We start from the raw sequence: 262,511 nt of genomic DNA, 5'->3' as shown, positions 1-262,511 counted from the left end.
CATTTGGAGTAGGCAGAGAGAGAACTCCTGTTCCATCTGAGGTGCCCGAAGAAACCAGCTTGGCACGGGGTCCAGAGAAATCTCCTGCAAGCTGCTGTCTTCTGGGATTCATTACTGAATCTCAGAGTTTAAAACTTAGAAGCAAGGATATTAAAAAATATAGCAATAAGTATTTTAATAATCTTTATGGAGAAGTAAGTATACTGTTAGGCAGAAATTAATGAAGAAATTCTCTTGTGAAGAAGTAGCATTTGATTTGAAGCTCAAATGAGTCACTTAACTCAGATTAATGAAAAAGTGAATAGTTTACAAATATAAGAAGAGTGTTCTATAAACATGTTTTTTTTATTCTAAATATCTTCGACTTCAGTGCCCCAATAATGTCATTAATTTTTATCTTCCATTAAGAGTTTTGTGGTAGGAAATGTTAAAGCTATGGGTTCTAACACTTCATTAGGAGCATTTCCTGTGTTATCTTTAGTGATCTTTTTCCCACAGAATATCAAAGCAGGGCAAGTGTATTATCGTGCAGAAGGCAGTGTTTGGCCTGGCACAGTAATAGATTTTAATGGGAAATTTATGGTTTGGGATTATTCTTAAGTGGTTTTGGGGGGGGGAGCTATTCCCAGTGGTGTCATGTGGTGCCAGGAATTAGACCTGGAGTCCTCACATACAAAATATACATTACCTCCTCACCTCCCCTGCCAGAAACCTGTGTGTGTGTGTGTGTGTGTGTGTGTGTATGTGTTATCAAATATAAAACTGAGGTTTCATGCTTGCAAAGCATATACTTAACCACTGATCCACATTACAAGTCTTAAGCTAGTAGATTTTTGTTATTCAGAAATTCCTCCTTAAAAACCAAAGGTGTAGGATAACACTGTTTTTGTCCTTGCTGCATAGCCTCAGGTAGTATAGCTTTATTGGGTTGTTCCCATCACAGTACTCCCATTCCTCTGTGTTTATTTGTAACTTCTTTCTTTGTGCTCTGTTGACTTGTAAATATTGTTTTTCTCTTCTCCCTAAGTCCTTTGCATAGTTTGTTCAGAGCAATGTTGTTTTGTATGGACACAAGAAGACAGTATATGTTATGCTTTTGTAATGTGATTCTCGGTGATATTTTCCTCCTAGGCTTCTGTTCTCTAGACCTTAGCCTCAGCTACCCTTACTTCCTAGCATCCCCGAAGGGAGGGTCCCTAAGAGGGACTGGATGGACCCAGGGCAAGCTGTGAGCTATGTGCTACCCTGGCATTGAGATGGGCCTGGCCAAAGTGCCATAATGCTTAACTGTAAGTTAAGAGCTTGGTCATGGACAAATGCTGTCAGGATCCAAAAAGTAGTAACTAGATTCGGATCCTGCTAGGGTTAGGAAAGATTAATTTGGTTTGAGCTCTGTAGTCTGAGTCTGTGGCAAGATTTGCCAGGAGAACTGCCTACAAGCCTCAATTTATCTCTTACTATGTCCATACAAAAAAAATTAGTTTTAAGATGTTGATAGAGTTATTGGACTGAGGAAAGGAGAAAAACACCTAAAGAGGTATTTTGCCTGAGGCAGTCAGAAAGGGATTTGGAATACCTCTTAGGTGTTGTTTCCTTTGAACTTGGTGGGCCCTCAAAAGGGCTTTCTTATGTTGATTTAGCTACCAGACTGAGTGCAGTGTCAGCCCAGAGTACTGGGGAGTTGGAGAGACAAGAGAACTGGGGAGAGAGTTCATGGAGATGGACCATGGAGAGGCTAGCAAGGGGGAAAGAGGGAGATGAATGTAGAAGAAGATACAGGAGCAGGCACCACGTAGAGAAAGAGCCCAATCTGCAAGATGGAGTGCAGAGAGATGAGCGGGAGAGACAGAAGGAGACAGGAATGAGGGGCAGTGTGAGACTAGAATGGCAGGCTCAGAGAGATTGGGGCAGGTGCTTGGGAGAATGGAGCATCTGATCAATCAACCAGCTTGACCCTCATTTACTCCACCGTCTGCCCCATGGTCCAGGCTCCCCCGGCTGGGGGAGCGGCCTGAGGATCCCCTGAACCTGGGCGTTGAGGGAGAGAGCCGCTGGGGCCTCTCCCTGGCTGCCCCCCCTCGCCCCGTGATATTTTATACAAAGGAATAGGGATCAGACAATATAGTACAAGGGTTAAGGTTATCTTAAACAAGGCTAATGAGGATTTGATCCCATTCCTCCTATATGAATCACTATGAGGGTGGCTTAACCTGTCTCCCCCACCCCCTAAAATAGTTAAAGGGATCAAATTAAACAAAATTTCTGAAATATTCTATGTGTATAAAATATGTTACTTTTTGATAGAGACTGAGTTGTGATTATTAAGGTTCTTTTTTAAAAATTACAGCATTATTTTTGTTTGTTTGTTTGGGGGTTACACCTAGTTGTGCTCAAGGCTTATTCCTGGCTCTGAACTCCAGGATTGTTCCCGTGAAGCTGCAGGGGAACCACATGTGGTGTCGGGATTCGAACCTAGGTGAGCATTGAGCGAGGCAAGTATTCTTGTAAGGCAAATGCCTGATAATACTCCAGACCTATCCCTTTGACCCTGCAGTAGATATTTATTTAAAGTAATATATTCACAGCCCAAATAAATTTAGAGTTGTACATTTCAGATTCAACCTACTTTGGAAAAATACTTGGAGAACTGCTGCATCCAGGTCTCACATATATGATTATTTTCCTATAATTCTTTTTCTCATTTTGCCCTTAACTTCTTTAAGATATATTTTAAAGAAGACCTTATTTTCTTCACACTTTTTCTGCTGCTCTATAGATAAGATCTGCTGCCTCTTTACATGGTCTCTCATCCACACAATGCTCCCTTCCAGTGAAACATACTGCTGATATAAAGGTTTTCAGGGAGCTTTCTTTGGACTTGGTTCACATCTTAACATTCGTGGATTGTATCATACTCCATTATCCCAGTTGATTGAACCTTGAAGATTTCTGAAAACCTCCAGCCACTGGTTTGATGCTACAACAGACTGCCTGCCTGCATGTTGATCCTTTTCCTCAAAATTTTTATGTTGAAAGTCCTAATTTCCAGATTTCCAAAGGTGATGTTAATTGGATATAGAATTTTTGCAGAGTAATGTAGAGTCATTAGAGTAGGCCTTAATCCAGCTTGACTGGGATCCTTTAAGAAAGGAAATTTTGGACACAGGCATGTAGAAAGTGAATGAAGTTTGAACGTGCGGGAAAATCACCATCTGAAACTTGAAGATATTTGTCTATAAACCAGGTACGCTCTCAGAGGGAGCCATCCTACACAAACCTTTTAGTCTTCACAACTGTGAGACATTAGATTTATGTTAGCAGCACAGCTTGTGACACTTAATTACAGCAGCCCTAGCAAATTAATATGATTATTAACTCCTATCAATCTGTTTCTGTGTAAAAGTTCACTGATATAAGTTCTCATCATAAAAGTTAGAGTCTTCCTAGAAACTTCTAGGTAGAGTTTGACTACCTCTGTAGCTATTTCCATGAGAAATTTTGGCAGAGTTAAATATAATTTTGTAGTTAATTTAGCAGCAACTTGTAGTAACATTTTTTAATAGAATCACACATATACAAAGTTGTTCAGGACTGGGCTTGAATCACACAATGTTTCAACACCCCTCCCTCCACCAGTGTACATTTCTCACTACCAATGACCCCAATTTCCCTCCCACCATCCCACCCCCACCTCTGCAGATTGCCTCTATGATAGTCAGACACTTCTCTCTCTCTCTCTCACTCTCTCTCTCTCTCTTCCCCCTTCCCCATCCCCTCTTTCTATCCTCTTGCGCATTATGATTTGCAATAGTAAGTAAGTAAAGTAAAGGCCCTCCCGTTGATCGTCGATTTGCTCGAGCGGGCCCAGTAACGTCTCCATTGGAGACTTTGTTGTTACTGTGTCTGGCATATCGAATACTCTCGGTAGCTTGCCAGGCTCTCCGAGAGGGGCGGAGGAATCGAACTCGGGTCGGCCATGTTGGCCGCTTGTAAGGCGAACGCCCTACCCGCTGTGCTATCGCTCCAGCCCCAGGTACTTAAAGGTTATCATGTATAAAGCCTTTACCTACTTTCAGCAGGCACTTCTTGTCCAGAATGATCATCTCCAACAATAATAATAGTGGCTACCCCTCTACCCCCACCCCACCTCCAGTCACCACCACTACTTGTGGCAACATGGACCAGTCTTCCTAGTTCTTGTTTGTACTATCTTTGGGTATTATTCTCATACAATGTTTCCCCCCCCCCCTTTTTTCTTTTTCTTTTAATCCTGCAAATGAGTACAATCATTCTATGTCTGTCCCTCTCCCTCTGACTCATTTCACTCAGCATGATACCCTCCAAGGTTTATTCATTTATAAACAAATCTCATGACTTCATTTTGCCTGATGGCTATGTAGTATTCCACTGTGTAGATGTACCATAGTTTCTTTATTCAGTCATCTGTTCCCGGGCACTTGGATTGTTTTCAGATTCTGACTATTGTGAATATACTGTAATGAACATAGAAGTACAGATTGCTTTTCTGCACTGTGTTTTGGGGCCTCTACGGTATACTCCTAGGAGTGGTATTGCTGAGTCACATGGAGGCTATTTTTGAAGAATGCCAATATTGTTTTCCAAAAAGGCTGGACCAATGGACATTCCAACCAATAATGACGAGAGTCCCTTTCTCCCTGCATCTGTGTCAGTATAGGTTATTCTTGTGGTTTTTGATATGTGCCAGGTCTCTGTGGTGTGAAATGGTACATTATTGTTGTTTTGACTTGCATTTCCCTTGTGATTAGTTATGTAGAGCACTTATTCACGTGTCTTTTTGGCCACTTGTATTTCTTCTTTGAGGAAGTTTCTGCTCATTTTTTTTCTGACATTTTTAGATGAATTTGAATTTTTTTCTTGTAAAGTTCTACCAGTGACTGTTTTAAAATGAGAAGAGGAAGGCAATGGCATTTTGAAGTTGACATGGGTTTGGGAGAAAAATCAATGCTTTAATTTAGAATAATTTGAAATTAAGACATAAGTTAATTCCACAAAGTCAGATCATTATTTTAAGTTTTAAATTTTGCATAAGTTTTATTTATTTTGGTAGACAAATTGAATTGTTTATTAATAATATTGTGATTTAAGCAGACATAAAATTGCTCTTAAACATATTTGGTTTAAATTTGATTAGTTTTCCTTACTGGAGTAACTAAATAATAAATTTACTTTTGGGCTTGGGGATCACTTTTAGTAGTGCTTGGGGATAGAATCACTCAGTAAGCAAATATTTAGAACTATTTAATGTGCCAGGCATTGCTTTAAGTATATCCATGAAAAATATTTAAGTTTCTTGAAGTTTGTCTTCAAATGGGAGTTGGTAATGAATATATATGTGAATCACAAATCAATCACAAATCATCCTGTTATTCGTCGATTGTCTCGAGCAGGCCCCAGTAACGTCTCTTTCATCCTAGACCTGAGATTATATTCAAGGCTCTTTAGGAGAATGAGACCCATCATTGTTACTGGTATTTGGCATATTGGGTACGCCATGGGGAGTTTGCCAGACTCTACCGTGTGGGCAGGCTACATTCGGTAGCCTGCCAGTTTGTCCAAAGTAGGAATGAGATAATAAGATGTCATAATAAGATGTCGGGCGGCCGCAAATGCAGCCGCGCGGTTCCGGGAGTTGGTTTTTATAGTCTCTGAGTCTTGGCCGTTGATGGGATTACACGGCGCCAGGCGGCCAGTTGGTGGGTGTGACCCCCGCCTACTGGAATTTGGAGGATCTGGGTGGAGGATGCTCGACCCAAATCTGAGTAGGCTTGGAGATCTGGGCCCCCCGGAACCCGCGTGGCTTTGTCCCTCTGCCAGTACCTTCATGTGTGCGGAGAGTGGTCTCAGCATAGTGGTGGCTGGTCTTGGAGGTCTTCGGCTGCCGGAGCCCTAATCAGGGCGGGAAGGAAAGCTGTGAATATATGCTAATAATAAATATAAAACATAATAAGTAACAAGATGTGTTAGGTTATTGATTAGAAAAAAAGAGTATGTGAGGAGTGGCTCAATATAAAGATATGCATAAATTTTAATAGAATGGTCAAATTAGACATTATTGAGAAAGCAACTTGAAAGATATTAGAGAGCGTGTCTTATGGAAACCTGGAAAAAAGTCAATAGCCAGTGTATATAAGTTAAAGGATTGTGTCCTCTGCTTGATGAACAGAAAGTAGTCATTGTGGCAGAGATAGTGGGCAGTGAGAAGGCTGAGGGAAGGAAGACACAGTTTTGCCATGCCGACATTTAATTTTGTTTCTATCACTCTTTTTCTTAAGAGTTGCTTGTTCACTTTTACATTCATTCAGATATCCACAAAGATATATTGATGATTAATGTCTGCAATATTCTAAAGACCGGGCTAGACCCTGGTGGCACAAAATAGAATAAAACATGTTTTGTCTTCAGGAAGACAGACGTTCTGTAGACAATAGATCTAAAAGGCAGGGGCCATGGCAGGGAACATTAGTAGCACCAACAGTTAAGAAGTAATAGTCTAGTTGGGTGCATGTATGTATTTGTACATATGCCATAAAAATAAAAAAAATAATTGTAGAAGTTGAATAAATTTGAAAGGTATTATCTATGGCAATGAAGACTGGAAGACTTAGGAGGACATAAGTGTTCTCAATTTATTTTTTGTATTTATTTTTCCTTTGTATTTCAGTATCATTCAGAATATAACTTTTATCTGTGAAATTTCTTGTAAACAGTTTAAAAGATGAAAGAAGCTTTTAGGTTTCATCTATGGTGCTATTAATATTAAAACTTGTTTTCTAACCCTACTAATATCTATCCTTTTATACCACTTTACTGTTTGCATTTATTATGTCTATTGTCATTTTCCTTGAGAGGGAAGTTGGCATATTTTATTGTTTATCACTGTTTTTCATTGCAGTTCCTAGTTTTGTGCCTGACACATAAATATGCAATAAATACTTTTTGACAGACATAATACTTAAATTACATCTGTCTCAAAAATCTTAATATATTTTATCACTTTTATATTGTATATTTTGTGCTTGTGTTTCTCTCCAGTCACATTCTTTATGGTCTCTTTATGAAGAGAAGACATTTTTAAAGCAGGTTAGGTCTAAAAATTATTGCAGTTATTTAAAGTCCATACTAGCTTCTCTGACTGGGTATTTTATATCTTACCTTTTAAAATTACTATTAGTTTTTTTCTTTTTCTTGTTATTTATGTACAGCTAAAGTGAAATTTTGGTTTACAAGAAATATGAAGATTTTATTTAGAGCGTTCTTATAAATTTTTCAGTTATTGTTGTTCTTATTACTCTACTATCCTCTGAAGAATAATAGAAAAGTGGAAAAGCTATCAGAACCTGGTATATCTTAGGTTTTAGTTCCCTGTGGCCATCAGGCACTTAAATTAGTTAGAAAGTTAGTAGAGGGGCTGGAGCTACAGTACAGTGGGTAGGGCATTTGCCTTGCATGTGGCCGATCCGGGTTCGATCCCCACGGGTTCTGAGCACCGCCAGGAGTAATTCCTGCGTGCAGAGCCAGGAGTAAAGGAGTAACCCTGTGCATTGCTGGGTGTGACCAAAAAAGCAAAAAAAAAAAAAAGTAGACCTTTAGATGGTGAAATTTCTCTTTCATACTCTTGGTGATAGTTTTCAATTGTCTTGGCAGTCTGCAACTCTTTAAAATTTGGTTTAAAATAGTGATGGATTTGCTATACTTTCAATTTTAAAGTTTGTAAAATTCTTTTTAGATATTTTGAAAGCTTATTTCTTAATTTTTTGTGTTTTGGGCTATACCTGTCTGTGCTCAGAGATTACTCTTGGCTGTGTTCAGGGATCATTTAGCTAATTGATTTACCCTTAAGCAAGTCCATAGTTCTTGTTTCTTACTTCCTTTAGCAAAAATATTTTGAGTCAGGAATAGTGCCATAAGCTGAGAATATGCAAATAGGAAATAGAGTCACGACTCATATATGACTAGTTATCTAATGTGGGAAATAATCAAGCGGTAAAATATTAGAACATATAGTTCTCAGCAATATACTTACAGGATTTGACCTAGAGACAACGTGGAAATAATAGAAATTTAAGAATTAGCTAGTGAATATCAGGGATGGGTGAAGTAAAATTTTATGAAGTCAAGAAAAGTTTATGAAGTCAAGTATAAGCAAATAGAAATGAATGACAACATAGTATGTGATATGTTTGTGTGTAAATATATGTGCAAGATGACATACAATTTAGTTTTTGCTAGATTTTAACTTGTCCAGTATGAAGTGGCCAAAGTCTAGAGAATTGTTAGGAGCAGATCCGGAGTGTTGCCTCTTCAGAACAATGGAGAGAAGCATAAAAGTATTTTCAGATCCAAAGTCATCCATTCAGGTTAGTTCACATCCTTATCTCCAAATGCACACTAATGACAAAGCACTGGATCATCTACCTATGCTCAGTACAATACATTCACATTTTTACAAATGGGTTTAGCACTGTCACTGTAGCCCTGTCCTCCCATTGTTCATCGATTTGCTCTAGTGGGCCCAGTAACGTCTCCATTGTGAGACTTGTTACTGTGTTTGGCATATTGAATACACCACGGGGAGCTTGCCAGGCTTTGCCGTGCAGGCGAGATACTCTTGGTAGCTTGCTGGGCTCTCCAAGAGGGGCAGAGGAATGGAATTCAGGTTGACCAGGTCAGCAGCATGCAAGGCAAATGTCCTACCCACTGTGCTATCGCTCCAGCCCCTAATGGGTTTACTGAGGCAAAATATGAAAGTGCAATTGAGCCATAATCAAGAAGCTGATACTCAACACAAAGTTTTGATTTTATTGCTCTTTTATTTGTTTGCTTTTGGACAACACAAAATAGTGCTCAAAGATTACACAGGAGACCATATGGGAGGCCCCATGCAAGGCAAGCACTCTACCTGTTGTAACTATCCCTCCAGTCTCTTACTGCATTTATTTTTAACAAAACAACAAAACATCAGGAGGGTGGTTCCTGAAAATGGAGATTCCTGAGGCTTTCTCTTCCCATACTCCCATCCCCTTTTTGGATGTATTGCAGGTTTGTCATAGGCTAGGTGCCTGCAGAAACTTGCCATGACTGTGGAAGGGTGGTGAGCCCGTAATAAGGTGGCAACTGAGTATAAGGTCATATTTAAATCTTATGGGAACTTGTAGTCTTGTTATTTCAGATGTCTCCTAGGTATTTATTCTTTGAAAGCACAAACTTAGGAATCTCTCCTCCAAGTGGCACCAGCATAATTTGGGGTTGAAGTCAGCTTGATCACTTGATCACTTGACTTCCCATTAATCGTTGATTTGCTCAACCGGGTGCCAGTAATGTCTCCATTTGTCCCTGTCACGTGCTAGTGTAGCCCAATGGCATCTGTTCATTCTAGGAACATGAAATGCCTCAAACCGATCGTTCATGATCTTGATGAAGTCTGACCATCTGGTAGGTGGGCAGCCACGCGGTCTTTTGACATCCCTTAGAATCCAGTTGGTAACGGCTCTAGTCCAGCGGTCCTCTCTAAATCTCATTATGTGACTAGCCCATCTGATTTTTGACGCCTTGGCAAACGAGACAGCGTCCCTGATTCTTGTTCATCAATGGAGGTCAGAACTCCGGATTCTTTCTCTCATTTGAGTAAAACGTGATATTCCAAGCATAGCTCTTTTAATTCCTCTTTGGGAGACCGGAATAGCATTCTCATCCTGTTTGCATAGGGCCCAGGTCTCCACTACCTCTACCCAGCCGCTGCCATGCTCCAGGACGCTTTCCGGAGGCTCCGGCGGAGACTCGCGCACTACTGAAGCCTTACAGAACAAGATAAACGGAACTCTGAGACCTTGGACTCCAGGCTCAATGGACCAGGGACAGAGATTCTCTGTTTGCTCCCACCAACCACAGGTGACGAAGGGATTAAATTCAGGAGCCCCACCCTGCCCTGACTTTTCTGCTTCCACCAACCACCAGAGACCCAGGGATTGGATTGCGCACAGAATACCCACCCTACCCCTACCAGTACCAGATAAATACCTCACCGGCAGACCTCTACTATCTCCACTACCTCCACTACCTCCACTACCTCCACTACCTCCACTACCCAGCCACCGCCACGCTCCAGGACGCTTTCCGGAAGTCAGCTATTGGGAAGATTTCAGGCATTGGTGTAAGTTCATGTTGATTTCTTGCATTTGCTACACTACTTCAATCCACAGACATATTATAGTGTCCTGGGATAGGATGACAGGCATTTAAATTTTTACTATGCGTTGAAAATAGAAGCATACCCGTGTTCTAATGCAACATTTGATAGATTGCATTTCATTTTACTATATGCTAGTCAATATTTTATAAAAATCAACAACTATTGAGCCTTAAAATTAAATTTGACGGATAAACCATCATTGTCCCAAACTACATGAAATATCAATAAAGGGGGGCAGAGAGATAGTATATGGACTAAGATGCATGGCTTTCAATAGCTGACCCATATGTAATCCCTGAAACCCCCTAACATCACAAATTACAGCCCTAGAGATCCTTGAGCACTGTCATGTTCGACCCTGAATGATGCCCTTGAACACTGGGGTGGTCTGGGTAAGCCCAGGGACTCCCAGGCCCCCACGATAACTGCATCCCAGAGCTCTTGCACTGAACCAATGACCTAGTTCAATAAGTCAAGTATTTGTTGTTGGCAGGGCCCCCCCGGGTTTTAATTGAAGGAAAACTCCATTACATAAGCCTTTCTTCCACAACTTATGCAAGTCCTAAAAATAAAACAGATCTTTAAACTAAGATCTACACAGACTCCTCTGCTGGGGGAAAAAAAATATTCCACAAAACTTTTAAATCCAGTGACATAAAGAAGCCAAAAGAATATTTCTTAGAAATAAATTTAAGTGACATGAGATGGGATGCCTAAGAGACAATAAATTTAAGCTGATTATGAAGAACATCAACAAGACGCAGAAAATGCATAATTGATAAAAGTGTATCAATAATGAAATATGAATATATTCAGAGGGAGTGCCTCAACAAATAAACTGACAATATCAAAAATTCCCTAAGAGTTGCTAAATACCAAAATACAACAAATGAAGGGTCCAGAGAGATAGTATAGGGGTTAGGGCACTGCCTTGCACAAGGGCAATACTGGTTCAATTCCAGGAACCACATTTAGTCCTTAATAACTGTGAAAAGTTATCCCTGAGCACAGAGCCAAGGGTAAACCTTAAGCACAGCTGGATATGGCCCACTACCCACTCCATACCCTCAAGAATATAACAAATGAAAAAAAAACTTCCATGAAAAACATAATGGATAGTTTCAATCTCCCAGAAGAAATAGTTAATGTAATTGCAGACAAGTTTTCAGTAACAAATCAATCAAAATAGGAGAGAAAATTAGTATTTAGGTAGATGAAAACTTTTGAGAATTATTATACTCCCTTAGAAGAGGAAACAAACAAACAAACAAAAAGACAAGAGTAGAGAGCTTACAAAACTTAAGGAAAAAAACTAAGGTAGATATCCAGAACATTGAAGTACACTCAACATTCAAAATGACATACATCAAAACACATAATTTTTAAATTATCAGGAATAATTAATAAGGAAAACATTAAAGGCTTCTCGGGATGGTTATGAATATTAAAAGTGCTGATTAGACTCTAACAAGGCATTTATTTATTTATTTTCTCTCGAAATACCAAATTTTATTTAGAAAAAAAAGGTGTCTAGGAAAGGAAAGGCCTGACTGAGACCCTTGGAAGTTGCTGTGCACAGGCCTCGTGGGGCTGCTTAAAATGTCACAGGTCTAGACATTGCCCCAGAAAGTTCAAGTTGCTCTGTCATGACATTTAGTTAGCAATTGTCCATGACAATTGTCCTTGACCAATTGTGTCCTGCTTAAGGAGCAAGAGACATTTAAAAAAATATTATTGAATCACCTTGAGATACAATTACAAAGGTTTCATGATTGAGTTTCATTCATACAATCATCAAAAACTCATCCCTCCACCAGTGTATCTTTCCCACCACCAAATGTCCCACCACCCCCACCTCATCTTACCCCCTGCCTCTGTGTAAGGCACATATCTTCATTCTTTCTCTCTACTTTTAGGTATCGTGGTTTGCAATACAGATACTGAGAGATCATGATATTTGGTTCTTTATCTACTTTCAGCACAAATCTCACATCTCGAGCCATCCCTCCAACATCATTGACTTAGTGGTCCCTTCTCTATCCCAGCTGCCTTCTCGCCCAGTTCATGAGGCAGGCTTCCAACCATGGAGCAATCTTCCTGGCCCTTTTATTTCCTGTCCTTGGGTGTTAGTCTCATATTACGTTATTTTATATAGCATAGCGGTAGGGCGTTTGCCTTGCATGGCCGACCCGAGTTCGATTCCTCCGCCCCTCTCGGAGAGCCTGGCAAGCTACCGAGAGTATCTTGCCCGCATGGCAGAGCCTGGCAAGCTACCCATGATGTATTCATATGTCAAACACAGTAACAAAAGTCTCCAATGGAGACGTTATTGGGCCCACTCGAGCAAATCGATGAACAACGGGAGGACTGTGACTGTGACTGTGAGTGGAGTTATTCTATGTCTGTTCCACTCTTTCTGACTTATTTCACTCAGCATGATACTCTTCTTGTCCATCCACTTATAAGCAAACTGGAAGAGGTATTGTTGCATGAGTAAACAGTGTGTTTCATCTTTCAGCCCTGAGTCCTTTGAGGTGAAGAGCTTGATTTTTTTTGAGCATTTTGGGGCTATTTTTCTCAATGACCCCTGAAATCTCTCTCTGTCTCTGTCTCTGTCTCTGTCTCTGTCTCTGTCTCTCTCTCTCTCTCTCTCTCTCTCTCTCTCTGCCTCTGTCTCTGTAAAGAAATGAGGGGTATCCAGTTCTTAAATCTTAGCAGTCACTTTTGGTGATGTGCATCTCTGGGATGATTTGAATCCAATTATGTCCCATTTTATGCCTTCAACAATTAACATGCTTCTCTTCTCTGTCCCCCTGGTCCGTGGGGTTTCTCCTCTGGCTCTTTCACTTTACTGCTTAGAGTGGAAATCCATCAGTAGATAATCAGGCTGTGAGTTCTTTCTGGATCTGTGATGTGGGCAGAGACCAATGAAGGCCAGGCCTCCTGTTCCATCATCCACACTCCACTGTTCACAGAAACCTTTATCAGTGCAATAATGTCTTTGGAGATAAGATTTGTTAGCATGTTACTAAGTGTTAACTTTCTTTTGCTAAACTACAGTTCCATGTCTGAATTAATTATTAATATTTAAAATATTTCATTCCTTATCTCACCCTCATTTGCTTTGCCCATAGCCCATTTAGTTCTTTTGTTTGATAGAATTCTGCAAAATGTGTGTCACTCAATGCTGAGATTGTTCATCCCTTGATGTATTTGCATTGATTTCTTTCTGGTAGTAACTTGTCTTTAAGTGTGTGTAGAAATCAGATATATACATATATACATATAATATATATATTATTGAATCACTGTGAGATAGTTACAAGCTTTCATGTTTGGGTTACAATCGCACAATGATCAAACACCCATCCCTCCACCAGTACATATTCCCCACCACCAATATCCCCTGTATACACTCCTTCCCACCCACCCCCTGTCTCCATGGCAGACAATATTTCCCATACTCTCTCTACTTTTGGGCATTTTGGTTTGCAATACAGACACTGAAAAGTTATCATGTTTGGTCCTTTATCTACTTTCGAAAGCAGATATTTTATGATAAAATTCTGTTGTGCACGCTCTGTGAGGAATTCAGAGGAAAACCCAGGTTCAGTGATTGAAAATGTCAAAAAAAAAAAAATGCAAGTAACTAGCCACTGTTCAAATAACAGTGGTACTGGCCCGGTCAAGCTGGGTTCGATTCCTCCACCCCTCTCAGAGAGCTGGGCAAGCTACCAAGAGTATCTCGCCCATACCGCAGAGCCTGGCAAGCTCCCCATAGTGTATTCGATATGCCAAACACAGTAACAACAAGTCTCACAATGGAGACGTTACTGGGCCTGCTCGAGCAAATCGATGAGCAATGGGAGGACAGTGTTACAGTGCTTAGACTTTCGTTGCTCTAAACTTCCATTTTATCTTGAACTCATTTTCTAGCTGGTCTTTCTTGACAAGTTTTTTTCTATTTTCAATAGTTTCTTACCAGACTTTTAAAGCAAAAAGTCTACAATAGAATGATTCATAATTCTAAATGATAAAATCTTACAAAAGAAAAACTGCATTCAAATGCAATTGAGAAAGGATTTTCAAGATAGACAATATCTAATGATACTTAATATTAACAAACTGGCACTATACAAAATGCCTTATGATGCTCTTATAATGGTAAAGAAAATCAAAACAACAAAAATAATTAGGCATATTAACAGACAATAATGAGAACCAGAGCATAAACAAGAATAGAATAAATAAACAGCAAAATATCAAATGGAAGTAGCAATAGGACTAGACATGTTGAGTCTAAATATATTTGACTAACCAATGCCAGCACAATAGTTACTATTGCATTTTTAGGTATACATGGGCTGGAGTGATAGCACAGAGGTAGGGCGTTTGCCTTGCATGCAGCCAACATGGCCGACCCGAGTTCGATTCCTCCGCCCCTCTCGGAGAGCCCGGTAAGCTACCGAAAGTATCTCGCCCGCACCGCAGAGCCTGGCAAGCTCCCTGTGACGTATTCCATATGCCAGACACAGTAACAACATAGTATTACATATTAGATATTCTTGGACACAGCAAAATTAAATGTAGAGATATTCAGAATAAAAATGGAAGAAATTGAAAGAACCACCAAGTAAAAACATACAAAAGTAAAGGCTGAGAAATATCCCAAATATTGAAACTGAGGAAAAGAATATCAGATATGTAAAGCAAAGGGTATTTGTAATTAAGTAATTCCAACCCAAATATTAATGATCACCTGAAATATGAATCATCTAAACTCTGAAATCAAGACACATAGAGAGTCTATATAGATGTACATAAGATCCTTCTAGATTACATTTGTTTGTTTTGGGGCCACACCTGGCGGTGCTCAGGGCTTACTCCTAGCTTTGTGCTCCAGGATCACTCCTGGCAGTATGTAATTGAGGGATCATATGTGGGGCCAGGGATTGAATCCTGGTTCATGGAATTCAAGTTAAGCACTTTACCCAATGAATTATCTCTCCAACATCTCGAACCTTCGATATTATGTATATAAGATTACTTGTCACACTTAAAGACAAGTAAAGACTCATTGTGAAAATCTGTGGTAAGGTTTATCAGCCAAAAACATGGATGGGAAATATAGAACTGCTCTATTCATATCTAATAAATTAAATTTCAGCTAAAAAACTAATAAGAAAAATATAGATACTATATGACCATGGAGTCATCTTAATAATATATATTAATATAACATTATATTAAGATGTACCAAACACTGTCACGAAAATATCTAAAATACTTCTTAACAAGTTCTAAAGCAAGACATAGAGAGCTGCACATAATTATAGAGGTTCTCAATATATCAGCAACATCAATAGATGATATCTAGACAGAAAGTTAACAAGGAAATGATGACTTTAAAAGAAGTAATTGACCTGGTGAACTTAATAGTCAGCTATAGAAATTTTTATCTTAAGAGAAATGAAGAACATTTTTCTCAAGTGCACATGAGACATTCTCAAGGATAGGTCTCTTTTGGGGTGCAAAGAAAAATTCATCAGGTATGTGAATTCCAAAATAATATTATGTATCTATTCTTTTTATTTTTTATTTATTTGTTTTATTTATTTATTTATTTATTTATTTATTATTAGTGCTGGAGCGATAGCACAGCGGGTAGGGCGTTTGCCTTACAAGTGGCCAACATGGCCGACCCGAGTTCGATTCCTCCGCCCCTCTTGGAGAGCCCGGCAAGCTACCGAGAGTATTTGATATGCCAGACACAGTAACAACAAAGTCTCCAATGGAGACGTTACTGGGCCCGCTCGAGCAAATCGACGATCAACGGGAGGGCCTTTACCTTTACCTTTACTATTAGTGAATAATAAGAGGTACAGTTGTAGACTTACAAACTTTGGTGCATGGGTTTCAGTTATACAATGATCGAATACCCATCCCTCCACCAGTGCCCATTCTCTACCACCAACGATCCCAGTAGCCCTCCCACCCCCCACCGCATCCCCCCATCCTGCCCCATCTCTGTGGCAGGGTATTCCCTTTTGTTCTCTCTTTCCTTTAGGGTGTTGTGGTTTGCAATAGAGGTATTGAGTGTTTATCGTGTCCTGTCTATAGTTTACTTTCATAACACATCTCGCATCCCAAACGAATCCTCCAAACACTCTTTACTTGGTGTTCCCTTCTTTATCTGAGCTGCGTTTTCCCCCTGGCATGTGCTGCCGGTTTCCAAGCCATGGAGCAGACCTGCTGGTACTTACCTCAACTATTCTTTGGTGTTTGTCTCCCATTCTGTTACTTTATATTCCCCAGTGGAGTGCAGACTTTCTATGGCTGTCCCTCTCTCTCTGACTCATTTCTCTCTGACTTAGCAAATGCATCTATTCTTACCACAGTGGTTTAAAGCTACAAATGAGCCACAAGAAAACCGGAGAAAGCTTAAACCCACAGAGAAAAATAAACAATCATTCTGAAAAATTCTTGAGTAAACAAAAAAAGTAAAAATAATCTGGAACCAACAAAAATGAAGATGAGCTATCAGAATACGGGATACAGTAAAAATGTCATTAAAATGTTTCTTTTAGCAATACAGATCCACATCAATAAACTATCACTGTCACTGTCACTGTCCTCCCATTGTTCATCAATTTGCTTGAGTGGGCCCAGTAACATTGTGAGACTTGTTACTGTGTTTGGCATATCGAGTACATCATGGGTAGCTTGCCAGGCTTTGCCGTGTGGGCGAGATACTCTCAGTAGCTTGCGAGATACTCTAGGTACTCTACGAGAGGGGTGGAAGAATCGAACTTGGGTTGGCCATGTCGGCCATGTGCAAGGCAACACCCTACCCGCTGTGCTATCGCATTGGATCAATAAACTAAATTATTAAATAAATTATCTAACTTCTAGAGGTACTAGAAAAAGAAGAATAAAATAAAGAGCAAATTAGTGTAGGCTCTATGGAAAATGACAAAAGATTTCAAAATAAAAAGTTGAAAATAGAAATTTCATGATACAGGAATAACACTCTTAGACATTTACCTGAATATTAAAACACTAAATTAAAAGCATATTTGCATTCTTATGTTCATAACAAAATTATTCTTAATAGCCTCAAACATGGAATCAACTTAAATACTCACTGACAGATGAATGAATGAAGAAGTTGTGGTATGAGTACTCAATGGAATAATGCTTTGTAACTTAAAAAAGTTTGTCTTATTTTTTTCACAATGACATGGACAGAACTTGGGGTAAGTGTGCTAAACAAAATAAATCAGGAAGTAAAACCCAATTCCTTTATTATTTTACTCTTATGTGGGTTAAAAATAATCTAAGCTATTAGATTGATAAAGCAAAAAGTAACTTTTGGATGCTGTACAACATGATGGTTTCCAAAGGAAAAAGGACAGAATTTGATAGAGGTGGGCAGAGGAAGACATTGTATGATGTCAAAGGAACTTTGTTGTAGGTATGGGGAATATATAATTATAATTATACATACAGCTATATCTATATAGAGAGTGTGTTAAGCTGTACTCTATAACATTTTAGTTTTATAAATCAAGTTTTGATTTATAAAAACTCTTCCCACCGTGTGTAATAAAGCTTTAGCTCACATACATTGGACAAAATCTTACCTTATTTAAACATTTAAGCATCAAATGATTGAATTTTAAACAGACACCTTAAAATTCTCTTAGAAAATTTCACCATTGCTTTGAGAGGGAGCCGAGAGTTGAAGTGGTTACTTAAAGATGTGACTTGTTCTGAAGAAGAACATGTTTGGTATAAGGGCTTAGAAGAAGAAAGGCAAGAACTGAAACTGGAGAGCAATATTTCAATATTTCTTACGTATTAGAAAGATAATGGAATAATTATCTTTGTATTCTTTAATATGGTGAGACTTTGGAAAGCATTGGAAGAATGTTCACAAATAGAAAAGTAGTAACTGCTTAAAAATATCATATTGGAGTGGCAAGCAGTAGTAGGACCAGGCGATGATGGTGGTGGCTATGCAATTGTAAAACGATTAAATCTCCTGGAGAACAAGTTTCATGATTATTTGAAACTAGAGACACAGAAATTTGAGGGGTTTTGGTTGCAGGTGGCTGCATTTAAGTCAACCATTAGGCACCATTTGATTCAGATAAGTTTGATAATGAATGGTGGTGGTTAGGCTTACCAGCAAGCTGCTTGTTTAAACAAGAAACTGAGAAGTTTTCAGAGTTAAAAACAAAAACAAAAACAAAAAGAGCTAAGAGAATACAAAGCTAAAACACTCCACTATAGTTATCAGAACCACAAATAGCGTTTAAACTCCTTGTGGTGTAGTAATGCTGAGTACAGGTCTTTTTTTTTAAGTTTTATCTTTTCTGCTAATCCTATGTCTAAGCAAAGACTAAGTTTCATTCAAAAGTCCATAAATTGGGAACCAACGTATCTGCTTTGTATTCTTTAAAATGCAAAATTTCAGAAATTAGAAGGAAACATTTTCTTCCCCTTTCAAGATTCGATTCTTCTGGGACTTAAGTACTACTATTACAACATCAGCACCAATGGTGGGCAAAGCTGAGAACAGTGATCTTCATATGTTACATCAACAACAGGTGGACACACTCTTAGTTAATGACAAATATTTAGAGGAGAGGGACAGAGGCACAAATGACATGTCAAAAAATGTAACTTGATATCAGGGAGATAGTATAGGGGTTAGAGATGCATGAGCCTGAGGTTCAATCTCCAACAACACTCCAACAGCCCTCGAAGTGTCTGAGCACCACTGGCATGACCTTGGTTATCTTTGGCACTGATGATTCTAGCATCTCACCCTCAGTCTCTTGTATTTAGTTACCAGTCCAATTGGTCAGGTATCTCCAGGAATGAACATCACTTGAGAGTGCCCCCACTAAAAGAAAGAAAACAACAAAGATTGAGTACATGCAGGGTACTTGATCTTTTTATAAAAATATCTTTAGTATTTATTTACAGAATTATGGAATGTCAGGAATCTAACTTTACATTTCAATATGTATGTGATTGTCACCATTTCCACCATAAAAAATTCCAGTGACAACCAACACCAAAAAGATCCCTCTAGTCATTCTTCCACCACTTCCTCCACTTTTCCCTAGTGGCTGCCATGGTTTTCAGGAAGTATAAATTAGTTTTGTTGGTTTTTGCCAGTTTGTTTGCTTTGCTTTAGTTGCTCAAGTTACAAATGTGAATGATATGATCCAGTAATTGTCTTGCAGTAGTTGTCCATCTGCTTTTTGACATTTATGTAAGATTTTCTGTTTTGGGCCACTGTGAATAATGCTATTACATAGGGTGAGAATATCCTTTTGAATTAATGTTTTCAGATACTTTAGATAAATATCTGAAATTAATGCTTAGACCTAATATTGCTGGATAATATCCTATTTAATTTAGTGATCAAGTGTAACATTGACAACAATAAAACATCCACTGAAATGATAGAATGGTTATGTGATTTTCTTTTTACCTTCATGATTCTAAGGCTACACCCAGATAGCCAATCTTAATAGAGTCTAACTTCAATAAATTGTTATCAGATACATTCCAACTGAGGGAGATTTTCAAAATAACTGAACAGTATGTCTCAACATTTTCGAGGTCATCAAAAATTAGGGAAATTTGAGAACATGACATAGTCTAATTGAAGTGGTTATTTTACTAGAAAGAATGTGATGTCCTGAATGGGATCTTGCAACAACAAATGTTATTGAGTGAATTACAAAGTACATATGAACAGAAGGAAGGATTTAGTTAGTAATAAAGATCATTATTGGCTCATTAACTGTAAGCAAAGTGCCATGATTATGTATAAAGTAACTCAAAGGAAACTGAATATAGGTATATAGGATCTCCTTACTCCTCATTTTTTTAAATATCCCAAACTATTTTAAACTAAAATGTTTATTTTAAAAATATGTTCTGTGGGTAATTTCTTTCTTTCTTCTCTGAAAACAGTAAAAACTTTTCTTTGATATATAATTCTGTCCTGCATGTCATTTATATGGTAGCCTGAAATAGCAAAACCACAAAGAAGGAGTCTTTCTAAAGTAGTCTGTAACTGAAGATGCCTGAGAGGAAAAGATCAATGGAAAAAGATTGTCCTTGTATCATAGTCGGAAACCCTGCAGAAATCCACACAATATTTGGAAAGGTTTTCATAAGGGGACCAAATAAATTTATGAACCTGACTAGCTGGAAGTACGGGTCAGAAATTTATTTTTGATGAAATTACAAAGGTAATTTTTAACCACACTAAAAATAATAAATCAATGATTTATTATGTGATACGATACTGGACACAGAGTATAGACTGTCTTCTTGTTCTCTTTAATCTCTATCCCTTAGATAGAGTCATTTAATCTAAGGTTACTATGGAATCTAGTGAACCTTGACCAGCTCATATTTCTCCATCTTTTCTTAGAGCTTTCTGTAAGAGACCTTGCCTATATGAGTGAGATTCCTTACTAAAAATTTATGAACAAATTTTTCTGATCTGGATCCTTGTTCATATAGAGATTAGCAAGACAGATTATCCTGACATTAGAATTGGTTAGAAAGACAAATATTAAGCAATAACTATCATACAATTATAAGGTTGGAAAGCAGTTAATAAAGTAGAATGAGGAAATAACAGCAGACTATTTTAGTATTTGTGTTTCTGTGTGGAGGGTAAATGCTAGAGAAAAATTGCAAAATTTGTTAGAATAAAATTATGTTTAAAAAATTAATGAAATTGAGAAAAATGAGTAAGATGAATAATCATGAAGAAATGAAAAGAGTGTGGCTGGTTTAAAGCTTGGGCTTGAAGGAACTGACAAATAAGAGAGTGATGGGTTTATAAACAAAAGAGAACAGATGCAGAATTCCTGTACAGGGAAACTTACTGGAGAATATTATACTAGAGAAATTAATATTTTAAATTTTAAATTAAGTTTCCCATTCAACAAAATGTATTAGATTTCTATTATGTGCCAGAATTTTATTTATTTATTTTTAAATTTTTATTTATTTATTTTGTGTTGAGTCACCGTGAGATACACAGTTACAAAGTTGTTTATAACTGACCTTCATTTATACAATGTTCCAACAACTTTCCCTTTACCAGTGTACATTACCTACCACCAATGCCCCCAGTTTCCCTCCTGCCACCTGCCCCCTCCAGCCTGCCTTCATGGCAGACGATCTTCTCTCCCACGTTCTCTCTCTTTCCTTTTGGGCATTATGGTTTGAAATACTTAATCTTTATTAATGTGCTTTCTTGTTTCCAAAATAAAAATAAATAGTTCCTTAAAAAGAAAGTCTAACATGAGAACATAGACTGTAAATAAATGTTTTTGAAAAGTAGATCAGATATTTTTTGAAACTATAGGATAAGAAAGGAAGAATTTGTCTGAAAAAGACAGAACAAAGGAAGTGATAATGGCATGGCATGAAAAAGGGTCAGAGATTCATTTAGGAGTAAGATAGATAAGGTTTCCTTTGCTGCAATTATTACATTGTTAGTACAAGATGTAAGAATATATATATTTTTAATTTTTATTAGTGAAACACCATGAGGTACAGTTGTAGACTTACAAATTTTTGCGCTTGGGTTTCAGTTATACAATGATCGAGTACCCATCCCTCTACCAGTGTCCATTATCCACCACCACTAGTCCCAGTATCCCTCCCACCCCCACACCCCCCACCTCACCCTGCCTCTGTGGTAGGGCACTCCTCCCTGTCCTCTCTCTCCTTTTGGGTGCTGTGGTTTGCAAAAGAGGAATTGAGTGTGTGCCAGATTTTTAGATGAAAGGGATTCCTGCCTGGTTGAGACATGCAGACCAAGAAAAATGGAAAACTATGTTAATTTTAGATAATTTATCATTGGTTAACTTATGTTGTCTAATAATTATGGCTTCATTTTAAAAGATTCATATATTGTTATAATATTTTCTAAAATGTTCATTGGATAATATAGTCTTGTGATATTTTTACATTGTTTTCTCTGTATTTTTGAATATTAGAGAAACAAGATTCTCTACAGAATGCTAGTAGTACATATACTTAACAAAAGATAATTTCCTTTAGATTAATTTCTATCCCATATATTTTGTAAATTCATTTGAATGTTATGATTCCTCTTGGGATGACTCAACTGGTTTGAATGAAAATTACTGTTTTATTATATATCATATGGCTTGACTTTTGACTTTGTCTTCTTGGTGTGTTTATTTTATTCTTTAAACATAGTCACTCACCTTGAAGGAAACTCAAGTGCAGGACAGTTTAGAATTGTTTTTCTTATGATATACTCGTATTTACTCTAGCTGTTCCATCTTTGGTTCTTTGCTTAAATATGAACAAAACTTGTTTAAGTTGTCCTTAATATTTTTGTAAATTTAAAGTGTTTGATGAGTAAAACTTTCTGAGAATATCCTAAGGACAGCTATTTTAGCATAGTCACTTGCTAATTTTTTAAAAATAAGAAGTCAGGTTTTTGTGTGTGTGTAAATCTCAGTTTGATGGTTTCTGCCCACTCCCACTCTCTGTATGCACCCTCGTCACAATCTTTCCCATAACAATGTAAACAGAATTATATTTTGTGGAGTGTTTGAAAAATCTTGAGTTATTCCCTTTTTAGGTTCTAGTAATTTGAATTCTTTTCACCTTGCACTAAACAAATAAAAACATGTCTTTGAAAATTTACAGAATATTGTCATATAAACCGAGTTTGGGTCATTGTTCCTATGTGACACTCTGAGGAAGCATTGTTTCCTATTTCCAAGGTTCTTGTCACTTTTGCTTTACCAACCAATTTTTCCCCTATTGGTCATTATTGAGTTCAGAGTAGCAATTTCCCATGTTGCTTCCACTGCTATCTAGGAGGCAAAATTGTCAGTAAAAATAATCTCGTTACTACACAATTTGACAGCTCAGGACAATCATATTAAACCTAACAGTTTAATAGGGTTGCTTTTTTGATACTTAGACATTAGTTAGAAATTTAATCGTAGTCAATTTAGCTACAATTAAGAAAATAACTCATTTGGTTTTTGCAGTCATTTGATAACCAAATGACCAAGCTAGAATTAGCAATATTTATTCCACTAAATACTGCATGGTTTCAGACATGATATGTAAAAGTGCACTGTGTCATCTATGTTATACTTTTCCTAGAAATGTTTAGTTTAATCTAATAATGGAATAATCAGAGAAATTTATCATATGGGAAATACTGTAAGAAAAATAGACTGTTCAAAAACATCATGAGAAAAAAAGCAATAGGAAGAATTTCACATTCACTTAATCACTTAACTTCCCGTTAGTCGTCGATTTGCTCGAGCGGGCGCCAGTAACGTCTCCATTTGTCCCTGTCGCGTGCTAGTGTAGCCCAATGGCATCTCTTCGCTCCGGGAACATGGAGGGCCTCAAACCGATCGTTCATGATCTTGACAAAGAAGTCTGACCATCTGGTAGGTGGGCGGCCACGCGGTCTCTTGACATCCCGTGGAATCCAATCAGTAACAGCTCTAGTCCAAGGGTCGTCTTTAAATCTCATTATGTGACCAGCCCATCTGATTTTCGACACCTTGGCATATGAGACAGCGTCCCTGATCCTTGATCGTCGACGGATGTCAGAACTCCAGATTCGTTCTCTCATTTGAGTGAAACGTGATATTCCAAGCATAGCTCTTTCTATTCTTCTTTGGGAGACCTGAATGGCGTTCTCATCTTGTTTGTGTAGGGCCCAGGTCTCTGAGGCATATGTTAATGCAGGAAGAACAGTGGAATCAATAGGAAGAATTTCACATTAAAGAAGAGTAAAGATGCAATGTGCACATAGAAATTTATTGGAAAACACTCATCCAACTTCATATGCACATAAAACAAAATATATAATATATATTTATGAGCATGATAGCTTTATAAGCAATAAAATTAAAGCACCAAAGTATAAAAAGTGTTTTTCCTTACTTTCAAACAAATACTGTCCTTCCGTTTTTCATCGATTTGCTGGAGCGGGCCCATTTTGAGACATGTTGTTACTGTGTTTGGCATATTGAATACGTCATGGGTAGCTTTCCAGGCTTTGCTATGAGGGCGAGATACTTGCTGGGCTCTCTGAGAGGGGCAGAAGAATCCAATCCGGCTCCGCCAGGCTGGCTGCGCACAAGGTAAACGCCCTACCACTGTGCTATGGCTCCAGCGCTTTCCTACAGCCATACCACCCTGAATGCGCCCTATCCCTTACTTTACAAATTATAAAATAGGGGCTTAGAAGATGGCTTAGTGACCTCAGCACTTTCCAGCAACTACTGTGCCATATGTTCAAATCTTTCAGAGCCAACTGTGTATTTAGGCAATATTAATAGCTCTACTATATGGGATACCTAACCAGAAAGGGCCCACATGTCTTAAAAAAATGCCTAGGGCAGGGAACAGAGAGAGAGTACATGGGTTAAGGTGTTTGCTAGCACACAAATGACCCCGATTCAATCCCTTGTACCACATAAAATACCCTGAGCACTACCAGGACATAAAACCATGATTTCATCCTGAACACTGCTGGTGTAGCGCCAAAACAGTAGCAATAAAACAATGCAGTTAGGAAAAGCCTGAGGTCTTGAGCTTAATCCCTAACCCACTTGTACAGAGGTGATCACAGTTCCACTATCTGGGATGTCCTGCAGAGGTGTGTGGGAGAAATGAGGTAATTAATGGGGAGGATATACTATGTTTACTACACACTAATTACAAAGCCAGAAAATGTAAAAACTATTCTAAATAATTTTTTTATTAAAATACCAAGAGAAAACTAAAAGTTAAAGAGAAAACCTTAAAAATATGGTACATATCTTAAAAGTATGAACACAAAAATTTTTCAGCCATCCTAGATATTAGAAATAAAATACTGTTTTCATTATAATAGCCAAAAGTGCTATTTTTCCTTGGAGATAAAGTTTTTTGACTGGGGTCTTATCTCTTTCAGTGTAGTAAATGTATAATGGATATATTATGGTACCATTCAGCAACTAATATTTTTGACATCCCTTTTTAATCATAATTTTACAGTCAGTTTCCTTTCAAAATATTTTATTACAATAAAGTAATATTACCCATTAGAATAGCCTTTTTTTTTAGCTTTTCATTTAGTTATCCTGGTTATAGAGTTTCCAGGTACTTTTCTTTAGTATGCCATGCAAGTTAGCAGCCCTGTCCATACTTCTCAGTTTAGCAATGCCACAAACGTATTTCTGTACTTCTTGTTTTACTGCGTATCACATTTTAGTATGATTCCATGTGGATGGAAACATTTTCCTTAATAAAAAAGTCTGTGAAATTAAGGTGCTTACAAATTTTGGTGAAAGTGATGAAATGTGATGTTTAAAAAAAATCCCTTGGGATCTGGAGTGCATATTTCTATGAGTGGGGCAAGTTAATGATCGAATTTTTTGTCTTGCTATTGTCCAGAGGGAAAAATGTATTCAATCTGATCCAAGCATTGCTTTCTAATAATTTATTTTGCATCTGGTAAGATAATATACCACATTTTGCTCTCCTCAAAACTTTCTCCATATATATCATATTCTAAACTTTCTATTATATTTGGTATTTTATTGTTTAGATGAAAACTAATGAGAGTTTAAGGGATTTTTTTAATGAATAAAATACATAAGCATTTGTTTTATATTAGACTTTTCCATCTGGTCTCCATATTCCATTGCTGTTGCTCAGGGCATGAAAATAGAGCATAATGAATGATGGTGCAGGAATGATTGATACAATTTGCAAGAGGGTTTAGGAATTTTACGACTGTAGATTCTGCTCTATTCTCCTTACATAGTTTTTTTTAACCCCAGAATATAATTTTTACTTTCATATATAATTAAACAAATTTGTAAGAAACAAGAGTAAAAAGCTAGGTATGTAGTTATATTGTGTATAATTTCACCTTTATAAGAATCCAAGGATGGAAAAAATGTGAAGAAAATAAACAGTCGCAAGAACTTTCAATACCTCATCATCTGTAAATATTTTCCCTTTTAACCTCCCCTCTGTATACTCTCTATTTAAGAAAAGTTACATATTTATCTAGCTTCAAGGTGACTGATACAAGAGGTACCTATACAAGGACAGCCAACACTTACAATGAAGCTGCAATAATGCATCTGAGATGTTAATGAAATAAAGGATAATCCAGGAAAAGAATCACCATCATAGCAATTCATGCAAAGAAAATAGCAAATGAAACAATCCCTAGCAGTTTAGTCCATCAGGAAGGATAAATAAAACTACAATGGCCAGAGTTAGGCCTGTAATGTTACAGTATTGATTTTAACACCCCTTAAGCACCAATGTGAATTTTTCAACCCTCCTAGACTGCCATGCTGGAGAAACTATGCTAATACATCCCAAATAGAGATTCTGAGACTATGTTGTTGGTAAATTTTTTATCAATCTCAGTTGCTCTACACCATGATATTTCTTCTCCTTTGATGTTGCAGTTATGGAGCTAGGAACAGCTCTCTGGCTAAGTAGTCATACAAAGAATCTTTAGCGATTGAAATACTGTATCTTTTGTCTTGTTTCGTTTATTTTCGTTTTTGTTTTTGGGTCACATCCAGCAATGCACAGGGGTTACTCCTGGCTTTGCACTCAGGAATTACTCCTGGCGGTGCTCGGGGGACCATATGGGATGCTGGAAATTGAACCCGGGTCAGTTGCATGCAAGACAAATACTTTACCCACTGTGCTATCATCGTCCCAACTCTGGAATACTATAACTTATTTTAAACCATAGAGTTTTGGAGTAGTTTGTAATGCACAATTGGATTTGGCTCTGGAGGTATAAGGTGCTGTTTAAAAAAAATCACCTGCCATTGACCTTGGGGTTCCCATGTTAGAGCAAAGCTGAAAGGTATAAAGAAGCCTTTAGGGAGTTGGAATGACCTTGAGGATTATGAAAGGGGGACCACAGATATTTAGTGGTAGGAGATTTGACAATCGACTTGGCTATGGACATAAGAAACATGAAAAGGCAATCTAATGATTCTGCCAGGGGAGTTATTGAGAAAGGATGTCAAAATGACAATTCGCTTCTTTTGACTGTGATAAAATATCAAAAGAGATACACCAAAGAAGAAACATTTACATGTTAAAAGCAAAATTTAGAGAAACATGTAATCCAGAACTTGCTGACTTTGAAAATAAAACTTTTTGTTTCTCAATATCTTCATGCAAAAAAAAATTTTTTGGCAACAAGTCAAATACAGGGGTTAAATGGTTTTTTGTTAAAATCCCAGAGAGGTTGTATAGTGAGCCTAATAGATACTTTCAATTAGACCAAAACTAACTAAAGACCTAAGAGCATGACTCATAGACCTTCCCTATTAAAATGACAGAACTTGGAGGTATGGTGCTGCCAGCGAGTGCGTCAGCAGCCTGATGGTGCCTTTAAACTTCCTGATACCCCAAAATTGCCACTGTGCCTCTGAGCAGACCCCAACAACTTGAGGGCAAGTTTCACTGTATCACTGTCATCCCGTTGTTCATAAATTTCCTCGAGCAGGCACCAGTAACGTGTCCACATTTGAGGCTCTTTCAGGGGAATGAGAACCATCATTGTTACTGGGTTTTGGCATATCGAATATGCCACAGAGACTTTGCCAAACTCTGCCGTGCTGGCAGGATGCTCTTGGTAGCCTGCTGGATTCTCCAAGAGTAAGAATTAGATAATAACAGGTAGGTTTTACAGTCTCTGGATCTTGGCTGTTGATGGGATAACACGGCATCCAGGGTAGTTGGTGGGTGTGATGCCTACTTACTGGAAGATGGGGGATCTGGGTGGAGAGGGCCCAGTCCCAATCTGAGCAGGCTTGGAGATCTCAGCCCTGGGTCTTGCATGCCTGGGTTCCTCTGCCGGTTTATTCATGCATGAGGCTTGTCCGAACGTGTGGAGAGTGGTCTTAAGCATGGTTCCACAGGTCTTCAGCTGCCAGGGCTCTGCTCGGGGCGGAGAGGGAAACTCAACCCGCCCCTCTCCAAGGGGCCCTGGTGAGGACAGTCAGGTGCAGGGGCAGGAGACTCTGTGCTGTTTTCTTCCGGGAGCTGGGTTTTATAGTCTCTGGGTCTTGGCTGTTGATGGAATAACACGGTGACAGTTTACCAAGAAATTAAATGGCCAAAAGTTAGGTATGTGGGAGTCACACCCAGAAACCACCTCTGGCTCAGCTATATAAGCTCATTTATTGGCCTTATTTCACAGACCCATAAATCTTGAAAGAGATCAAAAGTCACAGTTAGGCCACTGGCACGGTGCTATGGGTGAGTGGGCGCTCCCTATGGAGCATATGCCAATAGTTTATTTCTCTGGAAAAGATGGGAAAAGCTCCATGATCCAGAGACACACGCAAAAAGCTCTGAAACGAGCAGAATGCTGCAGAGATGCATCTGGACTTTGAGACAGGCCGACTTCATAGGGGTGCCTCAGGGGGGCTGGCGTCATCCCTCCACCTGACCCCTAAAAACCTTGGCAGCCGCCAACTTCCACCAGGCCTCAAGGGATAGGGGATGGGCCGGCCCTTCTCATCACCCCCCCTACCCCGTTCGCCCCTGTTCCCATGGGACCCTGTAGGTCATGCCCACAAACTTACTTCGGCTGCTACTTAAGCTCTTTAATAGCCATGATCCAGAGACACACAATAGATTCTCCGAACGAAGGAACTCACTGCAGAAATTTCTCCAGACCTGAATTATCTAAAATTTTAGAATTCCAGGAGCATGTGGTCATTCTTGCAGCTGTGCAGCATCTTATACTATTCAAGAAATACAAAAGAGAATATGGGGGAGATTGTCTGCATAGGGGCAGGGGGAGGGGCGGAATGGAGTTGGGGATACTGGGGACCTTGGTGGTGGAAGATGTACTCTGGTGGAGGGTTGGGTGATTGATCATTGTATGACTGATCCTCAAACAGGAAGGCTTTGTACCTGTGTCTCACAGTGATTAAAAATAATAATAATAATAAAAGAATAATGAAATAGAATTAACATTCTGAAATAAAAAGAAGTAATGGGGAGTTTATGCCCAATTCAATCAGCTTAATAAATGGCTGAATAAATAAAAGTACTCGTACATTAAAAGTAAATAAATAAATAAATAAAAACTATAGAACTCCTAAATCTATTAAGAATTTTATATCACTGTAATCTCACAAGGAGCTCATGATTTAGATGGGATTTGAGAAAAAATTATTAATGTAGTTTTTAATTAACAAAGTGATAATAATTTGATACACAAATATTTTAAAGAAACTATGTAAGTTTAGGCAAAGTGCCAGAGAATATATGAATCGAATAAGACTTGTTGATTCTTTTTTGTTTCTTTGTTTAGTTTGGTTTTGTGGACACACGCAGCTGTGGTCAGGGTTTACTCTTTGCTCTGCCATGTTTTAAACCAAGGTCAGCCGAGCGCCAGGCAAGCGTCCTACCTACTATACTATCTCTCCAGTCTCAGGTTTTGTTGATTCTAACCTACTCCAGTAAGTGGACTGAGAAGTTTCTTTTATACATAGAATGATTTCATTTTTCTCTCCTTTTAAAGTACAAATATTTAATCTTAGAACAAAGTGATCACTGAAAAATAGCGATACTGAATTAATTTTTAATGGGTAGGTTTTATTATATAATTATTTTTTATAAATTATTGACTAAAAGGGGACAGAAAAATTAAAGGCCATTGATCTATAAATCTTTGAGTATGTATTATGAAACTTTTAACTTTGTAAAATTATTGCATAGTAGCACTGTCCTCCCATTCATTGATTTGCTCAAGCAGGCCTAGCAATGTCTCCATCATGAGACTTGTTACCGTGTTTGGCATATCAAATACGTCACGGGTATTTGCCAGGTATGGGTTTCAAATTATTCAAGAAAATGCTGCTTGGAATTCTTAGGAGAAAAAAGAGCTAAAAGTAGAAAGATTTTATTGTGAATGAATATGATTGTAACATCAGAAATCTAGTAGAGTAAGACTCCAATATCTAAAATTTTCAGTTTTAGAAAGTCTAACTCATAAAGTTACTTCCTAAACATTGGATGTAATAGGGTTATTGACATCTAGATGTTTTGACTGCAAAGCTTTTCTTTTCCAGTCAAAACATCTAGATGCAATTTTATTACCTGTAATTATAAGAGGTTGACTTTAATGGTTTAAATAACATCTATATCTATATACCTATCGATACTGTGAATATAATGCATGTAAGAAATGGCAATTGTTTAAACAGTTAAGAATGAAAAGAAATGAATAGACTTGGAAGACATTTTGGAGACGGTTTTTGAATATGTTGAGTTGATCTTTAATACAAAATATAAAAATATTGAGTTAACATGATTTTTAAAGATACTTTTTGCTTGAACATGCTGATGATACTCATGGTTTCAGGAATTAGTAGAAAAGCTAAATTTGAGATTGAAGATGGTAAATAATAAGTCATACTTATAAACATTCTTTTCACTATGCCTTTGAGACAAATTGTTTTATAGTGCTTAATTATTCTTAATTAGTTGGTTTTAAATAATTTGAAGTAAAAACAGGTGATATTGCCTTTAGGCTTAAGAAAGTATATATTGTATTTGGGTTTACAATTTAAGAAAAAATAGTTTCAAACATTATAGCAATGAAATGAAGTTGGCTAAAGATGCTCTTAAATATGTAAGGTAAATTTCCAAATTTAATCATGATAAAAGATTCAGGACACACACCTAGAGAGAGAGAAAGAGAGACAGAGACAGAGAAAGAGAGAGGGAAAGAGAGAGAGATAGAGATAGATAGATGGAGAGAGAGAGAGAGAGAGAGAGAGAGAGAGAGAGAAAGCTCAATCATTCAATGGGTGTATGCTTTGCATGCTGGAGATCTGGGTTAAATTTTTGACACCACATGGTTCCTGAGTGAACACTAGTTGGGAGTCTCTTCTGAGCACCACTTATTATGTCTCAAAAATAAAAGCAAAACAAACTATCATATCATTTAGAGTATACCAGAATTTTCAAGCTTTTGTATTTAAATAAGGTATGAAAACAGATATAACTTTCTATTACAAATTCAAGCAGTATTTTATATCTCTTGGTAACTTTGCTCTTTTGTGTGAGAAGTTTAACATTTCCTTTGAGAGGTTGTTTTGTCATACTATCCATATTGGACTTTAAAATTTTTTTTTGCTTCTGTCCACAAATTTTGCATAAATGTTATGTTCTGCTAAAGTTCAGTTTATTTAAAAAGTAAATAAAAACAAATTCAAAGCTTGTTTTCATGTTCTGGTTAAAGGGTAATTTAAATAAATAATTGTTTCCATCTGTTTCTTCTTTAGAACTACTTCTTTGCCTAGTGCTGTCTGCTGTCTTTATTTCCTCTGACTTCATTTGAAACCCACATTCATTCAGTAGCATGTCAGAAGCCCATGTTTCCACATGTCTAGGTGCCTTTTTAAATAATAAAGCTAAAGAGGGTGCTTATATCTCTTTTTTTATTGTAAGTCTCTTCGAACTTCCTCATTCCTTAAACTCTTAATTTCTGGTGAAACCACCTTGATTATTTCTAACCTTTCCCAGAGCAATATTTGCGACTCATGGTTTCCTCTAGCATTAAACAAATCCAAATGAGATCTTTTTAAAAATTCTATTTTTCTTTATTTTGATAACTGTTATTATTTGATATTTATTAGCAAGAAGAGGAGATGTAATGTTCATATATTTCTAATGAGTTTTCAATCATAAAAATTGACATAATTCACATTTAATGCTTATTTTATGACTATTTTTAAATTTTTTTATTTACATCATGGTTCTACATGTATTCGAACCATGGCTCTACTATTTACTAGATCAGTTACCTTGGAATAAAACACCTGTGGTTGATAGTTACTAGAGAATCACTAGTTATGTGGAGAGTTTAAGTTTTTATTTGTTTATTTATTTATTTTGGATTTTGCACCACAACCAGTTGTACTAAGGGCTAATTCCTGATCAACACCTAGAATTACTCAGGGAATGATAAGTGGTTCCAGGAATCAAACCTAGGTCAGCTATAAGCAAGGAAAACACCCTGCCTGTTTTCCTATTGCTTCAGCACAAGTTCAAAATTTAAGAATCTCATGATGTTTTTGAGTAAGATATTGACAAAATCACCAATAGAGGTTGAAGTGAGTTAAATCTAACATTATTAGTATTTCTAAAATTTCTTATTTACATTTAATCTCCTAAAAAGGAAAGCTCCAATAGCTACCATTTCAAATGTTGGTATTTTTTAATCACTCTGGAAAGCTCATGCTTACATGATATAAATTGGTATTCCAACACATGCTTCTTAGACCTATTGTAATTAATATTATGGTGCCTAGAGTTTGTTCTGAATAAATGTTCATTTTCCTCTTCTTTTACTCCTCCTGATATAGTCTGAAGATGAACTATTTGGAGACTCTCTTGTCATTTCTTCAATATTCACTTAACATAGCTTCTGTATATATTTCATAAAGCTGGGGTGCTTCCTTAAAAACATGACTATTTCTGCATTAAATCAATTAAATATAAACCTACTGCAGTTTTGAGAGCTCATGTAATAGCCTGATGTATTTCAAAGGAAAGAACTTTCCTAAGACTGGGTGGCTATCCTCTCTCTCTCTATCATCATTTTTATCATCAATTCTTAGAAATTTATAATGTAGTTAAATAACTAAAACTGGCACAAAATAATCCACAGAATAGGCAGTAAACTTTTAAAATAAGATGTTAAAACTTGGACTGGCACAATAGTATAGTGGGTAGGGTGTTTGACTCACATGTAGCTCACCTGGGTTTGATCCTTGACATCCCATATGGCTCCCTGTCATCTCCAGGAGAAATTCCTGAGGCAGAGAGAGGAGTAACCCCTGAGTATCTCTGGGTATGACCAAAAGGACCAAAAAATTATAAAACTTTAATGAAATATCATATCTATCACTTATAACCCATAGGGGAACAAAACATTAAGAAAGTAAAGTGCACACTACTGAAGTTTTCAGTGATTTAACTTGTCATCATAGGAAATTTACTGCATAAATTTGACCTCTTTGTTAGTCATATGACTTTAAAAATTATAACTTCAATACCAGTTTCTTCATCTAGTAGAGATATGGATTTACTCAGTTGTTGATCAATCTATCATTATAAATCATTACATATTTAAATAAATTACAGAAAACTATGACCCAGGATTTTTCATAACAACAAGTCATTAGTCAACATTATTCTATTATTCTATGTTCATGAAAAAAACATTTCTTCCTTCAATGTAAAATTTTTCTGATCTCTTACACACTGCTGATTGTTTATGTTATTATTCTGGGATTTATGCAGATCCACTAGTTCTTAACAACCAGTGCAAATTTGCATTTCTCTCATATCAAAAGCCAAGTTACACAATTAGTGATATATTAATTCCCACATGTAGGTCCATCTTATAATTATTACAAGTAATTATCTTGGATAGTAGAAAAAAGCATTGCATGAAATAAAGTGTGATTAATATATTTGTGTTTAAATTAAAATATTTGAGAAAAATGCAGACTTAATGAAAGATTCTAGAATCTGTTTTATTACATTATTAGAGCTAACATTGATTTCTCATATAAGGGAGGATGGTAAAATAGGTAGGATTTAAGTATTCAATATAGGATATATAGGTTATGCTCCTGCTGCTAGCAATTATTAATTATACAATTTGAAGGCATGATTTTTCTTCATTTGACAAAAAATATCAGTAACTAGATAATGAAAACATACTAGTACATATTCAAGAGTTTTATGTTTTATTTGCTTAATGTAATTTAATTCTCATAGTAACTATTATATTATCATCCCGATTCTATAAATTCAAGGAGTTATGTAATTTCCCTTCAAGTTATTTTACAGTATTTCTTCAGAGTAGATATTTAATGATGACACTCAAATGATGGGCTCAATTGTATATTTTCACAACTTGTGGAACCAGTTACTCTAAAATAGTGCCTCTCAAAAATGTATGCAACAAGGAAGATATGAACATATGTTTGTTTTCTTATGAAATGCACAATTCATGATATGTGTTAGTTGTCCTTAATAGGCAACTAAGGTCATAATTTCCCCCTTTAGGTGAAGGGAACTTAAAGATAAGTTCACTTTCATAGAAAATTTTCCAAAATGTAATAGATTTAAACATAATTACTTTTTTATCTTATTATTCTGCATATCAGTGCATTTGGGCTAGGCTCAACTGGACAATCTTCTGAACACATAGAAGAACACAAAAGAAGAGCAAGGTAATTTTACTTTGGAATTAGATGACCATTACCTAAGAGTATGAATGAAGTTTTGTTCATACATGGAACATTTAAAAATAATATTTGTTATTATATTAGCTACTAATTTCATTAAAGTCTTGCCTATTGTGTTCTCTGGCATTTTTCTAATATTATTTCTTTTTGTACCAAAGGTGTATATTGTGTGTATGTATGTCTGAGATATACACCTCTTATATATAGCAGTTAAGACTTGATCTCAAGGATAGGGCTGGAGCAATAGCATAGTGGGTAGGGTGTTTGCCTTGCACGTGGCTAACCCGGGTTTGATTTCCAGCATCCCATATGATCCCCATCGAGAACCGAGAACCGCCAGGACTAATTCCTGAGTGCATAAGCCAGGAGTAACCCCTGTGCAACGCCGGATTTGACTCCCTCCCCCCGCACCCCCCCAAAAAAACTTGTTCTCAAGGGTAGAGTTCAAGTGAAAGACTGAAGGCAGAAACCTACACAACTTTTGGAAATCAGGGTTCTGAATTGGTATAATGTCACTACCCTTTTATTCTGTGGACCAAAGCACATTACATAGCTAGCACACATTCAAGTGCAAGAGAAACAGACTTAATAGAAGAATCTGCAGTCACCTTATAGAAGGTCTCACTTATAAGAAGGAATAGAAAGTTACAGCCATTTTGAAATCTAGTGCAGAGAAATTTTATTAATGTTTATGTTGCTTTTGTGAGTAATTTTTCATTATTTTACTAACTTGAAGAGTTCATTTATTTAATTTTTAAACTTTTTCAAGCAACAATTTTTGGCAGTCACAATGTAACTTCATGAGATGAAACCCTATTTCTGGCAGTGATGTAGTGCTGTTTCTATAGCTTTCTATGATGCTAAGTCCGGGATCTAAAGAAGGCAGCTTTTCAAGGGCTTCTCTGTAAGGAGTAATGTCCATATGGCCTTTTAAATCCTTGTTCCACACAGACCAACAAAGGAAACCACAACTGTTATTTCTTACTTAGTTTTCCATTGCTATCATTCAAAGATTTGCTTTCTTTTTACTTTTATCTGTCTTTTACAGCGAGATCAGTGAGTTTGTTAGCTGGAGGTGTTTTAGTTCTCTCCTGTCTTATATAATGAAACCTGGATATTTTTCTTGGGGTCTTATATTGATTTAAAAAAAAAAGACTGCCTTTTATTCATTGCTTCATCATCTCTCTTTTATTCAGGTATGGCTCTTGATTTTTATTTTTCCACATTATCTCCAAACTTACCTGATATAATCTCTGATTATATATCTATTCTGTAATGATTTACATAAAAAGTTCTAATTCTAAAAGTTCGAATTCTAAAAGACAAACCTCTGGTGTGATTATTTCTAGATGACTTGTATAATCTTGGACTTAAATGGATTTATTAGATCATTGTTTTCTTATATCTCCTACATAAGTCTTTTGCATCATTTTGTACCATTCCTTTAGATTTCTCTATAGATTCTTCATGCTACATTAATATTATCGGATGAAAGGATTTTTTATTGAATTCTGCTAGCAGTAAAATATTCTTTCAAGAAATTATGCAGCTTAATATTATGTTCATTTAAATTAAAATATTAAAAGTGGTAATTTATGCAAAACATTTGGCACATGGGAGTACCTCCCACACCCCTAAAAAACTAAAGAGGCTGAAGAGATAGTTTGAGGTTAAGTTGCTTGTCTTGAATGTGTCTGAACCATGCTCTTCCCCAGCACTGCATATTGTCCCCTGAGAACCTCCAGGAGTGATCCTTGAGCATAGAGCAAGGAGGAAGCCCTAAGCACCACCATGTGTTGCCCCCAAGCTCCAAAACTCATAACCAAAGAATTTGGAATAAAGATCTCAGAAGTTATCTATTTTAAATAATTCTGGTATACTTCCTATTTGTAATTTATTTTAAATTCAACTTTATGCTTCTTTTCTCTATTGAATTTACCATTTTACATAAGATAATATTTAGATAATATTAGAATTCATCAACATAAATAATTTGATTATAGTTTTTTTTTGAAATTTGGTACTTAAAAGGTAGTCTATTATTTACAGAATTGCCTTAGTAATTGATAACTGTAAAAACTAGAATTATTACCTTATCTTAATTTTTTTAAATGTAAGTAAATCACATTTATTTTTATAAACCTACATCCATAGGGGTTTTCATTATCACTGCACTAAACTCTCATAGTATAGGTACACTTCCTATATGTTTATGCACACCATATTTGATTGCAATAGTTTCTTAGGTATCTATAATATTGCTGGCTGGAGTGATAGCACAGCGGTAGGGTGAGCGGGTTCGATTTCTCCACCCCTCTTGGAGAGCCCGGCAAGCTACCCAGATTATTTCGCCCACATGGCAAGCCTGGCAAGCTACCCATGACTTATGCCAAACACAGTAACAACTCTCACAATGGAGACGTTACTGGGCCTGCTCCAGCAAAATCAATGAACAATGGGAGGACAGTGCTACAGTGCTGTAATGTTGCAAAATCCTTTCAGGTCTTAGAGACCTAACAGTGTTTCATTTAATGAATTGTTTATATTCAATGTCCCACCTACCTGTCTTTTATATTATATAAACTTTCTTATTTGATAACTGATAATTTCTTATCTTTTCAAAACAATTGTATCAATTTTAATATTCTTTTAAAAAGATAGACTCTCCACCATATGGTATGGTTTTTTTACTTAGTGAACTTCAAATCTATCCAAATGACACATCTTCCTTCTTTCTAGAAGTCACTGTCACTGTCCTTCCGTTGTTCATCAATTTGCTCCAGCAGGCCCCGTAACATTGCGAGACTTGTTACTGTGTTTGGCATATCGAATATGTCATAGGTAGCTTGACAGGCTTTGCCATGCAGGCGAGATACAGTATTTATACCAAAGTAGAAACACAAGCTTCCTTAATGATATATTCTTCCATGAGTTGTTTTCTACTAGGTCTCTACCCCCTAATAGGTAAACTTAGAATGTGACTTTCTAGTGAGGTAGGGTCTTTACCTTTCCTCAGAAATGACTGAGTCAAAATGCAGCCATAGTGTTTTTACACAAGAGGCAAATTTGGGTTCCGAGAGAGAGACATGAGCAAAGGAAAAAATAGGGTAAGAAGATAAGGAGAAGTTCTACAAAATAAGGCGGCCGGGATCAGATCATCCTCAGAGCCTTCAGAAGGAAACAGCCCTCACTCTACCTTACTTTTGAACTTCTAGCTTTTCAGAATTTTAAGATGATACACTTCAGCTGCTAAGACAATCCAGTTTGTGATACCTATGACAGCTCTAGCAAAGGAAAAGACAAGGCATAAGAAATGTTTTAGAAAGGGAGAAACTGACTAATGAGATCATTGCTTTGGTGCTTGGAAAGCAATCGCTCATCTCTCCAGCTTTTGATAAAAAGATGTGATTTTTTTTTTAAACTTGATGGAGCATTAGGTTTCTGGAATAAACTTTTAAAACTTGTTTTTACATAACCAGGATGTGGTGAGTGCAGACCTACATTTGAGGGAAAAAGAGCAAGCCAGAGCCATGTATAAGACAGGAGAAGCAAGACCCACTTGGCACCTGTAAGTCATCCTCCCGCTCCCCTCATTTGTTAGCAAGAGGGGGCGGAGGAGGGGGATTTAGGGCTTAGACCTTAGATTGTCTCACTTGTTGGTAGGGGTGGGGCTGCAGGCAGAGAAAGCCGTGGGGTGGGATGTAAATAAGGCAGCTAGAAGCTCCGTGAGGGTGGGGACAGAGCTCCACGTTAGAAAAATATGTGAACCTGGTTGGTACAACAGAGCTTCCCCAGGACCCACCCACCCACCCACCCTCGCCGGAGCTCTGAGCTAGGCGGCGGCGGCTGGCGGCGTGCGGTGGTGGAGGGACAGCTCCAGCCGAGGCAGCCTGGGGAAGGGGAGAAAGACCATCTTTCGGTTGAAATCGGAGCCGGGCGACTTCACCTTGGGGCCGGGGGAGCTCGGTGGACCTCGCGGGCCAGTTTCGCATCAGCCCCTGCCAGCCCGCCGGCCCCGCTCCCCGCGGGGTCCCCGCGCGCCGGCTGGACCCGCCCCGAGCTCCATGGTTCGCCCAGCCCTGCGCGATGGGGACTCGGGGCGCGGAGGCTGGTGCGGGGCGAGCCCGCCGCGCACGGCATGAAGGCGGGGAGCGCGGCTGGCGGCGGGCGGGGGCTGGCTCCGCGACCCCGGCTCCCCGAGAAGCGGCCCAACCGCCTCAACCCCGAAAACGCCAACAAGTAGTTTCTCGTTGGAGGAGGGCGGATCGCTTGGGTGTCAGCATCCAGCCCGGCTACCCCGACAACCTCGTCCACTCGGAACCTGAGCAAGAACCACTTTTCTCTCGGTCTCGTTAAGGTATCTGGGCTGGGGAGGGCAAAGGGGGGTGACTCCCGAGAAGGGCACTCTGACCCCGCAGGGTGGCATCGCGCCCTCCCCGCCCCAGCCGCGCCCCTCTCCCGCACTCCCTCTCCTTTACTGCATGAGGAATATTAGAGGTGAAGCCCCCGGGGAGAGGTGGCGGGTGACAGCAAGATTTTCCCGGGTGGCAGCTGGGATTTGCAGCTCAGGGACCCAGCGGTGGGGGTGTGCCTCCAGCAGTAACCACCCCTCCACCCCGGCTCGCCCCTCCTAGAAAGCAACCCCCACCCCCCTCCCAAGACGTTTGTTTTTCTTGGAAGGGGGTGGGGTAGGGTGGGATGCTTTGCTCACTTGGAGTCTCGAGGGGGGGAAAAAGATGCTAGTTAGTCGTTTCCTCTCCTAAGTATTAAGAATAATACTATTAACAACAATCACGCGGAAAGGAAATTGGAACAGGAAATTAGTCTGCGGTCTCCTTGGTGAAAGGCAACAGCAGGGACATTTGTGCCTCCCCCCGCCGCCCCCACCCCCACCCCCACCCCCTCCAGACTTCTCCGTTTAGTCTTCTGGTCCGGGTGGCGAGGGAGGGAGAGAGTAGCGGGAACCAGGAACTGGGAGCGCAGAGGGCGCCCCCAGAGTGTCGGGGCGCCCCGGAGCCCAGCGGTCCAGAGTTGACCGAAGGGTGAGGACCTGGGTCGGGAGAGGTGATGTCCACAGCCCAGCCCCGGGGCTCTCACTTGAAGCTGCTGCCAAGTTGGCCAAGCTGAGATAACTCCCAGCTTTAGGGAAGTGCCTAGTTAGGGGCCGGGGAGAGAGGGTCGAGGTGAGTGACAAGAGAGAAGGACCCGGGGACCGGCGGGGAACAGTGCTGGGGAGAAGGGGTGGGGTGGGGTGGGGGCACTGAGGAAGGCGTTTAGGAAGAGGGGTGTAGAGACAGGGGTGGGGCTTTGGGAACTGGTTAGACTGGAGGGCAGAGCACAGAAGGTGCGAGGCCGGGGCAGCTCGGGTCCTGGAGGTCAGGGGAGCCGTGGGCTGCTCGCTCCCGACTTCCCTGCAACCCTGGGGCGGGGGCGACGCTCGGGGTTGGGCCGGGCGGGTAGCTGACCTCGCGTGGCAGTGTAGGGTGGGGGTCGTTGGTTTTCCCCTTGTGGCTCCGCCAGCCTCTGCGGGGGTTGGGAGACTTGCTCTGCGTGTGTGTGTGTGTGTGTGTGTGTGTGTGTGTGTGTGTGTGTGTGTGTGTTGGGGGGTGGGAGGATGGGAGTGTGCGTGTGTGTGTGTGGGGGGGTCACGATGCGCCTTGGCGAGCTCTTTTTAACTCGGTGCTCTGTGTTCGCCTCCTCTCCAGTCATGTCTGAGCCACAGAGATGGGCAAGATCGAGAACAACGAGAGGGTGATCCTCAATGTCGGGGGCACCCGCCACGAGACCTACCGCAGCACCCTCAAGACTCTGCCCGGCACGCGCCTGGCCCTGCTGGCCTCCTCCGAGCCCCAGGGCGACTGCTTGACGGCGGCGGGCGATCGGCTGCACGGGGGGTCACCTCCACCCCTGTCGCCGCCGCCGCCGCCACCCCCGCTGTCCCCCGGCCCGGGCGGCTGCTTCGAGGGCGGCGCAGGGAACTGCAGCCCCCGCGGCGGCGGCGGCGGCGGCGGCGGCGGCAGCGGAGACCCCCTCGGGGGCGGCCGCGAGTTCTTCTTCGACCGGCACCCCGGGGTCTTCGCCTATGTGCTCAACTACTACCGCACGGGCAAGCTGCACTGCCCCGCCGACGTGTGCGGGCCGCTCTTCGAGGAGGAGCTGGCCTTCTGGGGCATCGACGAGACGGACGTGGAGCCGTGCTGCTGGATGACCTACCGGCAGCACCGCGACGCCGAGGAGGCCCTGGACATCTTCGAGACCCCCGACCTCATCGGCGGCGGCGACCCTGGCGACGACGAGGACCTGGCGGCCAAGAGGTTGGGCATCGAGGACGCTGCGGGCCTGGGGGGCCCCGACGGCAAATCCGGCCGCTGGAGGAGGCTGCAGCCCCGCATGTGGGCCCTCTTCGAGGACCCCTATTCGTCCAGAGCCGCCAGGGTAAGGCCAGAACACCCCCATCCCGCTCCCCAACCTTTCTCTTCTGCTCAGACGTCTTCCCCAGCTTTCCCTCCTTTCCCACCAAGGGCCCTGGGGTGGAGGATGGAGAGGATAAAGGGGCTCTTCCAATCTGGTACAAGGGACGTTTCAGCACCCCTTCCCACATCTTCCCTATCCTTCCCTCCCCCACTCCCCCTCGCTGAATTTCCTGGACTCAAACATGTTTCCTTTAGCAGATGGACCAAAGGGGTCCTTAGGGCCTTGTCTTGTCTCTCTGCAAGGCTGTCTGGGAACCCCGGTGCTGCTGAAATCTTGTTTATTTCTCTGCACCGCAACCCAAGCCTTTCCTCAACTTTTCCTTCAGCTCTGATGGCTCTTCAGGGCCTTCTGGCCATCATGACTTGACTTGACATTTTACCAAGGCCTAAACACTTTTACATGGGTGACTCACCCGGATTTTGGCTCCAGTTAGGGATCTAATGGGAGGACAGAGGACAGGAAAATGGACTGATGGCAGTAGGAGGGATGGTGGTGGAAGAGGATGTTGGGGAGCATTTAGCAGGAGAGTCACTTGCTGGGGGATTTTCTCTTCCCAGGAAGATGCACTTGTCCCAGTGCTTCACTAGACCACTGTGGAGTTGTGGAATCCTTCCTTGCTTGGTCCCCTTCTTCCACGTCAGTATCTTACTGGTGAAAGTGAATTGGTCCACTGGTGATACTAGTTTAATCTAATTCTTTAAACTTGGAATAATTTTGATCTTACCAAACTTAACTTTACACTTTTGATGGTGGTTGCTTCTTCAACTTGTCTTTTCATTTTCTGGCTTGAGGGAAAACTTAGATTTAAGCCTTCACACTCTTAATTAATTTTTCAGAATCCCACGAGCTACTATAAAAATAACTGTTATGGTTTCTATAATTTAAAGGAAATAAAACATATATAAATAACTAAAATTTACATGGCATGTGAAGGGGTTTAAAAGATATGTGAAACTGGCGTGCTGTGTGTAATGTAGTAGAACCTTTGAGACTGTGTGTATCTGGATTGCTTCTGACAACCAGAGAAGATCCCACCTGGGAAGAAAATTCCACCTTCACTTGGGCTTCATCCTCATTATGTCTTCCTATGTCTTCCTCAGAGTGTCAGAAGTCTCTGTGTTAGAGATATTGTGCAGCTGTCTATCTACTAACTTGTCAAAACACTTGTTTTGGATAACACTTTACATACTCTGAGAATATGTTTTGATTTCAGTGTGAAATTGAGTATGAAAGACAATTTGAAGTGTTGCTTCTTTATTGGATATACTAGTTATATGAATCTATAAATCCTAGTAGGTCATGTTCTCATATGAATGTAGAGTTAATCACTTCAACACAGAAATATTCCTTTTAATTTCATCCCATAAGTTCAGGAGTTGGTCAGAAGAAAAAGTTTATTTATTTAAATTAAATCAGACTCCAACAAATCTGTGATTTATTTCATTCTCTTCTTTCACTCTTTTATTCACTCATTCATTCACTAATACTTTTTTTCTCTTTTCTTCCTTCCTTACTTTTTCCTTTATTTGATAGATTTAAGCCGAGTTCCACAATGCTTGTTCTACTTGGTGACTAAAAGATGAACTTGAATTTGTTTATAGTCTCATCATGTGATTCCTCCCACCCTCCCAGATCTGATGTTATAAAAAACACAGGACATTTTGTTTTCTTTCCTATTGACTATATAATACATTTTCTTGTAGGCAAAATTGCATAGTAAAAACATTAAGAAAGTGTTTCATTTTTATGCAAATGTATTCAATTATCAGCTAAAGCATATGCCCTGAACTTGAACAAATTATTTTTAAACTATTACTAAAATTTCATTGTAATATAATATTAAGATTTGACCTGCATCCATTTTTGATGAGGAAAGGACATAGATAGATTTGAGATCAACACAAGGTCAAAGAGCAAATAGAAAAAGAATCAGCTGAGAATCCAATCTTAGACCAGGAAATTTCATTGAGGTCATCTCCTGAAAACCTTCTGTTTTGTAAATAAGGGGAAAACAAAACCTCCTACTCCCCCAAAGAAATGAAAAACACAAACAAAAACTAAAAACCCAATGGATTGCAAATGTGAAAAACCCAGTGGATTGCAAATGTCAAGGTCATAATAGCAAATTAGTAGCAGAGCCAAAATGTGCTTGAAGTCTCATGACAAATTTCCAGAGATCCTTCCCACCACAACCACTGATTATAACAATCTCGGGCTTATGATACCTCTGCAGATTATGTGCTCTATGAGATTTAATGCAGCAATCATTGGAATTCTAACTTTGAAAGGTCATGTATAACTTTTTAAATGTACGTAATTCCAGGACTTTGCCTAGAAGGAAGTAGATATTAAAAAATTAACCCTGCTTTACCCAACATTTAAGTAAAAACCTGGATTCAAATCAGCTTCTTAAAACGAACTCTGAACTTTCCATTTTAATTGACCAGTTAATATGTTTTTCTTTCCTTTAAATTAGCTAACGTGTGTAAGACTTCCGGAAATTCTCTTTTCAAATTACTTGGGGAATTTCAGTAATCAGAAATCACCATTCTAATTAAATGTGATTTAATGTTTTTATATGTAAACTTTCAAGTTTAGATGGTGGCTTGATTTAATGTTATATGATTAGTTGATTGATATATGGAATTACACTGGAAGATCTCAGGATGAAGTTATATTTTGCATGGACATCCTTCTAGGTGATAGAAATCAATTTTCAAATGGTTTGCTTCAGCTGTGGTCTAACTGCCACAAGTCTCATTCTTAATAGAACTTAAGAAGTTAACTTTTAAAAAGCACTGTTTTTATTCCACATTAGTTCATCTTTTATTTTTATGCTTGTGCGGAATTACTTTTCCAATTTATTACAACTGCTTCATCATTTTCTTTATTTTCTTCACCAATATTGAGATGCTAGGCTCAATTATTTAATAAATGTATATATTTTTGTTTATTCAGATATGTGTGTACTATTATGTATATTCACATTTGTGATCTAAATTGGTCACAAAAATGATAGGAATTGAATAGTTAGTTGAATAGTTAGCGATATTGTATTTTTTCCTTTTGTGTTGGTTGATGTTTCCCTTCCTATATTACTTTTATTTTTTCAAATTATTTAATTGTTCAAATTAACCTGGCATGTAAGTTTACATTTGACGTTTAATTAATTCTCAACCTTAAGAATAATAGTCAATGGACTGGGAGATAGCTCAAGTGGCATGTGTAAAACTTTGAATTTTACCCTTACAACCAGTCACCACTACTACTACCCCTGCCACCTGGGGACAGAGCATCATAGACTGAACACTGTCAGAAGTAACCTGCTACCTTCATCCCCGCTACATTGCCAGCACCTCTGAATGTGACCCTGTAAAAATTACATATAAAATACAAATTTATAAAAATTATATATAAGACCTGGAAATCTGTAGAAATTAGGATCAGATAGAAAAGAAGAGTTTAGGCCAGAGCAATAGTATAATGAGTTGGGTGTTTGCCTTGCATGTGGCTGATGGCTGACGGCTGACGGCTGACGTGGAGTTCCATACCTGGCACCACCCTGAGACCACCAGGAGTGACCTCTGAGTACAAAGCCCAGAGTAAATCCTGAACCTTATAGGCCTCCAAAACAAAAACAAAACCAGATGGGAGCATTCATTTGATGCGATTGAGTCATATTTACAAATAGTGAAAAAGAAAGGATGCCTAGATGTATTTGTGAAAGTGTTCATTTACAAATTAATATTCAAATTTTAGAAAACAATGAAGGTAATTTTATTCTGAGAATAGTGTATTAAAAGTGAGTTGGCAGGCACCAGGCAGATATACAACTTAAAGATGTTTTAGAAGATAAAAATGTATATTAAAGGAAAATATAAAAAATCAAAACAATTAATTTATTTCCAATTTTGGAGAACTGAGAGCAGTTACACTCTTTTCTCTTTTTCAATTAAAAAAATATTTCTTTTTTTGCTTTTGGGCCTCACTCAACTGTTCTTAGGTCTTACTCCTGTCTCTGTGATCAGCAATCACTCCTGTTGGGTTTGCGGGACCTTACAGGGTGCCAAGGATTGAACCAAAGTCAACAGTGAGTTGGACCATTACCCTTCTCACTGTACTATCTCTCTGGTCCCTTAACTTATTCATTTATTTAATTTTTAAGAGAGAAAAGGTGATTGATTCTGTTTCATACTGTAACATTTGGTAGAATGTGTCTCTATGTTTATCTTTAATAATTGGATACCCCCCCTTTTTTTTTTAGTTAAAATAAAACATTTTGAAAGAAATAAAAAATATCCATAGAACCACATTTTAAATGTTGTCGTTTGGTATAAGGCTAGATCTTTTTTTTTTTATGTTTTCCTGACTTTCTAAAGATGCCATATGTGTAGATCATCCTGAGTCATACATGGATTATGGTGGTTTTGAATATAGCACATTGCTGCATCTTGAAAATATTTACTTTATTAGCCATTTATATATTACTTGGAGAGGGGTTGCTCGCAAGCAGTGATTCTGGGAACCATTCCTGGCTGGGTTGACCCGGTGTGTCAATTTTAGGGCCTAAAGATGCAGTGTCAGCAACTGCCCGGGCTACCACACAGTGCGTGGACCCTCTATGGCTATACTCACCCCATGAGACTCAGGGCTGATTGGCAATCCAGCTGAATCAGGTGGTTTACGTGTACCCATACCTCTGTGCTATCTCCATCTCCCTGATTTCTTTATTAGCAGTTCTCCCCATTTGCTTTTTGGGCTAGACCCAGTGGTGTACAGGGCTTACTCTTGGCTCTGTACTGTGGGATGACTCCTGGTGGTGCTCAGTGGGGGACCATATGGAGTGCCAAGAATCAAAACCCAGGGTAGACTGGTGCAAGGCAAACATCCTAACTGCTAAACTGTAGCATTTTAATTGTTTTATTTTTAAGGTAACACTAAAATGCATTACTAAAACTATTGTAGCACTGTAGCACTGTCCTCCTTTTGTTCATTGATTTGCTGGAGCAGGCACCAGTAAAGTCTCCATTGTGAGACTTGTTACTGTTTTTGGCATATTGAATACACCTCGGGGAGCTTGCCAGGCTCTGCTGTGTGGCAGGATATTCTTGGTAGCTTGCTGGCCTCTCCAAGAGGAGCGGAGGAATTGAACCTGGGCCAGCTGCGTGCAAGGCAAATGCCCTACCCACTGTGCTATTGCTCCAGCCTCTAAAACTATTAAAATTTAGATTTCAAAGTTGAGATATACAGTCTTCTATACACTTAAAGTTTTTGTTTGGGGATGGGAAGTACTTCTGGCAGTGCTACCAGGGATGCTGAGGGGTACAAAGTATCACATATCCCTACAACTTCAAATATGTAAGGCATGTACTCTATCACTTCAACCATAACCAGCTCATTTAATTTGTGTGTGTGTGTGTGTGTGTGTGTGTGTGCGTGTGCATGTGAAAGAGAGAGAGAGAGAGAGGAGAGAGAGACAAAAACAGAGACAGAGACAGACAGAGAGAGACAGAGAGAGATTCTTGGGGTTCTCTTGATGAGAGAGGTGAGTAGTGTGGCCCTGATGAGAAACAAAATTCTAGAAATATTAGAATTAAACTTTTCTAAAAAAAATCTCACATGGAAGTATTGCTGGACACATGCAGAAAAATAACTCACAAAGAAATTATGGTGTTGAATTATTTGTCTTTACTTATGAAAGTGTTAGGCTTTTTTAATCTTGACATTTTTGTTTTTAAGGCTGTCTATTAGCTCTCTTTGCAAGATTTTTAGTGAATATGACTATATCAAAGAACTGAATTATTTGAGGTGTGATCAAAGGTTTTTATCCTTTGAATATTAGTTAGAAGTTATGCTTACATATAATCATATGACAATGCAATTCAGAACTCAGGGCTCAGAAAAGACTATGTTATAATAATCTAGTGATACTTACATATTAAGTAAGTATCACAATGTCTTGACCTTTTCAAGTCATTAATTTTACAGTTTATGAATAAATTTATTTTATGCTTCTATTCTGAATATTTAACAGGATCAAAGAATATCTAAATCAGCATACTAAAATAGCCAACTAATATTAATAGTTGTACTTTTAATAGATATTTGATCACTTTCTAAGTGATCCAATTCATTGCTGAGCATTAGGTATGTCAAAGGTGATTGTAGCTAGATAGATTATGTGTGACTTCTTTTCTGTAATATTTTGCTGAAAGTTCATTTGCAGGTTTAAGTTTACAAAACTAAATGAGAGTCATTGTCAAGAAACTTATTCTCAAAACAACTGAAAACAAGGAAATGTGTAGGAGTATATAAAAATTTAGGTCAACCTTTGCTATTTAAGAATGTGTATTGCTTCCTTTTATTCTTACTAAATAAATAAAAATTTCAGATTTAATATTTTTACCCTTTAGGTCATGTGTCCTTATTGCAACTACTTTTTAGAATATGTCTAAAAGGCACTACTAGACTGATAAAAGAGAAACACAAATCTCTGGAAGGAAATATGTAGTGGTAAAATGATCTAAAAATAACTATTAAAATGCTATATAAACCTAATTCTATTTGAAATATGAAGAATACAAATGTTCAGAGAAAATGTCAAGATTTTTTAATGATACTAACTTATGTTTTATCTGTAGGTTCAAAGATAGTGGCTAATTGTAATTCTCTGTAGTCAATATTTTCACAAAAAGTGATAAAATGTGGGTGTTGGAATAAGAGAACAGAAGAGACTCTGAAAACTGCATTGTTAAAATGCCCCATTTCGGATCTGTGACACCTTTTCACCAGCATTGATATAACAATTAGGTGTGTGACCTTGGAGATTCATCTTTCTGAGTCTTGATTTCCTTTTTCTCACTCAAAAGAGAAGGGGGAAAAAAGATTGGGTGATGCAATTGGACTAGAACCAGGGGTGGGAGTCCTTTATCAGCCAAAGGTCATTTGGATGTTTCCAGCATCCTTTGCTGGCAGTACCCTAAAAGCTGAGGGCAGCTAACGTGAAGCAGGTATCTGTCCAGTCCTGTACCGTAGTCGGGCTCCATGACTTTGTCAGCATATATATAAGGCCACAGACTGGATTTCCCCCTCCTGGAGTATTTAGTATTCTTTCTAGCTTTAGATGTTAAGGTTTGGAGGGAAATGGATATACTATTACTTAAGATCTCAGGGGTTGAGGTGTGGAAGCACAAGACATTTTTGGCCTATATCAAAGACTATTGCACTACTAAGGTAAATCAGCACTGACTTTTTGTAAAAAAAAATGCATTTATAACTTTCTGCCCCTTTTTCCCTACAGCTGTTGGATAGCTGCTGTTCTGGTTACCATAGAAACAAGTTTGCTCCTAGCTTCCTGTTTCTATTGAAAACAGCTTTCTCTCAACCACATATTGATCTCAGGAAATCATTTTGTTGTGGTTCTGTCATGAAACCCATAAAGATGATCGTCTCTGTCATATCCTAAGTCTTAGATTCAGTGCAGGTGTACATCCATCTACCCCTAAGGATAACTGATTAAAAAATATCTGTTTTATTTTAATTAGAAAAGTACCTTGTCAAAGACACCATCTTCCCCTGACCCTCCTCTTTCTATTTTTCATGCAAAGGGAAAGTCTTATTCACTTGAGGATTTACAGATATGTCTAACACATTTAAGTGTTTACAAAATATTGTCAATTCATTCTGTTTTAATCTTTTATAATCCATTTTATCAAAACAAACAAGATAATAGTGTGTAGTCTAGCATACTTTAGAGGTTTTTATTTAAAGTAGCCATTAGCAAATTAATGAAGAATAACTTAAAATAAGTATTCAGGTATATTATCTAGTAAGTATGTATTCCCTTTAAATAGTCTCACTTAAGACATACTTATTCTGCTTAATGATACACCTATTCACATAAAAAGATATACACATTGTTGTAGCATAGATACATTTTCAAAGAACATGTTTAGACCCAAAAACCAAAAAAAAAAAAACAACAAAAACATTTATATGAATAAACAATGGAAGAGACTTGTAGTAATTATATCTTAAAGTTCTGATTGATTGAGAGCATTTCTCTCTTTATGTGCATTTTATGTATAAGTAAACATGTATATAATGACCAAAACATATATTCTTTGAATAAAATTGACTGGTAAATATTGCAGACTTACTAGAATTGGAAGGATTTGGTGATCATTTAATTTAATTGTCTCACTTCAGACAAGCCAGCTGACTTGCTCATACTGTTGGCTAATAACAATTGCAGAAAGAGAGTTATAGTAAGTGCATGAAATTTAATTGTTCAGAAGTCAAAGGTATATTGGGAATAATTGGATACACTCATTCATGTCCTATTGTTCAATGGAGAGAAATTGTTGCTCTTTGGTATTCACTTTATTTTCAGAGCCCCTTGATATGCAACCCTCAATTTCTGCATTTTCTGCTACTTTTATGTCTTCTAGTTCCAAATAAATGAGTTTAGAAGCCTCAAAATTAACTCACTTTGCACTTACCTGCTCTCTTACCCCTTTGGCTTACAATCTTTATGACAGGATCTACAGAACTCTGAAGTCTGTATAGATTTCAGAAGATATTAGTATCACTGAAAAATAAAACCTACATTATCTTTATCTATATGTGTGTATGCATGTGCTTCTGTAGCTGTCATCTGCAAACTTTCTACTTTTTTGATTTAAAGGTAAAAAAAAAGGTAAAGGCCCTCCCGTTGATCGTCGATTTGCTCGAGCGGGCCCAGTAACGTCTCCTTTGGAGACTTTGTTGTTACTGTGTCTGTTTGGAATTTTTAAATGTGTAGAATATTGGAGATGGTTCATACATTTTAAATGTCATTGTCCTCTCACATATAATAAACCCAGTTATAGTGAGTTTATTTACTGTTTTTATTGTAGTTCAGGTAACTTGATTACCATAGCAGTGACTTTTATATTTTTGATGTAAAATATTAGTACACTGGACTTCAACCAAAGTGCTCAAACCTTCCACCACTGTCTTTATGTTACTTCTAGTCCATCTCTCCCTTTTCTTTTCCCACACTGCTTGTAACCCCAGCTTTATAATCTGAGGCCAAAGGTTTGTCATCATTTAATACTATTTGTTTCCTTGTTTTATTTCTATATACACCACAAATGAATGAGATTGTTGTTTGTCATTCTCCCTCTGATTTATTTTGCTTGACTTGATGCCTTGAAGTTCCATCCAGCAAGCTGCAAGAGTTCATCTTTTTTTTTAATAGCATAGTAATATTCTGTCATGTTTCTTTCTCTCTCTCTCTCCCCCTCCCGCCACCCATCTATATATATGCCACTATATCTTTATCCATTCATCTATTTTTTTTGTGGAAAACAGTATAGAGACTTCTAAAAAGAGTAAGATTAGGGTTTCTATATAACTAGTGATTAAGCGTATTGGCATCTATCACCAGAACAGAAGACAGTAATTCAAGAAAATAGGTGCGACCTACATTCATCGACACAGACACACTAAGTACAATAGCCAGGATATGCGAATAACTCAAATGTCCAAAGACAGATGAATGATGAATAAAGAAATAGTGAAAGAGACAGACAGACAGACAAGCAGGCAGGTAGGTATGCATGCGTGCATGCACACATACATACACACACACGCGCGCACACACACGCAATGAATTTACACATCTGGTAAATTAGATAACAGGAATAACTGGTGAATTACAGGAGTGAAATATATTTATAGCTATTAAGATTTGCAAATGAGAGCAGATGTTGCTGTGATATCAGTAATAAATTATAGAAAAACTTTTCCTTAAAATCTTCTTTAATGTAAAGTTAGCAGAAGGTGATGTTTACTACACTATTTTGAATATAAAGCAAAATTATAATTTGGAGAATGATATATTGCACTCTCTAGGGATTAAACACAAGAACAGAGGTAAAAATGTTGCTAATGATATTGAAAAAATACTCTATTTTCATACTCACTTTGACTGATTTCTTCTGGAAGTTAATAATAATGACATTTTAGTAATCTGACATTTTTTTCACATTACATGCATTTGGAAAATGGAGGCAGGTGCCTTGGTAGTAGCTTCTTCATTTGTGGTTCTAATTATTTTATCTATCAGAACTTATAGCTTAGCATATATATTTATATTATATATATAACGTACTTTTTAATATCTTTGAAAATTAGAGCAAAGGTCAAAATTGACATAGATGTTCCTGGTAGTTCTTCAGTTGCAGTCTCAACAATGTTCAGATTTGAGAATTTTTGTACAGAAAGAGTCCCAGTGATGATAATACCAGCTTTTGATCACAGATATTATATTACTTAATGCCAAAATCTTATCTCAAATTTGTATGATAAAATGCAATGCACTTTATAAAACGAATTGATTTAAAACAAGCTTTCAGTATATCTAAGTAATGCTAATTCTAAATTCAAGACAACTTGTTTATAAATTGTGTTTAATTAAAAACATTTTAGTCAATACAAAATTATTTAAAGAGTACTATTTAAGACTAACATGAAAAAGCCAGAAAATACTCGAGATTTAGGTTAAAATCATGTTGTGTCTGTAAATTTTAAACAGAACTTAGATACTGGGTTGCTTACATTAGTTTTTTAAATTTTTTAATGTTCTTTGGTTTTGGGGTCACTCTGACAGTGCTCGGGCGTACTCCTGACTCTGTACTCATGTATTACTCCTGGTGGTGCTCAGGGACTATATGGGATGCTGGGAATCAAACCTGGGTTGCCAGCATGCAAGGCAATTGCACTAACCACAGTCTACCCCTTGGCGACTTACTTTAGTATATTTTGTATATTGATGTAGGATTAAGTTGACATCTGCTAAAAGTGAGTACTGCTTAACAATAGTGTTGAAAGCAAAAGAAAGTACTCATAGCAAGTTCTTACTGTTTTGACATATTAATTCATATAAAATTAAAATTTAGGAAGACAGAAGTTGCAGTCATTAAAATTCTATTTTATCTTTTAAATTATTTCTTAAGTTGAGTGATGATATGACAATTTAAAAAATCTGACACATTTTTATATCATGATGAAAAAACTTTTATGGACTAGTAGTTAATTCTCATGTTGATAATATGCCTTGATATGGTGTTGCTCGAGATGCATAATTAAGGAAAATTAATGAAATCAAATTTTAATGTACTAACAGACTTCAGTAATAATAAAAATTGATGCTGTTAATATAAAACACTGTTCTTTAACTGTTCTAATTTTCCTGCAAAATATCAGCTCAATTTTTATTTTTATTTATTTATTTTTAAAATTTTTAATAGTGAAACACCAGGAGGTACAGTTGTAGACTTACAAAATTTTATGCTTGGGTTTCAGTTATATAATGATCGAGTATCCATCCCTCCACAAGAGCCCATTTTTCGACACCAGTAATCCCGGTATCCCTCCCCATCCCCACCCCCCCACCCCCAGTCCCACCCCACTTCCGTGGCAGGGCATTCCCTTTTGTTCTCTCTCTCCTTTTGGGTGCTGTGGTTTGCAAAAGAGGCTTTGAGTGGCAATCATGTTTGGTCTATAGTCTACTTTCAACATGCACCTCCCATCCTGGGCAGAGCCTCCCAACACCCTTTACTTGGTGCTCCCTTCTCTATCTGAGCTGCCTTTTCCCCTAGCATGTGTGGCAGCCTTCAGGCCGTGGAGTGAACCTCCTGGTGCTTATCTCAACTATTCTTGGGTGCTAGTCTCCTATTTTATTACTTTATATTACACAGATGAATGCAATCTTTCTATGTCTGTCCCTCTCTTTCTGACTCATTTTCACTTAGCATGATACTTTCCTTGTAGTACTACTTGTATGCAAATTTCATGACTTCATCTCTTCTAATAGCTGCATAGTATTCCATTGTGTAGATGTATCAAAGTTTCTTTAACCAGTGATCTGTTCTCAGGTACTCAGGTTTTTCCCAAATTTTGGCTATTGTGAGCAGTGCAGGAATGAACATAGAAGTGCAGATGTCATTTCGACTATACTTTTTTGCTTCTCTGGATTATATTCCCAGGAGTGATATTGCTGGGTCAAATGGGAGCTCAATTTCTAATTCTTTAAGAATGGTCCACACTGTTTTCCAAAAGGTCAGCTCAGTTTTTAGTATAATATGAATCTTAACTTGAATTTTAGTGATTATTTCCAAAATTTATTCACGGTCACGGTCCTCCCGTTGTTCATCGATTTGCTCGAGTGGGCCCAGTAACGTCTCCATCATGAGACTTGTTGTCTATGATGAAATATTACAGTAATTTATTTATAATTGCTCTCTTTTAGGTGATTTTTGATAACATTTGTATTCTAGAAATGAGTGTAGTTGTCTAGAATGAGACTTTTACTTCAGCACTGGAAATATATATATATATATATGTATATATATATATATATATCAAACCAGTGACAACCATTTGTATTTCCTCTACCTTGTTTTGCATTATAGGTTTTTTGAAGTAACATGATATTGCCAGGCCTTCTGACATTACTCTGTAGTGTTTAACAAACTGGATGAGAACCAAACATGAAAAATGAAAGCTTTAAAATGCTTTCAAATCTCTTAGCTGACAGTATTGAGCAGTTGGGTAGGACTCAATGCTGAGAAAGCAAGAAGGTGAAAATTTGACATTTGTCTCAATGGCTATTATTCCATTGAAAAAGAAGCAGAATGTGTTCCTGTTACAGTATAAAATATTAAATTCTATAATCTAGAGTTTGACATAGTATGGATACGTAGACTAAACCAACTCTCCTCTATAGAGCAAATGATATTTTAGTTAATGTTCTAATTAAAGTATTTCCCAGCAATCAAAGAATAGGTTAACAGAGCAGTGTGTCATGAAAATGACAGAGAATACCATGCCATTAACTAAGGGGAACTATAAGCACCATAGCAGTAAGGAGAATAGTCTTAAAAATAGGCAAGGTTGGAAACTAATACTGCAGGGACCCATAGATTTATGATATTTTCTTATCATATTTAAGATATTCAATCCAGGGAAGAACTACTATTATTTTAATTTATTCCAACAGTGGTTCCAAGACTTAGTTATGTTTGGGAGTAATAAGAGCTGATGATTATAATTTCTAATTCTCAATTCTCACTTTGGAGGTTCTAATTTAGTAGGGTTTGGATAGAATTTAGGTCAGGTAAACATACTTAGGGTTGTAGCTATCTACTAACTGGCACTCTGACCTAATTCTTGCAAAACAAATACCATTTAACAATAAAGTAAGAATATTGCTTAGCATGAAATTTCCCAAATTACATTTTATTAATCTGCAGTTCTTCATGATATTAACTGGTGCTACATCACCCTTCAAAAGAGATCCATAGGAAGGTGTAGTTGGATGTTAATTAAAACAAAGTTAGAGTAAAATTTTGCTGATTTCACTCCTTATTTTAACTGTAAATCTTTCTAGGATCTAAGAGTTGATACACTAATTTCTTGACATTTGGATTTGTGGTGCGAATGAATCGGAGTTAAGAGCTAAGTTGGTTGAATTTGTTTTCTTTGTGGTGTAGGGACCATACCTCAGAGCTTGCATACACAAACTCAGAGCTTGCATACACAGACAAGTGCTTTACCATCATACTTCCATCCCTAGACTAGAATATGGTTGAATTTAAATTCTAATTCCTCCACTTGCTTGATATATAAATGTCAACATGTTGCTTCTTATTTGAAACTGTGGAGATAATAATAGTGACTCAAAAAATTGTTATGAAGGTATAGTATTTTTATATTAAGAATCCAGCATGGAGCCAGATCATAGTGGATCATTGTCTCATCATCATCAACATCATCATCATCAACATCACCACTGTCATCATTTCTTTAGGCAAGTATTGTTATTTACTGGAATGGTTTTACAAAAATAGCCATTTTAAGGAAGCTTTTTTTTTTGCATTTGAAACGATCATGAAAATCTAAGCTGTCCTTGAATTGTTTCATGTGAACACTGAATAACTGGGAAATTATAGATGTGATTGTACTTCTAATGAATGACATATAATATGTATGTGTAATATTCCAGGCAGTTTTGAGTGGGAAGGTAAGAGCATATTTGCAGCTTTTAAGGCATGTATGGTCTTGTGAAACAGAACACAAATGGGGAAGTGATAATGAAATGTGTTGATCTCGCATAGAATTCAAGAGATCTCATAGAATTCAAGATCTCCCATAGAATTCTAGAATGCCCTTGAATTTAACATTGTCTTGCTAAGGTTGAAAAAGCTTCCTGGAGGAAACCCATCTCTGTTGGTGCTAGACTATGGAGAGGAGATAGCTAGATTTTTCAATAGAGGGGAAAGGCTGAGCAAAGTATTAGGCATGCAAAATCCTCCTAAGTAATTCTATAGAGTATGAAATTGTGTGAGGGATGTGGAGAGAGGGCAGAAGAAAGAAGCTCTGACTGGATGCAAACAATTTAGTAAATTTTGATGACTTCTGGTGTTCTGGTAATAAAGGAAAATGATTTTTAGGGAGGATACTTGTCAAGCAGAGCACTGGGGTTAGGAGCACCTTATCATTGATAGGACCCTTGATACTATGCTGCTCTGGCTTAGCAGTATTGGAGTCTCTGTTTTAGGGAGGAGACTGTGCAGCACTCCTGGTCACAAGAATGCTAAACCTGAATACAGCCAGTCTGGCGCTTGCCTATAAGACTGCAGACCCAGGTTCAATTCCCAGCACCACATATGGACCCCAACTTGGCCAGGAGTGATCCCTGATCACAGAGCCAGAAGTAAGCCCTGGGGTGTGGCCCCAAAGCAAAGGAACCAACCTGTGCTGTAGTCCTTTGAATTCTCCCTGGAATGTTGAACTTCTTTTTTTATTTTAAAAAATTGTTTACTTTTTGAAGCAAGATCTTTTTTCTGAAACTTATTTATAAAAATGTGAGGAAAGAGAGGGAGGGAGGAGTGTGTGTGTTAAGAGAGAATACCTCCAGAGTGGAAATAAGCAAGGAAACTCAGAGTAAGTAAGATTCATGTTCAAGGGAGTACAGGGGCTTGAAAACCAAACCTGGGATGTAGAACTTCTGAAATCTTAAAGCAGAGCAATGATATACAGATTTCTAATTAGAATATCATTCTAAAATCTTTATGCCTTGTAAAAAATCTTTGAGGGAGGCCAGGGGGGCTCCTGACAGCTCTTCCCCTAGCCGCCTGCGTTCGGAGTGAGCCTGAGCCACTCCCTGAGCCAGGGCGGCCGGGCCAAGGGCAGATGGTGGAGGAGATGAGGACCAAGCTGGTTGATTGATCAGATGCCTTTTATTCCACTCTCCCCAGGAGTCTTCCCTAGTCTCTCTGAGCCTCCCATTGTAGTCTCACACCGCCCCTCATTCCCGTCTCCTTCTGTCTCTCCTGCTCATAGCTCTCCAGGCTTCATCTCGCAGCCTGGGCGCTCTCTCTCTCTCTCTCTCTCTCTCTCTCTCTCTCTCTCTCTCTCTCTCTCTCTCTCTCTCTCTCTCTCTCCACGTGCTTGCTCCTGTATTTTTCTACATTCTTCTCTCTCTGTCCACCCTTGCTAGCCTCTCCCTGGTCCATCATGCTGCCCTGCTCTCTTCAGCCCTCTTGCCTCTCCCAACTCCCCAGCACTCTGGGCTGACACTGCACTCAGTCTGGTAGCTAAATCAACATAAGAAAGCCCTTCCTGAGGGCCCACCAAGTTCAAAGGAAACACCACCTAAGAGGTATTCCAAAGTCCTTCCTGACTACTGCCTCAAGCAAAATACCTCTTAAGGTGTTTTTCTCCTTTCCTCAGTCCAATAACTCTATCAACATCTTAATACTAGTTATTTTTGTATGGACACAATAAGAGATACATTGAGGCTTGTAGGGCAGCTCTCCTGGCAACATCTTGCCACAGACTCAGACTACAGAGCTTAAGCCAGATGAATCTTTCCTAACCCTAGCAGGGTCTGAATCTAGTCACTACTTTTTGGATCCTGACAGCATTTGTCCATGACCAAGCTCTTAACTTTTAGTTAAGCGTTATGGCACCTTGGCCAGGCCTGTCTCGATGCCAGGGTAGCACATAGCTCACAGCTTGCCCTGGTTCCATCCAGTCCCTTGTCAGGACCCTGCTTTGGGGGGCACTAGGAAGAAAGGGCAGCTGAGGCTTAGGTGACAGAACAGATGCCCAGGAGGAAAATATCACTGAGTCACATAACAAAAGCATACTGTCTTCTTGTGTCCATACAAAAAGGACATTGCTCTGAACAAACTCTGCAAAGGACTTAGGGAGAAGAGAAAAACAATATTTACAAGTCAACAGAGTACAAAGAAAGAAGTTACAAATAAACACAGAGGAATGGGAGCACTGTGATGGGGGCAACCCAATAAAGCTAAACTACCTGAGGCTATGCAGGAAGTACAAAACTGTTATTCTACAATACCTGAATCGGAGGCTGAATTGGGGAAGGTGAATACACATATGTCAGTAGTCCATGTAAAGTAATTTTATTGATTGCTTCAGTGCAATGAATGAAAGAGAAATCCACAATGTCTCCATAGTTTCTGTTTGTAAAATACTGTAAGAAAACCTGAGTGGCTGTCTAAGTCAATATTTGGTGGTTGTATGATTTAATACTTTGGTTCATCAACAGTTATTTCTTCCATGAGACTTGACACTGTAATATTTTACTTTGCTTTGTAATTTTTCTTTTAAAATTTTCTGCCAATTTCCCAATTACAGATGGTTACTTCATAAATTCTGTGGTTGTGAAATTAGATTCAGAATGCGCTCTATAAAAGTTTGGGGTACAGTAATTCTCCACCATAAGTTGATAAGGAATAAGGCGTTCTCTTGATAAGAGATGCCTGCTTTTTATTGCTATAATGTGTTTTAAAGCTCAAGAAAGGAGTATTATTTTTTGCATAGTTCCTGTGAAATGGAACCAACTATCCAATGTACCAATTCATGTGGGCTTTGAAGCTGGAAGTTTAAATTGAAATGGGTATTTTAAAAAAGGCAACCATTACTCTCTGGCTCTATAGAACTTTGGGAAATCATTTCAAGTCACTATTACCTTTAGATTCAAGTCCAGCAAGAAGCAAAGTTAGTGAAGAAAGAATCCAAGAGGAGAATAGGTACTCAAGGAATTGTACTGTAAAGAGATGGTGACTGCAGTTCAAAGGCAGATATAATTCTGAATCATGATTATACCATGCTATTTTCTTGTTTTAACACCCAAGTACTCCAACCCCCCCCCACTTTTTTTTGTCTGGATATTAAGTTATGTTTTCCTTTTCCTAGGTCTTCCAAAATTGTCTATCACCTGTGATTATAGTAATTCCTCTTAAAATTCCACTAGTAAAAGTATGGTTTGAACAACTCGTATGTTGTTATCCTAGATTTATATATTCAGGTTGTTATACAGTTGCAAGTACTATCTTCACAGTCTGAATAGTTTCTCCTCTTGGGTTTAATAGGTTGACTCAATTATCTTTCAGTATCCTATCTAATTATCAAGTCTCACGTAATGTCTTCTAAAATTTTTCAAAGTAACTTCTTTCTGTGAGTTCCCATGTCACTTTTCAAATGTGTATCATAGCATTTGCTGACTGCAATAGCTTCCCAAATCTACCATGGCAATTTATAGCATAGTTCCTATCATAAATCAACAAAAAATTATTTTCTACAGTTCTAGCTCTACAGGCTAAAAGTTTGACATTCAGGTGTCAACAGGATTGCTTACTTCTGGTGGTTCTGAGGAAAATATTGTTCTATTGTTCTAATTTCTGTAATTTGTTGGCAATCCTTGGAACACCTTTGGCTTTTAGACACACAAGCTCATCTTTAATTCTACTTTCAGAAGCTCGTGTTTCCTTTGTGTATACCTACTTTTGTTTTCTCTTCTTCTGATGACACACACTAGTCTTTGATTGGGTTATGACCCATTCTAGTGCAGTACAACTCCTGACCTTTGCAAAAACTCTGTTCCAAAATAAGGTCATATTCTGAAGTTGAAATGGTTATGAATTTGGGGGAGATGCTTTGCAAACCATTTCACCAACTTTTCAAATTTTCTATTATATTTTTGTTGGTCAATAAATATTTTAAAATTTCTTTTAAAATATCAGTGTTTATTTAATAAACACTGTATATTCATCATTTAATAAATGCTATTTTGTTTGCTTGTTGTTTGTTGTGCCATACCTGGGAATGCATAGAGTTTACTCCTGGCTTTATAGTCAGGGATCACTTTTGGGGCTTGGGGAACCGTATTGGGCTGTGGGGATCAAACTCATGTTGGCTGCGAATAAGGCAGGCGCCCTCCCAGCTTGTCTTGACGTGTCTTTCGAAGATATTTTTTGGACACATTTAAAAGTTTTAAATGATTTTTTCTTACTTGATCCTGGGTAACTCTATTGATATTTTCCCCTTTTCTTTACTTTCATTCTTGTTCATTTAAAAAAATGTACTATTAATTTTCTTCAAATTTCTTCTTTTGAAAGAGGGTGGGGTGATTATAGTGCTCTGTGGACAGACTGGCAGGATCACCCAGAAACATAATATTCCTTTCAAGGTCAGTGAGTAGGATTATTAGGTGTGCAAACTAGGGACCTACTCAAGGCCTAAGAGAGAAAGAAGCTTTATTTGGAGAGAAGAACATTGTGCATTTCAATTAATCAAGTGACCTTTCCCTATTCTCTCTTTTGTTGTACTTTGAGTAAATCTTAAGCTACTAAGGAATTTGCTTCACTATTTTTTATCACAGTATCACTGCTAATTAGAAACTGTCTTCTGTTGGTTCTATTTAATTTAGAGAGCTGTACTTGTGGCTTTATCTTAAATAAAGGTAAAGGCTGTAGCCAGCCAAATGAAGGATGTATGAAATAGTTTACAGGGAGCAACTTTTTAATGCTTGTTGCCTCTTAGTTTGAGCTTCCTCTGGATATTGGAAGAAACGATCTCTCATGCACCTATCTTTAATTACATTTCCCCTTTCTTTCAACCTGTTTTTACATTGAGCAATTCTGTTTGTCTTAAATATTAGTAGTAATAGTTCAGTAATAGCAGTTTTACTTGGTTTTCATAAATTTTAATATGATTTGTTTAAGGATGACGTTTTCTTTCTTTCTTTCTTTCTTTCTTTCTTTCTTTCTTTCTTTCTTTTTTTTTCTTTTTGTGTCACACCCGGCACAAATGCACAGGGGTTGCTCCTGGCTCATAAAATCAGGAATTACTCCTGGTGGTGCTCGGGTGACCATATGGGGTGCTGAGAATCAAACCCAGTGCAACCCAGATTGGCCCTGTGCAAGGCAAACGCTCTACCTGCTGTGCTATTGCTCCAACCCCTGAAGTTTACTTTCTTCAAGTAGAATATGATTTATGTATAGACGTCATATCCATAGTTGTTCTGAGCTTAAGCTTAAAGTTACTCATTTCATTCTTTTATTTTGAAAGAGTTATGATCAGTGTCTAGTAGTTTACTCAATGAGTTTTTATCACTATCCAAATTATTTCTCTCTGTTGTCTTGTCTACAAGGATACATTGCTGTATGATTCTTCCTCACAAGGTAAAAGTTTCTTTACCTTCTTTAGAGATCACCATTTTTGCTTCTGTTTTTTATCTCTTCTTGTCCATGGTGTATAATTTGACAGAATAAATTCTGTGTCTAGTGCATCATTTATTATTGCTATAGGAAATTCATTAGGTTAGTATTAAATATTAAATCCTGGAGAAATATCTCTTAGAAAACAGTGGAAACTTGTCAAATGTCCTCTGAGAATATATTTGTAAGGACATGATCTTTAATGATTTAACATATGTTTGTGGTACATAAAGTCACCAAATAAAGAGCAAGCATTTGTGAACTGTTTATATATTAGAGTACTTTAACTTTTTTTTACACAGAGACATTATCAGTGAGACCAAATGCCTAGTCCTTATTGGGTAGAGCAGCATCTGACTAACAAAAATAGGTGGCAACGATTATCCTGCTAACTTCAGAGAAACCATACTTTTACCAAAGAATGCCATGTCCTAGGAAGAGTTTCTGAAGCATGGATATTATAGCAGCAAGGAAATTAGACAGGAAAATCAGGGAAAAAATTCTATTAATTACACAATAGTTATTTCATTTAATAAAATAGAAATATCGGACGGTAAATTCCCCTAATGCTATCTAAAATTATAGTTCCTCAAATCAATGCAGTAATGAAGACCATTAGTATTTAATTAAAAAATTAATTATGTCCTAATATTTTCCTTGAGATGTGGTAAGTAAAAGAACTAGAATATATACATGCATTATACTGGTGGTAGCAAATTGAAATTATAAGAAAATATTTATACAAACTTTATATTATTATAGTATCAAATATTATTTTAAGAAATATGTAGTACAATACATAGAATAAAATATATTAAATGTATGATATACAAAAAAGAATAATACTAGAATGGTTTTAAGCGGGATCATTGTAACATTTTCAAATAAAAATGTTAAATTATAAGAGTAAATACTATTGTTATATGAAGTTGATATATATATAAGACAATAATTAATACTCATCTTCAAAAACAGAAAAACATTACATTTTTCCTAATTTTTTTCACTTTATGATTATTCTAATGGGGTTTACAGAAGTTTATTTTTAATCTTGCATTTTATCTTTTCAATCAGGAGCATGATATATATTTCATGTACTCAAATCTAATTATGTATCAAAAAATAATTTCACATATGTCCTGCACATTTATTTCAGATTTTATTGAACTGATATCTTCTTGGAGAGCCCGGAAAGCTACCAAGAGTATTTTGCCTGCACGACAAAGCCTGGCAAGCTACCCATGATGTATTTGATATGCCAAAAACAGTAACAAGAAGTCTCACAATGGAGACGTTACTGGTGCCCGCTCAAGCAAATCGATGAACCATGGGAGGACAGTGACAGTGACATTGAACTGATATTGTGAATGGGATTTTGCTCTTCAGTATATTTTATCTATTTATTGATGACATATAAATAAACAACTTTTAGTATTTAATCATATGTATAGTTATACTACTAAATTATTATTGATGAAAATAGTATTTCAATTTATTATTTTCAGTTTTACAGATATGAAAAAGAAATTTATTTTTATAATTATTTGTAATAGTAGTAGAAATATATATCATATTTTAATTTTTGCTCTATTTAATTTTTTTTTTTTGCTTTTTTTGGGTCATACCCAGCGATGCACAGGGGTTACTCCTGGTTCATGCACTCAGGAATCTCTCCTGGCGGTGCTCAGGGGACCATATGGGATGCTGGAAATCGAACCTGGGTCTGCCGCGTGCAAGGCAAAGGCCCTACTCGCTGTGCTATTGCTCCAGCCCCTCTATTTAATTTTTAATGACTCTTTTATTGGTCATAATTTTTAGACTTAATGTACCTGTTTAGTTACTACCATTTCTTCCTCTTTTTCTTTCCTTATTTTTGAGTTACTTCAAAAATGTGTTTTATGATGTTATATGTTTTTAATTTGTTTTCCATGAAATTCTTGAGTATGACAAATTTTGCAGAATGTTATTTATCTGAGAATATCTTTCTGTTGCATGTGTATATCAATTTCCCCAGTATACTCATTGAAAAGAATCTTTATCTACTGGGAAAATGCAGCCAAGATTCAGAATTATTCTAAATTTCCTCGTAATCTGTTTGTGTTGCAACTTAATATACCTTTCAGAGTCAGCAACCTATTATGACTAAAGTTATATACATCTTCATATCAGGTAGACTTGAATTTGGGTATGGCCCTACAGCATATCATTTCCATGATCTTGGGTGATGTAATTAACTTCTTAAAATTCCTATTTTATTATTTATAAAAATCACTTCCTAAAATGAATTTATGAAGATAGACAGTGAGATAATGCATTTAGTATCTGTAACGGAGTCACTGTCACTGTCCTCCCGTTGTTCATCGATTTGCTTGAGTGGGCCCAGTAATGTCTTCATTGTGAGACTTGTTGTTACTGTGTTTGGTATATCGAATACGTCACGGGTAGCTTCCAGGATTTGCCATGCAGGTGAGATACTCTTGGTAGCTTGCTGGACTCTCCAAGAGGGGCGGAGGAATCAAACTCGGGTCGTCCATGTTGGCTGCGTGCAAGGCAAACACCCTACCTGCTGTGCTATTGCATCAGCCTTGTAAGAAAATATCTAATATAAATTAAACTTTCTATAAATTGTGAAGATTATTGTGTGAATAGTAAGTATAGTATTGCCATTTATCAAAGCTTGTTACCAAACTTCGGGATAAGAAACCTTTATTTTCTATGAAACATGAGTAGAAATTTACGAGGGCGCTATTATTAGAGACTCCATGGTTCTCTCTATCTGTGATGGTAGAACATTTTGAAAATTATTTGTATTTTTTATTAGAGCAGCAACAACTTTCTCTCATTGTCACCGTAATTTACTTTAACTTGGACCCTGTGTTGTAAATAAGAAAGGTAACACTCTTGACAGCATTGCCTGTTTTTCTGAAAATATGAAGGTGCTGAATAATTAAGAGGTGCAGAGTACACTGGGGTCACTTATTTTTTTTTTTTGCTTTCTGGGTCACACCCAGTGAAGCTCAGAGGTTTTTTCTGACTCTTTTCTCAGGAATTACTCCTGGCGGTGCTTGGGGGACCATATGGGATGCTGGGGATTGCGGTGGCATCCAAGGCAAACACCCTACCCGCTGTACTATCATTCAGGCCCACTGAGGTCACTTTTAAAACAGGTTTTTAAAATAATACAGACTTATTCTCTGGCCAGACTGGGACACAGTAGGTACCCAATGAAATGTTCTGTGATAAAACTGTTTCTTTAGTGGAGGACACTTTCCCAGTATGCAATGAGCCATAGGCCTCTGCTTTAAATTACTGATAGAGCTCCAAGGGGCATAACTCTAAAGATTCCTACTTCTCTCAGTTTTGTGGCTCTCTGGAAAGTTTGTCAATAAAGACCACGACAGAGGAGTTACGCACACTACTGTTACATTGCTGGTATTAGATATTATAATCACATTGGGGGGTCTCAACTCCAGAACTGTCAAAGAGGAATGGCTGAGGAAAAATACTGTTGCAAGAGCAGACTTCTTCCTTCTCATTAAGTAGTCCTTTTTGTTTAAAGATTATTGGTAGATTGATTCTTGGCTAATGTGGTCAAGGGTCAAAGATAAGGCTAGCACCAACTCTAATTGTTTACTCAAAAGAATATTTTATTTCTCTATTCTGGGTCAATACTCCTCACAACACCTCCAATTTATGCGTGTGAGCATAAATTGATATGAACCTTAATTCTTTGGGTGGAGCTCCAAAGCAGTGTTCAGGGAGACTGTTGCCCCTTCTAATGACTATTATAGTAGCAGGAATTGAATCTGACTCTGCATGTGAGGCACATACATCAACCTCTGTGCTATTTGTCTAGCCCTTGAGCATTAATTCTTAATTATTCTCATTAATAGACATTTAATTTACATAAACTTTTAAATATTCTGGGGTGTTGTTTTGTCCTTCCCTTTATAACGGTTATAACCATTATGTGTTTTAAAAACAGTGACATCTAGTTAACTTAAAATTATAGAAAAAAGCATGAAATGTCTTAAATATACATATGTATAAAAATGTGTACAGATAACAGGGAGTATATGTGAATTTAAAATACTCTTACCTAGTATTCAAAATTAAGTAGATTCCCTATATTTTCATTTGCTAAGTTCGGCAGCCTTACATTTAGAGGTAAATTTTGTGCCTAACATTTCTTCGGTCTTTTCCACGTTTTAGCATTAGTCCCTATACAAATTTTCCAAAACACTCACGGTATTATCCAGTGTCTACGGTGAATCTCTAATTTTTGAAGTAGCAAGTGTACAAATAGAGATAGATAGCCACTTCAGCTATATAGGGACACAGCTGTAGAACAGCAGCAAAGAAAGCTGGGTGCTTGCCAGAGGTGATTTTTATAGTCTCAGAGTTGAGGAAAGGGTATTATAAATTTTATTCTGATATTATTGAACCAACACACTTAAAATGAGCCTGTATTGTTTCTCTTTTTTCCCTGACTTTTCTAAAACTCCTATTCACAGGTTGAAAGCCTCTTTCTGGTATACTTCATTCTAAAATGAGAGACTACTGCATTAAAAAAAAGAAGGGCTTTTAATTATTACTGAAGATCTGCACAAAGGTTATGTTACTTGATGAAAGCTGCTAATGAACTCGATGGAAATCCATCTTTTTGTTATAGGTGTGTTTGAAATTTTATGAGTATCTGGATTCTCCTGGCAATTTGATTTCTCATAATTTTCATTTATAGCACTCCAATTATTATATTTATGTTGTTGTGATATTTTCACACTGGCAATAGCCAGGGGGCAATTAAATTTAAATTAGGTAGTCTGCTCAATGATATATGAGAAGCAATGTTGCTTCTTGTTTCTGCCTTCAATTTGGTTCCACAGTCATTTCCTTGGGCCTTCACTGTGTCTCTTCTGCAAATAATTCTCCTCACAAACTCTGCCAGCTTGCCCCCCCCTGTGAGCTCCCCCTGATTCTGTAGGTGAAGAACAAGCAGGTGAAGGAATGCAGCTGAGAAAATAAGGACAAAGGAAGGGGTTGGAACAAAAGAGCATATCCTATAACTAGAATTCAGTAAGACTGATATCCTGGTGTTTGGTACATTGTCTCTTGAAGTCAGTTCCAACAGAGGACTTCCAAAAATGTTTTAAACAATGACAATGTCATACTAAGGGTGTAATCTCCCAAAGCAGAAGTGTGTTCTTCAGTACACAAATCCTTTGAGACACTGCATCATAAAAAACAAATTCTGTTTGAGAAATGAGTCATACCCTACCTTTATTTGTTGATTCACAGTGCACATTGTATATTAATGCCTCTGAGAAATTCCATTTAAAATACGAAGGAAAGTTTGCTTTTTCCCCTAAAAACATCTGGGTTTTTGAAATATCTTTTGTAAAGTACTGTTGTAAAGTTGAAATGATAGAGGTCATGTCATTGCTTATCTAAGTTTGGTCTGTGTATTTTCACTTTTTATTTATTTATTTTGTTTGTTTGTAATTTTGGGAGGCGGCATCCGTGCAAGGGCAAGTATATGTGGTAGATCAAACCCAGGGCCTCACATATGTCTCTACCACTTGAGCCTCACCCCTGACCTGGATTACTATATTACGTGGTTTTTACGTGGTTAATGAGTGAAAATGATGCCTGCAATTCACTTATCTAAGTTAAAGTGCAGCCTGGGATGGGAAGACACCCATTCTGTGAAGTGAGAGTTTAGCTCAACTCTGATTGCGTTGAGTTTGTCTCTTCTCCCCCTACCCATCTTTTTCTTTGTTTGATTTTAGATCATACCCAGTAGTGCTCAGAGATCACGTGGGGGTGTTTGAGGACTGTATGTGGTTGGGAGACTGAATCTGGTTTGGCTAAGTGCAAAGCAAGCACCTTATCCACTGCACTATCTCACCAGTTCCATAGTTTGTCCCTGTTTAAGAAAGCAGTGAGGGTTTTGTTCATGTAATTATATAATAAAGTTAATTAAGAACTAAAAAATGTAATGTGAAACTAAGAATATTTCATACAAGCTAACAACAACCTTCTTTTAATCATAAGAAAGGAAACCACATAAAATGCTGTTAACTTCATAAATAAGCAATGGTGTTTTTCTATCTACAGACTTACTTTTAGGCATAGTAATTAGAAAATGTGTTAGTTTCTTCAAACTAATTTTTGCACGAAGTATTTATCAAATAGTTATGGAGATAAATTTGAAATTGACTTAATTTCTAATGAAAAGAGATGGCAACTCTAAATAAATTTTCTCACTGTACATAATAGAGTATGATTTTACTGTGAAGCACAGTATTTATGAAAAGATAATCATAGTATGAAAAATATTTCTATAATATTTTCATCGCAAGTTTAAATTTTTCATATTTGTTATATCACTAATTTTTTGCATAAGCATATGGTGAATAATTTCTTAGAACAAGTAAAGAGTTGTACCAGTAAATATGGGTACAATGGGTAGGGCGTTTGCCTTGCAAACCGGCCAACATGGTTGACCCGAGTATGATTCCTCTGCTCCTCTCGGAGAGCTACCGAGAGTATCTTGCCCGCATGGCAGAGCCTGGCAAGCTCCCCGTGACGTATTCGATATGCCAAACACAGTAACAATTGTCACAATGGAGACGTTACTGGGCCCACTTGAGCAAATCGATGAACAGTGACCAGTAAATACATTAGGAAAATCTGTAATAATTTACATTTTAGTTCTAAAAATTATATATTTATAAATTTATTAGTTTTAAAAATTATAAAGATAACATTTAAGAAATAAGGTACTCAAGTGAACAGCATGTACATGAAACTGCTGACAAAGATGATGTAGCAGTTTAAGAAATTTTTCTTAGAGAAAATATGATTATTAATAATGTATTTCTAGGTTTAAACTCTAATGCATACAGAGAGAAATTATCAGTGAGAAAAATGAAGTATCAAAATTGTTTTTCATTTATTTATTATTCAGATTTTGGGAAGGAGAGTTTGATCACATACCATGGGGTTACTCCGTGCTATGTGCTTGGGGTCCCCAGGGACTGCAGTGCCAGGGAATGAATCAGAGTAAGCTATATTCCAGATAAGCACAATAACCTCTCTAATAAATCTTTGGCCCCCACCTGATTAGTTATTAATTGATATTCATGATTACTAAGTGCTAGAAGTGATCTCAAGCTTAAAAAAATCATGCATTTGTGAGTGGAACAAGGCATTTAATCAGGGAACTATATAGCCTGATAAATTTGTGAGAGAGATACACAGAATTTTTTAAAATTCATGGTGTGAGCATCTCACCCAGACATAGGAATCAGAATAGGTTTCCTTGAGAAAACAATCTCTGAGCTGGGTCTTAAATGATATGTTCAATGTGGACATGACCAGTAAGAAAGAAATTCTCCATGGAAGGAGCAACACTGGGAATTTCTTTACTTCAAGCCAGTCATGTTGATGGAATGTTATATAGAGTTACAGAAGGATGGTTAAAGGATGTGTTATTGTTTCAGAAGTTTAAAAAGCTTTCTCAAAGAAGTCCAGCAGAAATGTCCCAGAAGAGGACTCCTTTGTACTTTTTGGCTCCACTGTTGGTATATTTATTTATTTAAAAAATTTTTATTAGTGAAACACCATGAGGTACAGTTGTAGACTTACAAATTTTTGTGCTTGGGTTTCAATTATACAATGTTAGAGTACCCATCCCTCCACCAGTGCCCATTTTCCACCACCAATGGTCCTAGCGTCCCACCCACCACCCCCCTAATCCCCCCCATCCCACCTCTGTGGTAGGGCATTCCCTTTTGTTCTCTCTCTCCTTTTAGGTGCTATGGTTTGCAAAAGAGGCACTGAGTGGCAATCATGTTCGGTTTATAGTCTACCCTCAGCACGCATCTCCCAGGTATATTTATTTATTGGTATTAAAAAGGAAGTGTAATAATAAAATGTGAGTAAATTAAAAGTAAGAGCTTGTGATAGTACATTTATATATCAGGCTTAAAGATTTTATACTATTTGGTTTTAGGAAATCCACATTAAGTGGATTAAGTATGAGAAATAACAAACCAATTAAAGTTGCATGTTTTGCCATTGTGCCCATTTCAGAATTCCATCCTCGTTCACTTGATTATATGACATCTGTTACCATTCCTATAAAGGATTGCACATCAAGTTATTTTTATAACTTTATAATTCTGTATGCTTTATGAGAATGTTCAGTATATCTCAAATCATTTTATTTCCTTATTTATTGCTTTAGAGTGGCCAAATTCAGAAGACTTTATTTATGGGAAGAGAAAAGAAGGCAGGGAAGCTTCCAGGTTAGGGGAAGGGTCTCTTAAAGAAGGACTCCAGAGGAAGGCAGAAGGCCTTCCCCTTTCATAGCTTTTTAACTAAGGAAGACGATGAGCATTTCTTTCTATGTTCCAAGAATCAGGGCTGTTAAAATGGGAGAGGATGTGAGATGATTCTCCTCTGGTGTTTGGTTGGCAGGGCCTGGGTAGGTTCATCACCATCATATTGATGATTCCCTGTCTTTAGGGCCATATTCCTAATCTTGCCCCCACATGTTCCCCCTTTTCCCCTGTCATTCACCCCTTTTTATCAGGACTTCCACAGATCTTAAATCATTTTAGATGTGTAATATGATTTATTCTTTGTATCTTTCCACCTTTGCGCCCGTGGAATAAAGCCTAGATTCACATCCCCATTAATGCTTACATACTAACAATTTCCTAAGTGGATAGCTCCTGTCACAGTCATGTTGGCACTAGTTCTGAATAAAAACATTGGGAAGTTAACCACCATAAGCATGGAAACTCTGTTATATCTGGAAATTCACAGATTTTTTTTTTTGTGAATGGTTGTAGGGGTGGTACTATATGTTGTTCTTTAATCAGTGTATCAAGCAGGATGGAATGAATCTTTTTAATGCACTCTTTCCCAGGTGTTATGAGATCCTTATGCCTGGTGACCTCTACTTTTCCTTATCACAGAAAAGAAACACTTTGTGGTAGGAGATTCTATCAGGCAATTCACAGTATTAAAATTAACTTTTTAACTGAATGAAACCTGATTTCACATATCAGCTGTTCCAGTTAAATTAACTTCTTTTCTAAAAGGAGAAAAGTAGAAATGGTTAAGTGAAAAAACTGTTTCCATCAGAAGGTACAATCTAATGGTTAATAGTAATGATTAAATGTAGTGCTGTTAAGCTAGAATTCCTTAGCCTTTATAAATCAGAATCTATGTAGACACTTAGATGATTAACTTGGCCTAAATGAGAATATGATTTTAAACAGTTAAAAAAGCTGGTCAGATTCTGCAAAGGCATATATAATTGTTAAAGGCACTCATTCTATTTTTAAGTCTCATGGAAGCCATTGTGTTAGTAATGGGTATAGCACAAATCTGAAGAGAATTTGCCATGAGTGAAATTGAATCAATCATTCTAATCAAATACAGTAAATCTTATAGTTGTGTATGCACAGGAAATACATAAAATGTAGATTCAATCAAATTAAGTTGGTTAGAGAAAACCTACAAGACTTGAAGATAATATACATCAACAAAGAAAGGAAGATTCAGAAACTAGGTATAAGCAGGGATGCGAGTGAGCTGTGAGAAGGGCGTGAGGGAGATAGGGGGAGTGTGATACTCTTGAGAAAATTAATGCTGCTGTGAAGGACCATCAGAATAGTGAAAAGTTGAAGAAGAGAATGAACAGAGAGAAGGTTGATATTACAATACTGCAAAGGGAACTAGAGGTTATGCCCAGCCTACTGAACCATGTAAAGGAGTTTAGCCATATAAGAGCAGTGGGATATAAGTGAAGAATTCACAGCAAGTGAGTGAGAAAATCAATCGGAAGTTTTAGAAATATCGTTACTACAGTTTGGACAATAGGTGGGCAAGGGTAAATGGAGAGGCTAAACCAGGCAAGGATTTTTTATTTTAATAACAAAATATGCCTTCTCTCTTTTTTAAATTGATGTTTTATTGCAGTAAAATACTATATAGATTCTAATTTTTCCCTTCCTGTCATCACTTCATTCTTCCCTTCTTGATAACCACAAATTGTTTCACATTTCAAAGTTTATTTTTGTATCCAACCTTTAGTAATCAATTGATCTTGTCCAAACCTCTGATTCCTTTCTCTGTATAACACAATTGAGTGAGATCATCATGTATTTGTTCTGCCTCTGGCTTATTTCACTCATCAGGATTCCCTACCCCACCCCAAACCCATTCTATCTGAGTTGCCACAACTGCATTGGTTTATGTTTTTCTAGTGTTTACATTGTATTCCGTTATATATAAACATTGTTGTTTTATTTACTTTATATCCTTGTTGGGCTGGAGCGATAGCACAGCCTGTAGGGCTTTTTTGCCTTGCAAACAGCCAGCAATAGAACTCGGCCGACCTGAGTTCGATTCCTCCGCCCCTCTCCGAGAGCCAGGCAAACTACCGAGAATATCTCGCCCACATGGCAAAGCCTGGCAAGCTCCCCGTGATGTATTCGATATGCCAAACACAGTAACAATAAGTCTCACAATTTGTTGTGAGACGTTACAGCTTCCTGCTCGAGCAAATAGATGAACAACGGGAGGACAGTGACAGTGATATGCTTGTTACTTGAGTGTCATCATATGACATTTGTCTCTCTTTGTATGACTTCACCTTTGCAAAATACTCCCTAGGTCCATACATGTTGTAGTAAATGGCAGAATTTTCTTTTTAATTCTACAATAAATACTGGATTGTGCATAATTTTTTGAAGGCTACAAATATGTATTTTTATAATTCTGAGATTAAATACCTAGAATGTGATGATTGTATTATATAGAGCATTTTTCACTTTTGAGGAATTTTCACACATTTTTTGTGATGCTGTCCCCAGTTAAATGGCCTCCTACAGTATATAAGTATTCCCTTCTCTATACATCCTCTCTGATTGTTGTTTTTCCCCCCATCTTTTGGAATAGCAGACATTCTCATAGATGTTAGATGTTATCTTATTGTTCTTTGACTTGCATTTTCATAATAATAAGAGATGATGAATATCTCATGGATGTATAGCAGCTGTCTCTTTGCCTTCTTTGGAAAAGTATCTCCAGGTTTTCTGCCCATTTGTTTTTTTAATTGAATCACTGTGAGCTATGGTTACAAAACTTTCATATTTGAGTTTCAGTCATTCTATGATCAAACACCCATTTCTCTACCAATGTACATTTTCCACCACCAATGTCCCTGGCATCCCTTCCCCTACCCCATTCTACCCTTCTCCCTCCCTTCATGGCAGACAGTTTTCCTCTTATTCTGGCTTATGAGTATTATGGCTTGCATTACAGATAATGAGAGTTTCTGCCGGATTTTTAATTATGTTTTCTTTTGTTGTTGTTGAATTCATTGAGTTTTTTGTATTTTGGATATTAACCGTCTGTTGGACAAATGATACACAAATATTCTCTGCCACTCAGTAGAATGTGTTTTCATTTTTATGTTAAACTTTGTGATGTGCTTTTATGTTTGTTTCTTGTTGCTTTAATTTCCCTTGCCCTGGGAGATGAATCCTCAAATATATCTATAAGGCTCATGATAAGGAAACCATGTATAGTTTCATCTACATATCTATGATTTTAGATCTTGAAATCAGAGCCTTGATCCATTTAATTAATTTTTAGATGTTAGGTAGTTGGCTATTTTTCCAAACATTGTCTACTGAAGAGTGTTCCATATTCTATTGTAGGCTGTTGGCTACTTTATCATAAATATGCTGTCCAAATTGTTTGGCTGTAGTTTGGATTTCTCACTTCTGTCACATTGATCTTTGTATGTGTTTATTCTAATACAATATTGATTTAATTGCGATTTCTTTGTAGTGTGCTTTGGATACAGGAGGTGTGTGTACTCTTTTTTGTTCTTTCTCTGTTAGGTCTTTCATAGTTCCTACTAAATTTTATGAACATTTATTCTATTTATGTGAAAGTACTGTGGGAATGTTGATGGAAATTTCGTTGAATTTGTATATTACCCTGTGCACTATCCCTTTGTACCTAATTGTTAGACTTATTTTGCCTTATTTTTCACAGTGGATGATAAACAACTGCAGAGTTTTTAAGACAAAACAACTCTTTACCAGATAACCTGGACTTAAAAAAAAGGGGGGCTTATGTAATTCTACTTAGTGCTCATTCCTGGCTCTGGGCTCAGGACTTGACTCCTGATAGGGTCTTAGGAACAGATGTGGAGAGAGGGATTGAACTAAGGTTGGCAGCATACAAAGTGAGCACCTTATCCACTGTTCTATCTCTTTTGCCCCACAGGCTTATTTTTAAATTGGAAAATAGTATCTTTACTTCAATCAATTAACTATTATAAGACAAGAATAGTATTTCATTTTATTTTAAAACACAAGGATAAAACACTTCTGTTATTAAAGTTGTGGGGCCATCTCATGATATTTCATATTCTTATCATCTTTTTATAGCAGAAAAACAGAAATACCATTCATCCTCTTATACATGAAAAGAAGCATAAGGATTAGGTGAAAATTCCTAATATATGTAGGTAGTATTTCAAAGGCACATCAAAGCCTTACAGAGCTTTAAAGTGTGAGTGAGTTTCCAGGTCTTTCCAATTACTGGTTGTTTCACTCTGACAATAAACCGTTTTTTCAGTTCATTAGGTGCATTATTTTTTTCTTTTTTATATTGGATAAAGAAAAGAAAAACTAATATTTCTATTATGGTGGATAACATATAATAGACTGCAGTTTGCTTTTAAAATGATATTGGTGAGAGATTTTCCTACTTGCTTAGTAATTAGATTAGTCTAATTCAGGTTTGTGACCTTTGAATGGATAGCCCATTTGTAATTTGCTGTCTTTGAGCTGAGCAACATGTTTTATTATTATAGTGCTAGAAAAATTTCTAGGAGTAGAATATTGATAATTAGTGCACTTCAGTTTTTGTTGTTGTTTAGTTTGGTCACACTTGGTGTTCCTAGAGCCTACTGCTGGCTCAGTGCTTGGGGAAAATGCGGTGCCAAAAATTAAGCCATGGACTTCTTAGCCCATTAAGTTCCCTGCGGTCCCTATTTTGTGAATTTTTAATGTCTGTGCTAACATGTAAATATGGTTTCTGAGTGTGACAACTCAGTGGTCTTGTTTCAGCCACAAAAATTAAAATAAATCAGTGATCAAACTGATGAAGGATGAGACAATAATTTATTCAGATTCATTGTATTTTTTCTTGCTCTACTAATAGTCATCTGGTTTACTCCAATCCTGAAAATTCTAAAATCAGAAGGTTTTTTTTGTTTTGTTTTGCAACTGATTTGCAGTAAAACTTGTCCTGAAGTAAGATGAGGTTATTTTTAGTCTTTATTTATTCCTCTTAGTGTGAGTGCTTTGATTGATGCAGAAATATTAATGTGCTTGATTATGGGGTGCTGCCCCAGACCCTGGTGGAGGTATTACATAATAAGTGCTAAACATGCTATATTGCCTTTCTAAAAGATACTTTGTATGGAAGGAATTTTGAAATGCAACTGATCCTCAAGGTTTTGAGTAAGAAATGAAGATTTTACAAGGCATTCAGTACTTTTCACGACCCAGACCGGGCTGTGTGTATTTACACATAACACCATATTAGAGCATGTGAAAAAGACCACTATTACAGCTGAGTGGGAAGGTTGAGATTTAGTCTACCTTGTTTAAAATGCCGGTTTTAATACCTCACTACCTGTATGCTTTAGGGTATGACCCTTTTCCTTCCCTTCCTTTTTTTTTTTTGTCTTCAAGCAGAGATAATACATGCCCCTAGTAGGCTTATACAAAGAGTTAACTGATTTTTAAGAAATGAAGAGCACTTAACTATCAGTCTATAGAACTGTCAATCATATTGATAAAACTGTACTATTGACACAAAGTCACCTATTTTATAAATGAAAATTTGAGATGTAATGATGTTAAAGAGTATAATTGTGTTTACGTAGCTGGAAAGTAATTCAAAGGGGTTTGAATTTGTATCTCTAAGGTTACCAAATCTGCACTTTATACTGAAGTAGGCAGAAATATAGGGAACCCCAGGCAATGTGATTGAAGTTACTCTGATACCAGCCTAAAAAAATGAAAGATGTTGGATATGCTGAAACGAAGGCTAAATACTTTCAATATCAGACCAGAAGCTGGAACCCCTGCGAAATAAAATTCCACAGAAACTAAAGGCTATGATAGCACTGTAGCACTCTCCTCCCATTGTTCATGGATTTGCTTGAGTGGGTCCAGTAAAGTCTCTATTGTGAGACTTGTTGTTACTATGTTTGGCATGTTGAATACATCACGGGGAGCTTGCCAGGCTTTGCCATGCAGGCGAGATACTCTCGGTAGCTTGCCAGGCTCTCCAAGAGGGGCGGAGGAATCGAACGTGGGTCGGTGCGGGCCGGCCACGTGCAAGGCAGACACCCTACATGCTGCGCTATCGCTCCAGCCCAAAGGCTATGATAGGAATATAAAAGAAGACGACCAAGAAAGTTTCTAGTGTTTCCTCTTGACAACACCTTAGCAAGAATTTTTTTTTATCTACATAAAAAGCTTCAGTGGGGTGGTTTGGGTAAAATCTATAAAACTAACTATGCATAGGTAAGCAAGGAACATTCCTTATTTCTGGGGTTCACCCACACCTCAACTTCTCAACTTGAGATAGGTACTCTCAGTTTTTACCCTAATGTAGAAGCACTTGTTCTCAGTCTTAACCTTGTGTCTCTTTCTCCCCCTCATATTTCCTGAATAAAATATTTTATTTCACTCCTCTTTTTACTGAAAATCTTTCTTGCAAGGGTAGACCTGGACTTGGGAACTTGTGTAGAGGGAAAGACTGACTTGAAAGGAACAGTTCCTCACTCTAGTCTGAGGCCACAGTTCCCAGAGAATTTAGGTGATGGGCACATTTCTGCACCATGAAGATTAAGCGTTCTTTAGGTGCAGCTTGAGAGCTGGTGGATGCTAGCATACACACGGGGAAGGTGCTTATGACCGACTCTACCAGTTCTAACACAGAGCCAGACAAAGTGTCTTGGCAGACAGAATGTCTTCTCAGGTAGCCTCGTTGGGTTGAATGGAGTAGCACTTTCTCTCTTTCTCAAGATGCCTACTTCCCTTGCCCCTATTTTAACAAAGTTACTTATGTCATTTGGCAGTGTAGCCAGGAGTCAGATGAGCTTCAACATCTTATGAGCTATTAAGAAGAAATGTGGAGAAACAGCAAAAACAAGAAGCTAAAATGAGTGCGTTGAAATAAAAACCTCTAGGGAGAGGCTGCTTGGGGAAGGTCAAGTGGTGGGCTTTATAGTGGGGGGGGCGTCTACAGCTGCTTTGAAAGGGGGTTATATTTAGGGGAAGGAGGTGCTATCAGAACCTGAGATGAAACTATTAATAAAATAACTCTGTGGTTTTTGTCTGTTTGTCTGAACCTTTATCTTTTCCACCTGTCTATATTCTATTAATATTTAAACTCCATCTCAGTACACGCTGTCTTGAGAAATAGGGTTGCCACATCTGGCAAGTAAAACTGGAGGAAGTCCAAGCAAATACAAATTTCAAATAAACAACGTATTTAGAACATACACATATTTTAACTGTTTATTGAAATTAGATTTAACTGAGAGCCTTCCGGTCTATTTTATCTTTTAGCCCTGCTCATAAATTTTTAAGTGTAAAAGCAAAGTGTTCAGGTGGTCTTAAACGCAAACTAGATGACATTTCAGTCAGGCTTAGTTTTGAGAGGCTACAGAAAAATTAAGTATTTAAGACAAATACTTTAGACGATTTTATTTTCTGCTAATACTTTATGTTCTTTGTGGAAAAGCAGGAACAGCCAAATAACCTTAACTATTAATTCAGAAACTACCATTTCAAAGTTCCTATTTTCTAATAAGACAGGGGGAAAAGAGAGTTTAGCTAGATCTCATATTAGCAATTAGATGCTTTTTGGCCTGGAAGTAAAGATCACTGCAGTTTGCAACTCAGGAGCCAGAAATAGTCCCTTGGGCCAGTCAGCGGAGGAGGAACCACATAAGCACATTAAGATCTGGAAGGAGAAGAAACTATGTAGGAATAGTTCTAGTGAGATAATCCATAGACACATTCTATAGATTGTGTTATCTCCATAAATGTTATCTTCTCTTTCTTGAGATTTATGGGAATTTGAATCTACTAATTAATCCAACAAGTAATAAGAATAATAATGTATCTCATTTTAATTCATTTTTGACAGACTTTAACCATTTTACATGAATTTTTATCATTTGGGGATAAAAAATAAATAATTTCCTAGGGAAATATAGAAACTATTGATATTTAAGATTCAAAGGGATGGTAGCTATTGCTATGAAAGTATGAGTCTATGACTGCATACATATAATATATTGTTTCATTTTATTGAATACTGGAGTTTGAACACAAAATGTTCCTCTATTAGAACTGGTGTTTCTTAAAGTGTTTTATATCTGCAAGCACACTTTTTCTCTCAGTTTCATATAATCAGTGGTTGTAATAAATTTATCTTGTCAAGGTTGGCTTCTACCAAGAGATTATAAATCTGTGAGTTGGTGCTTTTGAGGCTTCTAAAAATGTGTCAGGAACATAGAAATGGGTTAACTTGTAACTCTGAAGAATTGTAATTGGGGAGTTTTAACCCAATATAAAGACGGGCTTCGTTGTGGCAGAGGCCACATAGGAATGACCTGAATTTCATTCCTGGCCAAGAGTGAAAAGCCCAGGTCATCCCCTACATCTTTCATTTACCAACATCAGTCAGAGAAAAGTTTGATTACTCGAAACTAGAAGAAGTTTCAGTCTGATTGATGATGCTCAAGTACATCAATATTCATTTGAGGGGCATGAGCTGATACAAATAGCCAAATGATCTTTCTCAGCATCTTAGAGGATGAAGATGCAGGTCAAGGTTGATGTACTCTTTCTTTCTCTTTTCATGCCAAGAAATACCACAAATACAAACTTGAGTATATTATCTAAACCACAAATCTTATATGAGCTATGCAATGGAAACCTTGAAAAGGTGCCATATGAAACAGTCACTTTGTTATCCCTCATTTGAGAAATTTGACATTCTTAGTGACAGAGAACAAAGGAATAATGAGAATTTAAAAATAGCTTCTGTTTTTTCATATTCTGTAAATTGGGATGGGAAATGCAGGAAGAAATACATAATTTATAATTGTTTATACTTATGTAGGCAGAATTCTAAGATGATCCCCAGTTTATAATTCTAATGCACACCACCTAAACTTTAATCATTATGCCTCTTAATAGGATGAAATACCACTTCTGTAAGTTACATTATGAAACAAACTTGAGGGGAATTTTTTAGTTGTTAAGTTTAAGTTAATTGAGAGGGATATTTGTCTAAAGTGGGCCTGGTATGAATGCTTAAATTATGTTTAGAAGAGTGGAATATTATTCAGTTATATACAAAAAAAGATGAAATCTTGCAACTCATAACAACTTGGATGAAACTGTAGGGGATCATGTAGAATGAAGTGAGTCAGAAGGACAGATGCCAACCTATCTAAGTCATATGCAGATAATGAAAAACCATGGTAAGGAAATAAACAATGATCTATAATAACCATCCAATGAGCTTCTTTAGAGCTGAATCTGGCTAAGCTTGGGTGTGTGTATGGGAGGAGAGTGGGGTGTGGTGGGTGGGGAGAGGTAAGTGGACAGAGGTGGGTATGACAAAGAACTTAGAGTGAGTAGTGGAAGAAAGTTGATACTTTGTCCATGAGTGTGGTGCAGCAACATTCTATTCTGATTTCGAAAAAAAAAAAAGAAAAACAGATTTTAAGATTAGATATAGATAAATCAGAGGCATTCAAGGAGAGGCGGATTCTTTCACTGCCATATTGAGAAGTCAAGCCATTCAGGCTTCTAAGGGTGGCTTCTAGGAATTGAGAATGGTTCCTAGCAGACAATCAGCAAGAAAATTAGTACCTCAGTACCAAGACTGCAAGGAACAGAATTTTTGCAACAACCAGAATGAACCTGTAGAGTGCTTGTAGTGCTTGGTGTTCCCAACGAGAATGCAGTTCCTGCAGCACTTTAACTTGCTGAACACAGCTATGCCGTGTGGCCATTGCAGACCTGTAGAAATTATGGAATAATAAATGGAGGGGTTTAATTCCCTAAAATTGTGGTGATTTGTTATACAGGAAAAGAAAATGAATAAGATACTAAGATACTGTTTTCATATATTGTTTCTTATAAACCACTTTTGTGTCTCTGTGCTGTCAATAACCAGCATTAACTCATACCCTGAAACTTGGAAACATTCATGTATGAGTGGGCAAAAATCAACTTCTATAGCACATAAAAAAAAGATATTTCAGAGAACCTTGACCAAGTATGTGATCATACATTGTTTATTGCAATGGCCACTATCAACTAACCAGACAGATTTAAAAAAAAACAACAAATTGCATGATTGTTATGTTTTCATCTTATTGAATCATAATAAGTAATATCTTTTAGAAATAAATGCAATATAATATGAATATCATAGTTTTCTAAGAAATTAAACATTTTGTTCAGTGAATATCATTGGAGTTTCCATCTTCAAAATGAATGGTTATCTTTGATGACTGCTCATTATTTCGTATAGCTAGAATTCTTTGTTTCTTTATTTCAGAGGATCTGTGAGTTTCAAAGTTAAATAAGAGCTTGAAACCAAAAACCTTAGTATAGCTGAAAAAGCACTTGAAGAGACTGAGTTGCACCTGGGTCAATCTCTATTACCTGTGTGATGTTAACCAAGTTGCTGATTAAGTCCAGTTCTTGGTTTCCATTCCTGTATGATACTAACACCTCACCCCAGAGATTTAGGATGAGCTTTGTAAAATCATAGGTGCAATTGTTTTGGATCATGATATTCTCCTTTTAATTTTCTTGTTTTTCTTGCTGTACCCTGGTGATCAGAAAATACTTCTATAGGTGTTTGGGGTACTATGCAATGCCAGGCATTGAATTTGGGACTCCCACATACAAAGCACATACTCTAGCTCTTTTAGCCATTTCCTTGCCCAAGATTTTTACTTAATTTATCAAAGTGATATATTCTGGACTTGTGATTCTAATGACTTTTCTGATTTAGAAAAAAATTGTAGTTGCAACATTAAAATATTGAAACGTTTTTGGATTTTTTAAAAAACTTAATAGATGTAAGCAACATTTGAAAGTATTAACATTTACAATTTCTTCCAGTTGCACTTTTTTTTTTTACTAATTCTGAGTTTTCTTTTGCAGTAACAGAACTCACTACCTAATGATTACAAGGGTCCTTACTTCAGAATTCTAGGCAAAAACAGAAATCTGTTGATAACATTCTGATAACATTCTGTAGATCAAAGTTTTCAAATCATTTGTTTTATATTTTCAAAGTTCTCTGATTTTAAGTTCTTTGATCATAGTTTCCTGGTTACATTTTCCCTTTCTGTTTCTCTAATTTCACTGACTAAATACTAAAGCACACCATGGCCCATAGGACTCTCTAAAGCTTTAATAAAAATGTGTAAACTTGGTTTCAAAAATACTGAAGCAAGCTAGAAATAGCTCAAGTAGTAGAGTATGTACCTATCATATGAGCCATGCTGAGTTTCTTCCCTGAAACCACATTATAGTTGAGTCCTGCCTGGTGTTGCCTGATGGATCCTGGAGAGTTGCCACCATATTCCTGCTGTAGTCTGAGTACCTCACAACCTGACCTAAAGTGTGGTCATCACAGTGAGCAAAAATAAATAAATCACTGTAATCCCGTTGTTCCTCAATTTACTGAAGCAGGTGCCAGTAACGTCTCTATTTGTCCCAGCCCTAATATTTTACCAGCCTCTCTGAACTCGTCTTTCCAAAGGATTGGAGGCTCTTTCAGGGTCAGGGGAATGAGACCTACTGTAGTTACACTTTTGGCACATCGAACACGCCACGGGGAGCTTGCCAGGCTCTGTCCGTGAGGGCGGGACATTCTCAGTAGCGGTAGCCTGCTGGGCTCTTCCAAGAGGCATATAGATACCTATATTTACATATATATATATTTCTCTCTAAATTTGTTGCCTAATGGCTGGAGTGATAGTACCGCGGTAGGGCGTTTACCTTGCATGCAGCCAGCCCGACCCAGCTGGGTTCAATTCCTCCACCCCTCTCAGAGAGCCTGGCAAGCTACGAGAGAATTCAATATGCCAAACACAGTAACAAGAAGTCTCACAATGGAGATGTTACTGGGCCTGCTCAGCAAATCGATGAACAACGGGAGGACAGTGTTTTTTGTTGCCTAATGTCTGAACCCCATCAAACATCCATGTGGTAATTATGGAAAATGGGTAGAAAGTGTCTCATGATGTGTTGCGTGGTTGTGAAGCAGCCTGGAGCATGGCTACAGGTGGGTAGTGGAGGTTGGCTGCCGGTGTTGGGTCCCTTGGGGCGGGGAGTAAAATAAAATAAAACTTAAAAAACAACCTCCACAAAATCAATCATTTAGAAGCATAGTTAATTTTTATTAATTGACATTAATTTCTAGTTTCAGTGAAACTGTTTTTTTTAACAATGTCCACTGAATTCAAAGTTACTTAGCTTCACATGTGAGTGAATTTTAAAATCTGAGCAATTCTTCATCTTCTAACTATGATGTTAGTCAGAAACAAAAGTAGTCTGTTATACTACTGAAGCAGGCGCTATATACATATAGTAGCTGAAAATATAAGGAAATAAAAATTCATACATGTCAGTTATAACTGAAAATATTTTTGTGCAAAATTTATTAAATTTTATTTTTCTTATAACACTGACTGATATGAAAGGTGTTAATTGAATTGTTATATAACAAAATATTAGACAAACTCCCTAGGTTGTGGCATTGAACCACTGCATTTTCTTTTTCATGTCAAGAAGTTAGCTTCTCTGATTCATTGCCTGATTTTTCAAAACAGGAGTGGTGATACATGTTTTCTCATATTTTACTTTAACAAAGGATTGGACACAATACCTGATCAATATACTGTTGCTTAATAAATTCATTATTGTTATATTCTTATAGATAACTCTCTATACCTTCCAAATGACACATACTTAAAAATATTCATAGCTAATTATAGAATACATTCCTCTAATATCTGATTGGTTTGTCCAATGTCCTCAGGACTGTCAATTTTTCTCAAATCAATCATTTTTTTTTAAAAAAAAGCAACATTCATTTTGTCAGTTATGGGACGGTGAGTGATGAAAAGCAAGAAAAGATTAGATTTATGGAGGGAGATATTCCAAAATACTTGGATGTGAAGCCCACTTTGGTCCTTGGCAATCTCATACTATACATTTTTAACAAAGACTTGTCATTCAAATGTGGAAGATAAATGGCTTACATTAAATAAAGTTCGAAGTCATGATTGAGGATTTAAGATAGCTTTTATGTGTTGTAGATCAAAGTCCATCAATGTGTCAGGAAACCCTGAGATACTTTCATATTTACAATCATGCTTAAATAATATTATAAAATAGGAATTGTAAAGAAACATTTTAAGATGAAAACAATAAAAGGGTTATCATATGAATGTTTGATTTCTATATCTTTTAACATTTTTTTTCAGAAGTACAGTCGAAAATAATGTAACAGCCAATATCATAGAGCTGCTTAAACACAAAATATTAACTACAGTTCAGCTGGAGGAGAAAGACCTTTGGGCTAAGGCAATTTTAGTTAGCAGTCTTTATTTACTCTTATTTTTTACATTTTTGGTCTTTATGTTTCTTCAAGATTGCTTTCCTTTTTGCACTGCATGTGGCAACTTTGTTTTGATGCCTAGTCTTGCATATGGTCCCATGAGCACTGCTAGGGATCACTCCTGAGCACAGAACCAAGAATCGTCCTTCAGCTCCACTGAATGTGGCCCCAAACTGCTCCCTCCAAAAAAAAATGCTTTATTTTTCTAGTTTCTGCACAGTTATTTCAGTATTTATTCATTATTTCCTTTCATCCACTACATGTATGAATCATTCTTGCCTTTTATTTGTAGACACATCAAGGAGTTTTTATTTTACATTCTTGAGAAAAATTCTAACGTATTTTAATCCAATAATTTACTCTTTGGGGCTGGAGCGATAGCACAGCGGTAGGGCGTTTGCCTTGCACGCAGCCAACATGGCCGACCCGAGTTCGATTCATCCACCCCTCTCGGAGAGCCCGGCAAGCTACCGAGAGTATCTCGCCCGCACGGCAGAGCCTGGCAAGCTCCCCGTGACGTATTCGATATGCCAAACACAGTAACAAGAAGTCTCACGATGGAGACATTACTGGGCCCACTCGAGCAAATCGATGACTAACGGGAGGACCGTGACTGTGAATTTACTCCTTGTGCTAGTTATGAAAAAGTTTTATTTTAAAAATAAAAGTATTCTGGAGAATATAGCAGATAAATGCTTACTTTGCTCGTGGCTGACTTGGATTCAGTCCCCAGCACCCTATGTTTTTGCAAAGCTCACCAGGAGTAATTCCTGACTATAGAGCCAGGGGTAAATCCTGAGCACAGCTGGGTGTGGCTCCAAAACAAAACAAAACAAAACAAAATAAAATAAAACAAAACACATATTCTAAACTTATTGCTTAGAAACAAAAATAGGAGCTGCAGTCATAGTACAGCTTTTAGGGCGTTTCCCTTGCAAACGACAGACCAGGATTAGATCCCCAGCTTCCCATATGGTCCCTCAGGTACCGCCAGGAGTAATTCCTGAGTGTAGAGCCAGAAGTAACCCCTGAAGATTCACCGCCACCCCAAAAAGAGAAACAAAGGGGAAAATAAAAATACAGTTGATGGGGTAAAATTCACACATAACTCTGTTAGAAAATAACATTACTTTTTTGAATCTATATTGTTTTATATGTCTCAAATATTCTCATATTTTTGCCACGCATATACATAAATGCACAAATAAAAATTTATATTTTAGAGACACTAAATCTATGATATGATTGTGTTCTTTTATTAATTTAATATATGTATAACCATCATATCTTTTGGACTTAGTGGGTTTCTTTTATTATAATTCCTTAATCCAAAAAATTTGGTTTTATTTCTTTATAATTTATTTTTTTACTTCTTTATATTGCATAATATTCATTTGGACTTTCAGTATGACATTGAACAGATTTTCCTAGTATTAGAATTTATTCCTGAACTTAGCCTTATTTGATTAAGTATGCTGATTTCTTATTGTTATTTATATATCAGCATAGTTGTGGCTGGTTCTGGAGCCACAACCATGCTGAGACCACTCTCAACATGCATAAAAGTACTGGCAGAGGAACAAAGTCATGCAGGTCCTGGGTTTGAGATCTCCAAGCCTGCTCGGATTGGGGCTGAGCATCCTCCACCCAGATCCTCCACCTTTCAGTAGGCAGGGGTCACACTCACCAACTTGTCCCCTGGCGCCATGTAATCCCATCAATGGCCAAGACCCAGAGACCATAAAACCCAGCTCTCGGAAGCACGTAGCAGCATTTGTGGCCTTGTGACATCTTATTATCTCGTTCTTTCTTTGGACAAACTGACAGGGTACCGAATGTAACCTGCCCACATGGCAGAGTATGGCAAACTCCCTGTGGCTTACCCAATATGCCAAATACCAGTAACAATGATGGGTCTCATTCTCCTAACCCTGATAGAGCCTTGAATATGGCACTTTTTAAAAATCTCAGGGCTAGGACGAAGGAGACGTTACTGGGGCCTGCTCGAGGCAATCGAGGAACAATAGGATGATCGTGATTGTGATTTATATATCATTCTGCCCTTTATTAAGTGATAGTTATTTTCTAATCCTACTTTTTTTAGTACTTTTGTCAAGAAAGTATGTTGTTTTTGTCTAATGCTTTTTCTGCATTATTTAAGAGGAGAATTTTTTCTTACATATTCACATTTGATTTTAGTTACATGATGCTTTATTTTAAGATTTTAATTCAGACTTTTATTGCTGGTATAATTCCTACCTGGTACAAAAGTATAAATCTTTATAGCTTATATTATTAAATTTTAAAAGTATTTTACTAAGTATTTGTGTGTATGTATGTGTCTAAGTACTTGTAGCACTGTAGCACTGTCCTCCTGTTTTTCATTGATTTGCTCGAGTGGGCACCAGTAGCATCTCCATCATGAGACTTGTTGCTGTTTTTGGTATATAGAATATGCCACGGTTAGCTTGCCAGGCTTTGCTCTTTGGGCGGGATACTCTTGGTTGCTTGCCGGGCTTTCCGAGAGGGATGGAGGAATTGAACCTTTGTCGGCTGCTCGCAAGGCAAATGCCCTACCCACTTGCTATCGCTCCAGCTCATTTAAGTCTAAATACTTAAATGATACTTCATGCCCTACCGAGGTCACGAGTTGCCCCCCATGAGCAGCTCTCCAGCACGGCCATGGCTCCAGAAGCACCAGGACTTAATGCAGAGCCCGGCAGCTTGTGGCAGAAAAGTGAATGGACTATGTGTTAATCCACACCACCATGCCTGCCCGGAGGGAAAAGGGTGTTGCTCCCTTCCACCTTTTTCCCTCTGGAAAGCAAGATGGCAGCCGCCTCAGAGCTTTTTGGAAAGCCAGGTATGATCCAGTAATGACAGGGCGACTGAAACCTCATGGGAAGGGCGGTGTTCCCAGCTCATCCTTCACGCCCTATCGAGGTCACGAGTTGCCCCCCACGAACGGCTCTCTGACACGGCAAAATGGCTCCAGAGCCACAGACACCAATCTCATAATTATCTGACTCTCGGCAGAAATACTTCCAAGCTTAATAAGTAAAATATCAGAAATCCAAAATTGCGTGACCACACGACATCATTTGGTTCTTGTAACCAGCTGTAGAAAACAAATTATTTCACAATGCCTTTTCAGCAGGTCTGATTTGGGGGTGTAAACTCTAAACAATAATGCTGCATCCTTTGTCGAAACAATGAATCTAATCAAAGTAGATAGAGTGCTAACTAGAATTCATCTGCCTCACAGGCATTGGGAGGGTTGGGAGGGGTGTATTGGGGTTCTTGGTGCTGAAAAATAAGTACTGGTGTTTGATGATTGCATGACCAAGACTTAAACCTGAAAGCTTTTTAACTTTTCCCACAGTGATTCATTAAATAAAAGACAAACAAACAATAACAACAACAACAAAAAATATTTAAATGATAGTATTCTTTATTTTGTGATATATTGTTTTTGTAACAGGGTAACTATGATGTCATAGAAGATATTGAAACATGGTCTTCCTGTCTCTTTTGGAACAGTTTGTTAAGGATTGGTATTAAGTATTTAAATGCTTGATAGAGCTCACTAATAAAACTATGTATTCTATGCCTTTTTATTAGTGAAATGGATAGTTTTCTTCTTTCTTAAGAGAATTTGACTTATCAAAGAAATGCATTGCTATTATAAAAACATCTGTAAACAGTAGAAATAATTCCATTCTAGAAAGAGCAGTAATGTAAAATACTGGCAGCAATTCAATAGAACAATCCCAGATGGTTAGTATAAGGCTAGCACTTAATGAAGATAAAAGTATTCTCTGTGGGGAATTTTGGATGATACCTGACAACTGTTCTATGGTGCATAAACCAAATTGAAATTTCAGATTAAATTTTGTACTGTCTCCCTGGCCCATATTTTCTTAGTTTGAAAATTTTCACAACATTCTTCATCAAATCAGCTTAGAAAATATGACTTAAGTTTGTTTCAGAGCTAACAGAAAATTATAGTTCTGGAATCATATGAAATTGCAGTAAGTATTCCTTAGATTATACTCTGTTTATTGACTATCCACAAGGATAGAACAGTGTGATACAGCAGTGGGTATCATTAAAAAAATATTCCACTCTCTACGAGGCAGGGTAATGGCTCAAAGTGGAATATCACACGTTGCATATAGGAACACCAGGTTCCAGCCTCAAACTGCATGATCCCCCAAGCACTCTGTAAGTACCTCTGACACCACAAGCTGACAGTAACTCCTTAGATCTGACAAGTGTTGAATTTTCTATTTTTATTTTGGTTCAATTTGATCATGTCAACTATATTTGTTGCCATTTATAGTATATCCCGTTATGATCTTTTAACCCCATCAATGGCCAGGATCCAGAGATTATAAAACCAAGCTCCTGGAAGAGAACAATGCAAAGTCTCCTGCTCCCACACCTGGCTATCTTCACTGGGGCCCCTTGGAGGGGGGCATGTTGAGTTTCCCTCTCCGCCTGAAGCAGAGCCCTGGCAGCTGAAGACCTCTGGGACCCAGACACAGCCATGCTGAGACCACTCACCACATGCTGAGACGAGCCTCACTCATGAAGGAACCAGCAGAGGAACCCAGGTGTGTGGGACCCAGGGCTGAGATCTCCAAGCCTGCTCGGTTTGGGACTGGGCCTCCTCCACCCAGATCCCCCATTTCCAGTAGCTGGACAGTTACACCCACCAACTGCCATGTAACCCCATTAACGGCCAGGATCCAGAGACTATAAAAACCAAGCTCCCGGAAGCACGTGGCTGCATTTGTGGCCCCACAACCTGTTATTCTCTAGTTTTCACTCTCAGAGAACCTGGCAAGCTACTGAAAGTATCCTGTCTGCATATATGCCTGACTGGGAACACCTGTAAAGGTGATTAGAGGCTGCCCCAAAAGCCTCCATCCCTCTCAGAGAGCCCGGCAAGCTACCGAGAGTATCCCACCCACACGTCAGAGCCTGGCAAGCTACCTGTGGCATACTCGATATGCCAAAAACAGTAAAAATTATGGTCCTCATTCCTCTGACCCTGAAAGAGGCCCCAATATGTCATCTGGCTACACTAGCATGTGACAGGGACGAATGGAGACATTACTGGTGCCCACTCAAGCAAATCTATGAAAAATGGGGTGATAGTGATAGTGATAGATCTTTAAAATTTTCTTTATGGTTGGAATAAGCTTTTGCTCAGTAATTTCAACTCACTTTTAAAGAAAATCTTGATAAATATATTTATGTGTTGTCTTGTCAATCTTTCAGAGAACTGACTTGAATTTGCTGAGCTTCTTTGTTGTTTTCTCTCTATACATGTATTTATTTTCTTATTTTAGCTTATTTTGGGACTTAATTTGCCTTTTATTTTCTAGTTTATTTTTATTAAAGTTGAAGTAAAATGATTATAGTAATGTTAATGCTTATTTTTAGGGATGTACAAAGTTATTGCACCTCCACTACTACCAAAGTGCCAATGGATCGCCACCAGTGTTCTGATGTAGAAAGATAGATTATCGATTTGAGATCTTTTATAATATTTGTATTTATAACTATAAATATTTCCCAAAACATTGATTTGGTGTCATCAAATAATTTTTGCTCTACATTTTGTTTTTATTTATCTCTAAGTATTTACTAATTTCTTTAGATTTTCTTTTAGATAATTTAAAAATTTGTTGTTTAATTTCTGCATATTTGTGAATTCCTGAAATTTGCTTCTGTTATTTATTGCTAATTTAATTACATTATATTACATTATAGTTAGGAATATATATATATATATATATATATATATATATATATATATCTTGGAGAGCCCGGCAAGCTTCCGAGAGTATCCCTCCCGCATGACAGAGCCTGGCAATTCACCCGTGGCATATTCAATGTGCTAAAAGCAGTAACAATAACGGGTCTCATTCCCCTGACCCTGAACGAGCCTCCATATGGTCATTGGGAAAGATGAGTAAGGAGAGGCTGCTAAAATTCCAGGGTTGGGATGAATGAAAATATTACCAGTGCCCGCTCGAGTAAATCGATGAACAACGGGATGACAATGATGCAGTGATACAGTGATAGAATTAGGGAATAGATTTATTTGATTTTAACTATGTTTAGATTTGTTGAGGTTTATTTGGTTTCTATAGTTTTATAGCCTAAAGTATATTCCATGTGATTCTAAAAAGAATGCATATTCTTCAGTTAGGTGGAAGGCTCTGTGTGTGCCTATCGGATACTTTTGTTTTAGTGTTTCCCAAAGTGGGTGATATTAACCCCTGGCCTTAGTATTCTAGGGAGTAAGTCTTGAATCCAACTCTAATATGACATACAGATCTTTTTGTATATTTCCATAGAGTATTTTATGAGTGAGCTTTCCACATTTGGAAGTCATAGGAATCTGTATAAGATCACTAGTTAAATCACTAAGAAATGAAATTAAAAACTTAAGTATGTATGGTAGCTATAGTCTAAAGAGCAATAATTCTGTGTGTGTGTGTGTGTGTGTGTGTGTGTGTGTTTGTGTGTGTGTTTAACAACAGTGGTCTTTGGGACTTTATCCTGAGAGTATTGTTCTGTTCTTGCAAATTTAAAAGAAAAGGGATTATAGTCTAAATACACTCCCAACCCCCCAAAGTGGTTTGAATACCTGAGGTTTGTTTTGCTTGTTTTGAAGTATTTCTATGGTAAGTCTCATGTCAGTTTGAAATGGAATCAGTTTAGAAAAAAAAAACTGCTTTTAAGAGTGTCTGGCAAACTAGTTTCTCCCATAAACACTTAAAATTTCAAAGTTTTAGCTTTCAGCCAGCAAGCCACATTTCCTTTTTATGTTAGGTATTTTCATATCATTGAAATTCGTCTTAAGTGTTGTTGCCAGTCTTTCTAAATGTGTGCTAGATTGTGTTAAATTAAGTTAAAATAGTTATAATGTTTTCTAATATTGTATGTTTAAATTGTATTATAAAATTCCAGAGATATATATGCTGACTGCTATTTTTACTGCTTTGAATTCTTCAACTATATGTGGCTGTTACTGAAGCAAATTATTAATGTGCCCAAACTTAAATGAATGTGTACCAAGTGAGAAGTGTTCTTTTTCACCATCTGCTTGACTTTAAACTTTGAAATTCTATGAAAAAAATTTCTCCCAACAATTCTGCTTATTTTCATAATAAATTCAGAAATACTTTTTTGGAAGAGGAGCTATCAATCCTTTTCTTTTTGGGATCTTATTTAATGGAGCCATATATGGGAAGCAACCGACAAAAATGAAGTAAACTGTCAGCTTTATTAATTAACAGAAAAGCACATAAGAACAATATCTAAAAATCTTTGTTCGTGCTCTTTCCTTTTGCTATCTTGTTTCTCCCTTTGTTGGCTTCTTGGAGAAGCTGTAGCTTGGCTTTTGGCTTTGGGGCAAATGGAACATATCTTCTTCCCCAAACTGAACATTGGAACATTCAGCATGCCTGCACAGGAAGAGAAAAAACAAGGTTTACTCTGCAAATTCACTTTACAGCTAATCAAATACATCTGCTTAATGAAGATAAGTTATGAAGAGTCTCTTACCCTGATGTGCAGGAAATATAGAGGAAGTAGGCTATCATTTTGTTATCCTGAAAGTGGATTTTCCTGTGCTGGTGAGTTCTTGACAATTGTATGAAAGATTTGTGTATAAAGTTGTACAGAATGTCACATGTCTGGTCCTATGATTTCCAGTCCCCTGTAGAACTTCCTAAGTCCTGTCCCTCATGATCTACTCCCTCTGGTGTATGATAACCTGGTGATCTCCCTGTTTAGTTCTCTATCCAGGGTAAAATTTCCTAGTCTGAAATCTTGTCATTGGGGCTTTCCTGGACTCCTCCCCCACTGTCCTATCTTTCCTGCATGTGGGTGAGATTCCAGAGCTCTGTGTCTGACACAGTTCCTCTGCTAGCTTTGCTTTCCTAATCTCTGACCACCACTGCATGCTTTTGTGTGAGACTCATGTGCTCCGTTCCTGTTCCTGGGCCTCCAAGCTCTGCCTAAATATACCATCTGTGTGGGCCCTACCTGCTGCCACAGTCTGCCTAAGTGATTGCAGAGAGAGAGAGAGAGAGAGAGAGAGAGAGAGAGAGAGAAGGGCTGGGGGCTTGGGGGCTTCCTTTTATCTGCTACCATCTCCCACCTGCAGGCATCCAGTTATCTATTTTGATTTTTATATGTTCAATGGGTGAGATTTACATTCACTGACTTAATTCACCTGGAGCTCCATCTTCCTATGCTTGCTGTAAGGTTCAATCTGTTAAAGGGCTCTTCTCTCTCTTTCTCTCTCTCTCTCTCTCTCACTCTCTCTCTCTCTCTCTCTCTCTTTATTTTCTTTTAAAATATCTTATCAGAACAGCACTGGATTACAACATCATATGCATTTGGGTGCATCATTATATTTCTACATCTGTAAGTAGTATATTATATGCAATAATAATGCATGCAGTTTTTCAACCTGCATAATCTGCATATTCCAGACTATGGGGTAGGTGATTAGAGTAGCAAGCTGGGGACCAACACAGGATGGGTATCCCTTTCATCAAATACACATTGTCAGACTGGGACCATTAGATACACTAGTGAACCCAATGTGCACATCCATGGGGTGTGGGAAGAAACTGGAATACTAAAAAAAATGAAATGACAGAGCTTTGAGAAGCATTGTGTAAACTGCAGATAGCCTCAGTTTAGGATCAATTTTCTTTTCCACAAAACACTATGAGGAACTTAATTTGATCAAAAAGCTGTCATTTTTTGACTTGTGTTCACAGAGCCATTAGTTAAATATTTTTGAAGCTCAACCAGAAACTAAGTAAACTTTGTGGAGAAAAACAAAATCCGGACTACACTCACATTATTTTGCACCTTGGAATCCAGTTATTTCTCTCTCCATTTTGATCTTTTGTTTTGTTTTTGGCTATACCTAGCTGTGCTTAGGGCTTAGTCCTTATAGTTCAGAAAACACTTGCGGTGCTGTTCAGGAGACTGCATGTGATACCAAGGATTGAACTGGGTCACTGGCATGTAAGGCAAGCACCTTACCTGCTGTATTATTTCTCCAGCCCCCAGAATTTAGTTATTTCTTAGCAATAAGAAATAATTAAGTTATTTCTTAATAATCACTGTCCACTGTAGCACTGTCCTCCTGTTGTTCATCGATTTGCTCAAGCGGGCACCAGTAACATCTCCGTTGTGAGACTTGTTGTTACTGTTTTTGGCATATCGAATACACAACAGGGAGCTTGCCACACTCTGCCTAGCTCTATAAGAGGGACAGAGGAATCTAACCCAGGTCAGCTGCGTGCAAGGCAAATGCCCTACCGCTGTGCTATCGCTCCAGCCCTATTTTTTTTTAATTTCTTAATGGTTTTGTCTAAATTATTAACTGTCCCGTATGCCTCTAGCAAGGTCACATTTCCACCAACCCTCTAAAAGAAGAACTTTTGTCATTCCTTTGGCATCTGATTAGGACAAGACTGAATCAAATTTTGTTCAATGTTGCCTCGATAGCTGGATTGTATTCAAAGTGTCAGGACACTAAAATTAAATCCTCAGCAGATAACCCTGCTGGTAATAATAACTTTTGGCTAGAGCTTTGTTTTGGTTTCCTCATATCATGAGGCCTATTTCCAGTGCTTGAAAAGCCAGATTGATTTTTTTTTTTGAGTAAATGTCATGAAAAATGTCATAACCATTAAAAAAAAAAGCCCAGAATACCCAACTTTGCTTTGGTTTTCACAGTGCAAGCACAGCTTGGTAGGGAAAATCCCAAGATTGCATCCAGTATGTAACTAAGAGGACATAGACTGTGATTTTGTTTTTGCTATTTGCTTAGAAATGTGGGGCAGCTTCTTTCCTTACCGTTGATGCATGTTTAAATACATAATATTCAGTGATTTTGTGATTTCCATATAAATGCATGGATTCATTCTTACCAAAAGTGGTTAGTAAAGTTTTTTTTCTTTGCAAATAAGGTTGCAAGTCACATTCTTCTAGTTCAGGAAATGAGATCTATGGATTTTGGTAAATAAAATAAAATTGTTGATTTTAATACTGTTCTGTTTCTTGGTGGATGCCAGAATTTTAATTAATTACTTATATATTTTTTTTTCCAGGCTATCAATTTTTTTTTTGAATATCAACAGATAAATATTTTATTTACACTGGAATAAATTTAAATTTCAACATCAATGTTTATCACATATTGCCAATTGTATCATTTGAAACTATAATCACAATATGTTTTCCTAGACATACGTTTTTTGTTTTTGTTTTTTTTTTTTTCCCCTTTATTTTATTTTATTTTTTTTAAAGTTGTAGATTTACAATTTTTTGTGCTTTGGTTTCAATTATACAATGATCAGATACCCATCCCTCCACCAGTGCCCATTTTCCACCACCATGGATAATATCCCTCCCACCCCCATCCCCCCATCCCCCCGTCTCTGTGGCAGGGCAATCCCCTGTGTTCTCTCTCTCCTTTTGGGTGTTGTGGTCTGCAAAAGAGGCATTGAGTGGCAAACATGTTCAGTCCATAGTCTACTTTCGACATGCATCTCCCCTCCTGGGAGGATCCTCCAAACATCCTTTATTTGGTGCTCCCTTCTCTATCTGAATAGCCCTTTCCTCTAGGATACCCGGCTGGCCTCTAAGTTATGGAGTAATCCTCCTGGTGCTGATCTCAGCTATTCTTGGGTATTAATCTCATACTTTGTTACTTTATATCCCCCAGATGAATGCAATCTTTCTATGTCTATCCCTCTCTTTCTGTGGATGTGGCGAGAAAGGGACACTCCTTCACTGTTGGTGGGAATGTCCACTGGTTCAGCCCTTCTGGAAAACAGTATGGATGATTCTCAAAAAATTAGAAATTGAGCTCCCATTTGACCCAGCAATACCACTCCTGGGAATATATCCCAGAGAGGCAAAAATGTATAGTCGAAGTGACATCTGCACTTGTTTGTTCATTGCAGCCCTCTTTACAATAGCCAGAAACTGGAAGAAACCTGAATGCCCAAGAACAGATGACTGGTTAAAGAAACTTTGGTACATCTACACAATGGAGTACTATGTAGCTCTTAGAAAAGATGAAGTCATGAAATTTACATACAAGTGGTACAATTACTTATATTTTTGGCTTCCAATGCTATTAATCATGGTTTCTCACAGACACATTTCAACAGCACACCTACGTGTGCCAGTCTTCCTCCCCTAATACCATAACCAAGGACCCTCCCCTTCCCCTGCTCACCTGGCCCCTAATTCAGTTGTATGTGTCCATTCCTTTATTATATTGCCTTTGTATCTTTAAGTCCCATACATGAGGTCCCATTATAATCAATTATAATTTTATAAAGTATTGGTAAAATTTATATACATATTACTGATGACTGTAAACGTATACATATGTCTCCTACTGAATTCTATTGACTTCATGTCAATTGCATGATCAGATACACAGTATTAGGTTAATGGTAAAGAATGATCAACTGCAAATATAACATGTATTAGTAACCTGCTTGAATATTTTAGCACTCAGTGGACTTGACATTGATAATGGCCACCCTGCTGTTTAATCTTTGTAAGAGAGGAAGTTTCTGTGATTAGTGGAAGAACTGAAGGTGATGTTTGAAGCTTTTATTGAAAATGTGATGATATAATTGTATTGCTGATTCGGAGCATGGATTTTAAACACCCAAATCAGAGAAGCTTTTGGCAGTCAGTGTGGCAGGAGTGTTGTTTATTTATTTATTTATTTATTTATTTTGCTTTTTGGGTCACACCGGCAATGCACAGGGGTTACTGCTGGCTCTTCACTCAGGAATTAATCCTGGCGCTCCTCAGGGGACCATAGGGGATGCTGGGAATCGAACCCAGGTTGGCCGCATGCAAGGCAAACGCCTTACCCACAGTGCTATCCTTCCAGCCCCTGGAGTGTTATTTAGAGCCTGGTGTCTCAAATTTCTTTTCTCCAAGGAAGGACACACCTTATTTCTTTTTCTTCCCCTCTCATTCTCGCTGATCAGTGTGAGTTGATTGCATACTATCACAAAAGATGGCTCAGCTGTATGCTTGCCGTTTAGTTGTAATCCAAAAGGGGTATACCAGTCTAAGACAGAACTTCTGTTTGTTTTGGGATTTGAGTGCATATCTAGTGTTGCTCACAGGCTTTACCCAATTCTGTGATGGGGTGGGGGGGTGTTATCATTACTCCACAGTTGCTGGGGGGAACTAAACTAGGGTTGGCCACATCCAAGGCAAAAAACTTAATTCTGGTACTAGCTCGCTGCCTGCAGAACTTCCAGAGAGTGGAATTACTTCAAGATTGGATTTTGTTACAAGAAATTAAGACACACTCAAACAAACTAAAGACTTTGTTTTATTTTATTTATCAGAAAGTTCTAATGCATAGTTGCTGGTTTAATAACTCAAAAGAGACAAATCTTAATTGTGCACTTTCCTCGTAACCTCCAAAGGGCTGCTAGTTCTCTAGATATGATATACATCAATCAGGGATCACAAAGGCAAGGGTTACCCTCCAAAAGCCAAAGTGGCATTCTAGTCAACGAAGGAAATATCTCAGTACACTCCCAATTAGTTCTCATTACCAAAATCTTCCTTGCTTCAAGGTTAAAAGGAAATTTTTATTTATTTTTTCTTTTTTTGGTTTTCTTTTAGCACATGGCTATCCTAACATAATTGAGGTTTTATCACTGAGGAAATAGGGAAAATAACTTGGTTGTATGCAATCATTGTCTCCACAGGGAGAAACAAGGGCATCTGGTTCCCTAGACAATAGTAAACTCGGGATAAATATTTCTCGAATTAAGCTGAGCTGTATAGCATTGCTTCTACTTGGAATAAATAAAGCAGAGCTCTATTTTTTGGCTAATTCACCAATACTTTTAAAAATACTTACCAGTTTACTGAAAAATGATATCAGGATAAACTTGTATAGTTGTGACAAAAAAAAGAAAAAGACTATACGGGTCTATAAAACCCATGATATATTATAAAACCAGTAAGGTGCAAAGTTAGGGAGTTAAAGTTATTTGGCTAGAATATCTATAATGTTGATTTTAAAATTATTATTATATGTAGCATACTGGAGTAATTGCCATTCTTAAGATCATATAACTAAATTAATATTGTAAATGGAATGTAAAATGACTTTAGAGAAGGTTGTCAAAGGTTTTCAATGAAAGGCCATATAATCAATAATTCACTTAGTGAAAACCACACCTAACATTTGACATTGGGTATCAAAAGAAGTCAGGGATATTATGTAAACTGATATGAATATATTCCAATAAAATTTGATTCATGAACAATATAATTTTTACATCCTGATATATTTTTTATTTTCATGATTTTTAATCATTTAAAATATGTAAATAATTTCTCCCAATTTCCTTGTCATTGTTCCATGCCTGCCAAGGATTGCACTTGAATATTTCTTGAATTAAGTTGAGCTGTATAGTATTGCTGATACTTTGCAGAGCTTTATTTCTTTAGCTAATAACCCACTGTGGAGGAAATGAGGGCCACCAGGCTGGTTGATAATCAGTTGCCGTTTATTCCATTCTCCCCACGCACCTGTTCCAGTCTCTCTGAGCCCCTCATTCCAATCTCACACTGCCCCTTGTTCCCGTTTCCTCCTGTCTCTCCTGCTCATCTCTCTGTTCTCCCTCCCACAGCCTCTTCTCTCAGCTCTCCACACATGTGCTCCTGCGTTCTTCCCCTACATTCTTTTCCCTCTGTGCCCCTTGCTAGTCTCTCCTCACTCCATCTTGCTGTCCTGGTTTCTCTCTCCCCAACTCCCCACATTGGGGGGGTCAACACCACACCCCATCTGGTAGCACATTCAACATATCAAAAGCCCTTCCCTGTAACCAATCAGGCTCAAGGGTGGAAATACCACCTAGGGGTGTTTCTCCTCTCCTTAGTCCAATAACTTAAGTAATATCTTAATTAACATCTTAATTCTACTTCTTAGTATCAGTTATTTTGTATGGACGCAGTAGGAGGTACATTGAGCTTATAGGGTGGCTCTCCTGGGGACATTTCTCTATAGATCTCAGGCTACAGTGTTCAGGCCAGATTAATCTTTCCCCAAACTAGCAGGACCCTATTCCAGTTATTACTTTTTGGATCATGACAGAATTTGTCCATGACCATGCTCTTAATTTATAGTTGAGTATTATGGCACTCTGGTCAGTTCCATTTCGATGCCAGAGTAGCTCACTGCTTGCCCAGGGTCCTTGTCGGGACCCTGCTTTTGGTGTGCTAGTAAGTAAGGCGAACTGAGGCTTAAGTTGAGAGAACAGATGCAAGTTACAAAAGCGTAGCATTAAACTGTCTTCCTGTGTCTTTACAAAAAGAGCATTGCTCTGAGTTAACTACACAAATCACACAAGGAGAAGAGAAAAGCAACATTTACAAGTTAACAGAGCACAAAGAAAGAAGTTACAAATAAACACAGGAATGGGAGCACTGTGATGGGAGTAACCCAATAAACCTAAGCTCCCTGTGGCAAGGCAGAAAGGACAAACCGATGTTATCCTACAACCCACTACTCATAAAAATACAACCAGGTCTCAGTGCTCACTCATCTTTAATTGTGCTCACTGGACAGATTGTTTTATGTTTTGGGTTACACTGAACAGTGCACAGATTTTACTCCTAGCTCTGTGCTCAGTAGTAAGTTTTGGCAAGACTGGGGAGGACTATATTTGGTGTTGGGAATCAAATCAGGATTATTGTATTCCAGGCAAGAGTTTTCCCTACTGTACTATTTTCCCAGCCCATCACCCTTTCCTTGTAGCACTTGCACACACTTGACTATGTGTTGAAGATTTCAAGTTCTGTGTAACATATGCTAAGAGGTTCAGCTATCTGAGCAATGGGGACCACGGGTGACATTACGGATAAAACTCATGGTCCCACACTTTAAAGACAAGTCTTTTTTTTTATAGTGCCATTCCTTGGGCCCTTAATTTGTTTTTTATAGGAACCACACCTGGCGGCTTTTAGTAAATCTTGGATCCAGAGGTACTTTGAGAACATGCATGGCAATGTTTGGGGAATGCATGTGGGTGGGGATCCAACTCAGGGTCTCCCACATGCTAGGTTTAAGCTCTCCCACTTGGGGTATCTCCCTGACTCTGTGATTTTTTTCTTAACTTTTGAATTGTGTGAAAAATGTATGGGCAATCAGAAGACTCATCTGATGCAATTTTCTGATGAGTGTATTGTGTGCATTTATTTGATCTTAGTCTATGTCTAATAACTACCATTGAGATAGCTGTTATTTTTTATGACTTTATGACATCTTCAATCTCAGAAATTATGAAGGAAAACCAATAATCATCACCTTTCATGAAATTTCACCTGAAACCAGGCCACTGGAAAATTCTTTCTAATCATTGACATTTTACTGCATGTCCTTTAAATAATTGGTGCTACATTTTAGGTACTTATTTTCTGTTTATGTTCCTCATGGTATTTTCTTTTTTTTGCAGATAAAAGTCTCTCTGTTTCTTTGAGATTTGGCATTGGCAGAGAAAGTGATAAACTACGTCTAAAGCACACAGTCTAATGAATTAAGACTCCCTACCCTCTTTATTATGGGAACTCTGCTCTGCTACTTTTAGAACTGTGTAGGCAATGTCAAATTCATTCATTCTCCTGTCCCCTGTTTTAAAAAATATATTATCAAGTTAGGATCACTGGAAATTTAACAGCACTTCTTATTTTCTGACATCAGTAGGTAGCAACAGTTTCTAATTTCACTTTTATAGGTTAAAGATAATGCCCTACTAATGTGAAAATGAATTATCTTTGTTTTTCCTTAACTCAGCCATGAATTCTGAAAGAAATCTGAATTAATCAGTTAGGATTCCATTTGTGAAATCACAAAAATGATTCAAAATCATTTTTTGAATGACCATAAGTTTACTTTTGTGTCTGACATTTGTTTTAAATTGGATTTGAGACTAGTTTTTAGGACAAAGAATTATTGTTATTTTTAGGTTTTCTTTGTTTCCACTTTGTTCTACTGCCTCCAAATCAGCTGTTAAATGGTAAAGTGTGTGAAAGAAACTGACTTCATTTCAGGCACCAAAGAATAAAATTTCCTCAGTTTATGTAATAACCCTGATCCCAGTTTGTGTGTTTGTGTGCTGATAGTTGTTATTTCATTGTTTACACTAGAGACTTGTGCAGACAGTATAAAGGGGGGCATATTTTGGGGTGGGGGACGAGGTTCGAAGACATGTTGAATCATCTTTTAGTTGATCTGAAATAAATTCTGGAAGCTCCAAGCTAGTTAATAACTCTGAAACTCCCTTCATTCGCAACACACAGAACAGCTTATCAGGGAACAAGTGAGTTGAAACCTGAAAGGTGCTTCAGGATGGATTCCATAAAAATAGGAAAATCGGCAGAAACAAGTTAGTTTTTTCAAAATGCTTAAAATGGGAGAGAAATCTCACATAGCAGTTGCCGTGTTGTAACTACTGCAGAAAGCCACAGGCTTTTCTATGGTCTATTTATATACCGTGTGTTTACTTTTATAAGCACCAGTACCATATGATTTATGGAATGACATCAAGTGAAAATAGCCCAGAATTAGAAAAGTGATTTTTTCCTCTCCTACTTATTTGGGTGACCAGCTCACACATTTCATGACTCAAGAACGTCCCATTGCCAGTCAGACTTCTTTTTTAAACACGGTGGCATCTATATCTGTGGCAGCAGCACCAGATGGAATGGGGGAATTTAGTCAGATTGATTTATTGTAGCTTATCTTCCACTTGCCATGAATGCTAGAGATTGAAGAGTCCTACATGCTTGACATTTGCCAAGGAATAAAGGTTGCATAAATGAGAGTTACTGAACCTCTAGGAGAACATCAGGCCAGGAATCTGGATATCTATGACTCTGAAGGCCACTTGATCATCCCTGGACAGTGTATCTTAGCTGAGTCTGCCCACATCTCAGCTGATCCTTCTGTAGGCCGTTTTGTCTAAAGAAAATGGCTGGTTTGAAATGCCAGTCTTTCAGGAGTACTTTTATAAGTCTTTCACAGTCATTTCTTTTGTTACAAAGGATCTGATAGTTTCATGTAATGACAAATAATTAAATACAAGGACAGGAAGTGTACCAAGGAGTTCATTTACTTCAATAAAGTACATCCAGTCAGTTCTATTGCGAAGCTAGTCAGTGGAATTAAGATATATTTCCTTCCTTTAATGATGCCTATGTATGAACTTAATTAAATGTGAGACATATCATACTAGTAAGTGAATGAAAGTTTACAAATATCTAAGGACAAGGTCAACATCATTAGACTAGAAATGGAACATTATTTGCTTACTAGGAATCCTCATGAACTCCTCTGCAGTCTTGTGCTTTCGGTTGTACTTCAAACTCTATTATTCCAAAAACAGTTTTTTGTAAATGCATGGATAAGCAATATCTGTTTGCTCTTGTTGTTTTGTGGAATTTAAATCATGCAGTATATTTTTCTTTCACCTTCCTCAACATATGGAAATTTATCCTTGTTTATAAATTCTATTTTTTCAACTCTCCTCCAAACACATATAGCATGCAAAGTTTACTTGAGGCTCCTAAAATATTAGGCCATGTTTTGCACTCAAACAAGTCAGATACGTTAGGTGATTCACCAGCAATAACTTATGTACAATTTTATCCAACATTCTAATTCTGGACTGTATGTCCCACATCCCAAGATACATAAAACATTTTTTATTGAATTTTTTGGATTTTCTCATATGATAGCAATATGTTGTTAACTTATTGTTCTTTCACAGCTTAAATGTTATCACTGTCACTGTCTCTGTCATCCCGTGGTTCATCGATTTACTCGAGCAGGTGCTTGTAACGTCTCCATTTATCCCAGTCCTGGGATTTCAGCAGCCTCTCCTTACTCATTCTTCCCAATGGTGCCATATTGGAGGCTCTTTCAGGGTCAAGGGAATGAGACCCGTTATTGTTACAGTTTTTAGCATATTGGATACTTCATGGGGAGCTTGCTAGGCCCTGTGGGCAGGATACTCTAGGTAGCTTGCTGGACTCTTCGAGAGGCAAGAGCTATATCTATGATCTGTGATTATTTTGGCAATCTACTCTCTCTCTCTCTCTCTCTCTCTCTCTCTCTCTCATTTAGTGCTTGAAAATGACATGAGATATACAATGTTAGAATACTGTTCCAGTTAACTGTTCTCGGTAAACCAAAGGAGTTTTTATCTTCTGGCTATTTTTGCTCAGACGTCAACAATAACCTTGATAACTAGTTTGAAAATACTTTTTGTTTTCTATTTGGATAATATAAATATTTCTCATAGCACAGAGGTAGGGCATTTGCCTTATAAGCAGCCAACATGGTCGACCCAAGTTCGATTCCTCCGCCCCTCTCGGAGAGCCTGGCAAGCTACCGAGGTATCTCGCCTGCACGGCAGAGCCTGGCAAGCTACCCGTGATGTATTTGATATGCCAAAGACAGTAAGAACAAGTCTCACAATGAAGACGTTACTGGGCCCGCTCGAAAAAATCGATGAACAATGGGAGGACCGTGATATTTACTCCGTGATAAATATTTCTCATTTATTTTGATAATTTTAAAATTTTACTATAATGTGTTTAAAGATGCTATATTTTTATTTTTCTGATCATGATTCATTAAGCTTATAGCATCTGAAGATTTATGTCTTTGACTTTATCTTTTTTAGTATCACATCCTTTTTCTTGTAAATGCTTTCTTTGGACCAATAAGTGCACAATAATAATTCTTCCACTATCCATATGGAATTGTTTATATGTTCTTTCTCTTTTTTTCTCTGCTTCATATTCTGGATAACATCTCAGATCCTTATTAAAGTTCATTTTTTTCTCTTCATCTAATGCTTTTTGTCAATCTATCAAATGACAATATGATTTAATTTTAAAATACAATTTTTTTTTTATTTCTGAAGTTGTAGTTTTCCCAAATTATTATGATCTCTGGTCACAGTATTAAACAGTTACCTTACAGATATCATTACTTTAATTATGATAAAGTAATTCTAACATCTGCTGTTTTAATTCTTGAATTTTCTCATCTCATCTCTATACCTACATACATATTCTACTCTTTCTAGTTGATTTTGGATGCTCTTTTGTTATGAGTTGTGAAATTTTATCTTAACCATTTCCTTGGAATTTTTAATCTGTGGAAGATTAGGTCTAATATGAAATTGTACTCTTCCATATTATTTTTGCAATTATTTCTGGCAAACATTTGGCAGTTCACCAGCTCAGAACACCTTGGGATTCTACAATGGAGTACATCAGAATTTAAGAGTTTGTATGGATTATATCCATAAGCCTGCGTGAAAGATAGTTGCTGATTATAGATTTACAGGAAATTTTATTTTTCTTTTCACCCTTTAACCCAGGATTTAGATAACCATGTTTTGGGACAAAATTGTTATGACAAATGTATGTTCTGAGGATGCTGGGTTTTACAGTTTTGAAATTTTGTTGTTTCATTATTGAGACAGCTTAAAATTATTTGGTTTGAGGTAAAACTCTGGTTGGAAAAAGTATTTTTGGTATTTGTTCATCTCCTATAATTCTTTTTTCATTTATTTTTTGTTTGTTGGTGGTACTAGGATAAAACCCAGGCCCTCACCTTGCAAGACATGTTTTCTATGCAGAGTCAAATCCCCAATCCATGGCTACCTTTTGATATGAGCTCAGTGATATATTTAAATTAACTTGTATCCTATATATCAAAACATGCTAGCTACAATATCAATATTCTTATTTATCTATATCTATTGCTATCTAATTTTTAAGCTAGGAGTATCATATAAGGAATACAATCCACCATATACCAATGAAAGTTAATATCCCAAAAGTTAATTTAAGAACTGCAAATGTATGAATGACTAGTTCTACTTTTAAAATCCTAGTGTAGGATTTTGAAGGTTATGTTTTACGTAGCTGAATCTTAATTATAACATGAATTTTATTCTTGTAACCATGTAAACCAAATTTAGTGGATAAAGCAATGTTGATATCCACAATATATTGCTTATTAAAAGTGAATACATGATATTATTTTTGTTAAATAAGACCCTAAATCTTGATTTGAAAGTTATGATCATACTATTATTTCTTTCTTAAAACGGTGTTGCATATGCATATTCAAATATATTTGGCTTGATAACCTTTTCTAAGTTTTTAACTTGTTAAAAAAATCACAGAATTGTGTACATTCCTCATTTTCACTTTTATCCACTCTGTGTGACATGTGTGTATGTTGTCCATACAAATATATGTGCTTAGATTCATTAGTAATCTCTGTAGTTCATGTTTTGAGCATTTCTATGTGAAAAATTCTAATTTCTGAAAATAAATTTTTTTAAGGTTAGATCTCTCTGTGCACTTTGAGAAAGGCATCTTGCTAGGTTCATTTTACAAAGCAGGAGATTTTGATTGAGGATCTGAAAAACTCACTCATACTTACGCAGTAGTTGTTAGAATTAGCAGCTTGAAAGACTAATTTGAGAATCTTGTGCATTTGTATGTGTCCGTGCACTTGCATGTTTGTGTGTGGTATGGATATTGAACCCAGGACTTCACACTAAGCATGCTCCCTACCACTAAGTTGTGTCTCCAGAACCAAGTATTCAGTTATCTTAAAATCATTGATATACATATTTTTAACTAAGTGATCTAGCAAATTGAGGATATTATTTATGAAAAAATTTATTCTTTAAAAATTATTTATTAAATACATATTATACATGAAAAATTACCAAAACTACTTGGGGTATTGCTGGGTTTTTTTAATTGCAGTATATTATATGGGTAAACATGCCATCAAATAAATATAACATTATTCTTATACAATATACATACATATATGTATACATCACTTGATCACTTGATCACTTGACATCCTGTTACTCATCGATTTGCTTGAGCGGGCGCCAGTAACGTCTCCATTCGTCCCTGTCGTATACTAGTGTAGCCCAATGGTGTCTGCTTGCTCCAGAAACACAAAGAGCCTCAAACTGATAATACAGGGTCTTGACGAAGAAGTCTGACCATCTTGTAGGTGGACGGCCACACGACCTTTTGCATCCTGTGGAACCCCGTCAGTAACAGCTCTAGTCCAGTGGTTGTCTCCAAATCGTGTTACGTGTCCAGCCCATCTGATTTTCGACACCTTGGCAAAGGAGACAGCGTCCCTGATTCTCGATCATCAACAGAGGTCTGAACTCTGAATTCCTTTTCTCACTTGAGTGAAGCATGATACTCCAAGCATAGTTCTTTCGAATTCCTCTTTGGGAGATCCGAATAGTGTTCTCACCCTGTTTGCGTAGGGCCCAGGTCTCTGAGGCAGATGTTAATGCAGGAAGAATGGTGGAGTTGAAGAGATGTGCCTGGAGCCGGAGGTTCTTTGTCCTCTTAGCAACTTCTTCTATGACCTTAAAAACTTTCCACACTGCTCTCTTCCTCCTGCACAGCTCAGGTGCTAGGTTGTCTCTCTCTCTCTCTCTTTCTCTCTCTCTCTCTCTCTCTCTCTCTCTCTCTCTATATATATATATATATATATAGTGTTTAGAGCTAACAAGTCTTCCTAGTAAAGTAACATTTTATTTTTTTGTGAGCCACACCCAATGATTCTCAGGTGTTACTCCTGGCTTAGCACTCAGGAATTACTCCTCGTGGTGCTCAGGAAACAATATGTTTATTTTTTGGGGGGGGCACACCCAGCAATGCACAGGGGTTACTCCTGGTTCTTCACTCAGGAATTATTCCTGACAGTGCTCAGGCGACCATATGGGATGCTGAGAATCGAACCGGGGTCGGCTGCGTGCAAGGTCTGTGTGCTGTGCTATTGCTCCAGCCCCAGAAAAAAATATGGGATGTCAGGGATTGAACTCATTTTATTGAGTTTTTGTATTGTATCCCTCCATTCTCTTCTGGCTCATAAGTGTCTCATTGATGATCTGCTATGAATTTCATGAACTTCCTTTGGACATAAGTTCCTTCTTTGAACTTGCTGCATTCAATATTCTGTTTCTATCTTTGGTTTTTGTCATTCTGATTACAGTGTTTCTTGGCCTTTTGTTCTTGGGGTTTGTTTTTATTGGGTTTTGGGCTTCTTGGATCTCAGAGCCTATATTTATCAATCCTGGGAAATATTCAACTATAAATTTCTTTAACTATTGGTTCTCCTGTTTTTTAGAGATTCTGAAATGATTTTTGGGGGCTCAGTGGGTTCTGATTCTGATGATTTTTATATTGTTCCTCTTGAATTGATCCGTTAGTTCTCTGGTATGCTATTTTTTCACTTTCAAACTCTTCCTATCTTCTGTTGTTTTTGGAGCTCCTCAATCTACTCCTCAGCTGTTATTCTGCTCCTTGAAGCTTCCATTGACTTTTGTTTGTCACCTACTAGTTATTTATGTCATTTCTAACTATAGTTTTCTCATTTTGGTTCTCATGATTTTTTTGTGCTTTGCTGTCTGTGCCATTGTTCCTTTGAGGTTATTAAACATCCTCATCATGGTGTCACTCTAGTCATTCTCTGAGAATTTGACGAAGTAGTTGTGTGTGGTTTGAGCCTTCTGTGTTACTGTGTTCGTTTATTGAACTTGCTAGGCTTCTTTTTGTCTTCCCCCATTGGGGTTGCTGTGCTCTTGCTTTGAATTTTTGTAGTTATCCTTCCTGGGTGTCACTAAGTGATTAGGCTGGGAGTGGCCTCTTTCATTCGCTACCTGTTATCACCCAGTGACAGGAAGTATAACTGTGAGCAGCATGAGGTTTGATGAGTAGAGTTGTTATATAGAATTGTGAGGCTGTACATATATATACATATATGCATATATATATATATATGTACAGCCTCACAAATCAGAAGATGTGCAGCTGGACTTGGCAGAGTATGGGACAAAACAGGTTCAGGAGATGTGGAGCTTGGCCTGTTGATCTTGCAGAGGCCAGCAGTGGAGGCTGTAAAGACATAGCCCTAAAGGGGCAGCATCTGCTTTCTGTTCCCAAAGGCCCTGAAGATGTCTGGCTTGTCAGTTTTGTTCTGTCTTGTTTTTGCTTTGGGGTCACACCCAGCAATTCTCAGGGTTTACTCCTGGGTCTGAATTCAGGAATTGTTTCTGGCAGTGTTCCAAGGATCTTATGGAGTCCCAGGAATCAAATTGGGTTGACGGCTTGCAAGGCAAATGCCCTCTCTACTGTATTATAGCTCCAGTCCTCGCTTTTCAGTTTTTAAATGGAAGCACTAGTGAAGATTAAAGATCTTCCTAACATAGGATTTTAATTAGAATGTTTATAAAAAGACATGCCACACTAGTGTTTTGATTTTTGTTGTTGTTGTTGTTGCTGTTGTTGTTACTGTAATTTCTCAGGAAAATAGGTCAAGAAAACTCTTTACAAATGAAGGCTTCAGGTGAGCCCGAAATTATTAATTTATATAGTGTGTGCATTTTCCTGACTTTCAACATGTTAGTATTATATTATTCTTGGAAGAAAGGCAAATATGTGGTCTTCAGAAGAAAACAGTGTATTGAGAAACAGATAATAGTAGATTTTTGAGTGAAAATATGTGGTCACAGGAATCATTTACTTTTGCACATGGTTTTTTTTTCAAATAAATATGTGGGATAACCGCATGATAAAATGTGTATAATCTCTCTCTCTCTATCTCTCTCTTTCTCTCTCTCTCACACACACACACTCACACAAGTCACATGTACTCAAGGCAAACTTAACGTTTCTTCAGCTTTTCCATGCCATTACCTTTTTTTAATAACTGGATAAATTTTTGTTACTTTTTATCCTTGATTCAATTTAGTTACTGGAAATTGGCCATTCATCACTTGCTCTGTCACATTCTAATATTCTGGTTGACAGTAATGACACCATGTCATTTTTTTCCAAAATATTTTTTAACACATTGATCATCAAAAAGATTCACAGATTTCCATAATAAAATATGATATCGTAAGTACTGTAAATGCCATTACAAATATTTGTGTTGGCAGACAGGGGAAATCCTCAAACTGTTAAGTTGGAATTGAGGCAAAAATGGAATTGGGAAGCTGACTCATTCTTCTTCCCTAGATAGATATTAAGGAGAATTAGGCCAAAATAGATTTCACTTTTCTTGAGGAAACTGCCAAAATTTATGAGAAATTATAGAACTTGCCAATGAGCTTGCATTGTGCTTTTTTGTAGGATAGATATTGCTATTTTATTTTGCTTATAAAATACAACTTGAAACACAAATAAATAGTTCTGTTTAATTTTCCAAATGTAAAAATTGACGTCACAGTTACTGTTAGTCATTTTATTCCAATAATTAATTGTTTTTAAATAGTAGGAAGATGAATTTAGAAGAAAGCCACTCAAACTATAACACTTATTCTCTATATCTATATTGATGAGGTCAAAACCTAAAACTTGTAGAATTTAAATTTACATCAATTCCAGGTGTACTTCCTGAGTTCATTATCAATGAATAGTTTAAAAAAATGGATATCGGTCATGCAAATAACACAAAATGTAATGACCGCTGATGGCGGTTATTTCACTTTAGTCACATATTGAATTATACATGTGACAGTGAATCATAGATTGTATTTTGGTGAGAGCTTTGTGTCTTTAATTTACAATGAGATTACCATAGATTTCTTTCTTTTTAACAGTGTCAGAAGTTGAACCAAGGACCTCACACATAAGTAAGAATGCGTTCTACCATTGAGCCAAGGTCCTGGTCTAGAATATTAATCCTAGAGTTTTAATCAGTACTTTTCCTTTTGACCAACAGATGTAGCAGATAAAATTTCACTAATTTTTGATGTCCATACTTCTTACCCTGATTGTTAAGGGACTTTACAATTTGAACAAAAGAGTTTCCAGATTTATTTTCTGTCACTTTGCCTTTGATATTCAAAACTTTGATATTTGCCCCAGAAATACCTTCTGTTCCACAGTTGCTCTGCAGTTTGTGTTCTCTGAAAACTAGGTTACTTTGTCCCTTTTAGGACTAGGACTTGGAAAGTGGAATGTGAACAGGTATGAACTAAGTCCAGGACTCTTATCTACTGCAGTATTGCATTTATAGCTGGCCGGGCACAGGTTCTGACTCTGCTCTTTCCAGGCTACCTCACTTTTCAGGAGTAACTTCTTTGCCCCTTTCCTACCTATCCACATTTTCTCTAAACTTTCAGAAGTTTAGAGAAGTGTCATTGTATAAATATCTTTTCTGATCACATTGGATGTAAACTTTTCCTTGGGGTGACTATTCTTTTCACTTCTTGATATCACTTTTTTTTGGTCTGTTTTGTTTCTTTTTGGGGGCCACTGCCAGCTGTGCTCAGAACTTGCTCCAGCTCTCTGATTAGGAATCACTTTTTAGGGATCACTCATGACAATCTCTCTGTTTTCTTTTTTGGTATATTTTTTTACCAAAAAATGTGGTATTTGGAATAATTTAAAATTAATTTCATGTGCAAATGACTTTAAGTCAGTTAGAATCCTATGTTGTTTTAGTCACTGTCACTGTCTTCCCGTTGTTCATCGATTTGCTCGAGTGGGCCCAGTAATGTCTCCATTGGAGACTTTGTTGTTACTGTGTTTGGCATATCACGGGTAGCTTGCCAGGCTCTGCCGTGCGGGTGAGATACTCTCGGTAGTTTTGCCGGGCTCTTTGAGAGGGGCGGAGGAATCGAACTTGGGTCGGTCATGTTGGCTGCGTGCAAGGCAAACGCCCTACCGCTGTGCTATCACTCCAGCCCGTTGTTTTAGTGTAGGACAATAATCTTTCATATATGATGTTAAGATAGCAAACCTTTGAGAGAATCCTACTTGGATAGTGATCAGAGCAGCACTGAAATGATAGATAAATGTGGGGAGGAATACTTTTTTCATAGAAAAAGATTTATCTTCAGAATATTTAATGATGTTGTTTATAACTTTTCTAAAATTTTGTTTCTTTCCATAAATATCTTACTCACATATTTTATGTCTGAGTAGCTTACTTATTCTGTTGCTGTTGTCAACAAAATAAAATATATATTTAAAGTATTTAGTGTTTATAAGATGCAGGAGTTTTAAATTAGAGAAACAGGAAAACTGGCAAACTCTTTTGAAATGTGAAATTGTGTAAATTATCTGACATTTTGTAACTTACTAGTTTAATGGTTTACAAGTACTGTTTTTTTCTTTTTCAAATTCCTTGGTATCTTTCATTTTGCAATTATTGGTTTCTCATTTCAACTACTAAGACTTCACTACTGTTAGTTTACCCAGTGAAAAGTATTTTACTTGAAAAAGGAATTTAAACCAATGAGAGTATATATTGTGCATCCCTGAAATGTAATTAATATATTCATCAACAACTACAGTAGGCAAGAATGTGTTCTTGCATTTTGTTGGTGGAAGTACAAATAGTTATAATTGAAAAACAGAGGGTATCTCTCAGGATTTCTGTAGATGATTGTCTTGAAGAAACATACACTGGAAGAACTGTAGTAATCATTGCACTATTTAGAATAGTGAAAATGTGAAATTAATCTATTCCAGTGCTATTCATTCAGATAAATGGAAGTTTATTCAAATAATGGACCACTACTTAGACTTTCAAATGAATAAACCAGGTATACTTTTAATAACATGTAAATATCAAATCCAAAATATTGCATAAAATGTTAAATTTATAAAATTCAGCATTTAGTTCATTTATGTAAAATTTCACAAATATATGAAAAGGTCTTTAAGAAAGCATAAAAATGTGTACCAATTGGGTCAGTAAAATAAGATGGATGATTTAGAGATGATTAAGGGGGTGATTATTATTTAGTTCTTATAAGGGTGATAACTTGTCATTTTGCTTTTCTACAAGTAAATGTAAGATGAATTCATTGGCTTATATTCACTTTGTAAGTTAGTTCTAGCAAACACTTTGTAAGTTTTACAAGTGAACAAAAAATTCATAAAATCTATTAGCATTAAGAAATTAATTTTGAATTATAAATTATTTAAATTATAATTGTTCTGCCTGGATATTTTGAACTGAGAATTGTGTATATCTTATAGAGAATATGGTCTCTATATCATATGGAGAAAATGGTGAAGATTTAAGAAGCACTTATGTCTGATGACATTTTACCTGTAATGAGTGATTTGTGGAGAGGATTTTGTTTCTACTAAACTAATAAATAAGTCTACTTCTGCAACTTATGAATGAAGAAATTGAAGTGGGAAGGTTTGTATTTATAAGTATACTGTTAGAAGACTTTATTCTTTCAGTTTGCTTTTTTTCCAGTAAAAAATGTTACAGAAGATCAAGGAAATCTAATCATATTGGGTTTGTATTGTGTTGTTGACCACTGTAAATATCTTTTTTATTTATTTGCCCAATTTTTTTTTCAATTCTGTATAAGTTCAATTGGACTTGGAGTCAGTGAGGAATGCTCAGTATATTGATTACAGATAAACTCCCTGTAACCAAGATTGAGTCTTGGTAGTAGTCTCTGCTTGCATCAAAAGAAAAGACAGTTCATTAAAGGTAACCCACAATTTAATCAAAGAGAATTCTGAGGGTCTGATGAAGTTCATTGTTCATGATATTAGTTTATACAGTTATAGTAAATAGCTATTTATGAATTAGTAGGTAAAAATTAAGATACTAATGGAAAAAATTGTCCCAATCCACTGCTCCTAGAAATAATAAGAATGCATAGTTAATCTACTGAATTGCATTAAGAATATTTAGGAAAATATTCTTGTCTTTATTTAGAAAAATATCCATGTCTTTCCACAACTCCTATTTCAGTTATTTTAGTGCTGCATTATTGGAAACCGATGATAATCTAATGAGCAATGGTAAAACTCACTGGACAATGTATTTGATTCATCTTTCTTTGTGTAATAAAACTAATATTTTGCATTTTACATTTCAATGGCAAGAAGTTTTATAATTTTCAATACAATGTCTATCCTATAATGCTGGGTATTTCCTATGACCTGCAATGTTCTCTTAGGGAGATTTTGCTCCCACACAATAATTCTTTAGCTTCAGTGTCATTTTTGTTATCAGATGAAGAGTACATCTACACTCATATTAGGAAAATACTGCTGACACTTAAATTAGTTTTATACATCTAATTAAAACTCGAATCAAAACATATCATACATAATGGGAGTTTTCAAGCTGACACAGATGACATTATGGAAATGTTTTGCTTCCTGTTTTATAGAAAGAAGCACAGATCAATGAAAAATACATGTACTCACTGAGTATTTTGTAACGCAGTTATAAAAAGAGAAAAGGAGTGAAATAAACATTTGATCAGATGGCAGCTGGGATTTCTGAGTCAGAAAAAGGAGATCTATACTACAACTCACTTGATCAAAAAGGCAAAGAGAACATAGGACAAGGGCAGATTATTTAGAAATAGAAAATTGTACCTCTGGATGGACACTTGAGCATGAGGTGTGAATACTAAGTATGGGGGAGTAGGTGTTTAATATTGCTCATAAATCTCACAGGTCTTTGAGGCCAACTAAATTAATTTTCTCATTGTGAAGATGAGAACATTGAGATCTGTAGAGAACTTGAAAACATACCAATATGGTAGAACTTCAAGAAATTTTATTGTGTGTTTCCTCAATTCCAGGGTAAGTTTTCTTTGAACGACATTATTATTCCTTAGGACTTGCAAGACTGACTCATCATAGAGCGACTAAATTGCTTGAAAAGATCTGTGTATGTCCTCTCTGCTAGAGACAGTGTTGATTTGGGATTTGAGAATGATGCTGCAGCAGGGTTAAAGGACTGCAACTTAATTTTTAAACAAAATTTATATTAGGGTATGATGAATTATTTTGATACTCCTATCAAGAGGGGTGTGTCAGCATCTATGTTCCCTTCTTTTGAACCTGGTGGGCCAACTTGTAACTGTAGTTAAGTGTCATTATGTGATGTTGGCTGATGATAAAATGTAATATGCTTTATATGGAATTCTTGGTAGATGCCAATATTGTGCCAGCTAAAGTACCAAGGGAAACTTTTTATGTGGCAATAATTCTGGCTGAGTGAGGTTCCACCTATAGTCTGCATCTATTTTTGATATATAGAATCATCTTAAAATTGGACTCTACAGTTGCCAATCAAATTTTCTATGGCTTGTGGCATGTCAAACATTTGCCTCTTTTTTTTTTTTTATTAGTGAAACCATGAGGTACAGTTGTAGACTTATAAGTTGTGCTTTGGTTTCAGTTACACAATGATCAAGTACCCATCCCACCACCAGTGCCCATTCTCCACCCCCACCAATCCCAGTATCCCTCCCACCCCCCAAACCCCATCCAACCATGCCTCTGTGTCAGGGCACTCCCTTTTGTTCTATCTCTCCTTTTGGGTGCTGTGGTCTGCAGAAGAGACATTGGGTGGCAATCATGTTCGGTCCATAGACTACTTTCAGCAGGCATCTCCCATCCTGGGCAGATCTTCCCAGCACCCTTTATTTGGTGCTCCCTTTTCTATCTGAGCTGCCTTTACCCCTAGAGTGTGCGACTGGCCTCTAAGCCATGGAGTGAACAACATGGTATTTGTCACAGCTGTTCTTGGGTATTAGTCTCTTATTTTGTTACTTTATGTTACCCAGCTGAATGCAATCTTTCTATGTCTGTCCCTCTCTTTCTGACTCATTTCGCTTAGCGTAATATTTTCCATGTAGTACCACTTGCATGTAAATTTCATGACTTTATTTTTTCTAACTGCTACATAGTACTCCATTGTGTAGAAGTACCAAAGTTTCTTTAACCAATCATCTGTTCTTGGGAACTCAGGTTTTTTCCATATTCTAGCTATTGTAAACAGTGCTGCAATGAACAAACTAGTGCAGATGTCACTTGAACTATACTTTTTTGGCCTCTACAGGGTATATTCCCAGGAGTGATATTGCTGGGTGAAATGGGAGCTCAATTTCTAATTTTTTGAGAGTCGTCCATACTGTTTTCCAAAAGGGTTGAACCAGTCGGCATTCCCACCAGCAGTGAAGGAGGGTCCCTTTCTCGCCACATCCGTGCCAACACAGGTTGCTTTTGTTCTTTTGAATGTGGGCTAGTCTCTGTGGTGTGAAATGAAATGATAGACTTGTATAGTCACAAAACTGCATATTCACCATTGTTAAAAAAGCAATATATAATTGTTATTTTAAATTACTATATTTTAAGGGTTGTTTATCACATTAAATATAGGAAACTTACTATAATGAAAGTGATTATTAAGACCATATGTTCAAGAAAGCTTAAAAATGTTTAATTTGGCTCTGGGGAGATGATCCAAAGGACTGGACTAACTGCTTTGCATATAGATGCCCAGATCTGTTGCCCAGAACCTCATGATAACCCTCAATTCCTCCTGAGAGTGACTCCAAACATCAGTATTTCTGAGTGTAGCCCCCCAAATGAAACCAAACTGAACTCATTTGAAATAAATGACATCTACCTAAATACACTAGCAAGAAATTCACACTCGGAGTTCTGTTCTTTCTTGAGTTACAGTAAATTTACAGTGATTTTGTTTTTTCTTTTAGAAAGCCAGGATATCTGGTGCCATTTCTCCAGCCTTAAAGCATGATACCTATGGGGGCTAGAGCGATAGCACAGCGTGTAGGGCATTTGCCTTGCACGCAGCCGACCTGGGTTTGATTCCCAGCATTTCATATGGTCCCCTGAGCACCGCCAAGAACATAGTATTGTTACTAACAATGTTGGTACATGAGAATATTAAAATTAATGTCAAATGACTATTATTTTTGCTGCTGCAAGGACTATTTGTTAAACATACATTTTTTAAATTGAATCACTGTGAGCTAGAGTTACAAAGTTTTCATATTTGAGTTTCAGTCATACAATGATCAAATAGTCACTTGTCCACCAGTATACATTTTCTACCACCAAGTCCCCAGTATCCCCCTACCAACCCCTATTCCGCCACCCCCATCTAACCCCTCCCTCTGCCTCTGTGGCAGACAAATTCCCTCTTACTATCTCTACTTTCGGGCATATGGTTTACAATACAGATACTGAGAGGCAATCACGTGTTAACTATATTTTAAAGGAGTGACTAGTTAAACCTCATTGTAAGAAGTATTAAATTTATTTGGTCTTCATTTTAATCTAATTTTGAAGAATTTAATTGTGTTAGGGTTGGTAATGGCTATATGTAGGAAGGAGCCTTATTCCTTAAAGAGTACTGAACATATTCAGAGGATTTAGAAGAATACAGGGGAATGTGATCCAAGTTTTTGAAAATAAAACATTTTGAGGAAGAGTTTAGAAAACTTCAGTTTAGCCCAAAGAGGAAAGATATCAGAGATGTTAAAAGAACAGCCCTGAAGTATGTGAAAGGAGATGTGCTTATGTGAAGAGGGTAACCAGTTTTTAGAGTTTTTCTTTCACCAAAAAATGGTAAGTATAAGTTTCAGAATGAATAGCAAAAGTTCGACGCGATAAATGGTTATTCCTCAATAAGCAGAATTGACTGCTGAGTGTAATTGATTTAATGGAAGAGATGAAGGTTTTTTTTTAATTTAACATTAAGTGGTGTCTTAGAGATAATAGACATGCTTAACTCTTATCATCTAATGCGTTTATTATATTAAGCATTCTATTTCAAAACTTCAAATTATATATTCATACTTGTAACTTTCTTTTATTGGGGGCTGAAACAATGGTTCACACCTGGTGGTGCTCAGGCTTATAATGTACATTTCACTGAGTTTGTGACTATTCATTTGCCCCTTCCCAATTTAAAAAAAATGCCAAGTATCAGATATCTCTTTATAGCTGTCTATTATAGGTATCTCTGTTTACTCTTGAGAAGGTATATACCACAAATTGTTCTTCTTTGATATGCATCTTAAAGGCAACTCCTTAAATAAGGATGAACTATAATTAAATTGAATTTATTGCATGGAGAAAAATTGGTTTAATGGTCAGCGAAAAAGGCATTGATAGACTTAATACAAATTTACTTTTATAATTTTTATTATATTTTATATTACCATTATGCTAAGTTCCCCGTAGCATATTCAGTATGCCCAAAACAGTAACAAGAAGTCTCACAATGGAGATGTTACTGGTGCCCGCTTGAGCAAATCGATGAACAACAGGAGGACAGTGCTACAGTGCTACCTTTATGCCCTCATTCCATTTAGTATTATAGTTCCGATATTTTTACAGTTCTTTACAATCTATTTTGGGGAGACCACATCCAGTGTTCAGGACTTACTTCTGCCTCTGCATTCAGGGATCACTACTGGTGGAATTGGGGGACTATATGTGGTGCTGGAGATTAAAACTTGGTAGGTCACATACAAAACAAGTGCTGTATATCTGTAGTATCATTTTGGCCCAACAGTTTAGGAAATAATTATAATATGAATTTGATAGATCAAGGTGATGATAATGATTCCTGATGACTCCAACTGTGGTAACTATATCTTTGAAAAATCTTCCATACCAGCTCTAGACATGTTATTCACATATGTCAAGCTTCTGCTTGCACATTGTGACTTGTTCTCTTGTGACATGTTGGAGAAATTAATCTTCTCCATCAAGAACAAAATCCCCAATAAACCTACCAAACATGTGAGTGAAACCATTATAGACTGACCAAGCCTCAGAGAATAATGGCACTTGAAGACCATCATCTAACCCAATGAGAAGGAACATTTTAAGGAAATAAACACCTTTAATTTAGACCTATTTTCGGGGGACAAGGAGAGAAATTTATTATGTACAAGTAGGTAAGATTGTGAATCAGGAAGGGAAGATATTGCTGTCTCTATTTGTCTGTAAAGAATCTAACTTAAACATGGAGATGCTATTAATATTTTATTAACTCAGCAGGTGGAAGAAAAAATATAGCAGTTATGATTCTCTAAAGCTTTTCAGAAATTTGAACAATCATAAAACAAAATATGAATCATATTTCCAAAGTCAAATATTTTATTTATGTTTGAAAAGGTAGCTTTAATGCATTTCTACTATGGCATCTCCTTCTTGCTTGAATAGTCACTATATTAGTCACTACCATAAAACGCACTAGAGGAAAAGAGGAAGCCTGAGTGTGGGTAGTATTTATGGATCTGAAATAGCAGTTAGAATTGAACTAAATTCACACAGAAATTCTTGTTCACATAAGAAAATTGCATTCTCAATCATGATATTCTATTTAAGAGAGTTTTGTGTTCTTCTCCCTGGTTGCCAAATTGTATTTCACTCGCTGCTGTTTCTAGGCCGAGCATCACTTAGAGTTTATCTCTAATCATAATTCACAGCTTCCTTTGAGGAAGAGGCAAATTTTTGGTTTATATTTTATTCTTTTTCATTTTCTTTCCAAAGCCTGTCCTTATTATTATATCTGGGCCAACTTGGATGCTTGAAGTAACAGCTTATTGTGCAGAATTCTGAAATTTCTTTCAGAATTCTTTTAACTCTAAAGAGAGCAAAGGCAGCCAAGCTGATCTTAAAGATGCAGATAGTAAGTAATGTGATTTATTGGTGCCTGAGGATTTTAGGATCTCCTGCTAGGACCTAGCCTTCATTGCTCTGGCATTTCTTCAGGTGTATAGCCCTTGCATTCATTCCCTTGAACTTCTTAAAAATAGGATTCCATTTTTTTAGTTATTTTGTCAGACAGCATCACTTGTTTTCAACTCCTCTTCCTTATTTCTTGTCCAAAGTTAACTCCTTAAAATCAATAAGATGGTGTCTTATTCCAAATTTTAATACTAGGACAAACTGGGAAGTCTGCTAAACATAGCATCTTGCTCCAATGAGATTATTCTTATTCAGTGGATTTTCTGAGGGTTTCCAGGAATCTGGTGGGGGGGGGGTTGTTTGTTTGTTTATTTTTAAATAAACACCCAGATGATTCTAAAATATCTATCCCCAAACATACAACCTTGAGTGTCCTTACATTGCTGCTCATTTCCAATTGTTAATTCACACATACATAAAAGAGTTATATTAAGGGCCCATGATAAAGAGGTGAGAACATGTAGTGACAGAGCTTTTTGTAGAGAAACAAGACAAATAAGTGGTTGAACAGAGTATTTATTTCCCTTGGAAAAACAAAAATGAAATACTAAACATTAAACATTTCATATGGTTGCCGTGCCCTTATGCCAAGAAACATTTCAGATATGAAATGTTCCTAAAAGGTAAAGGCCCTCCCGTTGATTGTCGATTTGCTCGAGCGGGCCCAGTAACGTTTCCATTGGAGACTTTTGTTGTTATTGTGTCTGGCATATCGAATACTCTCGGTAACTTGCCGGGCTCTCCGAGAGGGGCGGAGGAATCGAACTCGGGTCGGCCATGTTGGCCGCTTGTAAGGCGGCCACCCTACAGCTGTGCTATCGCTTACCTGGCAGGGGAGACACTATGAAATGTTCCTAAAGTAAATATTTCTTTAAAAATGGAATAAGGGGACTGGAGCAATAGCACAGCAGGTAGGGCGTTTGCCTTGCACTCGGCTGACCTGAGTTCTATTCCCAGCATCCCATATGCTCCCCTGAGCATCCCCAGGAGTAATTCCTGAGTGCAGAGCCAGGAATAATCCCTCTGCATTACCGGGTGTGATCCAAAATGCAAAAATAAATAAATAAATAAAAATGGAATCAAAAGGATTCCATCGTATCCATGTTAATAAGTCAGTTTGTGTTATGAATGAATGTGAATTAAAGTCAATCTGTTATAAGTAACTGTTGCATCCCTATATTGGGCTTGTGAGTTGGTGATTTTGATTTTCTCTTTAGAAAGGTAACTCAAAGCTGCATTTTATTATTTTTTTTCTTAAGAATATGTGAACTGCGACTGGAGAGATAGCACAGCGGGTAGGGCGTTTGCCTTGCATGCGGCCGACCCGGGTTCAATTCTCAGCATCCCATATGGTCCCCCAAGCACGGCCAGGAGTAATTACTGAGTGCATGAATCAGGAGTAACCCCTGTGCATTGCTGGGTGTGACCCAAAAAAGCAAAAAAAAAAAGAATATGTGAACTGCTAAGAGGCATACATTTTTATGTGTCCAGGGCAAGAGCAATAGCAGAGCAGGTAGGGCATTTGCCTTGCACGCGGTTGACCCGGCTGACCCGGGTTTGATTCCTCCCCCCTTCTCGGAGAGCCTGGCAAGCTATCGAGAATATCTCGCCTGCACAGCAAAGCCTGGCAAACTACCCGTGGCGTATCCGTTTTCCAAAAAACAGTAACAACAAGTCTCACAATGGAGACGTTACTGGGCCCGCTCGAGCAAATCGATGAACAATGGGAGGACTGTGCTACAGTGCTACAGGTTAAATTAGAGGCATTGTTGCTTTTCCTTATTTTGTTGTTGTTGTTGTTGCTTTTCCTTAGGCAAAGAGTTGAGAATATTTGGAATGAATATTTGTTAATTGAAAAGTGAAGAACTGAAGATAGATGTGTGTATGTTGTTTTTCATTTCTTTTGGTGGGGTTTAGGGTGCTGGGGCCACACCTGGCTATGCTTAGGGATCATTCCTGGCTTTGCACTTAGGAGTCACAGTCATGGACCATATGAAGTGCAAAGGATTGAACACAGGTCAGGCTTATGCAAGATAAGCACTTAACCTGCAGTACTATCTCTTTGTCTCCATGATTTTATTTCTTTTTCTTAAAATAACACCCACTCACCCTTTATGTATTACTTAGATACTTTTAAATGTCATAGAAACAACATATTTATTTTTTATAAATATTAATGATTTATTCAAAAGTCTTTCAGCATTAAGATACATATTCAAACAGTACATTGCAACAGAATATAAGTTATACATATAATTTAATGCATATGCTTTGTATACATGCTACTTTTTAGAGAAATTATTTCACTCTTTAAATTGATTTGATGAAGAATTTTATTATAACAGACAAATTTATATAAATAGACAAGCATATATACACACATATAAACATACTAAAATCTTGGACTAAATCCAGTACCATGATGCTTTATGCAGTTGTAAAAAGTTTTGCTGTTAGGTGGTTAATAAAACCAGACGATTAGTCAGATTTTCCAAGATGTGTATAAATTGTAAAAAGAAAACTATTGAAAATTGGATCCTTGAGAAATTAGTGTATAGAAGACAAAAAATAATCTGACTACTGGAAATTTAAAAGGAATGAACAGTGAATTTGGAGAAGGAGGATGGATGGGTAAAATAGCTTCTAAAGGTCAAAAAGAGGAGTATTTAAAGATTTCCATAAAATTCAGCAATTCAGCGGTCACTGGTGAACTGGACAAAGAAATTTTTAGGAGAAATTACAACAGAATGAGTTTTGTTCTGTTTTTCTTTTTTCTTTTATTTTTTTTAAGGAAGTCTGCTAAACTAGCCTATATTTTTAAATCTGGATCCATAGAAGTGCCAAGAATATTCTAATGGATTAGAAGTATTGTGGTGGAAGTGTTTGAAGTCTTGTTTTAAAGAATCAGAAGTTTCCCCGGATGACTGCATCCTGAAGAAACAGTAATATGAAGTAAAAGTTAAATATACATAAAGAGGACAGAATGATGGCTAGAACTGCATTCTAGGTGGCTTATGAGACTGATCTTAGATGGAAAGATCTGTCAGTTTAATAGGACAGACTATTAGTCCAGTTCACTGTAGTTATTCCATGTTTCTTCTGGATTAGCCAATAGGAGTTGAAGTAAGCTTGATTTTCATCATGAAAAATAGCTTTTCTCAATATAACACAACCTTGTATAAATAAGAAACCAACTTAAACTCAATTACATTCATGATTAGGGAATACATAGGGTGCTACTGTCAATAGTATCCAATTAATAATAGTGTGTTCTTAAGAGCCTGTATGTATTTTACTCCAGAGCTAAGAAAGTTCAATGGGATGAGGTGATTGGCAGAGATCATGCACATTATTAGTTATAGCTACACTTTCTACAGTACCAGTGTGGAATGTCCTTATTTTATTTTATTTTATTTTATCTTACTTTAGCAAGGGGTGACATGTCCTGTAATGTTCAAGGGTTACTCCTGGCTCTGCTCTCAGGAATAACTCCTGGCCATCTCAAGGGACCATATGGTATGCCAGAGACTGAACTCAAGTCTACTGCTTGTAAGGCAAGTGCCTTACTTACTGTACTATGGGTCTCACTCCTGAATTTCAAAAATAAGCTCTCATCAAATGGTTTGCAATTACAGAACTATCACTATGACATCACTATTTCATCCAAGTGTGTAAATTCTTTCTTTGAGCTAAAATTAGTTTTTTTCAGAACCATGCTTGAGATCTGGTTGTATTTATTTAGGTAGTGATTTCTTTCTCTTTCTTAGTTTCTATGGAAATGATTTAAGGATAGATATTAGTGAAGTTGGTCACTAACATTGTATATAGAATGTGATTGAAACAGCACTGAGCTGGCCTGTAGTAAAGAGGGACACATGGATTTGACTCCTGTCATTATCACTTTCACATCAAGCTGTGAGTGCAGAATGGTCAGGACTTAGTGCCTTTTTTTTCCTACTTTGTTTTTTTTTTTGCCAGAAACAAATTCTTGGAATGCTGCCTAATGACACCAGCTATTATCCATCTGTTTTGTCTTGAACTTATTCCCTTTTGCTGTGTAACTGTGGATAGGGACTCAAGAAAAACAGGTATTTGTAACCCTAGCTCCTAAGAATCGGTAATATCACTGCTTGGTGACTTAATTTATGTAACTTTGGAGAATGCAAATATGACTATTTTATATTTATTTAGAGAAATTGGTCTGGTATTAATAATGAATGAGCATTCTAAGTCATTTATCTTTGTGAATATAATCATCATATGAAACCTACTTAAGCAGACTAATTGGAGACAACTGATATGAATTTTAGAACATTTAAAAGGTTTTTTGTTGTTGGTAAGCAGTTTTATTAATATTTATTTAGAAAGATGTGAAGTAAGAGAAAGAGAGAAGTTTTTGCTGAACAGAGAACACAGTCTTCTCCAGAGTTGAAATAAGCAAACAAGCAAAACAGAGACTCACAAGTGAGATATGTATTCACTTGAAGAATACGGACTTGAAGAGCAAGCTTAAAGTTCCTTTTTCGGGGGGGTTGAGGGCTCTGAAGAAGTGTTTGGAGGACATGGGACCATTCCCAGTGATCCTTGATCAACCAGGTGGTTCAATGTGAGAGTCTAAGAAGGCCCTTTGGCACTTTCGACCAGGAAGTGCACCATGGGTATGCTCAGGGCCACTAGGGACACACCCAGAAATGATATCTAGCATATGAAACTGGGGGCCAAACCAGTGTCAACATTCATGCAGGGCATGTGCCCCAACCCCTGTACTATCTCAAGGTTTCTAAAAATAATGTACTCTTATTACTTGCACATGTGTGTCACTTTTAATATTATACTGAAGATGATTTCTGAGATTAGGTTTTAAGAACTTAACTGAGTATTATATGAATATAATGAGTATTATATGAGTATAATGAGTATTACACGAGTATAATTTTATTAACATTATATTTCTGGAAAAACTGGCATCATTATAAAAGTTTATTTAGCGATTTAAAGAAGAATTTGGAGCAATATATTTGATTGGGCTATGAAAGGTCTACTCTTGGTAAGTCTGTGGATGGGAATTAGAAACACTGTGTAAATGTTCAGTGATACAAGTCATCTTCAAACATTTAGACATTTAATATTTTATTGTTGTTGTTTGTTTGTTTTTTGGGAGAACACCCCAAGCAATAATCAGGAGTTACTCCTCCTCAGTACCCAGGGATCGATTCTGACACGACTCAGGGGACCATATTAGGTACCAGGGGTTAAACCCTGGTTAGACATATGCAAGGCAAGTACCCTACTCACTGTACCATCTAGCCCCAACATTTAATCACTTTTAAGACTTCACACAGATAACTGAGTTTTGCAATTTCAACATCATGTTTAGAAGAAATTTGTACAGTTTGTTGCAAAGTCACGGTCCTCCCGTTGTTCATCGATTTCCTCGAGTGGGCCCAGTAACGTCTCCATTGTGAGACTTGTTACTGTGTTTGGCATATCAAATACGTCAAGGGTAACTTGCCAGGCTCTGCTGTGCAGGCAAGATACTCTCTGTAGCTTGCTGTGCTCTCTGAGAGGGGCGGAGGAATTGAACTCTGGTCGGCCATATTGGCTGCGTGCAAGGCAAATGCCCTACCGCTGTGCTATTGCTCCATATTATTTAAATATAAAATATCAATTTATTAACTTTTATTACTGAAGGAAAACACACATAAACGTTTCTTCAGTGATGGGTGAAGTCAGAAAGTCATTTGTAACTTTGATTAAATATTCAAACTTCTGGTAGTAGAGTGTTTAGGGGAATAGAAACTAGTAAAAATACTTAAAACTCTTATTTGGATTTATGATCTATAAATCTGTCCTTCGAACTTACATATATTGAAAAATTTTTAAAGGAACCGTCAGGGGGCTGGAGATAGTATGTGCATTCCAGGGAACTTGCATTCCATATGATTCTCCAAGGCCTACCAGGAGTAATTCCTGAATGCAGAGCTAGGAGTAAGCCCTAAGCACAGAACATAGAAAACAACAAAAGGAATCTTCAGCTCAAAATAATAAGTTAAATAATCAAATTAATATTTGGAAGTCTAGTGTAAATGTAAGTATTTGTTTTCCTTTGAGTAGGGACAAAAACTTAGATCAAGGTAATTTTGGTGAATACAATCTTCAACTGAAATATATACGTTGTCTGATATATTCAACAAAAAATAATTGCAGTTTGGGAAATTATTTGCTCCATCTTTCCAGAATATATTTGGAAAGTATTAACTAGTGATGGGGAAATACTACAGCTGGTCTGGCACTTGCCTTGCATGTGATGACTTGGTTTTGATTAGCCAGAATCCCATATGGCCCCTCACAACCGTTGAGGAATAATCACTGAGCACAAAGCCAGGAGTAAGCACTGTGTATCACTGGGCATAGCTTCAAAACAAAAACAACGATAAAAATATTAACTTACAGACCAAAAGGAAAAAAAAATCTCACCTTTGATCTAAGTATCAGTGATGCATAATTTTTTAATTTATTGTTTAAAGATACAAAAGCTTTTTTTCACAAACATCTTAACTTTTCTGTCAAAAATCTCAAAAATGGAATCAAGAATGATAATAAAAGTTATCATAACTATTTTCAAGACAGACTTTTGTGACTTTATAACTGTATTATGCTTAAATCAAAATAGAACGGTCACTTATTGGACAATTATCATAAGGGAATTAATTATGAAGGATTACTTCAAGATCTTCAGAGCTAAACAATTTCTGTCTTATCAATTTTCAAGTTTTGCCACTACGTAAGTCAGGGCAAGAAAATAAAATATATAGTAGCACTGTAGCACTGTTCTCCCGTTGTTCATCTATTTGCTTGAGTCGGCCCCATAATATCTCCATTGTGAGACTTTGTTGTTATTGTGTTTGGCATATTGAATACGTCACGGGGAGCTTGCCAGGCTTTGCCATGAGGGCAAGATACTCTCTGTAGCTTGCCAGTCTCTCTGAGAGGGGCGGAGGAATCGAACTCGGGTTGGCCAGGTCGGCCGCATCAAGGCAAACACTCTACCTGCTGTGCTATCTCTCCAATTTTTGAATTTTATTTATTTTTAAAATTGCCTTCTTTTCCAAGATGGTTGCATTCTGTTTTCTTGCCATCAATGCACAGGTTCTAATTTAAGTTTTTACAGTCTTGATAGTGCTATTAATGTAGCCATCTTATTAGATGAAAAGCAGTATCACATTGTTATTTGAGTTGAATATCTCTGATCACTGATAGTAGTGAGCACCTTGAGAAACTTTCGATATGCTTACTGGTCATTTATATATCTTTTGAGGGTTATTATTATAGTCATAAAATTTATATCTTTTTCATAATTAAAAGAGGGAAAACACCTCACATGCTCATCAATGAATATGTGAAGAAATATAGTGCATGTTCTTATAGCAATATATATATGATTTGATCACAAAAGATAATTCAGTTGATCGTCGATTTGCTCGAGCGGGCCCAGTAACGTCTCCATTGGAGACTTTGTTGTTACTGTGTCTGGCATATCGAATACTCTCGGTAGCTTGCCGGGCTATGGATGAACTGTAAATACATTGTGCCAAACAAGTCAAAAAAGAAGTATATGTATGTATGATTATAATTATGCCAAACAACCTTCATAGGCAAGTATATGGTGAAAAATGTAGATTAACACTTGCCATGAACTGAGAGAAAAGTAGAAGGGGAATGGTTGCTAATATTAAAAGTAAAAGTAAAGTAAAGGCCCTCCCGTTGATCATCGATTTGCTCGAGCGGGCCCAGTAACGTCTCCATTGGAGACTTTGTTGTTACTGTGTTTGGCATATCGAATACATCACGGGGAGCTTGCCAGGCTCTGCCGTGCGGGTGAGATACTCTCGGTAGCTTGCTGGGCTCTCCGAGAGGGGCGGAGGAATCGAACTCGGGTCGACCATGTTGGCTGCGTGCAAGGCAAACGCCCTACCGCTGTGCTATAATATTGCTAATATTAGTGAAATTTATTTTTGGAGTAATTAAAAATGTCCTAAAATTAGATAATAATGATAATTATACTTAGTAATACACTGAAATCTATTCATTTATGCATTTTATAATGGTAAAAATCTCTGAGATGTGAATGGCCTAAGTACTAGCAAGAAAATAAATTGAGGGCTGAGAAGCTAGCTCAAAGGTCTAGAGCGCTTGTTTTATATGGAAATTTGTACTTATCCTCTAACCAAGAAAATTGCAGTCATGGTTGTCTCCATTGATAGAGTTTTTTTAAAAAATGAAGCAAAATAATTTAGTTACTTTACTTATTGAAGGGCAGGAGCAGTAGCATAGCAGGTAGGGCGTTTGCCTTGTACACAGCTGACCCCGGTTTGATTCCTCTGCCCCTCTTTGAGAGCCTGGCAAGCTACCAAGCATATCCCACCTGCATAGCAAAGCCTGGCAAGCTCCCCGTGACATATTCAATATGCCAAAAACAGTAACAAGTCTAACAATGGAGATATTACTGGTGTCCTCTCGAGCAAATCGACGAACAACAGGAGGACAGAACTACAGTACTACTTATTGAAATTTGAGGGAAGAGTGCAGGTGAGAAAGAGACGCCAAGAGAATCCCTGCCTCAGAGTTCTGGATGTAAGCATCTGCCTGCAGCTTCTTTCTGTCCACAAAACTGGCAAGAAGCAAACATTTTGAAATGGAGTCCTAATTTCCTCCTCCATGTTATGATCCATATGGTTGTGAATTCCTACTCCTCCAACTCCACCATGAAGACATCAAAAACCCTTTGGAAATCCACAATCCTTGCATAAACCCTACTGACTCTAGGGGCTGACTCACTAAGAGCAACTTCATGGGAGAGAAGTACAGCAAACAAAATGGGAACGCTACATAAAAGCCCATCATGTGCACAGACTGAGGATAATAGCTCAGAAGACTAGCTTCATAAACTCTCAGATTAAGATTGTAGGGACACCATGAAGCAGATACTCAATAAGCTCAAAGAAACAATGATACATATAGTAGAAAGCCTGAGAGCAGACATGAGGAAACTACAGTTAATGCCTTTGGTCAAGCAAGTGGAAACAAAGATAAACATATGAGACTAAGAAAGAATGACCAGAATGAAGACAGCCTGCATACTGGGAGGAAAATATTTGCCAACGACTCAACAGACGATGGGTTAATTAACATCTTGGATATATAAAGCATTAATAGAACTTTACCAAAAAAAAAAAAAACCCAGCCAACTCAATCAACAAATGGGGGGAAGTGATGAAGAAAATTTCCTCAAAGAGAGATATAATTGTCAAAACATGTATGAACAGAACAACCTGCATGATTCATCATCAAGGAAATGTACATTAAAGCAATGACATATGACCTCAGACAAGAGACTTGCACACACCACAAAGAACAGAAACATCCAGTATTGGTGGGGATGTGGGGGAAAAGCAACTCTTAATCCACTATTGGTGGGAATATCAACTGGTTCAGCCTTTCTGGAAAACAGTTTGTCTAAAACTAGGAATTGGCTCACATAAGATCCAGCAATTCCACTTCTTGGCATTAGCCTCAAGATCCCAAAAAACACTATTCAGAAAAGACATTTGCATTCCTATGTTCATTGCATTGTTACTTGCAAAGCCAAAATACAGAAACAAGCCAAGTATCCAAGAACAGATGACTGAATAAAGATATAGTGGTTCAAATACACAGTGAAATAATAGATGGATCTAGAGATTATCATGCTGAGTGAAATCAGTCAGAAGGTAAGGGATAGATAAAGAATTATCTCCCTTCCATCGATGAACAACGGGAGGACAGTGCTACAGTGCTACATATGGATTCACACCAGTATCAATATTGTAAATCACAATGCCTAAAATAAAAATTTAGAAGAGAGAAGCTGTTCTTCTTCAAACAATAATAACAACTCCATAAACTCTAGAACATATGAGAAAAAATATTTCCAAACACATTTTCTGAGTTCAGTTTTGTAGGTTCAAAGCAAAAGACATAAATTAAGATAAATGGTAGCTGTGTACCTTATGATCAAAGATCAAAATTATTTTCCAGTATTGACAAACTGAATGCAATAATTTATATAAAAGTTAATATAGGGGCTGGAGCAATAGTGTAGAAGTAGGGTTCTTGCTTTACATATTGCTGACCTGGGTTTCATCCCAACACCCTGTATGGTCCTCCGGACCTTTCAGAAGTGATCCCTGCGTGCAAAGCCAGAAATAAGTTCTGATTACTCCCAGTTACGCCATCCCCCCCCCCAAATGGGTAAAATATAATATAACCTATCTGGCTTTTATGCAAATTTTTGTCATTTGAAAAAAGCCAATGTAATTCAGCATATTAATAAAGGGAAATTATATAGTTTTCACAATTAGATGAAAAACAGCTTTGATTCATAGTGAAAGTATTTAGCAAATTAGAAACAAAAGGGAAACTTGTCAATTGAAGTGAATATATGAAACTTCCATGACTAATATTTACTTAGTGATGAATGTCTACTGTTTTACAGACATATGCTGAACATATTCTTTTCATGTTTCTATTTCATATTTTACCACTTTAGGAGCAGGGTTAATTTATCTCTGTTTATATTGGTGGAATTGAATCACTTGCCTAATCTCTAATGCAAGTAGCGAGTTCTTGTACTACCATCATTCATTATTTTTGTCTATTCCTCTCTAAAACAACTTTAAGGAATGATAGAAAGCCTACATTACATTCTTTACCCCTCCAGTTCCTTTCTTTGCTTTCCTTTTCTTTATGTAGTTTTCTTTAATGGGCTATACTTTTTTCTCCCTCATTCTGAAGAGATTTCAGTTAATTAGGAAATAGGACAAGAGTCCAGAAGAGAAAGACCAAATGTCTCTCTATATATTCCTTTTTTACCTTCTCTGCTAGACCTTAATTACTCATATATTTCTTAATGGTGGGGCTGGAGCAATAGCACAGCGGTAGGGCGTTTGCCTTGCACGCAGCCAACATGGCCAACCTGAGTTCGGTTTCTCCGCCCCTCTCGGAGAGCCGGGCAAGCTACCGAGAGTATCTCGCCCGCACGGCAGAACCTGGCAAGCTACCCGTGATGTATTCAATATGCCAAACACAAGTAACAACAAGTCTCATGATGGAGACGTTACTGGGCCTGCTCGAGCAAGTCGATGAACAACAGGAGGACCGTGACCGTGACCGATTCCTTAATGGAGTCTTCTCTGCTATAACGTCCACTCTCTCCTGTGTCTCCTTTATTTGTCTCTTTAAACCTATTGCCAATTCAGGATTTCTGATGGAGTTTCTTGTCCTTTCCCCCACTTTTATTGTGTGTAGAAATAGAAAAAAATGTCTTTATGATAGTGCTAACATTTATGGTCTTGGTGTACATAGTTACTTTACCTGACTACCACCAAAGTGTACACTGCTCTTTGTGCCTTCCTGTCCATCTACACTTTCCAAATCTGGTGCTCACAGTTTGTACATTAGTTACCCAGAGTTTGTTATCAGGAGATACTGTCTAGATTTCTGTGATTTCCTTTTAAAGACACAGACAAGTGAGATCATCTAGTGCTTATTCTTCTCCCTCAGACTTGTTTCACTCAGGATAATAACTTATAGTTACATTCAAATTGCAGTAAAACTGCATGACTTTATTTTTTCTTCTGTCTATATATTGCACAAATTATCAGTTCATCTGTGGTTGGACATTGGACATTTTGACTATTTGCATATATTTCTTATTGTATTAAGCTCTTAATGAACAGAGCATGTATGCATTTATGAATATGTAGCCATATGTACCCTTTTTGATCAGTTCCATACCTTTTAAAACTATTTCTGATTTTCATTAAAAGTCCTTCAGTTATCTGCTTTTAAGTAGGCATTCAACTGATACTTCACACTGAATTATTGTAATATCATGTAGTTCAAACACAGAGGAATTAATGGAAATCCAAATGTATCTGGTCTTCCTGTTGATTTTGCTAATGTTCTTGTGAAGTGGTGATTGACAGGATGAAGAAATGCCATATGTTTTTTTCCACTAGTTTTTTTTTCCCTAATTTACTAGCTAAGAGGGCTGGAGTGATAGCATAGCAGGTAGTGGGTTTGCCTAGCACGTGGCTGACCTGGGTTCGATTTCTCCGCCCCTCTCGGAGAGCCCGGCAAGCTATTGAGAGTATTCCACTCACTCAGCTTTTATTCGATATGCCAAAAACAGTAACAACAAGTCTCACAATGGAGACGTTACTGGTGCCCCTCGAGAAAATTGATGAACAATGGGAGGACAGTGCAGTGCAGGACTAGCTAAGTATGATTTTATAATAAATTGCTTTTCTAAGACTCTGTTTTGACCTCTTCCTACCCTTATGTTATCTCTGGGTTACTTACATAATTAGTGCGCCTGAACCAGAAATATTGCTGATTCATTTGTTTAACATGTGTTGTTTTTCTACATATAGAATGACTACTGACTTGATCTTAATGGTTCCTGAACATGTGAAGGGTAGTTATGATTAGGAGTAAATTTAAATATATTTGGAACATGTGTTCAGTTTTTAGCATCTGATTAATCTTATTATGATGCTTAGTTTTGTAGAATCAATGGGTTTCCTCAACAGTTTTTAAAATTATATATAGTCCTTAGGGGCCAGAATTTTGTATATTTTAGTTGATTGTGAAAATGTATACTATAAAGGAAATTAGATCAATGATCGATCATAAACACTGTATTTATAAACACTTATATATCACTTTGCTCTACTTGTCTGGGAAGAACAAATAATTTATTATAGAAGAGTGAGGAAAGTGTCAATTTAAATTAGGTTCCTTTCCATGAATCTGGAAAGGAGTACAAATACGTGTTTTTTTGGTTTTGTTTCATCTTAACTAGATTGTACCAAAAATCTAGGTCTATTGTGTATTATGAGGGCCACTGATAAAAAAAAAAACAGGTGCTCATTAAGTACTGTACCCACGCCCATAAGTCCTCATTTTGATTTGATTTTGTACTCTCAGTGTTGTACTCATTTATCTATAAAATTTTTATAGCCTCCAGACCGTATACATCAAGAATGAATTTTAGAATTACTACTATTTTATTGAGATCTATAAAGGTTTTTCCAGCTCTGCCAGCTCTGCATTCTTAGTATATATGAATATATATCACATCTCAGACTCATATTTTATATTAGATTTATTATTTTTATAATTTAAAATTTCTAAATTAAATGAGATTTGGTATAATTTTTAAAAACCTGGCTTTTTAATTTATTTCACAATACATGTAAATAGAACTATTAAATGGTAGAAATGTTCTTTGGTGGGGGGTGTCACACCTGGAAATACTCAGGTGTACTTACTGCTGGCTCTGAACTCAGAAATTACTCTTGGAGGTACTCTGGAACCATATGTGATTCCGGGTATATTTAATATTTTGCTTACCCTGGTTTAACCATATGAACCTGGTTGGCCACATGGTGCTAGGCAAGAACCTTACCTGCTATACTTATGTCTCCCATCCCAGTGTTAGAAATTTTTTATATAGGTACTCTGAGACATATCAATTTATACACACCTTGTATATCAATCTACTTATTTTTTTATACATTTCAAAATAAACTAAAGGCATGGTAAAATTGAAGCTAAATAGACCAACAAGTACATTCATTTTAAGTAGAAGTACACAATATTTTTTAGCATATGTTATTAAATACCAAGTACTAGGCCAAAATATTAGTTACAGTATCTCACTGAAACCTCAACTCAGTTGTGAGGAAGATATTATTTTTATTAAATTGACCTTCCATGAAAAAATACAGGATCTCAGAATGGAGTCACAATATTTCTGTTCATGAAGGGCCATAAAGAAGTTCCCACGTGGTGAAATTGTACCTGATAATTAGTAAATTTTGTGAGACTGCATCTTTAATGTAGGTATTGAACTTCAGAATTCTTCCTCAAAAAGTCTGATTTCTGAGCCATAACCATATATCTGAGTTTTCTGTTTCCACTCTAACAAATGACCACTATCTCAGTGGCTTAAAACATCTTTTACATTTTTGTTTTTTAATTTTACAATTTTATTGGTTAGAAGTTCACATGGAGCATGACTACTCTGAGTCTTTTGTCCAATATCTCACAGACTGAAATCAAAGTATCATCTACTTTGGGCTTTTTCTGGAGGTTCTGGAGAACACCATATTTGGGTGTTGGCCAAATTCAGGTTTTTCCCATTGGTAAAACTTATTTTATTCACTAAGAATGTGGGGCCACCTTTGTTCCTAAAGACTGCCTCACTCCCTTTCCAGTCTTTTCTATAGGCCCCCTTTAGCAGTGATGAGTTGAAATTCTGTGACACTTGTAAACTTTTTGTTTCTTCTGCTTTAGTCTTCAACCTCCAGCCAGTGAAAGCCTTCTGCTTTCACAGATTAAAGTGATTATATACTAAGGTGATTAGATATTGAATCTAATCACCTAGGTAATCCAGAATAATCTATTTTTTAAATTTTTAAATTTTTAATATTTTTAAGGTTCACGGCAGGGCTGGAGCGATAGCACAGCGGGTAGGGCGTTCGCCTTACAAGCGGCCAACATGGCCGACCCGAGCTCGATTCCTCCGCCCCTCTCGGAGAGCCCGGCAAGCTACCGAGAGTATTCGATATGCCAGACACAGTAACAACAAAGTCTCCAATGAAGACGTTACTGGGCCCGCTCGAGCAAATCGACGATCAACGGGAGGGCCTTTACTTTACTTTTACTTAAGGTTCACGGCATTAATTATATGTGCAAAGTTCTTACTTTGTAATGTAGCATATTTACAAGTTTGAAGACCTTTAGGGAATCATACTGCAATAATTATATGTTGCTCCTTTCAATTGTCTTCTACTAGGAAAAAAAATACAATCATGTTTAAAGCATATATATTATGTCCCCTCAGGATAAACTTAAAAATTGTACTCTATATCTGAGGACAATATCTTTAAGACATTATTAGAAATCTCATATATAAATTAAATTTCAGACATATTTTAAAGTCAAACATATATAGATATTAGTGAAAAGTGGGATCATAAATTCTCTTTGTGCTATGAGTCATGATATATTTATTTGAAAGATTCTAGCTGGCTTGATTCATTATGTGCCTGAAAATCTATAATCTTTCTAGTCTTGTTATTTTGGTGAACTCTACACAACACATCCTAATTATTCTCATTTGGGTATTTTCTTTACATATATTTGTTTTCCCCAGACCCTGAATGGTAATCTACACATCATTTTACTGATACATCCAAGTAGCATTAATTCAGAAAGCACAGACAATGTTATTGATCTCATCTTTGAATGGTAGATATTGATTATTCATTCATCATTGTCAGTGAACTTTCTTAAATGACTTTTCTGCCTGATCTAACCATGACCAGAATATTAATTTTTAGATTATAGACCTTTTACAAGATATAAAAACCTTGCATGATTTTAAATGTGTAGACATTCAAGTCAAATAAACACACACAAATAAAAATAAATACATATAGATTAGACTTTCTATATCTACTCTAATTCACATCAATCATAACCACATTTTTATGATATTTACTTGGTAATGATATTTTAAATATTTTTCTGGTATAATAATTTATATAATTATTTAGAGAATGGCTGAATTTTAATTACTCTTCACATCACCAGCATTTCACTTGCCATTGTTTATGGGAGATGTCATATATGGTTTCAGAGATCATTGGGATCAGCTACTTACAAAACAAATGCTTTACTCCCTGTATTATCTCTCCATTCTCCTAAATTTTTTTCATGCTGATTTTAGCAAACATTCAAATCTTTTTGTTAGATACAGTAGTCTCATAATTTATTCACTTTTTTAAGGATAATTATGGATCTACATAATTGCAGCTAGATCTTGGATTAATAGAGACAAATAAGATAAATGTTCTAAAAAACATTTGTGGAGTAGCAGGAACTGTCACTGTCACTGTCCTGTCATTGTTCGTCAATTTGCTCGAGCAGGCCCAGTAACATCTCCATCGTGAGACTTGTTACTGTGTTTGGCATATCGAATACATCATGGGCAGCTTGCCAGGCTGTGCCATGCGGGCAAGATACTCTCAGTAGCTAGCCGGGCTCTCTGGGAGGGGCAGAGGAATCAAACTTGGGTTGGCCAGGTTGGCCACTTGCAAGCACCTACCACTGTGCTGTGCTAGCAGAAAAGATACTAATTATATGTTATCTTAAGAATGCAGGAATGAGGGCCCGAGAGAGATAGTACAGTGTTAAGTTCACTTTCCTTGCATGCAGTTGACCTTGATTTGATCCCAGGCACTAACTGTAATAACCCAAGCATCACCAGGAATGACCCTTGAGCACAGAACCAGGAGTAAGTCATGACAACTGTTGTGCATTCTCGATAAAAAATAATTCAGTAATTAGAGATATAATCATGAATATTAAGAAATAGAGGAGTTAGGTCAGAGGTTTAAGAATTGAAAAAATGTAAATGTATATATACCTTGCTAAAATTATTTGGCTTAAGACTCAATATGAGTTTTCTTGGGAAATAAATTAATAAAATTATCTGAGTTCTATTTTAGAGTGGTGTTGCAGAACCTGTTTTGGAAAATAAACTTAAATTTATTCTGCCAGCTACCATGCTCTTAAAATTTAAGGCTGTCGCTGTATATACCTCAAACATGGCACAGAATTTAAGCAGTTCTGTATATACATCTTATTATTATTATTTTTTATTTGTTGAATTCAATTTTTTATTGGAGCGATAGCACAGCGGGTAGGGTGTTCGCCTTACACGCGGCCAACATGGCCGACCCGAGTTCGATTCCTCCGCCCCTCTCGGAGAGCCTGGCAAGCTACCGAGAGTATTCGGTATGCCAGACACAGTAACAACAAAGTCTCCAATGGAGACGTTACTGGGCCCGCTCGAGCAAATCGACGATCAACGGGAGGGCCTTTTTACCTTTTAATTTTTTAAAGATTTTCATTAGTGAGACATCATGAGGTACAGTTGTAGATTTAAAAATTTTTGTGCTTAGGTTTCAGTTATACAATGATCAAATACCCATCCCTCCACCCGTGTCCATTTCCCACCACCAGGGATCCCAGTATCCCTCCCACCCCCCATTCCCCCCCATTCCACCCTGCCTCTGTGGCAGGGCATTCCCTTTTGTTCTCTCTCTCTCTCTCTCTCTCTCTTACTGGGTGTTGTGGTTTGCAAACGAGGCAATGGCTGACAATCATGTTTGGTCTATAGTCTACTTTCAGCATGCTTTTCCCATCCTGGGAATATCCTCCTAAGACCTTTATTTGATGTTCCCTTCTCTATCTGAGCTCCCTTTTCCCCTAGCATGTGTGGTTGGCCTCCAAGTCATGGAGTAAAATTCCTGGTACTAGTCTCGGCCATTCTTGGGTGTTAGTCTCCTACTTTGTTACTTTATGTTCCCCAGATGAATGCAATCTTTCTATGTCTATCCCTTTCTTTCTGAGTCATTTCGTTTCACATGACACTTTTCATGTAGTACCACTTGTATGTAAATTTCATGACTTGTCTTTTCTAACAGCTACATAGTACTCCATTGTGTAAATGTACCAAAGTTTCTTTAACTAGTCATCTGTTCTCGGGCATGAGAATTATTTTTTTTCTTTTTGGGTCACACTGGGAGATGCACAAGGCTTACTCCTGTCTCTGCAACTCAGGAATTACTCCTGCCTGTGCTCAAGTGACCCTAAAGGATGCTGGGAATCCAACCTGTGTTGGCTGTGTGCCCGCTGTACTATTGCTCCAACCCTGAGAATTAATTTTTCATATGTACTTTGATTCATTATTTACCCATTCAAGCAAATAAATGAGTCATCACTTGTCATGAATTTCTTAACCTTCAGAGATGTACTATTAAAGTACAGTAAGGTCTTAGGAATGATACAATTCTATAAATATCTTCTTATATCTGCTTATCAAGATGGTTAAGATTGTCTTGTTTCTTGCAAACATTCCTCCATTTTGTTTTATTTACAATTCATATTATCTATTCTAGAAAATAAATTTATTTATTCCACCGATCTTTTCTTCTGCTGTTTTTTTTTTCAAACTTTTCTCTGTTTCATAGTGCATAGATGAGGTGGTTTTGGGGGCATGAAATGTAGTATACACTGGGAAGGAAAATAAGCAGTTAAGGGTGTTGTATTGCTCTTAAAGTAATTAGAATGTAAGGAAGAGAAAACAGTTTTAAGACCAATTAATAGCCAATGATCAGTACTATTTAATACTGAGCACTTGGTTAACTGAGTGGGTGGTAATCATGGGCTCAATATGAGCCTCTTTATCCTTGAGAAATATATCCTGACATTTGTCCCGGCATTTCTTTTGGGTAACTGGCAACCATGTGTAGGAGAAATGTAGGGAAAATCTTAGAGACTGTTAGTGTCCTGACTTCCTGGCTGGTCAGTGTGATGAAATAGTTTTCATCCAGTGATATTGAATGCTTGCCTGTGCTGAACTGTCATTTATCCTCTTACCCTTCAGATCAATGACCTACATATATAAGTAATGATTTGTCAGGAAGTAGTTTGATAAAGGTGAAAACAATAGCCATAAGGGGGAAGCAAATATATCTACTTTACAAAGATTTTAAACTGGCTTTTTGACAACCTTAGCATGAGCCATATTATCAGGATGCTTTTATACTTCAGAGTAAGGTAAAGGTAAAGGCCCTCCCATTGATCGTCGATTTGCTCGAGCGGGCCCAGTAACGTCTCCATTGGAGACTTTGTTGTTACTGTGTCTGGCATATCGAATACTCTCGGTAGCTTGCCGGGCTCTCCGAGAGGGGCGGACTTCAGAGTAATAAGTTTAAAAGTTGGTGGACAACATTTTTTTATATTTGGTGACAATATGACTTTAGATTTATAAATCAATATCACTAGAATTTCTAAGATTAGTAGATGAGCGAGTATTTTCTACTCCTTTAGAGATAACATGGGAATAAATAAAGCATGAATCCATAGACAATGGGATTCACTACTGATGATTATCTAATTTGCATGCATTTTTCAGTGCCTCCTATAAGAAATTAATGACTTTAAAATTTACCTTCCTTTAGAATAATGTAGTCAGTTCTGAAAATCCTGTTGAAGCTTTAATATCTTAATTTTTCCTTGGCAGAATTAAAAGATGAGAATCTAGATATTAGAGTTCTTTCTTCTTATCAGCAAAGGAGATTGGTATTAAGTGTAAAGCTTAAAATTCCCAACTTGAAAATATGAACTACTCTTTTTGATAACAAATTATGTTTTATTTGGTTTCTAAACATGGAGAGGAGATGTATATACCTAAGACTGCAAATGAATTTAAATATAGTTGTTTGAAAAATAATCTGACAGTAAGATTTTTACTTTTTATTTTGGAAATTAGGTTTTTGGAATTGGGGAATTATGAGAAACCTAGAGAATTACAACTAATATTTTTCTACTCTGGCCTGTTTTTAAGATTTTATTTATACCTTCCAATCCTCACACTGCTGTGGACATTGACAATTTTCTGTGGAAATAGTTTTTTAAATGCTCACATACTCATTTTCTTTCATGAAGAAGGTAAAAATTTTTCTCTTTCTCTCTTTATTGTGGGATGTCTGGACCACAAAGTGTTTAAGGCCTATTTATGGCTGCATTCCAACCCCTCCTGTAGTGCTCTGTAAATCATAGGTAGTGCTGGTGATTGAACTAGAGATAATTCTATAAAAGGCAAGTGTCTTAACCCCTACACTCTCTTTGGCCCTGATATCTCTTATTTGAAGTGTGTAGAATAGAACAGATTTTCCTGTGGTTCAAATAGAATTAAACATAATTTTAGTTCCTATTTTTATTGGATAATGTTGTCATTATTACATGGAAAATTTTTCTTTATCACCAAGACTCATTTAAAACATCTGTAGCACTGGTAGCACTGTCCTCCCGTTGTTCATTGATTTGCTTGAACGGACACCAGAGACTTCTTGTTACTGTTTTTCGCATATCAAATACGCCACGGGGAGCTTACCAGACTCTGCTCTGTGGGTGTGATACTCTCAGTAGCTTGCCCAGGTCTCCAAGAGGGGCAGAGGAATCAAACCCAGGTCAGCTGCGTGCAAGGTAAATGTCCTACCCTCTGTGGTATCGCTCCAGCCAAAACATCTGTAATATATATATATATATATATATATATATATATATATATATATATGCTTGTTTGGTCACACTTGGTGATGCTGCATAGGGGTTATTTCTGGTTCTGCAATCAGGAATTACTCCTGGCTGTGCTCAGGGGACCATATCGGATGCTGGGAGTTGAACCCGGGATGGCCACATGCAAGGCAAATGCCTTACCTGCTGTGCTGTTGCTCCAGTCCCATTTTTAAGACTGTTATAACAAAAGTAATAAAGAGAAAAAGGAGAAGTCATAATTTGTAGTGAGAATTTCTCTGACACTGTTTGAAACATTCTATTACATTAGTAAATATTTTGATTGCTATGCTACTATCATATTTAAAGATGTTTGCAACTGCTACCATTATTAATGGGCTGGAGCAATAGCACAGCGGGTGTTTGCCGTGCATGCAGCCGACTTGGTTCAATTCCTCTGTCCCTCTCAGAGATCCCAGCAAGCTCCCAAGAGTATCCCACTTGCATGGCAGGGCCTGACAAGCTCTTTGTGCCATATTCGATATGCCAAAAACAGTGACAAGTCTCATAATGAAGTTGTTACTGGTGCACGTTCGAGTAAATCTATGAACAATGGAATGACAGTGCTACAGTGCTACCATTATTAATGACTTTGATTTGATATGCTTCTTAGGTGAGAATATACATATCCATATTTTCAGATGATTTTAGTTATTGTTTACATGTAAAAATATGAAACATCTTTAGTATTTTGTTAAAAACGAGAAGAAAATACTGTTAGAAATTTTATAATGTATACAAAGGTGCATTGAGTTGTGGATAGTCTGAGATTTATTTTAATTGCCTTGATTGACACTTATATCACATTTGTCTTCTAAACATGCTGTCATCTGCATCTTTTTTTTTTAATGTTAAATTCTGTCATTTCACTTGCATCCTTTTCACAGAAAAATGCCATTTGCTGCCCCTTTCTTACTTTTTTGTCACATATAGGTAAAGGTAAGGTAAAGGCCCTCCCGTTGATCATCGATTTGCTCAAGCGGGCCCAGTGACATCTCCACTGGAGACTTTGTTGTTACTGTGTTTGGCATATCGAATATGTCACGGGGAGCTTGCCAGGCTCCACCGTGCAGGCGAGATACTCTCGGTAGCTTTCCAGGCTCTGCGAGAGGGGCGGAGGAATCAAACTTGGGTCGGCCATGTTGGCTGCGTGCAAGGCAAACGTCCTACCGCTGTGCTATCACTCCAGCCCTGTCACATATATTCTTTATTATTTGTCACATATATTCTTTATTATTTTCATTTCTATGAGAAATGTGCTCATTTACCTCATAACTGTTTTTGAAGCTTTGAGGTTTGGAGATTAGAGTCTACATGTTTTGATTACCTAATAAAGAACTAATTTTCTATAAAATAGGAACATCTTAAAAAATATTTTTCAAGTTGAAGTTTTTCCAAGTCCTTAGAAATAAATCTGACCATTGACGACAGGTGTTTTTATTGTTCCTGAAAATAATAGATCATGGTCTGAACTTAATATATTTTATTTAGACTCTATAAAAGAATAATTTTGATTTAACCCTAGAACAGAATAATGCTGGGAGTGGCCACCATTTCCCAAACAGCATTAGGAATTTCCCACCAAAAAAGAGACAGTTAGATAAGCTACACCCAACACTAGGAAAATGATTTATATATGTATTCAGTAAGTATTTCTGGAATATCTGCTTTTTGTGAGGCACCATTGTTGATGGGATCAAGTGATAACACAGCCGGTAGGGGGTTTGCCCTGCATGCTGACCTGGGTTTGATTCCTCCACCCCTCTCAGAGAGCCCGGCAAGCTACCGAGAGTATCCGCCTGCACAGCAGAGCCTGGCAAGCTCCCCGTGGTGTATTTTATATGCCAAAAACAGTAACAACAAGTCTCACAGTGGAGACATTACTGGTGCCCGCTCGAGCAAATCAATGAACAATGAGAGGACAGTGCAGTGCTACCATATTATCACCAGCACCCCTTATGATGCCCAGAGCTCTACTGGGAGGATTTCCTTTGCACAGAGCCATAAATAAACCCTAAATACTTTGGGTGTGGCCCAAACATCCCACAAAAAGAGAGAGAGAAAAATATCTTCTTCATAAAAAGAATATGTTTGTTCCACAAAGCCATAGGAAATTCCCCTTAAATGCCAACTTTCACTCTTTTTGTCAACTATAGGGAAGAGTTAACCTCCTTCTCTTGAAGCAAGTGGAATATCCTGTAATTTTCAATATTATTTCAATTTAATTTCAATTTACCTTTCAAGTAGCTGTCACAAAATCATTCTTACTTTGTTAAAATGTGGATTTTTGTCAGAACACAGAGATTCTTATATAATGTCTTCTATAATTTCCATGATGAGGTCTCATTCATAGATCTTCAAGACAAATGCCATACTCAAAAGACTAACTGAGATAAACTAGAGAGCAAATGTCTTTAACAGCAGTCAGTGTGTTAACTGGATGAAGAAATATGTAGCATAGCATTGAGGTGATAGAAATCTTTTTGAAATGTTTTATTATTATACCTGTTTTTCTTTTAACTCACAGTGGTTATTTGACTTTCTCTCAATGAATGTAAGAACACGGTGATCTTCTTGTCCCTAATACTTCTCTGGAGTCAGGTTTCTGATTCTCATTACTGATATAATAATCTTTTTGTAACAAGTACCTTATGTTGAATATTTTTTTAATGAGTCTTTGATGGCTCTTTGTAGAACTCAAGATAAAGTTTAAGATATTAACTTCAGACCATGATAATTTATTTTCACCATCATCTTTGTGTTTTGCATATAATGACTTACTCCATTCATGTCACATGCTTCCAATCCTGTGTCCACTCTATGAAGTTTTGAAATTATAATGTTCTGTGTTATTATTATATTTCTCATTTTACAAAGCACAGATCAACACATAAATTTCATGTACTATAAATGAAAATTTCAGAGTCTTTTCCCCAAGCCCCTTTTATTTTCATACCATCCTGTGTAAACTTTTGTTGTATTATTAATTATTCTACCATAATGAGTGGGGTTTAGGTGACTCTTTCCCTAACATTCTTAGACTAGTAATAATATCCTATTCAGGTTGTATTCCAGGTTTCCTACTCAGTGTGTGGCACATTGGGATTTTTGAGTGACTGTATGACTGAATAAATTAATTCTTAATATCTTGATAATGGAAATTTGTTTTTAGACCAAATTTACCAAGTTTTCTTCTTTTAAAAATACAAATATAAATTAGAAAACATAAACTCACTATTAATAAGAATGCACAAATATATTTAAAGCTAGTTCATATAGCACTGGTCTGTTCTAGTCTATAATGGTGGCTCTCTTTGGTATTTGATGCACTTGAAAAGGCATGCAATTGAGAGGAGAAAGACTTGGGGAGTCCATATCCACAGAGTTTACTAAATAACTTTCTATTGCTCTAATTTCCTTATTACCTTAAACAAAAAAAATCTATATTTTGGAATGATTATAAAGACTAAAACAGTGTAGGTATATTCATATACTGCACATATATGTATATTTGATATATTAAAGTGCTTTCATTTTCAGATGATAATATTCAAGTATAAATTTCTTTTGAATACTTGAGTTTTCAGTGGGTAAACATAAGAGAGAGCACAAGTGCAAATTTGGGAAGAAAGGGACCCTCATTTATTGCTGGTGGGAATGTAAAATGTTCCAGCCTTTTTGGAAAACAATATGGGAATTACTAAAAAAAAAATAGTAATTGAACTTCCATATGACCCAGCAATACCACTTCTGGAAATATACTCTCAGGGTTAAAAAATACACAGCAGAAACATCATCTGTATTTTTATGTTTATTGCAGCACTTTTCACAGTAGCCAGAATCTGGGAACAACCTGAGTACCCGAGAACAGACGAATGGATAAAGAAACTATGGCACATCTACAAAATGAAATTTTTCTACAAATGGATAGACTTGCAGAGTGTCACCCTGAGTGAAATGAGTCAGAAGGAAAGGGACAGATACAGAATGACTGCATTCATTTGTGGGATATAAAAGAAAAGTAGTATGAAAGTAATATACAAGGTCAGAGAAAACAGGCTAGGAGGACTGGTCAATGATGGGTCAGTGGTGTGGGAGGTGGAGGGTAGTTAAGATAGAGGAGGGTCCATATGACAATTCTAGTTGGAAATGATTACTTCTGGACAAGAACTGAGTGTTGAAATCAGGTAAAGGGATATAGATATAACCTTTCAGCATCTGTAAATCACAAACCATAATGCCTAAAATGAGAAAGAGAAAGATATAAAGAGAAGGGAGCTGCCTGACACAAAGGCGGGCTGGGGTGAGGTGGGGGTAATTTGAAGTCATCGATCACAATCACAAATCATCCTGTTATTCGTAGATTGCCTCGAGCAGGCCCCAGTAATGTCTCCTTCATCCTAGTCCTGAGATTATATTCAAGGCTCTTTAGGAGAATGAGACCCATCATTGTTACTGGTATTTGGCATATTGGGTACGCCACAGGGAGTTTGCCAGACTCTGCCGTGTGGGCAGGCTACATTCGGTAGCATGCCAGTTTGTCCAAAGTAAGAATGAGGTAATGAGATGTCATAATAAGATGTTGTGCGGCCGCATTTGCGGCCGCGCAGTTCCAGGAGCTGGTTTTTATAGTCTCTGAAATTTCTATAAAAAATTTGAAGTAGTGGGAGGGAAATTGGGAACACTGGTGTGGGGAAATTACACTGGTGGAGGAATGGGTGTTGGAACATTGTATGACTGAAGCAGAATCATGAACAATTTGGGTAATGCTCTAACTCACAATGATTAAATAAATTAAAAAATATATAGAGAGAGGCTGGAGCAATAGCACAGTGAGCTGGGCATTTGCCTTGTACGCAGCCAACCCGGGTTTGATTCCCAGAATCACATATGGTGCCCCAAGCACCACCGGGAGTAATTCCTGAGTGCAGAGCCAGGAGTAACCCCTGTGCATCGCTGGGTTTGACCCCCGCCCCCCCAAGAAAGATAGAGATCCAAAGTGATGGTGAATGAGAGAAAGAACTGAATTTACTTGAAGGTTTCAGTCTATAGAGTTGCTTGCCTTGTATGTGGCAGACCTCAGTTCAATCTCTGGTATCACCTGAGCACTGCCGGAAGTCTCTCCTAGCACAGACCAGAAGAAACCCATGAGCACCAACAGGTATGGTCCTAAACTCACCCTCCCACGCCATAAATGAATAAAAGTTTATATTGAAAAGTTTTTGTTAAGAATACCAACATAGTCATGGAACCCTGAACTTTTGGTTGATTGGTACGGATTGATCTGATTTGGACTCAAATTCAAGTTGAGATTATTTGAAAAAATACTCAGCTTAGATGTGTACTTTTGTTTTTATTATTTATTCTGCTTATCACTGATGCTATGAACAAAGTGTTTCAGAAGCATGATAACCTGATAAATCTGCCAGCTGGCATAGTTACTTTCTACAGGGGTGGAATATGAAACAGTCACATGAACTTCTTTGGTATTTTTTGCCAACTCATTTTTGTCCACAGCTATTAGTACAGTTTGAGTAAAGTCTATACTTAAGGATAGTAATAAAGATATCAAGGATGATAACTCTCACTGATAGGTAATAAGCTCTTTTATAATATATTGTAACTATTAATGAGAAAGCAAACTTTTTTTGTTTTTAAAGTTTTCTGAGCCTTCAGGAGATTGATATTTAATCCTTATATGCAAATTCTACATCTTTAATTCTCCTTAAATATGTAGAACATATTTTTATCTTCAAAGACACAACTGTGTCATGGTTCATTTTTACAAAATTATGGTTTTGCAAGGCATCCCCCGGGGATATTTTTTGTTTCTGTATATGAATAAGTATTTAAACTGTCATAGGCAGATAATTAGTAATCACCTGTAAAATATCTTGAAAGTCTTCTCTACTAACATTTCATATTTATGTATCATAATATCTCTCTAATTATAATCTAAATTCTTTTCTGACCACAATGAATGTATAAAACATCTGGTTGCCTTCTAAATAGTGAATAATCAGAGATGAGAATTATGATCAAGTAATCCTTCAGATTACTTTATTAAAAATTGATATAATAAAGGCATCTTGTTTGGTATTTATAAGTACCCTATATATGTTTTGAAAAGTAGTTGAATCATAGTACATTTTCCATTCTTTTTTGATGCATAAAAATTGATCACAGAGGACAGATTATTTATTCCTTGCATCTATATATAATGTGAAAATTTATTTGGAGGAATTAGGATGATTTAAGTTTGTGCAGAAATGAACATTGTGTATGCAAGGAAATGACATTTATATAGCAGTTCAGACTTTACATGGAATTTTGTGTTAACTTAATCACTTAATCACTTAACTTCCCGTTTAGTCGTCGATTTGCTCGAGCGGGCGCCAGTAACGTCTCCACTTGTCCCTGTCGTGTGCTAGTGTAGCCCAATGGCATCTGTTCGCTCCGGGAACATGAAGGGCCTCAAACCGATCGTTCATGATCTTGACGAAGAATTCTGACCATCTGGTAGGTGGGCGGCCACGCAGTCTCTTGACATCCCGTGGAATCCAATCAGGAACAGCTCTAGTCCAACGGTCGTCTTTAAATCTCATTACGTGACCAGCCCATCTGATTTTCGACACCTTGGCAAATGAGACAGCGTCCCTGATCCTTGATCGTCAACGGATGTCGGAACTCCGGATTCGTTCTCTCATTTGAGTGAAACGTGATATTCCAAGCATAGCTCTTTCTATTCTTCTTTGGGAGACCAGAATGGCGTTCTCATCTTGTTTGCGTAGGGCCCAGGTCTCTGAGGCATATGTTAATGCAGGAAGAACAGTGGAATCAAAGAGATGTGCCCAGAGCCGGAGGTTCTTCGTCCTCTTAGCTATTTCTTCGACGTTCTTGAAGGCGTTCCAAGCCGCTCTCTTCCTCCTGCGCAGCTCGGGTGCCAGGTCATTTGTCATGTTGACCTCTCGACCTAGGTACACATAGCTGTTGCATTCGGAGATGGTCGTTCCATTGAGAGCGAATGGGGCGTCAGGAACAAGGCTGTTTCTCATAAACATTGTCTTCGTAAGATTCAGCTGTAGTCCTACCTTTCCACACTCACGGTCAAAGTCTGGCAGCATTTGTGCCACTTGGCTGATGTTTGGTGTTATTAAAACAATGTAATCAGCAAAGCAGAGGTGGTGTAGTTGCCGACCATCTATCTTCACTCCCATTCCTTCCCATTCCAGTCGTTGCATGATGTTCTTGAGGGTGGCACTGAAGAGTTTCGGTGAAATGGTATCACCCTGCCGCACCCCTCTCTTGACATCAATGATCACTTCTTTGTAGAATGGTGAGATCCTGGTAGTGAATCTGCAATACAGCTCACGGAGGATCCTGATGTATTGGGCTTGAATGCCCTGATTGGCTAGGGCTTCAATGACCGCTTCCGTCTCAACAGAATCAAAGGCCTTTTTTAAATCAATGAACGTTAAGCAGAGCGGCATCTTGAACTCCCGAGAAACCTCAATGAGCTTGGTTATCATGTGGATATGGTCGATGGTGCTGAATCCTTTGCGGAACCCTGCTTGCTCGCATGGTTGTCCTTCATCTAGTGTTCTGCCAATCCTATTCAGGATGACTCGAGTGAACAACTTGTAGATGACAGACAATAGGCAGATCGGGGGATAGTTGCCAATGTCATGGATGTCTCCCTTCTTGAACAGTAGTACGGTCCTGCTGGTTTTCCATTGGGACGGAACCTTGCATTCAGACAGGTAGCGAGTGAAGAGCCGAGCCAGTGTATTGATGAGTACTGACGGCAGGTTCTTCAGGTGTTCAGGTCTGACTTAGTCTGGGCCGGGTGCTGTTTGTTTCTTTACCGACGAAATGGCTTGTCGGATTTCGGAAGGGAGAATGTTGGGAACGACATACCCATCCTGTGGAATTTGGTATGTCGGCAAGTGGACATGGCTATCGAAGAGATTTGAGTAGAAGTCATGGATAATCTTCTCCATTGCCATTCTGGAGGATGTGATGGATCCATCAGGACGTCGGAGGGCAGTCATCTTGGTCTTATAGTTGGAGAAGGACAAGCGGGCGTTACGAATACTTTTCCCGGCTTCTGCCGCATCTACCAGTACTTCTGCTCTTCTCTCTTTGAGGTCTTCCTTGATCGCATCTCTGCACTGCTTTGCAAGCTCGGACTTTAGCTTGCGGTTGCCTGAGGCATGCGCCAAACCACGCTGGCGAATTAGCTCAAGAGTTTTCGAAGATAGGCGACTTTTTGTGGCTATCTCTCTCTTGGCGTTCCTCGCACATTCATGGAGGTGCTGAACCAGTCGATCGTATTCCTCGTCAATGTTGTCAACAATGGCATCTTCCCATGTTGCCGCAATGGTACCAAAGAGTTCCCAGTTGGTGGTCATTCTGGGAGTTCTCTTTTTGAACTTTGCAGCCCTTTCTCCCCACTCTGTGAAGTAGAATTTTGCACAAAGGAGACGGTGGTCCGATCCTGTTCGAAATTTTGGGACAACAGCGACATCAGTCAGGCAAAACCATCGATTGAATATGATGTGGTCTATTTCGTTGTGGAATCGTCCACCGGGAGACTCCCATGTCCATCGTTTAGATTCTGCCTTCTGGAACTGTGAGTTACCATGAATGGTCTTAGTCGACATGATGAACTCAGACAGTCTCTCACCCTGTTCGTTCCATTCTAGGCCATGGGTCCCGATGTGAAGTTCTTTAGCTGATCTTCTCGGTCCTATCTTGGCATTAAAATCACCCACAATGATCTTGTAGAAGGTGTGGTCTTCTTTATAGAACTTCTCTAGCTCCACTACCCAGCTGTCGCCACACTCCAGGATGCTTTCCGGACCCGCGCGGCCGCAAGCAGCAGCGCGACACATCATAAGACACTAAATACCCATCTTCTGGAATTGTTGTACCATATTTGATAGGGTTCAAATATGGTAACACCTACAAGGGTGATTAGAGGTCACCCCAAAAGCCTCTATCCCTCTCGGAAAGACTGGCAAGCTACCGAGAGTATTCTGCCCGCACGGAAGAGCCTGGCAAGCTATCCGCTGTGTATTCGATATGCCAAAACCAGTAACTACAACTGGTCTCATTCACCTGACCCTGAAGGCTTCACCGACATGGCAGTACTGAGAAGGATGAGAAAGGAGAGGCCGACAAAATCTCAAGGCCGACCTAGGCTGCCACAACGAAGGAAGACAAAAATGATCGTCTGTACTTTCAATGCACGTACGCTAGCATCAGATGCATCCATCGAGGACCTGATGGTACAAGCGCGAATGATCAAGTACAACATCATTGGTATGACCGAGACAAGAAGGCACGAATCTCACCATGCCATTTTCGACACTGGAGAAGAATTGTTCCTCGGAACATGCGATAAAAGAGGTGTTGGAGGCGTCGGTGTCCTTGTCAACACAAACTTGGCCAAGAGCATTGATTCATTCGAATGCCTAACAACCGGAATCAGACGTTTACATTTGAATAGATGTGGCTCACTGCCTGCAGTTTCTATCTTCGTTGTCTATGCACCAACATCTCATTATGATGAAAGAGAAATCGAGAAGTGTTAACTTATTTTGGCAAAAAATAATGAAATTTTATCTTCAAAGATTAAATGAGTCATAAGCATATGAGACTATAGAAGGGATAATGTTTATTGAAGGATCGCTCCATTGTTTTGTATTTTACATTAAGTTTCAATTTTTGACAATCTTTTGAATCTATTCAGTGTATCCATTGATGGCTAATTAATTTGAAGTTCCTCCACCCTTCTATGTGATTCTGAGAGAAGCTCATTCTCTTTCCTAAGATAATCAGTTCCCTAAACATTTCACCAGGGTAGGATGGGAAGAATAAAGAATTGTGCTATAGTGGTGCATAATATATGTAGAACTAAATACATTTTGTGAGCTGATGCAGGCCAGGGAACCTGATACTTTTTCAACCCTAGATTCAGTTTTTCTAGAACCAAGAAATCAACACCCCGAAACTTGTCTTCAGATAAACTGATTGCTAGTCGTGTTGTCCTGAGGGTGGAGATGCAGGGTGAAATCATGTTCCCATATGGGAAGGAATATCAAGAAGATTTGAAGCTGCAGTCAGCCAGGCTTCCTTTACAAAATGAATGCAGAAACACCATCTGCACTTTTATGTTCATTGCAGCACTATTCACAGTAGTCAGAATCTGGAAACAACTTGAGTGCTTGAGAACAGATGAATGGATAAAGAAATGATGGTACATCTATACAATGAAATGCTATACAGCTGTTAGTAAAAATGAGGTCATGAAATTTGCCTATAAACGGATGGACCTGGAAAGTATCATGCTGAGTGAAATGAGTCAGAAGAAGAAGGCAGATATAGAATGATTTCATTTATTTGTGGGATATAAAAAATATGAAACTAATATACAAGGCCAGGAAAAATGGGTCAGAAAGACTGGTAAATGGTTGGAAATTACCACAAGCTTTTGTGTGTGTGTGGAGGGATAGGATAGTTAAGATAAAGGAGGGTCCATTATGACATTTGTTGGAAATGATTGCTCTGGACAAGAACTGATTGTTGAAAGTAAGTAAAGGGATATGTAGAAAACCTTTCAGCATCTGTATTCCAAACCATAATGCCTTAAATAAGAGAGAGAGAGAGAGAGAGAGAGAGAGAGAGAGAGAGAAGAGAAATAGAGAGAGGGAGAGAGAGAGAGAAAAGAGGTGCCTGACAAAAAGGCAGGCATGTGTTGGGGGTAGCTTGGAGAGGCAGGAGGGAAACTGAGGACACTAGTGCTGGGAAATTATACGGTGGAAGGTTGAGTGTTAGAACATTATATGACTGATACCCAATTATGAACAGCTTTGTAAAAGAAGATACATTAAAAAATGATGATTAGGGAAAAGATTCTTAAGCAGAATTGAGGATTACAAACTATTATCTATTCTTCCCTAAAGGAGGTAGTTGAGAAAGGTAGTTGCTTAGGGTGGTGGGTGGATACCAAGCTGTTTGTTTTGCTCTTCTCCTTAAGTGTATTTTAAAAACATTTAATTAGAGGAGAAGTATTTCATGGTATCTATTTTTATACTATTAAGAATAGAATTAGTTTCAAGAATAGTCTACTAGGATTTACATACCATTGATTCTAAGCAAATTTTAAAAAGCTTAGTGTCTAGCCTTAATCTGTACATAAAAATTGCTTTGAAAAACAGGATATTTTTATGAAGTTTTCTTCTGTGCCCAAATTTTAAACTCAAATCTTAGGGAACTTGCTCTTATTTTTATCCTAAAGTGGCATTTTGAGTTCATATCATAATGTAAGAGAAATATGCATCTCATTTTAAAATGGAAAGATCAAAATACCAATTACCTCCACCCCCTAACATATTTGTACAATATATAATATTTTAAATACTTCTTTTTGAAGAAAAGTTTAATTCTTTGGTCTGGTTAGATAGGAATTAATTTCACTTAGCATTTACCAAATGCTCAATTAAAAATATCTAGTAAAATTTCTTTATAAATTATAAAGGCAGATTGATCTAAGATTTTAATTAAAATAAATTTGAGTAGTAATGAATCACTGTTTTTAGTTAGATGATGGCCATACCACTGCCTGATCATTTTATAGCTTTCTGGTTTAGTTGATATCTGATATTTCATTATACAATCTAACCAAATGTTTAATAAAATGAACAAATGACGTTTGCACCTCAAAGTTTGTTTTGACCTCTTTTAATTGTATTACTTATGATATACTCTACAGAGCAAGTAAGAAAATCCTACCCTTGAATTTTTTTTTATATAACACTGCACTGTCCTCCCATTGTTCATCGATTTGCTTGAGCAGGCCCAGTAACGTTTCTGTTGTGAAACTTGTTGTAACTGTGTTTGGCATATCGAATATGTCATGGGGAGCTTGCCAGACTTTGCCATGGGGGTGAGATACTCTCAGTAGCTTGCCAGGCTCTCTGACAAGGGTGGAGGAATCTATCCTGGGTGGGTCCGTTTGGCCGCATGCAAGCAAAAGCCCTACCAGCTGTGCTATATACGTAATATATATTTTTATGTATTACTTTGAAATGATTTACTTTGATACTGCAGGTAAGTGGAAAATGTGAATCAAATTTTTCTTATATTATTGCCCATGGGCTGGAGAGATAGCACAGCGGTAGGGCGTTTGCCTTGCACGCAGCCAACATGGCGGCCAACCCTTGTTCGATTCCTCCGCCCCTCTCGGAGAGCCCGGCAAGCTACCGAGAGTATCTCGCCCGCACGGCAGAGCCTGGCAAGCTCCCTGTGACGTATTCGATATGCCAAACACAGTAACAACAAAGTCTCCAATGGAGACGTTACTGGGCCCGCTCAAGCAAATCGATGAACAACGGGAGGACTTCTACTTCTACTTCCATTATTGCCCATGAATTCATAAGGATTAATGAAGGTCAAATCATAGATGGGAGGAGTTGGAACATGAATTGTGGTTTTTAGATCCTAAATTCTGTGCCCTTTTAGTTACAAGGTTATTCTTGTATTTTGTTTAAAGGATGTTTGATCCACATTTTCTAAAAGGTAGAGACTTGAGTTATGACGTGTGAAAGTTAAAAAATAGCCTTTATTAAATAATGTGTTATGATCTGAATTCATTATACTTAGTTTTTTCAAAAGAAGAACTTGAATAGTAATTTTAATTATGTGTATATAGACTGTAAAAATACAGTGCTTTTTAAATTTATTTTATTTGTTGCTTAAGTTCAGGACTCTCATTAAGCAATATGCCTGTGTCATTAAATACAAAAATTAAAAGTTACTAAAATAAATTACTGCTGTTGACTCAATTTTATGGATGAAAAAATCAGATAGTGCATTAGTGAGCACCAGAACCAAGATTTTATACTCAATTTTGAACTATTCTCCTACCCTTAAGACTTTTTAAAAAATAACACATTTCATTGATAATCAGGATACAAAAAGAAAACTTTTCAAAAAATTTTAATAGAAATATTATGCATGGTAAAACAAACTTGTTCATAATTTATACCCTCATTTTTCATTGGTAGATAGAATGAAAACCTGAAGGTTTTGTATCCTTATTAGGGTTTAACGTCAGACATACATTCCATCATTAAAATATTTCTGAGGTATGGTTTTGGCATCTTAAAACAAAGTTATATGCCTATTCCTATTTAGGCCTGAATGATAATATTTTGTAGGCCTCCAGGTTATGACTACAAAATAATAGATTTCATACCTCTTCTCTTATACTAACAGATGGAATATATTGTTTGTGCTTCTGAAAGAATGCTGTGGTAGAATACAAAGTATTTTTCTTGGTATTGATGAACTATGTCTTTTGATTTCTGGAAATGATCTTTCTTTTTTATGGTACTATACTTCTAAATACTTTGGGTTAGGTCACTACCTGGTGTAACCTTAGAACAGCAATAGCCAAAGCCTCCTCGTGAGAATTCAAATCACTTACTGTGGACGTCACTCAATATTCAAGCTAATGGTCCAGAACCCTGTGTTCTAACCCTTGCTTTGTTATGGGCTTGCAGAGCTTTTGGGTAAAATCACTTAAGGATAAAGAGCTTCACTTTGTTCCCCTATAAAGTGGATTTAATTGGGTTAAGGATCACAATGATCACCAGAAATGGAATAGAGAATTTTACCTGGACATTACTGGAAAGATTAGTGAGTGGTACACATTCTAACTCATCAATTGTGGCTGTGGAAAATGAAAACCCAGATCGAACACAATGGCTACTCAATACCTCTATTGCAAACTACAACACCATAAAGGAAAAAGAGAGCAAAAGGGAATGCCCTGCCACAGAGGCAGGATGGGGTGGGGTGGATGGGATGGAGGGGGGAGGGCTACTGGGATCATTGGTGGTGGAGAATGGGCATTGGTGGAGGGATGTGTAATCAATCATTGTATAATTGAAACCCAAGCACGAAAGTTTGTAAGTCTACAACTGTGCCTCATGGTGTTTCACTAAGAAACATAAATAAATAAATAAATAAATAAATAAATAAATAAATAAATGAAAACCCAGTAATCTTGGTCTGTGCGTCAAATAAATCAGCCTTGAATCACGATCACGACCATCCTGTTATTTGTCCATTGCCTCGAGCAGGCCCCAGTAACGTCTCCTTCACCCTAGCCCTGAGATTTTTAAAAAAGTGCCATATTCAAGGCTCTTTCAGATTTAGGAGAATGAGACCTTTCATTGTTACTGGTATTTGGCATATTGGGTACGCCACGGAGAGTTTGCCAGACTCTGCCATGTGGGCAGGTTACATTTGGTAGCTTGCCAGTTTGTCCAAAGTAGGAATGAGATGATAAGATGGGAGGTGGGTTTTATAGTCTCTGAGTCTTGGCCGTTGATGGGATTACATGGCACCAGGGGGCCAGTGTGACCCCCGCCTACTGGAATTTGGAGGATCTGGGTGGAGGATGCTCAGCCCCAATTTGAGTAGACTTGGAGATCTCAGCCCCGGGACCCGCGTGCCTTTGTTCCCCTGCCAGTACCTTCATGTGTGCGGAGAGTGGTCTCAGCATGGTGGTGGCTGGTTCTGGAGGTCTTCGGCTGCTGGAGCCCTGGTTGGAGCGGGGAGGGAAACTCAACCCGCTCCCCTCCAAGGGGCCCAGGCGAGGACAGCCAGGCGCGGGGGCAGGAGACTCTGCCCAGCCTTGAATAAAGACAAATTTTGAAGCTATTAAAATAATCAAAGTATTTGCAGTTAATGAAAAGTTAAGTGCAGATGACTAGAAATAAATTGACACTCGTAAAGAGACATAACCATTACTTTTATTCTATTTAAATTTATTTCATGTAAATTTCCAGCCTTCTATCAATTATAAGTAAGAGGCAGTTCAGATGATAGGGGTAAGGTCATCTTTGAAAGTCTTATGCAGAATATAGTAAACTTCTGAACCAACCTCTTTTTTTTTTATTGGGGTTTGATTTGGTTTTAAAGTTGCATCTGAAAAACAATTAATGTATGTTCTTACTTAGTTGTGAAGATCAACTATTTCTCAAACTATCGTTTATTGAGTTATTATTACTTAACACTGAGCTGAGCCAAATTCTTTCTATGCACTGTCTCTGTCCTAAAAAAGACGTTTTCATGGTTCTTTATTATCCCCATTTTCATAGAAAGAGGAAAAGAAACCAAAAACTTGTAGATAACTAATAAATTGCCAAGGTAGTAGCAGAGTTGTACAAATCAATAAAAATATCTCTGATCTCAAGCCTTGGTTTTTAATCTTGGCACCATAAAGCTCACTGGGGTAAGAGAGGCTTCGACATAGACAAACAGCATAAAGCAATGGAATTATTATAGTCTTGAAAATTAGTTTCAAATTTTGACTCTGTCAGGCAGTTACTGGCTGAGTGTTTGTAGTTAAATCAATAACTTTCCTGAATCTGTTTTTTTTTTCATTTCTATTTTAGAGATAATGGTTGTCATAATAATTCTACTTTACAGTATTAGAGAATCATTTAAAATATCAGATAGGAGAGTAATTTACAAGTAATAAAGTAGTTCATGATGTTATTTTTTTCCCTTTCTTTTTTTTTTAATCTTTTGTTTTCTGACCTCAATAAAGACATAGAACAGACACTATTCTAGCTATGCTGGGATTTGGTTAAAGCCATTAAAAAAAAAATTTGCAAGTTACAGGTAAAACAGCTCATTTTGTAGCCTCTCCATGGGGTACTTGTTGAATTTTTGTGAATTACTGTGAGCAATCTCAGATTTATTTTTATATTTTTTAAATTTAAAATAAAATTATTATTTTAAAATTATTTTTATACAATTATATATTATAGTACATTATATTATATAATTATATAAATTATTGTTTTTAAATGATGTTATAAACTTATTTAAAATATTTTATTTATACTTATCAAGTTGTGCATTTAATGCTTATATACACAATAGGGTTAAAAGGTAAAGGTAAAGGTAAAGGCCCTCCCGTTGATCGTCGATTTGCTCGAGCGGGCCCAGTAATGTCTCCATTGGAGACTTTGTTGTTACTGTGTTTGGCATATCGAATACTCTCGGTAGCTTGCCCGGCTCTCTGAGAGGGGCGGAGGAATCGAACTCGGGTCGGCCATGTTGGCCGCTTGTAAGGCGAACGCCCTACCGCTGTGCTAGCGCTCCAGCCCTACACAATAGGGTTATTGAGTGAAATAAAAATGACTAGATATAATGAGAACGTATTCAACAAATCCACTTAATATTTCAGTACACTGGTACAATATTTGATTTTTTATAACTTAATATTTTGTTTTAATTTAAATAGAATTTCATCAGGCCTGGCAAGTTTTAATAATGATCATCAAAAGTAAAGTGAAGAAGTACTATATTTAGTATGCAAACATAGTTCCTTTTCTTATATGCCTTCCTATGTTTGTAAATCTTGAGAGTGTAAAATAAAAAGGTATCACGTTTATTGTTGGTACAGTGCTTGGTCCTGTTGGATGTTCTCCTTTTGACTGTGAAAAAAAGGTTACAACCCGAAGTACAGTTTCCCTTTTCCTATATCATTGCTTTGCCCCCTTAACTAACATTTCTGTGCCCATTTGTTAGCTAATTTTTTATATACATTACAAAACTTTTTAAAATTTAAATCAAACCCCATTGGTTTTCTGCTTAAAACTTTGAGAGGATTTTCAATATAACTAGAATAAAATCTATCCTCTCATTTTTAGATAACAAATATATGCACTTATTCTTAAAATGTTAATAAATTGCCTATACAATTTAAAAATCTATAGAAGAAATTAGAAATGTACGAAGATATCATTTATATACTTCCTATCCCTTCCTTCAGATCATGGTCATTTTATTAGTGGTGCTGGGGAACTTTGTGGGGGAAGAAGGTAGGTGCACTGCTCATGGGTGTGGTGTTGAAATTCTGTACACAGGAAGCCATAATTAACAGTATTACAAATCACAGTACCTCATTCAATAAAAATTAAAATGAATAAATATATAAAAAGAAACAAAGTGAGGGTCTAGGTCATTCCAGTGGAAATAAATGTAACCCTGAAATATAGCAAATTGAATTATGATGCCAAAGGTATGGGGTGGGGAGGGAGCAGGTCTGGGATAATGGTGGAAAGAACTTGGTACCCAGTACAGAGAATGGGGTTGCAGTACTGCATGTAAAAAAATGATAATATTAGTAGCACTGTAGCACTGTCATACTGTCTAACCGTTGTTCATTGAATTGCTTGAGCGAGCGGGCGCCAGTAACATCTCCATGATGAGACTTGTTGTTACTGTTATTGGCATATCAAATATGCCACGAGGAGCTTGCCAGGCTCTGCCATGAGGGTGGGATACTCTCAGTAGCTTGCCAGTCTCTCTGAGAGGGATGGAGGAACCGAACCCGGGTCAGCCATGTGCAAGGCAAATGCCCTACCTGCTGTGTTAACACTCCAGCCCAGTATTAGTAATATTATAATAAAACAATAATAAAAAAGAAACTTAAAGAAATTTATGTTTCAGAGTTTAAAGTCGAGGGCTAACCTAAACACTAGCACCTTAAAAAAGGTTTCTTCTTTCTTTCAAGCAGTGATGCATTTGGAGGTTGAAATTGAAACCATATCTTTGGAGAAACCTTCCCATGTTCAGAATAAAAACCGATCACCCAAGCCACTCTAGCTCTGTCTCTCCACTTGATTGTTTTTATTTTGCTCAGCAGCCATCTCATTAGTTATTTCATTTATTTCATACAATCTTATTGTCTGTTGTTTCTCACTGGAGTGTTAGCTACTTCATGGTTATGCTTATATATTATTTTTGGCTCATGCCTTGGAACCTGGCACTTCAAAGTTATTTGATAATGGTGCACAGTAAGTGAACATGATTATTTACCTAAAAGCTCTAGATTAAATCACCTCAGACGAAATTTGGTTTCTTTGTCTGAAAATATTGTAATATATATTCGCTCCAATGCAGAGACTTTATGAAGCGCTCTGAAAATATTAGCTAGCACCTTCTATGTGTAGGCTTTTCTGTTAGGACCCAGGTATTAGGACAAATGATAGGTCTGGTTTGGAGGAAAGCATAGAGCATTGAGTCAGGTAAGTGCACAAAGAACTTTGATAGGGCTTGAAGTGATATTTCAGTGGGTAGGGCGCTTGCACTGCACACAGTTTTCCAGGGGTTCGATCCCCGGCATCCCATATGGTTCCCTAGTCCCTGCTAGGAGTTAGTCCTGCTCAGGAGTAAATCCTGAGCACTGCTGTGTGTGGCCTCATAACAAAGCAAAACAAAGCAAAATAAAAACAAAGAACTTTGACAAGGTTGATTGCTATGTTGAGTTGCTTAGTTACAAAACTACAAAAATGCCATTCAATTTGTGGTGTACTGTGCCTAATAACAAACAGTATATAAGGTCTTCATAAAAAATCTTCATAAAAATGTTTATAAAGAAGAAACTACCATTTACATATTTATGATTTGAAAGAGCATATTTAGATAATCCTTATTTATTTTACGAATTTAAACTTTAAAAATTGCCCTCTTGACTCTATCTTTTCAAGCATTTCATTTTTAGTTAGTTTTTTTTTTTAAATCTTGCTGATGTTCTTCCATTGACAAATAAATTCCCTGAATACATTTAACATTGCTTTTGTTAACAAATAATGAGAAAATCTGCCCTGAATTGTTTGGGGAATGGAGGAAACTAGCATTTGACTTATAAGAGTCATTTGAGATTTCAAGACTGGTCATGGTTCTAAGTCTTGTCATAAAGAAAGTATTGCAGTCTTTTTTGGGTTAGTTGTTATGGGTAATTTATGCAAATTGTCCGCTATTTTATTGGTGAATGTAGTCAAGATAATACAAACAAAGCAGGGCCAGCTTGTTGGTGGTGCAGCTTCCTTCTACCCCAGATTTCCCTCTTTGTATATTTTGAAAGGAGCAGAGAAAATTAATTCAAACAAAAACTCCTCAGAGCATCAGGAAGTACATACACAAAAAATCAAACATTTAAACCTTCAAAGTTCTCAATGTATGGAGACAAATGTGTAATTAAATCTGGAAGTTATTTCTTTTTGTCTTCTCTTTTTTCCTTCTTTTTAAAACTGTGATAAAAAAAGAAAGAAAGAAAAAAAGCCCAATTACTGGTGATAATGAGAGTCAGGGAGTATCTGTGCCCAAAACAGAAGAAAAAGTGTGTTGCTATGTGAATGGAATTTTAGGGAGAAAAATAAAAGAAGATTTCTTAGGCTAGGCTAGAAAATAGAGCCAGAGCAAGTTGCTTTACAGGTAGATAATTAAAGCAAGGTTCTTTTCTTTAGACCGTATTGGCTGCAAGGAATAAGATCCAACAAACATAAAATGAAGATTTGGGTATGGAATGGAGATGGAGGGATCAACGGAGGTGTAGCAAGTGGGACTAGTCCAGAGGATGGGTCAATATATGGACTTAAATCGACATGACTGAGAATATTAGGATTGGTACTATCTTGTAGTACCAATATTTGTAAAAAGTTATAAAAGTTTGTAAAAACCTATATTTGTAAAAAGTTCCCTCTGCCTGGGGGACTTTGAGCAGGTCAGTCTCAGTTCCTCAGTTAAGAGCAATAAGGGTAATAATAATAGTATCTATCTCAATAAAAGGGCTGAAGCAATAGCACAGTGGGTAGGGCGTTTGCCTTGCACGCGGCTGACCAGGTTTGATTACTTCGTCCCTCTTCGAGAGCCTGGAAAGCGACCTAAGCTATCGAGAGTATCCCGCCTGCATGGCAAATTCTGGCTAGCTACCTGTGACATATTTGATATGCCAAAAACAGTAACAACAAGTCTCACAGTGGAGATGTTACTGCTGCCTGCTCAAGCAAATCAATGAAAAATGGGAGGACAGTGCTACAGTGCTTGTATTAATTTTGTATCACATGTTTTAATACTTTTATTATCTAATGATATAATTTTCGGGATTTGAGATCATACCTGATGGTAATAGGGGGCTACTCTTGGAATGTTTTTTTGAGGTGCTTCCTGTGGTTTTTAGGTGCAATGTAATGTTATGGGACTGTACTTTGGACTACTATATATTAAAAGTGTGCTCATCTTTCTGGACTCTTAGCTCTGCCTTTCATTCTTGCTTTTCCCATGTGGATCTTTTTGAATGCTGTTTGCACATTATTTTTTCTCTATTGGAGTATGTATATTCAACCAGTTTCTTTAGAAAATAGTCATTTTATTTGAATCCAAAAAAGAAAATAATATTACGGCAATTGTAGAAATTCATAATAGTGATAGTAATGGCTGTTTTTATAGTCTGCTTTTTGAAATTTAATACTTTTTAGCTTTATTGTTATTATTATCTATACAAAGAACAATTGCGCAATGATATTACTAAGAAGAGATAATCTTTTGCATTTCCTTTGAAGCTGGAGGTATGAATTCTCAGTTGAGCCCAGATGACCATCTATACAGTTTTCTTCAGACACCCTTTATAAACAAACAAAAAGGCAGATTCTGCAGTCAACTTTATAGCTCAATGCCCTTGAGACAGAGGGGCAGAGGGTTAGAATGCTATTGTGCTCCCTTCTTAACATTATAATTCATTGACCAGCAGGTTTTTTTTTCAAAATTTGTCTAAAATTTTTAATTTAGCAAAATGGAATTCGATGCTCTCATGTTAAAAGAGTCACTTTTTAGCATGCCAGTGAAAAAAGAATGATGTTTAGAGTCAGTGAAAAGAATGTGGTTCACTGGCAGATAGTCACGTCATTCTTTTTGTTCAACTCTGTGCCAAGGAGCTCAGGAGAAAATAAATCATATCACTATTCTCAAGAAAAGGATAATTTTTGGGTAGTTATCATGAATGCTTACAAAGCAGGGAGTCCAGAGATGAGTTTCAGGTACGCATAATATTGTAATTATATTCATTATATCTTCTGGGGAGGGCAACATGTGAAAGAAAAATATTAAAAATTACCCAAGTAGAACAAAGTTCCAAACTGTGCAACTCCGACTTCCACTTTATTTATATTTATTTATTTTCATTTTATTTTTGTTGAAGCAAAAAAGTTTTTACTGAAACTTTTTTACAAAGATGTGAGGGGAGACGAAGAGGGAAGTACATGTTTAAGGCTACTCCTGGTGGGAAATAGCCAGCAAAGAAACAGAGAGACAAACAAGTAAGATGCATGTTTGAGGGAGAACATGGACTTCAAAAGCAAGCCTGACTTCTAGTTTACTAGGAATTTACTGAAGAGATGTCAGTGTAAATTTTATATACAGGGGGAAAATGAACATAATTCCAGGTACACTCCATTAAAATTATTTGCGTGCTTATCTTAGAAAAAGATATGAAACAAACTAATTTTATACAGTTTTTAATATATTTTATATAATTTCCCATAAGTATATTAATAGAATAAAATATATGAAGTTATATATAACTGGTATGAATTTTGGAATTTTCACTTACTAGCTGTCTGTTTACTTTTTTTTAGAATGTGAGTTCCTTTATCTGTAAAACTGAATAGAAATACCTTTGTCATGGACATATATGAGTATTAAATTAGATGATATGTAAAAGGCAGAAATCTTTTTTAATCTAAGAAGTTATTGATATCAGTTTTCTTTTTTATTTATTTTTTTGTTTTTTGGGTCACACCCGGAGATGCACAGGGGTTACTCTTAGCTCTGCACTCAGGAATTAATCCTGGTGGTGCTCAGGGGACCATATGGGATGCTGGGAATCGAACCCAGGCCTGCCGCGTGCAAGGCAATTGCCCTACCCGCTGTGCTATCTCTCCAACCCAATATCAGTTCTCTTTTAGATTCTGAGTGCTATAGTATATAAATACTATTTATATAGATCCATGTAGTCATGAGATATCGAAGTTGACAGTTCACTAAAATTTTCAGAGAAAGAGTACTGGAAGTATGTAAAACTAATTGAATTCCAAAAATAAGTAAAAAAAAGCTTGAAATATATTTTAGTGAAAACGTTGCAAATAAATGTAAAGGAAAATAGTTTGATGTGAGTAATTTTAGAAACAGAAGAAAAACATCTGGAGAAAGCCTGAATTCCTCTTGTCACTTGGGCTTTGGTAAACTTCTGTGGGTTAGAAAACTATCCTCCAATACTTCCTTCTCATTTCTTTATTTTGATAGGACATTATATTTATAGTAGCAGTGAGTTATATAAGATAGGCTCAAGTGAGTAAGACTAATTTTAGTTTGCTCATTGCTATATTACTGTGACTAGACCAATGCCTAGTGTTAATTACATATTCTTTATATGTTCATCAAATAACTAATCAATTCTTCCAAGGTATTTAGAAACTAGAAACTATTTTTCACAGATTGAGGACAAAGTACAATGAAAGTAAAGTATTAAAGTCTGTAAACAATTGCTCACATTTTTTTTAAATGATTTTCACTGTATCACTGTCATCCTGATGTTGATCAATTTTCTTGAGCAGGCACCAATAACATCTCCTTTGTTCTAGCCCTGAGATTTTTTTTTTTATAATTTTATTTATTGAATCACTGTGAGAGCAATTACAAAGCTTTCGGGTCTAAGTCTCGGTCATACAATGAAACACCCATACCTTCACCAGTGCCCATTCTCCACTACCAAAAACCCCAGTATACCCCCATCCCACACCCTCCCCCTACCTGTGGGGCAGATGATTTCCACATTACTCTCTCTCTACTTTTATCACATTCAATATTTTGACACCAAACCCACTATTATTATTTGAGATTTTACCCCAACACTCAGATCTGCTGAAAAGGCAACAGTAGACAATTTGTGTTCTATTTCTGGTTATGAATAACATGATGTCGCGTGGCTGCAGTAGGGCCACGTGATTTTGAAATTCCGAAATTTTTTTTTTAAACACCATGAGGTACAGTTGTAGATTTATAATTTTTTGTGCTTGGGTTTAGATTATACAATGATCAAATACCCATCCCTCCACCAGTGCCCATTTTCCACCACCATGGATAATATCCCTCCCACTCCCATCCCTCCCATCCCACCCTCCTCTGTGGCAGGGTGATCCCTTGTGTTCTCTCTCTCCTTTTGGGTGTTGTGGTCTAATTGCTCACAATTTTATCTTTCAATTTTGCACTTTACTTTGTTTAGAGATCACTTTTATTAAAATATGATTATCTCTAATTGATTTGAGTCTTTGACATTTGGTCAATTATTTAAAATTTGGTCAATTATTTTGTATGCTATTTCATAATATTTTGAGACTCTCCTAATGAAATATTGTGTTGTCATGATTTAATGTAAATTAAGTTAAATTTACTTACTTTTCTTTTGATAATCACAAACCATGCCCAATGGAATTATATATTTATAAATAATGTTTTTTCTTTGTATTAGAGTTTACTTTGGATTAGGAAAATGCATTTAAAAATAAGCAAGTAATAATAACATTGGATTTTTTAATAAAAATTATCACTTGCCGAGATTTTTTTTACTTTGTAATTCATGTGCTTTAATAAAATAAAATTTTGAAAAACAAAATACAAAAATAATCAATTCCTGGAACCTCAAAGTAATCTTTTTTTTACATTTGTTATTTTGTTCTGCACCACCAAGGATAATTTCTACCAAGATGGAAAACTGTTGTTTTGTCCCCAGAGGACTTTTATCCCTCTTTCGAGTTCCAGCTTGAAAATGACCCTTGAGGCCATGGAAGGATAGTAGCATCAAATAAATCTAGACATGTTATATATATATATATGTATATATGTGTATATATGTGTGTATATAATATAATAATAATTATATGTGTGACAATAATATAATATATATACATATATATATATATATATATATATATTTGCCTTTTTGGATCACACCGGGCTATGGTATTACTCCTGGCTCTGCACTCAGGAATTTCTCCTGGCAGTGCTTGGGGGACCTTATGGGATGCTGGGAATTGAACGTGAGCTAGCTGCATGCAAGGCAAACAACCTACATGCTGAAATATCACTCCAGTTCCCAGACATTATATTTTTATCATTTGAATTCTGTTAATAGTACTTAAATAATAAGGTCTTGGAAATCTCTTTCCTCTTTCAAATATGTTGGATAATATTTGTAAAAGTGGCTCTGCTTAACAACATCCAGCCCCAGCACATATGAGACATGCCAAAGCATTGTGGGATAAATTCAGAATAAATCCAGCTTGTGAATTTTTAGTCTTAAATTGGATATTTCTATGCTTTCCCACCACCATGTTTCTGTTCCCTTGAAAATTTAAGTCTCTATCTTATGACATATTCTTAGACCTACATGATATGATACCCGGTCAATATCTTGAAGACCTATTTGTTAAAATTTTATTATTGGTAATAACAACTTTTAAGCATCTGATCTGTTTTATTTCTCTATGGATTATGCACTAAGGATATATAATGTAAAATGCTTTTATTATTGTGACATCGTTTCCACCTTTTTTCATATGAAGTAATATTTTGGAGACTGATATAAGTTGTAGTAGGCATTGGTACTCAGCTACTTTTGTTTTGGCCCAGGGAATCCTTTAAAGCAGTATTCAGGAGATCCAGGCCCAACTTGCCGTTCTGGCCGACTGCCCAGGCATTAGATGATGTGCTTCTCAGTCCTTGTGGTGCCAGGACTTACCTGGGTCATGTCAGTTGTGCTTTGGGGACTCCAATTATGTACCCAGAAATGTTTGAGAGACCATGTGGTATTGGGGATCTAATTCTCGTCAGAGCATGGTAGGTATATGCCCTAATGGCTGTACTATATCCTCATCCTAATACTTAGTATTTTATTGCTGAATAAATGCTCTAAATAAGGTACTTCATCATATGTTTATCCATTTATTCATTGATAAGCTTTGTTGTTGTTCTGCTTTTGGCTTTTATGAATAATGCTGCTATATAAATACTGTCTACAATTTTCTTCATGGACAGGTCTTCATTTCTGTTGGGTATATTTCTAGGAGTAGGATTGATGAGACATATAGTAAGTTGATGTTTCACAAGCTGAATCACAATTGTTTTTTATAATGACTCGTATATACAATCTTATCAGCAATTGATCAAGTTTTCCATTTTTCTACATAATTCTCAGTGCCCATTTTCTAAAAATTTAAAGCTATTACGGTATACTGGTTACAGTGATGTGGCTTCCCATTGTGTTTTTATTTGCATTTCACTTTTTGTGATCTGGTGGTGGTTACACCCAGTAGTGCTCAGGGCTTATTCCTGGCTCAGTGCTGAAGGGACACTCCTGGCAGTGCCAAGGAGATCATATCATGCTGGGATCAAACTCATGCCTCTAGATGCAAAGAACAAGTTCCAGACCATTAATCCATCTTCCTGACTCACACATGTTCATTAAAAATTTGTTTGTTTTAAATTCTAGAAGAGGTTTTTAAATGACTGGATGTCTTAGGTCTTAGCACCAACACATGATTTAATGCTTGTGATACATATTGTTAAACACAACTATAAATCAGTACATGAAGTACTGATTTATGTACTCCCCCTTCTATCTCTATGTTGAATTTAAAGTATGTATTTTGGTGATTTAGGTTTAAGTTTCTCATTAATACTGGGTAGTCCTTGTATTCTTAATCACAGCTCACTGAAGTAGGAAAGTAAGTATGATGTTGGGAATTGGGGGTTTGAGAATTTTTGAAGATTATTCTGAACTAGATCCTCTTTTCTTTCTTTGGAAAATTAGAGGGGAAGTGTTTTTAATGTGTAAATTCTCAAAGAACATATTCCTAAATGACTAATGAAGCTGGGCAAAGGTTGAGAATTCAACCTTAAAGAGATAATGTTGAGGACTTTCATTATGAAAATTAAGTACCTTCACCTTTACTGGTTCAAATTCCTTGCTACAAAAATTGTGATTAATGTCAGTACCTTAGTTTTAAAATATTCACATTTGTCAGTGGTAGGCATTGTCATGTGTATATTTACTTTGACCACATTAACTGTTCAAATGTTGGAAATATATAATTATAAACATCATTTCGATCATAAAATGTGTGTACTTTCTGTAATATTTTTATCAGATATTTATTGTCTTCCAAACTATGTATAGTTACTTATTTGGTTGCTAAATTACACTTAGTTGCTTATCCTTTATAAAAAAAATTGTATCTTCAAAATTCATTCCTAAAATTTATGGTTCCCTGATAAACAACATTCTGTTTTGTTTAGATTTGGGAATGTTTAATGAAGTTTCAATTTCATATCATTTGCACATCAAATACTGTTAATTGTCAAGAAATATGAAATATATGCTCTAAGTATTATTAGCAATATCAGTATTTGATATATGTGACTTATTATTTTCCCTTTTGGAGAAATCTCCATAGTGTGGGGGCTTTCTCCTATATAGACTGGTCTAGGGGTGATAGTTAAGTGTTCCGATCTAGTCCTCCTGGAGCCATCAGGACTACCCAAGGCAGTGCAGGGGTGGATGTGGCTGGACTAAGAACAGTAATGCAGTATCTGGATAAAATTTAGGGCCTTTGATCTCTGTTCTAATCTTGGGATGGTTGACTTTAAAACCTAATATGTTCATTACTTGCATAGTTATATTGAATATTAAAATATACATAAGATTGTTTTTTATAGATTTTGATGACTTTTTTTTTTGGTGATTTACCTACATTTGTTGGACCTAGTTAACAAAGTTCAGGCTTTCATGATCAATCTGATTTTAAAATATCAAGAAGGTAAGTAAGAATTTAAAATTAAAGAGTAAGAGAAAAATATAGTCTCAAAGATAAATATGCAAAAGGGGAAAATGGAGGAAGAAAGAACATAACACACATTTTAGTTCTGAGAGCATAAACATGGAATAGTTAGGTTTGAAAGGACAATAAAACGTAGCGGTTTGGGAGGGATTAACAAAGCAAGGCCAACACAAACACTTAATGTTTAAAATGTCTTCTGCCACTTATAAATCCTGTGGATTAGAGATGTCATGTAGTAGGTAAAGCACTTGTCATGCATGCAGCCAACCTGGATTTTATCTCTGTCACCATGTATGGTCCCCTGAGCACCACTAGGGGTGGTCCTTGAGAGCCGAATCCTAGATGCAGCCCAGGGGTACCCCTTTCTCAATAAAAGTTCTGCTAAACTAAATGTAATCTTTAGCAGTTGTCTCTATCAGGATTCAACTATTTTTCTTTCCTTTTATTTGATAGTTGTACAAAAAATTTATAAATAATTTTCATAAATAGTAGCATTGGATATTCTTATATATTCATAATTATTTCTACTTATGTAAATCTTCATGTCACACAAAAATGTGGAAATGATACTTAATAAGTAAATAATATAATAATAATTTTAAATACAAAATAGGTCTACATTTTAAAAATATATTTATTAATATGCATAAATTAATCTATAACTAATGTCTTGCTATATTCCCTAGAATAACTTTTTTAAACAGGAACTATGTACAAAATTATTCCTAGCAGTGTTGTTTGTAACTGCCACTGTAATCAGGCAATAGGGTTTATTTTCTTATTTTACTTCCATTTTTGTAAATTTGCATATATGTGATATTTTTATAAGTAAAAATATTTCAATAGAAATACTTCCTCCAAAGAATAACTTCATACATATATATATTATTTTTTTTTGCTTTTGTGTGTGTGTGTGTGTGTGTGTGTGTGTGTGTGTAGAGGTTATTCCTAGGTTTTCCTGGCTCTGTACTCAGGACTCACTCTTGGCAGACTCAGGGGACCTTATTGGGTTCGGGGGATCAAATATGAGTTGGTTGCGTATAAAGCTAGTGCCCTACTCACTGTATTATCTCTTCATCCCCCCCAAGGAATATATTTTTGTAACATCACTTTCCAGCTTGTTGGCCCATAGGGCCCATAGGTATAGTACAGTGGTTTAGAGAGCCTACCTTTAAAGATCATGAATGAAATTTTCTTGTGTCCCACCATACATGGACATCTACACTACTGAAGCCTGGATGCTCAATGCCCTGCAAACAATTTTGACACTGTGAATGATCTTGACCTCATTACAGGGGTGTGTGTGTGTGTGTGTGTGTGTGTGTGTGTGTGTGTGTGTGTGTGTGTGTGTTTCTTTCTATAAACACGACAAGAAGTGCAATCCCCTAAGCATGAGATCCAAAGATATTTGTGAGTGTCACAGCCAGGAGATGCCAGCAAGCCCTGGCAAGCACTTGTGAGAGCACTGCACTGTCCCCATTGAACATCACAATCATAATTGTAAGTCTCAAGAGTATGATGTCTGGAGAGGGTGTGTTAAAGCTCTGCAACTAAAGGAATACGAACCTTGGTGAGCATCACTGCCAGGTGTGTGAGCACTGATGCCTGATAATGAGACTTCCAGAAAGCACCAAAGCTAAAGATGTGGGAACAACCACAACAATTAATGGAGTTGTGGAAGAGAATGGAATTTTTTTTTTAATTTAAGGACTGAGAATTGATTCCTAGAACTTTGTATGCAGGAGTTCTGATTTCTTTCCCTAACATTGCCAGGGGACTCCTGCAATTTTTTTTTTTTTTGGACAGGCTCTTCATGAAGGTAAAATACAGAAATTTGTCTAATTATGCACAAGATTCATTGTTCACTCCTCTTTCATCTTTTGCTGTACTAAGGTCCTTGATTTTGTTCAGTTTATATTTGATATGGTAAGATCATACTGCTCCCCTGGGGGATATAGTAATGACCCAGAGGAGTTGCAGTAGGTTCTGTTGCAACTGTAGTTGGGCACATTATTTTTACTTTAAAAGTGTAAATTTCTCAAAGAGTCATGTGCATTATTAGAAATGTGCCCTAAGTACTACTGGGTGTCTATTGAGACTCAGAAAAGACAGTCCTCACAGTTAATGTACCACCATCGTGTATTAACATACCTCGTCCCAGAAGGTAACTTTGATTCTATTTTCAAAGTTCTCTGGCTTATTTTAATTTAATTTTGTCTTTGTTATTATTATTATTATGGGCTGGAGCAATGGCACAGCAGGTAGGTCATTTGCCTTACACGTGACCGACCCAGTTTCAATTCCTCTATCCCTCTTGGAGAGCCCAGCAAGCTACCAAGAGTATCTCGCCCGCACGGCAAATCCTGGCAAGCTACCCGTGATGTATTTGATATGCCAAAAACAGTAACAACAAGGCTCAAAATGGAGAGGTTACTGGTGCCTGCTCGAGCAAATCGATGAACAATGGGGAGGACAGTACTACAGTGCTACAGTGCTATTATTATTATTACCTCTTTAGATTGAACACATCTAGGGAATCATGCAATAGTCCTTTTTATCTTACTTTTGTTTTCTCTTTCAGTATTTAAGCAACAGTTGGCACTCAGGGCTCACACCTGGGTCTGCACTTAAAGATCACAACTGGTGGGGTTCAAGGGGCCAAATGGGGTGCCAGATATCAAACCTGGGTCAGCCATGAGCAAGGAAAGCACCTTACCCACTGTACCATCACTCTGGCTCTCTCTTACTTTGTTTTGTATGACCCCCGCAACTTGCATTATCCCTTGCTCCATAACAGTCATTTTAACTTTTCTTTTAGCTGAATAGTATTCCATTGTATAAATATACCAACTCTCTGTCAGTCATCTATCAATGCATACTTAAGTTGTTTCTATATTTTAGCATTTATAAATAACATTTATAAGCATTTTTGGTGGTTGCAAAAAATAAAATGTACATTTATAGGAATGCATTCTTTTGTATGTGTGTGTGTGTGAGAGAGAGAGAAAGTGTGCTTTTTTAGTGATAATTTTTTTTCTGAAAAAATGGCCTATAGCAGAAATAAATTTGTGGCTCTCTGCAGTAGGGTAATGACATCTGTCACTATTCCAAATCATTCTCTCTATTTTTTTTTTGTATAGGATTATTTCATAGAAAGGAGCCTTGAATACTTGGTAGTTTGCCTTTTGTAAGGTGCATTTTTACTCCTTTCCTGAGAGTGTCTTTTTTAAGGTATCAGAAATCCTGGTAACTTTAATTCTTATGAAGATAAAATCTCTCGAACTTTCAGTGATGCAGAAAGCAGCAACTAAATCTGCATGGTGGCCCTGCTCTTGTTTGTTGTATGACCTTCTGTAACTGACCTTCCCCAATTGTCCCTAAAATGTCTTTTGCTTTTAGACACATTAAGAAGGTGACTTAAAACGTTTTGGTTACTCAGCTTTACTAGGATTACCCCCTAGTAAGTATATAAGGAAGTATATGCATTACTATTAAGTTTCTTTTTGCAATTTTTTCTTTGTGATACTTCTGAAATTAATTTGATTGTTTACTGCTCTAGATAAATCTAGAAGGAAAGGATGATTCTGGCTCTCTACCCAGTACCTTCTTACAGATTCTCACAGATAGAAATTTGCAGATTATTTAGCCACAGAATTTCTGCATCACTTAGAGATATTCTTATTTTATTTTTCCAGGTGACACATTGTTTTTTTTGTCATTTTCTCTCTGTGGTCTCTGAATGTTAGCTTCTTCTATCTTTTATTATTTCAGATATATTTGAATGCCAGACTGATTATTTTTGTTTCAAACATTTCTTATTTTATATAGAAGCTTAGAAAATTTACCTCATCTTAGAAATTCAGAGAAACTTTTAAAAATGAATATAAAATATCATTTCTATTAGTCCTTTCTGGGGTGTAGCAACTCTTTTCAATCTGTAGCTCAAATGTTTCTTCAGTTCAGAAAAGTGTTTTTGTCTATTGTTGGCTTGATTATTCTCTCTCTCCATCTGTTCCTTTTCCTTCATCCAGAATCTTATTATTTGCATATCAAACCTCTTGTATTTTTCCTTTAAACTCAGCTTTTCTCCCATGATATTCCTATTGATCTTAGCTAATTCTTAAACTTTTCATCCTCTCTTTGGTGTCCTCTACTGATTAAAATGAATCAGATTAGATTTTAAGTCCTCAAACATATCCTTTTATACTTTAAAAAAAAGCTATTATCAGTCTCTTTTTAGAGAACTATTTTAAATAAATCCTTTCAGTTTGAGATCTTGAAAAGTCCTCTCATGCTTCCTGCATTCCATTGCCTGTTGCTAGTATTAGATTACAGTAGGTGCTAGCCAACCAGGAAAAGGTATTATTAACCTTATAGCATTTTGTTCCCTTGGAACTCCACAAAATAAAAAATGAGCTAGTTATTTCTGATAAGGGTCCAACAGAGTTATTTTGTGAATACTCTGCTCCCATAAGTTCTGGGAGCTAAAAGTTCTCTTAAGTGGAGTTTTTGATTCTTAGACCCCAGATAATTACTGCCCATATCGCAGAAGAACCTAAAGTCTTCCAGGATTGAGGTTACTTCTGAAGGCACCAAAATCCAAATGATCACCCAGAGCCTGATTTCTGATTTCCATCAAGACAGAAAGGAGAGCCAACTTTTTGTTTGATTTCTTGGTTGTTGTTTTAAGCCATCCTTCATTGAATCTTACGAAGACAATGTTTATGAGAAACAGCCTTGTTCCTGACGCCCCATTCGCTCTCAATGGAACGACCATCTCCGAATGCAACAGCTATGTCTACCTAGGTCGAGAGGTCAACATGACAAATGACCTGGCACCCGAGCTGCGCAGGAGGAAGAGAGCGGCTTGGAACGCCTTCAAGAACGTCGAAGAAATAGCTAAGAGGACGAAGAACCTCCGGCTCCGGGCACATCTCTTTGATTCCACTGTTCTTCCTGCATTAACATATGCCTCAGAGACCTGGGCCCTATGCAAACAAGATGAGAACGCCATTCAGGTCTCCCAAAGAAGAATAGAAAGAGCTATGCTTGGAATATCACGTTTCACTCAAATGAGAGAACGAATCCGGAGTTCCGACATCCGTTGACGATCAAGGATCAGGGACGCTGTCTCATTTGCCAAGGTGTCGAAAATCAGATGGGCTGGTCACGTAATGAGATTTAAAGACGACCGTTGGACTAGAGCTGTTACTGATTGGATTCCACGGGATGTCAAGAGACTGCGTGGCCGCCCACCTACCAGATGGTCAGACTTCTTTGTCAAGGTCATGAACGATCGGTTTGAGGCCCTCCATGTTCCCGGAGCGAAGAGATGCCATTGGGCTACACTAGCACGCGACAGGGACAAATGGAGACGTTACTGGCGCCCGCTCGAGCAAATCGACGACTAACGGGAAGTTAAGTGATTAAGTGATTAAGTTTTAAGCCATGGAGCTTGAAGAAGTATAGTGGGAACATTAAGGTTTATCTTCAGGTAAATTTTGTCTCTCCAGAATCTCCCAAGTCTTCCTATGACACTATGATCATACATGCATAAAAGGTAATACCAAAGTTTCTCTGTGAATCAAATGGTGTCTATTTTTATATCAAATAAGTCTTACTTTAGGTATGCATATATGCATATATAATTAATTATTTATTTATTTACTTGACCTATTTTAAAAGAGGAAGCAGAGGTTTAGGTAAATAACCTTTCTACAGTTATATTAATAGGCAATCAAAGTTTTGATTCAAATTTATTTGAATTCTACTCTTTCCAATTGGCAAATTGCTTACTTTCCAAGTAACCCGATCTTGATTTTGAAGAAATTGTGAAAACTGCTGTAATATTCCATTTCCTTCCAAGCAGACACATGAAATTATCATTTGAATAGTATTTACTAAGTTACATGGCAATACCTGGTAGTTTGAATTTCACATGAAATGCTTAAAAAAAAACTTAAAAATGTTCATCAGCACAATCTCAGCCTTAAATTAAAATACTCAACTGGATTCATGAAAATACCATTTCTTATTTGACTTAGGAGGGGTTTAAGCAAAGACTCCAATGCAAGAAGCTGTAAGTACTGGGTGAGGGGGTGTAGAGGGAGCAAGCAAGTAATGACTTAAGAAAAGCAGCAGCTGGTTTGGAATGGATAAGGACACTTAAAGGAAAGGCTTAGTCATGGGAAATAGCAGTCCGAATTCTGAACTTATTTTTTCAATAATTCCTTTTAAGGTGAATGCTGAAAAGCAATATTGAGGATATTTTTCCAGAAGTTTTGGCAATTTAAAAGAAAGCTGATGACAGAATCTCCTGACTCTGAATAATCTATTCAATAGACAGGAAAAATGCAGGACAGAAAAGTCTGCAAATTAATCATTCTACGTGATCATTACTGGAACCAAAAGCTAGTCATTGTTCTCTCTGATTTTTAATTAAAAGTTACTTTCAAACTCTGTCATGATACAATATAAGGAACTACATATGAGATATGGCTTGACCATAGAATGGATATGGATGTTTTCCGTACTTGCTAAAAATTCTGAAATAGGTAGATGAAATATATCATCAAAATGAGGTGGGGACTGGATATACCAGACAAGCTACTGTTACAAGCAGTATCTCATTTTGCATTGTTACAGACTCTTTCCTAAATAATTTCTTTGCATTCTTATGCATCCCTTGTAGTCCTGGAATAAACAAGATTTGGTTGAAGCAAAGTGTTAACATGTATTTGGCTTATTTGAAATTTCATTAGAATTCCAACCCTGGATATACTATCCAAGAAAACTTTGAAAGTTGTCTGTGTTGCCTGAGTATAAAGGTTGTGCTTATATCCATAAAGGGAAAAAAAAGTGGTTCTCACTCTGGTGTTCAGCTATACAAACCAGAATTAGAAGCCTCAGATATTGACTGATGGTCTCTTTGCAAATTAGGCTACAAATCAGTTGAGCCCCAGTTGGTCTGGTAGATGTAGATCAGGTGAAAAGTTATTGAGCAATGATCTGTCAAATTTCAATCCTGAATTTCAGTGGAGGCTTCCCTCACCTCTCTTCTCCGCTCTCCCCCTACCACAGCAACTTCCTGGAGATAGATACTTCTGAGTACAACAGAACAGGACTGGAAATGGCCGAAGCAAGCTAGATCCCAAATAGCTTCCGGTTTGTAAACCTGACAAAAATGAAAGACTTCAACTTGGTTCATATTTCTTGTTATCTTAGTAATAGAAAAATTTTAAACTTTTTTTTTTGGATATGCACCTGGAAACTAGCAACGTAGAGAATAACAGATATCATGCATGATGTTACTTAAAACACCAGTCATTCTAAGTTAGAATTCACAGAATTAGTTGCTATATTTCGGATACTTTCAGTTAGTGTTAGAAATCTGTTCCCCACCTCCTCCCAATTCCCAGTCTCTTTTAAGGATCACACTAAGGACCTTAGACTTATACTTGGAACCATGTGATCTATCTACTATTGGGTCACATTTCAAGCCAAAATTTTAATTAATTTATTTATTTTTGTGATATGCCAAATAGTAACAACAGTAGGTCTCATTCCCCTGAGCTGAAAGAGCATCCAGTCATTGGGAAAAGATGAGTTAGAAGAGGCTGCTCTAATCTCAGGGCTGGGAGGAGTAGAGATGTTACTGGTCCCCGCTTGAGTAATCCGATGACCAACAGGATGTCAGTCATACAGTGATACAATGACTTATTTTTGTAAAGGTAGGTGAGTAATCACCTGAATAATGTTACAAAATTCTGCTTGGTATTTACTATTAATTTATTCAGAAATATTAATTTTTACTGTCAACTGAAGTATTTTTCAACTCCCAGAGATCATTCTTCTAAGGAGGATGTAAGTGATTTTTAATTTTACTTTGTTATTGTTTTCTTTCTCCTTCCCCCATGATCTTTTGTTGTGAATATAGAATTTAAAAGTAAATTAGGTTTATATGCAGAATTTTGATCGCTACTTTCAGAAAATAACTATCTGGAGAGCATTGTATTTTAATATGTATCAGGTAAAAGCAATTCTCTTGCAGCTCTTCCTGAATACATTAGAGAAGAAAGGTTAAAAAAAACAGTAACTTAGGTCTTATTTTTTCTTTGCTTGGTGTTATAGTTACTTTAAAGTTTATTTATTTTTGTTTTATCATTACAATGTCTGTTACTCTTTTGAGTTTTAATCTAATAAAATTTAACTATGATATGTTAAAGCTATTTTCAAGAGACATAGCGTAGCTTGACATATTCTGTCTGTTCTTTCTGCTCCTCAGAATCAAAGCAAAGATTTGAGAAGATTAACCGGCCATGTCATTAAGAGAGATTAGTTTTAGAGAAATCTTCCTATTTCTGACAGAAGTCACTAAAATAGAGTAAACCATTCAGACAATGTATAAAGTATGAAAATTATGGGCTGGAGCGATAGCACAGCGGGTAGGGCGTTCGCCTTACAAGCGGCCAACATGGCCGACCCGAGTTCGATTCCTCCGCCCCTCTCGGAGAGCCCGGCAAGCTACCGAGAGTATTCGATATGCCAGACACAGTAACAACAAAGTCTCCAATGGAGACGTTACTGGGCCCGCTCGAGCAAATCGACGATCAACGGGAGGGCCTTTACCTTTACCTTTATGCATTTGATATAATCATAACCTTAATAATAAACCCTCTTAATTATGCATGTTATCCCCAATTTCAATTCTATTACATGCCTATACCATAATTTTCAGGGGTTATAATTTTTACTTTAAAGAAAAATAGCATTAGCTTAAATTTACTGGCAGAGCTTGATACAAAAACCATTATTAATTGGTATACATTAATGCTTAATTAATATTAACTTTGTATACATAACTAATATGTAGTAAATTAGGAAATATTTTAAAAATAAAATATAGGGATTATTTTGTTGCCTATATAAACTGCATTAAATGACAATTATGAACTCTCCCCTATATCTAATTCATGGTACTCAATCCACAATAGTGATGGAGGTCATTGTCTTCCCGTTGTTCATCGATTTGCTCGAGCGGGCCCAGTAACATCTTCATTGGAGACTTTGTTGTTACTGTGTTTGGCATATCAAATACATCACTGGGAGCTTGCCAGGTTCTGCCGTGCAGCGAGATACTCTCGGTAGCTTGCCGGGCTCTCCAAGAGGGGCAGAGGAATCGAACTCGGGTTGGCCATGTTGGCTGCGTGCAAGGCAAACGCCCTACCGCTGTGCAATTGCTCCAGCCCAGTGATGGAGGTAGTGGTTTTAATTTAACGCAGCTAACACCTATATGAGAGAAACCTACATGTGCTTTGACTCATCTATATCTATTATTCATATCTCTTAGATCTGTCTGATATTAAATCTGGCCATCTCTCTTCTTATTTAGTAAATCCTATTCATCTAATCTCTTCAATTCTAGTTCATTTCATTTCACTTCAGTTCTTCATTTGTCTAATTCCTCAGCAATTTTCCTTTTATCTTGGTTATCATCTTCTGTTTCTACAGATATGATTCTTATCAGCTTAGAAACATAGTATAATTTATTCCAGCCAACACATTACTTTTATGCTTTTTATAGGAAATAATTCATGAAAGAGTTTTCTAGGTCTGGAGAGATGTATGCAGCAGACATTTCAATTCTTGGCACCCCATATGGTCTCCTGAGCACCAACAGGAGTGATCCTTGAGCACAGAGCCAGGAGTATGCTCTGAGTATTACTGGGTTTGACCCAAAAAACAAGAAGTAAAAAAAGGAGTTTTTCATATATTCTATCTACATTTCCTGTGCTGGAATCACACTTAACCCCAGAACTCTGAGGTTTTCATTCTTTTATTCACAGAGACTGCTAAGTTCAGAGTTGTCAGAAAACAAATAAACTTATAAGTTGCTAAAACTAGGGGGAAATCATTAATCTTTGACAGTGTTGACATTTGTCAACAGCTTTTGGCACAATTGATCATTCTATCTGACTTGAAACATTTGTTTGACAGTTCTTCAGGTATTCTATCTTCTGTTTGCTCCTTTTCAGTATAGTTTGCTGTCCTCTTTCCCTCTGCTCAGTGTCTTAATGACTGAATTCTCTAGAACCCAGTTTTCAAAAATTCATTTTCTTTTTTTTCTGTACATTTTCTTCTGTTACTCAGAGGAGGATCAAGGCTTCTGCTTGATCCAAGCAGTAAGAAAGAAGGGTGCCAACTGGCTCTGGCTGCTCAGTTAAATGAGATGGGGAAGGTGGTAGCCCAATCTTTTCCTGTTTGTGGTTTTATTGAAACTAGAGTATTGCTTATGGCTAGTTGCCTGAATTTTGTGATAAATTTCCAAACTTTCACTTTCACAAAGAGGGAGAGGAACCCACGTTTTTCTCCTGTCCTGGTGTCCATGGTGTCCATACTAATCTCACAGGTGTGTTTTTCCAGGTCGGTGTCCTGGTTGGGGAATAGAATTAGATTTTCAGACATCTTAGATAGTTATGAACTGAAGAAAACTTTGAATTCCGGCCACAGAGAAGGCACATGTGTGAGAGTATATGCCAAACACAGTAACAACAAGTCTCACAATGGAGACGTTACTGGGCCCACGCAAGCAAATTGATGAACAAAGGGAGGACAGTGCTACAGTGCTACCAGAGGAGGAAATTTAAATTGCATCTAGGTACTGACACATAGTTCTTTCCTTCAAATTCTGGATTCTTACATTCAACTGCTTTAATTGACATCTTTTCCTTTCTGCCTTAAAATTACCACTGTGAACTTAATGTGCTCCTAAAAGAAATTGTGGTAAATTCTAAACCTTTGGTACTTAAAATTTGATACTTTTCTTTGTCTCTATGCATCTACCCAGGACTAGGCAGTATTACCTCACTGTCACTGTCACTGTCCTCCCGGTTGTTCATCGATTTGCTCGAGCGGGCCCAGTAACATTGTGAGACTTGTTACTGAGTATTATCTTGAATATATTTTTATAATACTTTTTTTTTCCTTTTTGGGTCATACCTGGCACTGCGCAGGGGTTACTCCTGGCTCTGCACTCAGGAATTACCCCGGGCGGTGCTCAGGAGACCATATGAGATGCTAGAAATCGAACCCAGGTTGGCCACATGCGAGGCAACCGCCCTACCCGCCGTGCTATTGCACCAGCCCCTTTTTAATACCCTTTACCAGGTCCTCTGAACTTGAGCTTAGCCCTCTCATTCCATTTTTTTTTTAACCACATCTGCCTTATTCTTAAAAACTGCTTAACAGCGACTGCTGAATCATTCTCCAAATCAAAACCACGGTATTTCCAAGACACTGTGGATATTGGTTCCCATTTTTCTTGGAGCACATTTTTTTGTTTGTTTTGGGGCAACATCCAGCAGTGCTCAGAGCTTACTCCCGACTCTGCGTTCAAAAATCTCTCCTAGTGAGCTTAGAGAGTTATATGGAGTGATGGGGACCAAACTTGGGAGGCTGCATGAAAGGCAATCTCACCCTACCTGCTGCATGCTCCAGCCACCTCTGACTACACTTCTATTATTGTTTTGTTCGTAGTACTCTTAATGCACTTATTTTGTTTAATGAAAATGTTTTTACCTCATAACCCTTGCACTTTATTTTCCCTTTGCTAGAAAATACTTTTATAAACATATTTCATATTCTCAGCTCCTTCACTCCTTCCCTGAGCTGTCATCTCTATTATAAGAAGATTTAAATTTGTGAACCTAGACTCATATTTCACTTGTTTGCTTTATTCTTCATTAGAGAACTGACATGCTACACATTTTGCTTTTTGATGACGACTGTTTTCTGACTTCACTAAATATAACCTCCAGAGGAAAGGGATTTTTATATCCAAACGTTATTTCAAACTCATGGCTCAGGGCTTGGAATAAGGTTGGTTCTCATAAATAATTTGTTGAGCAAATGGATGAAATAATTGTCATTAATATTGAGAACATGTTTTTATTTATTAAAGGTCAGCATAACCTTCTAGAGTTTAGAGCTGTAGTATCTAGATTGGAATACTTGGTCTATCCTTTACTTTTTTGTAAAGTTTCTATAAAAGATTTTAAAATGTATCTAAAATTTTCTGAAAAGACTTTGGACAAATTGCTTATTTATCTTAGTGTCAGTTTCCTTACAGAAACCTCTTGTATCTGGATGCTATGAAATAAAATTGGTGCTTGCAAAGCATTTAGAACAGACACTGGCATATAAGATAGTTTATTGTTTTTTAAAGTTAAATTCATATATAAAAATATCTCAAAATTATAATCTTAAGTAAAATATATTGATCGGTTTGTAGTTACCAGACTCATTTGATTATTCCTAATAATTAAAATTATGTTTTTTAGGTATATTGAGGAGGATGTGTTCCATAATGAGAATCACATCATACAATAAACGTGATCTTTTGTAATCAGATATTTTTGTTCTTTTTCTCTTCCTAGTTGTGTGACTTTAGGTTACAAATGTTTAATCTGGCTATGCATGTATTATAAAGGTAAGTAGAACAAGCAAATGAGTTTATAGGCATAAAAATCCCTATAAATGTTGATTTTTAAGCACAAATCAGCAATAATTCAGTAACCCTGACAGTGAAGAGTTAAGATCAGTTCCCAGGACATCATTTAATACTTGCGCTTGGTTCCAATATGTTACAGAAATTTGCTGGTGGCATTTTATGAATGGCTATATTTTTAGATTTCAAAACAATGTATAAGGACAAATGATATTTTTTTCTTAAGAATTATGCTTAATAACAAACAAAAACAAAAAATAATACAGCTGCGAATGATAATAGTTTATATAGAACCCATATATCTAGTGTGACTCATGACTGGAAATTTCCAATTATATTTGTTGGCTTGTTTGTTTTCTGTGGAGTAAAACATAACCCTTGTAATTGTCATCACTTAGACAGTCTATGATTTGTCCTTGAAGTTCGTTGTTCAAGTTCAGCACCATTTTAAAACATATTTTCAGTGTTTCAATCATTTCTGCTGATACTTTGGCTTTTTCTTTTTATGTCTCTACCTGTTTGAGGCAATAACTTATATCCCTAATGATCTTCCTTCTATTCTGAAGATCTACTCTGAGAAAAGTATTTTTTATATATTTTTATTGTATGGAATATTTAAAAACATTCATTCCAAATGTTGCTAATTTGAAATTAGTGATCTTAAAATTGAAGACATTATTGTCTTTAGAAGGACTGGAGCGATAGCACAACATAAGGGAGTTTGCTTTGCATGCAGCTGACCCTCCATCTCTCGACGGTTCGATTCCTTCATCTCTCTTGGAGAACCTGGCAAGCTATGGAGAGTATTCCACCTACACCACAGAGCCTGGCAAGCTCCCTGTGATGTATTTGATATGCCAAAAACAGTAACAATAAGTCTCACAATGGAGACGTTACTGGTGCCCGCTCGAGCAAATCGATGAACAGTGGGAGGACAGTGCTATAATGCTATTGTCTATAGAAAATCTATTATTGGTGAACATGTAAAGAAGGGGATGTAAATCCTAGGCAGTGATAAATTTTTAAAGCCTTCAAAAGCTCACCTTGTTAGTGAAAGCCTAAGTTTTTTCTGCACTTCCTGGTCATGAGCTCCACTGACATTCAACTCTTTGATCTTAGCAATAAAAAATAATTAATATAGATATGTACATATAATTTTAAATATATGCATATAAAATCGAAGCATTTATATGTATATCCAGAAGTATATGTGTATATTTACATACACAATTGCGAATATTGATTTTATTTGGGCATTGGTATTAAATAGTATATGGAAAGTTCTAAAACTTCAGACCTTGGAGGTAGTGGTTAGATCATATTTGTGGTGCTTTCAATTTTATTGGGATCACTTTGGTTCCTAGGATGTTTTCTTTCCTGACTATCAACTGGAATTCTCTGACATTAGAGGTATATTACAAGTGCAAATGTCATCCTAGTTATTTATGGTAACTTGAAAAGCCATTTCAAATCATATCATATCATTTTAATCTGGAGAAAAAGTAAAATTTGATCAATGCATAACTCTCTTCTTTGTCTCTATTCACTTTTGGAAAGTAACTAGATTTCCTTTTTAAATTTCTATCATATGCAAATATATTCTTATGTAACTATCTAGAAAAATCTAGCACATGAACTCTGAAAAAATAGGATTTGTTTCAAGAAGGTAACTTGATTTCCTCTTCCTACCAAAAGTATCTGGTTGAGAATAAAAATTTGGTTTTGTTGCCTGAGTACTTTAATAAAATCACCTAGTGACAAAGCACAGCATGAAAGTAATGTGTGTGAAGAAACTATTCTTGACATATACCCTTGGGCCTTTGACTTTCTTTGCTGGAAAGTCCTTTGAGATATAATATTATTAGTTTCCATTTGATTGTGTGTATACATATGCTATCATTTTGTGTTGCTAGGATAAGCAGTTTTTACTTGAATTGGTGCTCTAAATGCCATATCTTTCTCTTAAATGAAATCTGATTTTCTAGAAATTTCAAGACATTAAATTTGGCCACAGAGGAATATATATATATATATATATACACATATATTTGCTCGAGCTCGAGCGGGCCCAGTAACGTCTCCATTGGAGACTTTGTTGTTACTGTGTTTGGCATATCGAATACTCTCAGTAGCTTGCCGGGCTCTCCAAGAGGGGTGGAGGAATCGAACTCGGGTCGGCCATGTTGGCTGGAGCGATAGCACAGCGGTAGGGCGTTTACCTTACAAGCGGCCAACATGGCCGACCCGAGTTCGATTCCTCCGTCCCTCTCGGAGAGCCCGGCAAGCTACCGAGAGTATGTGATATGCCAGACACAGTAACAACAAAGTAAAAACAACAGTAACAACAAAAACAAAAACAAAGTAACAACACAGTAAAAACAACAATGGAGACGTTACTGGGCCCGCTCGAGCAAATCGACGATCAATGGGAGGGCCTTTACCTTTACATATATATATTTGTGTGTGTATAAACACATACTTTTTATTTCCCTTTTATGTTATTAGTGTCATCTTTTATTTTTTCCCCAGGGAGGGCTCACACTTGGTGGTGCTCAGGACTATATCCTGACTCTATGCTCAGGGACCATTCCTGGCATGGCTTGGTGGATGATATAGGGTTCTAGGGATTGAACCAAGGTTGACTGCATGTAAGGCAATTATAATGCCTTGTGGGCTGTACTATATATTTTTGGCTCATTATTTCCGTCCCCCCACAAGATGTTACAATTTAAAATTAATCCCACAAAATTAACTAATACGACATATATAATTTTGGAATATTTGTATTATAATGAACAGTGTAAACCCCTTATTATTTTTTCCTTTGCAGTCTCCTAATGGTAAGGTGTGCACATTATTTAGCTCTTAGAAATGGGGATCTTAAGGGCTAGCTTAAAGGTTATTTAGAAAAGGATAAGCAGTTTTTGGAAGTGAAGTTTCTTTATGATCATACAGTAAGCTAGGTAATTCTTTTCTTGTCATTTTCTTTCCTTTTTGTTATCATGTTAAATTTAGTCTTGCACCGTCTGTAGGTATAAGAAATTCAAATGGTCAACTAAAAGCAGAGTATAGCTTTTTGGCAAATTACATAAAAACCTAACTTTCCACAAATAGTTCCAGTCTGTGAAAATGATCACAATGAACAATGTGTCTCTGAACACTCTGTGACCCACAGTTTTTTTTTTCTGATGGGGACACCCAACAGTGCTCAGGGCTTGCTCCTGGCTCTATGCAAATTATTGTTTGCTTTTAAACATTATTTCATCTTATAAATATGTAAGAATGAGGATGGAGATTCTCTAAACATGTCCACATTGAAAGGTGATCTTTACCATTGTATTTTTTAAAAGCATAATAGAAAAATGGTTTAGTAAATATGTTAGTGAGTTTGGCTAAAAGTTCATCTAATTAAAACACAAAAGATTTATATGAAATTCAGTAGCCATAAGCCTACATATTTTTAAAACTGTTAGCTAGGAGTTTCTTATTAATAAGTTCTATTGATAAATATGCAATATGCATATAGTCATAGTACACATAGCTATATTTAAAACTGTTAATTTTTCCCAATAATCTCCTGATAACTATAACATATAAATAAATATACATACAAGAATAAATTATGAACAATAAGTGGAACAATATATCTGAATGACACTAGGGAAAGTTAAAGAAATTTTTAGATTTTGAACTTTTATTGATCATGTAACTTAAAAGTCATGACATTAATGTTCCTACTTTATATTTGTCTGAAAATGATACATATCAATATTTAAAGTATTTCATTTATTTATTTTTAGTTTATATCTTGTGATGCTCAAGGTGTACTTCTTGCTTTTCACTCAGTGCTCACGAAGAACTTGAAGGACTGCAGGACTCAAACAACCTTAAGCTAGGGATCAAACGAAGGTTGGCTGCAGGCAAGGCAAGTGTCTTATTAGCTGTTGTATCTTTGCAGTGAATTTAAGGAGTTAAAAAAAAAAACTGAGTGCCATTGCAGTTAACTGATTTGCTCACATTCACCGGGATGATAAGGACATATTGCTCCTGACCTCCTTTTAATATTATTTTAATATCAATTAATTTGCAACCAGACCCAGTGTTACAAAACTCAAAAAATGTGAGGAAGGGTTCTGAATGAAAGTGTGAGACAGAAAGTTTGAAGTAGCATAACTTTTTAACGATTCATTTATTCATATATTCATTTATATAATAAATTAAAATAATCATCTTTTGGTAATAGAATGTGAGTGGTTTCTAATGAATTTATGTAGCTGACCACACAACTCAAAGTATTCATTTTCATCATTACAATATGCAATGGTTCTTTGCAGTCAGCTTTTTCTCATTGCCACCTGCTAGATATCTTATCCCCCAGAAGTCCCTAGCTTAACTGTATAAATGTGTCATAGCATGAGTAACTTTTTGTATCTGCCTAATAGAAGATTTGTATCACAAAATTGTTGATCTCCACTGGAGTGCAGAAGTTTCACTTGTAATTAAAATCTATTGCATATAATGCAATACTATTTTATGGTTGGGATATCACATTATAATAATATAAGCATACAATTCAACTGGCAATAAAAACTGGAAAGACTATGATGCTCTTAGTGAGGCTCTAGATAATGTTTTGGGTGGGATGAAGCTTATATTTGGTTTCTTGTCGCAGTAGGTGGTTCTCAGAGCCCAGATCTTCTGCCAAAACCTGGCGATAACTTCAGAACCATGCATAAGGAGTAAACAGCAACTCAAATTGGGTAGTTAAGCATGCAGTTACATGCAGTTACATGAAGTTCCTGAGGCATGTATTTTGACGTTACAGTAGGTTAATTTTTTTTCAGTCTTAATTGAGGTGGGAGCTCTTCAACATAACTAGCTTTTTAAACTTTCCTTATCTTTCAGATGTGTATGAATGTGTTCTTCTGAGAATATTTTTATTTTTTAATTGATAATTTAAGTGGGCCACTACTGTATGATATCTCTGGACCCTTCCTAAATTTTTAAGACTCTAGCACTGTTATTTTAATAACAACATATTTGTCTATATTAGTTTCATTAAAACCCCTCCTTCAGAATAGGTATACTTGAAAGTGTGGTAATATTTCCAAGATTTTTAACTCTAAAGACATACTTGAAAATGTGTAGAAAGTAGTGAACTGTTTGTGTCTTAAGGAACTCAGGCTGAGCTAATGAAGTCAGTGTAGTCATGAAGTTTCTGGACTAAGATCTTGCTTCTAGGGTACCAAGCAGTTTTCCCAGGTGAATAAGAGAAATAGCTTACTGCATTGGCCCCTTTGGTGGTAGCAGCTATCAGAGAGAATCTATTCTTGCTTTCTTCTTTGACAAGACTCTGAAGATAATCAACATATCAAAAAGTCTAATAAAGCCTAATAAACTGAATATATCTCTATTTACAAAGAGGCCATAATTAGATGATATTTTGAGTCTTAAACTTTTCTAGAAAATGTTACAACTAAAAAGAACCTTTTTAGACTTTGGCTTAAAATTCAGCCAAAACTATGAAAAAGTTTTAAAACACACAGATTATTACAGTATAATAGTTATCTGTTAATCCAAATTATATACTTTAGAATCATATATTGAAACTTTATAGTTCTAAACAAAATTTAGCACTTTTAAAATAAAAAGATCAGGTTTACTTAATGAATCAATAGCATGATTTTATATATATATATAAATCTTAATATATTTTATTTTCGTAGTGGGTTGCGTAAAGACAGCAGAAGCTGAAGAAATAGTATAGAATGTTAAGCTAGGAGTAACCTGATCACTGTGGGGTTTTGTTATCCAAAAATTTTTAGTTTATTTTATTATATCATTTCATAATAATTAATTTTTAAATTTAATGACTATCATGCTAAGTAAATTAATGTAAACTAATTTCTCAAAATATTAATGAACGTTCATCTGTAAAATAATTTATTATAGGTATTTAATTGCAAAATTTCAACTGTATTTCCAGCAAGGGCATAGTTTATTATTTCTATTTTTTTATATTTCTCATGGTATCTGAATAGCTAAACTTAATAATTGCTAGTCTAGAATTTTTGATTGATGATAGAAAAATAAGGGATATTAATTTCACTCTATATTTTTGTCAGGTTCATTTTTAAAACTGAGATACATTAAAATACATGCATATTTTATTGCCCATATTGCTGTCATTCTGAATTTTTTCAAATAATCACCAGTAGTGTATTATTTTATACTTTCTAAACATATGTTTTCATTAATCATTAAAAGATAATACTGCAGTGATAGTAATAATATGAGTAATTGAAGAAAGCAACAGAGTTCTTAGTGACATTCAAAATATGTGTTTTTATATGTTTTACATAAATATTTTCATATTTTATTTGTATTCAGTATGCACATTGCATATTCTAGCTGAAATATCTTTAAGAATTTTATATATCTTTCCATACTGCTTTTATTTAATTAGTTTTATATTCAGAGTCAGTTAAGGTATGCTTTGCTATGTGGACATACTTAAGACTTGTTAAGTAGGAAAATAATAAGAGCAAATAACCTAAAGCAATGGCAAGCTTCTGCTGTAGATCAGTTTGAGAAATGGGTTGCCCTGTTTTTTTTTTGTTTGTTGTCTGTTTTGTTTGGACCACACCTGGTGATGATTAGCTGCTACTCCTTGCTGTGTGCTCAGAAGTGACCCCTGCTGGTGCTTCAGGAATTGTGGCACCAGGGAGTCAAACCAGGGTCAGTTGTATGTAAGGCAAGTTCCTTACCTGCTCTCTCATGTTCTACAAGTTTACTCATCTTAATATTTTTTGGGGGAGGATGGGGAGAGAGGCCTGGGCCACACCCAGCAGTGTTCAGCAACAACACTTGGTGATATTTCAGGGACCACATGTGGTGTTTGTGATCAAACCAGAGCAAACTACATGCAAGACAAGTGCCTTAATCCCCATACTCTCTCTCTGTGTTCTTCTTGTTAATATTAAATTAATATATTTCTCATTTTAATCCTGCTATACAAAAGACATGAGGAATTCCTAATTTTTTAAGTATATATGAAAGAACATTTTATTAAAACTAAATCTCATGGAAAATAATAATAAAAATCTAGGTTTCAGTTCTACAGCATGAAGAAGACCTTTAAGATGTAAATCTTATCTGAGAAGCCAGAATAGAAACCATTAAGGTTCAGGCCCAGAACTTACTTGCACCGGTAGGAGAAGATCTGCTTCTGGAACAAAGATCATGCTAATAATATCAAAGGAAGAACACCAACAGACCTACAGTCTCTCCTATGACAACCACCCTAGCAACAGATTTTGGGGGACAACTTAAGAAAACTGTTTATATGCTGATTTGGCAAATGTATGTATCTTCCCATCCTAGGAATCTCACTCCCTGAGATGTGTGCCTTCTTTCTTTATGGTATGCATTTTCCATCTTGGAAATTAGTTGCATATCTAAGTGGGATATGTACTTGACTCATCTACTCTGGAAAAGTCCTTCTACTTGACTCTCTTTTACTCTGGAGAAGCAAAACAAAGGACAGAAAGGGTGAAACTCTTCCTTACCTTATTTCCCAAAAAACTTACTTTAAACAATACAAAAAAAAACAGTGGTGGGTTATTTTTCATTCGTTTGTTTTTGTTTTGGGGTACTTAGGGTGGTTAGGGGTTACTCCTGGCTCTCCACTTAGGAATCACTCATGTCACTCATGTCAGTGCTCAAGGGACCATATGGGATGCCATGAATTGAATCCAGGTCATCCACTTGGCAAGGCAAGCACCTAGCTGCTGTATTACCTCTCTACAGCCCAGAAAGTGGTTCTTTTTTATTTTAATATATGTTGCATTTTAATACATGTTTCTAAAGGAAAGGTGAGTGAAATTACCATTAGAACTCTTTTCATTTTTGCCTTTCCACATTAGGATGTCAAAAACACATTCACCAAACCCAGAGACTCAATAATACAATTTTAAAGCACCATCTTTTTATTGCATTCTATTTTGTATGAGTTGACACAGGTTCAGATATTATAGTACCTGCTTTATAGGGGTGGGGTGGGGTGGGATGGGATGGGGACAAGGAGAGAATGCAATTTTTAATTTTTTTGAGAGGGGCTTGAAACCACATCCAGTTTTCAGGGACTAGTCCTGGTTCTGTGCTCAAGAGTCATGTCTTGCTCTATTTGGGGGACTATGTGCAGTCTAGGGGATTGAAGAGGAGACAGTCTCATTTGATTCAAGTATATTAGCTACTTTATTATCTCTCTTAGACCCTGATTGCAATTTTTATAAGGCCATTAGATCATACCATCATTTGGCTAAGGAAAAACTGATTCTGAGCTACTTCTTCACTAGACCATAGCTCAGTTATTCTGCTCATTCTGACAAATGTTACAAGTCCTCGCAATGTGGTAGTCTTCCTTATATGTTGGCTCACTAATTTGAGGATATTCAATAGAGACTTGGGCCTGAAAAGTGAAAAATATAAATCTAGTATTTAAGCAAAAGCTGAGTATTTTTTTTATCTTGTAATGACTGATCATACAATAGCCATCTAATGAAGCTGTAATAACTCAATCAGTGTTGAATTCTTGTACCATGTGCTTGTGTAAAATCACTAAGAAATGTCTCTGCTGTAATCTTCAAGCTGATAGAAGTTTTTCGATATGACCTTCAAACAAAGAAAATATTATTTTTGCCATTTTTAGTTTCAAACAAAAGAGCAATAGGATAAAATTACACTAATAAAGCTATGACCAAGAATGACAGACAGCTGGGCAAGCAGCTGGGCCTTTCCTGGATACAATAAAGTGTAAGAAAACTGAACTTTATTTGAATGTGAACCAAATATTCAACTCCCAAATCCCTAAATGTATTTTACAGTTGTGGGTTTGTGTGAGCAATATTCAATTTCTTTTTCTCATTTGAATCTTAGAATAGAAAGTATTTATCTGAGAACAAATGGCATCTTACATTTTTCCAACCTTCTAGAAACCACTCATAATTATTTCAAATTAATACATCCCAGTTTCCCTTCAACATTTTGCATACGTAACAGTTATGTTTTGCATTTTTGCAGTTCTTCTTTCAATACTTTTATCTTAAGTCTATTAATTCATTAACTGTCATTAAAGGATGCAGAATATATCGACAATTTTCACTAATTTTCTACGTTCTCAGAGGAGTCCTTGAACAAGGTCACACAATGAATCAATAAGAGGTTAGGAACGGAACTGTTCCAAGTTCTCTGAGGCAAAGCTTCACTCTGTACCGGCAGCTCACTCAACCTTTCTCAGACCACACTTGACTTTGGAATTCTTACCCTGTGATTGCTAAGAAATAATTCCTCTTACCAGACCAATGCAATGTAATAATTCTACAGAGAAAAGGGATTTAAGATAGAATTAGAAGGTTTTGAAAGTATCTCTGCTGTTCTTCATGGAAATAAAACCCGAATCAACCACTCAGAGCTGTGTGAAATAAATATTTTACAAAGAGCAACAGCTTGCACAGTAATATTAATGCTCCCTAAGATACGTACATACTTGAGGGGCTGCTGTTCATATGCTCATACTTCTTAAAAGAAATAAGAGGAACCAACATCTATCATTATCACTATCACCCCGTTGTTCATTGATTAGCTCGAGCAGGCGCCAATAACGTCTCCACACATTCCTGTCATGTGCTAGTGTAGCCTGATGACATATTAGGGGATCCTGCAGGGTCAGGGGAATGAGGACCATCATTGTAACTGTTTTTGGCATATAGAGTACGCACGGGTAGTGTGCCAGGATCTGCCGTGCGGGCGGGATACTCTCAGTAGCTTGCTGGGCTCTCCCAGAGGGATGGAGGCTTTTCGGGCAGGCTCTAATCACCTGTACAGGTGTTCCCAGTCAGGCATATATGCGGGCAGGATACTCTCAGTAGCCTGCCAGGTTCTCTGAGAGTGAGAACTAGACAATAAGAGATCGCTTCTGGGAGCTTGGTTTTATAGTTTCTGGATCTTGGTTGTTGATGGGGTTACAAGGCAGTTGGTTGGTGTAACTGTTTTAGCTACTGGAAGGTGGGGGATCTGGGTGGAGGAGGCCCAGTCACGAACTGAGCAGGCTGGGAGATCTCAGCACCGGGTCCCGCATACCTGGGTTCCTCTGCCGGTTCCTTCATGCGTGAGGCTCGTTCTAGTGTGTGGAGAGTGGTCTCAGCACTTCTATTAAATGTTGATTATGTGTTTTAGCATAAAATATTGATAAAGAAAATCATGTCATTTAGTTGTCCTTAGATGGAGGATAAAAACAAACACTGTCCTCCTTTTATTCATCGATTTGCTCGAGCAGGCCCAGTAACGTCTCCATTTTGAGACTTGCCTCCATTTTGAGACTTGTTACTGTGTTTGGCATATTGAATATACTCTTGGTAGCTTGCTGCGCTCTCCAAGAGGGAAGGAGGAATCGAACCCAGCTTGGTCGGGCTGGCTGCACACAAGGCAAATGCCCTACCACTGTACTATTGCTGTAGCCCATATAATAACATCTATTTACAAAGAAGTTCATATTGAAATCTTGCAGTTATAAAAACCAATGAAAAGCTTTACCTTTTAAGGCTTGAAAACAGCCTATTTGTAATGTAATTTACACACTTATGTATTGCCGAACTCCAGTAGGTAGAAGGGTAGAAGGTAGTCAATACCAGTGATTCGAACTGAACTATCTCATAATTGGATACAATTTTATTTCCATAGTACTAATAAAACATTGTGAGATTTTTTTTTGTTGTTTTACATTTATATTGGAAAGACAAACACAGGGACATAGGCATGAATGTTCTTTATATTTTATAAATGATAAAACTTTAATTTTAGAAAAATTAAAATTTCTGCTCAATATGAAGGGGTGGTAAACAGCGAAGCTTAACAAAATGATGGTCTGTCTCCCAAGTTCTTATTTAAAATGTTATATAACTTTTATGAATTTAATTTATATATGCTATAAATAATTATTTAACTTATAAACTTTTTTCTACTCTTTACATCAGGGTCTATGATTTGTGCTCTATATTGTAGAATTTTAGAAAATATATGAAGATACAAATCCTCCACTATAAAATCATACAGAATAATTTAGCTATGCTAAAATTCTTCTGTGTTTTATTCTTTTTTCCTGTTTCCTTGAGCTCCTGGTAACTTCTTACCATTTATTCATTTTTTTTTTTATCTCCAGAACTTGACCTATTGATAATATGTATTAAAGGGACTCAGGAATGTAGCTTACTGGAAAATTCAAGTCTCTCATATATGAATCCCTGGGTTTGAGCCTGGGCACAGTCAAACAACAGCAATTAAAAAATTATAAAACCATAAAAATTATGTGAATTTAATATTATTTCATAATTTATGATTATTCCATGGGGTTTTGTTTTTCTTTTGATAACAATAACCTGTTATCATTGGATTATATTCCATTTTATAAAAATAGCAAGATATATCTAGCTCCTTATACAATTTTGTGTGTATGTATAACCATTTTTTAGAAATAATTTCTATAAATTAAAATATTTTTATCCATTTGAAGTGGAAATAATTTGAGTTTCAAAGCAGTTATAATATTTTTATATACTAAACATTTAAAATATTCTTGATTATGATTTATAAGTTGGTCTTATTCAACTGCTTTAATTTGGAAAATATTATTTCCAAAGTCATTGAAGGCAATAGGATAATGATAATAGACTGACTATATATTAAAGGAATTTAAAATTCACCCAATTTACAAACAGACCCAAGTTTATGTAAACCTCTTCCTGTTAGTTGTAGGTGCATTGTTTTAACAGAATAATTGAAGGTGGTGGAAGTTATCTTATTATGATTTTCATGTTCTCCATAGTAAAATAATATAAATAGATCAACAAATTGAAATTAAGAACAGGGGAGTAGACGACTGCAACAAGGCATTTTAACCTAAGATAAAGTAGTAGAATTGCCTTCCAGGACCAAGGGACCTCTTGAGAGTTGAGCTCATAAATTGGAAATGAGAGTACTCAGTATATTGTTTAACTTTAGTTATGATCAGCTATAAGTTATTCCCCATTCTTACACTTACTGCTCCATTCGTACACATTCTGATTTTATCCTTCTATTATCTATAAAATAGAGATGACTAAACACTGATCTTCCTTTAGTACTTGAATGTAATGACACTGCATAGCCTATATTCAGTATGTTGCTTTTGTCTTATTTTAAACAAGAGGACGATATACATTGCTAAATTCTGCTTTACCCACTCTTCCTTCCTTCCTTCTTTCCTTCCTTCCTTCTTTCCTTCCTTCCTTCCTTCCTTCCTTCCTTCCTTCCTTCCTTCCTTCCTTCCTTCCTTCCTTCCTTCCTTACTCCCTCCCTCCCTCCCTCCCTCCCTCCCTCCCTCCCTCCTTCCCTTCCTTCCTTCTTTATGTATTTGTTTACAGAGCCCAAAAGTCGAACCCAGACCTCATGCATGCAAGGCATGTATTTTGTCATTGAGCTACATTCTAATATTATTTTAACTGGAGCTAGACCGTATATAATCATATTGGTTTGTTTCTAACCATAGTATGTCATGTAGTCTGTCTTATTGAACATCACTTTCAAAACAACAACAAATGTTTTGTTTTAGGCACTGGAGAGATATACAGTACACCTTTCTCCCTGTCATTTTCTGTTAACAGAACTTTCTTTTGATTATTCTTCCCACATCATGACTGCCACCGAACAGCTGTAGCTAATTAATCCTTATCAATTCTGATCCAGTTTAAAATAAAAATCCTGGAAACTCTCAATGTGTGTTAAAATTGTCCTATAGAATCTTTGCTTTCAGGAGATAAATTTTTCATTAAATGAAAGCAAGGACTTTATAAGTTAGGCATTTTTCCTCATTGAGAAAATGATTATATTTACGAATTGATTCAAATGAGGAGGAAAAATATTACAAAATGTAATTTTGAGAGGATGCAGAATAATTTGGCTATTCAGTTCAAGCTTTAAAACTAGATTTTGAAAAGAGGTGCAGATTCTTGTGAACATCAAGAGCAAAATAATTTTATTGCTATATTAGCCATTCAGTCTGTTACTTAAAGAGTGACAAGTCATTCTTCTCTGTATTATCTTTGTATAACAAAAGATTTTGGTGGTTTAGATATAAAATATCAGTGCTAATATTTGGGTTAAGAATATAAAAACTGTCATTTTCATATGAATTTTGGTATGTATTTTTTTAATTAAAAGTTTACAGACAAGTTTAAAGGAGAAATTTTACCCTGTTTAATTTTGGTGAGCATAAAACTGTGCCCACTGGAAATAGTGACCAGGAACTAAATGAGTTTCACTGATATTCTGAACTTCAAACCAAAAGCAAAGGGAGTTTTATTTTCAGTTAGAAAATAAATTAGAATTTAAAATAATAGAAAATAATTAGAAAATTTTTTATTAAAAAATAAAATAATTAGAATTAATAGAAAATAATTAGAATTTAAAAAGAAAGACTTAGTTAAGCTATACTGAGCCTAAGTGTCGTTATAGATGTGTTAAACTAAGCTCTTGTAGTGGAACTTTCAAGCTCATATACCTCCAATAACTCTCCAATTATTGGAAATATATTTATTATTTGGATATTAAAAAAATCATGAATTTATGTTTTCTAAATATCTTGAATTTTTTTGTGAATAACCATGGGTATAAGTGAGTATTGACACTTTAAATGGAAACAAAATTAATGAAATAATGTGTAATTAATTTTAGATTGTCATAAGATTTTCAAACTTAAATACAAGCTACGCATCTTTACAAATGTCATTAACCTTTTTAATTAAAGAAAATTATCTGGGGCTAGGGGATTAGCTCAGAGGACTGGAGTACATGCATGACCTGTGAGGTCCCTCAGTTTGGTGACCACCAGCTCCATATTGTATAGCCCTCTGAGCACTCAGTGCGAGAACTCTTCCAAATACAATGTAGCATTTAATATGTTGTTATTGATGCTTCTTGATGATAATAGTCCTTCCATTCCTGACTGAACAAGAAAATGGCTTCAAATTTTTTAATACCTCGCCTTTTCATGGATTACCGATCATAGACAAACAGATCTGGTTTTCAACAAAGATGGATGGTGCATCAGGAGAAATCAGGCTTGCTGGGTCATTAGCCTCTTACAGAGATTCATTTTGTATTATCAATCAAAGGAGAAAACATGTCTTAACATGTCTTTTTTCTTTTTATGGACATAAATTGATCTCAGCATATGTAGAATTAATTCTACCCATTGCCATTGTGGAAAAAAACCCCAGCTTTTAAAAGAGCACTTTTCTAAATATATTTAAGTTATGATTTGATGCTATTACATATGATATGCACATTACTTTTTGTGTTTACGGTTGTCAGATTATTTTGGTACTATGAATTCGTAAAATGATAAAATAGGAAGAGTTTTACTTGCTGCACTTATTTTTCCTTCCCTCTCTAGCCTTCTCTCCTTGAAAAGTGTTGAGTACAGGGAAAGATATATAGTTTCGCAGCTGGGGGTCAAGTTCAGATTGAACATAGAAATCATGATCTTTTAAAAGGGTAATCAATATGATTGTCAAATGTGTAATCAAATATGATAAATATTTATTTATAATAAACTAACAGAACAATATATACAAGAAAGACTGCTGGTGGATACTGTATATTTGGTGGTGCCATTTACTCAAAATCTTAGGTATAAACAGAAATTCTTGATAGGTGATTCCTTTAGAGATTGTGAAAGAAATCAAAGAAGTAAATTTTCTTTCACCATACAAATTTAAATTTGTATTATTACTGTTTATAGAGATTATCACAACCATCACTTACCCAAGAGGGAGTCTAACTTTTGAGGAATACTTGTATTTGTTTAGTTTGTCTTTATGATATTTATACAAGTTGTCATCATTTAATTTGAATTTGGATAAAATACATTTAAATATATTTACAAGTCACTTAAAAATAAGTTCTATTCCCCATAGAAGTAAGGCACACTGATTAAGGTATTTCTTTTAACAAATTTGTATTGACTCTATAATCATCAGTGTATTTTTATATTTAGGCTACCAGAACATTGAAAGGAAAATTTGAATGCCAGCTTTGTTTTGCTAAAGGATAATCATATAGGCTAACTATACATCTTAAGTAAAAACTTTAATTGTTCTGTATGACCTTGGAAGAGAAATGGAAAATTTCCATTTGACCTTTATTTCTCCTTGACTTTGTCATTAAGTTGTTTTAATTTTTAATGTCATTAAGCAGGGCTTTTAATTTTTGTGTACATAAAGTTTATCTGAAAAAATTATCTAAAAGCTGATCAGAACTCCTGTTCAAAATTTAAATCAATTTGAATCTGTATTTAAAAAAACTCAAGAAGTTATATGTTGTTGGTCTTGAGGGAATATTTTGAGATGTAGGCTGTCAGAGAATATTATGCTGATATTATGTAGAAATTAGATAGAAGTGAAACATGCATAGTATTCTCTTTAAAGACTACAAGCACAAGTGAGTTAATAAACATATGCTATAAGTGATAAAATAATTGAAATGGAATAAAATTTGACTTATAAACTGACTGGAAAATATTTGTGTATAGATCCAAACAGACATGTTTATGTTTGATTTTAGTCCCTGTAGCATTATATTTTCTATATGCAGTATATATTTTTTATACTTGAGCTCTAAACAAGGACTCACTAATGGCTTATTTCTGAGAACCACGAATATTTTTATCATCAATGAGGAAACAATTCTGTATATATTCTAACCACTTCTAAACTCTATTCAAAAATAGAAAACCAAGTGGAAGTTTAGTTTGTGTCATAAAAATGAAGATTTGTTTGCTTGTTTTTTTTGTTTTTGTGCCACACTGGTATTATTCAGGATTGACTCCTGACTCTGAGTTCATTGATGACTTCTGGGAGCTTCAAGGGATAATGTGGGCTGCCAGGGATAAAACCTGGGTCCTCTGTGTACAAGGCAAGTTGCCTATCCTCTGTACTGTCACTCCAGCCAAAATGGAGACTTTCATCACCACAGAGAGAGCTGAATGAACTGAGTGAATCATGTTTTGCATATAGGAGGCTCAGTTTTGTTACTCAGCTCTGCGTGGTCCCCTGAGCACTGCCAGGAGGTCCTCATAAACACGGAACTTTAAGAAGTGTCACCAATGCACCACCTACACATCATCCTAAAGCAAAAATGAGAGGAAAATAAAAATATTTTGATTAGGGTGGCTTACTTGTCCTTTCTCTTATTTGTTTTCACCAGAATAAAAGCAATACTTAAAAAGCCAATATTTAAATGTCTTTTTAAGAATTGTTTTACAGTATTTTATATGAGAGTTGCTATAAGGGAAAAATGAAATTAAGAAAGACTAACTTGGTAATATTTCCTCATATTGATATCATGGTCCTTCATACAATTCTATGTGTTTACTCATAACAAATTGCTTTTATTAAACAAAAACAGTATTTTCGTTGAAGACTGTCCTTAAATTGTTACTGTATGGAGAGTTGAAAAAATTCAGAATTAAAATCTCAAATGTAAGTTTGATGAAAGTCCGAAATGTAATATTGAAAATTAAGGTAAGCTAATATTCCAGTAATTTAGTGGTAATAAAATTACATGATGCACTGTCAAGGCAATAAGGCATGCAGACTATATACATTTGAGTCAGGATGAAAGTCCAATAAAAGTCTTTGCACTAAATTTATAAATCTTATAAAAGCAGTCTAAGGTTATTTATAACACTGGGCTTTAACAACTTTTGAATAACTTTCAATGGTAATAAAAAGATCATTGGTATCCTGAGGCTATTCCACAGTGATGGATTGATCATGGCAAATGCTTGGTGACTTGTCTGATCCATTTTCTTTCACTATTAAAAAGTATTATACAGAATTTTACCAATTTTTTCTATAAAGACATCATTGAGAAACTAGTCATTTCAAGATGAGAGACAAATTAATGGTGAGTTGATGATGGTGATGATGATGATGATGATGATGATGATGATGATGATGATGATGATGACCCAACAATGATTTTATGCCTAATTTTATCTCTAAATTATTCCTGAAAGAAACTTTTTTATATACAACGTGATGAAGATCCTCAGGGCCACAAAAATCAAGACTTTTAAGTTTGTTTTCAAGTATTTGTAAAAGACTTAAAATACCACAACAGAAATCAACAAGGAATTTTGGGAGCTCTCTATAATGTATATAAGAAGTTATAAAATTTCCTAATGCCATGCTAAGGTGTGTGTACTTGATTTTGTAGCTGAATCTGTCACCTGATCTGAGTTATAACAAGGTTGTTATATCTTCTGTTTGAAAGATGGATTAAAGTCAGAGAGTGATGATATAGGAAGTGAGGTTAGAGAGAAGAAAAAGAGAACAAGAATTACTTGATGAGAGAAACACCAGAGTGATCTATCTATCTGTCTGTCTGTCTATCTATCTATCTATCTGAGGAGAAGAAGATAAAGGAATTAGAAATGATGTGAAGAATTATGTTGATATGCTATGGAGATGAGTGTGTTTAAACATAAATAGAAAAGCCAGAAAAAAGATAAGCTTGGTTTCTGAAAGTAATCAGTTGAATAAAGTCTTCTGGCAGGGGTATCAGGTAAGCTGTGAAATCAGAGCAAAATCCTTAAATAGTACACTACAGTCAACTATAAATAATGTAAATAATGAAAAATCATTACTCAAATATCCTATTCCAAGTTTTTAGAAAGTACTAAGCAAGATCACTAGGTTTGAGGAAAAAATATAATTTAAAAGCAGCTGCTGTCCAATTTGTGGTTGTCTGACAGAACTTTCTTCCATGCTGGAGCTGTTGCCCAACTAAACTACCCTATATGACAGCCATTAGTGATTTTTAAGATGCAAAATGTAGCTAATGAATTGAGGAACTAAATTCTAAGTTTTATTCAATTTGTATTATTTTAAAATTAACTACTCACTTGGGGCCTGAATACAGGGGATAGGGTGTTTGCCTTGCATGCGACCAACCCGGGTTCAATCCCTGGCATCCCATATGGTCCCCCAAACACCGCTAAGAGTAATTCTTGAGTGCAGAGACAGGAGAAACTCCTGAGCATCACTGAGTGTGACCTAAAAAGCAAAAATAAATAAATTAAGTAAAATAAAATTAAAAACTCAGATATTGCTAGTGACTATCAAAGTAAAAAGTACAAGTCAAAATTTTAATTTGAAATAGAACATATGATATTCAATTTGGAAAATGAAACTATTTGTAATAATTCTACTAAATTTATTCCTTAGAAAATGGAAAAGCGCCCAATTAATTGTAAAATTGTTAAATAGTGTGTGCTTTTTTTTATTGCACATTGTCTATTAATTTTAGTAAGGCATGTACGCAGAACTCTTGAATGTTTTAAAATTTATACATAATTTTTAAAATATCTAACTAGGTTGTACTTTTTTGTCCTGATTTTACTATAAGATAATCTTACAAAGCAGAGCAGAGTTCAATTACTGATAGATTATAATCTATTTGATAGTTGTGAAGTTATGATTGTATATATTTAGGGCTTTATATAGTGACTTTAAGACTCAATGATAGTTTCTCATTAAACTTAAAAGTTGTTCATGTATTGACTGCAAATTAAATATATTACTTTATTATAAAACAGAATAATTATACATGAACTTAATTTTAATAAAATATTAATAGGAAATAAATAATACATATATACATTTACAACATATTAATTTTTGAAAATTTAGTAACTTTTCTTTATTATTTTTTTATATCTAAGCATTAATTTCCAAAAAAGCTAACACTTTAATTTTTTCATTCTAATTTTTTTTTGTATTTAGTTACAGCTAAAGTTAAAGAAACTTGGAATACAGCGATTTGTATTTTCATAATCTCTGCTTTTTTCCTCTTAGTCATATTCAATATGAGAATTTTATTTTGCATATAATTCTGTAGTATTTCTTATCAGCCTATATTAATTCTAGTTGAATAGTGAAGCTAAAAAATAACTCAAAGTTACATGATAAGCTCACAAATATGCCAAAGATAAATGCTAGAAGGATAGTCATCAGATGGCCATATACTTTGCCATTGCAACCTAAATCCTTTTGAGGGGAAAAGAGAACATAATTGTCACTGACTTAGAAACTCTAAGACATTTAGTTATCTTTGGACATCAGTTTATATGTTTTACGTAGAGAATATAATTTTGGTTAATCTGAGCAGTCAACTAAGTGTAGGCTAAGATGTTCTATAAATTTATTCTTATATAACACACTGACTTGACACATTGAATTTGTAAGTATGAGACATGAGCCTGGTACCAAATCAGATAACTACAGACATTATCTCACAAAATTATTTTTGAGAAGTTGGACATGGGTTTGGACCACAATCAGCTGTGCTCAGGGATCATGTCTAGTAGGTCTCATGTGGTGCCAATGATTGAACCCAGGTCGGGGACACATCTACTTTTCTATTTTTCCAGACAGAATTCTTAAAGTTTATAAGAGGCTATTTTTTTTTACATTTCAGATATAGAAAATGAAACTTAGAATTTCATCTTTGAACAGTTGATCAGTGTTTTATAGAAAGTATCATAGCTTAGCTCTGTCTAATAAAATGTCTCTCCCAATTATTAGAAATATTTCTTCCCAAACTTGATTTGTTACTGAAACTCTTGATTCTATGACTTGGGGAAAATAAAGAATTCAAGGGGAAAGAAATGAGAGTGAAGGAGCCAAAAAAATTTCATTTGAGGCACTTAAGACATGTGATTATATGTTACAGAATCAGTTATCTTTCTCTTGAAGATGATTTTCAGAAAAGATTTTTAGATCATATTCAAGTCTATTGGAAAGAGGAAACATAGCTTTCTTCTGGTGCGTAGTCATATTATGCACTAGAATGCTTGACTCCCGTCCAGTCTATGCTTAGGCTTTGCTTATTAAGCTCAGTAATATGCACTTGTGGGTGGAAACTGAATTAACTAGTGTTTATTGAACTAGGTTCCTCAAGATTGAATTTGAAGGGCTTTATGTGGACAAGTGGCACTAAGATTACAGTACCGAAAAGTAGAACTGAGAGGTAATTTTCTTGAGTGATTATGATTGTGAACCTCAACATAATTACAGCCTGAGAGAAGAAAATTAATCAAAATGCATTATGTCTTTACATGACCTCTAGAAGTTTAAACGCTACCAACTAATAAGTGACCAATCACAGAGATAATAATTTATAAAATGATTCTGAGGCCAACAGGTATTACTTGACTCATTCATAATAGCAAAATATTAATAAATCTAAACCTTTAGCATCTCAACTAATTGAAAGAGGTGTTACTAATGTTAAGGTAAATGATAAGAGATAAAAAGTTTCATCATCCTTCTGCTTTCAATTGTGCTGTTAGGCCTTGTAAAAATTGTGCTACACTGCCAACAACGGTCTGGAGCGATAGCATCACGGGTAGGGCATTTGTCTTGTGTGCAGCCAACCTGGGTTCGATTCCTTCGCCCCTCTCGGAAATCCTGGCAAGCTACCGAGAGGATTTCACCCACGCAGCAAAGCCTGGCAAGTTCCCCGTGATGTATTCGGTATGCCAGAAACAGTAACAATAAGTCTCACAATGGAGACGTCACTGGTGCCTGCCTGAGCAAATCCAGGAACAACCAAAGGAAGGTGCTACAGTGCTACAGTGCCAACCAACATTGGTAGCTTGAATACAGAATGTATTAAAACTAGCTCGTAGGATTATTGTTTTTGTTTTGTTTTGATTTAGGGCCACACCTAAATCAGTGCTTAGGGGCTATTTCTGTGTCTATATTCATGAGTGCTCTCTGGAAGTGTTTGAAAAAACATCTGTATGCTGGAGATTAAAATCTAGGTCTGCCGCATGCACAGCCAATGTCTTATTACCTATCTCTTGGTTCTTGATTTTTTTCACTTTTGTTCGTTTTTTCTCATGGTTATTTAAACATAAACTGACTCAGTGTCTTGAAGATATCTTCATTATGATAGAGTATAACAATTTGCTAATATATATTTTTTCAAGTTTCAAGTTCTATAAAATATAGGTGCTATTCATTTTTGCTCTCTTGTATATACCAAAGATTCCTTATATATAGAAAAAATTCAGAAAGTAGTTTTATGATTTCGGTTTTGCTAAACAACTACATAAATCAAATAAAATAAATCTTACCGTGCTTTAAAAATTTAAGTGTCATAAAAATATTTTTTGTAGTCATTTGACTCCTATTTACTACTTAAACCAATGACAAAAAAAAACCCTCCATTTTACCTTAATGTAATATATCTGTATGTTAGTGTCCCATCTAATGTGGAACATTTAAAATGTTGCTATTTCTTTAGTTTTTAGACCTAAGACTTTTATTATTTAACTTATTTTTTAGGTAATTTATTTTTATTACAAGGACTGTATTCTAATTGCTTGAAGGTGAACTAAAAATACTTTTTAGCCTTGAAGTCTGGTGCTGATTCACTGAGCTTATCTACTACATGATCAAATGTAGTTTTTAAACAAGCTAGAAAGATGTGACTTATTCATATTCATTTTTAGTATTTCAAAAAGGGAACATCAAAGTGATAAAATATACTGAGATAATTAAGATAGAAAAGGGAATCTTACGCTTCATCTTAACTAAAATCTTCTTCTTCTTCTTTTCTTTGGCATATTCTTTCTGCTTACCTAGACAGCATAAGCATCAGATAACACGTACTGCAGATGGCTTAGCAGCCAACCAGGAGCCATTTGTGGTTCATCACTTTAGGTACAAGGTCTTCTAAGGATCAGATTTCCACCAATTGTTTCTCTCCTTCACTCCCCCCTAAATCTGTACCACATAATCCAAGAAAGAAACCTAGTCAAGTAGTTTTAGAGCAAAAGAATAACATCTGAAAAAAAGAAAAGAATAACACCTACAATTTGAGGGCAGAGAGACTTTAGAGTTACCATTGATATTCTCCACTTTTTCATTTTACCCCTAAAGCATAAATAGAACATTTTGAAAGGGGAAATACATCTATAAAACTGAATTTTATTAACGTTGTAAAGTTTAGATCTGGGGCTCATGAAGAACATGGGTCAGTTTTCTACCTTGAGTAGAAAATGTTCAGAGTGGTAAAATATGGTCTTTTTAAAAAACTTTTTTGGGTGTTTATGGAGGGGAGAATAGATAGATGAGACGCAAAACAGGCAATGATCAAAGAGATTTAGGTACACTAATGGTGTTAAGGAATGATTGAGCTAAATATCCAAACCTCAACAATATTGAAATCATGAGACTCAAACTTTAACAACAAAATTAAAAGTGAGTTTATTATAAATGGAGTGCTGGCGGTTGGGGTGGGGGGGCGGTAAAAGAGAATGGAACCTGGGATCACTGGTGGAGAAATGTTGACAGTGGTGGTGGGATTGATGATGCAACATTGCATGTCTAAAATCCGACTATGAGCAACTTTGTAACTCACTGTGCTTTAATAAACTACCAAAAATACATAAATAATACACTGAATTTATTTAGGGTGGGTGGGTGTTGGGGACCCTGAGACAATGTGAAGGGTATGGTGTGTTGATGTTGTAAACATGGATTCTTATCATTACCACTATTGTAAATCAAGGTGCCTTAAGTAAAAATGATTTAAAAGAAGAACAAGTTAAAAATACAAGAACTGGAAGATTGCCTATTTTTGTGAATTCTTAAGGTAGTTGGAAAACTGAAAATTTACCTTATGCTTTTTAACTGAGATACTTATTTCTGAGTTCAGGATACAAAAAACAGTTTCATATATCTGTCATTGTTTTTTTTAAGGGTTGCCTCACAAGTGGAAGTATCAGCAGTTATTCCTATGATAACTGACTGACCCAGCAAGACTGTTCAGAGTTCTGGTACAGGATACAGTGTTGTGGACTGAACTTGTGGCCTCATTCAGTCTGCAACTGCTCTAGCCCCTATTTTATGCTTTCATGCAAAATGTTTTGCATACCATATACATATATGTGTTTATAATATAAATCAAAAATATAATCAACAAGATTATGAGTTCTTAGTGAGATGATTTTTCATTTTATATTCTACTTGGCAGAGGAGATATTTCTTTCTTTGAGGTGACTTACTTTGATATACACATGCTCTGACTTTCTTTGAAAACACATTTGAAATGCTTAAGGAGCTTGTCTTGCACACTGCTGACTCCAGTTCAATCCCCAACAATGAATCCGCAGTATTTATTGTTTTGATGTAAGGTAAGATTAACTTGCAGGTAGTAACTAATACACCAAAAAGTTAGTTATAGATAGTATGGGCCGGAGCGATAGCACAGTGAGTAGGGCATTTGCCTTGCACGCAGCCACCATGGCCGACCTGAGTTCGATTCCTCTACCCCTCTTGGAGAGCCCGGCAAGCTACCGAGAGTATCTCGCCTGCACGGCAGAGCCTGGCAAGCTACCTGTGACGTATTCGATATATAGTAACAGCCAAACACAGTAACAACAAAGTCTCACGATGGAGACGTTACTGGGCCCGCTTGAGCAAATCGATGAACAACAGGAGGACAATGACAGTGACAGTGACAGATAGTATATTCACAACACCTCCATGTTATTTTTTAGTATTTTTTTTAAAAAGGATCTCTTTCTTTTTCCTTTCCTTTGGTTGTTATTGTAGTGATATGGTCACAGATTGGTTGTCATGTGCTGAGATCACACACCTTTATTTTATTTATTTATTTAATGCTTTTTGGGTCACACCTGGCGGTGCACAGAGGTTATTCCTGGCTCATACACTCAGGAATTACTCCCGGTGGTGCTCCAGGAACCATCTGGGATGCTGGGAATTGAACCTGGGTCAACAGTGTGCAAGGCAAATGCCCTCTCCAACACACTATCACTCCAGCCCACACCTTTATTTTTAACTTTTTTAAAAACCGTGATTTACAAAGTTGTTCACAAAACTGTTGTTTCAGGCATTCAATATTCTAACACAGTCCCACCACCAATATGCCCTTGTCTCCATCAATGTCCCGTGTTTCCCACACATTCCCTAAGCCTGCTACTTTAGCAGGCACTAATTAATTCAATTATTATTTCAACATCCATCTTATAATGATGTTGCTGAAGTCAAGGCTTAAAGATTTACTGAACTGTTAGGTGAGTGTTGGGCCTTCTATATGATTGCTTTCACTCTTCAAGCGAGGTGGGCTTCTACTCAATTTTTCCATCTCATTTTCTTGTTTCTGCTGGGCTGTAAGCAATGTGAAGTTTGGAGGTTTTGCACAACGGCTTATATGGCTACTCACTTCAGGGGCTTTGGAGCTGGGACAATCAACTGCACATATCTCTCTGAGAGCAGTCCTGAAGCTGAGATATTTCTCTGGCAGCAGTGGGGGCCAGATGAGGGTAACTGGAGCTCTGGGCCTTTGGAAGTGCCTGGACTTGGTCTGTCCTCATCCTTGGGTCCAGAGATCTTGGCCCCATGGTGAATAGAACTTGCTGGGATAAATTAGCTTCAGGCATGTCTCCAACATCAGTTCTGGAACTGGAACATTTCCTTGGCAGAGGCGATCTCACACCTTTTAACACCAGGAATTGCCACTTGGATTTCACTCAGTACATGTGGTATAGTGCCAGGAATTGAATTCACAGCTTCGTGTTTAGAAGACAGGCATTTAACTACAGAACTATTCCTGGGTTCCCTCAAGTTATTTGTTTTGCCTTTTAGATTCACTTTCCTAATTAATATGGAATGCAGGCTATATATTGAAATGCTGTCTCTAACAGTATTTTTTATTCAAACTTCACAAGTTCATGTTTTTGTAATTAATTGTCTTCATTAGAAAAGTGATATGCATACCCATAGGTTTTCCCTGAATAAAATATGGGCTTACGCATGTACAAAACTGAAAATACTGCTGTTTTTATGATAAGAGATCTCAGTAATCATTTGATATTATAAAGGTGAACACTGACAATACGTAAGGAAATTGCTCTGCCATTTATCTCTTTTTCTATGTTTTCTGCTCACATTCCTAAAAGTCTAACTTTTAGGAGTTTTATGAAAAATTCTAAACTCTAGAAGTATGTTCAAATATTGAGCTGAAGGTTCATACGATTACATTTTAAAGTTATCAGAAATAAACTTTGTATTGATGTAACCTGAAGGCTTGAGGATAATACAGTGCCCCGTGGCCAAATTTGGTGTTGCAATACCACGTGTACCTTTTTTTTCCTTTTTTTATAAATGTAGGACAACTGCTATTTATTTATTCATTGATTAAGCTGATTGAACTCCACAGCACTTTTTTTTAAATTGAATCACCGTGAGATACAGTTACAGAAATTTGATGTTCAAGATTCAGCTGTAAAATGATCAAACGCCCTTCTCTCCACCATTGCACACTTTCCATCACCAGTGTCCCCAGTATATCCCCCCATCCCACTCCCCATCATACCTCCATGGCAAACAATTTCCCCAATATTCTCTCTCTACTTTTGAGCATTATATTTTGCTTGAATTTTCCCACCACCATTCAAGCCTGCCTGCCAGATGCTAGATCATTTATTGTCCCTTGCTCATTTTGAATATCATGGGTTTCATGGCCGCCTGCTTCTAGGGCCCTAAATTGTAGATGATTGGGTATCAGAGACATTGCTGTAGGGCACTAATAAATTTTGGGATTCAACTGGGTGTTTCTGAACCAAGACTATTGGTGTGCTAAGATGGTGCTGCAGGCACATTATGCGTGTGACAGCCAGGCTGATGAGAGGGCAGGGGGCCAGAGAGGGACAGCCTGGCGTATCTGCCACCATGCAGTATGGAGATTTAGTCCTGGAACCCACATACCTGGGCCTTGGTTGTGGAAGCTCTTGGTTGCCGGGATTCCATTTGGAGTAGGCTGGGAGACTGCACATGCTCCATCTTGAGTGCCCCACTGAAATTATCTTGGTGTGGGGCCCAGAGAGATCTTTGACTCTGTGGTGCCTTCCGGGATGTGCTGCTCTGTCTCTGGCTTTTGATCTCTTTTGAGATTTATTTATGGGTCTCTGAAGCAAGGCCAGTAATAGAGTTTACAGGGTGGAACTGGAGTCGATTCGTGGGGGTAACTACCAGTGCTTCCATGTGTATTGGGAAGTGGAGGGAGGTAGCCCACCCCAACTCAGTGAAAGTCTGGAGATTTCAGTCACAAAACCTGCATACCCAAATTTTCAGCAGATTATATCTTGGTGAGGTCTGTCATGAGACGGTGGAGTCAGGTGAGGCGGTATGGAGGCGATTTTAGATTGGAAAGCAAGCAGCTCTGGGGACTCTGCATGAGCAGGCACAGGCCAATCTGCTCCCTTCCGATTTACCCCGGTCTGTTCAGCCATGTTCAGGTCTGAGATTAACTGTGGCTTTTGATCTCTTTAGAGATTTATCTATGGGTCTCAGAAATAAGGCCAATAAGTGAGCTTGTATACCTGAGCTAGAGGTGGTTTGTGGGCATGGCTCCCACATACCTAACTTTTGGCCATTTAATTTCTTGGTAAAATTGGTCCCAAGTTGTTGGGGTCTGCCCCAAAGCACAGCAGCTATTTTGGAGTGTCAGGAAGCTTTAAGGCATCATCAGGCTGCTGATGCACTTGCCCAGCAGGTATAGGTTAAACTGTTGGTGGAACCATAACCCCACCTTTTGTTTTCTTAATGGGGCCCACTCAGCATTCTTTAGTCTTTATTCTCATTCTTTTCTTCAGAATTTATTTCCAGTATATTATTTCTTACTCTTACTCAATTTTCCTAATGACTTATCTACAAAATTTATATGAGGGACTAGGATGGATTTTAGCATATTATCATATTTTTCTTTCTTTTTTATGCTATATCAGGCCATACTAAGGGTGCTGGGGATAGTTTCTGGTCTTGGTTCTGAGTCCAGGGATCATGCTTGGAGATGCTCAGAAGAACTTGGCATGGGTTGGTTATGCATCAGAGAAGTGCCTTACTGGTTGTACTACCTCTCCTTCATTGAATGTATTATTTTTTAAAAAGATATCCACAGATAAAAAAGGAACAATAATAGAACAAAATATGGTTACAAGTAATAGTGCTTGAGTCCTAAAATAGAAAGGAGGAGGTGATGTTAATAAATAGGAATCTTTGAATGACTTAGAGGTAACTGAATATGTGAAAGGTGAATTTGTGCATTTTTTAAACACCAATATTACAGAGGAGCATGTGTACAGTATTTATTTATACTCTAAAATATCCTGCTTTCTGGGCTGGAGAGATATCAAAGCAGTAGGGTGTTTGCCTTGCGAGCAGCTGGCCGGCTGAGCTGGGTTCGATTCCTCTGCCCCTCCCAGAGAGCCCGGCAAGCTACTGAGAGTATCTCGCCTGCATAGCAAAGCCTGGCAAGCTACCTGTGACGTATTCGCTATGCCAAACACAGTAACAACAGGTCTCACGATGGAGACATTACTGGGCCCGCTAGAGCAAATGGATGAACAGCAGGAGGACAGTGCTAAGAACATCCTTCTTTCTGTCCTTTTTGGTTAAAATAGTAGAGGTGGTGGTTCAAATAATTGTTCCTTCTACTAATTTTGTCTTTGTGTAATATAATTTGGAGGTTTTATTCTGTCATTGCTAAATAGTCTAGCAACGGATGTTACTAGAACTTCCTATGTTTCCAAGTTCCTAATGGTTATGCATCTATTTTAAGATGATTAAAAGATTCATAGTTACCAATTAAGACATATTTCAGAGTCCTTTAGAAGAGAAGGAATTTTTTTCCTTCAATGTTTTTGTGGACTAAACACAAACACAAAAATGAGTAATGCTAACAACTTGATTAGCATCTGAAACCTTACCTTGTTTTCTTAATGATAGTACTAGAATGTATGGAATATCCCATTAGAAAAAAAATTTAAATTTGCCCAGACAGCATGTGACAAAATATTATCAAAATCATCATGTCTAGAAAGTTATTATTATATGAGTCATTTGGACCCATAAAAATAGAAATGTATTAGGTCTAAAAAATGACAGATTTTAATAAGTTTATAATATAGAAGAGCTTTATTCTTATTTAAACTTTGATGAAAAAGATACCTCTCACCCTTCCCCTCTCACATGGCCCCCCAATAAATACTAATAAAGTTTAACACTGGCAATAGCAAAGTGTATTTACAATACAAAAATCTATTATTAAAATTTGATGATTCAAAGAACTGAAGGACAAGTTCTGCATTTGAGAATCCTGGGTTCAATCTCCAGCAACATATGCATACCTAGCATTATTGCTAGTGCCCTCGTTCCCTAAAAACGCTTAGTGAAATTAGTCTTTTTGAATTGGCTCATAATTTTGACCTTTAACTAGATTAAATTTGGAAACATTTTAAACTATAAATGAAAGAAAGCCTTTATTGAGGTTTTGTGATTTACAGAGTCATTCACAGTTGAATTATAGGCATACAGTGCTTCGGTACCAATCCCTCTACCAATGTCTCCATTTTCTCAATTTTGAATTTTGTTGTTGTATTTTGGAATTCATGCTTCAGTTTCATAGGTTCTGTGACTCAGATAAATATATTTACCAAAACACCACATTACCAGTTTCTCCAAGTGCACTCTCACCTGTTCTCCCATTCATCTGTTCATACATCCTTCACCAGGTTACTTGTAAGTTTTATTAGAGCACATTTGCATTGTTAGGGAGAAATAAATATGTTTAATTGAAAAATAATATATTAGCAAGTTAGTATTACTCTCTGTTAACTTAGAATAAAGTTTGTTGGGATTACTTATCTAAATTAATATTAATGGGTCTCACACTCTGGAAGTTAACCAAAAGGAAATCTTTAATTGACAGTTTATAATAACATTACCATCTATACAGGACAAGTTTACTGAAAACACTGGACATTTAAAGAGACTCTAGCACAGTTCTAGAATTCAGAGCAGTGAACATTTTTATTCAAAATAAAACTTTTTTTATTCAAAATAAAATGTGAATTATTTAAGCATTTTTATCATTTTGCCTGTTTTAGGTAAGTGGGAGACAACAGGTTTAAATTTATTTTATATTGTTCTAGAGCATCTCTGTTTGAAAGCTCTCTGAGTCAATAACTTGATCGTTAGAAAACTGTCATTATCTTTATAGTAAGATGTGTCATTTGGAAATGTGATATAGAAAGGTTGCCATTATTTAGGCAGGTTTTGTTATGACTTAATTTCTTCAGGTTTATTCTAAAGAAGAAATTGAAATAATGTAGAAAAATTTATCCTATATTTTGTTTCTTCCCAGATATATTTATTTAAGTGGTATTATGAGTAATGACATTTAGTTTCATTTATTTAGAGAATGAATATAATAATAATTATACTTTTTAAAAAATATAAATGCTTACAAGTCAACATTTATGGCATTTAAGACTGGGACATTTTTGAAATTAGTAATGCAATCATAACTTTCCTGTGCCTTTAATAAAGTCCCAACCGATTTGAAATTGGCTACATGTTTTTATTTGTTTTTCTTTCTTTTTGTATTTTTTTCAGAGGATCTGCAACAAGCTATACTCAGGGCTTACTCCTTGCTCTGTGCTGAGTGATCACTCTTAGTGATGCTCAGGGAAACTTTGTCAGTGTCTGAGATCAAATTTAAGTTGGCTGCATACAAGACAGTTGACTTACCTTCTGTACTTCTCTAGCCCTAGCTATATTCTTGTCTTAAGGAAAGGCTTCCTTTAATTTATTTTTCAGTCTTCAAATGAGATTTACATGCTGAGGCACTTTTGCAATTTGCTCTTCTGAAAGTTGGATTTTATATTTAGAAATATTAAACTTTCCCCCAAGGAGTTTAGAGATATTAATCAGATCCCGAAGTGATGTTTTCTTCTTGAGGAATAATGGGAAGAAAATCATAAGTATCTGTGAACTGGAACCAAAAATATTGACCTTGTGCAATGGAGCTCAGGATGCATAGATAAAATAAACCCAAAACCCAAAGCTCATGATTTTGAACTACTTCATATTTTATTAAGGTTTAAAGTATAAATCTTATTTCATGATTCTCTTGCACAAACCTTCTTTGTTTTTCTGAATTAAAAGTCGAACTACTTTAGATTAACATTCAGTTTACTAATTTTTTTATTTTTTTGGTCTAATATCTCTTGACTTGGAGTGATAGCACAGTGGTAGGGCGTTTGCCTTGCACGCAGACAACATGGCCGACCCGAGTTTGATTCCTCCGCCCCTCTTGGAGAGCCCAGCAAGCTACCGAGAGTATCTCGCCCGCACGGCAGAGCCTGGCAAGCTCCCCGTGACGTATTTGATATGCCAAACACAGTAACAACAAAGTCTCCAATGGAGACGTTACTGGGCCTGCTCGAGCAAATCGATGATCAACGGGAGGGCCTTTACCTTTACCTTTACCTATCTCTTGACTTGCATTCTCTAACTCTTCATTGCTATTTAACAATTTTTATACTTATGTTTCTTCATCACAAAACACCATTTTCTCCCTTAGTTATCTGGACATTGAATCAAGTGAATTGATCTCTATCCAATTCTAACTGAAAGAATCTCTTTCGGTTCTTCCATAGGCACAACATATTCTCTAACATAACACATTTTATGCCTTTATATTTAGTGTTAATTTACCTGTCTCAAACATTTTAGCCTGTTTGAAGGCAGTAATAATTTCAAAATCATCTTTATCATCTCAATATCTATGCCTAATGTTTGGAACATGACAGATATACTATTGATGTTTGTGAAATCACTAAAAATGGAACAGACTCAGTTTCCAGCCCAGACAGAACCTCAAAATTCTCCCAAAGATTATATACACATTCCGAATTCACACTAGACTTGAAAAAAAAAGGACTTAGGTGCCAGACCAAAGCCAAAATTCTAAATGTGATAGAAACCATCAGGATTAACACTGTCATTGCAACTTAATTTGATGCTAACTCCTCAGAGGGAAATTGGAAATAGAACTGATCAATAGAAGACAGTCAGTAGAAGACATTACAAAGGTTTGAGTCTCAGAATGAATATCCTGAACACAGTGAGCACAGGTCTGACCTTATCTTCCTTCCTTAGTTCCCTCTATGAAATTCAGATCTGATTACGAGACTATGTTTTTTTCTTTTCTTTTCTTTTTTCGGGGCCTTTCTTCATTCAAAGCTTACTCCTGGTTCTCCATTCAGGGATCATTCCTGGCAGGCTCCGGCTAATATGTGGGGTACCAGGAAGTGAACATGGGTAAGCTGCTACCCATTGAGCTATTGCTCCATCCCTCCTCTATATTTTTCTACTTTGAGGAAAGTCAATTTCATGAGTTTTGAAAAAATTCTAATAGCAACTTTATCAATGACAGAAAAAAGCCTATAAGGCATCATTGATCAGACTCTCCCAGCTTGCTGATTTCCTAATTTATCTTATATATAAGAGCCCTGGACAGATCTTTATATTTAAAAAGATCCTTAGTAGTTAGATATTACAGGGCTCCAGGTGAATGCCTTGCATTCTTTGGACCTGGATTTGATCCCTGGGAACATAAATGGTCCCTGAGCACTTCCAGGAGTGAACCCTAAATCCAAAGTCAGGAGAATTATGGGTGTGGTCCTAACCCTCTATAAATAAAGGAGTGAAATAATTAGATGAATGAATTAATAAATTTGGGTGCTGGAAAGCGAGAATGATGGTAAGGAAATTGTTTTGCCTACAGCCAATCCTTATTCAACCTCTGTTACATCATATGGTCTCAAAGCACCACCAAGAATAGTTCCTAAACACAGGGCCAGGAGTATATCCTGAACACTGATGGGTGTGGTCCAAGCACAATCCCTATGGGGGGTGGAGGTGACAATCCTAAAGCTAAACCATCATTTCTATCTACAATGAGTAGCTGTTGATAATTATTATCTGTGCTATTATCTTTTTTAAAAAAATTCTTACAGACTAAATAGGCAAACTACTTGAATAAATTATACTAGTTAATCATGTTAAATTATAGGTGAAATTGACATTGGGAGAAGTCATATGATCAGAATATGTAGGCAAAACTTCAATAGAAAGCAGTAATTTAAATTTAATTACATCTTTTATTTGGAATTATTGCTTTACAAATCATAAATTGAGAGACACAAAAATATCTATCTATATTTTAATAGGGTTTACTTCTGGCAGTACTATCAGGTCAACTAGGCCCACGCCTAGTTATTCTGGGGGATGGGAATGTGATAAGAGATGATTGAACTCATGATCATTGTGGGCATGTTCTCAAATATTTGAGGCATATTTCTGAACCTGAGACATGATAGCCTATACATATGTTATGTCAAACTTTAAATTATTTTTGTAGTTTATTTAATAAGGTTTTATTGACTTAATAAAATGATTTATTGAATTTATAGATGATGCAAAAATCACCTATGCATTTTTGGAATTTTGTATTCTTTCTATAAATAATTGGGCTGGAGAGATGGCATAGCGGGTAGGGTGTTTGCCTTGCACGCAGCCAACCCTGGTTCAATTCCTCCGTCCCTCTCGGAGAGCCCGGCAAGCTACCGAGAATATTCCACCTGCACAGCAGAGCCTGGCAAGCTCCCTGTGGCATATTCAATATGCCAAAAACTGTAACAAGTCTCACAATGGTCACGTTACTGGTGTCTGCTTAAGCAATTCGATGAACAAGGGGAGGACAGTGCTACAGTGCTACAATTCTATAAATAATTATCTTAATTGTGCATGGTTGAAATGGATAATTCATAGTCTTATATTTACATGTAGATTCTCTTAATTGTAGAGAATATTTTAAGCAAGAATACAAAATTCTCAATATATCATCAATATCATCCTGAAACTAATATAACTATACAGCTGCAGATAAAGGTTTTATTACATATAGTATCCCTTAACTGAATTACATAGTATTAAGTTTGTGAACACTTAAAGCAATTTGAGATGTTTAATACTAGCATGTACAACTGTTGGCTCACACTTAAATGTAGTTTAATTAACACAAAATACAGTGAAAGAAGTGCTTGTGTTGACTGTTAAAGTTAAAAGACTAAATCACAAATATGTTGGATATCACAAATTGGTGTGGAAATATAATTTATTTTGTAATATGTTATTATAAAAATAACAATATTTATGTTTGTTATCACTATCTGGTAACATTTGTCTAATAGCAAGTTAGAGAATTCCTTAAATATTGCATGCTTAATCAAAGAATGGCAGCATCTCTTTCATGATAATAGAATAACAAGTTTCAACTGATAACTTATCTGTTGATTCAGCCTATGCTGAAATTTGAAGTCTGTGAATGACTTTTGCAGTTCTCAGTTCAATTTGTCACCTTTATGTCTTTTTAAAATAGGCTTTTTTTGCAAGGAGCAATAATATTTCGGAGTCTTTGAGTGTTCATCATTCTACCTAGAGGAGTACAAAAGATATACAGAGATCCTGGATTCCATATTTCTCTAAAAATTATATTTGGCAAGACTTACAGATTTTTATCTTAAAATAATTTCAGATCAGTGTTTTTTTAGGATTCTTATTTCAAGGAACTTCACTGAAATCACATCCTCAGGACTCTCGGGGACCTCTCCAGATAATTTTCTCCCTTTCAGGCCACAGTTCTAGGCAAAGCTGAAGGATGGGATGCTGTTTGGGCCCCGCGGTGCTGGGGATTACAGGAGTCATTCCAGTAGTAAAGGGGGACTCTATGGACACAAATGGAGGTGATTGTACCCAGGTATCCCAGGATTGGTAGTGGCTTCCAGGCCTCTGCTGGGGTTAGTAGCATGAAAAAGTTTCTTTAACTCCTCTGCTATCCCTCTGGAGTCTGAAAAACTAATATTGAAATGAAATTTTTATATAAACTTAATTTATTTTTCTTTTGGTTTTCCACTGTATTATTCCAGTACTCAAATTATTTACTATTCTACTATACTCAATTTACTTTAGTTTAACTAATTTTGTGGAATATTTATAGAATAATAAATACAAAGTATTAGAACAATTAGACAATAAAGAATAAATTTCACTCTTCCAAAAGATTTTATAGTCTGATATACAGTGGTAGTACAATGTGTAGGGTACTTGCCATGCAGGCAGCCAACCCAGGTCCAATCCCTGGCACCACATATGGTTCCCCAAGACTTACCAGGAGTATTGCTGTGTTAATCAGAAGTAGATCCTGTCCACTGTTGCTAGGTGTGCCCAAAAAGCCAAAACCAAAACCAAAACCAGAAAACCCACAAGAGTAAAACAAATTAAACCTAACTGCAATCATACAGTCTTAAGGGAGTGGGAGCCAAGAGGAATGTGAAAAACACTAAGAAACTGGTAAAATATTACGGGAACTCTGAAAGAGGTCAATGAATCACTGACATAGTGAATTGAGAGTAACTAGTATTCTTAAATACATTTTTATTGATTAATTTTCAAATCTTTATATTAAAATAAGTTGTTAGAAAGTAAAATCTTTTTCAGTGATGTCTATGTAATTTTTAAATGTGATTTTTATGCAGTCTGTCATAAAGAAGAGAGTTATGGATAGTTTTTAAAAGATAAGGATAGGAAAAGGAAGAGGATAAGGAAAAGGATAGTTTTTAAAGTTTTTAAAGGAATAGGTGGAATTCAATATCTTCTCCACAGTAAAGCTTGTCCCATTCTTCTAGAAGTCACATATTCTGTCTCTGTGTCCCCCCAAGGATACCTTATTTCTGCTGCATTTGTTGGTCTATCATGAGTCCTTTGTGTTGTAGATATTAAATGAGCATTGAGTGAAACCATGTATAGTAAACTACTTTAAGAGGTTTTAATACACTATAATGTTCCATAATTCATCTGCTTGAAAAAATAAAGACGCTTGAGAGATAATACTATGGGTTGGGTGTTTGCCCTGCATACAGTTGACCTGGGTTCAATTCCTGACACCCCATGTAGTTCCTTGAGCATCGCCAGAAGTGATCTCAGGGTACTGAGCCAGAAATAAGCTCTGAGCACTGCCAGATGTGACCATTAAAAAAAAAAAGTTAAATAGAACTGCATCCAAATACTATTTTAAATAAGTGTCTGCTACAAACTAGGTGACGTGTTTGGGGTTTGTTTATTAATTGTTTGTTTTCTGGGAGGTCCACACTGGAATCCTTATGGCTTACTCCTGTCTCTCTTCTCAGAGATTATATTTTTTTAGTGTTGCTCATTGTTCCATATGGAATGTTAGAGATTGTATCAGAGTTGGCCTTATGCAAGACATGAACCTAATTTTTTGTAGCATTTCTCTAGTCCAAAGTTGGTGACTTTAGACTTATAGCTTAACTTCTAGGAATTTAATATTACTCATAAATTTAATGAATTTTAAACAATTTTGCATATATAATTTCATTTTATGTTATTTTTTAATATATGAAAATTTCAATATATATTTTGTACATTTTATATACAGTATCACCTTAAATTCATCTTTTAAATTATTAAATTTGAAAATACATATTATTTTCAATTAATTAGTAATAACAAGAATTCATAGATCAATACCAGGTCCACAGTATGTGGGATTTGTTGAAATTATTGTTTTAATTTTATTCTTTAAATTATTATGTAAGGAGAAAGATCATATGGCTTAAAACCGTTCTGTATAAATATTGTTATATTATTTTAGTAGTAATAAAGTGATTTTCATTTCATTAAAGTTCATTGAAAGTGAATTAGTTGATTTGGTTATTATTCAAAATTTTACATTTTATATGCAAATGAATTGAATTGTTGCACAACAATTATAGCCCAAATGGTTTAAGTTATCTATCAATTTAATTTAATTGTAATTTATGACATTTTCATCATCCAAATTTATAAGTGATTCTATTCTATTAAACATAAGCCTTATTACTTTTAATGGTGTGAGATGTTCATTATAGCACAAATGTCTTTTTAGGAAAACACCTATTTTAACTATATTGTAAATAACATGTCAATACAGTTCATATAAACTTTAATGCCTTACTCCCTAAACTACCTCTCCTGTTCCAGGGTGTTATTTTAGAGAGTACTTTATTGGCTACTCTTTAAGATTTTCTTTAAGATTTTCTATGTGGAAAAAAATGTATATGTATATATAATAATTCAGCACTGTGCAAACTCAAGAGAATATTAAATGCAGTATTTTCTATTTGTATTAAATATTTAGAAGGTTTTCTTCTGTTGTCTCTATATCAAGGGAAAATCCTATAAACCTTGCTCTGAAAACTGTAAAATGAACTAATAATCTATGAAAATAGTCATTTCTTTCTCTAGTTTGAAAATAAAGATTAGGAGTTAGAGTACAGCAGAAATGGTGCTTGCCTTGCACAGGAAGAATGGGTTCAATCCTGGCACTCTTATAGCACAGAACCAGAAATAAACTCTGAGAACCATAGAGTGAGGGAAGGAAGGAAGGAAGGAAGGAAGGAAGGAAGGGGAGGAGGGGCGGAGGGGAGGAGGGGAGGAAGGGAAGAGGGGAGGAGGGGAGGGGAGGGAGGGAGGGAGGGATGGTAGGAGGGAGGAAGGAAGGAAGGAAGGAAGGAAGGAAGGAAGGAAGGAAGGAAGGAAGGAAGGAAGGAGGGAGGGAGGGAGGGAGGGAAGGAATGATGGAAGGAGATACATATAGCAGAAAGATAAACTCAGTTCATAATTATTTACCTATGAGTTTCAGATCTCATTTACATAATTGGCATCCAAATGTGTTGGTATTTTGTTAAAATAATCAAAATCCAATACTTGTAAACATTTTCTTAGCTATTTTTGCATATATAAAGTCAGTATATGACTAACATTCCATTCATTTTATAAAAACCTTAAAAAGAAGTAAATATAAAAAGGAGCAAATAATAAAAAAAGAGACAGATTAGGAATAAATTTTAGGTATTTTACTTCTGCAGACTTATTGTTTTTGTATAATTGACAACAATAAACATGTATAATATGTGTGTCTTTGTGTTTTTGCACGTATATTTGTGTATAAAACAGTCTATGAGTACTTATTTTTCTAAATATTTATATTTAATAGAGTTGAAGATTATTCTTTGAAAATGTGAACTCAGGGGTCAGAGAGACATCCAGTTTAAGGTGATTGACTTGTAAATGGCCAACCCTGCAGCACATGTAGATCTCAAGCATTGTTTGTTAGGAGTGAACCCTAAGTACAGAGCCAGGGGTAAACCCAAAGCACCACTGGATGTGGTCCCCAAGCAATAAATGTGTAAATAAATAAACTCAGAGTTGTCATTCTGACATGCTGGGTTCACGGAACCCCGAGGGAGAGCCAGCGCTGGCAGTTTACCAAATCCCACCCGTGTAGTACTGTGATTGGGAAGGAGAACGGCCCCTAGAGGAAGGATGAGTGCACCAAGCCATATGAAAAGACAAGACAAAGGCAAGACATGCTCTCAGAGAGACTCTGCAGGGGGAAGACTCACTTTATTACAATCAGGCTTTGGTGTTTATGTCTTAGGAGAAAAGGGAGAATAATGAACTTTCTTTCTTGGGGGGAGGGGTTCCAGCAGAAGCCCACAAGCGGTTAAACTGGGGGTTTTGGTTCCTCTGGTTCTGGCTGACAATTAGCTTACTTAATGACGCCTGACATTTTGTTTTAGATATATTTAGATATAGTGACTGGACATTGCATCCAGCCATCTGAAGAGGGAGGGAGGAGTCGCTCCTGGGAAATCAAGGGGGCCCTGCAGGGGGAAGGACCACCTACCGCTTATCTGCTTGTGACAAGTCTCGCATTTCCTACAGTGCCCTGCAAGAGCAGCAAAATACTCTGTGAAACATCGACCTTTAGCCCAATGTGCAAGCCTCAGTTTGTTTCTGTGCAACGTATAATAGAATATTTTATACTGTTTTATAGTATAAAATGGCATAACTATTTAAGACAGATGTACATGCTAGCTAAATTATTTCCTATTATAATTACTGCAATTGCAATTTTTAGGAAAAAGAACACTTTTTTTTAAGGTTCCCTATGTTGGGTGGTAGGAGTTTGGGGAAAGTTTTCAACCACACATGGATGTGATCAGGATTTATTCTCAAACCTGTGCTCAGAGATAGCTTTAGACTGCAGCTGTGGATCATATGCAGTATCAGGAATTTGAACCTGGTTGGGCTGTGTGCAAGACAAGCACCTTATGTCTGTCATGTATGTCCTATCTCACTGGCCCTGGGTGTCATCTTTTTGAATGACAAAGATCGTATCTTTCTTTCCATCTTAAAAGTGCTACTAGTTTTTCTACCACTTATAAATCATAGAAAACTGTGATCAGTGACCTTCTCATGAATTTCTTATTTTCATGATATCTTTTAGGAATAGAGTTTCATTGTGGAATCTTGGTGTAAAATCCAGAACTGGAAAAAAGTCATGTAGCTATCATGTCGTATTACCTGTCCATAAACAGAAAAATAGTCTATGGTTTATTCCACTGTTCCTCAATTGAAGGTATTATGGCTCATTTTAGCCCCCAGAATATTTTAAGGGGGTCACAGGTGAAAATCATGTAAAGGGTGAATTGTTGGGGTAATAGCATGACTCTGGAGGCTAAAGATAGTTTATGCAAAGAAAAAAGGTGGCGAGTGTCATGGTCAGAAACAGATTGAGACAGATATAGACAGTTTGATAAGTTTTCAGAAAAAATGACAATAACATTCATTATGAAGCTCTTCGGGCTGGAGCAATAGCACAGCGGGTAGGGCGTTTGCCTTGCACATGGCTGACCGGGGTTCGACTCCTGTGCCTCTCTTGGAGAGCCTGGCAAGCTACCGAGAGTATCTCGCCTGTGTGGCAAAGCCTGACAAGCTACCTGTGACGTATTCGATATGCCCAAAACAGTAACAACAAGTCTGACAATTTGTTGTGAGACGTTACTGGTGCCCGCTCGAGCAAATCAATGAACAATGGGAGGACAGTGCTACAGGACAGTGTTACAGTGCTATGAAGCTCTTCACATTTTCAAAAACATGATCTGACATCACATTTTGAACAGCTTTGGACAATTTATAGAATAATCCCATTTTTTATTATTATATCAGAATTCATAGTGATTTCAGTTTGTAGTGATCTCTATGAATGAAATAAACATAAACTCTTGGGAATGCAACAATGTGTGTGTATTTACTCACCACTCCATACCCAAAAGTTCAGTGATCCCTTAAAATCTGGTTTTCTCTCATTTCAGTATTAGTACTGCTTCATTTGCAGAAATAAGTGCTGGCTTAATTAGCTCATCCAATATGTCTTTCTCTTCTTTATCTTCTTTGAACTCTGAAGAAATTGACATAGTAAATTCCTCCTTTTGAAGCAATTTCCTTTTAATCTCTGACTTTGCCCTGCTTTTGTCACTCAAACTGACAATCTATGCCCTAATGAGGCTTAGTTCATCATTTTCTGTCATCAGTTTTTTATTTTATTGGTCTTTTAAGAATTATTCTTGGGTAAACTTCTTGGATATAAATAAGTTCATGAAAACTGAGTTGAGCCTTATATTTAATGTGACCATAGTCTTTCCCTTTTGTCACTATGTGTCAAATACTAGGTCAGCCTCATTGACATAAATTATAAATAACAATTCTTGCTATCACAAGCTTATGTTCTACCAAAGGAGCAGTAAATAAAATTTTGCAAGAATGAGATAAGTGGTATAGTAGCACTGCACTGTAGCACTATCCTCCAGTTGTTCATCGATTTGCTCAAGCAGGCACCAGTAATGTCTCACAACAAATTGTGAGGCTTGTTGCTGTTTTTGGCATATTGAATACGTCACAGGTAGCTTGCCAGGCTTTGCCATGCGGGCAAGATACTCTCAGTAGCTTGCCAGGCTCTCTGAAAGGGGGGGTATAGTAGAGATATGAATAGAAAACTACACAAAAATGTTTAACTTTGCCTCATATTTCAGGAATTTTTCCAAAGAGTAAGTAATTTTTGAAATGGTTCCTGAATACTAAGTAGTTCTTTTCCAGTCATACAAAGGAAAGTGGTATATTTCAGACAAAAGAATACATGTAGAAACATAAGGATTATAGTGTCTGGTTCATCATTGAAAATGAGGATGTTCACACTTGAAAGGTAATCAAGGTCTGAATGAAGAAATTTTTGAATGGCATATTAAGGACATTATACTTTATTCAGTAATTGAGGACCATTAAATTATTTTAAGCATATGAGCAGCATAACTAAAGTTACTCCATAACACTATACCTATTCAGAATAGTTAATTAAAGACAACCAAAATCTAATTCATTCACATAGAAAATAAAAAGAAAGAAAAACTCTACAATCATTTCACATGTGAAAATCTGTAGTGTTCAGTGATTCAACAGTGTTGGAGAGAACAAACGTCTGTAGGTACAGGGAAAGTTAATAGATAAATGATCATTCAGCTGGCAGATGGCAGGTTGTGGAGCATCTCAAACTTCAAAATTGCATAAGCCAGTTTTCACAACAAATCCCTCCTTATACCTATACAGATCTTCTTGTTTCTGTTTCTGTAAAAAAAAAACTTTAGTATAATCACTTTCCTTGCCTTCGTGTTATTTGTACTTTAACTGATACTGAAGAACTTTGTTTATTTTGAGAATTTTATAAATCATAAAAAAGATGTAAACTGCATTGATGGAAGTGGAATAATAATAGATGAAATTGCTCAAGTTTAAGAGATTCCAGCTTTTAAGCAAGAGATTAAGATAGTTCTGATTTTCTTAGAGTTCTGGGAATACCAAAATTAGAGTTCATATAAATCCAGGTAGTTTTAAAAATAGAAAATGGTAATGAATATTTGTGCTTAATGAAACACATAAGTGTATTAAAAATCATCTTGGGGGCATTTTGATCTTGTATACAATCACTAGTTTTTCCCATAGCAAAAGGTAAGGACACCTATTTTTCTGGTTTAGAATTTAGCTACATGAGCAAACATACTTTTAATGAAAGCAAGTATTACAAAAAATTCTAGAGACTGAGAATATAACTCAAAAGGCTGAAGTTATTCTTTGCATGAAGGAGGCTAGGTTCTATCCTTGTCATCACTTTCTTCCCTGAGCACTGCCTGGAGAAATCTCTAACACAGAGCTAGAAATTGCCCTTGAACACTGCTGGTGCGCCACCCCCAAAAAAAAATTGAGAAAAAAATTTTAAAACTCTTTACAACTTAATGAGTTATAAATAATAATAAGTTATTTATAATAACTTTATTATATATAATTAGACAACTTATTTATAAATTATATATTATAATTTCTATATTTATATATAAATATATTTATATATTCATACATAATTTTTATATAATTATATATTATATAAGTTATATATAATTATATAACTTATTATTTATAATAATAAATAATAAGTTATAAATAACTTATAACTTTATATGACTATAATATGACTATATTTTTCTATATCTTTGCTTATCTCACAGAAATTTTCAGCTTGGTATAAACGGGGGTTTTGATTATAAAGTTTCAGTTAAATTAGCAGATGCCTTAGAAAACATGTACAGTGAGTGTAATGTGGCATTATTATACATATTATATTTTATACATATATTATATATTATACGTGTAACACAGACATATAATATGAGCATAATTTCTTGATTCTAGAAATGTTGTGTTACTTTGTACCTATCTCTATAAACCTACTTACATATATACCTTAGCTACATGATTTCTCCATACTTATCCATGTTATACATTTCTATTCATGAACACAAGCTTTATATGTATAGAATGCTATAAGTACATGCATGACTCCATAGTTACATGGAGCTGAGTGTAGTAATCATTTAAAAGAGATCAATTTGCACTTAGATAGTGAGGTAGAAAATATATTAAATTTCTTTACCATGACTTAATACTTTACTGAATGCAATCTTTTACTGAATAAAATGACATTAAGTAAACTTTGGGTATGTGATTTTATGTAGCAGAACTTGAACAAAGAAAAAATTATTTTTACCAGAATCATAAGTGAAATAATTGTCAGCTCTGCATGGGACCAGCAGACTGGGATCTAGTTATTGCCACTTGGCCCACCCTAGAGGATAGATTTACTAATGAAAAAGACTTTTTTCTTTTCTCTGGAGACCACTGTTCTGTGAACAACACCACAATCTTGTTAATTATAACAAAGCTACTATATGAGATGAGTGCATAAATAATTAAAAGCATCTGTTAAGAAGCTTTAGGTGCTATAGAAAAAAATGAAAATTGCCAAGGTGTAATCTCTGTGGATAAGTAAAATCAGCTAAATGATCTCTTAGAATGAGCATTCAGGTTGAAGTAGCACTTGATCATTATATTTCCATTTTATTTAAAATAAAGTACATAAGGCAAGACTAAAACTTTATAAAATAATTTAAACTCTGTGCACATTTATTGTCAATTAGGATTCCCCATTAATAACATACCCAACTGATACCACATAAAACCCAAAGACAGTGTCACTGCTAATAGTATAGCGTTTCTATTCTGGTTGCTAAGCAGTAGACATAAAGGAAGAAATGGAGCAGGACTCCCCATATCATTGTTCTACAGTCCTCTTGTTGTTTGCTTGTTGATTTAATTAATACGTTTCAGTGGGAACTAAGAATATATACGTTGTTATTTGTAATGCTCTTTATGGTCATATTGTCAACTATTAAATATTGTATTTTTTCTGGGTTTGTGTATATGTAAAGATTTAATGAATGTCTTTATACATTTATACTTGTACTTAATATTTCATTTTTTTTGCCAGAGTAAGTTTCTAAAAGTGGAAATTCTGATATTTCATTATTATAAGCTTTTACTTTTCTCATTCATTTTTCAAAATATCTGAACAGAAGTACTTGAAAATAATCATTATGGGCATAATAGTTATTTTTTAAATTATTTTTATTTTTATAAAGTTGTTGACAATAATTTATTACATTCAATATTCCAACACCAATCCTACCACTATTATGCTATCCCACCACTATTAGTTTGAATTCTCCACCACCACCCAAGCCTGCCCCCGATCAGATACTAAATAATTTATTTTGTATTGCTTGTTATGAATAACCTACTGAAAGTGATCTAAAAAGTTTCCTTAGAGGAAAGTGTGTGAGGATTATTGTATTTTACTATGGAGACATTAAGCTCTTGTATAAAAGATTACTAGCATGTTGTTACAGGTAGAGCCTTGCGTGCTAATACCTTTTTTGATCAATATCTGTTACTTTCTACTTTATACCCCAACACGTGATGTGTTACTTCATCAGTAGCTTAGAGAATGAAATATTTAGGAATATTACAATTTTAAACAGGGTGATAGAACTGGAGTTAAATTTTTTACCGGATTGTGACTTTGGGGTCTGGAGAAATCTCTGCAGCTTGTGACACTCTTCTGAGATTTGTGAGTCCCTGGGTCATGGTTGCTAATGAGCTTATTTGGTGCCAGAGGCTTTGTGGTTGTGATTGCCAGGCTCCCAGAAGAACAGGGAGATGTGGTGAAGTCACCCATTCCAAGCTCCATGAGAGCCTGGAGATTTCAGTCACAAATCCCACATACTTGAGTTTTCCAGCAGATTCATTCTCATGCATTAGGCTTGCTCTGAGCTTGTGGAGATTGGCCATGAGCATGGCAGCAATTGCATTCTGGAGGTTTTCCACTACTGGGCTCTGCTGGGGCAGGTGTAGGGTTCACCCACCACACTCTGGTGAGCCCTGAATGAGACTCAGCCTGGCACAGAGTCTGGAGGCATCTCTAGACTATGCATAATTAAACTGAAACATTTCCATTAAGTAAATATGTATCAATGTATCACTGTCATCCTGTTGTTCATCAATTTACACGAGTAGGCGCCAGTAATGTCTCTATTCATCCCAGCCCTGAGATTTTAGCAACCTCTCCTTGCTCATCTTTCCCAATGATTGGAGGCTCTTTCAGGGTCAGGGAAATGAAAACCATCATAGTTACTGGTTTTGGCATATCAAATATGACACGGGTAGCTTGCCAGGCTCTGTCCATGCAGGTGGGATACTCTTGTACTCTCGGTGGCTTTCTGGGCACTCTGATATATATATATATATATATATATATATATATATATATATATATGTATATATACATGATAGCACAGTGAGTAGGGTGTTTGCCTTGCATGCAGCCAACATGGTGGACCCGAGTTTGATTTCTCTGCCCCTCTTAGAGAGCCTGGCAAGCTACTGAGAGTACCTTGCCCACACGGCAAAGCCCGGCAAGCTACCCGTGACATATTTGATATGCCAAACACAGTAACAAGTGTCAAAATGTTACTGGGCCCACTCGAGCAAATTGATGAAAACCAGGAGGACAGTGACAGTGATATAGATAGATAGATAGATAGATAGATAGATAGATAGATAGATAGATAGATATAGTTGCCTACTGTCTGAACGCCATCAAATGTGGTGTGATAATTATGGACAATAGGTAGGAAGTATCCCATGATGTGTCACGTGGCCTTTGTCCGGAAACTGGCCTGAAGCATGGCAGCGGTTGGGTAGTGGAGGTTGGCTGCCGGGGGTGTGTCCCTTGGGGAGGGGAGGGCTCTCTCTGCCCTGCTCTGGGGTACCCATAATAAAAATGGTGCGGAGTCCCAAATAAATATATTATGTCTTTAAAATTTAAACTATTAACAGATGTGTCTTATGTAGAATTATAAAAAAATTTATATACATTAATTAATATAATTATATTTTTAGATAGTTTGTATTCAAATCTATTCAGTGCTTATTTCTAATGTTAAAATATTTCATTAATTTTATTTAAGAAACAGAGGTTAATTTAAATTTCTTAAAGTATTCACCTCTAATTTTTACAACATACATCAAAGTTTCTAATTGTTAAATAAAATAATGAAGAGACCATTATTGGAATGGTTTTTACCAAGGCAAATGAAATTTTTACAAATTAAATAAACATACATTAAAAATGTGTTCCTTTAGTTTCAGAACAGGAACAGAAAATATACCTTTTTTCCTTTTTTTTTAGTACCTGTCCTAGTTTCAGAGCACAGATATGTAAGTTCTTCCCTTTGAACCACTTGTGGACATGTCGAAGCAGTTGAAGCAGTAACTAAATTGTGGAATCAGTAAATGAGACTATATAAGGACATCTACAATATCAGTGGCCCTGAGCAACAGAAGCATGGGAAAGTGTCATTTATCAGTCTGGTCCTCATTACTTCTTTAAATTGCTGTCACTTTAGAGTTAGTTATCAAGTTCAATTATATTCATTATTATCTCTTTGTGTGTGTGTGTGTGTGTGTGTGTGTGTGTGTGTGTGTGTCTGTTGGCTTTGGTTTAAACCCTTGCTTTAGTTCAGGTTGCTCTTGGATCTGTACTCAGAGATCATTTCTGATCAGATTCAGGATATTATAGGCCACATGCAAGGCAAATGCATTATTTCCTGTACTAACTTTCTAGCCATGTTATATTTATTTTAATACAAAAGAAGAAATGATAAAACATTAACATTTAATCTGCACCTTCTCTATGCAACACACTTTTCTTATTTCTAGATTTCTCATTAAGAGATCTATTTGAATTTTTTTGCATTGAGGCAAAATTGGCATAATACCTTTTCCATAGAAACTGAGGAATTAAGTTTTCTGTGGCTCTGGTTGGAAAAAAAAGTACTGGGAACTCTATAGAGCTAAGCATGGATACTTTGATTATACTAAAAAGATGGTTACTAATTATACCCATAAAATAGTAGTTGTCACAGGGTATTTCTATTTTAAAATTTCCCGTGGATACATAAATTCTATGGATTTAAGTCCAGTTAAGGCATCTTGACTAGATATATAACATGGTAACTTATTTAACATGTATCATTTTATTTTCATCTAGTGCTTATAGGAATTTTGTGATCCAATCACAGGAAAAATAGAGATGGTGATGTGAATTACTCCATATTTTACTTCTATGTGATACATTATCAGAAATAAGGGTTAAACGTGTTTCTACTATAAATTATTGTTTTTCTGTAATATTCTCATCTTGTTCAATTTCTGTTATTTCATTTTTATGTCACTTATGTCTCAGCTAGAAAGTCATCTACTTTATTTTACTCATTACTCTTTTATTAAATTTTCCATTATTGTATTTCTCCATCTAGTCATATTAAAAACTTCTGTACAAGATGAAAAAGATACAAAACTGAATATGATTTTATTCCAGGACTTAAGAAGACAATAAATAGAACTTTTCCCTTTATTTTACTTTTTTCTTTTTTCCTTTTTTTCTGTATTTATATTACAAAGTAGTTCACAATATTTCATTGCATTTAATATTCAAAAACCAATCCCATTGGACTATGTGTTAAACCGCGCCATCATACCTGCCCGGAGGGGAAAGGGTGTTGCTCCATTCGCTCTCTCCTCTCTGGAAAGAAAGATGGCAGCCGCCAGGGAGCCTTGTGGACAGCAGGTTTGAGCCGGGGGTCGGGGGCGGCAGGGGCCTCATGGGAAGGGGGGGCGTTCCGGTCCGTCCTTCACGCCCTATCAAGGTCACCAGTTGCCCCCCACGAACGGCTCTCCAGCACGGCCACAGCCCCAGAAGCACAAGGACTTAACGCAGAAAACCAGCCGTTTGGAGCAGAAAAGCGATTGGACTATGTGTTAAACCGCGCCATCATGCCTGCCCGGAGGGGAAAGGGTGCTGCCCCATTCGCCCTCTCCTCTCTGGAAAGAAAGATGGCGGCCGCCAGGGAGCCTCGTGGTCAGCAGGTTTGAGCCGGAGGTCAGGGGCGGCAGGGGCCTCATGGGAAGGGGGGCGTTCCGGTCCGTCCTTCACGCCCTACCGAGGTCACCAGTTGCCCCCCACGAGCGGCTCTCCGGCACGGCCACGACTCCAGAGCACAGAAACCAATCTCTTAACTATCTAACTTTTAATAGAGATACTTCCAGGGTTAATAAGTAAAATAGCAGAAATCCAAAACATCATTTAATTCTTAAAACCCAGCTGTAGAAAGCAAATCATTTCACAACGCTTTTTCAGCATGTCTGATTTGGGGCAGGGGGGTCGTAAACTCTAAATAATAATAGTGCATCTTTTATCGAAACAATGAATCTAGTCAAAGTAGATAGAGTGTTAACTAGAACTCATCTGCCTCACAGGAATTGGGAGGGGTGGGAGGTGGGGTTCTATTGGGGTTCGCAGTTAAAAATAAGTATTGGTAAAGGGAAATGTGTTTGATTTTACATGACTGAGACCTAAACCTGAAAGCTCTGTAACTTTTCCCATAGTGATTCAATAAATAAATAAATTATAAAAAAAAACAATCCCATTACCATTATATCTTCACACCACTGGATTTCGGGTATTTCCATCCCAAGCCCAAATCCCTGCCCCAAAGCAGAACCAAAATAATATATTTTGTATTATTTTTCATGGAAAACTACTGAAAATGCTACAAAACAGTATCCTTAGAAGAGTGTGGAGATTGTTGTATTTCACGCAGGGGTCATAAAGCCTTTCTATAAGAGATAACTAACATGTTCTTAAAAGTTGAGCATTGTGTGCTTTTCAAATATGTATCTGTAAAAACAAATGCATATTTACTTCTATGATTGGTTCCTCCTACTTTGAATCCTATTGAATGTGGTGTGGAGTATGGGTAGGGTATGTGGTTTGAAGTATCAAGCAACCACAAATGCAGCTGCCTGATCCAGGAATAGATTCACTCGTGGGTGAGGCTCAGTCTGAGCATGTGGAGAGTGGCTGTGAGTATGGCGGTGGTTGGGTTCTGGAGGTTTTCATCTGCTAGGGTCTCTTGGGACGTGGAGGGATCTCACCCGCCCCCCTCCAGGGCACCCCGAGTGAAACAGCCTGGAGCTGGGTCCAGCAGCATGGTTATGGCAAATGTTATGTTATGTTCCCTTCCAGGAGAAAAGGATGTGTGATCTCTTTTTTTTCTTAATATCATTAAATCTAACCTCTAATTTACTTATTCCAACTCACTCAAAAAGTTGGTAACTTGCAGCCACCAGGAAAAAAATCAAGTCATGAAATTCACATATAAATGATGGAAAATGAGAGTATCATGCTGAGTGAAATGAGTCAGAGGGAGAGAGAGACATAGAATGATTGCAGTCATTTGTAGAATTGAAAAGAAAATAGGAGCCAGAGTGATCATACAGCAGGCAGGGTATTTGCCTTGCATGCGGCTGACCAAGGTTCAATCCTGGGCATCATCCCATATGCCATATGATTCCACAAGCATCACTATCAGCAATTCTTGAGTACAGAGCCAGGAGTAACCTTTAAGTATCAACCATGTCTGACCCCAAAAGTAAAATAAAAAACACAACAACCAAACCAAAAATCATTGTATGAGACTAAGGGAATAAAACCCAAGGGTAGTCGAAATAAAGGCCAGGAGGAATGGTCCATCATTGGAAGCTTGCCATAAGTGATGGTGTTGAGAGGGCAGCTACGATAGAGTAGGGACCACTATGCCAATGATAGTTGGAAATGTTACCTCTGGAAAAGAACTGAGTGCCGAAAGTAGGTAACTAGATGAACATGAACATGATATCCTTTCAGTACCTGTTCCTAACCATAATGCCCAAAAGGGAGGGGGAGAGAGAGAGAGAGAGAGAAGGAAAGTGCCTGCTGCTTGCCATAGAGGTAGGATGCTGGAAGGTGATCAGGAGGGAGACTGGGCACATTGGTGGTGGGATATATACATTGATGAAGTGATGGGTGATGAAATATTATATAACTGAAACCTGATCATGAACAACTTTGTAACTGTGAATCTCATGGTGATTAAAATTTTTAAAAAGTTGGTAAAGGAAAAAGACATTTTCTGTATTTAAGATTATTAGACTAATTTCAAGGAGTCACACAAATTCCTTGTTGGTGTAATTCAAGTATTAATTCTCTATGAATTAGATCATCAGGTTTTCTAAGATCACTATTTTGCTTGAAAATTAAGTTTGTTTCTTTCATTTTTATTATTTTTTTTTGGACCATACCCCAAGATGCTCAGGAGTTACTTCTGGCTCTGCACTCAAGAATTACTGTTGGTGGGGGTGGGGGCATTTTGGATGCCAGGGATTGAATCTAGGTTGGCTGAGTAGAAGACAAGCACCTTTCCCTCTGTACTATCTCTCTAGCCTCAATAAACTTAAACTATGTTCCTATTAAATTGAATTCATATTCTTCTTTCCACAGGAAACTGGATCTTCTAGTATTTCTAGTGGATTTCATTGGAGTTAGATTTCTCTTGATTACCTTTTACTTCTATTTCTAACTTTCCTGATTTTTGAAGCAGAGTGTATATTTTTCTTCCCATGGTTGATTATTTAAGCACTATAAAATTTTAAAAGATTTGGGGCTGGAGAGATAGCACAGCAGGTAGGGCATTTGCCTTGCATGCGGCCGACCCGGGTTCAATTCCCAGGATCTTATATGGTCCCCTGAGCGCTGCCAGGAGTAACTCCTGAGTGCAGAGCCAGGAGTAACCCCTATGCATCACTGGGTGTGACCCAAAAAGCAAATATAAAATAATATAAAATTTTAAAAGATTTGTATCTTTTTTACTGAAGGCATAACCAAGCAAACATTTTTAAAATTTAAACAATTTCTATTGTTGTCACAAATTTCTACTGATATATTTGTGGAGTTATATTTTACTTTCTTAACTTTATTTTAGGGGGTCCTTGCCTATTTTTTCTTAAATATCTATTTTATATTCTTTTAAAAGAACATCATTTACCTTAATCTTTCCCACTCTCAAGCTGATGAATATCAACTTTTTATTTCCTGTCATCTGTTTGGTTCTTTGTTCTAACCCCTCTACCTAGCGCTTTTAGTTTTACAAATAAAAAGTAACTAAGCTAGCTGGGGATGTTTTTAAATCATTTTTTTAATTAAGGCACTGTGATTTACAAAGTTTAAATAGTTGAGTTCTAGGCATGCAATGTTTGGACACTGGTCCTATCATTGGTGTCAATTTCCCTCCACTGGTGTCCCAGATTTTCCACCCCCGGTCTGCCTCCTTGACAAGTACATTTTAAAATTTGGTTGTTGCAGTTAGGATCTCATATTTTCAGTTTTGTTGGTCCTGTGCTTCAGATAGATGACAGGCAGAAAAATAAATACCTCAGCTCTATAGCTCCAATTCATCTGAAGCTCCTACCTCATAGCCCTTTTACCTCCTATCCACTTCTTCCACTTTCTGTTTATTTCCTTCCCAATCCTCTCAGATCTCTAATCTAGGGTGTAAAATAATCTAGGTACTCACCCCTTTGATATCTCGCATTTCCTTGTCCTCTTATTCTATATATCACAAATAAGTGAAATCATCAGTATTTGACTTTTTATTCTTTTTTTTTAATTTAGTTAATTTAGCATGATACCTTTTAGTTCCCGGCTGGAGCGATGGCACAGACGCAGGGCATTTGCCTTGCACGCCGCCAACCCAGCCGACCTGAGTTTGATTCCTCCGTCTTCGATTCCTCCGCCCCTCTCTGAGAGCCGGGCAAGGTACTGAGAGTAACTCGCCTGCACGGCAAAGCCTGGCAAGCTACCCATGACATATTCGATATGCCAAAACACAGTATCTCACAATGTTACTGGGCTTGCTCGAGCAAATCCATGAACAATGGGAGAACAACGACAGTGACGTGACCCTTCAGTTCCATCCAGATTGCAGTGAGACTTAATGATATCATTTTGCACATAGATATATACCACACCTTCAAAATCTACTCATCTGTCATTGGACACCTAGGTTGACTCCATTTCCTAGCTATTGTGCTAAGTGCTGCAATGAGTAATGCGTGCATATGTCCTTTTGAATGATTGTTTTTTTTTTATATCTAGTGCTTTTAACTGCACAAATAAAAAGTGGTTAAGATAGCTGGGATTTTAAATGATTATCTACTTCTGAGATGAATGTTTTCTCTTTACTAAAGGAGAAAACAATTTCAATAGTCTTAAGTTTCATATTATATCACTTTCTGCTGATTTACTAAGATCTTACAAAACACTAGAATTTAAATATGTATCATTGAAGCAAAGATCATGGGATAGTTTGGTCTTTCTTCAATATATTTTATGCTTTGGGGGGCTTAAAACCAAATGTGCAACACAGTTTGAATTACTTTTTATGTGTAGCATGAGGTCGTGACCCATTTAAGTGTTGGCTATATATGTTCCAACAATTTATTGAAGAAATTTTTCTTCCATGAAATACCATGTTCTTGGTTTCTTTGCTGTGAACTAACTGCCTACACAAGTGAAGGTTTGACTCTTAGTTCTATTCATTTGATCTACGTCTGCCTTAGTCCCGTACCAAAATGGTTTGATTGCTATAGCTTTGTAGAATAGCTTAAAGTTCAGCTACGTGATGCCTCTGTTTTTCCGTTTCAGGATTGCTTTGGCTATTCCAAACATTTTGAAGTTCTAAACAAATTTTAATGACTTTTTATTTGGTTTTCTTTCTTTGTTTTTCTCCACTACTTACACTATATTTATTTATTTTTTAAATTGAATCACCATAAGATATACAGTTACTAACTTGTTCTTGATTAAGTCATGAGATGTCCAAAATCCTTCCCTTCACCAAGGCACATTTCCACAATATTCCCAGTTTCCTTCCTGCCTGTCTCCCCGATGCCCCAGCCTGCCTATAGCAGACCTTTCTCCCATCCCTTCTCTCCCTCCCTATTCCTTTCTCTCTTATTTTCTTTTTAAACACGGTGGTTTCTATGTTTTATTTTCCTGAAGAATGCTATTGGAGTTTTGACAGGCATTACATAAAATATGAAAAATGCTTTGGTTAGAATGGTCACACTGACAATGTTAATACTACCAATATATATGAAATAGATGTTCATTCTTAAAAATTTATTTCAATATTGACTTATAGTTCTTAATGTACAAGCCTTTAACAGACTTTATTAAGTTGATTCACAGTTGTTTTTTCTTCAAACTTTTTGTACATAATATCAACATATTTTTGTCAATGATCTTATAGACATTCCCTTTACTATATTACTTTATTAATTTTAAACATATTATAGAAATTTTAGGACCTTCTATGTGTCATGTCCTATTATTTGAAAATGTTGATAATTTAACTAGAATTAACTATTCAGATTCCTTTTATTGCTTTTTGTTGCTTAATTGCTATGACTAGACTGCCTTCCAATATTTTATTGAACGATCATGGCAAGAGTGGGCAATCTTTTAATGTTTTTTGTTTTTGTTTTTTGTTTGTTTGTGAGTCACACTTGCAACTATTCAGGCTCTACTCCTAGTCTGTGGTCAAAAATTACTTCTGGCAGAACTTGAAAAACCACTCATGGTGCCAGTGATCAAACTTAGGTTGAATGCCTTCAGGGCAAGAGTTTTACTGGCTCTTCTAGCTCTCCACCCCAGAATGGACATTGTTTTCTTGTGCCTTTACTTACCTTATTATGCTATTATTTGCTTGCTATTGGTCTCAGAAATTATCGGAAGAATTCTTGTCTCTTCAATTTTCTGAGAACTTTAGAAGATCACTTTGAAACATCTAGTAGAATTCACTGGTAAAGAGTTTAAAAATGTTTCATATTCATCTCAAATAGGGCTAGTGCTATCACTTAAGACAACCATTGTTTTGTAAAAAAGTTTAATTATTTGCTATACAAGTCTTTTCATTCCATAAATTGGACCTCCATATATATCTCAAACTTCAGTTTGTTTTTTACAGGTTTCTATAATCCCTCAGTCTAAATGAATCCCTTTAAAAATTCTTTCAGCACATCATTTTTAAAATTCCATTGATCATAATTGGAATTATGTAATTTTATGTGATTGATTATTTAATGGCTATAATTCTCTAGTCTATTGTGAGCTTCTAAAGCATAGTTTTTATTAACTTCTGTAAACTTATAGAGCAGCATTTAATGCATATTACTGAATAAGCAAATGAAGACTGCAAAAGTGGTGACTAGAAAATGGCCCAGAATTTTATATAGTAAAAAACAACAAGGAATACTAGAAAAGTGTTTTGTTGTAAAGATATGAGCAAGCAAGCTAGAACTGATTCAATGAGCAACTTTGGGAAGTTCCACATAATTTGCTACAGTTTGTGAGTAGGAGAGAGTTGGAGACTGCAATATTAACTGGAAAAATGCTGAGGACCTAGAAATATAAAGTAAAAATGCACTTTCCTTTACTATCTTTTTTTTTTAATTAATTTATTTATTTATTGAATCACCATGGGAAAGGTTACAAAGCTTTCAGGTTTAGGTCTCAGTCATGCAAATATCAAGCACATTTCCCTTTACCAAAACTTATTTTTTACCATGAAGAACCCAAATAAAACCCCACCCCCCACCCCTCCCAGTCCCTGTGGGGCAGATGAATTCTAGTTAACACTCTATCTGCTTTGATTAAATTCATTGTTTCAATAAAAGTTTCACCACTATTATTTAGAGTTTACCCCCCCACCCCCAAATCAGACATGCTGACAAAGCATTGTGAAGTGATTTGCTTTCTATAGCTGGGTTCAAGAATTATATGTTGGTTTTGGATTTCTGCTATTTTACCTATTGACCCTGGAAGTATTTCTACTGAAAGTCAGATAGTTAAGAAATTGGTCATCTGGGTGGTGGTGCCAGGGATCAAACTCACAGTCCCATTCTTACAAGGCAGGTGTATTGCCTTTGAGCTGTCTGTAGGACCCAGAAGTGTGAGATGTTTCTTTGATATCCCAACTCAGGCATTTCTCCCATAAAGACCTATCATCCATTTAAAAACACTTGTCTTTAAATATTTTTAAGGGGCAAGTGGTACCTCTTTTCTCAAAAATGACATAAAACAAAGTATTCCTCAATGAAAATTTAACTAAACATATCTCCATAGGTAGAATGAAGGGATAAAACATAAGATGATCCCCGAAACAAGACCAGAGGCGCCATTTTATATGAAAGAACTGAGAAAAGTCACATGCTCAAGTACGGAAGGCTTTATGGTAATCTTATTATAACTTCTGGTCTTGTGTTCCTTAGAGACCTGGCAATGGAAATTTCCTGATGACTTCTTGCTCCGATGAATATTTACGACTATTTATATCCACAATGAATACATGGATGCCTGCTTTCCATGTTACAATGTTCCCTGACTTAAACCCGATTCTCCAACTAGGCTTCAGGCAAAAACTCAATGTGGAAAGGAATCATCTCGAAAGTCCTTACTGCCCTTTCTTATGCATGGCAAAGAATATCTTCTCTCAGGCATTTCTCCCTGATGCATTTTTTCTTTTCCTTTTCTCAACCAAAGCTGATTTCATAGAGACACAAACCAGAGGCTGTGGAAGAGGAAAATGACGTGAAATGGCTCAAAAAAATTATAAGAAAAAGAATTATGGGGAAAAGCAACCAAGCTGCCCAATTGTCTCAAGTATGTAGATCTCTGGGCTGAAAATTCTGAGACCTTCTTGGAATGGGGTGAGGCAGATTATCCTCCCTGCTTCCAGAGAGGCCCAATACCACCAAATCTGATCCCCTCTGACATATAAATGGCCCAGAAAGTCAGATCTAGGATCATGCATATGCTACAACTCTTCTCTACTTTGCAGCAAATTTGATGGGAAAGTTGTGTAGAAGCCTCCCATGCTCAATGAGTGAAAACAGTAACACAGAAGGCTCAACCAGCACCAGCTACTCAGTAAAGCCTCAGACAATGACTTTAGTGATATCATTGTGAGATATAACTATTAAAAATTAACTTTTATTGATCCAATTTTTGATAACTCCATTTTCCATCTTGTTGTAACAAGCAATATGATGTTAATTTGTTTGCTCCTGCTAGGGGGCAGACTTGGGGAGTAAGTGAGAAACTGGAGACACTGGTGGAGAGAAGGTCACATTGGTGGTGGGATTGGTGTTGGGACATTTAATGCCTGAATGTGTGAAACAACTGTATTATAAAGAATGTAGTATGTCACAGTGATTACATCTTTTAAATAAAATAATTTTTTGTTAAAAAATAAAAAGAAATTATGAAGATCTGAGCTATATGGTAACAATAGTCAATAATAAGGGATTGTTTACTAAAAAGTTGCTGAGGGTATATCTTACGCATTCTTATCAATTTTTTAATAGGAATTATTATGTCAACAATGTGGGCTGATGAATGTTTTAATTATTTTGATCTTGGTAACCATTCTACAATGTATATCAAGCAAGCACATGGTATACTTCGTTTTTTGCTTTGGGGGAAGGACCACAGCCAGAGGTCCTCAGGGATAATGCCTATTGGGTCTCATGGGATATGTTGGGTGCTGAGGATCAAAACCCCAGGTCAGCCTTGTGAAAGGTAAGTACCCTAGCTACTTTTCTTTTTTTTTTTTTTATTTATTTATTGAATCACTGTGGGAAAGGTTACAAAGCTTTCAGGTTTATGTCTCAGTCATGCAAATATCAAACACATTTCCCTTTACCAATACTTATTTTTTACCATGAAGAACCCCAATAAACCCCCACCCCCCACCCCTCCCCGTCCCTGTGAGGCAAATGAATTCTAGTTAACACTCTATCTGCTTTGATTAGATTCATTGTTTCTATAAAAGATTCACCACTATTATTTAGAGTTTACCCCCCCCCAAATCAGACATGCTGAAAAAGCATTGTGAAGTGATTTGCTTTCTACAGCTGGGTTCAAGAATTAAATGTTGGTTTTGGATTTCTGCTATTTTACCTATTGACCCTGGAAGTATTTCTACTGAAAGTCAGATAGTTAAGAAATTGGTTTCTGTGTTCTGGAGTCGTGGCCGTGCTGGAGAGCCGCTCGCGGGGGGCAACCGGTGGCCTCGGTAGGGCGTGAAGGGCGGAGCGAAACGCCCCCCTTCCCATGAGGTTTTAGTCGCCCCCACACTCCCGGCTCATACCTGCTGTCCACAAGGCTCCCATGCGGCCACCATCTTTCTTTCCAGAGAGGAGAAGGCGACGGGGGCAACACCCTTTCCCCTCCGGACAGACCTGATGGCCTGGATTAACACATAGTCCGTTCACTTTTCTGCTCCAAGCTGCCGGGTTCTGCATTAAGTCCTTGTGCTTCTGGGGCCATGGCCGTGCTGGAGAGCCGCTCGCGGGGGGCAACTGGTGACCTCGGTAGGGCATGAAGGATGGACCGGAACGCCCCCCTTCCCATGAGGTTTTAGTTGCCCCCACATCCCCAGCTCATACCTGCTGTCCACAAGGCTCCCATGTGGCCGCCATCTTTCTTTACAGAGGGAGGAGGGCGGAAGGGACCAACACCCTTTCCCCTCCTGGCAGACATGATGGCCTGGATTAACGCATAGTCCTTTCACTTTTCTGCTCCAAGCTGCTGGGTTCTGCATTAAGTCCTTGTGCTTCTGGGGCTGTGGCCGTGCTGGAGAGCCGCTCATGGGGGGCAACTGGTGACCTCGGTAGGGCGTGAAGGGCGGACTGGAACGCCCCCCTTCCCATGAGGTTTTAGTCGCCCCCACTCCCCCGGCTCATACCTGCTGTCCACAAGGCTCCCATGCGGCCGCCATCTTTCTTTCCAGAGAGGAGAAGGCAACTAGGGCAACACCCTTTCCCCTCCGGACAGACCTGATGGCCTGGATTAACGCATAGTCCGTTCACTTTTTTGCTCCAAGCTGTCGGGTTCTGCATTAAGTCCTTGTGCTTCTGGGGCCGTGGCCGTGCTGGAGAGCCGCTCGCGGGGGGCAACTGGTGACCTCGGTAGGGAGTGAAGGACGGACCGGAACGCCCCCCTTCCCATGAGGTTTTAGTCGCCCCCACTCCCCCGGCTCATACCTACTGTCCACAAGGCTCCCATGCAGCCGCCATCCTTCTTTCCAGAGAAGAGAGGGCGAATGGGGCAACACCCTTTCTCCTCTGGCAGACTTGATGGCCTGGATTAACGCATGGTCCTTTCACTTTTCTGCTCCAAGCTGTCGGGTTCTGCATTAAGTCCTTGTGCTTCTGGGGCCGTGGCCGTGCTGGAGAGCCGCTCGCGGGGGGCAACTGGTGACCTCGGTAGGGCGTGAAGGACGGACCGGAACGCCCCCCTTCCCATGAGGTTTTAGTTGCCCCCACACCCCCGGCTCATACCTGCTGTCCACAAGGCTCCCATGTGGCCGCCATCTTTCTTTCCAGAGGGAGGAGGGCGGAAGGGACCAACACCCTTTCCCCTCCGGGCAGACATGATGGCCTGGATTAACGCATAGCCCATTCACTTTTCTGCTCCAAGCTGCTGGGTTCTGCATTAAGTCCTTGTGTTTCTGGGGCTGTGGCCGTGCTCCAAACTTAACTATGATTTTCAGAGAGAAATATTGGGTGGTTTACTTCCCATGGATCACTTTGTATATAGAGAGATGTCATGCGGCCGCGCGGTTTTGAGGAAAAGTCCAAGTTCCTGCATACTCGAGCTGTGGTTGTAGAGGCTTCTGGTCACCGGGGTTCCATCTGGGCGAGGCGGGATGCGGTACCTACCCCATCTGGGGCTTCCCGATGATCTCAGCTCTTTTTGGAACCTGTTTTTTTTTTTTTCCTTCGGGATCTGTGGATCCCGCCCTCCATGTTGTCCTTCTCTTCAGCTGAATGCTGTAAAAAAATCTCCTTTACTATCTTATACGTAGAATTTTTTATTAAAACTTTTAATGAAATCTGCAGACTATTAAGGATGGTGGAAGGTGGGAGTGGCAGCGGAGTCAAAGGCATACAGTGGGAATAATATTTTAGACTGAATCAGAAATAAGAATGACTCACAATATAAATATGATTAGATTGAGAAATTATGTATATTAAAGATAATTGATTCATTCTCTAAAACTGTCATTAGGTTTTAGTAATACTATGTGTTACAACAACCACTTGATTAAAAATAGAACTGAAATTGTGTGTACATTAAGAAAGTCGAGTAAAAATTATTCTTAAATCATGCAATGTGTCCAGGAAGAATGAAGCTTCAAATTATAATGCCAATGTCAAGGGAATTTGGAAGTTGTGGATAGAAAGTCTAAACAATGAAAATGACATGTTTTTATATTACTATGAGAAGGCTGGAGAGATCATACATCATGCAGGTATATTCCTGAGCACAAAACAGGGATAATTCTTGAATACAGTCAGGTTTGCAGCCTCCCCCTGCATCAAAACAAAACAAAATGTTTAATTATTGTCAGAGTATTGTAAAAATTAGTGCAAACCTGCATGACAGCTGTTTCTAAATTTGTAATGGGTTTTTTTTTGAGGAAGATAACAATATTTTTAAGTGTTTGATTTTGACTTGGGGCCAGACTTAGCTAGCTGTGCTCAGGGTATACTCCTGGCTCTGTCCTTGGGATCACTCCTGGTGGACTTAGGGAACCATATGGGTGCTCTGGATCAAACAAGGATTGGCTGCATGTAAGGTAAGTGCCCTATGTGCTGAACTATAGCTCTGACCCCATTTTAAGTACTTTTGGTTATATTTATTTATTTATTTATTGCTTTTTTGGGTCATGTCCGGCAATGCACAGCAGTTATTCCTGGTTCTGCCCTCAGGAATTACCATAGAGGTGCTCTGGGACCATATGGGATGCTGGGAATCGAACCCGGGTCAGCTGCCTGCAAAGGAAATGCTCTACCTGCTGTGCTATTGCTCCAGCCTCTATTTTTCTGTATATCTCATATATCTCATGAATTGAAACTCACCTAGGTGGAAAAGATGGTGATTTCTATCTCATTTGAAACCATGATCTTTTCAGTGTTATTATTGCAGAACAGATATTAAAGGATAGCTTTCGGCTTGAGATAAACCCTATTTTTACCAAATAACGACTTCTCTACTTGATTGGTTCTAGTTGAATGATAATCTCTTGCATCTGAATAATTCATTTAGACATTCATAGAACAGTCTATTAGTTGCTTATTAATATTGCAAAACTTACAGAATTATCAGAGAACTAGGTGTCTATGGTGCTTACCAATAGATAATGGACAAAGAACTACTTGATTGAGCACAGTGCACATAAAATACTGGAGGTTTAAACTCGGTACCATAAAAATCGCAAGATTAAATCTTTAAGCTACAATACTGATTCTATAGGTGAAAAATTGTCCTTTAATTTGCCATTTACTTTTTTCTCTTTATTGTTTTTGACTATTCTCTCATTGATTTATTCTTTTGAATCAATCCTCGCCTTAAATTGATGCAAGTTAGTAACACTAGTAACATGGATCAAAGATGTTTTGTCCATTTGTTTATTTTTGCATTTATGCCTCATGACTATGAAACTGTCTTTATTAAAAAATAAAAACTGAATTTTAGAAGATTATGTATTTGATATGCCAAAACCAGTAACAATAATTCTCACAATAGAGACATTACTGGCGCATGCTCGAGCAAATCAATGAACAATGGGAGGACAGTGCTACAGTGCTACAATGCTATGTATTTCCATTAGTGTGGTTAATTACTTTATCTATATTATAGATATAGAATTTTATGTAAGAGATGAAGATTTCTAGTTTTAAAGCAATATTTGTATTTATTCTGTATTCTTTAGTTTAGAGTTAATATCGTCTTTTCATATTAAAGGGTCAAAAAATTTTTTTTTGCAATAGAAAGCCCCTCTCAGAGAGCCCAGCAAGCTCCCTGTGATGTATTCAGTAGGCCCAAAACAGTAACAACAAGTCTCACAATTTGTTGTGAGATGTTACTGGTGCCCGCTCGAGCAAATTGACGAACAAGGGGAGGACAGTGACAGTGACAGAAAGATAATACTTTTTTTACCTTTGGAAAAAAAAATGAATATACATGATCTAATATGAAGCTCTATTTGTTACCTACATACCTATTTTTTAACTTAAATTATGCCACGTATAATTTTTAAGTATGATTTTACTTTTTTTAATCTATAGAAATTAATGCTTGTAGATTTGGGTAGAGCATATTATGGTTCAGATTACAATCTTTTTTCTTTTCTTTTCTTTATTACCCCTACAGTTCATTGCTTTTGCTTCTTTGTTCTTCATCCTGGTTTCAATCACAACGTTTTGTCTGGAGACACATGAAGCTTTCAACATTGTTAAAAACAAGACAGAACCTGTTATCAATGGCACAAGTGTCGTTCTGCAGTATGAAATTGAAACGGATCCTGCCTTGACGTATGTAGAAGGAGTGTGTGTGATATGGTTTACTTTTGAATTTTTAGTCCGTATTGTATTTTCCCCCAATAAACTTGAATTCATCAAAAATCTCCTGAATATCATTGACTTTGTAGCCATCCTACCCTTTTACTTAGAGGTGGGACTCAGTGGGCTCTCATCCAAAGCTGCAAAAGATGTTCTTGGATTCCTTAGGGTGGTAAGGTTTGTGCGGATACTGAGAATCTTCAAGCTTACCCGACATTTTGTAGGACTGAGGGTGCTTGGACATACTCTTCGAGCTAGTACTAATGAATTCTTGCTGCTGATAATCTTCCTGGCTCTTGGAGTTTTGATATTTGCCACCATGATCTACTATGCGGAGCGAGTAGGAGCTCAACCTAATGACCCTTCAGCTAGTGAGCACACACAGTTTAAGAACATACCTATTGGGTTTTGGTGGGCTGTGGTGACTATGACTACCTTGGGCTACGGGGACATGTATCCTCAGACTTGGTCAGGAATGCTGGTGGGAGCCCTGTGTGCTCTGGCTGGAGTGTTGACAATAGCCATGCCAGTGCCTGTCATCGTGAACAATTTTGGAATGTACTACTCCTTGGCAATGGCGAAGCAGAAACTTCCAAGAAAAAGAAAGAAGCACATTCCTCCTGCTCCTCAGGCTAGCTCGCCTACCTTTTGCAAGACAGAATTAAATATGGCCTGCAATAGTACACAGAGTGACACATGTCTCGGTAAAGAAAATCGACTTCTGGAACATAGCAGATCAGGTAAGCCACTATTTGAAATGCATGTCACTGAATACCTTCTAGACGAGTGCGTCCTTTAGGGAGAAGGCAATCATTTTCATTTCTGCAAAAGTCCATGAATTTCGGTTTACTTTTCACAACCATGTTTGTGTTAGGTGTGTAGATAGCTAGATTATAGCTTTTCTCAATGAACTCTAAGTACATGTCTTGCATATCTATAGAGTTATTTTCTGCTTTAGTGGGATGCCCTTTGCTGATGATGCCAATATTTTCTTTTGCTTTTTTGTTGCTTTTGTGCTGATGTTTCTTTGTTTCTTTGCATGCTGTGATGGTATGGTATTAACCATTTTCCATCCTTCATCCCAAAATGTTTATCTCTCTTTCATTTGGATTGATATGTTTACCTCAGTTTTATCACTGCCACTTGGGGCTATGCACCTCAATCTAATTCACAAGAAGCAGTTATTTAAGAAGAACAGCTGTTACATTGCAAAGGCCTAAGCACTAAAGAAGTGTTATGGAAGATAGCCCTTTTAACAATGGAGGTCTTCCTAATTAATATTTGGGAGGATTGGTTCAGTTTTCATTGTTCTTCATTGGTAGGGCATTTCAGCATAATCTCTTTAAATGAAACAAGGAATTTGGTCATATAATCAATCCTCTATTGTTCAGTGGATAAGTCATCATTTTTGGTCAATAAATGGAAAAGTTCAATTACTCTTATTTCCTCTTTTTCGAATTGCCCTATCCACTGAGTTCTATTCCATCTGTAAACTGGATTTTGGATACTTTATTTCTTGTGAATAGCTGAATTCCTATTCTTTTTATTCTCACAGATATTTTAGAAAGAGAATCTAAGCCTGTTTACTACTATCCTTTTCTTTTCTTTTGTGTGAATTCTGTCTAGATTTCTGCCAACAGGCCAAATATATCTTGATGAGAGTAAGAGTTTAGCTTGTTCTGCTTCTTTCATCAACTTGTTTTCAGAGTACCTGTTCAGAGTGCTCTGAAGGGCATGGAAAAAGACTTCTCAGTCTGGGTAAACATTATTATGGCAAATTAGTAGCTAGAGCAATAGTATGTGAAAATGTTTTACAAGCATGTAAGAGCAAAAAGGCAGTTCTTTCAAGGGTATTTGGAAGTTTATTTTGTACCAATGTTATGCTAAAAATATTCTGTCACTTTAAAACAGAGTGCCTACACACAAAATATGTGAGCTTTAATATCATTTTTATTAAGATTTTTGGAAAAATTGCTTTCCAAAAAGAATAAAGGCAAGTGTTTAAGAAATACAAAGACACATTTAATTAGGCATTTTTGTTTCAATAAACTCCACTTTTTAAAGAATTGTATCCACAATAAATAGAGAGCATGTTAAGATAAAATATTAATTTTTGTTGCCCCCATGTTCACATTTCTTTTATGAAAATACATTCCCCATTAAATAAGTTACAAGTAGAATTTAAATTTCTCAGGGGATTTTTTTCATTCTACCCTCCACAGTACTTTTGCTTCTACCATTTTGCTTCATGTAAATTTTTGTAGTGAGTGATAATTTTTTTTATATCATAATGTGATTATTATGTTTTGTATATTGAGTGATTGTATTAAGAGCATTTGGTGTAAACTCTCTGTACTGTCTCATTTCCTCATCCATCACTGTCTGTCAATGGGCATGGTGCTGAGACCAGTCTTATCAGGTGACGACAGTACAGGAAGTGAGCCGCCATTATCACCCCCAGAAAGGCTCCCCATCAGACGATCTAGTACCAGAGACAAAAACAGAAGAGGGGAAACATGTTTTCTACTGACAACAGGTGATTACACGTGTGCTTCTGATGGAGGCATCAGGAAAGGTAGGCCTTCGTTTAAACAGCTCCTATGACATGACGTGGCAATTAAGCGATGCTACTGTGTGGAATGTGAATGGTCTTTCATCATTTTCTTAGAAAGATTGGATTTAGTGCTCTTTCCACTTGTCATCACATCTTTCTTTATTTTAGATACGTATTAATACATAATCCTTTACTTGATTGTCATGTTGAAAAGCATTTCACCCTTCTATATTTCTTGTTTTGATATTTTTCTATGGGTAGAATTTAATGAAGTTTTAAAAAATTGTCACTTGCCAAATTATTTTAATGTAATGCATTTTGGAGTATTTAAAAGTTATTTTGTACAATTAATAACATTTACTAATTAGCTCTATACCTATATATAGTAAGTGATTAATTATAAAACAATGACTGATATTTTATTCAAATAAGATGTTCTGCATATTGTAATCTTTTATCCAGTTTGGGAGCAGTTTTTATCATTTCTTGGAAATGAGCAATATACAAGATCCTTAGTCATAGAGAACAATATATCTAGTTACTTAAGCAATTACTTTTGTATTTACTGAAATTTTCTTCAGGCTAATAATAATAATTTTAATTTATTACTCTTTTCAGTCTATACTGAATATTGCCTGGCCCATTGAAGACACTTAAATATTTGTCGAATGAATACATTTTGTTGGCTGAGGAATATAAAGAATACTAGAGCTCCACTCCATCACATGATTCTGTTTTCGTTGATTACGCCTTTTTAACTCTTCCCTAGGTGCTGCTTTTTTTTCTTTTTCTTTTGAGTAAAATTTAGCTATCTTAGAGCTATTGGACCCCTTTTCTTCTCCTTAATAAATTATTTGCGTACCTTTATCAAAAGGCCAGTTTGCTCTTTGATTACCTTCATCTTTGTTGTGTCCAGCTGCTTTGTTGCTACAATTATTTGTCTGTGCTAATTGAGATAACAGTAAAAAGTATATAATTTCTTATGCAACAGAATGAATTGAAATGAAAAGACACTTCAAGACTTTCATGTTAGCTATTGTCAAAAAAATTGTGCTTATTTGCTATTCATTGTAGTTTCTCCCTATTGAATACTTTTCTATTGTTAAGTCTGTAATATTTCTTTTGTGACTCACAGTTCATTTAAAATATCTCATTGCCCATGTTATACTTCTCTTTCATTCTCTCTGAACCCTTTCTTGTCCTTTCTTCTACATGTCTTTGAGTATCAAAGAAGAGTAATGAAACTCTTCTTTTGTCTTGCAAGGTGTGATATTTTAAATGCTACTTCATTCTGATTACTTTCATTCCCTGCTGTACAACAAAATGTAGTTCAATGGTCTGAATAGGTTCGTTTGCTATTTTAAATTTAAGTATTATATAGAAATAATTTTTGAATATTTTATGAACATAGTTAATATACTATTGTAGTATTTAGACAAAGTAAAGAATAAACATCAAATAATATCTAACTAATGATATCTTATATTTATATATTTTAGCAAATTATATATGCATGTATATATGTTTATATGTAGTATGTGGTTGATTATAAGTATTTTTTGAGCATTACTTAATATTATCATGTGAAATAGTTACACCAAGAGTACATGTTTCAGGAGTTATCTAGAACTTTTTTCTTCCAGGTTAGACAATAGTTTGAATTTTAAACTGTGAAGGAGATTAAAGATGGAAAAAGACTATGCAAATTACAAGGTTTTATGTGAAGATAGAGTTTTTTTTTGTAAAATGGCATTTAATGAGCAAAGCAATTAATAAGATATTTAGCTTGTATGAAATGTTGTCTCACAAATATGACTGATTTATCAATGAGTGCATCATGGAAAATTTATAATTCTTTTATTCTGTCATTTTCACTAAAATTAACTTCTTTTTCATTCTTGCTTAATTCTTTTGCAGCTATGCTTCCCCCCCTCCCCCCTTAGATATGGTAACATTTATGGCTAATTTCACCTAATCTCTGTGTGTTGTCTTGTCATGTCTTTCAGGAATTCATCATTTTTTACCCTCTCTCATTTTATGCAGATGATAGATTTCTTCTATTTCTACCCATTAAATCACCATGTGAACTCTTCTTTTACCATTCAAGTTGTCTACTAATTTGATTGTAGAATTCTTAGTATTCTCCCCTTTATAAATAGAAAGAAGTGACTGTTTCCATTGAACTACTTTTTTTTGATCAAATACACTGATAGACTATTATAAAAAGTATTAGAATAATATGTTACTATCTATAGTGGGGAAACAATAAGAACACATATGAATTCCCTAAAAGGAATTCAATTTTCAATATATAGAGTTGATGTTCATATTTATGCAGAATATTTTTAGGAAAACATCACAAACAAAAAAATGCTTACTGACTGTACTCAGATAAGTAATTTCAATATTACTTTAAATAAACTCATACTGTTAAGAACAGTGTAAAATGTAGAATATATAAATTAGCGCAAATGAGGTTCAATATTATTTATTCTCAGGAACTATGTTTTTGTCCATTATATTCAGTAAAATTAAGATGAGGAAATTTTAAACCAATTTTCTTGTTGCAATTAAAGACTAAATAAGAAGTGAACTCATGGATAATCTAATTTTACTAATTTACTAATTGTTACTAAATTAATATATTTTCAAATGAACACTGAGATTGTTTATTAAAATAAAATATTATGCATATAGAATTTATAGTCTTTTGTTAAAAACAGATTCAAAAATAATTCAACATTTATAACAGCAATTGATTTACATATAACTAGGAACAATACTATAAAACAATGAAACATGTTTGACTTCCTGGAGGCTCTTGGATACTATGGAGAGAAGATGTACATTTCCTATACTTTTGCTTAATTCTTTTGCAGCTTTGCTTTCCCCCTACCCCTTAGGTTTGGTAATATTTCTGAGTAATTTCACATAATCTTTGTGTGTTATCTTGTCATTTCTTATTATAATTATTAGTAGCATCCTATCTGGTTCATACATTTTTAACCAGTTCTTTTAAATCTAAATTATTTTAGAGGCTAGTTTACACTTTTATTTTATACAGACAGAAAAAGTTATTTCAAAAATTCTCCAAGTTGTGTGTCCAAATTTAATAATAAATACAACTAAAATGATTTAAGATATCCTTCCAATAACTATTTATTCATTAATCAGAGAAGATTAAAGTGCACCAACCAACTCCTGTTTTAACCTTAAAATATTAACAAAACACAATGTTAAATAATTTTCTCAGTAGCAGAAATTGTTTCCTAGAGAAGTTTACCACAAGTGCAGATATGTCTACCAAAATATACAAGAAGACATCTTGTGTGATAGAAGTTTGTGTGTGTTTATGTTGAGAATGAGCACTACAGAAAAATATGGACATGAATGCTCATAAATCAAAACAACAGTAAATTTCTTAGATAAGTTCTCCTTTTCCAGTGAAAGGAGAATAAACAATGAATTCTTCCAAGGAAATCTCATAAAAATATATTACTTAAAAAGAAAAGTAGCTTGGAGGACCACAAAATTAGAATGTAAAGTAATAAAATGGAAAAAAATAAGATTAAATTGTTTTTAATTCCAGGCAGGGGAGAGACATCTAATAAGATCATACAATCAAATTCTGACTTAATTTCACTGAAATTATGACTCAAGATATTTCACTCATTTTTCAAAATCCTTTTTACTTTTTTAGTTCAGGGCTTAGGAATGGATTTTCTCTGTATAGTCACTAAATAATGGCATTATTTATTAATGTCATTATTTGAGATCCATCCTATTAACTCTATAAAGCTGAAAGATTAAAAAAGGTGGAAAAAGACTTGTTAAAGTAAAGCATGCTGAAGGTCTGGAGAGATAATATAGAGGGCGGGGATGTTTGTCTTGCATGTGGATCACCCAGTTTGATACCTGGCACCCAACATGGTTCCTCTGAGTCCTACCAGGAGTGATCCCTGAGTGCAGAGCCAGGAATAAGGCCTGAGGATGGTTGGGTGTGGTCCCCAAACTAAAATAAATTAAACAAAATAAAAGAAAAAAAAGAGAAGAAAAAATGCTACGCATGGCTTAATAGTTTGGTAAATAATGTGAAAACAAAGACAAAAGTTAGCCTATTAGTTCTTTTAGGAACTTCTGAATTTAAAAACTTTAACCAGTTTATATCTTACTTAAGTTGCTTTGCTTAATTTTTAAGAGTTCTGGTGTAGTATAAGCCAAATTCACATCAATATAAACTATAATCTAGAAAAACTTGGATTTTGAATTATTGGCACTGTTATTTGTGATTTTTGCAATTTTGAAAATGAAAGCTAGAGTAAATTTACTCTTCTGTAGTTAAATTTTAACTTACTCTTGCAGTAAATTTACTCTTTTGGAAGTGATGGATATGGTAAACATTTTTAGTTATAAATTGCTTCAATTTTTATTTATTTGTAAACAATTTTTTTGTTAAAATGATAGTACTTTTGCTTACCCTGCATGGTGTTGTTTGTCTATTTTCTGGTTGAATTCAACTGATATCTGTGCATTTTTTCATAAAAGGATATGAAAAATCCAGAAGCTTAAACAACATAGCGGGCTTGGCAGGCAATGCTCTGAGGCTCTCTCCAGTAACATCACCCTACAACTCTCCTTGTCCTCTGAGGCGCTCTCGATCTCCTATCCCATCTATCTTGTAAACCAAATTGCATCAGTCAGATAAATTGTATTAACTCAAGTACTGTTTACCCCATATTCAAAATAATTAAATGTAGAGTTACTCCAATCTCCATTAATACAATATAAATCCTGCATGATACCACTATCTGAAGTCAGAAATGCTATTTGGATAGCTTATGAATCTTATCCTGACTTTAAAGATTATCTAAAGTAGTGCTACCACTTCTCCATATTAATTGCCCTGATCGTCTCTTGCAATAAAGCAACAGATAGTGTCCGATATTGGCCAGTACACGAACAAATACATATACCTTCAGGGAGACATATTTAAAATAATGTGCTTCCAAATGCCAAGCACTTCATTGGATCGTTATTTTTTTTTCTTCTTTTTTTTTTGGATGACTTTCTAATATATTTTGAAAATGTCTGGGATCCTATCTTGATTGCACATAAGCCCTAAGTGAGTTAATTTGCATGGACTGTCTTGTCTCTGTCACCTTGAAAAGAGTGTCTCAGTTTTGGGAACCAAGGATGGCTCAGGACATATGTACTTGCAGCAGTTCATCCTGTTGATATGAAAGTATTGACTTACTTTTCTGCATGTTGAATAGCAGGGGAAGGCAAATTTCCTTTGATGATATTTTCCTTTGCTCTTTAAAAGAAATATTTGTTTCAAATAATTTAATTTCTTAATTCATTGACTTCTATTGAAAAGTATTGTATTAGTGTTCTGAATGTCTCTGGTTGTTTGCACACAGATAACTGCAAAGAGGTTGTCATTACTGCTTACACGCAAGCTGAGGCCAAAGCTCTTACTTAATGGCTTGGGGAAGGCCCAAAACACGAGAGAAAGGTAACTGCCAGCCAGGCGTGCATTGTTTAGCCAGGAATTGCTGCTTGGTATTAAAGTCATTTTTTCAAACCCCAGAACTTGTCATAATTTTTAGAGGCAGAGTGCCAAATATCACCCAGAGCTCTCGTGTCTTTTTATCCCTTTCTTTTATTAAAAAAAATCTTATTTTTATTGTTTATTCTATTTCTTAATTTTGGTGTAAACATCAAGGAGCATTGGTGTTCATGGAGGTCTTTCTTGATCAGCCTTAAATTTCTGACTCATAAGATTTATTCAATTTTCAAGCAGTGTTTAATCAGGTGCTTTGTCCTGTATGTTGTTCCATTTGTCTGTCTTAGCCCCCTGTCTTAACTGTATGCCATCTGTCTCCATGAAGTACAGAAATACCTTGATATAAGAAGTTCATGATTTTTGTCCTAGGTCTTCTCCCCTAGTGCCTGCCTTCTTTACTGTTTGGAACAGCTTCTCTTCTTTATGTATAAATTAACAATGCCCTGTAGTCTACTTTATTGGTACTGTGAACCTCTGTGATAAGCAGGATGTAGGTAGCAATATTACAATTGAATTGTGGTCTGTTGAAGTGACCATTTCTGCAACCTAGAAACCAGCATTCATCATTACTCCCGAACATAACCCCTAGGGACTCTAATTTAGACCAGTGGAAGGAATTTTGTTTACACATTCCTATGAATGCAATAGCAATAGTGTATCTGCTTATTGAGCATGTTAAGGAAGAAAAATGCCATTATATGAATTGAATGATAATTTTTCTAAGGCATCAAGGATCCTTGAGATTGTTCATTGATTCCTAATTTTGTTTATTCTTTGTTAGGAAGACATTGTCACTTTTAGTATTGATCACATTACATGTATTACTCCATATCCCCAAACCCTATAGCATGATCTGCATGTCAGAGATCTTCTACAGCAGTGTATTTACCCAGACGTATATATCGGATACATAGAGATTCAGTGATGTTTTGATAACTGTACACATAGAAAGTAATAATATCATACAGCTTTATTGTAAAAGAATTAATATACTGTCTGGTGCTGCTGTTATTGACTGCAGTGTTATACAGAATGTTTCATGGATTTTTGACTGCTGAAAAGGGGACAATGGAATTTAGCCATACCAAGGACTGTTCTGGAAACAGACTTCTGCTGCTGAACGTGCCCTTATGTGACCAGGTTGCACTTGGAAGAGGTTCTTTCTCAACTTGAGTCATTTAAAGTTCATATAAGAAGTGATTGCAACTCATTTGGTGCTTCCCATATGAGTGGTCTGCCTGTGGACTGGCCATGTCCGTGAAACAATGTAAATACCAACATATATGTGCATGGGACAACAGCTTTGGCCGTCTCACTTCAAAGGAAGGCAAATTCATGATCAACATCTTTGAAGCTTCAAATAAGCCCATACTTCTGTGAATTACCCTTCCTGGGCTGCAGTAGATTGTGCTGTGAATCATATGAAGCAGTGATATTGGTGTAGTTTAGGTCTGTCTTAATATCCCTATTTTGTTGTTGGTTAAATTCATGAACATTGATTGTGTAACTTCCTTATAAACCCCTTAAATAATCAGCTTGTAATATGATGTTGTGAAATTTCAGTGCCTATTTATCAAAATGACTTATTTTTAGACTCATTTGTTTAACTATGGAAAGTCATTATGGCAAAATATAACCTCACCATCATTATTCATAGCTTAAGTCTTTTGTCATTGTTACCTACAATTATAAATATTTAAAAAAATTCTGGCAATGAGAGTATTTTTTTATTAAATGATTAAAGAGAAATGTCATTATATGGTGGAATAGTAATCAAATTATATCTTAAAATGTATATTTTGCATAAAAATTTATTCTTTAACTACTTTTTGTGAGTTGTGTGGCCAGTGAAACTTGTGTTTGTCTTTAACTGTTGTAGCTGAAACTGTAAAAGAAATCTTTACTTTGCTTACTAAATATTTCTAGAATCTATAAGTTCCCCTGGAATTCTGAATATAATATATATATAATTATGAACCCCTGTATTGTGGACCTTTTGTGAACATATCAAGGTGCATGTACAACCTTGTAATAACTGATGAAAATGTAACAACTGAAGTGAAGCGTAAAAGGCAAATGAGCTGGGGCAAACTTCTAAAAATAAAAGGCAAACTTGAATCTTATCTGATTAAATTATTCATATTCTTTTCTTGGCTCTTCTGTTTGTTTTGGAGTTTTCACTATTTTTATGCTTTCTTGTCCAAAACCAGATATGTAGGGATGCAAGAATTTATAAATATACACACTTATGACTTTCATTCAAATATTCAGCTGAAAGCCAGTGTTTTCCTTTTCTAAGTGTTTAGCCTTGCCTACATTTCTCTCATAATTCTGATAGAAAATAATTAATTATTATGGTCTCTAATATTTACATGGCATGTTGTGACTAGTACTGAATTTCCACCCACTCTCTCCAATTTAGTCATCACAGAAGTGCTAGAGGCAGTTTTTTGTTTTAACTCGTTAAATTTTTCTTTAGTTTTAATTTAAGTACCAGAAAGGCAAAACTAGTCTCATAAGAATCTACTTTCCCTCATAAGGTTTAAGTATTTACTGAGACTTTTGTGGTAAAAGCTTTATAGTCTAAACATGAGTCTATATCATTTTGGAGTAGCCTTTGTTCAGCACCATACCTTCCTGCTGCAAGAGACATGTTCTACTTAAATGATTAGATTATGTGTACATTTATTTCCCTTCTAAGAGTCAGAATGAACTCAACTCTAAAGGGTGAAATGAAAAGAGAAATAAGGTTAGGTAATCCATTACTTACCTATAATGCTTTTCTATGATTAAAACTATTTACTGTTTATTAAAGAACAGTAAATAAATGATTGAGTCATGGGACTTAGAAAACTAGGAAACTGTCCCAGTATGATTACTGAACAATGTTTTTAAACAATGGTGTCAGGGTCTTAGATGTATTATGTAAAGACAAGGCACGTAGGAAAGGGAAATAGTATCTACTAATAGATAACAATTGCCATCACATTTTCATTAAAAATCAAGACTAAATAGTCATGAATGAAAGTGAAGGTATTTTTTGGCTTTGGAATAAATCACAAGACACATTAATGGAATAGCATTAGTGAACTGCAGAGACAATAAATATGTTAAGAGGCAGTATTACGAAGCAGGCACTCTGGAGGATTTATAATGTACTTGAAGACACTTAGAGTTAAATGAACTTATTAAGTATGAAAATCCATAGGCGTTTATGATGATTAAAATATGTGGTTTAACTTTTTCTTACTGAAAAAATTTGTATCCTTACATTCATTTTTCCCTGCCAAAGTTCAATTGATTGTTTAACTGTTTGAACATTATTAAATTTTAGATGTGTATTCATTTTTCCATATAAATGGTTCAGTTTATTAATAATTATCTTAAATTTTAAATAACATTTTATTACTTAAATCAGTTCTGTTGGAAGGATATGACGATTTTATTATTTGCCTAAAAGTTTTAATAATTCAATCGAATTAATATGACATAATTTTTCTTTTCTTTTACTTTTCTACTTCTTATACTATCATGTCAAAATTATGAGCCACTAATTATGTATTTAAACACTAAAATATTCAGACTATGGCAAAGCTTTTGTGTAACCAAAACCTGACACACAGTTAAAAAATTCAACTTTAATTTGGGGGGCCATTTTAAGTTCAGAGCAAAACACTGTGGAAAGTATAGAGTCCACTACCTACCCCTCCCTCACACTTTTCCCTCTACCTATATTTTACAGCACAGTGATATAATAATCACAAGAATGATGAACTTATATTGGTATATCGTCATCACATAAGTTCATAGTTTTCAGTAGATTTTTCTCTTGGTACTGCATATCCTATGAAATTTAATAAATGCTTATTTTACAACCACCATTGTGTATCAAACAGAAGTTTTTCTACCCTAAAATTCATCTGCACTCATCCCTCCTCTATGTTTAACTATGAGCAATCATGAAGATTTTTATATCTCCATAGATTTGTCTTGTTCAGAATGTCAATATAGTTAGAATCATAGCCTATGCAGTTTTTACAACTTGGCTTCTTTCGCTTAGTGATATGCATTTAAGTTTACTTCATATCTTTTCATAGCCTGATAGTTCATTCTTTTCAGTGCTAAATACTATTTTGCAATACATTTTATTCATTCACCCACTGACAAATGAATAAAATACTCATAAAGGTCTATGTGCAGATTTTTGCAAACACCTAAGTTTGAATTTCACTTGAAAATTGAATATCAAAAATCACAATTTCTGGTGACGGTAAGTTATTTGCACTTACTTTTTTAAAAAATTTATCATAGTCCAGAGTAAATCTTCAGTTCTCTTAATTCATTTTCTCAGTCTATTGTGTTCATCATTCATAGGTTATTTATGAAATGAGAGTTCAGAGGAGGTCAGGTATACTGTAGAATATTTTTCCTTTTCAAAAAAATTTCTTTGGCTACACCACGCTTTAGTCCTGACTCTGTGTTCAGGGATCACCTCTAGTGGTTCATGGGGCAGTACTGTGGATGGCTGTAGGCTTATGTTTGGCTCCTAGAATACACTTATTGGAAAGCTTCAGCTCGAGAAACTTGGATTACACCTGGCTCTGTACTCAGGGATCACTCCCGAGTGTTAGTAGTGGGATGCTGGGGATTAAACCTGGGTTGGCTATGTGCAAGGCAAGTGTCCTGAGCTCTCTCTCTCAAGCCCCTCCAAGAAAACCTTTTGTTGGGATTTTTCTCATGTTTTCTTTTTGAGTAGACTGGGTTTACATTTTTTGAAGGAAGATTGTGGGCCATTTTCATAATATCAGGTCTTGGTACAGTTGATCTTTGTCATCTGAGATAGTGTCTGTAAGGTGACTTCATTATAAAATTATTTTTCCCTTTTCATACTGTATATAGTGAGAATGAAGACATTATGTGCAACCCAATATAGTAAAAGGAATTATGTACTCCTCTTTTAAGATGAAGTACCTAATTTATTTGAAAATCTATGCAGATGGTCCCTTCTCTCCAATTTATTTAATCATATATCATTATGAACTTCAGGATATTCATTTTATACTTTAGGTTATAATTGGGTTAGAGCGATAGCACAGTGGGTAGGGCATTTGCCTTGTACATGGCTGACCCGGGTTTGATTCCTACGTCCCTCTTGGAGAGCCTGCCAAGCTACCGAGAGTATTCCGCCCCCATGGCAGAGCCTGGCAAGCTCCCCGTGATGTATTGGATATGCCAAAAACAGTAACCACAAGTCTCACAATGGAGATGTTATTGGTGCCCACTCAAGCAAATTGATGAACAACGGGAGGACAGTGCTAACTATTGCTCCACTTCAGACTAAATATATTGTTTGATTTAAAGTATTAGTAAAACATAATAAAATTATGGGAATCAGTTTAAAAGTTAGTTATAGTTCTATAATTTCTATCCCATAAACAAAATGTTTTATTCAATTTGCCTTTTCTTCCTTTTTTTCTGGTATTCAGACAGGTTTATTAATTATATTTCTTTTTTCTTATTTTCTAATAAAAATTTTAAAAATCAGCAGTTTGGGGTTGGAAAAATAGTACAGAAAATAAGGTGTTTGACTTGCACATGGCCAAGCCAGGTTGCAATGGCAACCGTATATGGTTCCCTAGCAGTACAAAGAATAATCCCTGAGTGCAGATTTAGGAGTTAGCTTTGAGTATACTGATACCCAGCTCAAAAATATTTAAAAAATTGATAGTTAAGTGCATCCTCACTGTTGTGTAATATTTTGATCAGGAGAGATTTTTTTGTGATTTATTTTAAGACTGAAAATATTGATGTACAGAATATTAAAAGTTTAGTTACCATAATTTATTTTTTAATTTTTTAAATGTTTTGATTTTTACCCTCCCCACCCTCCTCCTTATAATAGAATATTTTTTCCATGGCTGTGTCTGTCTGATGGTCCCTTTGACCAGGGATAGGTTTTGTACTTCCTTAACCAGAATAGGTTTTTCACTCTTTTTTTTTTAATTATTTGTTTATTTTAATTGAATCACAGTGAGATACGCAGTTACAAGGTTGTTCATTACTGGGTTTCATTCATATAATGTTCCAACACCTTCCCCTCACCAGTGTAACTTTCCTACTACCAATGTACCCAGTTTTCCCCCTGCCTCCTCTCCCTACCTCTATCCTTATAGTGGGCACTTTTCTTCTCTCCCTTTCCCTCTCTCCCCTGTCTCCGTCCTCCCTTCTCTCTCTCTCTCTCTCTCCTCTCTCTCTCTCTCTCTCTCTCTCTCTCTCTCTCTCTCTCTCTCTCTTTCTCTCTTCCTTTTGGGCATTAAAATTTGCAGTACAAATACTGCAATGTTATCATGTGTATCCCTTTATCTACTTTCAACACTCAGTTTATATCCAAGTTTATATCCAGAATGATCACTTCCAACTATTATTGTCATACTAATCCCTTCTCTTATTAACTGCCCTTCGCCCCACACAAACTTATGACAAGTTTACAGTCATTAACCAATCCTCCTAGTTACTGCAATTTAAAAAACTACTTTCCCATGGTTATAACATTCTGTATCAAACAGCAACAAGTAAAATTGGCATTATCATTATCAGGACAATTTAACTACACCATAATTTAAAATGTCATTTTGAATAGAATCATTTTGTCTGTTTGATTAAATATATCAGAATTTCTAAGCAATGGTTATTAATTAATGCTCTTTTATTTAAAAATATGGAAATTAGCTTGAATAAGTAATGTTTTATGAATATCATGCATGTCCTTTCTCTTCATCTACATATTACTCTAATAATTAACTAAAAGTGAGCTAAAGGCTTTTTTAGGAAATTAATCTTTTTATTAATCATCAATTATGATTCTAATAATTGCTTGCAAATTGTGTATATATGGTAGAACTCTTATCTTCATTTTTAAGTGTATATTTTTATTTTATAATGGAATTATATATGACTAAAATGCAAGTACTAGTGGCAGGAAACACAAGTTTTTAGTTAAATATGGTAAATATAATTTTTCCTTCAAGCTAGAAGCCTTATTATTAAACATGTTCTTGCATTATATAAAAGTTTATATTTGCTTAAGAAGTAGTAAAAAGTTATTTAAAACTGCTAGGATATTAAAAACAAGTCTTTTTTGTGGGGAGGAGAATACCCAGTGGTGCTTTGGGCGTTCTCCTGGCTCTGTGCTGAGAGATCTCTATGGTAGGGATTAGGAGGCCCATAAGTGGTGTTGGGGATAGAACCTATGTCCATGCAAGGCAAGTGTCCTGTGCTCTGTACTGTAGCTCTGGCACCACAAATTCTTAACACAAAAAAATCATAAAGTTCATTTTTCAAAATTTAGTAGATTTAGATTTCCCTGGTTATATTTCTGTACTGATAATTCTATATATAACAACCACAACACTGACTCAAAACATATGGAGTAACTTGATTGCCTTCAATATCATCTTTGATTTTTTCTATATTGATATGGAATTTATTGGATTTATAGACACAGCATTTGGAGAGTTGTGTTCTTGAACATAAGTGCTCTATTGGAAAGTCACAGGCAGAAATTTCTGCAGCCTTCCCCAGTCATATAATTCCTCATGTAACTAAACTAGGCTTTATAAGATTCTTCATGATCAGAAATATCTAAAATGTATTTGAGTGGCCAATTGATTGCTTTGACTAAGATTGCTTAATATTTCCCTCAGTTTGACTAAACTTCAGACAGATTTTATTCTGACCATATGTCACTGACCCATAAAAACTTTAAAATGAAATACAACTCAAAGTTTCTGTTTTTGTCCCTTAGTAATACAAGGCTTCTTCCAGTTCTTGCCAATTTTACAAGAAATCAATATCTTTCTCAAGGATATGTGACATTTCAAATGAATATTCATAGATTCATAGTTATCTTCAGTCATGAATAATAGAAAAACTCAGCACAAAAAATGCTTAAGAGTTTGGAAACATTTTCTACTCCAGAGAGCAGCTGTACCAATGTGTAGACCTCTAGTTACATGCCAAAAAAATTCCTTCAATATTTCTGTCATTGTGGTCAGTTTTATTTCTGTTTGCTGGAAAACACTTAAATGCATACCTTTAAAAAATATGGATGAAAGGAATGTAGAGAGGGAGGACGAGAGGGAGGGAAGGAGAGAGGGAGAGAAAGAGCAGGAAAGGAAAAGTCAGACTTCAATTATTGCCAGAGGTGCAGTGGTCATATCTAAATAGAGGTGCCGTGATCATATCCATCAAGGCAATCCCTGAGAATGTTCTCCAATGTTACTCATCCCCGCAGTTGAAAACCCTCTGGATTATTGTTTTCAGTCAGATTGAATGTACTCACTCACCTCTATTTCAACAGCTTTGATTTATAATGCAATAAAATTATATTAATTTTACTTGCTTGTTTAATTGGTTAAATGCAATTTATCTTGTTTTTTTTTCTTATGTTTATTTATTGAATCACTGTGGAAAAAGTTACTAAGCTTTCAGGTTTAAGTCTCGGTCTTGTAATGATCAAACACCTCTACCTTCACCAGTACTCATTTTTCATCACCAAGAAACCCAATATACCCCCCTCCCTCCCCCTCTCAGTGCCTGTGAGGCAGATGATTTCCACTGAACTCTTCTCTACATTGATTACATTCATTACTTTGACAAAAGATGCACCATTATTGTTTAGAATTTTCCCCCCAACAATCAAAATTGCTGAAAAGGCAATGTGAAATTCTTTGTTTTCTATACCTGGTTATAAGAATCATATAATCTCGCATGGCCATAATAGCAGCCTGACGATTTTGGATTTATGCAAAGAGCCAAATAATTATGAGATTGGTTTCTGTGGGCCCGGTGTTATGGCTGTGGTGGAGAGCCGCTCGTGAGGGGAAACTCGTGACCTCGGTAGGGCGTGAAGGACGAGCCGGTACTGTCCCCCTTCCTATGTTACTGCAGTTGCCCCATCACTGCCGGCTCATACCTGGCTTTCCAATAAGCTCTGAAGCAGTGGCCACCTTGCTGCTGGGGGCGGGGGGGAGAGATGGAAGGGAGCAACACCCTTTCCCTCCCGGGGAGGCATGGCGCCGTAGTTTAACACATGGTCCATTCACTTTCTGCTGCAAGCTGCCAGGCTCTGGATTAAGTCCTTTTGCCTCGGGAGCAATGACCGTGCCGGAGAGCCGCTAGTGGAAGGCAACTCGTGACCTTGGTAGGGCGTGAAGGACAAGCCAGTACTGTCCCACCTTCCCATGAGACTGCAGTTGCCCCCTCACCGTCGGCTCATACCTGGCTTTCCTATAAGCTCTGAGGCGGTAGCCACCTTGCTGCCGGGGGAGAAAAAGGCAGAAGGGACCAACACCCTTTCCCTCCTGAGGAGGCATGGCACCGTAGTTTAACGCATGATCCATTCACTTTTCTGCTGCAAGCTGCTGGGTTCTGGATTAAGTCCTTTTGCCTCTGGAGCCATAGCTGTGCCGGAGTTCCACTTGTACGGGGCAACTCGTGACCTTGGTAGGGCATGAAGGACGAGCCAGTACCGCATCCCTTCCCATGAGACTGCAGTTGCCCCATCACTGCCAGCTCATACCTGGCTTTCCAATAAGCTCTGAGGTGACGGCCGTCTTGTATGTGGTCCAGACGCATTTCTGCCAAAAGCTGCTGGGTTTTGAGATTTGTTTCTGAGTCTCTGGGATCATGGCCATTAAGCAGTTTGATCAGGAACCAGAGAGGCCATGCCACCAATCATATAGCTGAGCCGGAGATGGTTTGTGGGTGTGTCTCCCACATACCTAACTTTTGGCTGTTTACTTTCTTGGTAAACTTTGCCCCATGTTTTTGGGGTCTGGCCAAAGGCACAGCAGCAATTTTGGGGTATCTGATAGTCTGACGGTGCCATCAGCTGCTGATGCACTCGCCTCACAGGTACAGGTTGTCCTGCTGGCAGCACCATACCTCGTTGCAATTTATCTTTAACAATTCTTTCATAAATATTGTTATGAAGAAATACATTTTTGGTAAGTAAATTATGGTGTTTGGGCTGGAGCAATAGCACAGAGGGTAGGGCATTTGCCTTGCACACAGTTTATCCGGCTGACCCAGGTTAGATTCCTCTGCCCTTCTCGGAGAGCCTGGCAAGCTACCAAGAGTATCTAGCCCACAGAACAAAAAGCCTGGCAAGCTACCCGTGACATGTTCAATATGCCAAACACAGTAACAAGTGTCACAATGGAGACGTTACTGGGTCACTTGAGCAAATCGATGAACAATGGGAGGACAGTGATGGTGACAGTGAAATTATGGTGAAACACAAAAATTAATTCTAACAATCAAGAGTAGGGGAAATAAAAATTCTAACTACTCTATGGGTAATTTAATTTTGAAATAGAGTTTTAGATTTTGACAATGTCACACATGTAACTTGAAAATAGTTTAAAAGTCAGTTTTTTCTTTTAAAATTAAATTTCTGCTTTCACATTTTGCTAATTTGACAAATGAGCGAACTGGCAAGTTGCTGTTAATCATTAAGTTTCACATCACTTCCAAGGATCATAATTTAGTTTCTTTCAAAAATTTTCTGGACTCCATTTTTTTGTTTACCACCAGAAGATATTCTTTACTCTATTTTAATTGCCTGACACTCTATCGGGATCATGGAAGAGCCTTAAAGCAAATTTGTTAAATCAAAGTATTACAAGGACTGATTTTTAAAAAATTTTGTACCGTACAAAATTTTCTACTGGTTATTCAACTACTGATGTCAGAATTAAACAGAAAAGCTTTGAAGCTTGCTATTCAATGTTCTCTCTTGGTTCCTTTTAACCTGTTTTAAGGCAACTAGTCATTCATTCATTTGTTTTTCTTTTTCAGTATCTCCCGATCCTACAAAGTGTCTGAAATATATTAGGCACAAAATTCTGCTTCTTTGTCTTGCTTATATAATGTCTGGACTTTATTTATCAGACATTATGCCACTCTAGATTAAATTAGGGCTGGAGTGATAGCACAGAGGGTAGGGCGTTTGCCTTCCATGTGGCCCACCCGAGTTCAATTTCTCCGTCCCTCTGGAAGAGCATGGCAAGCTACTGAGAGTATCCCGCCTGCACTGCAGAGCCTGGTAAGCTCCCCATGGCGTATTCGATATGCCAAAATCAGTAACAATAAGTCTCAAAATGGAGACATTACTGGTGCCTGCTTGAGCAAATCAATGAACAAAGGGAGGACAGTGCTACAGTGCTACAGTGATAGATTAAATTATAATTTGCAGCAGACACTTTGGTTACTGTACTTAAGTTTCTTAAGTAAGTAAGCTTCTTACTTATTGCTTTATTCTTTTTAAATAGCAACTCCAAGTTAGTTTTCCTGGACCAGAAATTCACTTTACCAATATCTCTTGGGAGTCCTTGCCCTCTAGTTAAACACGTGGGTTGATTCTATTGTATCTTGCTAACCATTATTTACTTATGATAAAGAAAATGAGTTTTAAAGGTAAAGACAACTTAAGTTGAAATATTGCTCTAACTTTTACTACCTGTATGACCTCTCAGAAAGGGTCTATATTTTATAGAAATCCGTAAACTGGTAAATAATGTAGCATGCATAGTTTTGTTAACAATTCTGCACAAGACAATGAATGTAGTATGAATGACACTTTTCAGTTTCTGTTGAAAAATGATTAGTTTCCTTTATAACTATAATTATTATAATTATTATGCTATAATTGATCATTTTATAATTAATTTTTATAGTTTAAGAACTTGTCACTTATTGGGGGAGTTGTTTGGGCCATACGCACACCAACTCCCCCGGCACCATGTAATCCCATCAACAGCCAGGACCCAGAGACTATAAAATCCAGCTCCCGGAATCTTATTATCTAGTTTTTACTCTAGAGTACCTGGCAAGCTACCCAAAGTATCCTGCCCATATGGCAGAGTCTGGCAAACTCCCTGTGGCGAATTCAATATGCCAAAAACCAGTAACAATGATTGGTCTCATTCTCCTGACCCTGAAAGAGCCTTGAATGTGGCACTTTCTAAAATCTCAGGGCTAGGATGAAGGAGACATTACTGGTGCCTGCTCGAGGCAATCTGTGAACAACAGGATGACAGTGATACAGTGATGCAGTGATTATGCATCACTTCTAGAGTTCGTACGTACTTAAATGCAGTACAGGATATTGAATCAAGGTCAGCTGTGTACAAAGCAAGAATGTGTCTTACACCCTGTACTATCTCTCTGAACTCAGGAACACATAGCATTGTCTATGGTTATCAATATTGATAACCATCTTGTAGATGTTGTTTAACATGAAATTAGCAACATTTTAAAAAACATTTTCAATTCTTTTTAAAGACGCTTCAGTCTTCCTTTTAAGTGTGATGGGATGAACATTAACATACTTTCTAATTTTTTTTAATTGTTAAAGTCTAGATCCTGAGAGATTGACCTCAATTTTCATTAAATAATAAAATAAAAGTTTATTTCAAAAAATTTTAAAGTCAGCATTATTTCTGAGTAAAAAACACATAAAATATAAAATTTGTATTCTACAGTACACTGACTGCACTAAGATTGCACACAATAGAACAGTTTTTGTTATGGCATTGGTACGTGCCTAGTCTATTAAGAATTCTCGAGAAATTTACAAAAACCAAAACAATGGTCTTTTAATTTTTTTTAATAGAGTCCATCCCACACCAAGAGGGGAATTGCATGTGCTCGTAAGGACTGGGAGTGCGTGTGGGCTACAGGGTAATACCAGCAATGGTGATGTTGGGGAGGACAGTTTGGGAAATTGAGTCCAGGATCTTACACATGCTAGGCCTGGTCTCTAAGAATTAAGCTATGTGTAAAAGCATCCCTGTCTATTTTATTTTACATCAGGATGATTTTCTATAATGAACTATGAAAAACAATGCTTACATGGTTATTCAGTTATTTTTAATAATGCAATGAATATAGAACATGACCTCATTCAGTTTGGGGAGGGGGAACATGGTCTAGCTGATAAACCATAGCACTAACAAAAGACTATTTTGACATAAAAATAGCAAATCACAGGAAAATTAAGTTTAAGTAAGGACCTGAACACTTAGAAGTAATATTAATGTGACTGGCTTGAGTTTTGTTCCTAACACCCTATATAGTCCTCTGAGCACTGCCATGAGTGATTCCTGAGTTCAGCAAGAATAAGCCCTGAGCATAGCCAGGTTCCCCCCAAAGCAAACCAAACCAACAAGAAGTAAGATTAATGATGAAGGAGATAATTACTGATTGTGTGTACCAGCCATTGGATTTAACAATGAAGCACCATTGGCAATATTGACGAAACCAGCTTTAATGGTGTCATGAAAGCTTAATTAGTATAGGCTTAAGGAAATGAAAGAGAAGAACAAGAGCTAGCAAATATAGATTCTTTTAGGAGATGTATTGCAAAAAGGAGCAGGGAAATCGGGAGATTTAAGATGCTAAAGGGAAATTAGTGATTTTTTCCCCAAGATGGAAGAAATAAGAGCAAATGCCCTGTTAGCTGGAAAAAGAGAAACCTTTAAAAATACCTTGAAAATTAGCTCTGTTTACTTCTAAACAAATAAAATATATTTTAAAGCTTTGCATTGTATGGCCTTTAGAGATAGTACACCACGTAAGGGGCTTATCTTGCATGTTGCAAGACAATATTTGACTATATAGTTTTGGGATCCCTCAAGTGATCCCTAAGCATATACCAGGAGTAAACCTTGAGCACTGCTGGGTATGACCCCAAATATAAAATTTTAAGTAAAATATAATAAAATTGCACATAATATATTGATAGAAGGTAATTTCTATCACATATCAGCTTGTGGAACTTTTATCTCTGGTGATCAAAAATTTGTTTTTAAATTAAACTTTAGCTGTGCCTATAATTATCTTGTAACATTTGAAGTTTGGATTATGAGAATTTGTTCTTTACTATCTGGACCAACAATAAACTAGGTGTGTCTTTCATTCACTTGATTATATGGTAGCTGAGACATGCACTAGAATTTTATAATGATTTTTAAATGCTTAAATACTAAGCATAGAGGAAATATATATAACCAACTATATATATAATAGTTTTGCTAGGTAAACACATTAAAAATTCATTACCAGCAGCAACTTAAAAAATATAACAGTTGTGGGGCCAGAATAATAGCCCAGTGGGTGGGGTGTTTGTCTTGCCTATTTGGGTTCAATTCCTGGCATCACATATGGTCCCCTGAGCACCAGGAGTAACTGCTGAGTGCAGAGCCAGGAGTAATCCCTGAGCATCGCCAGGTGTGACCCGTAAAGCCCCTTCCTCACAAAAAATAAAGAAAAGAAAATATGTCCCCCAGTTTAGGGGTCTACACAGGCCCATTTGCCATTAATGGGAAGAAACTATTGGGAAGAAACTAAATAAAGTGTTTAGAAGGTTAAGGCAGGGATTGCACACTCAGAGAAGGGTATGATCTCCAAGACTTGGACAGAGGTAGGTTTTGAAAGATTGTTACAAGGAATAACAGATAAATGTACCAACTTTTTAAGTACGAGCTTAGAGAAGCGTCACAAACCACAGAAATTGCACCATGATACACTGAGAAGATGGACCCTGAACAGCAGAGATTCTATGACAAACACACATCCCAAGTATCCAAAGCTAATGTCCTTTACAGAGAGTTTTTCCATTATATCAACTCAGGAAACAGAATTTTTAAATATCTTGAATATATTTTTAGTTTTTGACACAAAATATAATGATTATTGGCATTGTCTTAACCTTCACAAAGTCATTAATGACACAGACTCTTAAAGGTCCCAGGATCCCTATGCAGAAAATTTAGCATATTGACTTTTATTGTGTGGTTTTTCACATGACATCTATACTTCTAGCCTCATGTCACTATTTCTGGAAGTAGGACGGGGCAGTAACATGAAGAAAGAGAATACCCATGATCTGCTTTTATTTACTGCCTGGGCTGTATCATGTGGCTCACTTAACCTCTATAGATGTGGGTAAAGAATTTAGTGTTCATAGTCTCATAGACTATGAATAAGGAAGGTGAAAGAAAACAGGTTGGAAATAGGCTGAGTCAGGCAGTTTGTATTTTCTGTTACATTAAGTTTGTTTCCTCCCTCCATGGAAAATTGTTTACTTGGAATACAGGCTTGTCCTCAGCTTTCCAGGGAATAAAAGACCAGGAGTCCTTTGTTTTCTGGACTGTAAAAGATCCTAGGATCATTAGAAAATCTTAAAGACAATGAAGGGGAAATGCCTATTACTGTGCTAAATTTCTTGGGATAATGACAAATAAATTTTAAAAAGAAATCACTGTCACTGTCCTCCCGTTGTTCATCGATTTGCTCGAGCGGGCCCAGTAATGTCTCCATTGTGAGACTTGTTACTGTGTTTGGCATATCGAATACTTCACGGGTAGCTTGCCAGACTTTGCCATGTGGGTGAGATAGTCTCGGTAGCTTGCCAGCCTCTTCGAGAGGGGCGGAGGAATTGAACTCGGGTCGGCTGGGCTGGCCTCGTGCAAGGCAAACATGCAACCACTGTGCTATGGCTCCAGCCCTCATTTGAGAGGCAAATCAATCAATTAATTATTTACTTTTTAAAAACATTCCCTACGATCCAATAAGCTGTGCAGTCACCTTTTAAGATATCGTGGATGTGGCATTCTGACATTCATAGGCTTATGAATAAGAGGATCATAGCTGATATTCATAGTCTCAGGTATAAAATTTCATGGATTCAGCATTATCTTGGTAGCTGTACCCAGAAAAGATTACTGGGAAATGGAATCAAATATGAAACTCAAATAAGAACCTTTTACATTATATATGGGTTGGAGTGATAGCTCAGTGGTAGGGCGTTTGCCTTGTACGCAGCCAGCCTGGACGAGCCGGGTTCGATTCCTCTGCCCCTCTCGGAGAGCCTGGCAAGCTACGGAGAGTATCTTGCTCACATGGTAAAGCCTGGAAAGCTACCTGTGACGTATTCAATATGCCAAACACAGCAACAAATCCACAATGGAAATGCTATTGGGCCCGCTCGAGCAAATCGATGAACAATGGGAGGACAGTGACAGTGACAGTGACAGTGACATTATATATAATAAATTTGAACCAAATAATAAGTAATTAATCAGGTAACTGGTTGTGGAGCAGAGTGACAGACACTGGTGCAGATAAGACTTGACCTTGTAAAGTGGCCCAGAAGCAAAGCCTCCCAAGACGGAGTATCTGGACAAACTTGGCAAGAACAGGGTGTCAGACAGCTCCAGGTGTTGGGCCTTGAGCCTCACTGGAACTCTTAGTCACATGAGCCCTAGAAAAGAAACTGTCACGTATGCTTAGCAAGTCATCCTAACTGCAGCATCTAGACTTGATTGGGATTGGCCTGAGGCAAAGCAGAGTTGGAGAGGTGACAGGCCAATAATGCTGAAGTTCATGTGATTAGACTTTCTTATAAACTGAGACCCTCTATAAAATATGTGTCTGGCAATAAGGTGAACAGCCATCAGCTGCTCCTGGAGAGTGTTTCTCCGAGCGCTTGTCATCCTTCACCCCAGGTCTGCCCGAACCTGGTGTAGAACATGTCTGGGCACACTGGGGGAAAACTGTTCCCTAATAGCTGTTCATGAAAAAAAAAACAGAAACAATTTAGATATACATAAAATCCAGAATGAAATAGAAATTCCTAACTAAATGAAAAATCTCAAATAACTTGAGATAAGAGTTTTTGAGAGCTTATTTAAAAAAATCCATGGGAAATTCAGATTGACTTAATATGGAAAAATAAAACCAATTTGTCAGGATGAGAAGAAAAAATTATCACTTTTTGCAATTTTTTGATCAACACTACAGAATCAGTTGAAACATCACAAAACTAATAAACATTTCTAATTCTTTTGTATAAAATTAATTTTGCATACATAACTCATAAAGCGGCCAACATGACCGACCCGAGTTCGATTCCTCCGCCCCTCTTGGAGAGCCCGGCAAGCTACCGAGAGTATTCAATATGCCAGACACAGTAACAACAAAGTCTACAATGGAGACGTTACTGGGCCCGCTCGAGCAAAACTCATAAAAACTTGTACATTTGCACCACAAATAAAAAGCCAGATGACTAGGAAATTATGATCTATAAATTAAAAAATTTTTAAACAGAGGGGTTGGTTATATGGCCCATGGTAGAGCACCTTGGAAATATGAGACTCTGAGTTGGATCCCTGGCACCACGACAATAAGACCTTGGTCACAAGGTCTTCAGATAATTAAAGAATTAACCAATAAAAGATTTTGAAATATCTATGAAAAAAATCTACACCTCCATTAAAAGGCTATATATAACATCCACATAAACGTAAATCTCCTCATGGTCACAGACAAAACTTTATCATGGAGGGATACAAGGAACATTGGTGGTGGAGAATGGGCACTCATGGAGGGATGGGTACTCAATCATTGTATGATTGAAACACAAGCACGAAAGTTTGTAAGTCTGTAACTGTACCTCACAGTAATGCATTAAAAATAAATAAAGAAATTACTCAAATCTAAGTATACAGGTAATATGATCATTGAATGGGACAGTGCATTGAAAAATTAATTCACTGTATGAAGAAAATTGTTGAGTGACTACATTTAATTAAATTTAAAGTGTTTTATATTAAATATTAATATTAGGGATGATTCTGCAGTTACTAAAAAATTTAGTTAACTATTATAATGGAAAGATACAATGGATTTTAGTCCATTAAAATTTAAAATACTGTGGTTGTGTTGAAAGGATATGTTGAAATGTGTTCAAATGGTCAAATGAACGGTGACAAGCTATTGGTGCTTTAGTGGTGGTTGTGGTGTGGTAATAAACTTTGGAAAGGTGTAAAATTGCACCCTAAGCCATAATAGCTATTTAAACCAGTGTTATCTCAATAAGTAAATAAAATTTAAATTATTCTACAGAAATAACACTGTATATAAATGTAGCAAATGAGTCTTTAGCAATTTTGAAGTTACTTTTAAATGAAATATGTCCATATATCTACACACACACACAGACACACACACACATACACACACACTCCAGGAACTTCTGTTGAAAATGGTCAAAAAGCAATTCATAGAATGAGAAACCCAAATGACAAACATAGATAGATAGATAGATAGATAGATAGATAGAAATATATGTGTATATATACAAAAACTCATGAGAAAACTACAAGATAAAATGGCAATTCTATGCTATTTTATCCAAATCATTTGGTAAATTTAGGAAATGAAATAATTTTAAATATTGTAGATGTATAGGAAAACTCATAATTTTAATAGAAAGCTCTTTTACAGGGCAAACTTTTACTAAAAATTTATTGATTAATTGCAAAATAATTACCAAAGTAGACAATTTTGTGGATGTTAAAGCAGCATGACCAAAAATAAATAAAGGGGAATTGTAGTACATTTTTGTTTGAAGACCTATGACAGCAAAAATCTGTTATATC

General features: G+C 36.6%; 1 protein-coding gene across 10 annotated transcripts; it reads left to right on the top strand.

Annotated features, from left to right (window-relative positions):
• The first annotated feature begins 38,487 nt into the window (after positions 1–38,487).
• KCNC2 (potassium voltage-gated channel subfamily C member 2) lies at positions 38,488–246,222 on the top strand. 10 transcript variants are annotated; one of them, XM_056114558.1, is made up of 6 exons: positions 38,490–38,959; positions 40,308–41,037; positions 235,698–236,625; positions 238,296–238,460; positions 243,860–243,954; positions 245,027–245,160. In XM_056114558.1, the coding sequence occupies exons 2-5, from the start codon at positions 40,327–40,329 to the stop codon at positions 243,919–243,921; spliced, it is 1,866 nt and encodes a 621-aa protein (XP_055970533.1). In that variant the 5' UTR covers positions 38,490–38,959; positions 40,308–40,326; the 3' UTR covers positions 243,922–243,954; positions 245,027–245,160. The 10 variants fall into 10 exon arrangements, with proteins under 10 accessions (XP_055970550.1, XP_055970516.1, XP_055970533.1 ...); XM_056114541.1 differs by lacking the exons at positions 243,860–243,954; positions 245,027–245,160 and adding an exon at positions 242,985–243,475 and having other exon boundaries at positions 38,489–38,959; positions 238,347–238,460; XM_056114550.1 differs by having other exon boundaries at positions 38,491–38,959; positions 243,860–245,169.
• The last annotated feature ends 16,289 nt before the right edge of the window (positions 246,223–262,511 follow it).

This window comes from Sorex fumeus, unplaced genomic scaffold, assembly GCF_029834395.1.
Source record: "Sorex fumeus unplaced genomic scaffold, SorFum_2.1 ptg000003l, whole genome shotgun sequence".
NCBI classification, from domain to species: Eukaryota; Metazoa; Chordata; class Mammalia; order Eulipotyphla; family Soricidae; genus Sorex; species Sorex fumeus.
Note: the sequence above shows the minus strand (reverse complement) of the source record. Positions and strands in the feature narration are given on the sequence as shown.

What these genes read in the sequence shown, in the direction of transcription:
- KCNC2 (XM_056114503.1), top strand. Translation starts at nt 40,327, where the DNA reads ATGGGCAAGATCGAGAACAACGAGAGGGTGATCCTCAATGTCGGGGGC. An exon ending in ATTCGTCCAGAGCCGCCAGG is followed by an intron (nt 41,038 to 235,697) that starts GTAAGGCCAGAA and finishes TTACCCCTACAG; the next exon opens with TTCATTGCTTTTGCTTCTTT. An exon ending in TGATGGAGGCATCAGGAAAG is followed by an intron (nt 238,461 to 245,026) that starts GTAGGCCTTCGT and finishes TATTGACTGCAG; the next exon opens with TGTTATACAGAATGTTTCAT.